General features: G+C 44.1%; 1 protein-coding gene across 4 annotated transcripts; it reads right to left on the reverse strand.

Moving 5' to 3' along the window:
* Positions 1-47,065: 47,065 nt before the first annotated feature.
* Positions 47,066-227,460, reverse strand: GLIS3 (GLIS family zinc finger 3). 4 transcript variants are annotated; one of them, XM_053370469.1, is made up of 12 exons: positions 227,150-227,236; positions 223,246-223,359; positions 210,419-210,902; positions 173,011-173,218; positions 170,204-171,317; positions 112,572-112,733; positions 108,182-108,292; positions 90,608-90,749; positions 82,239-82,407; positions 72,157-72,302; positions 55,867-56,049; positions 47,066-52,184 (listed from the first exon to the last, which is right to left on the reverse strand). In XM_053370469.1, the coding sequence occupies exons 3-12, from the start codon at positions 210,804-210,806 to the stop codon at positions 52,048-52,050; spliced, it is 2,760 nt and encodes a 919-aa protein (XP_053226444.1). In that variant the 5' UTR covers positions 210,807-210,902; positions 223,246-223,359; positions 227,150-227,236; the 3' UTR covers positions 47,066-52,047. The 4 variants fall into 4 exon arrangements, with proteins under 4 accessions (XP_053226444.1, XP_053226442.1, XP_053226443.1 ...); XM_053370467.1 differs by having other exon boundaries at positions 72,157-72,341; XM_053370468.1 differs by lacking the exon at positions 223,246-223,359 and having other exon boundaries at positions 72,157-72,341; positions 227,150-227,247.
* Between the last annotated feature and the right edge of the window lie 22,256 nt (positions 227,461-249,716).

Consider the following 249,716-nt stretch of genomic DNA (forward strand, 5'->3'; position numbering starts at 1 on the left):
CAGAGGAATTCCTGACCTAGCCTATGCAAAAAATGACCTGGCCAAGCAAGGGCCATTAAGAAACAATAGAGGACCATTGGCAAGGCAAGAGAACTGCGCACCTGCCTTGTCCTGAAGTGTGAACAGAAACAGAGGTTTGGAAGGTTGCCTGGGTAACTGGGTGTGAGGTGACAGGAAAAGAGAGTCTTTTAGCAAGGTGTACTGGGAAGAGGAAGGGGGCAGGGAGAAAGACTGGGATCCATCTTGGGCAGGCTGGCTGCAGGCGGATGGGGAGAAGAGATGCCTTGGACTCCAGGGTTGCAGTGGTGTGGGCAACAAGGCCCTCTTGAAATGACCGTGCTGTAAGATCTGGACTCCCTCCTTGCCGACTGAAGGTGCAAATAGGTGAACAAAACCTATTTCTTAAAGCTATGACAGTCTCGGCCGTGTCTCAATTCTCCAAAGGAACACAGACCCTGGGTGAGTGACTGGAACCCCCTGGGATCTTGCTATCACTTGGCAGAGAGCGGGAGAGGCACCCAGCTTTTGTAGCAATATGAAGAGCTGGTCCAATAACCACCTTCAATTGCATTCAAATATAGCATATTTAATATTAAATATTTAAGGGACGCGGGTGGTGCTGTGGGTTAAACCACAGAGCCTAGGATTTGCCGATCAGAAGGTCGGCAGTTCGAATCCCTGCAATGGGGTGAGCTCCTGTTGCTCAGTCCCTTCTCCTGCCAACCTAGCAGTTCGAAAGCATGTCAAAGTGCAAGTAGATAAATAGGCACCACTCCAGCGGGAAGGTAAACAGTGTTTCCATGCGCTGCTCTGGTTTGCCAGAAGCGGCTTAGTCATGCTGGCCACATGACCCGGAAGCTGCACGCCGGCTCCCTCGGCCAATAAAGCGAGATGAGCATCGCAACCCCAGAGTCGGTCACGACTGGACCTAATGGTCAGGGGTCCCTTTACCTTTACCTATAGCATATTTATGGTTACTAGTTGGGGGTGGTTACTTGCTAGTCCACGAACCAGGGACAGCAAACCCCTGATCACCATTTGCTGGGGAACTGCATCCGGGAGGGACTAAAGTCCCACGTCGTCCTTCTGGGCTTCCCATGTGGCATCCGGTTGGTCAGTGTGGGACACAGGACTCTAGGCCAGGCCGACCTTTGGTCTGATCCAGCAAAGCTCTTGTGCTCTTACTCAAAACAGAAAGGACAACCTGCTATAAGAGTCTCTCTTCAACAACACCTGCCTTCCTGGAACCCTTCTCCCCTGCGTGTTTTTTCATCTCTTAAGATCTAAGAATTGTTCCCACAAATATATTGTTCTTTTTTAAAAAATCAGATTGGTATTTTTTTTGTGAACAAGTGGTCTTCCAGGCAAATGGTGTGTGGCTTGTCTCTGAGAGTCTTAATTTTCACTCTCCGTCTCAACCATGCCTCCGATAACAATGAACGTCTTGTTCTTGTGAACAGGGGCTGATGTGCAGTTTGCTGCGCTCCGGGCAGGTTGCCTTGTTAGAGCTTCATTAGCACTGGCTACTCTGAAGCAAGTGGTCAGGAGAACTTTGCTGCTGTCGTGTAGCGGTGCTCTCAGCCGCTAATGGGGTTCATTGCCGCTCGGTGACTTCTCAGGCTCTGCAGCAGCAGCATCCGCAAGCAATCATTGCAGGTGAGAAGGAGAGAGCAAGGAGACAGCTTGCCCAGCGCAATAACAGCCTGTTCCCTTCTGGCCATGAGGACAAGAGCTAATCAAGAGCAAGAGGGGTGGCCTTTCAAATGTTTGTGGGAAATGACAGCGTAGCGCTTGGTGCAAAGAGCGATAACATCCTGGTTTGACTTTCCAAAAGGGCTGATCAACCCTGTGTGTGTAGGGATCTTCCTCTCAAGGCAAATGAAATTTGGGGGATTAAAGCACCCCAGCTCAGGAATGGGTCTCCTTGAGAGAACTCTGCAAAATGCATCGGAACATTTCAGCTATAGATTCCAATCAGCAAAAACAACAGCTTGAAGACCGGGCTTGTGTCACCGCAATTTGTCACAAAATATGCCGAGAGTGTTTATTTTTGACAAATGCCAAAAACCTCCCCTAGAAGGGTGGACCGTATCAGCAGACAAATGTGTCGCGTTTGTTAAATATACTATTATCCTTGGCCTTGCCTGATGTTGAGAGGAACCCAAACAAATCAGCTGCAAAAAGCAGCTTTTCTGACTGCTTGTTCTGCCCTTTTTGCTGCTGCTGCTGAGCAGATTGCTGTTGATTGATGCCAACATCTATATTGCTTAGTAATAATGATTCTCATTAGCATGCTCTACATCGTTGAACCAAATCTACTGTGGAGAAAGGAACTTGCATAAATGCCTAGTAGCTGGGAAAATATACAGTTGATTAGTGTAAGAATCCAAGCATCCAATCGCCCCAAGAGCCAGAACTATGCACTGAGCTGTCAGAGCCTTCCATCAGAATATTTTGTCTTGTTGGAGTGCTTTGATTGTGACAGCAAATGTGGGTCTCCTCCCTCAATATAGGACTGGTATAAAAGTTGGGAGAGAAGAAGCAGGGAGCAACGTCAGAGGCTGAAAACAGAGGCAGTGATATTTGTAAATCTGTGGGAAAGACCCAACTCTTGACTCCCCCCCCCTCCACTGCTGTTGGCAAGCTGGACTGTTGAAAGCTCGGGGGAAGGGGGAGTTAGCCTATATAGTTGTGGGTGAGACTGGAGAAGAAAGTTGGACAACCTACAGTCTTAACAAAGAAGCTCACCCCCAAACATAGCAAAGGTTCAACCAGTACAATACATATACAGTAGTACCTCAGGTTACATACGCTTCAGGTTACAAACTCTGCTAACCCAGAAATAGTGCTTCAGGTTAAGAACTTTGCTTCAGGATGAGAACAGAAATCGTGCTCTGGCGGCGCGGCAGCAGCGGCATAGCTGTCAAGTGTCCCTTATTTGAAGGGACAGTCCCTTATTCCAGCGCTATGCCCCGCTGCTGTCCCTTATTGATGGATGTCCCTTAAATGTCCCTTAAATGATGTCCCTTAAATTTCAAAGGAAGCAGCTCCTCTCCCTCCCTCCCTGCCGGCCAGGGAGGAGGGAGGCTCCAACTGTGTTGCTTGGCTGTGTTGCTCACCCAATAAGAAGTCTAAGAACGACTGGGGGGTGGAGCTTGCATGCCTTGTGTGTGGCTAGTTAATGCAAGCTGAGGGGTTTTTTGAATGCTGGACGCCATTTTGTTGCACGTGCTGCTGCAAACTTTGCAGTGCAAAGCCAGGCCGGGGAGCCATCTTAAGTTGAGGCTGCCTAGGCCTTGTGGTGCATGTGATTCAGATTCTATTCAGTTGAACCTCTGGTTACAAAGTTGGTTGGATAGTGTTCTCGAAGCTACCCAGCATGAGTTTGACCAGACTGCAGGAGGACAGGAAGACTGGAGTGCCTGGAAGAGGTGAGGGCGCAGGTCCCTTATTTTGGCTGCTGGTCCCTTATTTTCAAGGCTGCTGGTCCCTTATTTTCAAATCTGTAAGTTGACAGCTATGAGCAGCGGGAGGCCCCATTAGCTAAAGTGGTGCTTCAGGTTAAGAACAGTTTCAGGTTAAGTACGGACCTCTGGAACGAATTAAGTACTTAACCCGAGGTACCACTGTATAACAAAAGTAGGGTCTAATAAAGAATATCCATATCACTCTTTCTAATCGTGTACTCAGCTGGCGAGTGAAACCATGATTGCAGCCAGAATGTTGCCACTGAGAAAAAAGAGTGAAGTATCAGGATGCTTGGGTAACCCCCAATTTTGCAGGGGCCCTTCCCTGGCCCAACCGCACCCCCCCCCAACCAGTGCAGAGAAGGCTGACCCTGTTCAGTAGCCACAGATTATGGACTGAAAAGAAAAACAACATACATCAAGGGCGGTGGTGGAAGTAGAATGCCCTGCATGGAGAGAATACATACCTCCCAGCGGCCCTGGAAGAAATTAGACAGCCAATTTTTTTGCATGAGATCCTGGCAGCCATTTTGGGAAAAGCACTTGGGGGGGGGAGTGAGGTGCGGGTCACATGAGTCAAGTGCATCCTGGAAGATGTGGGTCCTTGTTTGGAGCTTGAGAAAGTTGGACAGTATGAAGACGATTGACTGTCACCCTGACTAGGAGCTGTCCTGTGAGGATGAAGGACATTTTCCAGCAGGTCCTTAACATTTTCAGATGCTGCTAATAAAGTTCCCACCTGTACCCCACATTGCTAGATAAATAAATTTCAAATGTTAAAAAAACACTGAATCAGATACTGCTCATCTTGGCTGTGAGTCCTGGAAGACCTGCTACCTGCCCTGCTGGCCTTTTCCACCTGGCCTAGGGACTAACTCCAGCTACAAAACCTGAGGCTGCTGAACAGAATCTTGGGCTGGCTGGGGAATTGCTTAGGGGTTTAGTGGGGGTGGGTTGTTGCTGTTAACTTTTTGCATCTTTATTTTGGATATTTTGGAAACTGTTCAATTTGGTTGTGTCCTTTTGATGTTTTGCTTATTGTTGATGGTGTATGGGGTGTTAGGAGAAGAGTAGTACAATGACTACTTTTTTATTTTTGTAGTTGTGTAATTTTTTTATATGTTGTAAGCTGCCTTGAGCATGGTTTTAACTTTGGAAAGGTGGCATACAGATAAAATGACTGATTGATTGATTGATTGCTCAGACAAGAACTCTCCACAGCTCACAATGAGTTGAAAGCAATGCTGAAAGGTGCCATTAAAGGGAGTGGAAAACTTGAAACGTTACAAAATTCCAACAGAGAGGATGACAGCCAAGGCAATCTGTGTTCCTCTATCTCCTTTAGCCTTGAAGAAAGAAAAAAACCTGCAGTGGAAATCTGGTCCACCACTTTGAATCATGATTTAAACAGTAAACCTACGGAAACTTAGGAAACCGTCGAAAGCAGCCAAGCATTCATGTTATATAACTACTAAGCATTAAATGCTGTTCACCCAACGTAGCCCTGTTGTTAACTGCTTGACTCAGACAGCGGCTTGATCGTTAGTGTTCAAAGCATTCTCGAGAAACATTTCTGAGAAACATAAATTGCTTCAAAGAAACATATTTTGGTTGCTATATAAAATGCATTTGAAAAACATTGTGCCAAACTGCACTCTGAATTTAGAAGACACCTTAAAGTATAACCCTTGCTCCCTAAAGCATGATGGCCACCTCAATCCCATTTCTTTAAAGTGAAGACATCCAAGGCAGATTTAGGGGAGTGGGACCTGTGAAAGGGGAAAGAGCATTGAAAGCTGGATCATGCAGGACCACTTTGATAGTACAGTGGTACCTTGGGTTAAGTACTTAATTCGTTCCGGAGGTCTGTTCTTAACCTGAAACTGTTCTTAACCTGAAGCACCACTTTAGCTAATGGGGCCTCCTGCTGCTGCTGCACCGCTGGAGCACGATTTCTGTTCTCATCCTGAAGCAAAGTTCTTAACCTAAAGCACTATTTCTGGGTTAGCGGAGTCTGTAACCTGAAGCGTATGTAACCTGAAGCATATGTAACCCGAGGTACCACTGTATCATGAGCACAATCAATGATAAATGCACAATAAAAATTACAGCTGTAGGGGCCCCTGACGCTTTGCATTTTCCCTTAAAAACAAGAACTTTTCTTCTGCTCCTGAACTCTGCTCCTCCAGGTTTCACCCTGCCCAGGAAGTAGAATGTTTTCCTTCAAGACTTGACAACCTTAGCTATGCCAAAGGATCTCCCAGTGTTGAACAGACTCACAGAAACTCCTGGATCACTTTGAGCACCAGAGAGCCAGAGAAGAGAAGAGAAGGACTTGTTCCCCACCCAGGACTCTGATTATATTCCAGAGACATTTCAGGCTGTTGGAAGTCTCACGGGAGACAGGAGACGGATGTGACGTTACTGGTTTTCCTGTTCCTTTGTGACTCCAAGCAGCTGCACAGTGGCATAAACAGAAACCAACATTTTCCACAGGACCTTCCCTGCTGAATGGGCCACAGTAGCACAGACACTGTGTCTGGCTCCCATTCAGGGTATTCCAAGTGTGGCTGCACCACAGATTTCTATAAGGATGTAATGATACTGGCAGTTTTTGTGTGTGTTTTTTAAATAGATATTTATTAAGATTTTTAAAGTGTTACAAAATGAAAAAAGAAAAAAAAATTCAAAATAAAAATAATTAAAAACAACTCCATCTTTCCTTTGCTTATCTTTCCTTTGCTTATTTCCCGGACCTCCTCACACCTCCCTTTTTTGAATTCCAATTCAATTTATTGATTCAGCAAATCCTTTCCCTCTTTATTTATCCTAATCTTTCATTGCATTACCTTAATCTATTTTCATCTTATCTTGTAGAAAACCTTAAAACTTAAAACTTAAATCTTATTTTTACCAACTTCTCATAGCCATAATATTCTTACCTAATTCTTTAAACATTTTTACTAGAGCCAAGCAATTTCATTTCAACATCTTTCTAACATTCATCAATTTTATAAAACAATCCTAGTAACAAAAAAAGAAATAAAGACAATCTAATCTTCATCCAGCGTCCCTTCCTCCTGGTCCCGGGTTTTGTCAGTCCTTTTTATCCCATTGATGTAGCGCATTAACCTGGTAACCTTATATCCGAGGCCCTTAAGTCTCTTCCATGTCCCTTCCGCGGCTCTTCTTCATATTCTCCTTTCACTCGTGGGAACTCCAGCTTGGTAATGTTTTTGGCCCTTTTCAACAAATCAGCCCCTTTTCTATAGTCCAAACTAAACTCTGTGTGGTATTTAAAAACATGTTTCCAAATCCTTCCAAAATTGAGAGCCCCCGCAGCTCCAAACCTCTCACGGCCCATTGCCAGACTCGGAAAGTCCAAACATCCCTGCACAGGGGGAATCCATCCAACCCCCCATTTCCAAACCAGTCCAAACTTTATCTTTCCAAGTCTGGTTTTTTCCAAGTTCATTTGTCAAATCCAAAAGCTCATGTTCCTGCAGGTCCGCAGCTCCCTCCATCTCTGGCACCCAAGATTCAGCAGGATCCTCTTCTCTCATCTGTTCTGTCAGGGCACACTCCTAATTTAATTCCTGGGTGGGCTCCATATATTTTCCCACTGCCTGTTCAAAATTTCCCACTGCCTGTTTAAAATTTCCCACTACCTGGTTAAAATTTCTAATCGAGTCCGTCATCAAGTTCGTCTTCTCATGTAACTGTTCCAATAGGGCATTTGTTTTATAAAAAACACACAACAGAGCTTCTGAATAAATTGTCCTACAAGGTCACAAGTCTATTCCCACGATTGTAATCTGTGACAGCTGTAAGCTCCCTGGAATTAGTTACAATTTCACAGTCTCCCTCTAGGGGGAAAACTTCTATTTGTTCTTTCTTTTGAGGACAGATCTAACAACAAAGTTTCTTTTTTTTTTGAGATATTTTGTCGATATTTGTTCCTTTAAAATGCGAAAGGAAACAGTGGAATCACTATGTTTCTCTTCTTTTGGCTATCTGTCAAAAAACTTTTGTATCTGGTCAATGAGCTTCAAACATCAGTCCTGACACCCCGCTCCAGGATCAGGACGGTGGAAAGTTACTTTACTTTAAGCTCACTTCTGCAGGTTTAAACAGTCCCAACAATTTCAGATGGTGAAAGCCAATCCTTTAGCAGTGATTTTCTGAGCTCTAGTTTACGTTGTCTTTGCTTTATTCAGTCTACAAAGAAACGGAAGGCTGACTTCCTGTTTAGACCTTCCCGTCTCAGTACCAAATTGAAGTAAATTTTTAAGACCGATTCCTTTCTGCTCGCAAATCCTTATTTAAGGTCCAATTGTTCAAAGTTTAAGTACTCACGGGTGATTATTTTAGAAGCCAAATTGTCCCAAGAAGAAGGCAGCGCTCTCCGGCAACGGCTATGCGGCTTCGCTCCACGGAAAAAGCAATTGACTCACAGCACCGTGCCACTTCCCCCTCTTTGCTTCGGAGCCCGTTAATGGGTTCCTTTGCGGGTTGGGGGGGCGCTAAGGGTGCCCGCCAAGTCCCATGGTCACAGGCTTCATCCGCCTGTGATTTTTGAAGGGTCCCCGCTTCGCCGTAGTGGGAAAGACCCGTTTCACGCGGAGCTGGTCCCTCCAGTTCAGAGGGAGTCCGCCATTGCTGATGGCGCCACCCCGGAAGTCGCCCTGGCAGTTTTATTTCCAGTCACTGGTTCCCATTCAGGGGTGCCATCTAGGGGAGTCGGGGGGCCAAGTCCCCCCCATTTCAATGAGGGGGCTGGGTCTCCTCAATGTTCCACGACGACCATATGCATGCCATTTGTGCACGCCATGTGGCATGCTCACATCACTCAGGCAAGCCATGTGCCATGCAGGCAACATGTCAGCAAGTTGTGTGGCATGCAGGAGTGACATCAGCACGTCATGTTGTGGTATGTGTGTGTCACAGGGCACTGGCCCCTTCAGTCGCTCTATGGGATGGGTGACACATGAAAGTAATGGGGAGGGGGGAGGAAAGCCACTTTCCGTCCTACCCACTCGAACAAACAACTTCAGGGACATTGTATGTGTGCATCCTACCTCTCCTCCAAGTAGCCAAATGGGGTTGTTCCTTTCGCCCTTCAGAGCAACCCTGTGCTGGCTCAGGGTCACCCAGCAACCTTCATAGCTGAATGTAGATTTGGACCAAAGTTGTCCTGCCTCAGGTACAACACTCAAACCCAGCTTCCTGACTCCAGTGCCCCCCAGATGTTCTGGGCCACAATGTGCAGCAGTCCCACCCAGCCCAACTGTGGGAAGCAGGGTGTGATGGCCTGGGATTCGGACTCAGATGCTGAACCTGAGGGATCCCAGCCTGCACAGGAGTCCCCGCCTCCAGAACCAGCTGAGCCAGGACTGAGGCTTGAGCCTGAAGGGTCCTCACCTGTGCTGGATCCTCAGGTGCAGGCATCAGCTGAGTCTGCTCTGGCTCCTGAGATGATGGAGGACCCATTGCCTGCAGGTGCTCCACTCTCAGCCCCGTCAGGGGAAGAGGAGGTTGCCTCTGGGTCCGGTAACCCTCCAGTCTCTCCTGAGCTGCAGAGGCTCAGGGCAGAGAGGCGGAGGGAACTAAGTTCCCGCAGGAGGAGTGCTCGCCTCCAGGCCAGGAGAGGCGAGTCACCTGTGGACCGTGGCCTCCCTATGCATCAGGGCAGATAAAAGCCAGCCAGCCCCAGTCCCAGGTTGCGGGAGCAACGTTGTTGCTAGCCTGCACCCTGTCCTGCCAGAGTTCCTGACCCCACCAGACTCCCTGCCTTGGACCCAGCTACAGCTTTGATGGACAGCCTCCAAACTGCACCCTCGACCTCGGACCAGACTTGGACCTTGCCACACGGATAACCCTCGGGACCAGCACACAGGGCCTAGGCCACAACATCTGGGCAGCCCTAGTGTAGCAAAGGCTTCTTTAAGCACTTCAGCACATCTGCACTGCTCTGCTTCCCCCACCTGATTTGTTTCAGAAATTTGATCAGATCCAGGCTGCTCTTCAGGATATGAGTTCTTCACACGTTCCCAGCCGTCTTTTACGTTGGCCATCCTTCTCACATATAGAGCTTTCACACACCATCTGCTGTCACATGGTTTTATGCGCCAGGTCCGTATAGGAAATTGATTTCACCCCCAGCTCTTAGCTAGTTTTATTTTATCATTTAGAAATGATTAAGTGCATATGGCATTTTGCAGGTTTCAAGTCTAAGGAAATATCCATAATAGGGAATAAAATGCCTGCTTTGGGAACAGAAAGTTTAAAGGAAAGCAACAAACCTATTTTCTCTCACATACTTTTCACACCCCATGACCACAGATGGGACAGCAGGTTCTCTTTGGTCACCCAAATGTTCAGGTTGTCCACTTATGTGTTCTGGTCTTGAATTTCAATCTGCATCTGATTTGCATATGTTTTCAGATTTGATGTGAAGATATATATTTACAGGTATATCTCATATTTCCATCCCTTAAATCTACAGACATGTTTCTAGGATAGACCCATATGGCTTCTGACACCCTCAACCAACTCACAGTTTGTCCATTGCCTGCTGAAGATCTGCTTTATGTATTATTAGACTGTGAGGGCCATTAGACCACACACAGCAAAGGCATGAAACAGTCTCCTGACATTTTATTTTTTAAATTGAAAACCAGCTATTATTGGCTGCCAGTTTGAGAGAAGGAATATTGGGTTGTGGGACTACTTCAAGATCTTCTTTCTGTTCAAAATCCCCTCCCCAGCAGTGGGTTGTCTTCCTTCCAGTCTACATTTCTTCTTTCCCAGAGATGGAGAAGCAGTGGAGAAGGGGATTTTTGAGTGGGAAAATAGCTGGCAAGAAAACGGGTAAATATCCCCACTCAATGCTCCCCTGAGAGCTGCCTTTTACTGGAAAAAAAGGAAAGGAAAGAGAGAATTGGGAAACATGTCTGCTGTGTGATCTTTATTTTCTGCTCCCCTAAGAGACGTGCTATGCAATCTGGAAATGAAGGAATACCACAGAGCCTGCCATCTCACAGACCCTTGCTGCCAGAGCTCCAACAAAAACAGAAAAAAGAGGGAGAGGAATCTACGAGCACATGCTGAATTTGAGCAAGTGTTTGTGTCTTCCAGAGTGAAAAGAGAGTCTCTCTTGCTATAGAACCTCACAGAACGTCTCATCATATCCATCAGTGGAGGGGATGCATGGACATCATGACTAGTCTCCATTGGTAACTAGATTCTCAATGAATTTCTCTAATCCCCTCTCAGAAATGTGCAGGCCAGTAGTCGCCACTGCATTTAGTGCCAATGAATCCCATAGGCTAGCAATGCACTGTGTGAAGAAATACCTCATTTTTTTCAGTCACAAGAGTTTGGATTTGATATCCCGCTTTATCACGACCCGAAGGAGTCTCAAAGCGGCTAACATTCTCCTTTCCTTTCCTCCCCCACAACAAACACTCTCTGAGGTGAGTGGGGCTGAGAGACTTGAGAAGTGTGACTAGCCCAAGGTCACCCAGCAGCTGCATGTGGAGGAGCGGGGAATCGAACCCGGTTCACCAGATTAGAGTCTACCGCTCTTAACCACTACACCACACTGGCAGGCTCCAAATATTCAGCTTCTATGGATAACTCCTAGTTCTAGAACAAGGGAGAAGAGCTCACCATCAGCTCCACACCAGGTGTATTTTATATCCTCTTAACTTTTTTTCTATACAACCAACCCAACATTGCAACTTTTCCTCATAGGGCTGCTGCACACACAACCCTGAGCATTTCAGTTGCTTTTTCCTACACATTTTCCAGCTCTACAATGAAAACTGGACTGCATCACAATTGGTGTTATGCTGTTGTGATATTGACACCTTCATTTCTAATCACTTTTCTAATGACCCCATATGTGGGTTTCACCTTTCCCCTGGCTGCCACACGATGTGCTTTGCACCATGACTCAAATATCTTTTTCCTGGTCAGTCACTGTGAAGGTAGGGAATTTATTTTTATTTTCCCCTTCTTTGCATCACTTTAAACTTGTTTTCATTGAACCACGTTGTTGTTGTTGTTGTTGTTGTTGTTGTTGTTGTTGTTGTTGTAATATGCTGCTTTAATGCCCCTTCTCCCAGTCTGAAGAACTCTTCTGAGTCTCTGAATCATTTTTTAAAAAATAATTTTTATTCATTTTTAAACATATTAATTGTCATACATACCACAAAATTTCACATCTTATACAATCTTTTTGGGCTTCCATCAGCACCTCTGATGATCCCCCATTTTTATCATTTCTTCTGCATTTCTTAAATTCATATTGCCTTCAATTATCTCAACTAACGCCTTCCTTTTTATCCAATTATCCAATAATTCAAATTATTCACCTCAAAAAACTTCTTGCAAACCTACAAATGTAATCTAGTCATCACAATTACTTTTCAAATAGTCTGTAAATTTACACCAATCTTCTGTGAATCCCTGGTCCCGCCAGTTTTGAATTCTTCCTGTTGATTTGTCTAATTCTGCATAGTCCATCCATTTCATCCTCCATTCTTCTTTTGTCGGTAATTCTTCTTGCTTCCATTTTTGTGCCAATAATATTCTTGCTGCCATCATTGCATATAAAACCAGCTCACAGTCCTTTCTGTTTATATCATCTCCTACAATGCCCAGTAAAAATGCTTCTGGTTTCTTAATAAATGTATATTTCAACATTTTTTTCAGCTCGTTATACATCATTTCCCAGAAGTTTTTCACTTTTTTACATTCCCACCACATATGATAAAATGTTCCTTCTTTTTCTTTACATTTCCAACATTTATTGCTTACCTTATACATTTTAGCCAATTTAGCGGGTGTGATATACCATCTATACATCATTTTCATCACATTTTCTTTTAAAGCATTGCATGCAGTAAATTTTAAACCTTCCTTCCATAATTTACCCCAATCATTCAGCTGTATATTATACCCAATATCTTTAGCCCAATGAATCATAACCGACTTTGCCTCCTCATCCTTCAGATGCCATTCAAGCAGCAATTTATACATTTTAGACAAAATTTTATATTTATTACTTAATATCTCAACTTCAAACTTTGATTTATTTTCATCAAATCCTTTTTCTTTAAAATCCTGTTTAAACATTTCATTAACCTGACGATTGTGTGGCCAATCATTTGAGTCTCTGAATCATTTAGTGTCCTCAGCAAACACGGCTCACTCCTAATTTCAGATCATTTAAGTTAACCACCACCAGTTTTAATGCATATCCAATAAAACCCGTGTGTGCTCAGTAGCCTTGGAATGACAACTGAGAATGGGGAGGAAAGAACAAAAAGCCAGTTTGGGTGAGGGGTAGTAAAATGGATTGTTGCAGAAGGCGGCATGGCTGACCGGGACAGGAGCTCTCTGCACTGCAACACTGTGTTGCAGCACCCACTTATTCCTTTCTCATTTGGGCTTGTATCAGACCTTTCATTTGCCCCCCTCCCAGTCATGCATCTTTTTGTGACATGATTAAACCATGACATTCTTCCACGTTCATGTGTTATTCCAATACCATTTGCCAGAATGGGATCTCTAAGTGTGTGTGTGTGTGTGTGTGTGAGAGAGAGAGAGAGAGAGAGAGAGCGCTCCTGTAAATGAAAGTTCTTTCAACCCTGAAAATTATATTAGCCCTGCTGAGGGAATAGCAGCTCCACCTGCTGACTTCTTTATGCCTGCCTCCTCTGAAAGAATAGCATGCACAAAGGAAATGAATGGAAACTCATTCCCAGTATTATTTCCTAGTAGGGGGGAGGGAAATAGTCAGCTTGCCAGAGGTATTGATAAGGCTCAGCTGAGCTGCAAACCTTTACAAAGGGGAAGGAAGTGTTCTGTTTTGTTCCTCAAAGGACCCAAGTGCTAATGACTTCAGCGAATGCATACACAGCTTCAAGACAAGTGTGCAAAAACACAGCCCTCTGGGATGAATTGATCTATTTAAAAAACGCTTTGGATCCATCTGTTTGTATGCCACTGGTGACTTGGAGAGATGCTTTAAAAGAGTGTCTCACATATGTCTAAGGGGAGCATGATAGTGCTGCTGTCCTGAGTGTCAGGGATGCAGCGTTATGAGCAGGGCACTCCATCACTTCAGGTGTTTAAGAAACAAGCTTGCAACTCACTGTCAACAAAGACTTCTTTTACCGTATATTATACTGCCCACCAACAGAAGAGTCGTTTGGTAATAATGATGTGCTTACTTAAGAACTTCGGCCTTCTCTCAAGGACTTCTTACCTTGGATATTTGTCTCAGTGCCTAGCTAAATGAGTACCATTGATACAGAACTCAAAGGTGCACTTCATACAATAGGTAAAGGTAAAAAGGTAAAATAGGGATGCAGGTGGCGCTGTGGTCTAAACCACCGAGCCTCTTGGGCTTGCCGATCAGAAGGTCAGCGGTTCAAATCCCCACAATGGAGTGAGCTCCCGTTGCTCTGTCCCAGCTTCTGCCAACCTGGCAGTTCGAAAGCATGCCAGTGCAAGTATATAAATAGGTATAGCTGCAGCGGGAAGGTAAACGGCGTTTCCATGCGCTCTGGTTTCCGTCACGGTGTTCCGTTGTGCCAGAAGCGGTTTAGCCATGCTGGCCACATGACCTGGAAAGCTGTCTGTGAAGAAACGCTGACTCCCTTGGCCTGAAAGCGAGATGAGCGCCACAACCCCATAGTCACCTTTGACTGGACTTAACCTTCCAGGGGTCCTTTACCTTTACCTTTCATACAATACAGAAGGGGCATCTCCTCCCAAACATGTTTTCAAGAGACCACAGAGGAGCAGCCTGTCCTCCTCTCCAGCTCCTTAAATTCAATCTGCCATCAGATTAGCAGTTTATGCACAAGAAAATTCTGGGGAGGGGAAAGCTCAGATAACTCAAGGAAATTGGCCAACCACCTAGGAGCACGGAGGAGAGGGGGTTTCTTCCTCACCTGACACCCCCCACCCCCACATGATCAAATCCTATTCACCCCAATAACAGCATCTGGATTTCACCAGGAGGGTTCTTGTAAAAAAAAAAAAAGTAACGCGAGAAAGTTTTTCTCTTCTTAGAGAGGAATGCAAAATCTATATGAATTTAGCAGCAACGATACTGCCTGCTCCTTTTGGTGGATCTTCACTGCAAAAATCACTCTCCAGTGATAGCTGTGCTTGTTTTAGATGAGCAGCTCTCACTTCCGCCCCATGGATGGATGGAAAGAAAGTTCTATAGGCAGCTGACGTTTGGCGGTGTGCATGAGCCTATTCATTTAGTCTATGGTTGAGAGCCACTGAAATATGGAATCTCAGCATTGGAGCCAACTGCAAGGGGGCAAGGGGGTCTTCAGGAGCCCCCAAAGTTGATGGACATTGCATTCAAATGGTGTGCATGCACTGCATCATGTGATTGATTATGGGGCTTACCTCCCCCTCCCATAGCTGTCAAGCGTCCCTTATTTGGAGGGACAGTCCCTTATCCCAGCGCCATGTCCGGCTGCTGTCCCTTATTGATGGATGTCCCTTAAATTTCCTGGGTTTCAAAGGAAGCAGCTCCTCTCCCTCCCTCCCTGCCGGCCAGGGAGGAGGGAGGCTCCAACTGTGTTGCTTGGCTGCCCGGCCCGGCCCCCTCCGGCCTCTTCTCACCAGCCTCGGCCCCCGGGAACCCCTCCCCGCTGCGACTTGTGGGAGCCTCGGGCCCTTCCGCCACCATCCTCCTCGCGGCCGTTGAACTGAGCATCTTTGCCTGGGGCCTCCCCTCTGCCCGTCACTGCCGCTCCCGCTAGGCCGTACTGCGGCTGTGCCGCCGAAGGACCCGAATGAGATGGGCAGCCTGGCATGGTCTATGAATTGATGAGGAGCCTTGAGAGGAGAGTGAGGGCAACCATAGAGAAAGCAGTTCAGAGAGAGGAGGAAGAGCAGGAGGCGGAGGCGGTGTTCCAAGGGCTACAAGGGAAGGACTGCAAGCGCTTCTCCCATAGATTTGTAGTTGTAGACTAGCATAGATGGTCTGATCTGTGGGTTTACTTCGGGCGCTATTCCCCCCCCTCCCGCCCCACCTGATGGAATTGAGAGCTGCAGATGGAGCACGAGAGAAAAGATACAGAACTGCAGCAGCATCTTCGTAGCTTGGACTTCGTTTTGTGCGAAAAGTGGTTGCTGCTTGTAGTTATTTAATTGCAGTGTTTCATCAGCTGGTATCTTGAGTAGCAACCTCTGGAAACGAAGGGCTAAAAACTGGCGCTGCTCTCCCAAATTATCTGGTCCCTTTTAACTGGTTGACTAAAATCCCTTATTTTGGCTACTGGTCCCTTATTTTCAAATCTGTAAGTTGACAGCTATGCCCCATCCCCACACAAATATTTTATACAAGTTCATATCCCTGAATCTCAAAGTGTCAGTTGAGGGGAAACCAAAAGGGAAATGGAGAAGGTGCTGCCATTAATAGCTGACGGTTGTTGATGAAGATGATGACATGTTCCTAAAAGGTGAATGGGGGACCTCTGAGCTTTCCGTCGCCCATCCGCTGACTGAGGCTGATGGAGTCCAGAAACATCTGGAGGTCCAGGGGTTCCCTGTCCCCATTCTAAAGAAAAACAATACCTTTTATAAATCTGTACAGGGTTCAAGAAGGGATAGGTCGCCATTACTGGCTGCCTCTTTTTGAAAGTTCTTCCAAAAACTGGATGTGGATTTTCATTCAAAATATACAGATTTCCCCACAGTGAATAAATTGTTTCTCTTATTTCTTTAACTTTGAGCCCTTCCTTCTCCCTCCTCCTTGCATCTCTGGCTTGCAATATCTTTCGAGTTTATGCTGACAGTTTACAGTACTAAGGAAGTTGTAAAAGAAAGAAAGAAATCGGCTCACGTCTCGACCTATCTAGTGGGTCTGTTCTGCAGGGCTTTCAAAGCCATTTCCCCTCTGCCAGACAGATAAGCACACTTGCTGCTTAAAAGTCACTCTGGCGCTCAAAAGCCTTTTGTGCCTATGTGGGGGGGGGGGCATTCGAGGCTGATGCCTGTTTTTGAAAACGGAGAGTGCAAGCAAGTAACAGTTCTGTGGCTTGATCTGCTTGAGACTTAGCTGTCCATATGTTCTCCTTGCGTGTGCCTGGACCTTTTGCAGAAGGAAAAGGCTGCCATTCTGCACCCTCATTCCTTGGCATAAGCTGCTCTGCTGAAGGGAGGGGGCTGCTAGTCAAACAGGCAGAGGCTCTTACATCTCTTTGCATACTAGATACTAACTGGACTGTTCACATTTTCTGCCTATGATACATAGTCAAAGCCTACAATGGCTAAATTGTGTCGCATTTGAAATCCTGTGTCTTGTACAGTGGGACTTCAGGTTACATACGCTTCAGGTTACATACGCTTCAGGTTCTGCTAACCCAGAAATATTGCTTCAGGTTAAGAACTTTGCTTCAGGATGAGAACAGAAATTGTGCTCCGGCAGCGTGGCAGCAGCAGGAGGCCCCATTAGCTAAAGTGGTGCTTCAGGTTAAGAACAGTTTCAGGTTAAGTGCAGACCTCCAGAACAAATTAAGTACTTAACCCGAGGTACCACTGTACATTCTACTTGGCATTAACATAATCCATACATTCACACCAGAAAGGGAAGAGATCCATCAAGGGTGACTTCAGTGCTGAGTGAAACTGTCTTAAGAGCGGAAATCAAGAGACACGCCATAAATTGTGATGCTGCTGGTGGGACTACACTCCTTGATTTTAGCTTTTGTAGGTGGTATAAGTTGCATTTTTTTTAAGAAAAAGAAGGTTTTACAACACAGCCACAGGTAACATTATTTGGATGCTCTTTCTCTAGTGCAAAAAATCGAACAGGTGGAGAAAGGAATACTTAACCCTTCTCTTTCTCACCACTTTTTCCTTAGCCACTTTCCCTCCATCTGAGTTCCAAACCTGTGTTTGCAAGGTATATGTAGTTGGGATCACTTGTAGGGGTTCAAACAGCTGAAGAAGGACATTTTAGGGGGAACAGTCAGGAAGAAAGAGTTAAAGATCCCCTTTCCCTCCTTTTTCGTTTCGCAAGTCACTCCTTACGGATGATATTTTACAACAGAAAGCTGACCATCAGGCTAATACAAAATGCAACATGTCATTTGACCTTTTTATAGGCTGAATGATGTAGGCCTTAGTCAGTAATGTTTTTCTAGAAAAAGTGGAGCCAGAACTCACCAGGAAGGCCTCCCTTGCTCTCTTAGAATAGCAACAGCTTCCACCTGAGAGGTGCTGGAACTGAGTTCCGGTGAGTTCCTGTGGGGAAAAGGCTCTGGCCTGAGTATTAATTTTTGTTTGTGGATTGGCTGTTTGCACAAATGAGATCTGATTCTACATGGCATTGATACTAAATCCTCATTCCAGTCTAGGCTAGCCACTCTGAAGTGTTGTTTTTCCTACTATTGACTGGAGAAGTCCAAGGGCTGGTCTGAGGCTGGGAAGGACTCTTTCCTGAAACCCTGAAGAGCTCTTGCCCCTCAGAAGAAGAAGAAGAAGAAGAGTTTGGATTTGATATCTCGCTTTATCACTACCCTAAGGAGTCTCAAAGTGGCTAACATTCTCCTTTTCCCTTCCTTCCCCACCACAAACACTCTGTGTAGTGAGTGAGGCTGAAAGACTTCAGAGAAGTGTGACTAGCCCAAGGTCACCCAGCAGCTGCATGTGGAGGAGTGGAGATGCGAACCTGGTTCACCAGATTACGAGTCCACCGCTCTTCACCACTACACCACACTGTGCTCTGATTCAGTGCCGAGCAGCTTCCTATAGGCAAATGAAGGGGATGCTAGATGCCTGATGCACAATGGCAAAAATAAGAGATTTCAGCTGCGGTTTCCAGAAAGAGCAGTTTGATTAAATTCTGCATGTGATAAAACAGAAAGGTACCTTCTGATTCCACTCAAAAAGGATTATATATCCAAATCTTCTAATCTCAGCCACTGAAGGGGCAAGGTGCCTTCTGGATATGAAATTAGCGGCAGCTGGTTGGATGGTGTGGACAGCTTCTATTGGGAAAAGACTAATTTCCAAATATTTAAAAAGAGGAACATTCAGAAATTTGACGTCAGTGGACATGATGCCTAAAAGATCACGACATTCTCAGTGTTATGATCCTTCCCACTGAATGGAGAAGTTTTGATTCAGAACATTTAGGGGTCACAGGTATGCAGAATCACTCCTGCTAAGGGCACATATAGAAGGTTTTTCGGTGGTTGCTCCAAAACATCAAAACTTGCTTCCTCTGTAGGCGTACCAAACGACAGCTCAATATTTGAGTGCATGTGACAACACTATACAACTTTTTTCTTTTTGTGGGTTTTCAGTAGATTGACTAATGCCGTGCCAAAATTTTCTCCTCCTCCTTTTTCTTTAAAAACCATTATCAGTTAGTGAGAAAATAAATTGCAATCAAAAATTATCAAAGGAGAGAGAAAATGCCAATAAAACTATCATGGGGTGTGCGCAAGATTTTTGTAATGCTTACCTTATCATTGACCAAGGGCCAGTGGCGTAGCGTGGGTTGTCAGCACTCGGGGCAAGGCAAGTAATTTGCGCCCCCTAACCCGTGGAGTTGCGCCCCCTAACCCGTGGATTTGCGCCCCCTAACCCTAACCCCCAGATGTTGCGCCCGGTGCGGCCGGCCCCCCCTGCACCCCCCACGCTACGCCACTGCCAAGGGCTGATTATGAGTGCCCCTTTTTTCATTCTGGGAGTCATCTCACCTGTGCTCTGAACTCTGCAGCCTCCCTGGGTGCCCATTCTTCAGTCTCAGCCCAGGGGAAGGTATCATGCGGCAACTCCTTCCATGAGCCTTTCCCACATCACAAAGCCTGAGCAGCCAGAGAGGCTGCAGAGGACAGGAGAAGTGTTTTCTGGAAAGAAAAACACCCATCCCACCCAGGGCCACCTTGCAACTCATCTTCATTTATTCAATTTATATCCTGTGTTTCCTCCCAAAGCAGCCCAGGATGGCAATGATAAGGTAATCTGAAAAGCTCGCACCCACCAAAATTCTAAAGAAATCCCAATGTGTTCCACGAATGAGGCAGAAAAATGGAAACCTCTTGTACAGAGGAAGAAAACTTTCAAGAAACCGGAGGATAAATTTTAGCACAGTTCTAGATTCAACTTTTGTAATTTGAGCAGAGCAATCGGAGAGGAGATTTCAGTGATAGATCTACCAGGGGACTGAAAGCACTGCCTGCCTGTGGAATGGGAGTGGTGTTCTCCATTTACCGTATTTTTCGCTCTATAACACGCACCCGACCATAACACGCACGTAGTTTTCAGAGGAGGAAAATCCGTAGGCATGCCACCCGTAGGCATTCCCTCCATAACACGCACAGACATTTCCCCTTACTTTTTAGGAGGAAAAAAGTGAGTGTTATGGTGCAAAAAATACGGTATTTCTATTGGATTGGCACAGGTTTCCCCTCCTGCTACCATGAAAGGCTTTGTCAGTGCCAGGGCTGGCATAGGTGAGGAGGATTTGGCGTGTGTGTCTGGGGAATGAGAGGGCTTTGGATCCTGCATTTTATGACACCCCCGCCCCCCAAGGGTGTAGGTATCTCAGCCTTTAATGGCAGCTCAGCCTCCCTTCTAAAGAGCTTTGACTTTATCCTTGACATGGTTTAGGCTGAAATCTAAGCCCCATTGAGCACAGTGGGGCTTACTTATGAGTAAACCTATGGTTGTGCTGTCCATTTCATGACATACATTTTTGAATAAAAGGTAAAGGTACCCCTGCCCGTACGGGCCAGTCGTGTCCGACTCTAGGGTTGTGCGCCCATCTCACTTAAGAGGCCGGGGGCCAGCGCTGTCCGGAGACACTTCCGGGTGACGTGGCCAGTGTGACGAAGCTGCTCTGGTGAGCCAGCACCAGCGCAGCACACAGAAACGCCGTTTACCTTCCCGCTATAAAGTGGTACCTGTTTATCTATTTGCACTTAAGGGTGCTTTCGAACTGCTAGGTGGGCAGGATCTGGGACCGAAAGACGGGAGCTCGCCCTGCCGCGGGGATTCAAACTGCTGACCATGCGATCGGCAGGCCCTAGGCACTGAGGTTTTACCCACAGCGCCACCTGCGTCCCTGTACATTTTTGAATAGTTTTCATATTTAACTGGAAGATGCTGCAAGGGTTCTGTAAGTTACAAATATGAGGTAGAAATTCTAGAAATATATAATTTTTAACATGGTGATTTACATCCTCAGACCTATCCTGACTCACCTTTGGAAAGGAATGGCCTACAAATCCAATGGCGTAGCTGCAGCAATTTCTAATTAGTTTTCCCTTCTTCCTCCTGCTATCTGGCTTGTGAGCAGCTGTTCATTTTTGGGTTCTCTGAACCTACATAATTAATCTACAGGTTCACACAGTAACTTCCTGATTCTGTTTGTTTGCCTTTTGTTCTTTATGATTTAAATTGCTTCTCTGGGAAAGAAAAGAGGGCAGGGGGAGGTGGGCAGAGAGGCTCAAAGTGATGTGCAAAATGCAAATAAAATAAAACCAATTTAAAATTAACAGCGAACGCCCGCTTCCACTTGTTCCATCCTCTTCCTTCTCCTCTCTAAGTGCTCCTTCACGTCACTCTCTGAAAGTGCTGCAGTGCTCTTTGGTAACCTATAATCTCTGGAGTGCCTGTGTAGGCTGGGCTGCCCCTGCTGTTTCTCTGTTCCTGGCAGAGCACATTCCCATCTCAGACACATTTCCCCACCCGCAAGTCCAAGGTTGCCAGCTTCAGCTTCCAAGAGCTGCCGGAGATCTCTACACTTTGAATAGCTCCATATCTACGCTTTGTTTCCATAAAGGTTCGAAAGAAGAGCTTTTGGAGAGCCATAAAGATGAATACAGTTTGTGTCTGTGGAACACATGAAATGCAGAAATATAGTCCACTCCAGAGAACTAATAGGCTGCTAGCTAAAGGGGTTTGACTGTTTTCAGATCTCTTTCCTGATGTTCTATGAGTTCCCACTTTGTCTTCTAAGCAGCTAACATGGTTTATCCCTTCCTGGCGAAAGGGCCTGAGAGTGTTCAGTAGATCTGTGAAGCCACACAGTGTGATTTCAAAGTCCACAATACGCTGCTCCTCCTAAACACTGCCACAGATAAAAGGGTGTCGTTTGGCACAGGCTGTAAGGGAGTCCCAACATCCAGGATCTACAGTCCAAAATTAAACGCTTCAGAAGCAGACGGCTACTAACCAGGGCCACATGCACACCACACATTGAAAGCACTGTGATACTGCTTTAACAGCCATTGTTTCCCCCAAAGAATTCTGGGAACTGTAGTTCATTAAGGGTGCTGAGAGTTGTTAAAAAGGTAAAGGTACCCCTGCCCGTACAGGCCAGTCTTGACAGACTCTGGGGTTGTGCGCCCATCTCACTCAAGAGGCCGGGGGCCAGCGCTGTCCGAAGACACTTCCGGGTCACGTGGCCAGCGTGACAAAGCTGCATCTGGCGAGCCAGCGCAGCACACGGAAACGCCGTTTACCTTCCCGCCAGTAAGCGGTCCCTATTTATCTACTTGCACCCGGGGGTGCTTTCGAACTGCTAGGTTGGCAGGCGCTGGGACCAAACGACGGGAGCGCACCCCGCCGCTGGGATTCGAACCGACGACCTTTCGATCGGCAAGCCCTAGGCACTGAGGCTTTTACCCACAGCGCCACCCGCGTCCCTTTTATAAGCATACAAGTATCTATAATATCTGGAGTTGTTAGGAGACCCCTATTCCTCTCATAGAGCAACAATTCTCTGAATTATCAGCCATTCTCTCACCAATTCTGCTTGCGTGTCTTTTGCCCAGGACTCCATTTGGGCTACCTCAGGGTTGTAGTGAACTTTAATGTCGGGCCAGCCGTTACAAATGGCGCTTTTCAGCATAAAATAAAGACGCAGAGAGCTAGCTTATTTCCTTGGACTGATGGAGCAGCTCTTTCAGACATCTTCTCCTCTCCAGTCCGTTTTTATTACCCTTTGTTCTCTCCAGCCGCATGGCTGCTTGCCAGTGTCTCATGTTACCTCATCCGGCCAAGCTTAAACCCACCCACACCATATAGGGTCAACACTGCCCAGAGGAAACACAACTCCTTTTAAGGTCAATACAATTCTAATACATGTAAGGCACAGACATGCTGGTCACTGGGTCAGCAAGACACCAGGTGGCACTACAAACCTCGGCCAGGGCTTTCTGGCTCCCACCCTGGCTCCCACATGCCCTCTTTCTTTATATTTTAAGCATAATCATATATATCAGTACCAATGGCTTTGTCGAGCGCGAGAAGCGACTCTTTTGACACCGGAAGCGGGCCGTGGACTGGAGAACCATGCAGTACATACAGAAATTAAAGAATGAATACATTGTATATAGCAACACAAAAAGAATGAATACATTGTATATAGCAACACAAAATAATGCAAATAACTACTATAATAATCACTATAATCAATAAATGTCGAAGCCAACTTCCATAAGAATATAAGAATTCTGATTCCATGCTGCATGGTAGGCTTCCTTTCTAGTTTTTAGCCATGCACTGGTGTCACTTCTATAGCACTGAGATTGGTCACTGTATGTTCCTGTAAGACAACAAGAGCTATTAAACATGAATTTCAATGTATATTGACAGTTTGGATATATGCCCCATGATTCTTTCCCTCTTTAATTTGAAAATAACTGGGGGCAGGCATACATACCCAACATGTAGAAGCATGCAATAAACTAGTAAACTTAATCATAACTTGTACAAAAATATTATTCCTCTATATCTTATGATAATTTCACCCCTAAAAGTCTTATTCAACAACACTGTTCTTATAGTTCGAGAGTGGCTGAGCCGTGAATACTGCCAGCCAGTGTAGGATTCAGGCAACTGCTGCTTGCCAGCCAATAAGGTGAAATATGGTGGTTTCAACTGGACTGTGTCGTCTGCTTCTCTTCCTTGTATAATGGTGCAGCAAAAGATGGCAAGGAAAATGGTTAGGAAGCACTTCTGCAGTTGAAACCCATAAAGGCTTGTCCTCGATGTCCACTGCCGCGTACCCTCGTCCCCACGTGATCAGCGGGACAGGTCCATGCCATGCGGGATCAGGCAAGCGTCTGTACACCACCAAGGGGCAAGGGAGTGCCTCCTCCTTCCTAAAATGCAATTCCGCGGGAGTATGGGTCCTAGTATTTGGATATAAGGATGGTTAAACACAAAAAGAACTTGGTGAACAGCTGAAGGAATGAGTGCTGTTGGATGTTTCGGCCGCCAAGCTGTTTTAGCAATAGTGTTTTGAACATCAGGTGCGCTCTTTCCACTATCGCTTGCCCTATGGAGTTAAAGTGTATACCATGAGTTAATTTCACATTCCACAACATACAAAATTCCGAAAATGTTTTAGAAATATATGCTGGGCCAAAGGAATAGAAAACTGCTTAGCCAATGCTTTTGCAGGGAGATGAAGGTTGTTATAACATAGTATAGGATCAGAAAAGAGAGAAGGCAGAAATGTTCTTCAGAGCTGAATCTGCTCTTGAATTTCCCTCTGCTAAATACCCTGGGTGTGATGTGTGGGAGCGAAGATGTGCAACATAATAAGGAACTCTCTGTGCTGAAGTAAGGCCTACAGGGCAAGAAACAAGGAAAACAAGTCAGAATCCAAGGAAGGAGTTATATAAGATATTGGTAAAATAGCAAAAAGCGATATACATACTGAGTATCCACAATAAGATTGAAAGAATGAGTAGGAAAGGATTGAAAGGCAAGAATCACAGCTGCTAGCTCTGCTCGCTGGGCAGAAGACTGTGAAGAGGTAAATAAACTTTCCCATTTTCCTCCCTCCTCCCACATCACCACCCCCATACTTCTTGTTCCATCTGTGAAGAGGATTAATGCAGAGGGGAGAAGTGTGAGAGACAAGGGGTTTGTCAAAACATAAGTGACTTGTGTCAGAAATGTCAAACGATCATCCTTTAGAGGATTAAAAATGATGACCTATAAAATCAGCCAAAACAATTTGCATGGCAGCATTTGTGATCAATAAATGCTGCTGTTCAGTCTGTGAAAATGGCATATAAATTGATGCAACATCAAAACTGCTCAAAGTTATAGCACGTGAACGTCCTTTGATAACAATTGTCTGATGTGGATTCATTTGCTGAATAAATGTTCTTCAAAGGGGTATGAGGTAAATGTAAGCATTCTATAATGCAGATAGTCTTCTTCTTGTCCATCTGAGCATATAAATTTCCTGTTGGCAACAATGGTGTAGCAAATACTGCCAGATGCAGCTTGTGTTCAGCACCTCTAGGTGGCGCATGCGGAAAGGTTTCAATGCTTCATTCACAAAATTTTGGCAAAGTGTAGGGGAGTTCCGCATGCTGTTGTGGCTGAACAATCCACTGATATCACTGGGTGGATTGCAAATTGTTATATACTGGCAATGTAAAAGCAAACTGTTCCTGTCTGCTGGATCCAGTGGGATAAAGATGTTTCAATGTAGCCAAAAGTTAATTGTTCAGAAATAAGCTGTTCAGAAACGAGATGGTGCCATTGCTGCGGTTTTTTCTTTTGGTGGAGGCCACTGTTCTACCCACACTGAGGTATCAGTGATCTTGGTTTGCCATGCTGGAAATGTTGTATTCATGGCTACAGGCTGGTTTTTATCTTGCGCTGCTGCCAGCAATTGAGCCTTGTGGGTGGCTGTACCAACAGACTGGCAAATGTGTAGCATCGTAGCTGTATCAATGGCAGGAAGGTGTATTATCGGGCGCGACGCAACCTTACAATCCTCAGTGGCATTTTCAAAGGCCAATTGTTTGATAATTATTTGTTTGGCTTCAGGATTTTCAATTTGGCTACTCACTGCTGTAATCAGCCTGTCCATAAAGGAAGGATATGATTCTCTAGGTTCTGGGATTTTTCTCATTGCTTGTTTAGCAGCAAGAGCTGTATCCCTCAATAAGATCTGCAGCAGTGTGGCTTGTACTGAAGCCTGAGCAATGGGGCCATGCTCCATCATAGCATCCATCACATCTGCGAGGGTAGGATTAGGATTTTTTCCTCTGATTTGTTGCAGTAAAGCAGGAGCATAAACACCACAGGCAATTTCCCATTCGTGAGCAAACAATACACCAGCTGATGGGGGTAAAACTGTACGTGCCAAAGGCTTGAATTCATCTGGAGCCAAAAGCTGGGCTTGAATTCCTGCTGGAACACCAGGGAATGCCTTAGAATCCTGAGTTAAGGAACAGGCAAATACTGCACGTTGCAAAGGGGTAGCTGCTTTTGCTGCTGCTGAAAGAGCAGGATCATTTCCAGCCAGACCACGGTATTTTTGCAAATTTGGGTCTTCTGGTGAGGAACTGCAGTCTGGAGGTTTGGGATCTGGGGCTGCAGGCAAAGCAAGGGCTGGAACACATGGCAGGACAGCAGGCTGAATTAAAGAAGCTTGAGCTTGTGTTGGCAATGCAGCTATGGAGATATTTTTTGGTGATAAAGAACCCATAGCATATCGAACCTTGCACCATGCATTTAAATTCCGTACACCAATGCTGGGAAGCCCATGAAAATGTGTTCCAATATCATCCCAATGTTTTAATTCCAAAGTTCCTTCTGCAGGAAACCAGGGGCAATGTTCATCAATGCACAGAATGAGCTGTATCAAATCTCCCTCAGGAACTTCCAATTTGTTGCAGGAGAGGAGAAATTTTAAGTCTTTTAAAAATTTCTGTTGGGGAGTAGTCAAAGAGCTGCCCATTTTTCTAAAATCAATATTTAAGGGATCGACTAACCTTGGATCCGTAGATGAATAGCGCTTGCAGCCTTTTCCAGGCGAGGTAAGTCGATGAATATCCACTGCTTGGATCAAAAATCTTCTCACAGTCTGGCCCAGACTGTTTGCTTCAAATCTTGCTTCTTAGCTCTCTTTTAAAAACCTCAGTCGTATCTTTTATTCTGCCTCACACGGGGCACCACTTGTCGGGCCAGCCGTTACAAATGGCGCTTTTCAGCATAAAATAAAGACGCAGAGAGCTAGCTTATTTCCTTGGACTGATGGAGCAGCTCTTTCAGACATCTTCTCCTCTCCAGTCCGTTTTTATTACCCTTTGTTCTCTCCAGCCGCATGGCTGCTTGCCAGTGTCTCATGTTACCTCATCCGGCCAAGCTTAAACCCACCCACACCATATAGGGTCAACACTGCCCAGAGGAAACACAACTCCTTTTAAGGTCAATACAATTCTAATACATGTAAGGCACAGACATGCTGGTCACTGGGTCAGCAAGACACCAGGTGGCACTACAAACCTCGGCCAGGGCTTTCTGGCTCCCACCCTGGCTCCCACACTTTAATGAATTTTCAGGCTTAATCTTTTGGGGAAGGGTCATTTTTTCTTACTTAGGGACTTCCTGGATGAAAGACACAGCCAGGTTAATAATAATAATAATAATAATAATAATAATAATAATAATAATAATAATTTATTTATTTATTTATACCCCACCCATCTGGCTGGGTTTCCCCAGCCACTCTGGGCGGCTCCCAACTGAATATTAAAAACACAATACAGCATTAAAAGTTAAAAATTCCCCTTAACAGGGCTGCCTTCAGATGTCTTTTAAAAGTAAGATAGTTGTTTATTTCCTTAACATCTGATGGGAGGGCATTCCACAGGGTGGGTGCCACTACTGAGAAGGCCCTCTGCTTGGTTCCCTGTAACCTCACTTCTCACAGTGAGGGAACTGCCAGAAGGCCCTCAGCACTGGACCTCAGTGTCCAGGCTGAACAATGGGGGTGGAGGGTTACCATCTTCTGAGTCAGAACCTGAGTCCTCTGCAGCACTTCTGCCCCCACCCCTAGTCTTGCAGAAGTCAAAGGCTTTGAACCAGCCATCCGGCTCCTCTGGGGAGGCAGAGCCTACAGAGAGTTCAAGCTCCCTGCAGAGATAACATCTCCCTGTAGCTGAATTAGGAAGAGAAGGCCTCAGCCAGCAGGTCTCTCACAGAGCTTTCTACGGTTCTGTTTTCATCTCATCTCCATCCTGACCTGCCTTCACTGGACACTGCCTGCTGATAGCTGTCAACTTTTCCCTTTTCTTGTGAGGAATCCTATTCGGAATAAGGGAATTTCACTAAAAAAAGGGGAAAGTTGACAACTATGTGCCTGCTTCTCCTATGAGTCTCAAGCTCCCATGGAACTGAACAGCCAGAAATATTCCTTTCTGTGTAAGAGAATACTGAAGCTTTTCACAACAAGCCTGTGATAAGCACAGAGTCACGTCTTTCCTGAAAACTTTGGAATGCCACATCATTCAGTTTCTGTTGCTCAGAATAACATTTTGAATAAAATAAAGTGAACTGGAGGCATTGGGTTATATCGCTTGTCAATGCCCCTCTTCTGATGAAAGGTTCTTTGATCCGGTGGAGACTTCCAGCAGCAGAACAGAACTTTTGGGGGTTCCTTCTGCAGTCACCTCCCCTTTCTCTTCCATGCTGGAGGGTTCCTCAACCCTCTGGAGCATTTGGGTGGTGAGTGAAAGGCAATTGCTGAAAATGGCCTTGAACCCTTTTCTGCTGATGGAAGGCTCCACAAGGAAAACAGGTCCACCAACTCAGCTGAATTTGAGTGAGTGTCAAAGATGATAACATTTGTCAGCAGACTGGCTTTTGAACAAGGAGGTGTACTAAAATCAAGATTTCCTGGTGGCTTTATTGCTCCCCCCCTTCCCTCCCCACCTGCTTTTCCCTAGCAAATTTTCCTCCAAATTTTGGAAGGGTCACCCCAGCCTATTATGTTTTCTGTTCTTTGAGCCTCAGAATCAAAATCAAAACGTTGTCCTATTTAATTGGTCATGGGATTCTATTGTTTTCCCTTTGTGATCATGCCAAGCCAGTTTTTACCCTCCTTCCTTATGCATACCCAACCATCATTATTTGTTGTTGTTTAGTCATTCAGTCATTTCCGACTCTTCGTGACCCCATGGACCAGAGCACGCCAGGTACTCCTGTCTTCTACTGTCTCCCACAGTTTGGTCAAACTCATGCTGGTAGCTTCAAGAACACTATCCAACCATCTCATCCTCTGTCGTCCCCTTCTCCTTGTGCCCTCCATCTTTCCCAGCATCAGGGTCTTTTCCAGGGAGTCTTCTGTTCTCATGAGGTGGCCAAAGTATTGGAGCCTCAGCTTCACAATCTGTCCTTCCAGTGAGCACTCAGGGCTGATTTCCTTCAGAATGGATAGGTTTGATCTTCTTGCAGTCCATGGGACTCTCAAGAGTCTCCTCCAGCACCAGAATTCAAAAGCATCCATTCTTCGGCAATCAGTCTTCTTTATGGTCCAGCTCTCACTTCCATACATCACTACTGGGAAAACCATAGCTTTAACTATACGGACCTTTGTTGGCAAGGTGATGTCTCTGCTTTTTAAGATGCTGTCTAGGTTTGTCATTGCTTTTCTCCCAAGAAGCAGGCGTCTTTTAATTTCGTGGCTGCTGTCACCAACTGCAGTGATCATGGAGCCCAAGAAAGTAAAACCTCTCACTGCCTCCATTTCCTCCCCTTCTATTTGCCAGGAGGTGATGGGATCAGTGACCATGATCTTAGTTTTTTTGATGTTGAGCTTCAGACCATATTTTGCGCTCTCCTTAAGAATTTAAAGCAAACAGAATTTCAGCTAGAGATCTATGGCATATTAGTACCACCAGCACTTATTAAATCCAGCCTCAGAGTCCTGGTATATGAATGTTTAACATCCTTTCCCCTCTCATCCATCCTTTCTCATCTCTTTTAAGAGCTGAAACACTAAATATGAAATAATATGGGGTAATTGTTAGAGTTGTATTGCTGTACTCTCCTATGGCTCTTTTTACTTCTGATCTTTAAAGATCTTTTAAGCCTCCAGTACATAATTGAACCTCATCAATAATATTTGTGATTTCTCCCTGCATTTGACATTCCCTATCACATTTCATTGTACCTCGATGGTAGCCTTGAATTCTTTGGCATGAAAATACCCCATCACATTTATCTTACCATTCTAGATTATCTCAATCAGTGTTTGCATGTTGTGCTTTGCTAGTTTCCTTGTTTTATTTTCATTCCTTCTAGCATGTAACATTGTTAGTTGTTGCCATGGTGACTCTAATTGATTTCTTTCTACTGTTTTTACAGGCTTTTCCAAGGTTTATACAATACATCCTTGTTGTAGTTATTTTTGTCTCTGTAAGATGCATAACGCTCTCCTGCAAAACAAGGCTGAATAAGTCAACGGATCCAATGTTGCACCCTCCCCCAAATGTTTAGGCTGGTTCTCGGCAGGATCTGGATTTATGCAAAAAGTGTGATGGGTCAGTATCCAAATGAATGTGTCATGCAGAATAGCTCATTCTGGGAAAGGGAACAAGAGTAAACAGACAGGCTAACAATACAGAATGTTCCAACTTACAAATGTGCTCTTGAGACAGAAGGGAAGGCAAGATGCAGTTGCACGGTTTCAGAACAGGGAGAGTTTCCAAAGCAAGAGGGTCTGGCTATGTCTGCCTCTCTCATCTGTTTCACTACATCGCAACCCAGCAGTCTTGTGAAAGCTTCAGTTGCTGGGTGGCAGCCTCATGGTATAAAGCAGAAGAGAGGAGCCCAAGGCCCTTCAAGTGTTGGACTGCCCATGCTTGCTGGGGCTGATGGGAGCTGGAGTCCAACAAGAGCCAATGAAGCTGGAGTCTTCAGTCAAGCCAATAAACCAGCTGAAACAGCCATCAGTCCCCTGACACACAGAGCAGAAGGGGAAGAAAGGTGGAATCCACTGGAAAGGCTGTGAGAGCTTGTGGGCCTATCACCTTTTTGGGACGCAGGTGGCGCTGTGGGTTAAACCACAGAGCCTTGGACTTGCTGATCAGAAGGTTGGCGGTTCGAATCCCCGTGACGGGGTGAGCTCCGGTTGCTCGGTCCCTGCTCCTGCCAACCTAGCAGTTCGAAAGTACATCAAAGTGCAAGTAGATAAATAGGTACCGCTCCGGTGAGAAGGTAAACGGCGTTTCTGTGTGCTGCTCTGGTTTGCCAGAAGCAGCTTAGTCATGCTGGTCACATGACCCGGAAGCTGTGCACTGGTTCCCTCAGCCAATAAAGCGAGATGAGTGCCACAACCCCAGAGTCGGTCATGACTGGACCTAATGGTCAGGGGTCCCTTTACCTAGTCAGGAATAAGCAGAACTGCTGAAAAGCTGAAGAATGATATGCAGGGCTTTTTTTCAGCCAGAACTCACTGAAACTCAGGTGGGTGCCATTACCATTCTAAGAGAACAAGGGAGGCGTTCATGGTGAGTTCTGGCACCTCTTTGTCTAGAGAAGCAGCACTGATCCTATGCACTATTCTTGATTTGCCCTGTACACACTTTCTTTGTGTACGGCTGTCGGAGGTGATGCCCCTGCCTCAGAATGCCTGGCCTTCCAAGGAGTCCCCTCTATGTACAATGATTTGCTGCATCCAGGAATCCTGGCCCACATCTGACTGAACATCTGTGGAGAGCCCCTGCGTGAGCCTCAGAGGTCTCTCTCTTCTTGATCAAGACCTAGACCTAGTCTGGTTCTCTGACCATTGCTCTTCTCCTGTGACAATGCTGTCCAGGCTCACATCTGCACACCTGTGGACTCTCAACATATGTTCTAATGACATCTGTTCTTAGGCCAGGGGCAGTTTTCCGTCACAGTGACCTTGGAAAAAAATTATTGAAAGCACAAATAGTGTGCATCGAGCCCTCCTCAGCCCAATAGTCTGAAATCCTATGTCCTTCTGCTATATTTGGTGAAATTCAAGTTGTCTTTCAATATTCACACAAACAGCATTAATGTTCATCATCAAGAAGGTTTCTTTTTTTTTAATTCCACAAAAGTTAGCAAGGGCTTTTCTAAAAAGAGCTTAAACGTCTTAAAAATAAATCTGAGGCTTTAATGCTGTGTAATTATCTTGTCTGCTATCTCTGCTGCTTAATCTTCCATTCCTTCCCTTGATCTTTTATGGGGCTGCCATCCCTCCAACCTGATCTCATAAAGGAAACGAGTATTTCCAAAAGGGAAAAAAAGTTCCCTTTGCTGGCACTTCCATCACATTTGCTTAAAGAATATTAATTCTTCAGCCTTTAATGAATAGTTAAGCAACAGAGACTGATCCATGAATTGAGAAGCCCACTGTTCAACTCTCAGATCTGCTCATTCACTTGCCTGCCACATGCCAGTCTCCCAGTTGGGCTAAATCTTTATCCCATCTCTGTCCTGCTTCCAGCAGGGATTGGCTCTGTGATCCAGCCACATCTCTACTTTCCCCACCCCTGATTCACCTGATGGCATCATGTTGGGGGGACGGTGTGGGGTTTTTTTGGGAAACAGTCTTGCAGGCCAAATGTGGAGACATAGTGGGTTTTCTGTGGGCCAGAGGTTCCCCACCCAAGTCTTGGATTGCAACTAGATAATGCTTGTGAGGGTGGCATTAAAAAACCCTATTAGTATTAGTTGAATCTTGAAGAAAACTCAGTTTTTGCTTGGTTAAAAGCAGACTATTCCCCTTTATTAGACCATTTCCTCTTTATTTTAACCAGCTTGTAAGCTTCAGTCTCATTCCAAGTCCCCTTCTGTTGAGGGTTTTCAGATCCAAAGGTTACAGCTTTCTAAAATCCTGAGAAACAGAAGGTGTAATATCAGAATGAAACAAAATGCATAAGCCGTGCCAATAATTAGATTTTAAAAATATTTAAATACATTGAATGTGCTATGTTGGAGATATATATATATACAGTAAAAAGATCCCATTTCCTTTTATATGCAGAACCATAGCAAGATAACTTCTGACTTTATTAACAGGCATTAACCCTGCTCTGTTCCCCTACCTTTTTGTCTTTGAAAAGATTACTTGAAATAGGGCTGCCATACGTCTGGATTTTCCAGGACATTATTGGGATTGGAAAGGCAGAATTGACATCCAGGAGGATTTCTGAAAGGCGGCACTTTGTCCTGGATTTTAGATAAGTCAATCAGAAAATCATGGTTGTTTTGCATTTATGTAAAGAAAAGCTCAGCAACTTTGAAGTTTGCCTTAAAAAAGCTCAGCAACTTCCAGGGTATCCTGGTTTTTACTTTTTGAAATATTGCAACCCTGTCTGAAATAAAGATGCAAGTTTTGCTACCATGAATAGATCTGCCCTGGCAGCCAATACTCTCCAGAAGAAGAAATTCACAAGGATGCATGGTTTGTCTTAGATGGCAAAACTTTGCCTGTTGATGACCATCAGATCTACTGCAAATTATCAAATTATTTGTATAATTACTGCCTTGGTTGCATGAATAAAATGAAGAGATGACGCTTGGAGGGATTCCATGAAATAGCAATGCTTGCCTTCCTCCCAACTGTAGAACTATGGTATCTCATCAGGTCCTCTGGCTTTGTTGTTTTTTCATTTGGTTAATGGCTGTACACAACTCACCCAGATTTGGAGATACTGCAAGCTCATCTCTAATTTATTTTTGCGGAATTTATGAGAGGACCTCAGCAGCTGTGGGGGAGTTGCAGTTAAGAAGATGCTGGCAATGTTCTTTCCAGCACAGTGCAATAGCTTCTTTATCTTTTAGAAGTGTGGCACTGTCTGTTGAGCGTAGGGGGCATATGCCTTGATTTATTGGGCCATAGGTGGTCTTTGTGGCTTTAAAGAAACTCTGTGCATCATGAGTGTCATCTAAGTGCTGGATTTCTTAAGCTTTTTTTATCCACCAGGTGTTCTTTAATACTTTGGTTGTTCTTTGAACCTCAGCCTTAGAGTTGGCATAGGGTTTTTTCTTAGTGGCGATAGAGTCTTATCTGCGGCAGCCTTCATCTGCCTTCACAGCCATTGTAACATGCCCCTTGTTATCTTCCACCTGTTCTTCCGTTGAGGACATCTTGGATCATTCTTTGTCTAGCTCCTTCCCTTTGACCTTACCACCTTTGGTGACCCTGCTGGGAGTATGAGAATCCCAACTGCTTCGCTCACAAGGGGCATAGGAATGTGCAAGCCCACTCACCATCACAAGGCAAGTGAGAGTGAGTTAGGTGGCCTCTCCTGACCAAGGCAAAAGCAAAGATGTCTGCTGCTTATGGCTAGGACAGGGTTAGTCTGACCTGCAATCCATGGTTGGTAAGGAAGTAGCAAGCCTGCCTCTGCTTCCCCCGACTTTCACTTTGCAGATTTAGATTATAAAAGCTGGATGTTCCAGAATAATATGCAAGGTTGTTATAACAGACAAATCACAGCATGGTATCTATAATCTTTATATGTAATACAGAAGCATTCTGGATTTTGTGTTTTTCTCTTTCTAGCTCCCATTTGGTTAATGATGCATAGATTTCCAAAACGGTGCTCTAGTTTCAGTTTATTTCTTGTATCTCATAAACTTCACATTCTGTTTCCAGTGTGCTCTTTTAAAACCAAATGTTTACAATACATTTTGCACACTATACCCCAACCCAGACTGTGTCTACTCTTACAACACTAATATACTCAGCGCTTGTTTTTGTCAAACCCTTGTCTTTGTCAAGTTGCCTTGTATAAACAGCAAGATTCAGGTTTAAGTTAAAATACTATTCCACAGATCATACATATTCTGAAACAAAAACTCCTTTTATGCTTGCTCTACTGCTCTGTGGATTTTGCTTTTCTGATCTGATGGTAATGAGAGTTATAGTATACATTTGTTCTGTCAACTATTTTCTTCTATAACAAGCTTACCAAATCAACATTACAGGGGTTTGGAGAGGTTATTTTATTATCTGAAGATATGTTTAGGTTCTCTAAAACAAGCATTCCTATAAGCAGTGATAACAGTCTGAATACAGAAAAGCTATTTTCTTTGGTATGCAAGACAGATTGAAAACATTTTCTCTTTGTTATTTGATTATGAGAAAATTTCCCAGACTGCATTTTTAGTACCATTTCAAAGCTTGGATTTCAATGCAGTGCTAAATTTATTCACCAGGGGTCATCGAAGGTCTGATTTTCCTTTGTCTACCTGTTGACTCTCAGATGCACTAGGAAATTTCAAAGCCTCCACAAGGATTTAGTATTTGATATTTTTCTGTAGCAATCTGTTGCAGCTGTACAGTTTATGTTTTTTTGTTTGAATTTTGGGTGTTGACAACACAGCCATTCTTTCCCCCCAGATTTGCAGGGGGGAAACTTTTAAGACTTTGCCTGCAAAGCTGTTCTTACTCTGACAGAGAATATCTTCTTTGTTATTAAATAGCAGAACATTAATAAAAGCAGTAGCAATGTGAGCTGTGGAATCTGGTGGGAAAAAGAATGGCCATGCATGGAAAGTTGCTTTGTGATGTAGGTGTCTAGCTTCATACTTGCTCGTGTTCTGTCATGTTTGGCCAGCACTGACCTTCCTAAGTGCCATATCACAATACAAATAAACACCTGCAAGGCACCCGCTGACTGCACCCTCACCAAGTCCCAACACTAACAAGTCTGAGAAGTACATTTGGCTTGTCTCTTGGCACAGTCACTGCCCCCCTTGAGTCCTTCTCATCTAAACAGGGGTGGCCGAGCTGCAGCCCCCCCCAGTTGTTGTCAGACTCCCATCAGCTCCAGCCATCATGGCCAACGATGATGGAAGTTGTAGCCCCCCGACATCTGGTAAGCCACCGGTTCCTCACCCTTCTCCTAGGAATGGCTCACAGGGTGTATCTGTTCCATTTTGAAAGCTTGCTCCATCTTGAAAACATGGTGAATGCAAAATCAATTATTATGTATGAGGTATATAATCAATGGTCATATTCTGCAAATAATTTTTATAGGGGAAAATCACATGGCAAGAGGATTAAGTCTTAATGTGCCCTTTAGAAGAGTGATTCTGTCTCTTTTCCTTTGGACATAGAATTTGAATTCTGTGAACAAAGTATAAATGGTGTTTTAGAAAAGAATGGTTCATGGTAGAACTCTGGCTTCATAAAATAACGTACCCCAGCAAGCTTTTTAACTGCTCTCTCTTTACTGCATTCTGTTCCTTGAAGCAAGCTGCTGATACTTAATGAGGTCGCCTGGAGAGTTTGTGTCCAGCAGTTCATAATCCATGAGCCAGATTCTAAAATGCTTCTTTCAAATCAATTAGTGCTAATAGTGAGGCGATCTCTTGAACTGGCACACACACGCCTTCCGATGCATAGTTGTTTTCTGCTACTTAGGTAAATCGTTGAGTCACATGGCTCTCAAAATAGGACGCCAATCTCACTAACGGCCAATTTGTGTTTGCTGAGCAGCATGGGAGCCACTTCAGGGTAGCTGTGCACCACATCATTGAGGTCTACAGGAAACAATCAGGAAAGTCAGCCAAACAGTTACGTACTTCCCATGTCAACTTCACCAATCAGGGAGGAATTCTGTACCAGCTGAAGTTTCCAAACTAAGGAGGAATGATGTTGTTGTAGGAAACAATCATACCTGTCGCCAGACCAAGGGCAGTGCTTCAGGCAGACTTTATTGCAGCAAGACAGGAAGCAGAACACGGGGAAGCAGCTCACCTGCCGCCTTGGGTAGGTATGCATTGCAACGGCTGTTAAAGGCAACTCTGAAAATTCAGCTGGTACAGAAGGCACCCGAAGGCTTGTGGAATCCAGACGTTCAGAACATGGTGCACCAATTCTATACCCTTTGCATAGACTGCCAATTCATTTCTGGAATCATTTTTAAACTCCTGGTGTTGATCATTAAAGCCCTAAATTGTTCAGGGCCACACAGGACCACCTGTACCCAGAGGAACCTGCCCTTTTCTCTAGCCTGCCGCTAAAAACCATCAGATTGGCAGTTGCAAGGAACAGATCCTTTTCAATGGTGGCCTCACATCTTCGGAATTCCCTCTCCTGGGAGGTGCATATTATCACCTCATTTATTGGTTCTGTTTTTAATGTTTTATTATTATTTGTTACATTGTATTATCCATACGTGTTTATTAGACTGTATTATATTATTAACGTCTTATTTATATATAGGCATACATTAAATATATAACATTTATTCAGAGATTCATATTCTGTCCTTCTAAGGCATTTGCTTTACCAGAGTAAAGCCCTAAAAAGCCCTAAACAGATCTCACCATATAAAACCTTATCTTCCTGGTGAGAGAAAAACTTGCTAGAACAGGAATGGTTTCCCCAACCAATGGAAAGCGGTGAGGGCAGCAGTCAAGTGAATCTTACGGGGCAAAGGCTTCTCTAATCTGGGTGTGGAGAGAGCCCTTTCTCTCATCCAAAGCAAGCCAGTTGAGCCTCCAGTGCAGGCAAAGCCAATGTCAGATTTTGGGGAGGAGGGATTGGGCCCACTGGGCCTTTCTCCTCATCTCCAGGAGAAATGACTCCCTGAGATGCAATTGGTTTTTTAACTGGAGCCCAGCATTCAGGCCTTCTGTCAAATTCATCCTCAAATAACCACATTAGGAGCTGAAATCTGCTCATTCCTGGTAAGAACAATGCCCCAAGAAGGCAACAAAGAGGAATTGTTGGTTGTTTAATCAGCATAATTGTTATCGTTTTTAAAGACACCTCAGAGTTTTTACTTTCCCCTTCCTGTACAATCCAGGCAACACTGATGGATAAGATTTGCACTGAATTATGAAACTCCTTCCACGAGGAGACCTGTGAAGGTGACCACGTTTTCCCACAAGGGCTTTCAGAACCTTCCAGTCTGAGGTGCCAATCAATTGCCAAAGTTCAGCAACAAATGGCAGATTCCATCTTGCAATCTTTCAAACTTCAGATTGTTTGGATTTCAATTGTGACTCTCTCCTTTTCTATCCTCAGATTCTTTTTAAGGGTTTTGATTTGACATATGCTCCACGATGGGGCTAGCAGGGAATTGCATGAACCAATCCAATCTGATTGTAGCCTCTTTTTTTCTCATGACAGAGGAAGAAAAACCTGCCAGCAATATAACAATTCATAAGCAAGGAAAGATTCACTGTCTGCACAGGATTTGCTTGTCATGTTATCTTTCTTAATTCTGCAGCCTTCAGTGGTCCAGATCTTACAGTTAATGAGATCTGGAGTGTTTAGGTCCGCACAGGTTTGATGGAGCTGCTCCAGTTGGTCACAGAAGTGAAAGCCTGGCCAACTGGCTTGTATTGGCTCTTTGGGACATTCTTGGTAAATGCAGGAAAGCACCAGCAACAAGGAATAGCAATCCAATGAGGCAGCAGCTTTGTCTTTTGTTTTCATCCTAGTAAGTTTTTTGAGGCTCTCTGAATTCTCTGCTTGGAGAACAATGTGATGTGCAACATTGAATGTTGGCATCTTAACCACAGACGAAACCCCGAGGCCCACAAAATCATGTCATTAGGAGAAAGCGCCCTGAAAACAAAAACAGCAGTAAATATATTTGACAGGCTCAACTCATTTTGCTTATTTTCTGCTTCCTGTGGGATAAGAGGAAGACTAAAACCTTTTCATGGATTAGAAGTAAGCTCCCGGGTAACCATTGTTGCATTGTAATCTTCTGGCATACCCTGGAAATTCTTTGGAAGTCAGAGCAATTTTTTTTTTTGTATATTTATCTTGATACAGAATAATTTGTGCAACCTAAACCCACAGCATTTATCTTTTCTTTCTTACACTGTTTTCCAAAAAAAAAAAAAAAGGAGGAGCTGGATATTTTTAAATTTTTAATCTCTGTTTTCCTTCCCTACAACAACTTTTGTTCTCCTGTCAAAGATAATCGGAGCAGCCCTGCAGTAGGAAATGAATGTCGGAGCATGCAATGACTTAGAGTAAAATTAGGTTCTAAAGAAGTTAGCAGAACCCTTTCTTTCCAAGGCACCTGCAAACAGAGAGGGAGATCTTAATGGGCTTTACTCATGATCTCTTATGGGACGCGGGTGGCGCTGTGGGTTAAACCAAAGAGCCTAGGGCTTGCCGATCAGAAGGTTGGCGGTTCGAATCCCCGTTGTTCGGTCCCTGCTCCTGCCAACCTAGCAGTTCGAAAGCACCTCAAAGTGCAAGTAGATAAATAGGTACTACTCCGGTGGGAAGGTAAACGGCGTTTTCGTGTGCTGCTCTGGTTCGCCAGAAGCGGCTTAGCCATGCTGGCCACATGACCTGGAAGCTGTACGCTGGTTCCCTCAGCCAATAAAGCGAGATGAGTGCCGCAACTCCAGAGTCGGCCACGACTGGACCTAATGATCTCTTAGGCCTGTCCTTCAGGCTTTCTGAACCTGGGTCCAAAAGGAGGTCTTCTGGAGATCTCAACACTAGGGAGAGAAGCCCAAGCCTGACTGCCTCAGTTTGGCCAGTATGTGGCTGTGTATACGAAATGCAGCCGTTTGGCACATTGTGATTGATTGATTTGTCTGCTGTCAAATCTTTGAGAAACTCTCCTTGTTCAAAAATACCCCCTTTACCCCTCCCTCTTCAGAATTTAGCAGGCATTGAAGATGATAAAGACACTGATCCAGGTGTTTGCTATGGACTTGCGCAACGGATTTTGGCCAAAAGAAGACCTCATGAATAATGCCACATCTGCATGACGCTGCTGCCCACAGATTTAATCATTAGCTACCAGTTGGGAAATGTTGCCAGACGTGTTCCTTGCTGCAGCATTATAAAAGCCTATTCTAGTCATGATGACATTAGGGGACTTCAAACAAGTAAGGTAAGGGAGTATGACTCATAAAAAAGGGCTAATGGGACACAAGCCTTGGTTTTCAGGGGGTGGGGGAAACAGTAGCTAACTGTTGTTATTCTATCCCTCCAGGAAACCTTATAAGCCCACAATATGCTTAAAAGAGTTCTGGAGGCAGAGAGAAGCAAATTGCAAGTGAAAACATCATTTCTCCAAGGCCATCTTCTTGCCTAAACAAAAAAATTTTTTTCCTTCCAGTAGCACCTTAAAGACCAACTAAGTTAGTTCTTGGTATGAGCTTTCGTGTGCATGCACACGAAAGCTCATACCAAGAACTAACTTAGTTGGTCTTTAAGGTGCTACTGGAAGGAAAAAATTTTTTTTGTTGTTTTGACTATGGCAGACCAACACGGCTACCTTTCTGTAACTGAATCTTCTTGCCTGTAAGCCATTTGGGTGATTCCTGTGAAGGCCAGGAACCCAGTCCAGACACAACTAGCACACTCAAACTGGCCTGAATGGTCTCATGGACACATCCTGACAGTTATGTATTCATGCACACTTGCTTTACTGTATCCTGTCCTCATAAGAACAACCCAGCCTCCTGGTCTGACCTGCCTGCTCCCCATCACATCTCCTTCATCATTTGGTTCAGGAAACCTGCAACAGCATTCAGGAGGATGTCCCAGTTTCAGTGGCGTAGGAAGAGGGGTGGGACATGGGTGGTGCTGTGGGTTAAACCACAGAGCCTAGGACTTGCCGATCAGAAGGTCAGGAGTCCCTTTACCTTAGGAAGAGGGGTGCAATGGATGCAGGCCACCCCAGGTGTCATCACTGAGGGGGGTGACAAAATATCAAAAATACGTGTTTTTGAAAAAACAACTCCCGCACCCACCGCACGCCCCTTCCTACGCCACTGCAGGAGCCCCCTCCCCTCAAGTGATTTCCATAGACCAGAAGCATTGTTACCTTCAACTTTGAAGGCAGAGCACAGCCTTTATGGCTGGTAGCCTTTGACAGCCCTCTCCTCCATGAATCTGCCTAATCCAGAGGCGTAGCTGGGTGAGGCAGGGGCACTGGGCGCCACACTGCGGGGCCTGCAGCCTCCCTGAGCCATGCATCTCTCCTGCCTGCAAGTTCTGTGCTGCTTTTTTTGAGGAGTGTGGGGCTTGCGTCTGCCCACTGCCTCAGCCGCCCTACAGCTGAGGGGAGGCTGCGGAGAGGCTCAACGCAGTGCACCCTGCCTTGGCTCACCCAAACCCCATGGGCAGCTTGCCCTGCCCCCATGGGCGGCTCACTCCATCCCTGGCTGCAGGGCTTGTGCACCGCGATGGGCACCCGAGCGGCTAGCTATGCCTCTACCCAGTTGGGGAGCTATGTAAAACCCTGGTAATAATTTCACATAAGGCATTCTGCTGCCTCCTGCATTCCACATCCAGAATCTGACCAGGCTGGCAACTGAATCTTATTTCAGTGCTGCTGATGGGACAACGCCCTTCACAAGAGCAGAAGGCTAGCTTGGGAGGGACTGTCTCACTCTGTCGAGTGGTAGTGCCCATCCTGATTCCAATTTGATTTTGTGAGAAGACAGTCCTTTAAGAGACTCAGCAAACACACTGGCCCCCATCCCCACCTCCTGCTCATGAGACAGAGGAGTCCCATTGTTCTAGGAACCTTGCACTCATACCTCTGTAATGCTCCTGTTGCATGAGGAGGCCTACTGTAGCAGAACAAATGTTTATCTATTCCAGCATCCTGCCTTCCACAGTGGCCAAGATGCTTCCAGGAAGCCTACCACACAAGCATGAAGAGAGCTCTTCCAGGGTTGTTCTGGTCACCTCAGTTTTGCAGCAGGAACATCTAATCCATGTGTAGTGCTTCCATTGAGCAGAAGGTGCTTATCTCTGCCTCTCCTTTGAAGACCAAGACTGGGTTTCATCCTAACATTAAACACCCTTGCTTGATGACTGACAGATGGGTCATGTGCTGTTGTGTGTTGTTCAGCAGCAGTGGTGCATCACACAGGGTTGGGTGCTGGGCTTCTGGAACCATGGATTCTGAATTTCGTCCAGCCTACCTGGGGCAGAAACTATCCATTTGATGCCTGCCACCATCAACATCAAAAGGGACGCGGGTGGCGCTGTGGGTTAAACCACAGAGCCGAGGACTTGCCGATCAGAAGGTCGGCAGTTCGAATCCCCACGACGTGGTGAGCTCCCGTTGCTCAGCCCCTGCTCCTGCCAACCTAGCAGTTCGAAAGCACGTCAAAGTGCAAGTAGATGAATAGGTACTGCTCTGGCGGGAAGGTAAACGGCATTTCCGTGTGCTGCTCTGGTTCACCAGAAGTGGCTTAGTCATGCTGGCCACATGACCCGGAAGCTGTACGCTGGCTCCCTTGGCCAATAAAGCAAGATGAGTGCTGCAACCCCAGAGTCGGTCACGACTGGACCTAATGGTCAGGGGTCCCTTTACCTTTACCTTACCATCAACAGCTAACATTACATACTATCAGAGCTTTCATATCCTCCCTGCACCCAGCAACTCACTGTTGTCCTGGGAGCAGGGGAAGAGAGCTTAGATATTTTGAGGCACAGATGGGTCAGTACTGGAGAGCTCCATCCTGCTTGCCAGGAATATGATGCATCTTTCATTACTGCAGCACAAGCGCTTGCCTCAGCAACATGGTCCTTCTCCTAGTATGACATTTTTGGCATTTTACAACACTTTAAACTATGCAAAGACTTGAACAAAGAATGTGACCTCTGAAGGAGGTGTGTTATGGCATCATTTCTTCTCCATGCTCCTTTACTCCTCTCTGCCCCCACTGGGCTTGGGTCCACAGCTAGTTAACTTGACTCACCATACAATGCAGCATGCCTGGCATTCCTTCTTACAATTGTCATAATGAATTATTGGAAACCAGTGGAGCGATGCACATGCTGGTTTTCTGCAAGGTAAAGGCATATCAGCAGGAAACCGGCTGGTTTATTAGGGGACAGAATGTGATCAGAAAGACAACACCCCTGTTGCCCTTTTCAAATGCCTTTTATAGGGAGTTCTTTGGGTCTGCAAACCCCCTCTAAATAGGAAAGGTCGTTAGGAGAACTCTTGCAGATTCTCAGTGGCTTATTTTACCCAAGACAGCTGGGTGAATGATTAATGCTTTGCTGTGTCAGGTGTTCTTTATCGTTTGTCGTCCCCCCCCCCCCAGATAATTAGTTGGAACTTGGTATTCAATAATGCTGCCTTTGTTAAATGCCTGGTAGATGAGGTAAGCCTGCAGAACTGAGGCCAGTGCATTTAGAGCAAAGCTTGCCCTTGTCAGAATTTTCCCCCAAAGTTTGGGGCAGTAGGTGGAAACTTGGTAGGAAAGAGTGAGAAAGTGGAAAAATCTGAGAGACACTTGTTCCTTCTGTAAAGCACACAATATAGAGACATAGCTGGGCTTCCTATTTCAACTTATTCAGTAACAATCTACTTCCACCCATGGAATCCTAAGAACAAGGCATCCCCACCGAAGAATGGTGGCCTCTCATTGAGCTCCAGATCCTAGGATGGTTTGAAGGAAGCCATGTGTGATGGACAACAGAGCCAGACCAGAGCCTGGGGATGCAGTGCCTCAGAATTCCACCAGAGGGCTGGGGTCTTGCTCTGATTGGTTACCAGGCCAGAAGGGGGTGGAGCCAGCACTTTGGGAGAGAGAATGAAAGGAGCCATTTCTGATTGGGAGATGGTTGCAGAGAGAGCAGGAGGAAGAGGCAAGACGAAGAGTTGGTTTTCTGTGTGGAACATCCACTCTGAGAGAAAGGAGTCTCTGAGCTTAGATTGGAAGACAGTGTTTAGTGTCTTGGGAGAGAATTCAGACAGCATTGGCTGTACATTCTGCATGGAGCAAAAATGTTTTGTCACCATGTATGACAATTGCTTCCATTTTCCCATTACTTGTTTTATTTCCTATATTCCTTTCATCATTTTGATACAATTAGCACACCAGACCATGGATACAAGGAATATATTGAGAAAACAAGTGGTTTGTTTTGGCTTGCGGGTGTGTATTTGCACTGGCACTCTCTCACAAACGCACAGCAGCAACCATGCATGAGGCTGGTATTTGCTAGTTGCTTCAAAGGTATGCTGAGACGTCTAACAAGGTACAGAGAAAGGAGTTCTTTGTTACAATTTACTAAACTAGCCCATCTCCTTTGTGAATCATTAATGATGCTGATGGCCTGGTAAATTTACTTTGGCTGTAGATCTATAAATGGCATGGGAAGATGTGGTAGAATGATTTCCATATCTGACTTCCAAATAGGAACATTTGAGTTGAATGAAAGGTACTAGGAAGAGATAAATTTAAAATCACGGGGGCTGGACTAAAGGTAGCATCATGTCAGGGATAGAAAAATAAACCTAATTCCTGTCTTCAGATGCATCAACAAGAAATTTGACATTAGTTGGGATTAGTTACGATTTCACCCTCACTTCTCCATTAACAAGCCATATCCCTTCCATTCACCCATGTCCCATTTGTCACAAATTGTAACCATTCGGAGCACTGGTTCTGACTCCTGATTGCCTCTAAAGTGTGCCAGGCCCTGCTGTGAGCACAGCTGGAGCAAACATGTGGAAATGATCTTTGCATGAACTGAAGCTGCCATGGAGACTCCATTTGCACAGGAGACCTGATTTCCACATTACCGTTGCAATGCATTGGGTCACCATATTGTAGGAACCAGGATGCTTATATATAACCCCACCCCATTTGAATTCCCTGCACAGGGAAATCTAGCATGTTAGGGATTTTGTTGTTGTTTAGTCATTTAGTCGTGTCCGACTCTTCGTGACCCCATGGACCAGAGCACGCCAGGCACTCCTGTCTTCCACTGCCTCCCGCAGTTTGGTCAAACTCATGCTGGTAGCTTCGAGAATGCTATCCAACCATCTTGTCCTCTGTCGTCCCCTTCTCCTTGTGCCCTCCATCTTTCTCAACATCAGGGTCTTTTCCAGGGAGTCTTCTCTTCTCATGAGGTGGCCAAAGTATTGGAGCCTCAGCTTTACGATCTGTCCTTCCAGTGAGCACTCAGGGCTGATCTCCTTCAGAATGGATAGGTTTGATCTTCTTGCAGTCCATGGGACTCTCAAGAGTCTCCTCCAGAGCATAATTCAAAAGCATCAATTCTTTGGCGATCAGCCTTCTTTATGGTCCAGATTTCACTTCCATACATCACTACTGGGAAAACCATAGCTTTTACTATACGGACCTTTGTTGGCAAGGTGATGTCTCTGCTTTTTAAGATGCTGTCTAGGTTTGGGATAAGATTACATAAACTTTCCCTGACATCAAGCCATCTATGAGGAGGGTGATTTTTGTTGTAGTTTTAATGTCTCCCACATTCAATTCAATCACAAACTGGCCTGCCTGTAGTTAATCACGATTGTCTGTTTGTGGAGACTAGGCTTAGATAATCCTTGGACAATCCCAGCTTCTGAATCTGGGTGGCAGCTTGTTTCAACCAAGGGAGTGGGGGCCATGGCTTGCTGAAGAGTCAAATGGCAGCTTGATTTCCAGTCTTTGGCACCCTGGGGAATACAATCTTCCCAAAGGACTGCAATATTGCTCTTTCTTCTCTTTCTCAGGACACCTCCTGAAAGGTATTGCTGCAGGGCTTGTGTGATCTGAAAAGTAAATGAGCAAGGCTTGACTGGCAGGAAGCTAGAGCTCCTGATTACTTGGCGCTCTTGGAGGATCCTTGTGAGGAAAGAATGGAAACTCATCTGCACAGCCCACGAGACACCCTGCTCCATGGAGAAATATAATGGAAAGGCTTTCTTGAGAACTAAATGGGCTCACCTTTTTCTTCTTATACAGTGGTACCTCGGGTTAAGTACTTAATTCGTTCCGGAGGTCTGTTCTTAACCTGAAACTGTTCTTAACCTGAAGTACCACTTAAGCTGATGGGGCCTCCTCCTGCTGCTGTGCCGCTGGAGCCCGATTTCTGTTCTTATCCTGAAGCAAAGTTCTTAACCTGAAGCACTATTTCTGGGTTAGCGGAGTCTGTAACCTGAAGTGTATGTAACCTGAAGTGTATGTAACCCGAGGTACCACTGTATGAGATAATTGTATGCAGCATTGCACTTTGAGTTGTCTCCTGGTTTCCCCCTCCCCGCTGTATTTTCATTTTATTGTTCTATTTTTCTTTTTATTTGTTAAACTCATTATTCTGACTGCATTTTGCATGTGCTTATGTCAATAACCATTCTATATGAAAAATGATGACGACAACAACGTTTCTTATTAAAAGGAGAAAAACCAACCAAGGTAGTTCCTTGATTAGGCTGCAATCATATATCCACTTAAAGGTAAAGGGACCCCTGACCATTAGGTCCAGTTGTGACCGACTCTGGGGTTGCGGCGCTCATCTTGCTTTATTGGCCGAGGGAGCCGGTGTACAGATTCCAGGTCATGTGGCCAGCATGACTAAGCCGCTTCTGGCAAACCAGAGCAGCGCACGGAAACACCGTTTACCTTCCCACTGGAGCGGTACCTATTTATCTACTTGCACTTTGATGTGCTTTTGAACTGCTAGGTTGGCAGGAGCAGGGACCGAGCAACGGGAGCTCACCCCATTGCTGGGATTCGAACCGCCGACCTTCTGATCGGCAAGTCCTAGGCTCTGTGGTTTAACCCACAGCGCCACCCCTGACAGTAAATCCCACTGAACTAAAACTACCAACACCTACTAGTTATTATGGCTCTATTTTGCCCTCAAGATCAGAGACAGCAGGTGTCCTCTTTGTGACTTTCCATGGGCATCTCCTTGACCACTTTGAGAACAGAATGTGGGACTAGACGGGATTTGGACTGATCCAGCCAGCAGGATTCTTCCTAGAGCCAGTGTGGTGTAGTGGTTCAGAGTGGTGGACTCGTAATCTGGTGAACCAGGTTTGTGTCTCCGCTCCTCCACCTGCAGCTGCTGGGTGACCTTGGGCTAGTCACACTTCTCTGAAGTCTCTCAGCCCCACTCACCTCACAGAGTGTTTGTTTTGGAGGAGGAAGGGAAAGGAGAGTGTTAGCTGCTTTGAGACTCCTTAGGGTAGTGATAAAGCGGGATATCAAATCCAAACTCCTCCTCCTCCTCCTCCTCCTCCTCCTCCTCCTCCTCTTCTTCTTCTTCTTCTTCTTCTTCTTCTTCTTCTTCTTCGGCCTTCCCTCAGTGTACACATGCATTAGATTGTATTGTTTGTGCAAATTTGCTTGATGTGAGCACATTTCTAGCATATAATTTAAACATGAGATTAGATGATTGCCCAAAATGCTATATATTTTTCAAGAGATCCATGAGCATTGATAAAAGTGCAAGTTTGATACCAGAACATCTTCTTTTCACTGTGCTGGAAAAGGCCACAGATTGTAGCATTTATTTATTCTTAAAATATTTCTGTCAATAACGATCTAGCATGCCTTTATCCTGTGGTACAGAACTTAGTGCTGTGGGCCTCTCTCTCTGTGTGCGCGCGTGTGCATTTTAAGAGAACACGCCATATGGAACAAAACAGAAACAGAAAAAGTTTTAGTGGACATTGGTAGTGAGTATTAATTAGAGCAATGAAAGCTATTAAAAACTAAATAATATAATTAAGTACACTATTGTGTTTTATGTAGACATTTTTCCAAAGTGTAAGTCATTTAAAAAGGCTTTCAGTTCAGTTTTCCCCCTTCAGTTCCTGCCCTTCCCTCCTGAGTCCAATATTTATAATTAAATGCAGTCCTAAATATTGGCCCAAAGCAAGGAGGTTTTCCCAAATAAGCCTCCAATTTTCCCCTCCCCTTCTCCCAACATGTTCCTAATTATATGAACAAGCTCAACTATTATGTGACCTTCTGGTGAGATTCAATGGTTAGAGAATGCCCCCTCTGTTTTTTACACCAGAACTTGAAAGAAGATTTCCATTTCCATATTGATGTGTTATAGATTTCCAGGTTCACTTTATTTATTTATTTTATCATGTGCACAAACCCTTCATTTCACTTTTTATACTAAAAAAGGACTTCATGAAACAAAAATAACTTATGATTATATGAAATGTAACTTTAACCAATCACATAACTATACATATTAATAGAAAAAAGATACTCTATTTCTTTTTTTAGGCAATGCAATATGCAACAGATATATGCCAACGATAATAAAAATCAGACAGATATACAATATGGTATAAAGGATTCAACTCTATATAAAGGAGGAACATATATAAATATGTACAAGAAAATGTGAGATAGAAAACACGTTTCCACATACTGTACCATCTTCTCCAATGAAAGTGCTTTGCATGAGCAACACTACACAACAAGATGCTCCACTTTGCCTATAAAATCAACACAACACCCTGTTAACTAACCCATCTCTTTGATTTCTGTTCCTTTAAAAAAAATCTCACATAAAAAGTGCTCAGGTTCTTTTTGCATTCCTTTTTTAAAATGCTGCTATAAAATGGTACAGTCAAAACACAATTAATTACCTTTCTTAAAAAATATATTATAATAATGGAATGAGAACAACAGTACTAACACAAAACGCTTCCGCAAGTGACACAAGTAAACCGGAACAATTGACTTCTGATAGAAAATTCCTTTTTTGAAGGTGCATGTGAACTCCAGTGTACATTTCTTCTGAAGATGGATATAAAGACTTTATCAGAAGTTGACAAAGATGGGCAGCCCCATCTCTTGATTTAGCAGAGCCAGCCTGAGAGAAAATTTGTTTATTATTAAGCCTCCAATGAGCTTTTACTCTCACATAAGAGTCTAGAGGGTGGCAACGAAGGAGTTAAAACAGCACAAACCTGTAGTGCTTTTCTTGTCCTGCAATGATATACCTACTAATGGCTGTGGAGAAACAAGATTCTCTTCTACATGTGTGGGCGTTTTCGCTCTCTTGCACAGAGAAGCCAAGGGGCTATTAAAAGTGCAGTGGGAATTGGTTGCTTATGCAACACAACTTTGCAGTGTTGCCATAGACCTACTCCGAGAAGAGTGGAAGATGCAAGCTAGTGTGCATCTGTATAATGTCTTCTCCTTTCTAAATCTTGACATAAAAATAGTTTATACTGAATCCCTTTAAACAGGCATTATTATCCGGCTAGCAAAAAAACCCGAAGCACCATTTTTGTAACACAACAGTCCCCTAGTGAAATAAAATATCCAAGAGTTCAGTAAAGTGCAGCCCTCTTTTCAACAAACCAGTTGGAGTACGACAAGATGAGTTGTGGAATCTGCTCATTCTGGGATGCAAGTCGGAGTGGGTGCTTCTAACAGAGCAGTCAATGTGAAACCGCAGACTGCAGAATAGCAGACCTGGTTCTCCCCTGGAGCAAGGCAAGCCTGGACTTGAGGATCACTTGGACACCACCATATGGGGACAAAATATAAGCCACTGTGACATCTCCCGAGGAGGAGCAGGGCATGAGACCTGTCCTGTATAGACCGTCAAGTCAATGGGACTTACTTCTGAGTAGATATGTAAAGGACTGTAGTGTAAGAAACAAAATGACCCCATAAGATCTTGGCAGCCCATACAGAAGCACACAAGACACATCTCAAATAAAGATCCATTATGTGAGAGAGCTGGACCATAAAGAAGGCTGATCGCCGAAGAATTGATGGTTTTGAATTATGGTGCTGGAGGAGACTCTTGAGAGTCCCATGGACTGCAAGAAGATCAAACCTATCCATTCTTAAGGAAATCAGCCCTGAGTGCTCACTGGAAGGACAGATCCTGAAGCTGAGGCTCCAATACTTTGGCCACCTCATGAGAAGAGAAGACTCCCTGGAAAAGACCCTGATGTTGGGAAAGATGGAGGGCACAAGGAGAAGGGGACGGCAGAGGACGAGATAGTTGGATAGTGTTCTTGAAGCTACCAACATGAGTTTGACCAAACTGCAGGAGGCAGTGGAAGACAGGAGTGCCTGGCATGCTCTGGTCGATGGGGTCACGAAGAGTCGGACACGACTAAATGACTAAACAACATGTGAGAGAGGATGCATTAAGCTCCTGCTCTTCAAAATGTGGTCAGGAACCTCCTGCTCATTCTGCAGAGAGCAGTCCTGGATCTCTGCCCCAAATCCTGCCCTTAGGACACTATAGCATTTTCAGTTAAAATGAGCCTATGCTTGTAGAGGTAACAGATGTAATTTGGCTCCAGATACCTGGTCTTTCTTGGACCCCCAAACTCCAGGGTACAATGATTGAGTCTTGACTAATATTTAAGCTGTCAAGTGCAATCATTTGAGGATTGTCACAGACTTTTCCAAAGACTAAAACTAAGTCTTCACAGAATGGTTGGAATCTTCCCTTCTTTTTCCAGATGTTAAGCCCAGATTCAAAGGTCCCCACCTGCATCCAGGGACCTGCTTCTGTCTCTAGTCACTGTGTTGATTTGTCTGGCAAAACTGACTATAGAACGGGGGATTCAGGAATCTGTTCTCCATCCATTGAATAGGAAGTGACTGGTCCTGTCAAAGCTGACCATTTTTCATGGGCGGCATGTATAGACCTGATCCAGCATAGATTGGATTTGCCATAAACCACGAGGGTTCATCTCGACTGAAGTTTCTAAGCACCGCCCACTGATTTTTCTCCCACTGTATGTTACATCACTTCTAGACTTTTTCAGCTGCATCCAGGGGCACCAGCTTGGGGGCGGGGCTGAGGGACCTTGGCACCCCCAAAGTTTCAAGGAGGGGGCTGGGGCCCCTCAATATCACACAGCGATGTTTGCACACTGTGTGATGTGCTCAACACATCAACAGGACAAACCCAAGCGCCTGGCCACATCCCTCTGTCTTCTGCTGTGTCAAGTTCACTTAGTTTTTGCAGGGCAGAGAGAATTCCACATCAAAACAAGACTGAAAGGACCCCAGGCTCTGAGTGTAGGATATTTTTATCTCCCATAGCCGGTTAAGGTGCTTTCAGGATCTGATTTGGCAAGGGGGAGTCAAACAGAGATCCCCCTTATGGGAATGGGGAGCCAGGGCTTGGCTTTCATAACCACAGGGAATAGCTTTAGCATGTGGCTTCAGTATACCCATAATTGTACAATTATGACTGGTTTAAAAATGATTAATTTTTCAAAATAATGATTTAGCTTTTGGAAGCCTGTTTCACCATTTCAAAAACTCTTCTCTTTATCCTCGCTAAAAATTAAGTGCATCAATTCCTTTGGCTCTTGGCATAGTCACATTTTGTTCCTCTGCGGTAACACACTATTAACAAGAAAAACACACATTTAGAAATTGCTGAAATGCTTTGGCCCCAATACGAATGGCCCACAATACACATTGCATAAAGAAGTCTGCCATTTTAATTATATAATAATGTAACCATGACAAAGGCCACATCTTGACCATGAAAATTCATTTTCTACTGCCCACACAGGCTCATAACTATACAACAAAGAATTACCAGCTACATGAATTATTTTGGGATGCATTAAAAACATGGCATGTCGTTTTTATTTTTGTAAGGAAAAGTAAGTAGAAAGAAGAGGAAAGGAATGCATAGATTTAAAAATGATTGAAATACTAACATACCATATTTACAGCAGATGGAATTATAATAGCCCTTTCCATGGAATCTTCTAGAATATATGAGGGACAATGCCAGGAAGGTGCTCGCTTGCAGAATACGCTGGGTTGAATGACATGGGACACAATAAACCTGTGACCAAATGGAGGGGCAACTTGGATCAAGGCTACCATGCTGGGAGGGAGAAGTACAAGCCCTCTCCCAATTTTTTGTTTCTTCTATGGAAACCCTTCTTTCCCTGAGGCTGCTGTTAGCTGGAAGGGGGTGAAAAGAAAGGCTTCTTCATTGTACCTGTCTGCCCCCCATAGCAAAAAAGCAAAACACAAGGTTTGGGAGGGGTGGGCTTCCATTGGAGAAAGCTTAGCACTCTTCCCCCAGAATAACAGCACCATCTGAAATTACCCCCAGCCATCAGATTAAAGAAGGGATACTGGGAGATCTACTACAGCATGTGAAGTCTGAACCCAACACTTGTGGGACCCAGCAAGGTAGTGTTGAAACCCTTACTTCTCTGGCAACAGTAGTGAATACACCTTCTTTATGTTGACTTCAAGACCCAATGAATCTTGCTGGAAACACCTTCAAATATTTGCAAACATTCCCAGGGAACTTCTGTTCTTCATGGGGAACATCTAATCTAAATATGTGTGCTTTTTTGAAAAGAACCTTCCATACAGAATTCTACACATGGAATATAAAAATTAAATTATAAAGCATTATTCAATATCAAGTGAGATTAACTCTCTCCAATGAAGGACTGCTAAGACACCACAAACAACTGTCTCTCTTTCAGCTAATACAGTTAATACTGTGTTTTTAAAGAGGACTGATGTTCCCAAATTCCAAAAAGACAGTGGAATGGTGCTGTCTCCACCTCCAATTGGTGCCTCAAAGACCGCTCCTTGTCTTCAGCCCTGCAAGGCTGTGTGCTGGGCCTGCAAAGCACCAAACAAGCTCATTATGCAAGGCACTTTTGCTTTTTCCAAAAAAGTTGTTGCAAGTTTCTACAGAGTCCTTTCAGAGGGTTTCCAAAAACTGTGGTGAAAATTTCAACAATTCATCTAGAAATATAAGAAGCGGTGGTTTTCTTATTCGTTCCCTTTGAAAAGAGGTTTTACCACACACACAAAAAGACTGAATTAAAAAAGCAGTTGCTCACACTTCAGCAGGTAAGTTTCAACCAGAATCTTCCCTCTTATATTTATTAGCTGCATCTGTGATGGTCAATGCTATCTGGTAGTGTTTCCTTCGTTTCTTGGGTAATACACTCAGCACTTGAACTGACCACAAAAAGATGGTCCGTGATAGAGTGGTTCCGATAGGGATTAGATGCAGGAGTGTAGCTTTTTCCCCTCCTCAGCCTTCGGTGTAAACTGAAGAAAGTTGACTCGGGCAACGATCTACAGCATTTATTTGAAGGAAACTGGAGTCCTCAATTCCATTGCGCAATGAATCACCAAATATCTCTGTAGAGCCTGATGGAAGATCATAAACTGAGAAGAGAAGGTGAAAATGAAGAAATTTTGTACATCAAATAGACTGAACTGGAAGAAATTTGGGTACGTTGCACAGTAGAAATCTGGGCATAATTACATGTTGCATGCAAACACAGGATTCCTCTTGTGTATTTTCAGAGAGGAAAACATATATGGAGCACTGCAGAAGATAAAGCTGTTTGGGAGGCAATCTGCAGCAGAGAGTGGTTGGCAGGGCAAGGGTTAAGCGCCCTTTCCCTTTCCTGCCAGCCTCCTCTCCCCCGCAAATCTTCTTTTCTACACACAAAACAGTCTTCAGGCTCTCAGTATTCACTGCACCTGCTGCTTATCTGCTCAATTAGCTTTGAGATTTATTAGTAAATGCCATAATTTCCTGACATTTCCTTATGAACATTGGTGAATCTTACTATTATCAAATATCTAGCTAAAAAGCACAGGCTAGGTTTGTAAATGATTCGGGGTAATATTGTGGACTGTAGCACAAAGAACTTATATACCATATTGGCCCGAATATAAGCTATACCCTTTTTCCAAATTCCGACCGTGAAAAGTTGAAGTATGGCTTAAATTCGTGACCTTACAAAAATGGGCTTTTACAATTAATAATAATAATAATAAATTTTATTTATACCCCACCCTCCTTGGCCAGAGTCAGGCTCAGGGTGGCTAACACCAGTAAAATTACAATAGAAACATAAGGGGGGGGGGAGAAAAAAACCCAATTTAAAATACAGGTTAAAATGCAATTTAAAATGCAGCCTCATTTTAAAAGTAGCCCATAGATCAAAATCATAAGGGGAGGGAAGACATCATAGCTGTCAACTTTTCCCTTTTCTTGCAAGGAATCCTATTCGGAATAAAGGAATTTCCCTTTAAAAAAGGGAAACATTGACAGCTATGGGAAGACATAAGGGTCAGACTGAGTCCAAACCAAAGGCCAGGTAGAACAGCTCTGTCTTGCTGGCCCTGTGGAAAAATGTCAAGTCCCGAAGGGCCCTAGTCTCTTGTGACAGAGCATTCCACCAAGTTGGGGCCAGTACTGAAAAGGCCCTGGCCCTATTTGAGACCAATCTAACCACCTTGCGACTTGGGACCTCCAAGGTGTTGTCATTTGTGGAACTTAAGGTCCTCTGCGGGGCATACCAGGAGAGGCGGTCCCATAGGTACGAGGGTCCTAGGCCTCATAGGGCTTTAAAGGTCAAAACCACCACCTTGAACCTGACCCCGTACTCCAGCAGGAACCAGTGCAGCTGGTAAAGCACTGGATGAATGTGATCGCGCCGCGAGGACCCCGTAAGGAGCCTCACTGTGGCATTCTGCACCTGCTGGAGTTTCTGGGTCAGCTTCAAGGGCAGCCCCGCATAGAATGAGTCACAATAATCAAGCCTGGAGGTGACCGTTGCATGGATCACTGTGGCCAGATCAGGGTGAGAAAGGTAAGGGACCAACTGCTTAATACGGCGGAGATGGGAAAATGCTCCCTTTGCTGTGGCTGCAACCTGCGCCCCCATGGAAAGGGAGGCATCGAAGGTTACACCCAAGCTCTTCACAGAAGGCGCTGGCACTAATTGAGCCCCTGCAAGAGATGAGATTTGGACCCCCAACCCCACGTCGTCCCGACCCAGCCAGAAGACCTCTGTCTTCGAAGGACTGAACTTCAACCGGCTCCCACGCAGCCATTTCATATATGATAAAATGGAACAAAAAAACGTTTCCTTGCTGATTTGTGAGCTCAAGACTGTTCATTTGCCATTGACGGGTGTGAGTGCCTGTGGAATTGTAGCGACTGAATAGCGATTTGTGATTTGAGCGACTGTACAGTCACTTTTGGGGGCTTGCAAGATCAAAGGCTTAAAGGGGCTTGGAGTTACAATTCTACCAACCGCAGCGATGTTCAGCCTGTAACCCAATTTTAAGAGCGCGGCTTATATTTGGGTTTTGTCTTTTTTTCTCCCCCCCTTGAATTTTAAAGGTGCGGCTTATTTGTGGGTGTCAGGGAACTGCCATCGGCTCAGGGGCGAGAGGGGAAAAGCCGGGTGGATTACAGAGAGCCCCCAAAGATCGTGGGAAGCAGCACCTCCTCAGCGGAGGAGAGTAATCACACCTCCAGTGGAGAGGAGCTTCAGGGCTCGGAGGAGGCGAGGCGGTGCCAGGACACCTTGCCTGGGCAAAGCGGGGAGGAGAGAGGTCCTCCGTTACCCACGCCCTCCCTGCGCAGTAGGCTTCCGCGCCGGGAGGGGAGGCGCAGATTGGACGTCAAGAAACTACTCTGCTGGGGAAGGTTTAAGGACCGCCCACTCACAGATTCTGCCAGTGAATGAGCGAGCCACGGAATAGTGGCGCTCTGCATGGTCAGTGGTGTAGCGTGGGTTGTCAGCACCCGGGGCAAGGCAAGTAATTTGCGCCCCCTAACCCGTGGATTTTAGTAGGGGCAGAGAGCTGTGAGTGCGAGCGCCCCCCCAGATGTTGCGCCCCGTGCGGCCGCCCCCCCTGCACCCCCACGCTACGCCACTGTGCATAGTGAAGGGTTTTTGGCACCAATAACGAGGCTTTACAGCCGACCAGGGAGGCATTTGCCTGGTTGCTCTCGAGTAACCCCCTGATAGCCTTACAGCGGGTGTGGCCAATACGTTACGCAATGGAGAGCTGGCCTGGTGTAGTGGCCAATCGGAGAGTCCATGGGGAGGCCTGAACTCCCGGGATTGCCTTCAAGCAAGCCCCACTTCCTCAGCGCGAGACTTCTCATTGCAAGATGGGGAATTATCATGCTGGCTTTCCTCACAACACAACTTTGAGGTTCACTACTGGATGATGAACAGGAAGTGCTTTGAAGACTTTAAAGGGCTACACAGATGTTAAGCATTATTATGCATGAAGGAGTATTTTATTTATTATTACTTATTTATTAATAACATTTATGAACTACATTTCAAACAGCACCTGCCTGTTCACATTTTTGGCAAGTCACCAAAGGCCCAGTAGCCAAGTTTTCTATACAGACCTATGAACCAGTGCTCAGTGTTAAAAGGCTGCAACGGAAGAACTGCGTTCTTTTTTTCTATCCATTTCTGTCTTTGGCCTGTTAGAGGCCCAGTCTAGACTGGATTAAGGGACAGAAACTGCCGATTTTCTTCACAGATGAAAATCTGTTACATGGTGAAAGAGCAGGTGGGAATTCTCAGAGATTTGTTTTAAAAGAAACAAATGTTTACAGCTAGCCGTGCAATCCAGTTTAAAGCTGGCAAGGTTACAAATTTACTGAGAACCACTTCACAGGTTACCAAATTCCTATGCAACAAATTATTTAAGAAGGAAGACTACAAAATTGCCACAACTGGCTGTTCATTTCTCAGTATCTTACGTGCAAGTTGCAATTCATTACTGACATGTGGAACCAGATTGATATCCTACAAGGTGTGATAATGTTTGAATTGACCCCAGGTTTTCTTAATAAAGGTCCAAAATGCCTCCGAGAAGGTCTAGACTAGGGAGGAGTGTTGATGTAGGGGGATTATGGTGTACAGCATTACAAAATGAGATTCAAATGGGTGTTGGGGATCAGTACACACTTTGGAAACATAGAATATCCTTTCCAGAAAAGAACTCATGAAACTAAGAGCTCTAGAAAGATTTACCACAGAGTGCACCTTTAACTAACGCGACCACAGTAGGGGTTTACCTGTAATGCCAGAATGCGCTGAAAATGCTCTGTGGAAGACATCAAAACCTGCCTGACCCATAGATGTGGGTACAAGACAGTCTTCAAAAGGTGGGACCATATTACAAGTTCCGCCATGTTGCAAATTTCTCTGATTGTCAGCATAATGTGGGGAACAGAATGTTTGCAGCTGCCCATAAACACCTAGAAAGAGAAAAGACATTGAAATAGATCAAACTCATTTTCTGTATTTACACCAGTTTCATTAGAAACTTCTCTTTGACTTCGCTTTTCCAGGAAGCTTTGGCAATATATTTCCGACTATTTTAAAGCTGTGCTGTCAAGTCCTTAAAGCAAGTGCCACCATAGTAATTAATTGTCTTGGTATTTTCATGTGAATTTTCTCTTAAAAATCGTATTTGCTAGACCTTCTTTAACCTTTAGAAAGTTGCACTTCTCCTGAGTATCTTTTGTCTAATTACACAAATTCAGCCTTGATGAGAAAAATGGAGAGACACACAAAAACCAAGGCTATGGCAGAAGTTTAAACCACAGCTATGCTTCTCTTAGTCCTAGGCAGTTAAATTGCAGCCCTGAATCCCTAAATTTTCTGAATTCTAGCACTGTTCTGTGAAATGAAGTAATAGTAATCTGTTGTGTACTATATCCTGAGTCCTGAGCAAAAAGAAAGATTAGTTTTTGGTGAACACAAAAAGTCTCTAGAGAAAAGAGAGAAGGGATTATAAATATTCTTTAAAATTGTACTTTATATATGAAGCAATGTCCTCAATCTAGTCCTCAATAGATTTGGGTAAAGCTTGAAAAAATGCATATAATGTTTTACTATTAAACTGTATTGGAAGGTGGGGAAATTAGTGCTTCGAAAATAATAGGCAAAGGGTGATAATTATACATTTATAATTTTACATTCTTGTGTCTTGGGAGAGAGGGACATATTTTGTTCCATGACTCATACTTTTTAACACTGGGCAATCTTGTGTAAATCAGCATTCCTCCCAGAGCATTTGGGATTTAGAATAGGGCATTGTGAGAAGTTCTAAACCAAGAAGGAGTGTGGAACAATGTCAAAGAACATTTTCAGCCCGGCTTTGCCTAAGTCTTGCCAGCTGGCTTCACATACCAGAGATGGAAATAGCTGTTTCTGGTAACTGCTGTGACTCAGCTGTAAACTCTCACAGTGCGGCCACGGCTGGTTGGGACAGCAGTTATTTTTAAGAACGCTTTTCAAGTATGCACAAAGCGCCATTGAGAGTAATGAGCTAAAAACTGTTTTGGAAAGTTGTTGTTTTCTATTATTTTACTATGGCCACTCTTCTTCTTAAATGTCAGCATAGAGCAAGAGAGGGGAGATCTGTTGCAAATAGCCAGTACAGTTGGCAAACCAGTTCATTTAGAGAAAGAAGGTAGCTTATTTTCCTAGAGGAAAAAGAGGTAAGAAAGGTAAAAGCATTAGGACTGACGAGAGTTGTAGTGCCTTGTCTCTGTGTTGACATCTTCATGGGTACACAGATGGATGTTTCCATATGCAAGTTTGTGTGTCTCAATCTACCAATAACTGCTTCAGCTTTAAGCCTTTGAAACTTATTTCCCTCCGCACTTGTGGATGGCCTTGATGGGATCCATTTGTGTTGTGTGTTGTGGTCCCCTCCCTCAATTATTACCTCTCTGTCCACCACAAGTTCAAGAAACCTGAGGTTAGTTGTAGGCATGCGTACAGCATGCACCTTTCCTTGCCTTTATTTGTTTTTGAAACACAGGTTTTGCATGAAAGAGCAGTAGAAAACAAAAAGAAAGGAAGGAAGGAAGGAAGGAAGGAAGGAAGGAAGGAAGGAAGGAAGGAAGGAAGCTTGCTACTCCCAGTCAGGCAAGCCTTTGGAACTGCTTGCCTGAAAAGCTGCTACAGTGGTACCTCGGGTTACATACGCTTCAGGTTACATACTGTCAGAGGCTCAGGAGCAGAAGAGCAGGGGAGAGAGCAAATAGAGAGCGGAGGAGAGGAATCAGAGGGGAGCGTAGGGGAATATGACAGTGGACCGAGAGATTCCATGAGCTTCTCCAGCGAATCAGAAGATTCCCAGGAGGGGACGCCTATGGTAAGGGCGAGGCGAGTCCCAGGGGGGACGATCCACAAACAAGGAACCAGAGGGGAGTCCCAAAGGAGTAGCGGAGGAGTAGGGCCAGTTCCCCCACCAGAGCACAGTGGGGGGGAAGAGTCACGTGAGTCAGGACCAGCTTCTCCTCCATCGGGGAGTGGGGAAACGGAGGGAAGGCCAGGTCCAGCTAGCCTCCCCGAAAGGGGGAGCAGTGACACAAGTGTAACGGTCAGAAGGAAAGTGGGAGGCTGCACGCGCGCGCCAAGTTCAAATGTGGAGGAGCGCGGGACAGCAGAAAACCCGGATTGGGAGCCAGGTCCTAAAGCCCGAAGGAGGGGGGGGAGAAGAGTCGGCAGAATCAGCGTCAGAAGAATCTAGGAGGGCTGAGACTCCGACTAGCAGAAGGACCCAGAGAAAGAAGGAACAGAGGAAGAGGTGGAGTAAGGCTAGAATCTTAAGCTGGTGTCAGGGGGGAGGAGATTCAGATGGGACTTCTACGGTCTGATGCATAGACGTAGCGTTGCGCGCTGCACGTCTGGAAATGAAACTGAACTTCAATAAAGACTTTTTAACTTGAGGAAGAAGCAGCGTTGGTCTTGTGTGAGCTGGGACCTTGGGCAGCGCTGACACATACGCTTCAGGTTACAGACTCCGCTAACCCATAAATAGTGCTTCAGGTTAAGAACTTTGCTTCAGGATGAGAACAGAAATCGTGCTCCGGCGGCATAGCGGCAGCAGGAGGCTCTATTAGCTAAAGTGGTGCTTCAGGTTAAGAACAGTTTCAGGTTAGGTACGGACCTCTGGAACGAATTAAGTACTTAACCCGAGGTACCACTCTACTTCCCTTTTCCTTTCACACCTCCTGTACCTGCAAGGGCAAGTTTTATTTTCTCTTAAAACACAGCTGTCTTGTGCAAGAGCAGTTCTGCTGTTTTAAAAATACAAGTGCCAAAACAGCAAGAACTGATGGAAAGGGGCAGGCTGCATCCTGTCCTTTGGGCTGGTATGTAACACACATATAAAGAAGTCTATCAGCACAATACAGTTCAGTACATCTACAGTCCGCTAATTTGTGGTTTTATTTTTTATTTTCTTCCGCTATCGGATTATCTGCAGGGTGTGTGTGTGTGTGTTTGTAGGCTGCCACTTGGATGAGGATGCCATGTTGACACTATTAAAAGAGATAAATCCACATTAAACTCCAGGGTGGATGAGCCCTTAGTTGCTATGAGAAGTCTGGCGAGTAGTTCTCCCTGGCTGTGCTGAACTTACTCTGCAATGCCCGAGTCCTTCCTCAGTGCACTGAGGGGAGCCCGATTTGGAGGCACAAGATGAAGGCACAAAACCCTTGTCTGTTGTCAAGATTACAAAATGTGACATTCTTTAAGAAAAATTTGCTCTTTTGTGCACATGAGTGGAGGTTTGTGGAAGGAAGGAGGGGAGATACACAAATGTCCAGGAAAATAACGACTTAACTATTATTGAACCAGCACACTGTTCCTGCTGTGTTGTGCTCCAAGTAAGATCACTATATCAGCACAGGATTATGGTATGGTGCCACCAGAAATCAGGTGTTAGCACTGTGAATGAAGCTTTTGTATGACATATAGCTGGTCTGCAAAGGTCACTGTAAAACAGCAGCTATCCTATATTATATCCTAGAAACATTGTTGTAATCCAAATAGTTACATGCAGCTCATGTTTGCTTGCTACATATATTCTGTAATAGAATGGCAACAAGCAGACAGAATTTGACCCATTTGTGAACACAGACTGTTGTTAGAGCAACAAAAGCCAATCTGTGTACAGTGGTACCTCGGGTTAAGTACTTAATTCGTTCTGGAGGTCCGTTCTTAACCTGAAACTGTTCTTCACCTGAAGCACCACTTTAGCTAATGGGGCCTCCTGCTGCTGCCGCACCACCAGAACACGATTTCTGTTCTCATCCTGAAGCAAAGTTCTTAACCCGAGGTACTATTTCTGGGTTAGTGGAGTCTGTAACCTGAAGCATATGTAGCCTGAAGCATATGTAATCCGAGGTACCACTGTATACTTGAAGCTCATGAACAAGGGAAGGATGCCCAAAGGCTAGTTGGACGAAGAACCGTGACTATGGAAGCCAACCAGTCCGGTATTACAGCAGAAACACACTTCAGATGAGGCTCTGGAACTGGGGACTAGCTTAGCTCAGTTATCTTCTACGCCTCCAGTAGGTTGTAAATATGGCAAAACCAAAGGAATAACAAAAAAAGCTGCAATAAATGCAGAACAATTCATCTACCTAAGAACACATATCTTCATATCACCCCAAAGCACTTATGAGCTTGAGATGCTGATAAACGCTGCATCCAAAGTGCTAGCTTTCAAGACGAAGTAAAATCAAAAGTGAATGGCAGCGGGGAATGTAGCTAAGTATGGCAAGAGAAAGATGCAAGGAAGCTTGGCTGTGAAGCAAGGCCCATTATTGTGTTGTCTTGCAACAACCCCCAGACAGCGTGTAAACGCTGCATTTTTTTTGTAGTCAATAACCCTTCAGTCCTTGGGTCCTCTGCAAGAGAAAAAAGGTAAAGGGACCCCTGACCATTAGGTCCAGTCGTGACCGACTCTGGGGTTGCGGCACTCATCTCGCTTTATTGGCCGAGGGAGCCGGCGTACAGCTTCCGGGTCATGTGGCCAGCATGACTAACCCGCTTCTGGCGAACCAGAGCAGCGCACGGAAATGCCGTTTACCTTCCCGCCAGAGTGGTACCTATTATCTACTTGCACTTTGACGTGCTTTCAAACTGCTAGGTGGGCAGGAGCAGGGATCTAACAACGGAAGCTCACCCCGTCGTGGGGATTCGAACCGCTGACCTTCTGATCGGCAAGTGCTAGGCTCTGTGGTTTAACCCACAGCGCCACCCACGTCCCTTCCTCTGCAAGATAAAAAAACCTCTGCAAGATATCCAGTGATTTTTTAAAAAAAAACACCCCAGGACACGTTAAAGGCACTTCTCAGACAATGCTAACATTCCAAAGAGTCTCCACATTCACTCCCTACAAGACTATGAACTGGCTCCCAGATGGCTTGATGCATCTAATCCAAGACAACCAATATTATCTTTTATTGTATTTCTTCTATTTAACATGCCAACCTCATTACTGGTAAGCCAGATGTTCTTGATCTCCCCCAACTTTAAGTAATCACCACCCATCCCTGTTTGGATTTATTTGATACCATTAATTACTCTTCCACTTTCGAAGGCAAATCCCAGCTGCAAACAGAAGAATTGTAAAACACAGGGTGTCAGAAGTACTCTAGGACACAGAGACTCAATAGAAGCATTTATTCTATCTTATGTGTAAAAAAAAAAAGTGCTTATTTTCTTTTCAAGCATGTTTTCAAGTGCCACAGCCAAAGATCAATGGTTTCTAGATAGAAAGCAATAATAAGTATTTTGTTTCACCACATGCTCCTATCTATCTACACACACACTTGTGGGAGAGAGAGATGAGTCGGTGTAAGCTGACTGGTGAATATGCGCAAACAGATGTGCACATTCATATAAATCAAGGGGTGGAGAACATTTATTTGACTGAGGGCCATAGTCACTCAGGCATATGTTAGGGCTGCATGTGGATAATGGGAGGAGCCAGAGCCAAACATGGGCGGAGCCATTCTTTCCCCCGGAGATCTCCTCCCTCTCCAGTGGGACTTTGGTAGAGGGATAAATCACTCCAGTCAGAGGTCTGAACTGATCATTAGAGCTGATCAGAGAGCTGTTTGACTGCTTCATCCTTCCTCTGCTTTCTCCACTTCCCCTCCCTCCAGTCCTCTCCTCCTGCCCACATTCTCTCCTTCCAGGCATTGTGTCATCGGGTGATTGACTGAGAGGCAGTCTTGGCCTCCTGTCAAACTTACCTCGTGGGGATGGGAGTTGGGGAGATCAGGAACTGCCCACCAGCAACATCTAATTCCCCTCCCCTGTGATAGACTCATATACAGTGGTACCTAGGTTTAAGAACAGCACTGTTTACGAACTCCGCAAAACCAGAAGTAGTGTCCTGGTTTGCGAACTTTACCTTGGTCTAAGAACGGAAGCCGAATGGTGGAAGGGCATTGGCAGTGGGAGGCCTCATTAGGGAAAGCGCACCTCAGTTTAAGAACGGTTTTGGTTCAAGAACGGACGTCCGGAACGGATTAAGTACATAAACCGAGGTACCACTGTAGTCTGCTCAACTCCTGGTTCTTCTGATTGGTCTGGAAGATCAGAGGTCTTTGTTTGGCTTTTTGGGGTGGGGGTGGTTAATATTTCCCTTTCCTTTTAATTCACAAACCTTTGCACTTCTGTATACCTAGGAAGTCCGCCATGTATGTGGGAACCACTCCCTTGTTTTCTTGGGGGGCCCTGCTTTGATTCCAAACTAACTTCAGAAGCATAGAGAAAACATCTCCTGTTGTTGTTGTTTAGTCGTTTAGTCGTGTCCGACTCTTTGTGACCCCATGGACCAGAGCATGCCAGGCACTCCTGTCTTCCACTGCCTCCCGCAGTTTGGTCAAACTCATGCTGGTAGCTTCAAGAACACTGTCCAACCATCTCGTCCTCTGTCGTCCCCTTCTCCTTGTGCCCTCCATCTTTCCCAATATCAGGGTCTTTTCCAGGGAGTCTTCTCTTCTCATGAGGTGGCCAAAGTCCTGGAGCCTCAGCTTCAGGATCTGTCCTTCCAGTGAGCACTCAGGGCTGATTTCCTTAAGAATTGATAGGTTTGATCTTCTTGTAGTCCATGGGATTCTCAAGAGTCTCCTCCAGCACCATAATGCAAAAGCATCCATTCTTTGGCGATCTGCCTTCTTTATGGTCCAGCTCTCACTTCCACACATCACTACTGGGAAAACCATAGCTTTAACTATACGGACCTTTGTTGGCAAGGTGATGTCTCTGCTTTTTAAGATGCTATGTAGGTTTGTCATTGCTTTGAAACATCTCCTAGCCCTATTTAAATATCAAGATTTGAGCTAGCTGTTGTGTGTCAGGGTGTTCCTAGGCTCCTACAAGACTCAGGACACAAGCCCATGACATTTGCAAATTTGAGGCTCTGAGTAAATCATGATGGTGGATGGCTGTGGTCTCACCACCACTGTACTTTCAGTATGCCCAGCAGTACTGTAAGCATACGTGTGTGTGTGTCATTTATTTAAATATATATTTAAATAAATGACACAGTGAGGGGGACCGGTGCTTTCAAGGAGCGGCTGCTCTCTGCCCCATTGCTAAGCCCATTAAGACCTGAGCAGATATCAGGTGAAAGGTGAGGGAGTCTATTTTTGCAAGCCATCTTTGTGCTGTGTCAACCTCTTTGACAATGCTGTGTCAAAAAGTGGCACATAAGTACAGTGGTACCTCAGGTTACATACACTTCAGGTTACATACACTTCAGGTTACATATGCTTCAGGTTACGGACTCTGCTAACCCAGAAATAGTGCTTCAGGTTAAGAACTTTGCTTCAGGATGAGAACAGAAATCGGGCTCCGGCGGTGTGGCTGTAGCAGGAGGCCCCATTAGCTAAAGTGGTGCTTCAGGTTAAGAACAGTTTCAGGTTAAGTACGGACCTCTGGAACGAATTAAGTACTTAACCTGAGGTACCACTGTATTATAAATAGTAGATAAACAGAAGCAAGGCATCAGGGTTTCTTTGATTAAGCATAGCTCCGGTGGTCAGCCAAACACAATGGAAACTGATGCACCCATTGATCTGGGTGCATGATCAGGGTATATTAAAATTTATTTTAGAGATATCGACTTTTTGTTTACTTAAATCTTGGGTGGAATGAGTCTATATACATTGCTCTGCAAGTATGTGATTCTCTGTAGAATTTATGCATAGGGCAAAGCTGCTTTCAATCACAAGTGTTTGAATAAAAAGCAGAAGAATGATTGATTTTGCACATCATCTCTTTTCCCTGACATACTCACACTTCTAAAAGGAATTTTGTGGGCAAATACTGCCCATGAAGAAGGAGAGAATCCTAATGCAAATAATCACGCCACACCAGGTGAACAGGGCCAAAGGTGAGAGATGGAGTTTATGGTAGCTGGGAAATATTGGGCCTTTGCTACTGCTGAGCAGAAGGCAAGCAGAACAAATGAGCTTCCTCAACCTTTACAAATATTACTCTCTTCTCCTGCCTTTTGGAATTGTGGAAATTACCTCATTACTAGAGCTGCATCGTCACCTGAACTGCTCCATTGTAGATGCAGAAGGGGCATTTGCATTGCAGTGACTGAGAAGAGTCTGCCTTTATTCTCATTACTGACCACATTGTACAGTGGTACCTCGGGTTACATACGCTTCAGGTTACATACGCTTCAGGTTACAGACTCCGCTAACCCAGAAATAGTACCTCGGGTTAAGAACTTTGCTTCAGGATGAGAACAGAAATTGTGCAGCGGCGGCGCGGCGGCAGCGGGAGGCCCCATTAGCTAAAGTGGTGCTTCAGGTTAAGAACAGTTTCAGGTTAAGAACGGACCTCCGGAACGAATTAAGTACTTACCCGAGGTACCACTGTATTGCTGGTTCTTGGTGTAAAAGAGTTATGATGGCACTTGCATTGCATCCAATACATATGGATGCCCTTATCCTGCATGATGATGAACTGTGCACATCCTTATCTTTGTTCATCTGGAAATTGTCCATCCCAGACTTGTGTATTATTTTGTTTTCTTATGATATAAAAGTCTTTGACACCTGAACTTGGTTCGATTTCAGCAGAGCCACCTTGCTGGGATATAAACTCTGCCTGGCTGCCCTCCAAGAGTCCACCAGATCCCATGAACAGTATAATTCCTCAAAACAAAAATTTTTTTTTCCTTCCAGTAGCACCTTAAAGACCAACTAAGTTAGTTCTTGGTATGAGCTTTCGTGTGCATGCACACTTCTTCAGATACATCTGAAGAAGTGTGCATGCACACGAAAGCTCATACCAAGAACTAACTTAGTTGGTCTTTAAGGTGCTACTGGAAGGAAAAATTTTTTTTGTTTTGACTATGGCAGACCAACACGGCTACCTATCTGTAACTGGAAGTATAATTCCTGGGAGAGGTGATGCTGGGATAAACTTGGTCTGACTGACTCCTGGAGCCATGGATTATGGGTGTCATCCCTGAGCCCCCTCCCCCAGTGAGCCTTGCCCTGTAGAGCCTTATCATGGCTGAGGAAATTTGCTGTTTCTGACTGACTCCTTTTTTAATCTACCCTTGAACCAAGGATCAATAATAATAATAATAATAATAATAATAATAATAATTTTTTATTTATATCCCGCCCTCCCCAGCCGAAGCCGGGATCAGAACGGCTAACAACAGTAAAATGATACAGCATTCTAAAATCATTTTATTATAAAATCAGTTCAAATCAGGTTAATGGCAACCATTGGGCTAGAGTTCTGTGAGGATTGCCAAAGGAATGGTGGAACAGCTCTGTCTTGCAGGTCCTGCGGAAAGATGTCAAGTCCCGCAGGGCCCTAGTCTCTTGTGACAGAGCGTTCCATCAGATTGGAGCCACAGCCGAAAAAAGCCCTGGCTCTGGTTGAGGCCAGCCTAACCTCTCTGTGGCCTGGGACCTTCAAGATGTTTTTGTTTGAAGACCGTAAGGTCCTCTGTAGGACATACCAGGAGAGGCGGTCCCATAGGTACGAGGGTCCTAGGCCATATAGGGCTTTAAAGGTTAAAACCAGCACCTTAAACCTGATCCTGTACTCCACCGGGAGCCAGTGCAGCTGGTATAGCACTGGGTGAATGTGATTCCGCAGCGAGGACCCCATAAGGAGTCTCGCCGCGGCATTCTGCACCCGCTGGAGTTTCTGGGTCAGTCTCAAGGGCAGCACCACGTAGAGCGAGTTACAATAATCCAGTCTGGAGGTGACCATCATGTGGATCACAGTGGCTAGGTCAGGGCGAGAGAGGTAAGGAGCCAACTGCTTAGCTTGGTGGAGATGAAAAAACGCCGCATTTGTTATAGCTGTAATCTGCGCCTCCATGGAAAGGGTGTCGAAGATTACACCCAAACTCTTAACGGATGGTGCTGGCACTAATTGCGCCCCCGCAAGAGATGGGGGTTGCCCCCCCAATCCCATATCGTCCCGACCCAGCCAAAGGACCTCTGTCTTCGAAGGATTTAACTTCAACCGGCTCCCACGTAACCATCCAGCCACAGCTTCCAGACATCTGGTCAGTGTGTCTGGGGCCGAGTCAGGATGGCCATCCATTTACTGCTCCCCTTTGTGTTTTTGGATAGAACATGAGGACAGAAAGTTATACCATCATTCCCATCTCTGACTTTTCAGCTTCTAACTCTCCAGTGCCCATCTTCCCCCCAACACACAGAAGCATTGCTGCACAGCCTCCTTTGTCTGTTTGTCCCCCAACTCTCGCTCCCTGCTGTATTCCTTCCTTCTCTGGGATGGCCTCAAGGCCCTTCCTGGGTACCTAGAATACAGTCCTAAAGCGATACTCTCTGTGCGCTTGCATCTTTTGCTAATTTCTGGGCCAGTGCTACCAGATCGACAGAAGCCTATTTTTCAGAAGAAAAGAGAAAGGTTCATGGAGGGGAACATTCCCTCTTTCATTTGAGCTGAATCTCCCCCAGGCATTTGCACTACGGAAGGGCTCCAAAGAGAAAATTTTATTTTCAGTCATAGACGGAAGCACATGTCCTGAGCAAAAACCTAGAGCTTGTCTTGCTTCAAGTGTCTCGTCCTTTGCAGTAGAACAGTTTTTGCACCCTGCAAAGACATTGCATCTGGCAGTGATGATCATGGCTGCAAAAGCAATGCCCCACGCTAGACTCTGATGTTGTGCCAGCAGAGAAGCCCTGGACCCAAACTCTACACACTTTTGAAAAGAAAAGAAAATCAGAGGGATTGCTTGTAGGGTTGGTCATTCTTTCCTTTCTGTGTAAGCAGCTGTCAAGCATTGAATAAGTACATTATAAAGTGGAGCCCACTGTAACTGGTAAGAAAGGTTATATTAGCCTGTATTTGACTGAAGCATCGCTTCTTTTAAGTTCTAACATCCAGTGATTCCATTAAGCTTTTAAAATCCTCAGGGTTTTTTTATTTCCAGCTTAGGAAACCATTTACAATTTGTTCAAAAGTCTTCTTGGCCGCTAAACCCTTTTTCTTATTGGTACAGCCAATTTAAACTAAGCTGACAAGTTTAAGACTACATATTGAGACAGAAAAATGTCAGTATTGTTTGGTAGCAGATTGAGCTGAGAGTTCAATGGCAATAGCTGCAGCCCTTTAAATCATGTGAAGGCAGGAGAAGAATTGCAAGAGACAAAGGCTAACAAAGCTTTCCCCACTACCTGATATATATACACCAAACAGACCAGGCTGATGAAGTAGCTCCATGGGATTCTTCTACTGAGTTGCAGTAGCATGACCCAGGACAGCAGATTTTTATTCTTTGCAGGTTACTGAGACGCTTAACTAAAAACTCGGGCTCATTGTTTCCTCTTCACTGAAGTGCCAAAAAGAGAGGCTGAGTGGAGGGGAGTGATTTATACAGCAAAAATGTCAGGGCAGGGCAAAGGTTTGCAGCCTGATGCTTGCAACTCTTGCTATAAGTGGTAAGAGAAGCACATGGATGATAGCATCTCATGTAAAAAAAACAAAAACCAATTAAAATAAAGGAACTTACTCCATAATGGAACAGACCAAGGAATGGGAAGAGACTAGTAACCAAAGGTGGGATTCACCTAAGGAGCCCTGACAATGGACACCCTGTGCAAGGACTCCCACGTGTGCAATTCCTGCTTTGCAGGGGGTGGACTAGATGGCCCTTGGGGTCCCTTCCAAATCTATGATTCTATGATTTACAGGCAGTATAGAATGAAGATTTAAAGCAGGTTCAGAGCCATCTTATCAGTTGTATTCTTTCAAAGTCAAGTAATTAATTTTAGCTTTTTGATTTGTTTTCTAGCCTGTTAACCAATTCTTTTTTGGCCCCCAGCAGCCTGGCCACTCTTTGTGCTATTTCCAGTCTTTGTTTCGTCGTTTAGTCATGTCCGACTCTTCGTGACCCCAAGGACCAGAGCACGCCAGGCACTCCTGTCTTCCACTGCCTCCCGCAGTTTGGTCAAACTCATGCTGGTAGCTTTGAGAACACTGTCCAACTATCTCATCTTCTGTCGTCCCCTTCTCCTTGTGCCCTCCATCTTTCCCAACATCAGGGGCTTTTCCAGGGAGTCTTCTCTTCTCATGAGGTGGCCAAAGTCTTGGAGCCTCAGCTTCAGGATCTGTCCTTCCAGTGAGCACTCAGGGCTGATTTCCTTAAGAATGGATAGGTTTGATCTTCTTGCAGTCCATGGGACTCTCAAGAGTCTCCTTCAGCGCCATAATTCAAAAGCATCCATTCTTCGGCAATCAGCCTTCTTTATGGTCCAGCTCTCACTTCCATACATCACTACTGGGAAAACCATAGCTTTAACTATACGGACCTTTGTTGGCAAGGTGATGTCTCTGCTTTTTAAGATGCTGCCTAGGTTTGTCATTGCTTTTCCCCCAAGAAGCAGGCGTCTTTTAATTTCGTGACTGCTGTCACCATCTGCAGTGATCATGGAGCCCAAGAAAGTAAAATCTCTCACTGCCTCCATTTCTTCCCCTTCTGTTTGCCAGGAGGTGATGGGCCCAGTGGCCATGATCTTTGTTTTTTTGATGTTGAACTTCAGACCATGTTTTGCACTCTCTTCTTTCACCGTCATTAAAAGGTTCTTTAATTCCTCCTCACTTTCTGCCGTCAAGGTTGTGTCATCTGCATATCTGAGGTTGTTGATATTTCCAGTCTTAGTAATAGTTAAAAGAAGGAGGTTTGCCCTAATTGAAGGGTTATTTTGAAGTGTGTGGGCCCAGTGACTGTTCCTCACTCAAGATGATCCTCAACCCCTCAAAATCTTTGTCTCTGGTGTGATGAATGTCTTCTGAGCTTGTGAGGCTTTATCACTGAACTCCTTATCTCAAAAGGGAGTTTTGGTAACCAAGATTTATACCTTAGTTTTCCTAATCACCACATATTTATCCCTACCGACAGGAGAATCAGCAGTCAATAACTAAGGTGCCATATTTCCTGCGTTATAGTGCAGATTTAAGAACTGATTTCAGAAATTATTGGGGGAAATTAATTAAAACCTTGTGTGCTTAAGTGAACTGCCCACCCCCATATTTATGTCACACCCCCAGTGTGGATGGAAGATAACAAGATTTGCACACACACAGAAATAGCACTTTGTCACCTGCCTAAGTGTGGAAACCCAGTGGCAGTTCTGAATGGAGCTGAAAGTGGAGAAGCCACGATTGGGCAGTGCTGGGACTTGCCAGCCTGGAAGGACCCCTGCATCTACATTGTGCTGAATTAATATCTCCCAGCCTCCATTTTATTACACCTTTATGGTAAAAGTGCCATGTCTCCTCCGTCCTGCAGGAGCACTTAGCTTAAAAAATGGAGCGCATGCCTTGGAGCTGATGCAGGCTGAGACAAGGCATGCTGTGCAGCTAAAAATATATCTCAAACTTCTGCAGCAAGATAGCACTATTTTGTATTATACAGTGGTACCTCGGGTTAAGTACTTAATTCGTTCCGGAGGTCCGTTCTTAACCTGAAACTGTTCTTAACCTGAAGCACCACTTTAGCTAATGGAGCCTCCTGCTGCCGCCGCCGGAGCACAATTTCTGTTCTCATCCTGAAGCAAAGTTCTTAACCTGAGGTACTATTTCTGGGTTAGCGGAGTCTGTAACCTGAAGCATCTGTAACCTGAAGCATATATAACCCGAAGTAAAGGTAAAGGTAAAGAGACCCCTGACCATTAGGTCCAGTCGTGGCCGACTCTGGGGTTGTGGCGCTCATCTCGCTTTATTGGCCGAGGGAGCCGGCGTACAGCTTCCGGGTCATGTGGCCAGCATGACTAAGCTGCTTCTGGCGAACCAGAGCAGTGCACGGAAACGCCGTTTACCTTCCCACCAGAGTGGTATCTATTTATGTACTTGCACTTTGACGTGCTTTCAAACTGCTAGGTTGGCAGGAGCAGAGACCAAGCAACGGGAACTCACCCCGTTGTGGGGATTCGAACCGCCGACCTTCTGATCAGCAAGTCCTAGGCTCTGTGGTTTAACCCACAGCGCCACCCGTGTCCGAGACAAGGCATGCTGTGCAGCTAAAAATCTATCTCAAACTTCTGCACTAAGATAGCACAATTTTGTATCATACAGTTGTACCTCAGGTTAAGTAATTCGTTCCGGAGGTCCATTCTTAACCTGAAACTGCTCTTAACCTGAAGCACCACTTTAGCTAATGGGGCCTCCAGCTGCCACTGCGCCGCCGGAGCACGATTTCTGTTCTCATCCTGAAGCAAAGTTCTTAACCCAAGGTAATATTTCTGGGTTAGTGGAGTCTGTAACCCGAAGCGTATGTAACTCAAGGTACCACTGTATATAAATTGTGCCAGTTAAGCTTGTTTATCTGAGATACTTTCTTTTGTCTCTGTTAGTCAGGGCAGGAGGAGACAATTGGCTTAGGCAGCAGGATTGGGGAAGATGTGAGTTGGTTCCCCCCTGCGCACTTGCAGCGGCAGACCTTGGCGCCTCAGCTGTCAGCAGCATCTTGTACAACACCAAAATCCAACACCTCCAGCCTTTCGCCTTCTGTTGGGCGCCACAGTGCAGCATCCCATGTGACTGAACTCACCGTCCTCCTCTAGCTCCGTTTGGTCCCTGGCCTGGCTACTGAACCAGCCCTGCAGCTCTTGCTGCTGCCTGCGAGAGGCTCCTGTGGGGCTCCCCTCCTCCAAGGGCCAAGGGAGGGACCTTCCTCAGAGAGAGGCATTTGGGGTAACTAGAAATCCTCCTAAAAAGTTGCCTTCTGTTTCAAGTTACAAGGTACTCTCCCAGCCACCTTGCCCAGAATATAGTGGTACCTTGGTTGTCGAACTTAATCTGTTCTGGGAGTCTGTTCGACTCCTGGAACAGTTCAAAAACCAAGGCACGGCTTCCGATTGGCTGTAGGAGCTTCCTGCACTCAATCGGAAGCCGGGTCAGATGTTTGGCTTCCAAAAAACGGTCACAAACCAGAACATTCACTTCTGGGTTTGCGGTGTTTGGGAGCCAAAACGTCTGAGTACCAAGGTGTTTGACAACCAAGGCACTACTGTACCTCGCTCTGAGGCAGGGAGCAGGGGGAGAGGACCAGCTAGCAAGGTCATTGCTAATGCAATGGCAAAAGGAGAAAAAAGAGCAGGGGAGGGAACTGAGGATGGCCTGAGAAGCAGGGAGGTGAGACAGGTTTATCTTCTTGCCCCACCTCTGAGTCAGGGTGGGGGGAGTAAAGTATCCAATGCAGTGGGATGTGGCCTTGCCCTCTGATCTCCAAAATCCTCACCGAATCCCTTTCTGGCTTAAGATGTTTTGTCAAACATTGACCAGATCCTTTTTCCAATGCCACGAGGACCAGGAACATGCTTTTTAAAAATGAAAGGGGAAGATGATGGAGTTTTCGGAGCTAGCCGACCTAACTGGAAGAGTCCGCAACCAGAAGGAGGAGGAGTATCAGGAAGAATGGACAAAATTTAATGATTATTTAGTTAAATATGTAATATTAAATTAATTGGAAATAGCTTGCAGATATTTAATTGGCTTAGGATTTTATATAAGTGATGAATCAATATGTTTAATTTTAAAATTAAAAGATATAAGGATGTTAATGTTTTGGTTAAATTTCATAAGAACTTTGATTTGGAAAACCGTTAAAAGGAAGTGCATGGAAATTCAACCAAGGGGAAGCGAGTAAGCCATTTAACAACATTAATAAGTGTAATTTTAATAAGGTTATGATCCATATTTGTTTGTTTATTTGTTTGATTTGTTTATAATTTTGTGAAAATCAATTAAAAAATTATAAATAAAAAAAAATGAAAGGGGAGACTCTGAGGATGCTTTATGCTTTGCCCATAGCAATTTTGTTCCTTTCTGGAGAACAGCTTTGCTAAATATTCAAAAACTTGGAGTACATACTCAAAGGGACACGACAGCTCCTTCAAAAGCCCAGCCTACACTCCTCAGCTTCATGGATGAGGATATGGAGGCAAGTACCTTAAGCACTTTGGAACATGGCAGTTTGTCTCCTAAGCATGAATACAGAGGAATATGGAAGCAGTTTGCTGCCTTACCTTGGATTTGGATGCCGTTTGGCTGAAACGACAGGTTTGCTGACGGCTCATACGCCTTCAAATGGGTTCCTCCAAGTTGGTGGATGCTGGAAGGCTGCGGTGTCCTTTTCTGTATCAAAGGAGGAGGAGCAGAAATTCTCCTGGGGCTTATATGATGCGGAGAAAAAGAAGCAGAAGCTGAAAATCTGAAGAATTAAGGGGAAGGGGGACACAGGAATATAGATGGTCAAAAGGGAATGTTAAATTAATTTAGTTCTAGATACATTTTGTTCCGTGCCATAGACAGCAAAACTATTATTTGTATGCACAGTGAAACAAAACCTATAATGTAGACCGTAGAATGTGCCACCCACTAGGAAGTTATATGGCATCAGCTGCTGCAGTGATAAGGTGTAAGAGTATCTCAGTAAAGTCACCTTCTCCTCCAAGGCCCATCTGATGCTCTCAGGATGAGGAACTCTCTGCCATGGCATCTTCGCTGCACAGTTTTCACTGCAGGATTACGCAAACATTTTGGAACTGCAGACTCCATTCATAAACTGCCGAATGCAGAAGTTCGAAGTATTACAGTGTAGGCTTACCGGTCGTTCAGACCAAAATACTCTGGGATTCATTTTTACAATTTTTGCATTTACAGGGAAATATTATTGATTAGCTTCTAGGGAGCTGGAACAATGCACAGATGGATGCCTTTCTTGTGTAAAGAATGATTTGATGTTATCCTCTGGTGTGTGTGCAGGGGAGGGGCTGATACAAAATTCACCTGTGAAATCTAATCAATGAAAAATGGCTTTAACTGTCAGCCAACAGCAGAGAAGAAGGGAGACAAATCCTTTAGAACCCCTTACATGAAAGCACAGTTTTAAAGATTTCAGATTGGATTTAACATCTAAGAAAAGCTTGCAAATGATAATACAATGTTTTGTATAGCCAGACAGGTCTCCCTTTTAGTAGACTTTAGTGGTCTTTATAATGATTTATGAATCGTTTCATGAATTCCTGGCTTACTCAAGTTGGTGACTATAGCACCTACTTATACAGCCTGCCATCTCACAAAAGAAAAACTTGGCCGTGTTTCAATCCAGATTTGTCCCCAAATAAATCACAGCGTGTTACTGGGGGAACGGCAAATTAAATTTTGTGTATGCAACAATCAATACCAGCTTGTAACCACCAGGAAACCACCACCAGAAATTGTGGCCATGCCATGCAGTCCAAGCAGACAATCGCAAGCTGGGTTATGAGACAGACACAGAGAGAATTCTGTCTTCAAAGGCTGAGGAAGATGAGCTCAGACAAAGCGATTGCCCTCTTCTCCCCTGTCCAGAGCCTCACTCTGCAGTTAACAATGCAACCAGCTGTGGGCAGCTGTAATAAGGAACCTCATTAAAGCCCCCCCAAATAATGCCTAAGGTTCCTATCCCTAAACCCACTTAGCTGGGCGTAAGTCCCATTGAATTCAACCTACTTCTGAGTAAGTAGGCTTAGGATTGTGCTGTGAGGCAGAATCATTGAGCATGTCCAACATTTCACATATGAAATGAGGGACACCCTTGTACACTAGGGACCTATAGTGCATATAGGACACTCCTCTGTTTGATGGAGTCCCTATCTGAAGGGCTGTTTGCTCCAAGTCCAGAATGAGGAGAAAAAAACATAATTAGGGAAAGCAGGAGCCTTCAAGTTGCCCATGGAGAACAGACTGAGCAGGTGTGCTGTCCTCCCCACTATGTGAGATGTGGTACCTCGGGTTAAGCACTTAATTCGTTCTGGAGGTCTGTACTTAACCTGAAACTGTTCTTAACCTGAAGCACCACTTTAGTTAATGGGGCCTCCTGCTGCTGCCGTGCCTCCGGAGCACGATTTCCATTCTCATCCTGAAGCAAAGTTCTTAACCTGAAGCTCTATTTCTGGGTTAGCGGAGTCTGTAACCTGAAGTGTATGTAACCTGAAGCGTATGTAACCCGAGGTACCACTGTATTTCTATTTAAACGGAAGTAACTATTTCTAAATGTGCATCTATACATATAAATTAGCATGTGCAAATCTGTTTCCATCTTTGTCCTCTTTTCTGGTGATGCCTAAGTAGCCAGCCTGTTCTGTACCACCCATCTTCTCACTGCAGCACTTTCGCCCTCCCCCTTCCCTCCGCTATGATTGTCCAACTGGGAATGTGAGCTTTGAGTCTCATGTTAAGTTTTGAAGTAGTGTGAGACATCACAAAGCAAATCATTCTCATGTCAGCATCTGCTTGGATAACTTTTGAGGTATGTGAAATAGTCTGGAGGTGAATTTTGAAGGAAAAAATCTCAAGCTTTATTTGGAATAAGTAGCTGCTTCTGTGACAATGAGGTAGTCGAGGGGCTTTTAATCTCAAAAGCAGAAGTGTGTGGTTCATTGGAGCTCCCAGAAGCTTGTGTGTGTGTTTCAGATTTGCATCTAACCCACCACCCAAATTGGGGAAGCCATGGCCCTTGAGATGCAGTTGAACTCCAACTCCCATTAGCCCAGGCCAATAAGGCCAATGGTTGGCGAGAATTGGAACTGGAGTCCAAAAACATCAAAGGTTTCCCAGCCCTGATTTTTCACACAATGGAAGCAGGCTTCTTCAGCCAGATGGGCTCCTTGTCTCTGAGTGGCGAGGAAATGTCAGATTATCTCCCTATTGCAATGATGGCACACTCTGGCACATAAATGTTACTACCAGAGATCCAAAACAATGCACAGAATAGTTGGTTTTCTTTAACTGCCTACGCACTTGAGCTTTATATCATTCTTCCCAGCACTTTACTTGCCTGAAGAAAACCATTTCAAAAGAGTGCTCTGCTGAAGTCCTATAGAAGCAACTCTTTATTTTACAAGCACAAGAAAATGTGACCGTCCCTCATTGTACTTGTAGGCAAGAAGAGGCTGGTTTATAGGCCCCTGGGAAGAGTATCCTTCTGTGCCTCACAGGAAGATTTGCTTACTTATTGCTATGATAGAAAGTCTGCCGAGACTCCTGTCTCTGCCTCAGCTTCTGCTCTTCAGATTGCGCTTCTCTTCCTGGAAGCCTTAACTGCCTGCTCAGACATTTCTGGAGAGTGTACTGGAGCTACAAGAACTATACTTGGTGTTTCGAAGGTTGATCACCACCCACTCGGTTTTCTTTCCTTGTGCTACTGGAGAAGGATTTTGTCTTCTCTGAGCATCCTAGTTGGGCAATCATAGCGATGTTCCCATAGATAAAAAGCATCTCTCCCTTTAGATTCTTGTCTTCATGGAAGGTAATGCCTTTGAGAGCCAGTTAGGAGATCATAATATTTCTGTTCTCTCTCTCTCTCTCTCTCTGAAAAACAGTGACGGGATGGTGGTGAGTTGTGCTTAACCCTTTCCTCTACCCTTTTCAGATAAAAGATGTCCTCTTCTGGCTGCTGCCCTGTGATAATAAAATTAAAACTATTCTTCACCCTGTCAGGGCACTCAACATCCAGAGACAGGCACCTTTTTACCAGGAAAACTGCTTGGTATTGGTGTGGTAGCATCCCCAGGTATCCTGTATGTCGCCTTGAGGTGCCATTAATAGATAAATAATAACAACAATCCCTTTAACTCAGGGCTGACTCGCCTTTTTAGACCTGAGGGCTAATTATACTGCAAGCTGCCATCAGCATCTATTCAGTGAAACTGCAGAACAGAACTGTGTGAAATAAATCAAGTACAAATTACAAATGAATAAAACTACTTCCTCTTCAGTCCTTCCAGCCTGATCAAACTGGCTGTCTCCCATGGCTACTTTTCATTCCAAACAGTAACGTCTCTGAGACTAACAGGAGCGACGTTTAGGAGATCTAGTCATGGAATCTCCTGAGTAACATGTAGTTTGGTCCTCAAGCTCAGTTCAGAGTCAAAGGCAAGGAAAGCAAATTTGATACTAACTTGCTTACAGATGAGCTATATGCGGAAATATTAGGATCAGGGATTTGTGCAGTTTCGCTTTTGTAAACACAAAATCTCCGAGGGAAGAAGCAAGAGCAAAGAGCCTCGTTTTCTTGACAGTTGAACCTATATTAGAACAAGCAGTAATACATACCATAAAATGAATACTGGAACATAAAACTGCTGGTATTTCTCACTCTCTTTAGAGAATTGTGACATTAAAAAATGGGTTTAGGAAAACATTTCGTTATGATAGCTTGGTTTCACCCAGGCCCAAGCTTTGATTTATTGATCCCCGTTTCCTCAGTGTCTGCCATTTTAGCTGAGAGACAATTCCTCAATAAATAGAAAAAAGAGACACCATCCCTTCACTGCCTCCCAGATGTGAGAGGAAATTGCTCTGCTGACCCTAAAACCACATTGCAATAAGATGTTGAGTGTAGATTTTCCTATAACAAGTCATTTAATTTTCCTGTGATTTGTACTCTGAAACACTCTGAAAGGCTTCTGCCATCCAACTACACAACCTGAGAATGGGCACTAATTAGTGCTCCTCTTCTAGGATTGATGTCATCAAAATAAAAAGGAGCTATAAATAATACTCCATACTTATGTTTAGACATATTCCTCCTGTTGTACCTTCACCCGGATAATTTTCTCCTGTTTCCTCAGAGTCTTTTTCTTATATATTTGTCTTGATTTTGCATCAGCTCCATATTCCAATAATCCCTCATCTACTTCTCAGTTCATTGTCTACTATTTTTTCCCTTCATTTTCCTTTGTAAACATTAAATAATTGAAACCATTGCTATGGATGGATGTAGAAGAAGAAGAAGAGAAGAGTTTGCATTTGATATCCCACCTTTCACTCCCCTTCAGGAGTCTCAAAGCGGCCAACAATCTCCTTTCCCTTCCTCCCCCACAACAAACACTCTGTGAGGTGAGTGGGGCTGAGAGACTTCAAAGAAGTGTGACTGGCCCAAGGTCACCCAGCAGCTGCATGTGGAGGAGCGGAGACGCGAACCCTGTTCCCCAGATTACGAGACTACCGCTCTTAACCACTACACCACACTGGCTCTGTAGGAGTGCAGCTAAATATCTTGCCAGATTTCAGCTCAGCTTATTTTCTCTCATCCATCCCACCACTATGTCCAAGGCCTGCATGGCCTTTTCTGATGGAGATGTTACAGAAAAATGGAAATGACTGTCATCAGCATACTGATGATATCTTGTCCCCAAACTCCTAATGACTGATCCCAGCAACTTCATATAGATATCAAATAGTATTGGGAATAAAAATTGCATAACTGCCAGGGGCCAAAAAGGACTCTTCCAATGCACTCTTTGATCTTGGTCGCAGAGGTAGGACTGGAATCATGGCAACACAGTCCTCTCGGATACCATGGTCAAAACTATCTCTAAAGTTGCAGAGAGATCAAGAAGCAAGGTCACTCTTGCCTTATCCATCTCTCTGTCAAGGTCAACCATCAGGGTGATCAAGAGCAACTCAGTCCAATGGCCAGGCCTGAACCTAGATTGGAATAGATCTACATACTTCATAAGATCCAAGAATGCTGACAGCTACCCTGCCCAACCCTGTCCACCATCTCCACCCCGCCTCCCGCAAAGGGCTTATTGGTCAATAGTTGTTCCAGACCAATCCTTCCAGGGCTGATTTCTTTATGAGCTGTCGTCAGATAACTGGAGGGAACTGCATTGGCATCCCCTGCACTAAACCAGAGTCAAGTGTTACAGCTTAAAAAAATGTCTCCCTTTAACTGGATTGTTATGTACTGAGTTGAATAGGATCCAAAAGGCAGCAGTCTGATTGGTCCTAGAACAATAGGATCCAAAAGGCAGCAGTCTGATTGGTCCTAGAACAATAGGATTCAGAATGCAGCAGTCTGATTGGTCCTAGAACAATAGGATTCAGAATGCAGCAGTCTGATTGGTCCTAGAACAATGCAGCAGTATGATTGGTTGGCAGGAACTACCCAATCATGCTCCAGATAGAAGTGAATCCACAACTTGATTGGCTTACAGTAGAATTCCGGAATTAGCCAATCATGTGCAGCCCATTGTGTAAATTATGTATATAATGCAGGTACTTTGAGGGGACATTCATTCATTCCTCCTCACCACTATGAGCTGAATAAAGAGCATGAAATCACTTTGCGACTCTGAGTATATTTCATGGATTTTAGTTGAACCTGCTATCCAGACTTTGCTTTGAGACGAGCCTATTTTAGCTGCTGTGCAAACAACTTCTGCAGGTATCCTAATGCAAACATAGGCATATGAAACTTTTTTTAAGAAAGAGAGCAGCAGCAGAACTGCAACGCCACCAACAAAGCAAAGCCACTACCCTCCGTTGTGTGTGGGTCCACTGAACTGGGACTTGCGCGTTGAGGTCCCCCAGGCCACCCCAATAACTCACACTTCACACATCAATTTTTGTTTAAGGTTTTTGGCATGAATTTGGCCACAACGTTATTTAAATACACACACGTGAGTGGTTGCTTAGGCATTGGTTACAACTATCTGTCCTTGCCCCAGGGACAGAACTGACTTCCGGATTCCAGCAGAAGCCAGTCAGGGGGACAGCACTGACTTCCGGATTCCAGCGGAAGCCAGTGCGGGAAACAATTTTTGGGGAGAAAATGAAGCTGGGCCTCAGTCCCTCACTTCTCACCCTCATGCTCCTGGTGGCTTGCACGGCCCAAGTCCGATGCCAGGGACAAGGATGAAAAGAATGGCAAGCCCCTGGATTCCTTTAACGGAATTCCCTTTCCGCACCACCATTGGAGGGGTAGGCACTTACCCCTCCACCAACCAATTTTAACCAGTGCCTAACCGCCAACCTTACAAGTTGTGACGATTTGCTACGCAGTAGGCAAAAACCAAATGGAAACAGCCAATCAGCCAAATGGACAAAATTCCTACCAGGCCCCTGCCCCAAGGCAGACGACCCCATGACAGGCATAGCAAGGTCAGAGGACAACGAACCCCCCCCCCTTTTCAGGGAGGGTGGGCGGGTGATCCAGTGCACACAGCCCAAGAGAAGGCCCCAGGCTGCGAGCCCTGTATTTAAGACCTCTAACCCCTCCCACACTTTAGCAACATAACATTCTCCCCAGCAACACTCCTTGCCCAATCACAGAATGTGGCCAATTTGCCCAACAACAGTGGGGTGGCCTTTTTGGCCCCCACCGCAACACATGCTCTCTATTATGGAGAACGCGCTTTGCGGGATTATTCCACGAAAGGTAAAATGGGGTAGGGACACATGCTGCCCTGATCATCTGGATAAGCTTTCCAAGATAGGATGGAGCAGGACATAAGGTATTGCACACCTTATCAGGAAATGTTGCTTGAGGTACATCGCATACAGTGGTACCTCGGTTTACGAACTTAATCCATTCTGGAAGTCCGTTCTTCAACCAAAAACATTCTTAAACTGAGGCGCGCTTTCCCTACTGAGGCCTCCCACCACTGGCGCCCTTCCACCATTTGGCTTCCGTTCTTAGACCAAGGTAAAGTTCGCAAACCGGGACACTACTTCAGTTCGTAAACTGAATAGTTCATAAACAGGGCTGTTCTTAAACCGAGGTACCACTCTACTTAAATTTAAGTATTTAAATTTAAGGTGAGATTCTCAGGATACTAAAAAGTAGTTGATTTGCCCACAATAAACTTCTAGTTATGATGGTCTCTCTCAAACGAAGTATAAAAATATTTGGGAGATAACTAACACCATTTAATAAAATGAGAACTATATTAGGAAGGTTCTTTTTGTTATGCAAATTTGGCACCAGAGAATAATTTCTAATATTTCAATTTCTCTGGAATATAAACTTACACTAAACTCTTAAATATAAATAGATTAATAATAATTCTGCTGGTCTGAAAAAAGAAACATTCAGTACGGCAAAATATGTTCCAGTTGTCTATGGTTATAAAGGAAAAGCGGTTGATTTAAGAGGCATATATCAAACATTCCAGTTTAGAAAAAGCAGTTAATTTTTCATTATGTGATACAGGAAATTTCTCATTTAATCTACCTGGAGGAAAGAAATGGTTGCAACGTATTTCTTTCCAAAATTGTTGCCTTTAATTATATGTCTTGCAGATGAAAACTGAATCTAGGAAAATGCAGTTCTACCTTGCTGTGATGTCTAACATTCCAGACATAAGTAAAGATGTGAGATCACAATCTAATCAGCAACAAATAGCTGCTCACAGCCTAGAGTAATCACTTACAGCTGCCTTTTGAATGCATAGCTATGTAACATTTATTAGCAGATTGCATACGTATATGATAAAACCAGCTGTGTATTACAAGTGTGGCTTAATGATGACAAAGCAAAAACTTTTACAATGCCATTCTATGCATGACACACTGTTCAGCCACAAGGCAGATTTAAACCCATCGAAATCCATTCAAGTGTGCTAAACTCAGAACTAGTGTGGGGGAAAAGGACAAGGATTTATTCCATGCTATTTAGGGCCTCAGGGGACGTGGGTGGCGCTGTGGTCTAAACCACAGAGCCTAGGGCTTGCCGATCAGAAGGTCGGCGGTTCGAATCCCTGCGATGGGGTGAGCTCCAGTTGCTCGGTCCCTGCTCCTGCCAACCTAGCAGTTCAAAAGCACATCAAAGTGCAAGTAGATAAATAGGTACCGCTCCGGCGGGAAGGTAAACGGCGTTTCTGTGTGCTGCTCTGGTTCGCCAGAAGCAGCTTAGTCCTGCTGGCCACATGACCCAGAAGCTGTACACCGGCTCCCTCGGCCAATGAAGTGAGATGAGCGCCGCAACCCCAGAGTCAGCCACAACCGGACCTAATGGTCAGGGGTCCCTTTACCTTTACCTATTTAGGGCCTCAGTATATTGTGATTGAAGGTTTGGGGAGTGAATGAGCCAGCAGGCTTTGGAATAGGAATGTCTTCTATTTTAAAATCTGTCTGACATTGTCATTGGTTGATTTTGGCATCAGCTGAAAACCTGCCTTTTTAGGCAGGTGTTGGTGATATGGGTCTATGATGTATTTCTTCTGCAGTAAGGAAAAGTAGTTAAACCATATATACATATATATATATATAGAGAGAGAGAGAGAGAGAGAGAGTTTTATTGTTTTTGATGGGGTTGTTGTATTGCTTGATATTATATCTGATATGCTCCATCCTTGGATCATGTAAAAAATGAAAATAAATCACAGGGCTCCCAGCTCTGTCCTCCATCAGAGGGTGGCAGTCCAGGTGGGTTCAGGAGGAAAGGTGGGAGGCTGCCATTAATGCCACCCCCACCAGCATCTCTTACCTGAAGCAGTAGACGCACTCCTTCTAATGGTAGGGCTGGCCCTGCCCAAGACATTATTAATCTCAGGGGTTTGGTAGGTTCTGAATTTGATGGTGTGGTGGATGGTGGATGGTGATCATCGTTTAAGCAAATTTGAGTATAAATACGCTATGGGACAATTGGAGTCATCACAAATCAGCCATATAGCAGATTGGTAGTAAATGTGACCAAGAATGATTATATGTCAATTAGTTTAAGGAATAGCAGGGACGCGGGTGGCGCTGTGGGTAAAAGCCTCAGCGCCTAGGGCTTGCTGATCGAAAGGTCGGCGGTTCGAATCCCCGCGGCAGGGTGCACTCCCGTTGCTCGGTCCCAGCGCCTGCCAACCTAGCAGTTCGAAAGCACCCCCGGGTGCAAGTAGATAAATAGGGACCGCTTACTGGCGGGAAGGTAAACGGCGTTTCCGAGTGCTGCGCTGGCTCGCCAGATGCAGCTTGTCACGCTGGCCACGTGACCCGGAAGTGTCTTCGGACAATGCTGGCCCCCGGCCTTTTGAGTGAGATGGGCGCACAACCCTAGAGTCTGTCAAGACTGGCCCGTACGGGCAGGGGTACCTTTACCTTTACCGTAGTTTAAGGAATGTCCTTATTTTAAAGAGTGGTCTCTTATTTGTGAATATCAGAGCTGTACAGAACACATTAGATGTCTTTTACTTGCATGCAATGCACTTCTTTAGAAATGTAAGGAATTTCAGTGGTTTCAGACACTATGGCTCAGATTTTTCATTGTTTGGAAATCCTGAGCCAGTATCCCTTTGGTCTGATTAAGTGAGACAGGATAGAAAAAATACCCCCCCATTCCTGGCCTTACCTCTCTGTTTCTGAGTCCCCTGTTGTGAGAGGGGGCACCTGGGTTGGTGGGTTGTGGGGGGTGCCATGCACATTGTGCCCTGAAGAAGCGTGGCTCACCGAGTGTGATGGGGGCAGGGAGCCCGTAGCAGCTCCATTTTGACTGGCGTGGGTGTTGGAGAACAGGGCCGCTGCAAGAAGGGCAAAAACATTCACTATTAGGACACATCTTCAGATTCCTCAAGTAAGCATCTTAATTCAGTCTTCGGCTGCAAATAGGAGGCTTTGCTTTCACTACACCAGGAGTTTTAAACATGAGTAAGATGATGGGACATGGGTGGTGCTGTGGGTTAAACCACAGAGCCTAGGACTTGCCGATCAGAAGGTCGGTGGTTCAAATCCCCGCGACGGGGTGAGCTCCCGTTGCTCGGTCCCAGCTCCTGCCCTCCTAGCAGTTCGAAAGCACATCAAAGTGCAAGTAGATTAATAGGTACCGCTCCGGCGGGAAGGTAAATGGAGTTTCCGTGCACTGCTCTGTTTCACCAGAAGCGGCTTAGTCCTGCTGGTCACATGACCTGGAAGCTGTATGCCGGCCCCCTCGGCCAATAAAGCGAGATGAGCGCCACAACCCCAGAGTCGGTCACGACTGGACCTAATGGTCAGGGGTCCCTATACCTTTAAGATGATGTTTACCCCTTTGTACAGCAAGGCAAACCTCAGCCACACAGTCTTAATTCTACACTGCCTCCCCCCACCCTGGGAAGAGCCAGTGTGGCTTGGGGGTTAGAGCATCAGGCTATGATCTGGGAGACCAGGGTTCAAATCCTCACTCAGCCATGAAGCTTGCTGGCTGACCTTGGGCCACCCAATTACTCTCAGCCCAACAACAGAGTTGTTGTGGGGATAAAATGGGGAGGTAAAAGGTAACAAGGTAAAGGACCTTTGGACGGTTAAGTCCAGTCAAACTTGACTATGGGGTGTGGCTGCTCATCTCTACTTTCAGGCCAAGGGAGCCAGTGTTTGTCCACAGACAGCTTTCAGGGTCATGTGGCCAGCAGGACTAAACCACTTCTGGAGCAACAGAACACCGTGACACAAACCAGAGCACACGGAAACGCCGTTTACCTTCCCGCCGCAACGGGTGTGCTTTTGAACTGCTTGGTTGGCAGGAGATGGGACAGAACAATGGTAGTTCACCCCGTCATGGGGATTCGAACTGCCAACCTTCTGATCGGCAAGCCCAAGAGGCTCGGTGGTTTAGACCCCAGCACCACCCGCATCCCACTAAAACTGGGGAGGAGAACTATGTAAGCCACCTTGAGCTCCTTGAAGAAAAACTGGGATACAGTGGTACCTCGGATTAAGTACTTATTTCGTTCTGGAGGTCCGTACTTAACCTGAAACTGTTCTTAACCTGATGCACCACTTTAGCTAATGGGGCCTCCTGCTGCTGCCGCGCCACCAGAGCACGATTTCTGTTCTCATCCTGAAGCAAAGTTCTTAACCTGAAGCACTATTTCTGGGTTAGCGGAGTCTGTAACCTGAAGCGTATGTAACCTGAAGCGTATGTAACCTGAGGTACCACTGTACAAATGTAAATAATTACGCAGCAATGAGAAGAGCAGCAACAGCAACAACAGCAACAATAATAATATTCTCTCTATCTTGGCAAGTAAGCAGTATTAACACAATTAAAGGACACATCTAGCCAGGGAAAAGCAATGGCCCAGGGAGAATCCAGAGGATCAGACAGAGAGACTGGGAGGGCCCCACCAAGCCTCCGGGTTGAAGGTCCCCCCTCCCCGCTATAAAGTCCTTTTGGAGGAGCAGACTGAAGTCTTGTGGATTAAAGTGAGAGAGGAATTTAAAACCACCTTTGTCAGAAGCGGACTGGACTTATACAGGGGTCCAGGGATTCTCAAGTACTTATTTTCAGTAATCCTTAAAGATAGCTTTTATAAAATCTTACGCAGGTGATATAATACACTAAAAAGGATTAAAAGTAGATATATCAGCATTTGAGATAATTGCTGCTGCTGTCATCTGTGGGACACAGGCTAGATTGTGTTAGGATAATTACTGGGAATTGATATTAGAAAGTATTTGTGGGATAATAAGCTGTACATAGCCTTTATCACTAACACTCTGTTTATTGGCATTGTTAAAAGAGCAAGGCATGTTTATCTGGTGCAAAATCTAATTAACAACTGCTACAATATGTATAGTAAAACTGGATATCTGTAGTCACGCCTTCAGAAAAAGGATCATAGAGAACAATATTTAGGAACAAACCAGCAGCATTAAAATGAGTGAGAGAAACTGGCTGCCCCCTTTGTAAAGATGTGTGGATATTTTATGTTTTGTTGGAATGTGACCCTAAAGGGTGAGCAGCAACGAGGTGCATTCTGTCTTTGATAGTTCCGTAACGGACAGTGTATTTCACTGTGATTTTAATAATAAAATATGAAACCATGACCAGGAAGATCCAAGAAGCATTCTCTGTAGAGATGATATTGCTAAGGTCACTAGGTGGGAGAGCTTTCACCAAGCCTGGGGCACCCTCCAGATGTTCTGAACTCCCCCCAGCCCCAGCCAGCGCTGCCATCCAAAGCCATCTGCAGGGCTTGGCCTGCCAAAGGCGGATGTAGTGGAATTATGCTACGATTCCTACAGCTGATGAACTGAGTATCTGAAGAGCCCTGCCAGATCAGGCTAGGGGTTGCTCTTGCCTGAAATTCTGCTTTCATCAGCAGCCAGATGTTTCTGGAAAGGCCACAACTAGACATGAAAAAACCAGCTCTCCACCAATGCTGAAGTGGGCAAGCATGTTGGCAAGGCAGCCACAGCAATGGCTCACCTCTCCAAAAGAGTATGGGAGAATGTGATGCTACCATCCAATACCAAAAGGAAGAGTGTTATATTGAAAAATCAGAACTCCTATTAGAATAAACAAGTTCTGTTATAAATACTGAAGTACTAAATAAGATGGATAACAACGTGTAACAGAAAAAGAAGCAGAAAATTGGTTTAAAAGTATGTGAAAGAAAGTAATAGAAGTGGAAAGAAATTGCAATTGAGTAGATTGGAAGTTTATCACAGGGGTGGGCTGAGGGTGAGGGGTGTGGGATGGTGGTGGGAAAATGAAGTATTTGTGAGACTGAGTTGGATATGTATGAATATCCTTAAGGATTGTATGAAATGTATGTTTGTATATTCGTAACATGTATGTATTAATGTTGAATTATTTTAATAATAATTTTAATTTTAATTTTTTTAAAAAAGGAAGAGCGTTGAGCATGTTGCTTTATGGAACTGAGTCCTGGGCAACTGACAACCATCAGAAGTGACACCTCAACACCTTCCCACACTTGCCTTAAGTGAGGCAAGCCACACACTCCTAGCCTGCCGATTGGCTGGCTCAGGGGATGACACAGCCTGAGGATTCCCCTCATCGTGCGGGGGCTGGGAGCCAGCCTCCGCGCGTGTGTTGGGGCCGTGAAGCCCGCAACACCACCTCCTCCTGATGTCGGAAGTGGCTTTGTTTGCAAGGCTTATACGCATTTTACATATTAATAATTTATTAATACATTGATGGCCCGTTTTAATCTATTTAATTGTTCCCATCTCTTCATTCTCTTCCCAACGGCTCCTTTCCTGCACCTTCAGAAAACTCGAGGCCTATAGTGTTGTAATCTCTTCAAAAGAGAAATCAGCCATTTGGGAAGATAATAGCTCTCTGCTGTTTTCATCTTATCCTTGTGATGTTTATGCTGCAGCATTTAAATCAACAGAACATTTCTGCATTGAAGCTAAAATTATATATATAATAATTTGTATTTAAATGACAGTAACTGTGGCAGGAAGAATGATGCTCATCATATAGAGGCATCGAAAACAAGGGCTGTCCACCTGAAACATGGCTCCTCACATGCATTGTGTTTATGAAGTTTAACATTTATACTTCTCAAAAGCTTTTAAGAAGAAATCATGTAGAGGTTATGGACGACGTCACCTTGCACACAATTAAGAAATGAGAGTTTGCGTTCTCAAACTGCTTCCAAATCAAAGCTTCTTTTTTTAAAAAAAGTTTCTTCCCATCTTAGCACAGAAAGCACTCTGTAATTTAAAGAACCTTTCTGAAATGGAGAATTGCCACCTTTCCTCCTGCAAACTACCAATAATGTCGTAATTCATTTCCATGGGTATATTATTCTTAAATTATGGTTCTCTGTCAATCTTTGTCACATAAAAAAGACCTCATCTACCTTCTTTTAGAATAATCAAAGTGCAAAAGTGTTGCTGTTTCCCCACTTAAATGTCTAAGCAGCCATAAAATGGGGCTTTCGTAGGCCGAAAAATCCTGCTCAATCTGGGAGCCCTTCAGTTGTGTCTCAGGGCTGCAGGTGGACTTAAACAAATCAGTGTCAAAATAAGGGGTCACTTTGGGGGTTTTCAATGTTTTGTTGTTAAACTGATAGAGAAATCAACTCAGAGCTGTGCTGTGCATGATGACATTATATTGCATTAACTGTGTAGCTTTTTAAGTAGGGATGTGGGTAGTGCCGTGGGTTAAACCACAGAGCCTAGAACTTGCCCATCAGAAGGTCGGTGGTTCGAATCCCCGCGACAGGGTGAGCTCCCGTTGCTCGGTCCCTGCTCCTGCCAACCTAGCAGTTTGAAAGCACGTCAAAGTGCAAGTAGATAAATAGGTACCACTCTGGCGGGAAGGTAAACGGCGTTTTCGTGCGCTGCTCTGATTCACCAGAAGTGGCTTAGTCATGCTGCCCACATGGCCCGGAAGCTGTACGCCGGCTCCCTCAGCCAATAAAGCAAGATGAGCGCCGCAACCCCAGAGTCGGTCACGACTGGACCTAACGGTCAGGGGTCCCTTTACCTTTACCTAGCTTTTTAAGTAATAGATGCATGGGGTCCTCCGATGTGAACTGGCATCTTGACAAAGGTGAAGAAGGTTGACCCTTTCCTTCCATCCTGAAGTACCAGTGAAAATCACCCCACCATATGCCATATGCCCTGGAAGGGAAGATGCTACGGGGGCCATAATGACAATCTATTAAAATGGACTTTCCTTCCAAGACCAAGTGTTTCTATTCAACAACAGCAGCTGTCTCCCAGTGTGGTGACATGGTGCCTGCCAGAGCGGGGTGAGGCTGGGATTGTTTTCTTATTATTATTATGCTATGCAAATTATGTTTTTAATGTTGTACACCACATTGGGATTTGCCAATAAAGGGCGGTAAATGAAGCGATTAAAATAAATAAATAAATAAATAAAAGTATAAAAATCTGAGGATAAATATATTTATGCTGTTGCTTGATTAATCTATTTATTGTGGATGAAGTTGACTAAGCAACTCAAATATTTAATTATGACATGCAAATATAATTTGAATATCCTTTTAGTTAAAAAAAACAAAAACGTAAAAAGAAATCATTGTTGTTTACCTGGCCAAGTAACGCAGCAGTTAGGATTAATAATATATAAAAGTAGTATTTGTTCTTATATAGTTCACTAGCAGGACAAAAATATCCAAAGTTCCATTTCCAGATTCACCCAGGAATACAGCTGTGCAACTAAAACAGCTGTTCTATTCAAATCTGTAGAACTGTTTCGGATCCTGTGGGCTATGAGTTTTAAATTGCGTTGGCATAAATGACTATAAATATTTCCTTTTTACATAAGACGAGAACTCAGAAGGCAAACGACAATCTTCTGAACCAGATAAGAGCCAGCAATCTTTTGAATGGCAGCAACCTAATGTAATGACCTTCAGTTTTAGCAAGACAGATTTTAATCCAGATCCCACAATTTATTGCTTTGGGGATTCTGCTGGCTCTTAATCACAAAAGCAATAAGAGTTTCCAATATGTTCATCTGCCTCAGTTAATCAATTGTTCCAGCTGCCAATCACTAGAAATATCTGAAGGCAAACCTAAAGGATATCAGCCAGCCAAAGAAACAGCTGTGACCTCTTGGGACCAGGACGGAGCTCCATCGCGAACTTCGCCCTTTCCTCCGGCATCTCTGACATGTTCTATATTGTTTCACAGCAGGTCCCCTATTATTGCTATGCATGCTAGCAGCATGTAGGAATTTTATTGGTGCTTTCCCTCCTCTTGTAGTTAGTTTGCAAAATGATTGTGAGGGTCACAGCAGAGGCTATTCATGGGGATTATAAAAAGCTGGCTAACTAAAGCAGAGAGGGGTCCAATGAATCTTCAGTTGTATAATAACATTTTTCACGCGTCAGCTTCCTCACTATCATCAAGTTGTCCTGGGTGCAATGCATAGCCCTCATTTGATTTTAGCCAGTTTAGTCTGGCACTAGCAGGAGGGAAAGAAAACAAATTGTGTATGTATCAGTTAACCCATCATTTGATACTGAATTGCTCTTTAAAGGTAAAGGTAAAGGTACCCCTGCCCGTACGGGCCAGTCGTGTCCGACTCTGGGGTTGCGTGCTCATCTCGCTCTAGAGGCCGTGAGCTGGCGCCGTCCAAAGACACTTCCGGGTCACGTGGCCAGCGTGACGAAGCTGCTCTGGCGAGCCAGCACCAGCGCAGCACACGGAAACGCCGTTTACCTTCCCGCTATAAAGCGGTACCTATTTATCTACTTGCACTTAAGAGTGCTTTCGAACTGCTAGGTGGGCAGGAGCTGGGACCGAACAACGGGAGCTCACCCTGTTGCGGGGATTCGAACCGCCGACCATACGATTGGCAAGTCCTAGGCACTGAGGTTTTACCCACAATGCCACCCGCGTCCCACACGAATTGCTCTTTACCGTCGCTAAATCTGTGACCGGTTGCAATGACGGAGAGGGTGTGCTTACTTTTAATAATTGCATATAAGGGGTAATTTAAACAAGTGCAGTTTTTCTCAACCCTGTATAGTAATCTGCAGTGACCCAATTGACCTCCTCCATAGGCATTAAATACAAAGTAAAGGCAGAGTATTGCCATCCTTCTTTGGAAGAAGGGCCATGGATCAGGGATCAAGCACATGCCCAGCCTATTAGAAGTCCCAGATTCACTCCCTGGTGTTTCCATGTAGTGTGAGGGTGGGAAAACCCTGTCAGAAACTCTACTCGCCAAATTAGTGCAGATCATAATGAGCCAGATAGATTAATGGTCTGGCTCAATATAAGGGAGCTTTCTATGATTATTGTGCTAGTCCCGGCGGTTAATCAAGAGGCAAGGTCCAAGTCCAGTCTGTGGACAATGAAGCAATATGGAGGCAGTCCGTAAAAGCTGAAGCTGGGTGCAGGGAAGGGTTCAGGCAGGGACTGACAACCACCAACATTGCTCCCGCAACTTGGGACTGGGGCTGGCTGGCTTTTATATGCCCTGAGGCATAGGGCGGCCCCGAACCTCAGGTGACTCGCCTCTCCTGGCCTGGAGGCGAGCACTCCTCCTGCGGGAACTTAGTTCCCTCCGCCTCTCTGCCCTGAGCCTCTGCAGCTCAGGAGAGGCTAGAGGGTTCCCGGACCCAGAGGCAACCTCAGCTTCCTCTGACGGGGCTGAGAGTGGAGCACCTGCAGGCAATGGGTCCTCCATCACCTCAGGAGCCAGAGCACACTCAGCTGATGCCTGCACCTGAGGATTCGGCACAGGTGAGGACCCTTCAGGCTCAAGCTCAGCTGGTTCTGGAGGCGGGGACTCCTGTGCAGGCTGGGATTCCTCAGGTTCAGCATCTGAATCCCAGGCCATCACAATTATCCTGAGAAGAACTCAAGTCTCAGTCTAGTTTTTTTCATTTACCTTCTCTCATTTGTTACATCTCCCATCCTTTTGGAAGTCTGTACATTCCTTTCCTAGAGACACTCCTTCAATGCCTGCCATATTCCTAATAAAATTACTGTTCCTAAAACCACAGAAGGGAAGGGAATCCCTTTTATTTCCTCCTCCAAGCAACTTTAAAGGCATGTATGTCATGCATATATCCACTCAGGAGGGGCTTCTATATCTGTAATTCCATCCATGTCTCTCAAAAAGAGAAAAACTTACAGCCTTAAAAATGTTTCCCCATAAGAGTGAAAGGGGTGCCTGAAGCTTCATTTTTGGCTTGGAGGCCCGGATTAAACTGAATTAAGATATTTTCCAAGATGATACCGTAAACTCCCCTTGGTTTCTTGCGGAAATTGCTCTTAATTTTCTCCCTGTAAATTTAATGGGGCTTTACAGTTCTTTCCTTTTTCGAGATCATACTTGTATCCTCCATGAAACTTTCATACTGACTCCAAATTAAAATTGTTTTGCTTTTATTGTCAATTCATTTTTATTATCCGTTCCTTTGCTTTTATGGGCAACAAAATTATTTCCTGGAATCCTACCCTGTACATAACATTTCTTTCCCTTTCCCCCTTATACCATACCTGTGTAAATGTCATGCACAGGTCCTGGAGATTGTCTGACGGTGCTTTCTGAAGTGCCCTGGGGAGATGCAGGAGGTTGGAGAGGCTGGATTGTGAGACAGTCATTGAGAATGTCCTGGTCAAGCTCTATACTTGAACGCAACTGAAATACAAGCACAGAAAAGAGAAAAACCATGTGTTACAGAGAAACAACAAACAGCATAATAATGAAACATAATAATATAATTCTGTTTCAGTGATAACAAAATGAAATCAGAAGATTGCATTACATCCCCCCCCCCATGTTTTAAAGACCAGGAGCGAGCATGTACTGTATTTTTCGCTCTATAGGACACACCTGACCATAGGACGCAGCTTATTTTAGAGGGGGAGAACAAGGGGGAAAAAATCTTCCCCTCTCTGCTAAGCACCCCTTCAGCGAAGCGGCAGGAGAAACGGAGCCCCTTCCATTTCTCCTCCCGCTTAGCTGAAGGGGTGTTGCACCTTAGCTGAAGGGGCACATACCCTTCAGCGAAAGGAACCCGAAGCCTCCGGAGGCTTTGGGTTCCTTTCGCTGAAGCCTGGAGAGCAAGACTCTCCTGGCTTCAGTGAAGGCAACCCGAAGCCTTCGGAGCACGGTGGGAGCGCTTCCACCGCGCTTCGGAGTCTTTGCGTTGCTATCGCTGAAGCCAAGGAGCCTGCATTTGCTCCATAAGACGCACACACATTTCCCCTTAATTTTTGGAGGGGAAAATGTGCATCTTATAGAGCGAAAAATACGGTAATCCCAACATTTGGAGCATAACAAATGCATTTGCTGAGAATGGTGAAAACGCCACATTGACGCTTATGGACAGCATAAGACAGAATGACTTCACAGTCTATCCAACTGGAACAAATTATCAGAGTATCCCAGTAAAGGGGTTTAGGGGGGAAGTTTTGTCTGAAGGCCAAGATGGTGGCTAATGGACTGCAGAACTCCCCAAAAGAGCATCCTAGGGAGTTCTCCCTATTTGATCTGCATCCTAGGGGGTTCTGGTGAAGAAATCAACCAGAAATTGGGTTGGTTGATTCCGCATGCATCCCCAGTGCCTATACCAAAGCCTTCAGACATCTGTAATCAATAAAGTTGTGGCCATTTCCATCCCAAGCTGTTGTCCTGTCTTGATAGCTGCTCTCACACCCCTGTCCCCATTTTGTTAAGAAGCAAAACCAGAAATATGTACAATGAGTTCTTGTATCTTTTCTCGTTTATCCCTCATGCGTCTCCTACCTCCAGGACCCAGATGTTTCTCATGCTGTAACCATGAACTCCACTCTGCATTGCTTAACAGCTATTACTGCTATTATCCATGTATATTTCTAAGGTCAAAGGTATCTACATTTTCCCCATCCAGATTCTTAGAATAAGTAATGAAAGTGGCACTAATTGCCATGAAACATTGTTCAAAAACAATTAACCTTCCCAAGAAAGATTTCAAGGCTACAATATTTATCCTCTGTTTATATTTGCCTTTAAAAAGGTTCCTTTACAACTCAGCTTGCCAGCAATGTATCTATTATTATTATTATTATTATTATTATTATTATTATTATTATTATTATACTGTATGGAGCTGATCTCTTTCCTTTATCAGCATCCCAGTGATGTGTAATTGGATTCAGAATATGGGGGAAAGGAGGGATAATAAAGAATGAAGCAAAGTGTGGTTTGAGTTTTTGCATTTTTTAGGAACCTGAATGAAATGCTTTGAAATGCTGATTGGGAATACACACACAAAATAGATTTGTTTCTCAAGTCACATGCAGGCTGCGAAAAAGGATGTGGTTCCCTATATGCATGTATTTTAAGGACAAATGGAGAAAGGTACATGTGCATATAGGGACGCGGGTGGCGCTGTGAGTTAAACCACAGAGCCTAGGTCTTGCCGATCAGAAGGTTGGCGGTTCGAATCCCTGCAATGGGGTGAGCTCCCGTTGCTCGGTCCCTGCTCCTGCCAACCTAGCAGTTTGAAAGCACATCAAAGTGCAAGTAGGTAAATAGGTACCGCTCCAGCGGGAAGGTAAACAGCGTTTCCGTGCGCTGCTCTGGTTCACCAGAAGCGGCTTAGTCATGCTGGCCACATGACCCAGAAGCTGTACGTGGCTCTCTTGGCCAATAAAGCGAGATGAGCGCTGCAACCCCAGAGTCGGCCACAACTGGACCTAATGGTCAGCGGTCCCTTTACCTTTACCTTACATGTGCATATACTGCCTTTTTTGTGGCTTGTGTGTATTTTGAACCTGAGTGTATACATAGTGCTTGATTACAAAAAGTGAAGTGAGAATTGCCCCAATGGAACAGAAAGGAATCACACACAGTATTGTTCAACTGAAAATGTTACATGGAAATGTGAATAGTGGTATTAAACGTCCAACGATCCACCCTATCACATTGTTTGCAAAATAAACGACATGTTTGTGGTGCTGAGGGTAGAAAAAATTGCTTGGAATCAGAAATGCAGGGAGAAATAACCCCTCTACCCCATAACTTCTCTGCCTCAAATCTCCCCCTCCCTAATACCCTTTTATTACACTTGCAACATTTAGTTAGACCTGGAAACGAAACAGTGCACTGGTTAACTGAATTCTGTCTATGCTCAAGCTTGTTTGTTGTAATTTTACAGTTGTAATACTGTCTTTGATTCATGAATATGAAGTCAAATATTCTGTGTTCTTAGATGAAAAATAATCCGTCCTACAGATAAGGCCTGTGACCAAAATCTTGCCCAATTTGTGCCCATGGAAATATGTTCCATAATACACTAGTAAGTGATATATTAACCCAGCCATCAATCCTGAAATCTGCTGCAATGTTTCCAAAGTACTTGCACTGAATTTAAAGATATAATAATGGTATGAACCCAAATGTTTCGCTCACTGTATTTAATGGAGTTGCTCTCCAGTATTCGGCACACTTGATCTACTTGCTTTGAAATATACAATACATTGTTTTCATGCGAGGTATTCAGATCGTCCTTTTAATATGACAAACTTTGCATTTGGAACCTGAGCAGTTCCCAGGAGCAATGTTATTCTTACTTAGGTACAGCAGAAAACAAGGCACCATTTATAGCGAGATATATACATGCACACACACACGTGCTTTCCCCCCTTTGACAGTTCTAATGCTTATAATCTCTTAGGACAAGAGATGGAAACTCAACTCCCATCATTTCCTCATTTCAGGTATGATTGGATAATCACCCAAGATTTAGCAAATCAAGAGAACGTAATTGAAAGGGAACAAGGCCCCTAAATCCCTCAATTTGCGGCTGCATTACGTTTGAGTGCAAGAACAGGCATTCAGTTGGTCGGAGGCATGAGATTCTTCCAAAGGAAAAGGCTCCCCATCAAAAGATCTTTTCTTTAGGACTTTCCTTATCGTTGTTGTTTATCAGACTCATGTTTTCTTCATGGACACCTTGGTAGTCATCATTGTTCCGCGGAAATCAGATGCCACTAAAATATGCTTCTGAATAAGCTCAGCCAGGAGAAAAATAGCTTGATGCATGTACACCCACGCAGATAAGCTTGCTATCAAAACATTTTTGAGAGAATAATGGTGCCTTCGATAGCTAGACTCATATTTCCTATTATTGTAGCATTTAGGAATCCATCTGAAGCCTGACATTAAAGACACTTGAGAAGCATTTTGGAGTCGGAGAGACGTGCTGTGAGGGTGCAGGTGATGCCCTTTCCTATGGCTGCAGCATTAGATAAAATAACCCTTTGCAGACCTAGTCCCAAAGTTTGGAATGATAGTCAAAGGAAATCCTGAATGAGAGTAAGACCTCCAAGGATGCCACAACACTCCGGCTGCATCTACAGAGATGGGAGAGCCAAACAAGCCCTCATCTACCCACATATATATACTCCTGGGAAAGGACATTGAAATATACTCAGAGTCTAGAGTGGATTTCATGCTCTTTATTCAGCTCATAGTGGTGAGGAGGAAAGGATGTTTCCCTAAAGTATCTGCTTTATATACATTATTTACACAATGGGCTGCACGTGATTGGCTAATTCTGGAATTCTCCTGTAAGCCAATCAGGTTGTGGATTCACTTCCATCTGGAGCTGGATTGGGTGGCTCCTGCAGACCAATCATACTGCTGCATTGTTCTAGGACCAATCAGACTGCTGCATTCTGAATCCTATTGTTCTAGGACCAATCAGACTGCTGCATTTTGGATCCTATTGTTCTAGGACCAATCAGACTGCTGCATTTTGGATCCTATTCAACTCAGTACATAACAGACATCTTCAAAACACTTGCCCTGAAGCTAAGATCCCACATTAGCTGGAAATAGTATCTTACCCCACTAATGCACCAAACAGGAAGATTATCACAAGCATACAGAGACTCTCATCTTCCCATCCAGAACCCGAAAGGTGAGAAACCTGTCCAGCCACTCTCTTTTCCAGTTTTACCAATGATGTTCCCACAGTCCTTTTTGACCCAATTTTAATTTGCTCCTGCAAGAGCATACTAAACTTTGCTATTTTTACAGAATGTTGCAAAGTCAACCCAGCTGCAGCTTGGCAAACATGACAGATAGCAGTGAGGGAGCTGTCCTAGCAAGTTGCAGCAGGTGGCAGCCTGCCATAAGATTCATGGTTTTCATCTTCTTCTGAGCACCTTGGGGCCTTTTATCATCATTACAGCTGTGAGGAGTGGCTTTAAGATTGGAGAAACATGACTACTCTTTGCATAACACAGTGCTGAGACAAATCCTATGGTCTGAAAATACAGTTAAGCAGGGCTTTTGATGGCCATCCTGACAAATCAGGCTGCATGAGAGGGAGAGATGGGAAGCTGCCTTGTTCTATCAACAGAGGAAGATGGATGGTGCCTAGGAAGCTAATGATGAGTGAAAGCAACAGTCTTCAGGCGCCTTGAAGGCACACAAACACACACACACATTATGGGATGAAATATACTCGGAGTCGAGAGTGGATAAACCTAGACAGATCTTAAAAAGCAGAGACATCACCTTGCCAACAGAGGTCCGTATAATTAAAGCTATGGTTTTCCCAGTAGTGATGTATGGAAGTGAGAGCTGGACCATAAAGAAGGCTCATCGCCGAAGAATAGATGCTTTTGAATTCTGCTGCTGGAGGAAACTCTTGAGAGTCCCATGGACTGCAAGAAAATCAAACCTATCCATTCTGAAGGAAATCAGCCCTAAGTGCTCACTGGAAGGACAGATCCTGAAGCTGAGGCTCCAATACTTTGGCCACCTCATGAGAAGAGAAGACTCACTTGGAAAAGACCCTGATGTTCGGAAAGATGGAGGACACAAGGAGAAGGGGACAACAGAGGGCAAGATGGTTGGATAGTGTTCTCGAAGCTACCAACATGAGTTTGACCAAACTGGGGGAGGCAGTGGAAGACAGGAGTGCCTGGCGTGCTCTGGTCCATGGGGTCACGAAGAGTTGGACACGACTGAACGACCAAACAACAACATTCAGCTCATAGTGGTGAGGGGGAATGAAAGTTCCCCCAAAATATCTGCTTTATATACATTATTTACACAATGGGCTGCACTTGATTGGCTAATTCCGGGATTCTCCTGTAGGCCAATCTGGTTGTGGATTCACTTCCAGCTGGAGCAGGATTGGGTGGCTCCTGCGGACCAATCATACTGCTGCATTGTTCTAGGACCAATCAGACTGCTGCATTTTGGATCCTATTGATCTAGGACCAATCAGACTGCTGCCCTTTGGATCCTATTCAACGCAGTACATAACATGGCATAAGCTTTTCTGGGCCACAGTCTGTTTCATAAGATGCAGCCTTGAAGGTGGTGTAAGACTCTTTCTTTTAGCTGCAGGATACTAGCTGCAGGGTGAGTGGTGACAGTTGGAGAGACAGAAGGGTGAGGGGGATCTAGGGCAGCACAAACAGTCCCCCCACAAGGTGTGGGAGCCAAGGGGGTGCCATCCTGCCTCCTTCCCCAAGCCTAGTAAGCGCATACCCAGCTTTGGGAAGGAGGCAGGGGGGCTCTCGGACCCTGTCAGATTCCCCACGCCCCCTTCCCGAAGCAAGCATTTTGGCCTCACACAGGGCGCCATGTTACCAAGGTCTGACTCTATACTTTTCAAGAAGAGTATATAATAGAGAAGAACCAAGACAGGAAGTTCTTGGTGTGGTGAATGTTAGTGAGCTCTGGGGCTAATCTGTGTGTAGGCCAGGAGTGGAGAGGCGTGAGAGGCAGGAGGACTTGAACGTCCAGTATAGTTCAAGCATGAACCAGTAGCAGAACTAACAAGAATAAGGGGATGTGTTGTTTCAACTCCTAGCCCAAAGCACTGTGATTTGAAAGCTCAGAAAATTATTCCCTCTGATAAGAATCTATGGCTGACTGCCACAAAGGACCTTACCCTTTTTTCTTACGTGGTAGTACAGTGGTACCTCGGGTTAAGTACTTAATTCGTTCCGGAGGTCCGTTCTTAACCTGAAAATGTTCTTAACCTGAAGCACCACTTTAGCTAATGGGGCCTCCTGCTGCTGCCTTGCCACCAGAGCATGATTTCTGTTCTCATCCTGAAGCAAAGTTCTTAACCCGAGGTACTATTTCTGGGTTAGCGGAGTCTGCAACCTGAAGCGTCTGTAACCTGAAGCGTCTGTAACCCGAGGTACCACTGTATTTTTCTTATGTGGCATGTGTGAGGGGAGGGGAAATGTTTCAATTTTTGTTGACACATTGACTGCACAGTTTTTAAAATGTCTCAATAGGCTCCTGCTTAGGGTGACTCAGAGGGATCCCAGTTTCAGACCCTCCAATTGTCCCTATTTTCCAGGGACCTCCCTGATTTAGAGAAGCCATCCCAGTTTCTGATTTGATCCTAGAACATCCCATTTTTCCTTAGGATGTCCCTGTTTTCATTGGAGAAATGTTGGAGGGTATGGCGTTATCCGACCCTTAAGCCGTCTGAAGGCAATCCTGTACAGGAAAGTTTTTTTAATGTTTTATTATGTTTTTGGAAGCTGCCTAGAGTGGCTGGGGCAACCCAACAAGATGTGTGGGGTATAAATAGTAAAATTATCATTATGGAATAGGATGTCCCTATTTTCATTTGAGAAATGTTGGAGGGTCTGCAATTTGGTTCAGGCAAACCCGGAACGTTTCTGATGCAGCCCAGGTCAGCTCAGGATGAGCTCAGTTCTAATGGACACCCTTTCCTCCTTGTATTGGGCCCAAAGACTTGATAATCCAAGGCTAATTTATGGTGCAACTTGTCTGGGAAAATTAATGAGCAAACGCCTAGATTCTATTTCATCGAAACTGAGAAAGATGGCGTCTGCCATCCGAGGAGGGCTTTTGGATGGATTCGGCATAAATAACAGCGTGTGAGGATTTATTGCAAGCAAAAGACTTAACAGCTTTTTAAAAAAGGGAGAGCCTTACAAAGTTCACACAGAAGCATAATATTGCTTACTTTAACTCGCCTGTGGAAACAACTCAGAGGCTATTAAGAAGAAAAAGGATAAGAACAAGAAGATTGAAAGATGGGACTGGTGCATACTAAAAGCAGCAGAAATATGAGATGATTGGACCCTACTGAACTCGAAGCATGGGAACCCCCAACAAAAATTTATAATTTGGCAAAATATTTTGACTTTATGATATGTATTGGAATAATTTGGAATAATTAATATGATATGATTGGATTGTTAGATGGAAAACTTAATAAAAATTATTATTAAAAAAAAGACTTGATAATCATCTATAAAAAAAATACTGCAATATAGAAACACTTTTTAAACAACTACAACAGTATCAAACATGAGTATGGTACGTGGAAAGCTATAAATTAATGAATTGCACCTCTTTCCTATAGGTTGGTGGAGACCCTATAATGCTTAAACCCCACATTGAGGAAACAGAGAGTGCAAATGCGACAGCTTTTGTGTCACAACAGTTAGAAGTAATGATGAAACAAGAGGGACAAAAGGGGATGGGGACAAAAGCCAACCCACCATTCATGTGCAAAGTCTGTTTTGTTGTTTTCAGTCACTGTAGTCAAAAGAATTGTTGATCAGAGTCACCAGCATTTCACAACAAATAGCATAATTAAATTCCTCAAACGCTTCTGCCCATCTCTAATCCTTTTGCACCAACATCCCCTTTGAGAAAAACTGCTCTGCTCCACAGTGTCTGATTTATATTTCATTTGAGAACAGGAAGTAAGGGGATTACAGTTAGGATTAAAACACTTACTCTTTGCAGCATTTTTGTGAGGAATGGCTTCTTAGTTGCCATGGGCACTGCTTAGTGACCCTTAGCCCCCAGATGCAATTCCTCCTCTTGCATTAATGAAATATTTCAATTGGATTCCGTAGAAAACAAATGAATGAAGATATATTCAAAATTCAAGTGTGTACAAAGTAATAAAATTAAAATTTTCCTGTCCCCTTTATACTCTCTCTTGCAGCTTTAACAATGAAATGTGAAATATAATTTTGAAGAAAGGCAACTAGAAACTAAAGGTATAAGCTCTGAAGACACTTTGCCTAACCTGCTGCCATATTGCCTCAAACCTATACAATGCAGAAATGTAATTGATTATTTTTATGGTAAATTTCCTTGAGACGTTGGTATAGAAGGCGATTCAAGACAATTATGATGATTGCGTGTTCCGTTCTATTTTATTCCACTTATGAGAAGGAAGAAAGATGAAAGGGAGTTTTGTTGCTAAATTTATAAAAGTTCATGCAAAGAGCAATAGCATTATTTTTAGAAAGAAACACATTTAAATAAATTACCAAGGAATAAAAATAAATACCAAGACAAATGTTACAAACATCTCTGATGCTTGCTTTTTTGCATGTAGAACCAACAGCTGAAAACTGAAAACTGATAACTACCACCAAAGCCTAATAACAACCAAACTGATGCTTTGCAAGCTGCATTGCTGCCAGTCCTTCTACTATTTTGCCTGAGTTCCTGTACTATTTTGCTGTGAAAATGTCTGCTAGAATGTCTAGCAGACAAAACCAAGCATCAGTGCCAGATTGAGGGCGTTGTTCCCCCTCACAGGGCGCCGAGACGAGGGGGCACAAAATGGAGATGATCCATTATTGAGAAGCTCCATCTTGGCCTGGTACAGGGCGCCATGTTATGAAAGATTACCAGAGTCCACCCCTGCAAGCACAGCGTTTGATCTTTGCAGAAACTATTTGTGTACAATTAGCATTGCCTGGGAGAAACATTGTATAATATAATGAGGAGCGTAAGGTCTTGACCCAGGCAGAAAGTGTATTCCAGAAGGTACCACCGAAAAGGCCCATTTTCATGAGGTTTTCAGGTGGCAGTTTGCTGCCCATGGTATGGCCAGCAGGGCCTCCTCTGAGGACTGTCAAGATCCATTTGGCTTTGAAAGACACCTTCGTTTCAAAAGTGGTTTGCCATCATGCAGTGGACGGAGGGCTACTGAGCTGCCAGAGGCAAAGGCAAGATGGCGCCCCACATGCAGAAGCTGACTTGATTGACAGGTGAATCTTACTTTAATGCTAGCAGTAGCATAGCGTCCTCTACCTGGCTCCCTCCTTGTTATCTTTCACCGGCAGGTGAAAACTTCCTTATTCCAACAGGCCTGCCTTTAAGGGGCTGTTGCTTTGCTGTTTTTATTGTAGTTATTTGCCTGTTTTAAACAGATGTTATATATGTATATTGTTTTAATTCTATCAGTGTTTGTTTTTTGATATTGTTTTTCCCCTATGTTTTCAGAGGTTCTTGTTTGTATCTATAAGCAGCCTTGAGTGCTGCCAAGGAAAAAGGCAGGATATAAATATAAATGTTGTCTCCCTGCTTATTTAACTTATATGCAGAATTCATCACGCGAAAGGCTGGGCAGGATGAATCCCAAGCCGGAATTAAGATTGCCAGAAGAAATATCAACAACCTCAGATATGCAGATGACACAACCATGATGGCAGAAAGTGAGGAGGAATTAAAGAACCTTTTAATGAGGGTGAAAGAGGAGAGTGCAAAATATGGTCTGAAGCTCAACATCAAAAAAACAAAGATCATGGCCACTGGGCCCATCACCTCCTGGCAAATAGAAGGGGAAGAAATGGAGGCAGTGAGAGATTTTACTTTCTTGGGCTCCATGATCACTGCAGATGGTGACAGCAGCCACAAAATTAAAAGACGCCTGTTTCTTGGGAGAAAGGCAATGACAAACCTAGACAGCATCTTAAAAAGCAGAGACATCACCTTGCCAACAAAGGTCCGTATAGTTCAAGCTATGGTTTTCCCGGTAGTGATGTATGGAAGTGAGAGCTGGACCATAAAGAAGGCTGATCGCCGAAGAATGGATGCTTTTGAATTCTGGTGCTGGAGGAGACTCTTGAGAGTCCCATGGACTGCAAGAAGATCAAACCTCTCCATTCTGAAGGAAATGAGCCCTGAGTGCTCACTGGAAGGACAGATCGTGAAGCTGAGGCTCCAATACTTTGGCCACCTCATGAGAAGAGAAGACTCCCTGGAAAAGACCCTGATGTTGGGAAAGATGGAGGGCGCAAGGAGAAGGGGACGACAGAGGACAAGATGGTTGGACAGTGTTCTCGAAGCTACAAACATGAGTCTGACCAAACTGCGGGAGGCAGTGGGAGACAGGAGTGCCTGGCGTGCTCAGGTTCATGGGGTCACGAAGAGTCAGACACGACTAAACGACTAAACAACAACAACATAAATAAATATAAAAATAACAACTAAACAACAACAACACTCTGCTAAGGCTGTAGGCTTATCTTGGAGGGTGCAGCACAGGCCCCATGGCACTCCCAGCTCTGTTGTCTACCCCCTTGCTGCTGGACCCATGCCCTAGTACCTGCTGTCGGAGGTGGTTGCTTTCCTCTGCCCAATGATAGGACTGGGCCTAAGTGGAGGCAACTGGAGGAACACAACAGCCCCCGGCAAGTAGATCTGGCTTCAAAGTTCTTCGCCTTGCAATAAGAATTGTTTGAAATAATAAGGAAAATTATCACTGCCGACCCAGCTAATATCCATTTAATAGATACATCCCCCCACCCCACCCCAAAAAACCTGCAGCTGTACATGGCATTCAAAACCACAGCCGTTATGCTTGATACATGCAAACGTTTTGTGTTTTAAAATAGCCTGTTCTTGACTGTTCTTGTCCAATCTTATTTACTTTCTGAAGTGATAGCAATTAACGGTAAAAATCGGAAGCCACCCAAGAACTATAGAGTAGTTCTTTCCCTGCTAATTGGCAGTCATTCCTGTGTCAAAAAGTTAAGATATTCAGACACTGTGGAGAAATCTCTTTAGCCAACTTGGATAAAGCATTTCTGTGTACAGCCGTTCAGCTGGGCCAAACTTGTAGTGAAGGATTCTGTTCTCCCTGGAGTCTTGATTTTCTTTTTTAATTTCTATAAAATCTGCATGTCTGTGAAACCCAGAAAGACAGATGCATCGAGGCATCCCTCAAGGCAGCACACTGACTTTGGCAGTATGTCACCAGATTAAAAATATTCATTGAAATAAATATAGCCAGGGTTGCTATTATATGTTTGCCTCATAGACAGTGGCAAAACTAAAAATAATCGAGTTAGGGAACAAAGATTAATTGCACACAGAGCACAATTACCATGCATCAGGATTATGACACACACTTGCCACTAAAAAAATCAAAAAGCTCGTCTTTATCTATCTTAAGCATGGTTGACATTGACATCAATGATATCCTTGCTCTTTTTAGTTCTCTCTCTAAACAACATCCGAATGCCAGACACGCTGTTCAAGCTGGGACACAGCAAAGATGGCAGCTTCTCTTCCAGCACTGAAAACAATAATCTGAGTCAGTGTGCAGTACAAATAAATCGTCTGGACTCTTTCCATGAAAGCAAATGCTAATGTTTATCTTTGTGTGGTTTTATTAATTTGGCTGTTTAAATGTCTGCAACTTAAAAAAAATCACAAAGAAACAGTTGGTACCTAATCCTTAAAAGACAGACTTTTAAAAAGTATTGTAAATCACTATTTTGGTTCAATATGATGGCTTGGATTCCAGCTTTGCTCTCACTGGTGGGTCAAGTGGGGAACTGACTTTTGCTGAGGAATCTTCCTTCACAGAGTGGGAGAGCAGCCGGGAGTAAAGGTGAATTGGTGAAAAAAACTCCTCCTCCACCATCTTCCCAGCAAAATCTCTCAGCTGGATTAAAAGCTTTCTGTGGAGAGGAGGAGTTTTTCCTTTCATGCACTGCTACGTTTGGATCCAACTTGGTATGACAATTAATTCGAAACTGCAAGTAAATAAGCAACAACGGCAACGCATACAGTTTCACATTTTCTTTGGGAAAATGCAGAATTTTCATTCTAATCATAGCAGTTTATAGATTGGGATATGTGAAATAATCAACAAGTACATAGGGCGATTGTGTAGTTATGCATCTTAATGGGAATTTTTGCATTGGGGAACCACATATTGCAATGTAATTATTTGAGGAATTACATCAGACGATTTTAAAAGCATGATCCATGGATTGGGTTTTTTTTTAATTTTTTATTAGGCATACTAATTTCAATAATGTAAATTGTTATAGGCTGGTCAGGCACAAGTAAGATCTTCACAATTGAGCACATGTGTGGATGCCTAGACTAAGAATTTGAAGATCACCACTCACTCCCACCAAGATCTCTCTGATCAGTCAAGGGGGCTTATTGGTGGCTTATTGATAACGCCTTCTCTTGCACTAGATACAAATAGGGAGGGCAAGGTAACGGTAAAGGTGACCCCTGACCATTAGGTCCAGTCATGGCCGACTCTGGGGTTGCAGAACTCATCTTGCTTTATTGGCCGAGGGAGCCGGCGTACAGCTTCTGGGTCATGTGGCCAGCATGACTAAGCTGCTTCTGGTGAACCAGAGCAGCACACGGAACACCGTTTACCTTCCCGCCAGAGCGGTACCTATTTATCTACTTGCACTTTGACGTGCTTTCGAACTGCTAGGTGGGCAGGAGCAGGGAGTGGTACCTATTTATCTACTTGCACTTTGACATGCTTTTGAACTGCTAGGTTGGCAGGAGCAGGGACCGAGCAACGGGAGCTCACCCCGTCGCGGGGATTCGAACCGCCGACCTTCTGATCGGCAAGTCCTAGGCTCTGTGGTTTAATCCACAGCATCACCCGCATCCCTCATGCAAGTGTAGTCCTTCCCCTTTTGTGCCCTGCTGTCAAGGCCCATCCTCCAACATGGCCAATCCATGCCTCATGATCGACTCCCCTCCTCTCCCAGGCTCACAGCTCCTGCTGGTGGATCCCTTGTCAGAAAATGCAACCTGGCAAAGGGGATGCAGCAAGGAAAACCACCGTCACCTCTCCGCTGGGAAGCGCTGAGCAAAGGCAAGTCCCCAGGCAATGCGGCCGATTTGATCGGCACAAGGCATGCAAGCTCCAGCCCCCAGTCGTTCTTAGACTCCTTACTGGGTGAGCAACGCAGCCAAGCAACACAGTTGGAGCCTCCCTCCTCCCTGGCAAGCAGGGAGGGAGGGAGAGGAGCTGCTTCCTTTGAAACCCGGGAAATTTAAGGGACATCATCAGTAAGGGACAGCAGCGGGACACGGTGTTGGGATAAGGGAGTTTCCTGCCAAATAAGGGACGGTTGACAGCTATGGGCAAAGGGTTGAAATCCCCTGTCCACACATTAATCTGGATCAGTGCTGACAACTTGTCTTTTTAAAAAAACTGATTTAAGGGCACAGATAAAGTATCTGGTGGTTTGGCTCTTCAGTTAGTTAAACTCCGGTGGTTCCGTCTGCCTTAGGCCAAGGGACAGTTAATCACTAGGAAACCCTTTGAATTAGCACAATTTTTTCAGTTATGGTTGGGCTTTATAACCATGCAAATAGACATACGTGATTTTACAGTGCCGGGAAAGGCCCTTACATTTCTCAACAGGGGAGGAGGCCATTAGTCATTGCTTTCAAAAGCAAAAAGTTGCTATTTTTTCCTGCAGTCTCCCTGGATGTGGTTTACATTTATTGTACAAATAGTAAGTACATATAGAATGTGAAGCTCACTTTAAATTACTACCCAAACCTTGAATGAATTCCCAGAAGGCAAAGGAAAATGCCCTAATGATTAATTAGGATACTGGCAATATCGGAGGAACCACATGCAGACGCAATTACACAAATCCCAGCTGTTCTGGAATCAATGGACATCCTATTGTTGTGGTCAGGTTTTCTCAAAGTAAACAAGGACATGGGCTTCATGGCACATAAACAGACCCTCGCTAATACTTACAATGTGTGCGAGGCAGTTTGAAGGGCAAGTTATATCTCAAGACAGCAAAATAATGTCATTTGGTGTGCAGAGGGGAGATTTAAAAAGAGGATTAGAGGCAGTCAAGCAAGATATATTAAACAAATCCATGACTAACAGGGTGGAACAGCGAAGGGTCTCATTCTATTCAAGTCAACGGTTCCCTAGGGCTGGCGCTATTATCTCACTGTGCTTTTATCACCTTGGAATTTTTATGGTTATTTTTGATGAATTCACATTTTTCTAAAGACTTCTTTTTTTTTTACATTAAGCCAATTTTCATTTTTAATTAAAGTTGTAAATAACCTTAATTCTGACTTTAAAGGTTTATTGTTTCTTACATTTTATTATTACGCCAGGAAATATTTCAAATTCCAAAACCTGAAGTGAGTTAGTCATCAGAGGTTCTCAAAGATCCCGTAAGTTTACTGTAGCTTATAAATGTTATACATTACAACCTAAAGGCATATTTAAAAACCCTTTTGATCAATGCCACAAATCCTTTTGTGCCCCCCGCCCCCAGCACCACACTTTGTTCAGCAAATGTATTTCCGATTCGGGTTGATAAGTTAAAAGAATACAAAAGTAAACCAAGAATGAAGGTAAACTCTCATACTAAGCATAAGTGAGGAATAAAAGTGGTCATTTCATTGATTTATTTCCTTGCCGGAAAGAATGAGGAAGACACTCAAAGGAGGACACAGTGAGTTCCTCACTCCACTGATCTCTCTCACGTACTGAGAAGCAACTCGGATCCTCTCCTCTCCATCAGCATTGGGTACGACTGCATTCTAAAGCAGTAATAAATGATTATTTAGAAATTATGACACAGTTCATAATATTCACAGAATGGAACGTCTGCAGAGGAGGGCAACTAGGATGACCAAGGGTCTAGAAGCCAAGCCTTCTGAAGATCAAAAAGCAAGGAGACTGAGGGGAGACATGAGAGTCCTCTTCAAATATCTGAAGGACTGTCGCATGGAGGAGGGAACAAGCTTGTTTTCTCCTGCTCTGGAGGGTAGGACTCGAACCCATGGCTTCAAGTTGCAGGAAATGAGATTCCGACTAGACATAGTCTAGCGGCCACCGAGACGATATAACACCGGTCTTGAAAGACCTACACTGGCTCCCAGTACGTTTCCGAGCACAATTCAAAGGGTTGGTGCTGACCTTTAAAGCCCTAAACGGCCTCGGTCCAGTATACCTGAAGGAGCGTCTCCACTCCATAGTTCTGCCCGGACACTGAGGTCCAGCGCCGAGGGCCTTCTGGTGGTTCCCTCACTGCGAGAAGCCAAGTTACAGGGAACCAGGCAGAGGGCCTTCTCGGTAGTGACACCCGCCCTGTAGAACGCCCTCCCACCAGATATCAAAGAGAAAAATAACTACCAAACTTTTAGAAGACATCTGAAGGCAGCCTTGTTTAGGGAAGCTTTTAATGTTTAATAGGTTATTGTATTTTAGTGTTTTGCTGGAAGCTGCCCAGAGTGGCTGGGGAAACCCAGCCAGATGGGCGGGGTATAAATAAGAAATTATTATTATTATTATTATTATTATTATTATTATTATTAAAACTTTCTGACAGGAAGAGCTGTTCAACAGTGGAACAGGCTCCCTCAGGAGGTGGTGGACTCTCCTTCCTTGGAGGTTTTTAAGCAGAGGTTAGATGGCCATCTGTCAGGGATTATTATTATTATTATTATTATTATTATTATTATTATTACCCCCGCCCATCCGGTTGGGTTTCCCCAGCCACTCTGGGCAGCTTACAGCATATCTAAAAACAAAATAAAAACATCGAGCATTAAAAACCTCCCAATACATGTCTGTCTTCAGGTGCAGTTTCTCTTCATCATTATCATTCATCATGATTTTATTTTATTTTTTGGAAGCTTTACAAAAAGGAAAACACACACCACTAAATAGATTTTAGAAAGGGGCAAGATTAGATGCAGATGCACAAAGCATTTTTTTAAAAAAAACAAAAACAAACCAAGCTCCCTTGAGCTCTGCTTTGTTCCTGCCCCTCAGAGCCAGGGCATCATGCCAGGCAGGGCCTTGGCAGTGGCAGCCCCTCCTCCTCCTTCCCTGCTCTCCAGAAGCTGCTCTGAGCAGCCACAAGGAAGGAGGCTGCGAGTGGTAGCGATGGAGAGGCAATGGGATGCTCCCTCACAGCTGCGCCTTGGGACCAGGGCCAGATCCCCCTCCTCTTCCAGCTCAGTGGCAAAGAGGGACATTCTGGGATCAAATCAGAAGCCAGGACGTCTTTCGTAATTCCGAGACTCCCTGGAAAATCAGGGCACTTGGAGGGTTGTTGTTGTTGTTTAGTCATTTAGTCGTGTCCGACGCTTCGTGACCCCCTGGACCAGAGCACGCCAGGCACTCCTGTCTTCCACTGCCTCCCGCAGTTTGGTCAAACTCATGCTGGTAGCTTCAAGAACACTGTCCAACCATCTCGTCCTCTGTCGTCCCCTTCTCCTTGTGCCCTCCATCTTTCCCAACATCAGGGTCTTTTCCAGGGAGTCTTCTCTTCTCATGAGGTGGCCAAGTATTGGAGTCTCAGCTTCACGATCTGTCCTTCCACTCAGCACTCAGGGCTGATTTCCTCCAGAATGGATCGGTTTGATCTTCTTGCAGTCCATGGGACTCTCAAGAGTCTCCTCCAGCACCAGAATTCAAAAGCATCCATTCTTCGGCGATCAGCCTTCTTTATGGTCCAGCTCTCACTTCCATACATCACTACCAGGAAAACCATAGCTTGAACTATACGGACCTTTGTTGGCAAGGTGATGTCTCTGCTTTTTAAGATGCTGTCTAGGTTTGTCATTGCTTTTCTCCCCAGAAGCAGGTGTCTTTTAATTTCGTGACTGCTGTCACCATCTGCAGTGATCATGGAGCCCAAGAAAGTAAAATCTCTCACTGCCTCCATTTCTTCTCCTTCTATTTGCCAGGAGGTGATGGGCACTGGTCCCATCACTTGGTGGGTAGGTTCTTACAGTTGGATATGGACTCACTGGCGGAGGAAGAGGAGTGCGGGGGGAGTGCACCGCCCCCGGCAGCGCGATCCCCAGGGTGCCATCGCAGCTGCCCCCCCACCTGTGCTGGGTTCCCTGCCCCTGGGACGCGTGCCAGCCCCGCCCCCGCCTGCTCTCTGCCACTGTAGGGACTGCACCCTTTTATTTGCACTAATAATAATAATAATAATAATTGCATCCTGTATGGACTGCACCCTTGCATTTGCAGACCCGGCTTGCCCTGTTACCTTTTTCCGAGCCTGCTGTTCTTTGGAGGAATGGGCCTTCACGTGCTTCCTTAGAGAGCTCGGATCTGTGTATCGTTTGGTGCATCCAGGAATCTGGCAAGCGTAAGGTTTCTGAAGCAAACAGAGGAAAGGTTCTTCAGCCACTTTTTAAGATACATACATCTATTTTTCCTTTACAGCCTGTGGGGTTGAGACTCAAACTGTAATGCTATTATCATAGTGAATAATGCCACAAGCAGAGTGGTCATGACACTGAAAACACAGCTAAGAGATAGAAAGTAAGGAAGACTGGTAAGAAAGAGAAAGGGAACTGTTTGCTTTCTTTCTACAAGTGTCTTTTGTTATTTCATATATTTCATATGAATATCTTTGATAGTTTATTTTTATTTTTAACTGCTTACTTGCTCATCAGCATGCATTGCCCATTGCTTCAGCCGCTGGGGGGTGGGAATCAATAGCCGCATGTTGACTAATAGTGAATTTTTATGTGGGAAGCAAAAGGTCAGTTTGGCTGGGTGAGGGCAAATCTCAGCCAGGGCCCAGGGCATGGCGGATGCCCATTGGTGCAAAAAGTGGAAAAGGCAGGAGTGACTGAATTTCACACACTGATCAAATAAATCATTATCTCCACTTGTACTTACAATTATGTAACCCTCATAGAAACCTTTGGTATAGTCAGAGATTACATTTCTTTAGTGGGCCAGGAAAAGAAGCTGTGGAAAAGTCCCAGACATAGAGATACAGAAGAAACCTGCTTCAGAAGAGAGAAGGAAGGGGAAAGGTTAGTCGGATATGGCAGACAAGAAATCAAAGCAGAAAGCAAACTCTACATTTGAAAGCTTCAAAAAATATTGAAGGCTATACAAAGAATATTCAGGGATTGTTTATTGAAATTTTTGACTTTAAACACTAGTTATAAACATGCACTGCTATCAATACAAGCTTTTAAAAGAACATTAGAGCTTACTGGAAAAAGTTGTGTTTCACCGTTGTTTCATTTGCATTACTAGCCAGAATTGTACCATCGCAATTTTGTTCCATTCATCATAATTTCCTTCATGAGCAACAGTTGCCATGCAGGAAGGTATTTGTATAACACTGTGCCATTAGAGTGAAACACTTTCCCAGGTGTTTTTAGGCCTGATCTATGCATTTCAACCAATAACTCTTATATGTAATTATTTATGATATGGGCTGTTTTTTTGTGTAGGAAATTGTAATGAACGAAGCATCTTCTGCAAGATGCAAGCTTAAATAAAAACAAATTAGCACATATTTTCACCTGCCTTTGGGTGCAGTATTACTCCACAAGCACTGGAAAATCATGACCGTGAACCAGTTCTTGTCATCTTCAAACAGCCATTTTCTTGGGACCCAAATGAGACTCAAAACTCTAATGCAGATGTGCATCCTGATGCACACACACACACACACACAACGACAATGGCCTGGTTCGTATGTAACAATATGGCATAGTGTGGATGAACATGCCGTATTTTTTGCTCTATAGGACGCACCGGACCATAGGAGGGGGAGAACAGGAAAAACAAAATTCTCCCCCTCTCTGCTCAGTGCCCCTTCAGTGAAGTGGCAGGAGAAACGGAGCCCCTTCCATTTCTCCTCCCGCTTTGCTGAAGGGGCGCTGCGCAGAGAGGGAAAACTGTGCAGCGCCTCTCCACCGACCCCTCTTGCTCTTCAGGCCTTCGGAACATGGGGGGAACTCCTGCTGCACTCCGAAGGCTTGCGGATAGCTGCCTGAAGCCCCCGGAGCGCAGCAGGAGTTCGCGGTGTGCTCTGGGGGCTTCAGGCGGCTTCAGCGAAAGCAACGCGAAGCCTCCAGAGTGCGGGGGGAGCTCTCCCTCTGCGCTTCGGAGGCTTCGCGTTGCTATCGCTGAAGCCAAGGAGCCTGCATCCGCTCCATAAGACGCATACACATTTCCCCTTAATTTTTGAAGTGGGAAAAGTGCGTCTTATAGAGCGAAAAATACGGTAGTTGTGTAAAGTGTCCTATTGTGAGCCAAGCCATGCTTTGGCATAGCATTGCATCCAAACATGGACTTGGGATTTGTCTTGCTGTAAACAAACCAGAAGTTGTAGACAAGATTGTTCTTGGTTTACCAGTTATGATTTATTTCATAGAATCATAGAGTTGGAAGAGACCACAAGGGCCATCGAGTCCAACCCCCTATTTTGTGGAGGCAACCCATGAGCCTCGGTTAGCAAGCCAAATCATGGTTGAGGGCCTGGTTGTGTGGCAGGTGAGGAGAGAAGCAGTCATGATGTTCATACTCTGCACCAGTGTACATGCTCATTCCTGCTAAGCCATTGTTTGGCGTAGTGTTACATGTGAACAAGGCCACTGCGTGCAAGTCAAAGCCAACTTACTTACATGGGTGTTCCTTGCTGGATTCAGGAGCAAAAGTTGACTAAAACAGATGCACATTAGTATGTGCATTGAAATTGATTGAAATTATTGAGAAGTCAACATCTGAATGTATATATGAACATTTTATATCATGCTTTGCCTGTGACCTGGTGTTGTAGGGAAGTATTCTAAACTCTTTTTACTTAGTGTACAATCTAATATTAATCCATAACTTTGCTAATTAATGACTTGCATGAACTGTGTCTACAAGCCGACCATGTTCTAGTTTGCACATAATTTAGGTACTACCTCCCCCAACCACTGTTTTGCATAGCATCCTGCGTGATGATGAGTTCTGGAGACATTTTGGTTGGTCTCAATAAAGTTGCTGTCCAACTGTGGTTTTCTCATAGAACAACACAGCTACTGTTGCTTTCTACATTCCATACTCTTTTACTGGAATATATTGTGTATACAGTGGTACCTCAGGTTACATACGCTTCAGGTTACAGACTCCGCTAACCCAGAAATAGTGCTTCAGGTTAAGAAATTTGCTTCAGGATGAGAACAGAAATTGTGCTCCGGCGGCGCGGCAACAGCAGGAGCCCCATTAGCTAAAGTGGTGCTTCAGGTTAAGAACAGTTTCAGGTTAAGAACGGACCTCCGGAATGAATTAAGTACTTAACCCGAGGTACCACTGTATTAGAGAACATTTACTTCATCTGAATGCATTGCACAGTTTTGCAAAATGTGTAGACAGCTTGAGTGTGTAGTGTTTCAACAGGCCCATTGCCTTAAATCATCCTGTTGTCATCCAGAAATTCTTGGACTCAAGCTCTGATCAGTCCTGGCCAGCATAGGCAGTGGTCAAGGTTTTTGTTTATTTAAACAATACAGATGCATACTTCATCTGTAGACTGCAGGGCGGTTAATGGCAGATGTACTTCAGTAACACCTGGAGAGTCTCAGGCTGGGAAAAGGCTTCCCTAAGCTGAACTTCGCCTTAGGGGATCCAGCAGCTCTTTCTGACAAGGGATCCACCAGCAGGAGCTGTGGGCCTGGGAGAGGAGGGGAGTCTATCATGAGGCATGGATTGGCCATGTTGGAGGATGGGCCTTGACAGCAGGGCACAAAAGGGGAAGAACTACACTTGCATGAAAGTGGCCTCTCAATTTTTCTCACAGGCCCATATAAGTTCAGCACAAACAGTTGGGCCTGGTGAGCATTTAAGGTCCCCAACCCTAATCTGTGGGTTGCCATCTTGATTGGATTTTATTCTGATCCTGATCTGATTTTAGGATGTATTTTAATTGATTGCCTGATTTCATGTTAATGTGTTATACATTTGATGTTAGCCGTTCTGAGCCCAGTTTTGCCTGGGGAGGGCAGGGTATAAATAATAATAATAATAATAATAATAATAATAATAATAATAATAATAATTAGACAGCAGCTTCTGCCTCCTTGAAACAGTTATAGAAATAAGGACTTATTTCTTGAAATGATCTCATCTGCTGTTAAAAACAAAAAAGCTAGTTTCAATTAAATAAATTTGCTACTGCCTCTTGCAAAAGTTAGTGTCTCTGGGATACATCCAGACATAGGACTCAGCGACACAGCTGCAAATAAAACATTTTAAATGTGTTGTAAAGTGCAATTTACAAATGTGACACTAGAGGGCAATAGTGAGCCATGCAAAATTCAATGTATTTTTCAAAAGTTTTTTTTTAAAAAAAGCATTTTCACAGTGTTTTTTTTTAATATATGTGTAGATTCCACCCTGGTCATACATAGAGCAGACCCACTGGAATCAATGGGACTTCAGCCAGGACCAATTGAAGGCCCACTGATTTCAATGGGTCGGCGCTTAAGTGTGATTCAATCTTCATCTAACCTTCTGCCTCTGCCCAAATTCTCCATGGCCAACAATCTCCCCTTTCAAAGTTCTAATTGCAGAGAACAAGAGCTACAGCAGAGTCAAAGCAGGAGAGCAATATACAATCTGAAATCCGGTTCTTCCCTTACTGTGTCCAGGTGAGTCCTCTGATGCTTGGCTCGGTCGCTGGAATTACTGAATGCTTTTTGACAGCCTGGATGCTGGCAAAGGTAAGGCTTTTCTCCCGTGTGGCTCCTTAAGTGAATCTTGAGGTTTTCTAGTCTAGAAAAGGCCTTCTTGCAGCCTTCAAACTGTGGAGCAAAAGAACATTGCTAAGATTGAAGAATAGGGTAAGGAGGAAGGAACTCCCCCCCCCCTTTTTGAGCAAATGCTTCTTGCACATTCATGTTAATTTCCTGATTTTGAAACAAGGCTGCAGCCTGTGAACGAGTGTGAGGGAGAGAATTAGTGTCATAGGATTATGGCCGCCGTCTCCACTTTCATTGTTCGCAGGCTCATCTGAACAGAGCCGATAAGTAGATAGCTCTGTGTGTTCAGGAAACCTGGGATTCAGCTATACAGCTGCAAATATAATGTTAAAGGGCATTTTAAGTGCATTATACAAATATGGCACTAGATGGCGCTGATGAGCTAATGGCAAATTCCATATATATTTCAAAACTTTTTTTAAAATAATAATAATAATTCACAGCATTTTTTATATATGCGTCTATTCAGCCATGGAAATGACAGAAGCCCTCCCTGTGTGCAACCAACATCCACACCTTCCGATAAATGTGTGATGGTCTTACCCTAATACATGGGTAGGCATACTAAGGCCCAAGAGCCGGAGCCGGCCCAATCGCCTTCTCAATCCGACCCATGGACGGTCTGGGAATCAGCATGTTTTTACATGAGTAGAAGGTGTCCTTTTATGTAAAATGCATCTCTGGGTTATTTGTGGGGCATAGAAATTCGTTCATCCCCCCCCCCCATATAGTCCAGCCCCCCCCCCAAGGTCTGATGGACAGTGGGCCGACCCCCAGCTGAAAAAGCTTGCTGACCCCTGCTCTAATGCATTCCCTAACACTTCAACGGATGAGTTGAAGACTTCTGCTTGTGCAGTGGGGCTTTCTCCCTCTCCTCCGCCCCACAGCCCCAAAAATTGGGTGGGGGTGGGAGAGGGGAGGTTGCTCTGGCTGGCAAGCCCTGACGGAACAATCAACGGAGCGCAATGTTGAATTACTCCCTATACATTTCAGTCATGTGGCTTCACCCCCAAAGAATCCTGGCCACTGTAGGTTACATCCCACAGAGCTACAATTCCCAGCACCCTTAACAAACTACAGTTCCCAGGAATTTGGAGGGGAGGTCATGTGCTTTAAATGTGTTTTAAAGGTATGGTTTGTAAGCAGCCTGAAAATCTTTATTAGTCATGTATTGCTGAGTACAGTGGTACCTTGGGTTACATACGCTTCAGGTTACATATGCTTCAGGTTACAGACTCCGCTAACCCAGAAATAGTGCTTCAGGTTAAGAACTTTGCTTCAGGATGAGAACAGAAATCGTGCTCCAGCGGCGCAGCAGCAGCAGGAGGCCCCATTAGCTAAAGTGGTGCTTCAGGTTAAGAACAGTTTCAGGTTAAGTACGGACTTCCGGAACGAATTAAGTACTTAACCCGAGGTACCACTGTAGTTAAGATTCCCCATGCCTGCTTTAAAGTCTCGTGCACATTGAATGTGTGATATTATTATTATTATTACTATCATCATCATCATCATCATCAACAACAGCAGCAGCAACAACTGCAAATAGATTCTTATGGAATGACTGCAAATAGTGTTAGATTACCTTCAGAATTAGGCATTAAGTCCACAGTGATAGACTGACATTTCTCAGAATGACATTTTTCTAAACGGGACAAAACAGGCATGGTTTTCTTTCCTAATAGGATTTTAGGCTTAGTTAGCTTATTCCCAAATTAGCTACAATTAGGTGCTGAAACATGAAACCAAGTTGATTTCAGTTATATTTTCAAATGGGAACGTACATAGCTTCTGAGTTATTAAAACATAAGTATGAAAGAGGATGTAGCACCTTAACCGCAATTAATCATTTTAATACTTGTCAAGCTTTTGCCATTTTAAGACCTTTCAACACTCATATAAGTAAGTCTGAATCATCCAGACTTTCTGGAAGCATAAAAAATTCATGGATTTAATGAAATAATATAAAAACAACAGAATTCTGTAATGTTTTCCTGGTTACTGTATTTTATTCTGTACTGTAACATTTAAACTGATGCTGTAAACTAACTTATAAAGATAATTTCCTGGACTATGTTTTTTTAATTTTGTGTTTGTGCTAGTGCTCTTACTAATCAAATGGAGTTTGAATCTATTTACATGTAGATTCCCCCCTCTTTATAGAGGATATATATATACAGCACTAATTGAAATAAGAGGTTTTTAAACACTAAAGTTTATAGTGAAGGTTATGAACAAGGGAAATGTGAATTATTATATTAATTTTGCTATGAATGAATGAATTCATTATAGATGGCTGGCTTTCTCTCACAGAGAGGAAAACTATACATGATTATCCATTGTGAGGGGGTGAGATTCCTTGACTTTTCCCTTCTTTCTAGCATGCACCTAGAGGCTTAAATCTGAAGCGGAAGATGCCCAGGGACGGGACCCTGGAGGCTTCTTAACCAGTCAGCTGTTGTTATGTTGACATGCTGGGGGGGGGGGAGAAGATACCAACACTTTTAGCTCCTGCGCGGGGGGGGGGCAGATGAAGGCTATTTTTAGCAGAGAAACTGCTGGAGGCGAAGTTGTTCCTCAACATAGCTTTCGGATGTTACAAACTTATACCACTAGCCACTTGCACAATCAAGTTCATGCCCGGCTGGCGTCGTGTGTTTTAATGTCCAAAAAGAATGTTTTGTAGGAAAGTTGTGTGAAGAGGTCATGCAAGCAGCTTGTGATGCTTCTTTGCAATCTCTGAGTCCCTCTCTTATAATAATAATAATAATTCTAAAGTACCTCTACAACAGACACAGAGATTTTGTGCACTTGGAGGCCCAAGAGAACCCAATTACTGGAAAAGTCTGAATGCTGAACTGTTTTTCCCCATTTATTTTTGTGTGTGTGAAAAAGACATAAAGTATCCTTCATGAATAACAGAGCCCTTTTCTCCAGGAGAAATGCCAAACCAAGCCATGTATGCAGTGGATTGCAAAGTGCGGCCACTGCCTCTTCCTACCCTTGACTAAGAGATTGACAGATGCACTTAACTTTGCATATCCACAAAGTTTAGACCTGACAAAGTCAGTCACCACAGAGATGCACCTTTTTATGTATTTATAAAAGCTGAAAACTTAGCACTGGAAAAAAGATCACTGGAACTTTAGACTGTACACTCCTTTCACGTGTAACTTGCCTTTTGTTCCTTGGGCTCCAATCTTCTGTACACTTACATGACAGTAAGCCCCAATGAACAATACAGGACTTACTTCTGAGTAAACATGGAATCGATTAAAACACAACACAGATGCCTTGAACATTTGAAGGCCGTGCTGTATGCATGTACCTATAAATGACGCACACAAACATACTGACTTTGTGGGAACTATTTCTAAGTAAAGATTCTTAGGATTGGGCTTCAGGTTTAGTACGCCTCCCCATTTCAGTCCTGGCTGACTTTTCTGTTGTTATTGTGAAGAAAGTAAATATTATGACAAGCTTCTTGGAAGAGAAATTACTTTTGAATGTGTCAGCTGGTAATAATTTGAAAACAATGTGGAATGAAAGCCATCGGAAGAAAAAAACCGAAGAACCTGAGAATTAGTTTGCTGCAACTCTTTGTTGGAAAGCAGTTTGGAACTTTTCTGCTTTTCTCTCTTTTCTGCCTTCCTTTCCCAACTGCTCAAATACTTGTATGGTTTATTTTTCATTTCTGCCAATTTTATTGTACTGTAAGTGCCCTCTTTCTTCTTACAAGCATTCACATCTTAGTCAATGAGTGAATGGTTTGCTCCTGCTAGCTTAGGGAGGAGTGAAGTCTGCGGATTCCTGCTTCTCCTGCATCCCCCAGGGCCACCTCCATCCTGTTCCATGGGGGACTCTCTGGAGCCATGCAGGAGATGGCACTGGGGACAGAACTGGCAAAAGTCATCTTCCCCTCCTAACCTGACTCTAACCTCATATTATCATCCCAGAACTATCCCATTTGCACATGTGTGTGTGTGCGCGCAGTGCTGGATTTACGTACAGTGGTACCTCAGGTTACATACGCTTCAGGTTACAGACTCCGCTAACCCAGAAATAGTGCTTCAGGTTAAGAACTTTGCTTCAGGATAAGAACAGCCCAATACAAATCACCCCCCTCTGAAGCTGCCATTAGTTGTGGAAGGAGAAACTTGCCAACTTTAAAATTTAATCCTCCTCCTTACATTCACTTAAGACTTCCTGCCAAACATAAATTTTATCTTCCTATGAGCAAACATTGTAATTTGCTGGATTTCTGTAGCCTATATGGAGTTTTAAGCAGATTTCCGTATGTAACTCTATCCAAGTGTACTGGAATGTCCCGTCAAATTCAGTGGGACTTATTTCTGAGTTCACAGTGTACATCTTCTTTAAAAACAAAATGAGCATGGTTCACAACAAAGAACATGGAAAAAGCGGTGATTGCACCTTTTGATTTCTCAATAGCATAGAATTTATTTTAAAAATGCTAAAATACACTGAAGAACCTTCATAAACATAGGTCTCATGATCAGGGGTATTATTTGCTTATGGGAAAAGAGAGCCCTTAAAATAAATGGCTGTGTTTTGATGTCTTCAAATTGTTCAGATAAACTAACACTGATTTTAATTACAGCTTGAAGAGTTCTCATTAAAATGGAGCATTGGATAGTGTAATTCTCTGAGTTATTTATGTGCATTAACATCAGATTTTGAATGATTGAGGTAGAACACCATAATGTGCACAGACAGAAGGGTCTGCATTGAAATGAAATATACCCCTGGGATGAGTGCCATTGCTGCTCTCTTCCTAGGCATGTGTTATGTCCGTTATTTAAAAAATACAACAAAAATATGTTGTGCTTCGGTTATCAACATTTATAAATTGCAGCACCTACATGGTAATTCTTCCTGAGCAAGAATTTAGCACTGAGCAGGTGGCTCACTGCAGGATGCTATTATTTGATTAGCGTATATTAACATCTCACATCTACATGCTTTTATGTAATAAACCAGTCTGGAAAACATTCTGCATTTTCTATCAGATACACTCTCACCTTCATTCAATTACCCTTAGTTGAAAACAAATTAAATTAATATAGCCTAATATTTAAAACCCAACCAGCCTCCTCTTCTGGGCACAGCTATTTTTCATTCTCTCTCTTTTTTTGCCCAGGGTGAAATACAAAAACAGAATATTCAATTAGTGGTTCAAGAGAAAGATTGCCAAAAAGAACAGTTGGATTAAAAAGAAAAAGGCAAAGGGACTTGTATTTGAAGCAGTGGGAGTCCATCAGAGTAACAAACAGGCTGAGAATGTTTCTCTTTTTCTCTCCACAAGTAATCCATATGCAAATTTTCTGCAACATTCAGTATGTACTTCCTAGCTCTGTAAACATTTTTCTATTCTTTGCTGCTTAGCTCCCTCTGCTTTTTTCAATTAGGCCCTATTTGTTTAGAAAAGGATTAAGCTCTGTATCTTACGGAGAAATAATTTAAAACTAGAAATATACAAGAAATTCTTTTAGAATCCATGTTTGCATTCTGCTGGGAACTGTAAATAAAAAGTGTGCAAGGGGGCAGGGGATTCATCCTTAATTTTATATGCTCAGCCAAGTGCCACTTCTAACATTCATATCAGGCAACAGCCACACACGTCACACACTGCCTTTCCAGAAACCACCTTTTCTGTCGTCAGTAGCATATTCTGTGGCCATGCAAGGCAGCCCTTGTGGGTCAGGCCCACGGAGGGTACCTGCACAGCTGTCCTCCTGCCTGCTGCTTCCTCTGCAAAAACAGAGGGGCTTGGGAATTCTTGCCTCACCAACATTAAAAGTAAAAAAAAATCTAAACAAACAAACAAACTGAAAAGAATAAACAAAATGTGTGCTGTTTTAGCGGATATTTCATCTTGTAAGTCGTAAGACTGGACTTTCCATTTTTACTACCCTATATTTGTAGCTATCAGTGGCGGAGCGTGGGGGGTGCAGAGGGGGCCAGCCGCACCGGGCGCAACATCTGGGGGTTAGGGTTAGGGGGCGCAAATCCACGGGTTAGGGGGCGCAAATTACTTGCCTTGCCCCGGGTACTGACAACCCACGCTACGCCACTGGTAGCTATAGAGAATTTATAAAGGTAAAGGGACCCCTGACCATTAGGTCCAGTCGTGACCGACTCTGGGGTTGCGGTGCTCATCTCGCTTTATTGGCCGAGGGAGCCAGCGTACAGCTTCCGGGTCATGTGGCCAGCATGACTAAGCCGCTTCTGGCGAACCAGAGCAGCGCACGGAAACGCCGTTTACCTTCCCGCTGGAGCGGTACCTATTCATCTACTTGCACTTTGACGTGCTTTCGAACTGCTAGGTGGGCAGGAGAGAGAATTTATACCCACTGCCAGTTTTCCACATAATTTACTATTCCTATTATACTGTGGCGTCAGTTTTAAAACCCCACTAAATTAGATTTTTAAAATAAAAAATACATGCATATGTTTGCACAAATAGCTGACCATTTCCAAATTGTAATAATTATCATAGTTCTAAATGCCTCTCATACAGCCAAGTTCCTCATCACTGTCTGCTTAACTTTATACCATGAGCAGTGGTTGAAAGCTCTGATTGTTCCTCTTAAAGTCGAATGGCTTGAAACAAAGCTGGTTGATACATTTGTACACATAAAGAAGCTGGTGGCAGCCTCTCTCCCCCCCCCCCCCCCCGCAGAACAGTAAAATTGGCCTGCCAAAGAGAATTTGGGTTTTTTAACACATTCCCCATTTGGCTGAGCTAACCAGTTATTCTGCACATGCTATCAAGACCGCAGACTTTCCTTTCTTGAGGTCATTAAGCTTGTCAGAACTAATTTGTCACCCCAACGGCCGACCCTCATTGCCTCTGACAGCAGCACAAGTATCAAAACTTAACAGTGCCTTGCATCAGAAGGATGCAAATATCCGATCAGAGCCCCATTGCATGTTCTGATTGTCTGGTGCAAAAAGGCCTTCTGATCTCCTAAGACAAGGGACAGGATCAGTTAAGTTACATGGGTCACAACAGTCATGTAGTAATCTTTTTTTGGGGGGCGGGGGGGGAGAACAATAAGCAAGTCTGGAGGATGAACAAGGGGGACTTGGAAGACTGAATTGAGCTGGAGTTTAGTTTCTGAGCATCAGGGTTATCTATTTCGTTTTTACACACAAGTGAAAAAACTTGGAAACAGCATTGATTTCAGAGTTGCATAGTTTGTAGCTCTTGAAAAAGAAATTATTAAAGGGTCACCAGAGCCAGGGGCTATTTTTCTAGAAAAAGGGGTGCTGGAACTCACCCTGAAGGCTGCCCTTGTTGTCTTATAACGGCAATGGCATCCACCTGAGAGGTACCAGAACTCAGTTCCGGCAAGTTCTGGCTGAAAAAAAGCCCTGACTAGAACAAAAGTTTAAAAAGAAGATGTCTGGTGATTTTAAATAAATTTCACTTGGGGATTAACAAAACAGTATGTGAAATGCTGGAATGCCTGTGTTTTTAAATAGCAACTCGGAAAGTCCAGTCAGGATTGGGGCTGTTGCACAGTGAGAAGGATAGTTTTTGTTTTTAATGAAGGTCGTGAAGAAATGCAGTAAACAGAATTAAGTGTTAAGAGGCAATGCTCAGGGTTGGCCTGCCAAAATGCATTCAAGGAAATTTGACGGGTTTATGGTTCATCTCTGATGCAATCCTTTTTAATAACATAATATTTTCTGAAGAAACAGCTGAAGGCAGCAAAACAGAAAAAGAAACCATAGGGAGTAGGGCAGGAAGAGGAAAGTGTGCCCTGTGAGATCCCAAAGACTCTGCTCAATCCTAATGATGTAATTCTGCCTTTAATCTCTGATGGCAAAAGAGCTCTGCTTCCCCCTCCTTCCTTCAGTAATACAAGCTGCCAAAATTTTGGCAAATGCCAGGTTAACAAAGCCCAATTTTTGAAGCCAGGAGCTAGATTGGAATTTTAAATCATTGCTTCCCCAGTGTCACACAAGAGCTAATTTAAAAATAGAATAGCACAAATCAATTTAATTTTCCAGCTTTTTCCAGCTGAAATATTAGTAATAGAGACTATAAAGTTATAAAATATAATTTGCCAACCAACATAGATTCCATAGTTATTATTTTTTTAAATTAAAAGGATATTGTTCAAAACTGAGGTTGTTACACCCTACCTTGTATTTTGTTTAGATATTCTTTAAAAATGAACTGAAAAAGAGTGATGATTATGGCATTTTCCTCAACATGATGCAAAAAGGGAACTACAGTGGTACCTCGGGTTACATACACTTCAGGTTACATACGCTTCAGGTTACATACGCTTCAGGTTACACACTCTGCTAACCCAGAAATAGTGCTTCAGGTTAAGAACTTTGCTTCAGGATAAGAACAGAAATTGGGCTCCGGCGGCGCAGCAGCAGCAAGAGGCCCCATTAGCTAAAGTGGTGCTTCAGGTTAAGAACAGTTTCAGGTTAGGAACGGACCTCCGGAACAAATTAAGTACTTAACCCGAGGTACCACTGTAGAGCTAAGATCCAGAAGTCTGTGAGTGAGAGAGAAGATTTCACTTGTGAAGTTCTGCACATGAATGCTCAAGCTCTTGCGCAAGCTGTGCGCAGAATTAGCTGTGCGAAAGAAGATTCTGCAGGCAGAAGAGACTCTCCAGATCCCAGCCCAAAACCTTTGGAAATCTGGAGTTATTTTATTCCCCACTCCCTTTATACTTGACTACAGCCAGATGGCCTGCTCTTATGTTAATCTCATTTATCATTGATTTCCAAATGGCCTGCATGATTCACTTATGTGAGGTAATGAAACTACAGTACATAATATGCCATTCAATTTACGTACATGTTAACATGTTAAATGTCAGACCGTGTTTACTCAGTAATTAATATATAGACTCAACATATGGTATCCACTTCATATACGGTAATAATAATAATAATAATAATAATAAGAAGAAGAAGAAGAAGAAGAAGAAGAAGCTGGTTGTGTTAGTGACTCTAAAGAGGTTTATTATCCGAAGGCTGCAGAATGGGTTAATGGGAGTCCTTTGACTTCCACCAGCTGCAGTGCCAATGGGGAAAGACTTGGGGCAGATGCTCAGGACCTCAATGCGCTGGAGAGCCCCAAACAAAGCAGAACTGGCTTATGACATTTTGAAATTAATACACCGTGGGTTGGTTCACACACAAGGCAAGCCATGCTTTGTTTAGAAGAACGATGGTTTGTTTACACAATCAAAGCCACCCCAGACAATGAACCGGAGCAAAGCCTTTCTTGCCTTGATCCTGGTTCGTTTCAGCACTCTGACCCAAATACTTGTCCTGCTACATTAAGTGAAACAAGCCAGGGTTACTTTGCTTGTCTACAGGTCTGGTTCAGGCTTAGCCAAACACAGCCACGAACCTAACCATCACTATTTAAAGAAGTGGGGGACCATAAGGCTATGAAGTTCAGAGTCTAAAATTATCTAACCGCACCACTGGATCTCAGTTAGTTTTGCCTGTTTGAGGAAGTTTTTAATATTTGATGTTTTATCGTGTTTTTAATATTCTGTTGGGAGCTGCCCAGAATGTCTGGGGAAAGCCAGCGAATAAATAATAATAATAATAATAATAATAATAATAATAATAATAATTACATAGCACACAGAGAGACATGATCAGATGGTATCTGAAAATGTAACATTTCCAAAAGCTGCAAAATATGGGAAAGGGCAGGAATTTCTTCAGATGTTCCATTATGTTATTTGCCTTTTATTTGAGCTGCACTGGAAACAACAAATCAGAAGTATTTGTATATAAATGCCATGACAAATATTCACTAATGATGCAATTGAGGTATGTCAAAAGTAAATATGTGTTTTATTATGCTGTCACATTAAGCCACATTCAGGCCAAGCTACGTGATATGGGCGGGGTGGGATTGTCCCTCTTTTTTCAAATGGGTTTGGCTTTTTCTTTTTAGTTAGCAACTTTGAAACAGCACCTAGTAATTGCCTATGATCAATGCATGCAAGGGCCCCACTTTTTTCAACACAACTACTCACATAACTTGTAAGCTTACAATGAAAAAATGCACACAAAAACAGGTCTGAAGGGGTGTGTGTGTCAAATTGAATAAAACTCAGAAGGTAAAGGTAAAGGGACCCCTGACCATTAGGTCCATTCGTGACCGACTCTGGGGTTGTGGCGCTCATCTCACTTTATTGGCCAAGGGAGCCAGTGTACAGCTTCCGGGTCATGTGGCCAGCAGGACTAAGCCGCTTCTGGCGAACCAAAGCAGCACATGGAAACGCCGTTTACCTTCCCACCGGAGCGGTACCCATTTATCTACTTGCACTTTGACGTGCTTTCAAACTGCTAGGTGGGCAGGAGCAGGGGCTGAGCAACGGGAGCTCACCCTGTCATGGAGATTCGAACCGCCGACCTTCTGATCGGCAAGTCCTAGGCTCTGTGGTTTAACCCACAGCGCCATCCACGTCCCTAAAACTCAGAAACATTTGCGTAAATCAAGCCTCAATCAACAGAGGATGAAGCAGGTATATTACTTGAAAAGAGCACATTTTCCAAACCAGCTATGTGTTTTTGCCACTATTCTTGTTTAAGAAGGCACGTGGAAAATAATTTACAGTCAAAATCAGCCCCATAATTAAGATGTATCTGCAATGGAAATGATGTGTCTCTCTTGGGATCCTGACTGCCAGACGGCCAAGCCAAAATGTAAACATAATAAGCACTCATCCACGATGCACAGAGTAGCATGACAGGGCTGTGGTTATCAGATTGGCATCTTTGAAATGCTCTATTTGGGCTATTTACACATCAGCCTTTAATAAAAGTACTTTTGAAGACTGTCTCATATTTAACAAATTACTCTGCTACAACAATTAAACCTATCACACCCCAGATTTCTGAAATATCTTGCCGCATTCTTGATTCATGGAAGAGAGGAAGGATTTTAGCCACCTCTGAGTATTTACCTTTCAGCACAGCTGATCCTTGGAGCTGTTGGAAGTTAGAATAATTAACAATAATGCACATTTCAGCTAATTCTGGTTAGATATTATTCCAAAGCTATATTAGAGAGATTTTTTTTATGAATTATGTCTGTGGCATGCTCCAGGTGTAACAGGAAACCATGGTTTCTTGCTTCTTCTTCTTTTTTAATTAAAGATTTTCTTGTTTTACAGAAGTATGTGTAATGTCTCTCGTATTTTTTCCATGTAACATTTTTACAAATCAGTTTCATTTGTTGAGACATTAGGAAGAAAAGGGGTGGAGGGGGGAAGATGGGTGGGGTCGGGTGGCGATGTTTCTATTTTGCTTAATGTATGTGGGGTTTGGTGTCAGTGTTACTTGTGCTGGTTCTCTGCTGTTCACTTGTGTTCCTTTGGTGGTGAGAGAGGTTGGGGTTGGCCTAGGGTGTGGTTGTTTGTTTGTGATTGGCTGTGGTGATCTTTGTTTTTGTGTGTGAGTGGGGTGGCTGGGTGTTTTGGATCAGGTTAGCCGCAGATATTCTGTTGGTGGACTATTGACATTGTCTTGTTGGGCTGTGTACGTGATAAAGGGGAGCCATACGTAAAGGCGTCTTCTTCTGTTTGTCCCCATGTCAGTTTCAGTTTATTGGTTAATTTTTCTAGTAGGGCTGTTTCCCATACTCTTTGGTACCATTGGTTCATGCTTACTCCTGACAGGTCTCTCCAGTGTCTGGTTATGGTGTTTCTGGCTGCTGAAAGTAGGTGGGTTAAGAGTGCTTTGTGGTGTAAATGGGCAATGTTGTTTGGAAGATGTTTAGTAGGGCCAATTCTGGGGTGATGTCTAATACTTGCTTAGTTATTTTACATATTTCTCATATGGCTGTTGTCCAGAATAGTTGGATTTTGGGGCACTCCCACCACATGTGGAGGTATGTGCCTGTGGAGGTGCACCCTCTCCAGCATTTTGGTGAGGTTCCTGGGCGTATTAGCGCTAGTTTTCTTGGTGTTAGGTACCACCTGTAGGTGAGTTTCAGAGTAAATGATTCCTCAGGCTAACCTACTTCCCATCCCTTGTCCCTTGTGCTTGTGACAAAGAGAATGGAAGCTTTCACTTCAGATTTAAAACAAACATAGTTCCTCATGATGTTCAAAGTTGGGAAATTCTGGCTTGTACTATGGTAAGTGTAAAGAAGCCAGGATCAAAATATGGCTTCAGATCCTGGTTTCCTCTGAAACTATAGTTTAAACAAAGCAGAGACACAATGGTTTCATTCAGATGCAGTGCTTTTTCACCCTATGAAAAACAACCATGAAGTTGTTACAATAAGTGCCACACTTTTTAACAAAAAAAGGAGAGGTGACAGTACTGTGTACCCTTGATTACCCCCTGAAAAAAACACCGTTCAGATGTCATGATAAACCATGCTTTTTTGTTTTGTGAATGAACCATAGCACCTTACAATGGACTCACCCCTCTCTTACCCTCTTCTGATGCAAGGAATTTGAAAGCTTAAGGGTTATGTTCAAATCCAGACAAAGTACAGTTATTCTGAACCATGTTTAATTAAAACAAGAAAAATGTCAAACCATAGTTTTTGAAGCTGGTTTATTTCAACTAACTTTAATTAAGATAACCACACATTAGGGTTCATATCCACCACTAAACTGTGGTTAATTGAAATCAGTGGCGTAGCGTGGGTTGTCAGCACCCGGGGCAAGGCAAGTTATTTGCACCCCCTAACCCGTGGATTTGCGCCCCCTAACCCTAATCCCCTGATGTTTAGCCCGGTGCGGCCGGCTCCCCCCTGCACCCCCCACGCTACACCACTGACTGAAATCAAAAGCAAGAGCTTCCAGTCTCTTTGTGGTTGAATTGATAAGGAGATGGGATGAAGAGTGTATTCAAAACTGTATACTGTTACGTCTAAACAAGGCCAATGCCAGCAAACTCATTGTTGAAATGAGACAGTAATTTATTCTCATTTTATATTGAGAATTCTCATTTTATATTAAGTCTTCCCTTGATTAACATAGAGCTATGTGAAATGCTTCAATGTAGGCTGCTGAGTTATCTAATTTTTACTTTTTATCAGCAATAACTGCCTCTACCATACAAGAAAATACTTCTCTGCTTGGAATTTTCTAGTTCTTGTTAATGTTCTTGAGGTATTTGGTGAAAAATTATATTCATGTTACTATAGATAGATTCTGCTACTCTCAGAAAGAAGTCAAGCGGCACTAGATACACCTTTGCGAAAAGCTATTTTCCCATAAATGGAAAGGCTAGAAAGTTCAGGTGGAATTTCAAATCAAATTGCTAAAGTTTAAAAGAATGATCTCAAAACGTTTTTATAAATACCTATGAAGTATGTAAAAGTGTTCATCAACAGAACGGAAGCTTAGACCCCTCATATTTGCAAATATTTCAAGTCTGAGTAAAGCTACCAAAATGTGAAAGGAGAAGAATTGAGTTTTACTGAGGCAATTTCACCTTCTAAAATGGGATTAAATTACTCACTACTATTGATTCAGTTCCATTATGTACTTTGAAGACTTGTGGTTCAAGAACTACAGGTTATGGGTTCTGTGAAATAGGCAAAGTCAGTGTGTTCCCTAAAGAAGTAATAAAATATTTGAAAACACCTTTTAAAAAGGAAAGTTATAAAGTCAATTCAAAGGATGCTAAACTGCCCAACTGTGCATAGGACTGAATTCAGATTATATGGCTGGAATAGAGGATAATTTTATTTCATGAAAGCTCATCCTATAATTTGAAAATCATCTGAGGACAACAATTTACGGTAAACTAGAGGAGTAACATAGCTTCTATATGATATAGTGATACATTGTTGAAGAAGAGGAAATACTGATTCAAGCATTTCAGCTATTTATTTGGCAAAACTTCCTATGGGACAACAGCAGAGCAAAGAATTTTCCAGTGGTTCAAGTGGAAGAAACACTTTCAGTAGTAAATGGACTGGGCCATAGCGCATAGTATTACAAATGCAGAAAGTAATAATAATGATGATGATGATGATGATGATGATAATAATAATAATAATAATATTTCACTATTGTGAGAAGTAACCCAGATGTAATGTAGCTGGAAGGGAATATACAAAAGCAGTCCAATTATTTATTTGTTCAGCTTGTGCCATGGACCTTTCCTAATATAAGCTCAAGGCAACTAACACCAGTAAAACAACAATAAATTCACAATAATCTCGTGAAAACTGGCTGGAAGCTGCTGTCAGCTCTTTGCTATATTTGCTATAGCCATGATTATTTTAAAATTGTATCTATAAAATTTGCTGACTGTTCAATCAGCTACCGTATTTTTCGCTCTATAAGACGCTCCTGGCCATAAGACGCACCTAGTTTTAGAGGAGGAGAACAAGAAAAAAAATATTCTCTTCCTCTCTGCACAGCACCTCTCCAGCAAAGCGGGAGGAGAAACAGAAGGGGCTCCGTTTCTCCTCCCACTTCACAGAGAGGAAAAGCTGTGCAGTGCTTCTCCAGCGAAGCGAAGTCAGAACAGCAAGAGGGATCGCTGCGCAGTGAAAGCAGCGATCCCTCTTGCTCTCCTGGCTTCACCGAAAGCAATGCAAAGCCTGCTGAGCTGTGATAGCTGCGCAGCCTGCATTCGCTCCATAAGACACAAACACATTTCCCCTTACTTTTTAGGAGGGGGAAAGTGCATCTTATAGAGCCAAAAATACAGTATGTCCCCATGGCACATGGGTGCCAACACCTAGGGGCCTAGGAGGCTTCACCCCCCTAAAATATTTGAGGGGGCTGCCCCCCAATTGATGGGCACTGTCATTCAAATGGTGTGCATGCACTGCGTCATGTGATCGATTATGTGTGGCAGGGCTTACCTGCCCCCCCATATTTTATTCAAGTTGGCACCCCTGCCTGGGCAGTTCACATTAAGTTCAAGCGCAAGTTTAATCTGCAATTAGACATTAAAATATGAAAGCATTAAAACTGGCGGAGGGAAGCTGGGGCTCAGGGACTGAATGCGTGCCCTCCATGCTTCTGTCTGGCATTTGGGTCTCCCCCAAGGAAATACCCCACTTTCCCTGCCCTGCCCCTCACTCGTCCGGCTTTGTGACTCCTTGAGGGCTTCTGTCCTGCTAGAGATGCCCTTGAACTCCCAGAATGCCTCTTGCTTTGCTTGGCTGGAGAGAGCTATGGGCTTGCAAACCTGACTTTTGTGAGGCTGGGATGTTGGCCACTGTAGATTCTCTTGGCTAAGCAGCCCCTTGCCTCTTTAGGAAAGCTGCCAGGAAAAAGGAAAAAGAAGGAACTCCGCCATCCCATAAGCTGATCAAAGTCTCAATAGCCAAGATGCCCTCTGTGCTGGAATGTCCCTGCTTCTAACCACAACCAGAGCAAGATGCTGGGAGCTTTGTAAAGAAAGAACAATTATTTCTATTCATAGTTCTGAAGTGCACTTTTTTAATAATGTGTTTACACAGACCAGTTTCTTTGTACACTTTCGCCCAGTGAGCCGACTGCTGATATTGCGGTGGTATTTTGATGAGATTGCATGCAGACGTACAGCTGTAAATAGTTAGGGTCAATACTTGGGGAGATACTGAGGTCACTGTATCTCATGGAGAGGGCAGCACAACCAGTTGCTTCCACAGCATTCAATAAGTTAATTGTGCACTGTTTAAAGACGTGCTTTCTTTTGTCAGTTTTGAACCTATTGTGAACCAATTTCATTAGGCGCTCCCAAACTGTAATATATTGAAAGAGGAATATTCTCTCTGCTAATTTGATGAAGTTCCTAATTTTCACAAAGTTTTCTCTTGTGATGTCTTAGGTAAAGGTAAAGGGACCCCTGACCATTAGGTCCAGTCATGACCGACTCTGGGGTTGCGGTGCTCATCTCGCTTTGTTGGCCGAGGGAGCCAGCATACAGCTTCCGGGTCATGTGGCCAGCATGACTAAGCCGCTTCTGGCGAACCAGAGCAGCGCACGGAAACGCCGTTTACCTTCCCGCTGGAGCGGTACCTATTTATCTACTTGCACTCTGACGTGCTTTCGAACTGCTAGGTTGGCAGGAGCAGGGACTGAGCAATGGGAGCTCACCCCGTCGCGGGGATTCGAACTGCCAACCTTCTGATTGGCAAGTCCTAGGCTCTGTGGTTTAACCCACAGCGCCACCCGCGTCCCTTGTGATGTCTTAATTATCTTTAAAATAGAACACCACAGATGCTTTGGATTTTTCTTCTCAGAAAGATGCTCTAAGTCCTGTATCATATTAGTTGTCCCTTTTCATCCCTTTTTCTGTCCCTGTGTCATTCTTCTTGAGGTGCAGAAATCACAACAGCACAGAGTATTCTAAATACAGTAATACCAGAAACTGATGTAAAAAGCAGTATGAAACTTGCTGCTTACTTTTCCACCCATTTCCTAATGGTTTCTGATATTGAATTTGTGCTCTTGTGCAGCTTCAGTTTCTTTCAATGGAATGTGTGCAGGAAAATGTTACAGGCGCTTGTGCCCATAGTTGGCATGCTTTTAAAAAATGGTCATTTCAATTAGACCTTGTTTCACCAGCAATACATCTGTTTACGCAAGAGAAAACTTTCCTAGATTGGCCTAGATTGTGAGCTCATTATGCCTATGTAGAATGGTACATTTTAATTCCTCTTTTTGTTTTCTTGCCACACTATTATATTTACTTGCTAATGCAGAGAACAGAAAAGAACATGACATTCCCAAATACAATTTTTCCCAGGAGTTGTTCTGCCTCTAACAGCATGTGGTAGCTGTGGTTAAGACTTTGAAACAGCTGCACAAACAGCAAAATAAAGCCATTTTAAGTGTTGAGTGATTGGGCAAAAGGAGTTGTATGTAAAGGAGTTCTTGCACAGAAGAACATTGGCCAAGGTAGCCGGGGTACAAGTGCCTTTGAGTTTAATGCGGCTTTAATCATAGGAAGTGATAAGTATCTAACTGGCTAGTTATGCACTGATATGTTTACAAATCCATTGCTTCCCCCTCTTCCAGAGTACGTGATAAATTGAGGGGGAAATGTTAATGTTGTTCTTCCTTCCTTCCTTCCTTCCTTCCTTTCTTTGCATGAAGTTGTCTAATATTATTATTAGTTTTATTATTATATATTTATTTATATTCCTCCTTTTCCCCTGACAGGACACCTTACAGGCACCTTACAGGTAAAAACAAGAACTGCTAAAAACATAGAAAAATAACTAAAAACATAGAAAAATCACTCATTAAAATACAATTAAACACACACACACACACACACAGTAAAAGGTAAAGGACCCCTGGATAGTTAGTCCAGTCAAAGACAATTATAGGGTGCGCCATCTATCTCTGCTTTCGGGTCAAGGGAGCTACCATTTGTCCACAGACAGCTTTCTGGGTCATGTGGCCAACATGACTAAACAGCTTCTGCCGCAACAGGACACCGTAATGGAAGCCAGAGCGCACAAAAACGCCCTTTATCTTCCCACCACAGCAGTACGTATTCATCTCCTTGCACTAGTATGCTTTTGAACTGCTAGGTTGGCAGAAGCTAGGACAGAGCAATGGGAGCTCACCCCATCGTGGGGATTTGAACTGCTGATCAGCAAGCGCAAGAGCCTCAGTGGTTTAGACCACAGCACCACCCATATATATATGTGTTTAAAACATACCAATAATTACAATAGAACAGCACGGCACCAGCCCTTTCATTAAAAGCAGTCAATTCCCAAATTTTAGAACAAGAAAGAAAGGGCAGCAGGACATAGTGAGTCTCACTTCTCTAGGGACTGAGAAGACCTCCTGCCATGTCCCTACCAAGTGTGCCTGTGAGGTGGTGGGACTCAGTGAAGGGCTCCCCCAGAAGATCTCCAAACCCGGGCAGGTTCAGATGAGGGAATATTTCAGATAGCTGGGACCTAAGCTGTGTAGGGCTTCATCAGTGATAACTAGCACTTTGAACTGGGACTGGAAACAGACCGGTAGGCCGTGGAGCTATTGTAACAAGGGAATCATCTGCCCCCTATTCAGCTCCCGGCAACAATCTGGCTGCAGCTCTTTGAGCCAGTTGAAGTTTCTGAGCATTTGTCAAAGGCTGTACAGTAATCAAAATGGGATGTTGTGGCGATCACACACAGGGCCCCTGGACGTTTGACAGTCTATTGACCCTGTGCCACCACTGCGATTGCTTTTTCCTCTGCCACCACCCCGTATCTCATGGGGACACACGGAGTCTAGTCAGTTGTTAACATTAACAACTAATCAAGTTTATTTTTTAATGCAGGAACAAGCTTATGGTTACAGTTATTTTTTCTTGGCAGTTTCTTAATCTTAGTTCCTAACAACTTCACACTGATTATTCCCAACTATCTATCTGACTCCACCTAACAATTCCTCTCACTCTCTCACAATACAACTCTACCAACCCACACCTAATCCTCCCTCTTCCTTCTTCAACTCCCAAACCTCAACTGACTTTCAAAACCTCCCACTCTAACTTTTACTCCGCCTTGCATTCCCACTGGCCAATCACATTCTCACTCATTTAACCCTTTCCTAATGACCCACCTAGGAGGCAAACACCACAGATGTAACTAAAACATGTGTCACTGTGGTCAAATCAGACATCTCAAGGAACAGGCACAACTGTGCAAATGCATTTCTGGGCACCGGAGAGACTGAGGTACTCATGCTCAGGGCTAAGACCAAACACATGCTGAACCTTGCTTTCAGGGGGAGTGTTGCCCCATCCAGCGCAGGCTAAATCCCTATTCACTGTTATGCCTTCTGAATGACCAAAAGCACTTCTGTCTTGCCTGGATTAAGTTTCAGTTTGTTCACCTTCATCCAGACACTGGTTTAGAACCAAGACAGCTTCCTTGGATTTAAGTAGAAAGGAAAAAGAGAGTAGTAGAACATCAGCATACTGGTGGCACTCAAGGCCGAAACTCTGGACAACCTCTTTCAGTGGTTTCATATAAAAGTTAAATAGCATAGGGGACAGAACATGACCCTGAGGGACCCTGCAGGACAACAGCCAAGGCATCAAGCCAGAGTTCCCCAGTGTCACCTTCTGCATTCCCCCCTCCAGGAAGGAATGGAGCCCCTGTCCAACAGGGCCTCCAAGTCCCACCCCAAATGCAGGTTTGCTCCTAATAGTACAGATTGGATGCCTAACCTAATACCTGCTTAAGTTGGAGGAAATTTGGTTGTGTACTCTATGATATGATAAGAAGAACCTTAATGTACAAAGAACAAAGGAAATGCTACAATGCACAAGGAGGGTCACCTCAGGATCTTCAAGAGCCTTAAACAATGAGGAAGACGCTAACAAATTGCAGTACAATCCTGTCCTCCATTGGGCTTACTCCCAGGAATGAGTATCAAATTGAAGCCTTAGTCACTGGGTTAATTAGAGAAGCTAGTAAGTCCAGAGTTCAGGTAATTAGAAATATAGTTTAAAGAATCTTCAGGTGTGCAATTTATTTTAACTGGAGGTTTCACTTTATTAATAGAGAACATCACAAAAACAAAGTACCCATATGGGAAGGAGGAGGAGTTCAGGCATTTCGTGCTGGGTTTTTGGTTGTAAAACTAGGGTTATAAAATGATGGCTTCTTTTTTTCTTTAAAGGTTTTTTTCATAGGAGGGCAAGAAGTTCACTGTAAGTCAGTCGTGAGAAAGTTAAAAGTATAATAGAATGCTTTGCTCAGGAAGTTGTGCACAGGAGGGTCAAAAGTTCAGCCTAAGAATCTGGCAATTAGGGGGAAATGCAAACTTAACCTGGACTCTGCTGTTTTTTTAACCTAAACCAACTGGTTGAAAGGGAGGGAGGAGAAATGAACATTTTGTTGAGTTGGAAAATAAGACAGCTTGTTGAGACAGAATGTTGTGGAGTCAGAGCATTGAAGAGGGGCAGCAGAAGAGTTGCAAGAGATTAAAATTTTTGAAACACTGTACGAGATTTAGGACACTGGCAACTGTTCAAGAGCATGAAGACCATGTTCAAGAGCACTGTAGCAGGAAGAAGCCTGGAGACCACAGCTAAATCCAGAAGCTGAATAGTGGGAAGCAAATGGATTACAGTGGTACCTCGGGTTACAGACGCTTCAGGTTACAGACGCTTCAGGTTGCAGACTCCGCTAACCCAGAAATAGTACCTCGGGTTAAGAACTTTGCTTCAGGATGAGAACAGAAATCATGCTCTGGTGGCAAGGCAGCAGCAGGAGGCCCCATTAGCTAAAATGGTGCTTCAGGTTAAGAACAGTTTCAGGTTAAGAACGGACCTCTGGAACGAATTATGTACTTAACCCGAGGTACCACTGTATTGGCTTGATTATCTATCATCTATCCATCCATCCATCCATCCATTTATTTAAAAGCATTTCTAAAAAGATGAATATGCTTTTCCTAAATATGACTTGAGCTAAATAATTTTTTTCTACAGGAGTTTTCAAATAATCAGTAAAAGAACTTTATGTTTTGTAAGTACACGTAATTTCCTTTGAGAAACAGCCAAAATTACTAGTTTATGATAAATAAAAATGTTAATTTTCATTACCTGTTTCCAGACACTTGTAAGAACACTGCAAAGACTGGGAAACCCTAACTGGCATACAGAGAGCAATGATGGCATGATTCCATGATAAAAGCCACATGGATCCAGGGGCATATTGTGGGGGTTGCCAGGGAAGCCATGGCCCTAGGCATACAATTTTTGAGGGGGCACAAACCAAGTGCCCCCCACAGGCAACCCCAGTGCAGCTCAGCCCAGTGCTCAACTCTGCCCGCCAAGAGCCATGTCGTTCCAGCATTGTTGGCGGTGAGGGCTTGCCTGGTCCCTCCTCCCCCCACCTGGGAACCAATGCTATGGTGCTGCACAGACATTGGGCTGTGGAAAAGTTCATGACTAATAGGACTATGCCTGCTTCTTGGGAGAAAAGCAATGACAAACCTAGACAGCATCTTAAAAAGCAGAGACATCACCTTGCCAACAAAGGTCCATATAGTTAAAGCTATGGTTTTCCCAGTAGTGATGTATGGAAGTGAGAGCTGTACCATAAAGAAGGCTGATCGCCGAAGAATTGATGCTTTTGAATTATGGTGCTGGAGGAGACTCTTGAGAGTCCCATGGACTGCAAGAAGATTAAACCTATCCATTCCAAAGGAAATCAGCCCTGAGTACTCACTGGAAGGACAGATCGTGAAGCTGAGGCTCCAATACTTTGGCCACCTCATGAGAAGAGAAGACTCCCTGAAAAAGACCCTGATGTTGGGAAAGATGGAGGGCACAAGGAGAAGGAGACGACAGAGGATGAGATGGTTGGACAGTGTTCTCGAAGCTACCAGCATGAGTTTGACCAAACTGTGGGAGGCAGTGGAAGACAGGAGTGCCTGGCGTGCTCTGGTCCATGGGGTCACAAAGAGTCGGACACGACTAAACGGCTAAACAACAACAACAGGGCTATGTACAAAGTACATTCTTCTGGACTCCATATTTGTTAAGGGCTGCTTAGAATCGTAACTCTGTAGGGGTAAACTATAGTGGCCATAATTCTTTGTGCTTTGAATGTGCTTTGAAAGGGTAGGGTGGCATTCAGCACAAAGGGGATCGTTCCATCAGGTAAGCATCTTGGCTTGTCTGGCAGAATGATGCCTCCTTTTTTCATCCCTGCTCTGCTCTGGGGCTTCTCCCAGCCCCCTCAAAGCTGGGGGGGGGGGAGAGGAAAGAAGCCCAATTGCACAAGTAGAAGTGGGACTCATTAGCTGGATCCTTTCATAGTGTGTATACAACCTACCTTAAGTTCATTACTTTCAATAGGACTACTCTGCACAAAATTTAGTTGGCTACAACCCTCTGAAATGAGGGCTGAAAGAAAAGAGTGTGATTTCACTTCAACTCCAGTTCTGAGAGTGGACAGAAGTCTGAATTTTATAGTGTGAGAGACAGATCCCAACATGGAAAACTTCCTCAGGTGTTTGAGTAAGCTTGGTGTATGAAACGGAAACGTATTTTATTTCATGTACTCCCTGCCCAACGAGCAGTTTATCTGGTCCTCACAAGAGCGTAGAGAGGCTCTTTCAAATAGGAACTGGGCTCAGCTCCAAAGTAAGATGGAGATGGCAAGTGAGCCGGCAGCCAGGCATATGGCCAGCTTTCCCAATGGATTAATGATTTTTATAAACTGGTATCATATACAGGAAAATTCTAAAAAATATTTCAATGACAACACAGTGGTAAGAGACAGTGTGAGTGCATGTTGAACCCATCAATCACTGCTCCACAGGTTTCAGTACTCACTAAGCTTAAAAATAAGAAGATAATGTTTTATGTGCTATTAATATTTAATTAAAATAATACCATAAACAATCTTATTATGATTATGTGAATGTTATTTATTACCTTGCTTTCATCACTGACAGTCTGTCTCTTATGGATGTTACTCATTCTACTAGCCTATTCATTTTTTCAGGTCAACAAAAATTAGTCACAGCAAGAGCACTGCCAGATCTCACCTTCATCAGGCAAGTTAAATTTCCATATAACCATAATAGTCCACATTTCCTTTCCTCCCATTGCTAGATTGCATTGTTGTGGATTTTTCAAACTCTATAAGGTTATGGGTCACTTCACAATCTCTTGACACTTTTGCCATAAGATTCCTAAATCTTGTAAATACTGAAAAACATGTTTGTGGGGGATCCTGCATACCATTGCTAATTCATTAAAAGTTATGAAACAACCTCCAAAGGGCAAGTCACATTCACTCTTTCCCAACTATCAAAATCCCTAGCTGTTTGTGCCAGCATAAAGTCTTGCTGATAAAGGATCAAGGGTATTGGAATCTGTGTTGGAACAGCATAAACACTCCAGCAGATCCAGCTTCCCCATTCAGTTTCATGGGGCTCTCCAGGTCCACAGCACAGGTTTTCATAGTGAGCATTCTAGGCCTTTTGGTACCTCTCAATCTTAATCCCAGGACTGCCAGTCTTTTGTCCTCTTCCATACATACAGATACTTTGAAGGCATCCCCTGTCACAGGGAAGGGTAAAGCTGAGCCCTGGTTCCCAAATGCCTCTCTTCTTCTGCAAGAGCCATCAAGGTGATCTCTGGTAGTGCTACTGGCTCCATCAACTCTCTCCTGTCCTGATCAAGCTTCAGTCTTACCATCAAGAACCAGGAGGATAGCTCAGTTAGCTAGAGCCTGGTGCTGATAATGCCAAGGTTGCAGGTTTGATACCTGTGTGGGACAGCTCCATATTCCTACATTCAATATCACAACCCAAGGAATAGTAAGGTAAAGGGACCCCTGACCATTAGGTCCAGTCGTGGCCGACTCTGGGGTTGTGGCGCTCATCTCATTTTACTGGCTGAGGGAGCTGGCGTACAGCTTCCGGGTCATGTGGCCAGCATGACTAAGCCGCTTCTGGCGAACCAGAGCAGTGCACAGAAACGCCATTTACCTTCCCGCCAGAGCGGTACCTATTTATCTACTTGCACTTTGACGTGCTTTCGAACTGCTAGGTTGGCAGGAGCAGGGACCGAGCGACGGGAGCTCACCCCGTTGTGGGGATTCGAACCGCCGACCTTCTGATCGGCAAGTCCTAGGCTCTGTGGTTTAACCCACAGTGCCACCCGCATCCCTCACCCAAGGAATACAGAGAGATAAATCACAAACTAAACGACTCTGTATGTGGTTTGGAAAAAACCATTAACAACAGTGTACAGCATTTCCACACCTTCTATTACATGAAATCTTAAATAATAATATACAATGCCAACTCAATATCTCAAAGCCAAGCAGTCCAAATATTCCTGAAATAACTCCATGAGAGCAACTCTCTATGTGTATACTTTTGCTGCTGCGATCCCAACGGAACTCTGACAACAATATACCCAGATTTCAATCTCTGTTTCATGAATCTTCTTCTGGTTGGCCTGAAAAGGAACTATACAATGGCAATTCAATGCTCCACCAAATAGATCAGCTCCAACCTTAAAATTGCACTTTGCTTTTTTATAACAAGAATTGCCATATGTCTGGCATATTCCTACAGGGGGTTGGACTAGATGTTCCTCAGAGTCCCTTCTAACTCTAAAATCCTATGATTCTATGATGACCCCTCAAATGACATCAATACTACTCCCCCCATTTTTTTTAAACAACAGTCTTGAATAAAGTTTGAAGTGGCAAACACTTTCAGTGCTTTACTGCACTTCAGTTATCCATATATGACTATTCTAAATGGGTCGCTCAAGAATCATGCATTGGATTTGAATACAGGTGGATAGAAGGAATTTCACAGAATGAAGGTTTCCTTATGTTTCCTCCTCCTCCCCTCTCCAGAGGCCACAGAGTCCTCCTGAGCAACATGGGATGTTGGGTTGTGAGAGGGAGGTGAGAATTGCTTTTCCATGACCTTTCTTGCATTCAGTTATCTCAGTATCCATGCCTGTGTGCCACTGGGGCCTTGAGGACATTATCCTACACCCTGGACACCTTTACTAGTGTATAAGTTCCATTCAAGTGAAAGGGACTTGCTTCTGAGTAAATTTGCTTAGCACTGTGTTCATAACATAGCTACAGATATTTTTTTTCAAGTTTTCAGATTTTCAACCCCTTCAGGTTAGAAGACCTGAGGTTGGGGGTTGCGTCCAGTTGTGGAAGGCTCTTTGTTGCTGTGGATGCTTCCATTCATGGAAAGGAAAGGAGAGCGGTTTCCACAGATCCCTCCTATCTGCTGCAATTCCCCACACTCCCGCCCACACTGTTCTGGAGAAAATGAAAGGAATGTGGGAGACTGCAGAGGGAAGAGGGAATGTGGGGGGGGGGGAGTTTCCCTCCCCTTCTGGTCATGGACGCCTTCTCGTGCTCAAAGAGCCTTCTTGGGGCAGGGGTACACCATTGGATAAAACCCACTACTTGTACTATTCTCCAGGTATGGGGTGAAGGGACTTTTGCATACCTCTTGAGTTACTCCATAAGAAATATGCCATATTTTCCTAAAGTTAAATAGTAAATCACACAGAAAAATGGCACTTGATGTTTTTATGAATCAGGATCATCAACTGGAAATGCTCCAAGATTTGCAACTTTAAAAAGGAGACTCAATAAATCACCGAGATAGAAGAATAATCCATTAAGCAATTAATCAAAGACCATCTTTCCAAAGTGATTAACAGCCAGTCATTTTTCAGTTTTGACATTCCAAAAATGTTATCCTTTGAATGATTGTTTCTTTTGAAATTCATCGGAAAGAGTTGCACAACTCGTTACCAAGCAATAAAGATTCTTTTTGTTGACACACATGGAAACCTTTAATTATATGAGTCACTGTCATTTTACAACTGAATAAACAGTTTTAACTAAATTGGAAATAAATTGTCATACAGATTACAACAGGCACCTATGAGACTGACATCTATTATATTGTGCCCCGATTAAGCCAGTTACTTCCTTAGAAGAAAATATATGCCTGAAAGATTAAAGCTGAATGTTACTGCAGCCTTAAACACTTTAAAAAAATCTTGTTAAAAGTAATAAGTAACACATACCCATTCTACAATGCACAGCTCTGCACATTTCATTGCTTTGCGAAAATGAAATCTCTAAGCCTTTGTGAAACTGAGTTGATAAAGAATGGCATTTTTCACATCTGAAAAACAATCTCTATATTACCATGCATAAACTTACAATTATATATTATCTTGTAATGTCGTCTTGCTTTCATGCCCATGATTATGATGCCAAATTAGTTATTTCAAAGCACTGCTCTTTCAAAGAACTGTTATATGGTTTTTCAGCAAATTAATTTTGCAATGGGGTACTCACAAAGATTCCTGAAATCCAGGCGTGCGGTGGGGTGGGGGTGATACCAAGGGACCCTAACATCAGTGGAAGGCAGTTCTTGGGTAATAAGAAAGAGCCTTCCATTCCTGCCAAACGAAGGAGTGAAAATATACAGCTGAGGTATAATGATGGGAATTCAGTATTGCTGATTAATGATGATTGGAATCTCTAGGTCAGAAGGAAGACTTAATGGACAAGACTCTTCCAAGTGAGTCACAGGGAAAGTGGGGAGGGGACGTTGTGGTTGCACTCAAGGTAGAAATCTTTCGATGGGGGAGAGGACAGGGACGGCCAATGAGGAAAGTCTTTGTGTAACAGGACTGGGATTGATTCGTTTTAAAACAGATTAATGCTGCCTAGTTGATTTTCTTTGAAACTCTTTAAACAACTGCCCTGAAACTATATATTATTCTAAAATGGTACTAGGCTACAGCTTTGCAATTTATCAAGCATACACAGACAATAAACTTTTGATAGTAGTCCTAGAAGGTCACTAATCAAAAGGCAAAAATAATGATAAAAATGAAAACAATCCCTGTACAGAAGATAGCGAAGAACTTTTAAAAATACAACAGTATCAGAAATCAGTATCAGAGCAGCAGAGCTGAGACCAGGAGTTCATCATTTGTATCTCACTGTCTTCTCAGAAAAGCCTCTTAGCAGCTTAAAGAGTCATTTGATCTGTAAAACCTCTCGATATTGTAAAACGGTAAAACTTCCCAATACTTCTAGCTATAAAGAAGTTTTTAATATTTGACATTTTGTTATGTTTTTATATGTGCTGGAAGCCGCAAATTGTTGTTGTTGTTGCCCAAATGATTTTAAATAAACCCAGTGTAGGATTCTTGGTGAAACCCACTGGGGGGGGGCACCCACTGGGGGGGGTCAGGTACAGTGTAGATGGATTCAGACAAGTCCGCCCACTCACATGTCTGCTTCCTTCATCATTGATGGACATCATTTGCCTATTTTGAATTTTAAAAATGTGATGTAAGTTTCTAAAGGGAAACTATTGTATGATTCTTATTGTTTACAATAATTGTTCATAATAGTAGTAATAGGTAAAGGTAAAAAGGTAAAGGACCCCTGGACGGTTAAGTCCAGTCAAAGGTGACTATGGGGTTGTGGCACTCATCTGGCTTCAGGCCGAGGGAGCAGGCGTTTGTCCAGACAGCTTTCTGGGTTATGTGGCCAGCAGGACTAAACTGCTTCTGGCACAATAGGATACCGTGCCAGAAGCCAGAGTGCACAGAAACGCCTTTTACCTTCCTGCCGCAGCGGTACCTATTTATCTACTTGCACTGGTGTGCTTTCGAACTGCTAGGTTGGCAGGAGCTGAGACAAAGCAACAGGAACTCAGTAATAAGCTTAAAATATTATTTTGTGTTACTGTGTTGGTTAAAGGAAAAAATAATCATCATCCTATGGGAAAACAACTTATTTCAAGTTACTGAAAACTAACTGCAGCATTCATATGTATTTAACCATTTTTATGTATGCCACTTGGAAAACTGCAGATATGTATGCCAAAGAGAAGTACAGTGGTACCCCAGGTTACATATGCTTCAGGTTACATACGCTTCAGGTTACAGACTCCGCTAACCCAGAAATAGTGCTTCAGGTTAAGAACTTTGCTTCAGGTTGAAAACAAAAATCGTGCTCTGGTGGCACGGCAGCAGCAGGAGGCCCCATTAGCTAATGTGGTGCTTCAGGTTAAGAACAGTTTCAGGTTAAGAACGGACCTCCGGAACGAATTAAGTACTTAACCTGAGGTACCACTGTACCATAAATCAATAAATGAATTAATGAATAAGTAAATACCTCATCAAAGCACAGAATATGAAAATTAGAGGACTTCAACCTTTGCATATACATCAGAGATGATGGGAAAGTTATACAAATAAACTCAGAAGCATCTGACAGTAAGAGCTGCTACATCGGGAGGCTCTGGACTCTCCTTCCTTGGAGGTTTTTAAGCAGCAATTGGATGTCCACCTGACAGTAAACATCTGTTAGGGATGTTTGAACTGGGATTCCTGCATTGCAGAGGGGTGGACTAGATAAGCACTGGGGATCCCTTCCAACTCTACAATTCTATGATTTTATGATTCAGAAGAATTGAGTCTAATCTCCAATGCAGACTAATAGGCTGGAGGAATCCCTAGCCGGAATTAAGATTGCCAGAAGAAATATCAACAACCTCAGATATGCAGATGACACAACCTTGATGGCAGAAAGTGAGGAGGAATTAAAGAACCTTTTAATGAGGGTGAAAGAGGAGAGCACAAAATATGGTCTGAAGCTCAACATCAAAAAAACGAAGATCATGGCCACTGGGCCCATCACCTCCTGGCAAATAGAAGGGGAAGAAATGGAGGCAGTGAGAGATTTGCAGATGGTGACAGCAGTCAGGAAATTAAAAGATGCCTGCTTCTTGGGAGAAAAGCAATGACAAACATAGACAGCATCTTAAAAAGCAGAGACATCACCTTGCCAACAAAGGTCTGTATAGTTAAAGCTATGGTTTTCCCAGTAGTGATGTATGGAAGTGAGAGCTGGACCATCAAGAAGGCTGATCGCCGAAGAATTTATGCTTTTGAATTATGGTGCTGGAGGAGACTCTTGAGAGTCCCATGGACTGCAAGAAGATCAAATGCATCCATTCTTAAGCAAATCAGCCCTGAGTGCTCACTGGAAGGACAGATCATGAAGCTGAGGCTCCAATACTCTGGCCACCTCATGAGAAGAGAAGACTCCCTGGAAAAGACCCTGATATTGGGAAAGATGGAGGGCACAAGGAGAAGGGGACGACAGAAGACGAGATAGTTGGACAGTGTTCTCGAAGCTACCAACATGAGTTTGACCAAACTGCGGGAGGCAGTGGAAGACAGGAGTGCCTGGCGTGCTTTGGTCCATGGGGTCACGAAGAGTCGGACATTACTAAACAACAACAACAAATACATGTTTACACAGAACTAAGTACAGCCCATCAGACTTACTCCAGTGAAAACATATTTAAGATTGCAGCCTGAGACTATTCATGCTTACTAATGATTAAAGAAGCAAAGACTGTACTGTAACTGAAGGCCTTTGCAAGTTCCTTTGTTTCCACCTTCATTCCCAATTTGCAATACTGCAATACAATAGTGATTTCAATGAAGCCTTTAATGAACATTTTAAAGAATGCAATAAAGTTGCCAGTTTGTTTGCCATTTGTTCCTCCAGGAATTTATCACACACAAAAATACTAACTGCACCAAAACATGAGAATGTAGAAATATACTGTACAGTACTGAACGCAGTGCATTCTTTAAACTACAGCTGTTCCACACATTGACACCATCTCCAAGAACAGTTGTGTTTATCAATCTTTCTGAAGATATACTGTATTTCTCTAAGCTACTCAGTTCTTTCCATTGTCTGTGAATCAACCTTATATTGACTGCTCTGGCCATTTTTTCTGTTGTTTCTTGTGCTTTTCACTGTGTGGGTACATTGGACCTCTTTGGTACAATTGGAGCATAATAACTGTTATCAGATTGACCCATAAGAATAATGTATATGCTAGAAGAAAAGAGATTTCCTTTACTGGAACAACATTGGTGTTTTTGCATATTTCTGCACCAACAGAAGCCTGTTCAATGAATTGACAAGCCTTTCTTCTTTTGTCTCTTTTTCTTTTGTTACCGGTGTGAAGATTATTTCACATTACCTCCCATGGCGGCTTAGCCTTCCACCTGACAGGCCCGCTTCTTATGTGCATACATCAAGGACCATTCGCTCACCTGTAACCTGAAATGTTACATACCCAGAGCAATGTACCATGTGCATTGTTTGAACTGTAGATTTGCTTTCTGTCTGCAAAATCAGAGAGGCAGCTCCCTTGTTTACTGCAGCAAGGCTTTGTGAGTGGTGATTTATATATCTGAATGCATGTCCACTGATTTTTCTGAGTAATTATTGCACTGACATAAACAACAAATCAATTTAGTTACCATATTGATTTTCATGTTCAGTCTTTTCCACTTCTATGGAGTAAAAGAGATGTTAGGGGGTTCAAGGTCTGCTGATATAATCTTGTGTTGTCGGATAATATAAACACTCATTGAATTGGGCAGCATCATATTATACTGTTTACTGTACCGCTTTCCATTGAACTGACACATTAAAAAGGATGCTGTTACATTAAAAAGGTTGCTGTTGTCCAAAGGAGACACCCTTGAGCAAACCCATTCCATTTTCCAAAGGACTTGGTGAATCCTACAAAAGTACTCTTCCCAGCAAATAATATTCTGATTTCCTTATTTGCCTTATTTATCTAATATTTACTCCTGCATTGGATGCATGCCATGGGACAGTTGGGAAAGTATCAGTGCTCATTTTCCGACAGTGATGTTTGCTGATGTTACTCTTGCCATCATTGAGCTCCCATTGCTCAGTCCCTGCTCCTGCCAACCTAGCAGTTCGAAAGCACGTCAAAGTGCAAGTAGATAAATAGGTACCGCTACAGGCGGGAAGGTAAACGGCGTTTCTGTGTGCTGCTCTGGTTCGCCAGAAGCGGCTTAGTCATGCTGGCCACATGACCTGGAAGCTGTACGCTGGCTCCCTCAGCCAATAAAGCGAGATGAGCGCCGCAACCCCAGAGTCGGCCACGACTGGACCTAATGGTCAGGGGTCCCTTTACCTTTACCTTTTAAACATTATAGGCAGCATGTGACCAACCCTAAACTCTGTTCATGTTGTGGATTTGGTGAAATAAGTACCTGTTCTGAATCTGTGCAAGGAATACAAAACTAATTTTAGGAGCTATTAGATGGTATTCATATGGCAATACCTCTTTATAGTTATGGACAGCGTCTTCATGTGAACAAGGGCTCTACAAAAGAGAGGTGCAAGAGCTCATTCGTCTTCCTTTGTATCATTCAGTACCGCAGGAAAATCAATTACTTCCATGTTAGAAAAAATGACAAAAAGAAAATGCCGTTTCAACCTATCTGTCTAGTGATGTTTCATTAGCATCCGCAGAAGTGCTTTCCTACTTGGCTTATGGTAGTTCCACTCTTCTGCTAGATATCTTCCCATCTCCCTTTTTTATTTCCCCCTGTCTGGCACTTGCATCTTGCTTCAATCTTAGTTTAACACCAGAGATTGTCTCCATAACCTCCTGCTGTGTAGCAGAAATAACCTAACAGCTTGCCTTTGACTCTGGGATATTTTTCTCCACTGTTTAGTAGGCTTGAAAGAATGCCACCCAAGAGGTTCAGATCCTCTGACAAGCCAAAACAGAAGCAGAAACATCAGTGCATGGAAATCTCAGCTGCTGTGATTCTCCTTCTAGAGTTCAAGGGAACAGCTGACCAAATTCCCCAGGCGACTGCCTGAGCTGCTTATTCTCTGTGCTCGGGTGGGGAATAAGTGTCCCTCCCAATGTTGCAGGAAATGTTGCTGGTCAAGGGGTTGAAGCAACTCCCCCATGGGGAAAGATTACAATGTTTGGGGCTTTGGGTTTAGAAAAATGGCGAGTAAATGACAATGTGATAAAAAGGTAAAGTGACCCCTGACCATTAGGTCCAGTCGTGACCGACTCTGGGGTTGCGGCGCTCATCTCGCTTTATTGGCCGAGGGAGCCAGCGTACAGCTTCCGGGTCATGTGGCCAGCATGACTAAGCTGCCTCTGGCGAACCAGAGCAGCGCCCAGAAACGCTGTTTACCTTCCCGCCGGAGTGGTACCTATTTATCTACTTGCACTTTGATGTGCTTTTGAACTGCTAGGTTGGCAGGAGCAGGGACCGAGCAACGGGAGCTCACCCCGTTGCGGGGATTCAAACCACAGACCTTCTGATCAGCAAATCCGAGGGGCATAAAATTATGCATGGCATAAACAGTAAAAAAAATAATAAAGCAGTCCTGGAACCAGGCATGAGCCAATCAAGCTGAATGGGGGAAGGGTACAGAAAGACAAGAGGAAGCACTCCTTCCAACAGCACATAGATCAACTATTAAATCCTCTCCCACAAGATGTAATGATAGTCACTACAGCGGGACCTTGGTTCTCAAACTTAATCCGTTCTGGGAGTCCATTCGACTCCCCAAACCATTTGAAAACAAGGTGTGGCTTCCGACTGGCTGCAGGAGCTTCCTGCACTCAAGTGGAAGCCACGTCAGATGTTCGGCTTCCGAAAAACATTCGCAGACCGGAACACTTACTTCCGGGTTTGCGGCATTCAGGAGCCAATTTGTTCGGCAAGCCGTTTGGGAACTAATGTATGACTGTACATTGGACCAGTTTAAAAGGGGAGTAGACAAATTAATGGAGGAGGAGAAGGAAGAAGAAGAAGAAGAGTTTGGATTTGATATCCCGCTTTATCACTACCCGAAGGAGTCTCAAAGCGGCTAACATTCTCCTTTCCCTTCCTCCCCCACAACAAACACTCTGTGAGGTGAGTGGGGCTGAGAGACTTCAGAGAAGAGTGACTGGGCCAAGGTCACCCAGCAGCTGAATGTGGAGGAGCGGGGAAGCGAACCCGGTTCACCAGATTACAAGTCTACTGCTCTTAACCCCTGCACCACACTGGCTCTCTTGCTTCAATTGAGAAGGCTCTCAATGGCTACTAATCACAATGAGTATATTTCTCCAGTATCACACGCAATACGCTTCTGAATCCCAGTTGCTGGGGGTCATGAGAAGGGGGTGCCATTGCACTTATGTCATGTTTGTAGGTTTCAAACAGGCATTTTGGCCCCTCTAAGAATAGAATGCTGGGCCAGATGGGCTTTGCCTGTTTTAGCAGGGCTCTTCCATTCTTATGACTACAATTACCATCTTCCCTCACCAATTGCCATGCTGGCTGGGCTAATGGGTGTTGTAGTCTAGCAACCTCTGAGAGGCCACAAGTTTTATCTAGGCAAGAGACAGTAGTTTTTGAAGATTGTTGGTGGTGTGATATAGCCATCCTCATCCTCCATGGAGCACACACACATTCCTTCTGTTACTTTATCATCTCTGGCCGAACAAGTTTAGCAAGGTTTTGAAACATTAGAAAAGTATACAGACTTGTTCAAGGAGAGATGTGGGGGGGGGGAGAGTTTGGATTTGATACCCCGCTTTATCACTACCCGAAGGAGTCTCAAAGTGGCTAACATTCTCCTTTCCCTTCCTCCCCCACAACAAACACTCTGTGAGGTGAGTGAGGCTGAGAGACTTCAGAGAAGTGTGACTGGCCCAAGGTCACCCAGCAGCTGCATGTGGAGGAGCGAGGACGCGAACCCGGTTCCCCAGATTACGTGTCTACCGCTCTTAACCACTACACCATGCTGGCTCTCCAGCACACAGGAGACAGAAAATGAACAACTGTCCAAGACAGGAAAGCTGTGTCTTTGTCCAGGAGATTGTGGATGACGGGCAGGGGTAACTTGCCTAGATGCTCAGTGAGAGAACAGAAAACTGAGACCACAATGATATTGTGGTTGCTTGCACATGTGAGAAGCCTGGTGCATACATGGAGCTCCTACATGTGCAGGCCCTTTCTCTTCATTGACATTTCAGAAGTAGGCATACATTCCCATTGTAGGCCATAAGATGTCCTTGCTGGCCTCCATGTATATCACAGCATTTCTGAAAACAGGGACCATAGTTCTCGCTCTGCATACGGAGCCTATTCTTTGCATATAGAAAGTTCTCAGTTCAAGCCCTGGCATCTCCACTTAAAATGAACAGGAAGCAGTTAGTGGGATACATCTCTGCTTGAGAATCCAGAAATTCACTTGCCAGCCACAGTATATCCTAATGTTTGAGGAAATAGCATAACCTAGTATCAGGTTCATATGTTCAGCCTGGTATAAAGACTACATTCATAGGTGCCACCTAAACTATGCCAGTTTCATTAGTTGCCAGTGTGTTTTGAGCTCAATTTTAATTTTTAAGGCCTTCTACGACTCTTGAGAGTCCCATGGACTGCAAGAAGATCAAACCTATCCATTCTGAATGAAATCAGCCCTGAGCGCTCACTGGAAGGACAGATCCTGAAGCTGAGGCTCCAAGACTTTGGCCACCTCATGAGAAGAGAAGACTCCCTGGAAAAGACCCTGATGTTGGGAAAGATGGAGGGCACAAGGAGAAGGGGACAACAGAGGACGAGATGGTTGGACAGTGTTCTCGAAGCTACCAGCATGAGTTTGACCAAACTGCGGGAGGCAGTGGAAGACAGGAGTGCCTGGCGTGCTCTGGTCCATGGGGTCATGAAGAGTCGGACACGACTAAACGACTAAACAACAACAACTTCTTGGTCCTAAACTGCTTGAAGGACCAAATCTACCCTGTGGACCTGCTCACAGCTTCAGATTACAAGCAGAGGCCCCTCTTCACATGCCTGTCTCAAAAAGCAGGCAACTTGGCAGCACAAGGAAGAAGACCTTTCCTGTGGTGGCCCCCCACCTTTGGAATGCATTGCTGGTGGGGTTTCATTGAGGCTTATCCCTACAGACATGTAGGAAACTCCTAAAAACCCACCAGTTTTCACTGGCCTTTGCTTTTGCTAGTATTTTGCTTTATTGGTCCCTGCTGACTGGAGGTGGGCAAATGTTGTCCCCGTCTTCAAAAAGGTAACTACCAACCAGTGAGCTTGACACTGATACCAGGAAAGGTCCTAGAACAGATAACTCAACAATTATCTGACCCTGGGTGTCCCTTCCAACTCCTCAATTCTACCATTCTATGATTCTAGAGTACTGCTCATGATTTTGAGTCTGTATGTGAAATATATAGTTTTGCACTTTTTTGAACTAGGCCTAGCTTTTATTGATCATTTTGACTGTCTTGTAAGCTTGTAATATTTCTGTCTTGTAAGCTGCCTCAAGACAGGTTTTGTTCTTAAAGGTAGCCTAAAAATCTGTTAAATAAGCAACTGCCCAGTATGGCTCCATTGTCTGATTTGACACACTCCTGCTTTCAGATATAGTCAACAACTTTTTTGCTTAGGGTTGGAACACAATAATGTCATGGCCATAACAATTAATGTGAGTTCCATTATTTAAAATCACTGCCATGCTTTTGTTGTATGTTCAACTCTGCCTGGCCATTCACAATAGCTTCTTCCTGATTGTTAACATAAACTGTTTGTACAGTGAAAATTGCCATGAGGTTTTTAAAAGTAATTAATCACCCTCTAAATAAAGGGCTTGATTTAGGCATTCTCGTAGCCAGAGATCTCTATTTACCTGCAGTTCAATGAAACCAAATGATACAGCAGAAACTTGACAATGTTATTGACTTTGGCACAAAAAGCAGCAACAGAACAGTCTTTTATTCCCTCCTCCTCTATCACCACTCTAGCTGTTCTGGACAAAACTACTCAAGGCAAATAATACTTACAACATGCCATCACTACCATTACAAAAGTTAAATGTGTCATCTGATATTTTCCTGGGCCAGATCCAAAACCCTTTTCAAAGCATATATGTGCAGTGGGGTATCTCATCCCTTTCCCCAGGACAACAGCTCTTCTGGCTACTTCAGAAGTTGTTTGTGAAACTGCCCAAAACTTCACTGATAATTTGTCAGGAAGCACAAGGATTGCACGATCCCACTGTCTACCCAAAGCTGGCAATGTAATATTGCGGTTCTCCCACCGCCCACCACTCAATTTTTCAGATGATTTATACAACAAATGAAATAGTGTAGAGGCTCCTAGCATGCTTTGAAAAACAAGTATTGCATTAATGTTTAACATCGCTGTTTGTTTGAAATATGTTAATTATAAAATTTTACAGCACATATAGACTTACTTTAAAATGGGTTAGACTTAAATTCTGCTCAAGTTGTAATTTCTAAACTACCTTGAAATGCAGTTCAGCATACAACATTAGTACTAATGTAACCTAGAAGTTAGGCAATCTAACAACTGAAGGCTGGCTATCCCCATCTAGACAGTGTTGCAGCTGGATCACCAGCGAAAGCTAGGAGAAGACAATCGAGGCCACTGATGAGAATGATGAGTCCTGGAGTGCCCCAAGCTGCACATATGGTACTTCAGGTGGACTGTGACCCATATAGAACAGGTCACACTTTATCCACCCAGATAGTTTATGTCACAGAATAACTCTGAATGAACAAGTAAAGGTTGTGTTCTCTACATTGACACAGCAGAGAGAGCGAGAGAGAGCGCTGCACATGCCAAAACCCTTCCTTCCAACTATTAAAAGAGCAGGACTCCTACCCTGGATTGAATCTGCTATTCCTGAGATTTCTCTTGTTTACTGTCTTGCTGGTCCTGAGTGCCCAATCCTGGTATTCACTCTCATTCTCCAGCCCTGGTGTTGCTGCCTTTGAGAAAATCTAGATCCCAGCCATCTCATCTGCATATGCCTCCTGTACACCTATCTTTCCATAAGTTCCTGATATCCAGTATCTCCAGGCAGGCTGAGACCCTACCTGCCTGTGGACTGTCTTGCCAGAGTGGTGCATGCTCTAGTTATCTCCCGCTTGGACTACTGCAATGCGCTCTACGTGGGACTACCTTTGAAGGTGACCCGGAAACTGCAATTAATCCAGAATGCGGCAGCTAGACTGGTGACTGGGAGTGGCTGCCGGAACCACATAACACCGGTCCTGAGAGATCTGCACTGGCTCCCAGTACGTTTCCGAGCACAATTCAAAGTGTTGGTGCTGACCTTTAAAGCCCTAAACAGCCTTGGTCCTGTATACCTGAAGGAGCGTCTCCACCCCCATCGTTCAGCCTGGACACTGAGATCCAGCTCTGAGGGCCTTCTGGCAGTTCCCTCATTGCAAGAAGTGAGGTTACAGGGAACCAGACAGAGGGCCTTCTCGGTAGTGGCGCCCACCCTGTGGAACACCCTCCCTTCAGATGTGAAGGAAATAAGCAGCTATCTTCTCTTTAAAAGACATCTGAAGGCAGCCCTGTTTAGGGAAGTTTTTAATATTTAATGCTGTATTGTTTTTAACACTTGATTGGAAACTGCCCAGAGTGGCTGGGGAAACTCAGCCAGATGGGCGGGGTATAAATAATAAATGTTGTTGTTGTTGTTGTTGTTGTTGTTGTTGTTGTTGTTGCTGTTGCTGTTGTTGTTGTTATCTCCCCTTCTGTTGCACTGGCCTTACAAATTATTGCTTCTCTGCTTTCCTATCAGATCCCTCAGCTGGTGTCCCACACAAAGCAATAGCAAAACTCTGCCACTTCCTAAGGTTGATTCTTGCCAACCACTGAACAATGCTCAAGCGATCTTTTTTTCTCTTCCTTTGACCAGTTTCGAACTGGATCTGTTTCCTTCAGTTCCAGGTAGTTATGTGTAACACAGATTCTAGGAGTTTGGATCAAATACCATTATGCATTCATCTTCAGCTATCAATTTATACAAAAGCCTTGAAAGAAGACAAAGGCCATCTCTTCACTTTGCACAACAGGCCAGAATGCTCCATAATAGTATTCTTGTTAAGTGAGGTGCTACACACTTCTTAGTTACTTCTTAGTCGGAAGGTTTGGCAAATTGCACCCAAAGCAAATAACCCTGTCATCCCCGACCTAAACATAAACTTGTTTTTCAAAGAATGGTGGAACTGTATAAATAAACAAGCAGCTCTACCCGAATGCCATCGAGCACACACATAAAACAAGTTTCAACACGTATGGCTGAGTTACTGGAGTGGAGCTTGGAGCTCACAAGATTCAGACTTTGCCATGCCATTTGCCCAAAAGCACTGGGTGATATGGGGAAAGAATGACCCATGTCTTTCAGTAAGCAGGCAAGGCTGGCTTTCACCAGACAAAAGCTACTTTGTCTTTCCATTATGTCATGAATCCTAATTAGAAGCAATGATACTTCATTTCTGGTTCAGATAAGCTTGTTTGCATAGTTGTATGTTCTTAATAGAGCCTTAAATGTAACTAGAAAAATATTAAACCAGGCAGTTGTTACCATGCTGCTTCCACACACTGAGAGGCAGGTTAGCTGTCTGTCTGTTTGAGGTAAAAGGTAAAGGTAAAGGTACCCCTGCCCGTACGGGCCAGTCTTGACAGACTCTAGGGTTGTACGGCCATCTCACTCAAGAGGCCGGGGGCCAGCGCTGTCCGGAGACACTACCGGGTCACGTGGCCAGCGTGACATCGCTGCTCTGGCGAGCCAGAGCCGCACACGGAAATGCCGTTTACCTTCCCGCTAGTAAGCGGTCCCTATTTACCTACTTGTACCCGGGAGTGCTTTCGAACTGCTAGGTTGGCAGGCGCTGGGACCGAACAACGGGAGCGCACCCCGTCGCGGGGATTCGAACCGCGTATCTTTCTTCTATTACTCAACTTTCTGATAAAAGTCTGTTAAAATGTGGTCTGAGAATTTTTTTGGGGGGGGGCATTGATGCAAAGTACCCTCTGCAGAAAAAAGAAAGAAAAAGAAAGAAGATGCATTAAGTGAATGAATTAACATTATTGCTTCAGAGTCCATTGAAGGAAGTGCCAGTAGAGGGGAAATCTGTTTAATGCAAACTGCATTAAACAAGCCAAACTACATATTACATTACTAGCATGCTTAAACTACCATGTTTAAGACTGGCCATGCCACTTATGCAACAAAAAGCAACTGTGGGAACATCAAGAAGAAGAAGAGTTTGGATTTGATATCCCACTTTATCACTACCCAAAGGAGTCTCAAAGCGGCTAACATTCTCCTTTCCCTTCCTCCCCCACAACAAACACTCTGTGAGGTGAGTGAGGCTAAGAGACTTCAGAGAAGTGTGATTGGCCCAAGGTCACCCAGCAGCTGCATGTGGAAGAGCAGGGAATCAAACCCAGTTCACCAGATTACGAATCCACTGCTCTTAACCCCTACACCACACTGGCTCATTAATCCATGAGAGCTTAATCTTTCCCCATGTGCCATTTTCTGGCTGAAAATTTTTCCTGCAAAACTACTAAAAATAGCATAGGTAAAGGTAAAGGGACCCCTGACCATTAGGTCCAGTCGCGGATGACTCTGGGGTTGCAGCGCTCATCTCGCTTTATTGGCCGAGGCAGCTGGCGTACAGCTTCCGGGTCATGTGGCCAGCATGACTAAGCCGCTTCTGGTGAACCAGAGCAGTGCACGGAAACGCCATTTACCTTCCCACCGGAGCGGTACCTATTTATCTACTTGCACTTTGACATGCTTTCGAACTGCTAGGTTGGCAGGAGCAGGGACCGAACAACAGGAGCCCACCCCGTCGTGGGGATTTGAACTGCCGACCTTCTGATCGGCAAGTCCTAGGCTCTGTGGTTTAACCCACAGTGCTACCCATGTCCCAAAAATAGCATATTCAGGGGCAAATAACAGCTTTCAGGGGGTGTTTTCCAGGGAAACCACCCTGGGGGGTGGGGGGAGTTAACACACCTCAGCCTTCACCATAGGTACTGGGCCTTCTGTCCTATGCAGAGAACAATCCTCTATATGAAGGGCATTCTAGTCTTCTGTTTGGATGCTATCCAGTCCAAGTCTTGTTTAAAATATAAGAACCATACAAGGGTGAAAGCGGGATGTTGAAGCTTCACAACAGCAGCCAGGCAGCAGACTGAGCTGGATACACAGTCTGGCCCAGTGTGGTGAGATGGTCTGCATTCCTATTTGCATGCTAGAGATTACTTCCAAATTTCACCTATACATATATATTTGCATGAGCAAATATTGTGCCAATTATGCAATGTCAGGGAACTGCCATCGGAACGAGAGGAGGAGGAGAGGCTCCACGACAATGCTGGAGAGGGGCCAAGTAGGGAGAGAGGCAGGTCTCCTGTTGGGGAAGAAATTCAGCGCGACACCAGGGATGGAGGGGGGCCAATGGGGGAAGCGGAGAGCAGGCTCCGAGACTCTTCACTGGACACCAGCGGAGAGAGCACAGGTCCTCCGCTACCCACGCCCACCCTGCGCAGAAGGCTTCCACGCAGGGAGGCTAGGAGGAGACTGGGCGTCAAACAACTTTTATGTTGGAAAAGGTTGAAGAAACGCCCACTGTCGGATTCTGCCAGCGACTGAGCAGCCACGAAGTGAGGGGCTGTCCAGCCAGGAAAGGTTTAACCAGGCCACCTACCCAGGAGTGGCGGCAACTTACGCACGAGCAACCCCATAACCATTACATGCAAATATTATTGCCTTCCTTTTTATTGATGTATTTCCTCTTTACTGGTGATGCATAAGTAGCTACCTTAGTCATAGTTCCAATCCAGATTGGAGACCCTCCAAGCTAATTTTTGTGAAAGAAAAGGTATTAATATAGAACATAGTTTTGCCCTTAGGCAACAGCATAACTATGTTGGTAGAAAACTGAGCATGATTCTTCTTCTGTAGGGAGGGGAGAACAGAACAGCCACCCCACCTTGAAATAATGGTATATCCAGATGGATAGTTTGTTTGTTTTTTATCTGTGAAACACAGCAGGGTTGAGTGTCACTTCAAAAATTCATTTAAACAGCTATATGTACAGGGAAATGTATCCATGAGATGTGCTGCACCACAGGCCTTGAACTAGGACTGGAGCCTTCTTGGATATTCGGCTGCTTCATGACCAAAAGAATGAATTGACAAATGGAGAGAAATGCATTGAAAACATTTTTTTGCAGCTCTTTGTAACAAGTGTTCTGTAGATGAGCAGATGGACAATGTTATATTTCAGTATCGCAAGCAATAAAACAGCTTTTTTTTGCACGCACACAAATCACAGCACAATGACATCTCTCTAAATGATTAACTTGTGATCTCCAACTTTTGATTGCCTGTTAATCCTTAAACTAGCAGTTGGCAACTGCAACTCCACCTTCTTTAGAGTTGCTGTCTGGATTGCCAGCTACCATTGCCCCCTCCCTCCCTCTCCCCCCCCCTCTCGCACTTCTAACAGCTGCAGGGGGGGGGCAGAGATGATTCTGACAAAATTCAGCTAACAATGGGGAATGCTGGTTGTGTGGTACACAATGGTCTGCTGGCTCTAGGAACCCCACAAAGCCCTAATACCTTCTTAATAGTATGATAAACAACAACAACAACAGCAACAATTTATTATTTATACCCTGCCCATCTGGCTGAGTTTTCCCAGCCATTCTGGGCGGCTTCCAATCAAGTGTTAAAAACAATACAGCATTAAATATTAAAAACTTCCCTAAACAGGGCTGCCTTCAGATGTCTTTTAAAAAGAAGATAGCTGCTTATTTCCTTCACATCTGAAGGGAGGGCATTCCACAGGGCGGGCGCCACTACCAAGAAGGCCCTCTGTCTGGTTCCCTGTAACCTCACTTCTTGCAATGAGGGAACCGCCAGAAGGCCCTTGGTGCTGGGTCTCAAAAACAAAAAAAATTGTCATATGTGACAGTTATTTGATCATTTCTATTTATCTGTTTCTTTTCCTCTGACAAAAGCATGCCACATCTGAAACAGTCCTGCTGCTACCAATCAGAGAGGCCTTTAGTGAACATTTCCTGAAGCCTGAGACATGCATACCATCCGACATTTCTCCGATGAAAATAGGGGTGCCCTATATAAGAATAATATTAATAATAATAATAACAACCTCACCCATCTGACTGGGTTGCCCCAGCCCCTCTGGGTGGCTTCCAACATATATAAAAACCTAATAAAACATTAAACATTTAAAAAGTTCCCTCTACAGGGCTGCCTTCAGATGTCTTCTAAAGGTTGTATAGTAACTTATCTGCTTGGCTTGGAGATGGGTGGGTCACATAACTCCATACCCTCCAACATTTCTCCCATGAAAATAGGAACATCCTACCATACCCTCCACTATTTCTCCGATGAAAAAGGGACGTCCTAAGAAAAAGTGGAACAAAATCAGAAACCAGTATGGCTTCTTTAAATCTGGGACTGTCCTTGGAAAAAAGGGACGATTGGAGGGTCTGCTATTGACATCAGTGCACATGTCTCATGCCATCAGACTTCCAGCTTCCTGCTATTTTTGCCTTGGAAAGCCCTGATTGTAACTTTCTCGCCCTGGTGGCTGCGCTCTCTCCCCCCCACACTACTAGTTACTTAAGTTTAAGAGCGGAATAGCAATGACAGACTGTCCTACTACCAGTGTGCACTTTTTGTGTATCACTATTTTTCAAATTGGAGTGACGCAGGTGGCGCTGTGGGTTAAACCACAGAGTCTAGGACTTGCTGATCAGAAGGTCGGCAGTTCGAATCCCGGTGACGGGGTGAGCTCCTGTTGCTCTGTTCCAGCTCCTGCCAACCTAGCCGTTCGAAAGCACATCAAAGTACAAGTAGCTAAATAGGTACCGCTCCGGTGGGAAGGTAAACTGCGTTTCCATGTGCTGCTTTGGTTCACCAGAAGCAGTTTAGTCATGCTGGCCACATGACCCGGAAGCTGTACGCCGGCTCCCTCGGCCAATAAAGCGAGATGAGCGCCGCAACCCCAGAGTCAGTCACGACTGTACCTAATGGTCAGGGGTCCCTTTACCTTTACCTATTTTTCAAATTGTCATCTAAGTTGCCCCCAATGGACCTTTGTTGAAGTTCCCAGAAACTTGGATTGTTGTATATAAACACTGTTTCTGTCAGAGGAGTGAAATCACCTGACAAATGGCTTGAATTGCTTCTCCTGTACCCAAACTAAATTGGAGCAGGGGGCACAAAATGTAATTTTTTAGATGGGTCCACAAGAAAGTATGTGTGTCACTGATAGGCTGAAGCTGCAGCTGCCTGGGCACAGGGCAAAGTCAGGTATCTGTCAGTATCCTAAACCGTAATCAGTTACACTGAAATGCCAGGACCATAATTTGATTATGTAGGGAACATAGCTGTCAACTTACAAATTTGAAAATAAGGGGCTAGCAGCCTCGAAAATAAGGGATCAGCAGCCAAAATAAGGGATTTTACGGGCACAGGTATGTTCAACTTCTGAGCCCCTCCGAACCAAAGGCAGAAAGCCCAGCCAGCAGCCAAACGAAGCCTCATCAATAAGAATCTGAGATCCACCCAAAAAGTGTAGCGTGCCAGAAAATTAGTGCATCTACATTAGAAATAAAATTAACAAATTGTTCTTAAAATATCACAAAACAGTTAAATGAACATTCATCAAACAATGTGCCAATATTTCAAATACCTTTGTAAATAAAACTTTCAGATGCATTTTGACTGGCAACTTCTTCAGTAATAGCAACATAATTTTATGGCAGTATTCAGACCTGCCCCAATGAAACAGCTAATAAACCCCAGCAATAAAAGTGCAGGGCTCATCAATATATTATATAGCCATATAAAAATCATTTATATATGCTGGCAGCAAGATCACCTACAACGTCTGAAGCCTTCTTGCTTTCTACAGATACTGCCAGAAGATGCCTTTTCAATTTTGTATATTCTACCTTCTTATTTCTGGCAGCTGAAGAGGATGGTTGCTGAAACATATTTGGCTACTTTATTCATAAATTGGCTTTGGAGAGCAAAAGCTCATATGAACTATTTTGTGAGATTATTTGTTCAAGAGTCTTTTAACTGAAGGTGCTAACCTAGAATCTCCAGTCTTTGGGACACACAATCATATAAACAAGTCCTTGTACTGTGACAGATCTAGAACACCTTTGCATCAAGAGGAGTTAGGAGGGAAGCTTAGCAACCCCCTCTTTGTATGTCCTCAGAGATGCACTGATACAGTTAGCACTTGCTTGTAGCTGTGAAATTGCAGCTTTGTAGACTAGAGTTAATAATAATAATAATAATAATAATAATAATAATAATAATAATAATAATTTTTTCTTATTTATACCCCACCCATCTGGCTGGGCTTCCCCAGCCACTCTGGGCGGCTTCCAACCAAATATTAAAATACAGTAATACATCAAACATTAAAAGCTTCCCTAAACAGGGCTGCCTTCAGATGTCTTCTAAAAGTCTGGTAGTTGTATGTTTTCTTGTTTCTCATTTTGGACTGTTTTCTGGGTGCTCACACTATTGTACTTATCCAACAGATATTAGGCATATAAAGCTGGAATCCTTTGAAAATTCCATTTAATGATATTCTAAATTTCAACATACAGTGTTACCTCCAGTTACAGACGCTTCAGGTTACAGACTCCACTAACCCAGAAATAGTACCTCGGGTTAAGAACTTTGCTTCAGGATGAGAACAGAAATCGCACCACCACGACGGCAGCGGGAGGCCCCATTAACTAAAGTGGTACCTCAGGTTAAGAACAGTTTCAGGTTAAGTTTCAGGTTAAGAACGGACCTCCAGAACGAATTAAGTTCTTTACCCGAGGTACCACTGTATAGTCAAAACCTTGGCTGGTTCAGCACTACTGAGTTCTTCTTGATTTAAGTAATGATCACTATTCATTTATTCTACAGTGTTATTCTGATTTATAAAAAACAACAACACGGTGTTGTATGTTTTGCATTTGACTGCTCGTGTCTCATGGGATATCTGATGCTTGCCAGAAGTTCAGTTTATGTTCTCTCTGAGCGGCCAGCAGAGTTTTGTTAAATAAGATATGCTTTTCAATCATATTATGACTATTTTCCTTTGAATAAAGGATAATAAAATATTTTCTGAACTCTCTGAATTTCAAAATTTTACCCGCAGCAAAAATTTGTTTTAAGATCTCTCTCATACAATTCTAAAATTAAAAGAGGGTGTTACAACAAGGTTCAGCTGTCTGTGAAGATGGGAACAGATATCTTGCAATATATATTTAAAGACATATTTTTGCAATTCTATCAATGACATCATTACCTTGTGCTTGCCATTTGCATTCCAGAAATCTTCTTAAATATCACTTATTTGGCAGCTGAACTTTAAGAACAAACACCATACATTTTATAAAAGGATGAACTGCTGGGTAGGGATGGAAAAGAAATTTGATTCAGTTCACATTTAAAGGGAAACTTAGCTAATTTCCGCTTTCTGAATCAGGATGTGAAGCAAAACATAGCCATCCTCTGATACTCATACTTCTCCCAAACTGGCTATGCAGTTATCCAGGCAAATTGTGTGTACAAAAGGTATATACTGGTGTGAAGTGTGCATATACAAGCATACATTACTGAAAACAGCCTATTGTGTTTTGGGAAGATGTTTGCAAAAAATATATATTAGCCAGTAGTATTATTGTTGCAACATTATTGCCTCAATAGTAAAACTTTAGGCTGTTGTATTTTTAGTTTAGTTTAATTTATATGCTGCTTTTCTACAGTGATCTGTGTCCAAAGCAGCTCACAATAATAAACATCAAATATAAAATTGTAGCATTAAAAACAGTGTGTTACAAAAGATCTCAAATTAAATTTAGAAAAAAGTTATAACTTTTCTGAATCATGCAAATAGAATTCAAAGAGCTTCTTAGTTTACATTTGTTTCCCTTCATGCATTCCATCACGCTATGCTAAATATTGCTTCCAAATTTCTGTAAGTTTTCTTGGGGGGGCATCTTATCCAATGGTACAGAGCAGGTAATGTTTAGAAGTGGGACCTCAATAGTCCCACCAGGGATACAGAACTATAATAATAATAATAATAATAATAATAATAATAATAATAATAATAATAATATTTATATCCTGCCCATCTGACTGGGTTTCCCCAGCCACTCTGGGCGGCTTCCAACAAAATATTAAAATACAATAGTGCGTCAAACATTAAAAGCTTCCCTAAACAGGGATGCCTTCAGATGTCTTCTAAAAGTTTGGTAGTTATTTTTCTCTTTGATATCTGGTGGGAGGGCATTCCACAGGGCAGGTGCCACTACCAAGAAGGCCCTCTGCCTGGTTCCCTGTAGCTTGGCTTCTTGCAGTGAGGGAGCCACCAGAAGGCCCTCAGCGCTGGACCTCAGTGTCCAGGCTGAACGATGGGGGTGGAGACGCTCCTTCGGGTCTACTGGACCGTGGCCGTTTAGGGCTATCAATGTCAGCACCAACACTTTGAATTGTGCCCAGAAACATACTGGGAGCCAATGTAGGTCTTTTGAGACCAGTGTTACGTGGTCCCGGCATCCACACCCAGTCACCAGTCTAGTTGCCGCATTCTGAATTAGTTGTAGTTTCCAGGTCACCTTCAAAGGTAGCCCCACATAGAGTGCATTGCAATAGTCTAAGCGGGAAATAACCAGAGCATGCACCACTCTGGTGAGACAGTCTGCGGGCACAGCAGCACCTTCAGGTCATGTGGGTATCCCTTGCTGATTCCAGTATCCGTCCAGTCAAGACCAGAAGCAGGGATAGTCATCTAACAACGACTAAACCTGCCTCCTCAGTAATGACATGGTCTGGTCTTAGTGTAACTCCTCCTCCTACCCGTGATCACTGAGATCGGTTGTCCCAGTGCATCCCCTCTGTGGAACCTGCCCCAGCCATTTTGTGGGCTGGGACCTACTCCTAGGCAGCCCTAACCCCTCCCCTTAAAAACAAAATAAAACCTATTAAACAAAAAACAAACAAACAAAAACCAATAAAATAAAGCAATAAAAACCAAAGCCAGTAAAATTTACAAACATACCAAAATTAAACAAATTCCCAAACACGACTAAACATCCATCCCAACCCCACACCAGAAAGAATTAAAGAGAGTAAAAAAGAAAATTTAAAAACATTTTAAAAAGAACTCTGTGCTGTTCTGAGTTCTCCTGGCCAGCAACAGCAGCAGCTACACAAGACTCATTAAGCAGAGCTTAATTTGGGGCACAACATCCCTTATGAACCAGAATCAAATGAATAAATTATTACTGTTTCAACCAATTAGATAATAGTTGCTGCTTATTTACTTATGAACATATTTTAAGATGGTGTCAGAATCCTTGCTATTACACAGTGTATTGTACCATTATCATTTCACAATACAGTGGTACCTCGGGTTACAGACGCTTCAGGTTACAGACGCTTCAGGTTACAGACTCCGCTAACCCAGAAATAGTACCTCGGGTTAAGAACTTTGCTTCAGGATGAGAACAGAAATCGCACAGCGGTGGCGTGGCAGCAGCAGGAGGCCCCATTAGGTAAAGTGGTGCTTCAGGTTAAAAACAGTTTCAAGTTAAGAATGGACTTCCGGAACGAATTAAGTTATTAACCCAAGGTACCACTGTAGAGGCATGGAAAGGCCATATGGTTCAACCTTGTGAGCAACCAGATATTCACAACAGAAAATATAATCTGGGGACCGCAGCTGAGGATCTGCCAAGCTTTCAACATCTGTGGACAAGTCAAGCCAGGGAGCCAAACCACATGCACCTATGACGGGTGACACTAATAATAATAATATTTCTATGCCACTCATCTCCTCTGGGCCTCGGATCTCCTCCTACCTTCAGAGTTCCTTCTCATGGTCACTGATGGGCACACTTGATCCTACTACTGGATTTCTGATCCTGAAGAGCTGCCCAGCCCACTTCAGGTCCCCCACCAAGTGCCCCCCTTCTAGAACCCATCACTCTCAACCGACTCTAAACAGACTCCCCCCCCCAACATTCACTCTCCCTTTCTAAGCCTCCTCCAACCTTCCATCTCCACCAGAATTCCACTCTCTCTCTTCCCCCCTCCCTCCCTGCTTGACATTCACTTGGGAATTCTAATAGAATCACCTTAATTTGGCTCCAAGGCCAAATAAAGGTCCGTATAGTTAAAGCCATGGTTTTCCCAGTAGTGATGTATGGAAGTGAGAGCTGGACCATAAAGAAGGCTGATCGCCGAAGAATTGATGCTTTTGAATTTTGGTGCTGGAGGAGACTCTTGAGAGTCCCATGGACTGCAAGAAGATCAAACGCATCCATTCTTAAGCAAATCAGCCCTGAGTGCTCACTGGAAGGACAGATCATGAAGCTGAGGCTCCAGGACTTTGGCCACCTCATGAGAAGAGAAGACTCCCTGGAGAAGACACTGATGCTGGGAAAGATGGAGGGCACAAGGAGAAGGGGGCGACAGAGGACGAGATGGTTGGATAGTGTTTTCGAGGTTACCAGCATGAGTCTGACCAAACTGCGGGAGGTAGTGGAGGACAGAGGTGCCTGGCGTGCTCTGGTCCATGGGGTCACGAAGAGTCGGACACGACTAAATGACTAAACAACAACAAAAATTACCCTATTGTGAAAACAGAGGAAGAGGTTACAGATGGGAAATGTCCAGGGATCCCAAAATCTAAACTCACAGACCCTGGCTTCTGTCTCGCAGGAGGACTCAGGATCCACCTCGGACCTCAACCTTTCCCCGTTCCCTCCCTGTGCCAAATTAAACATTGTAAGCCCCTCGGGGTAGGAACCTCTTTCTCAAGGGTCACACGCAGCGACGGTGCAAACAAATAGCACAAAATAAATCTCGCTACTTCCTGCCCCATGCAAGATGAAGTCTGCAAGACGCCTTTCCCTTAAAACCAAAGGATCCATTGGGGGCCCCTGCAGCTAAGTCCTCAGAGCTGCATTTCTGAGAGGCAGGGACCTGGCAGGCTGTCTGCAGCTGTTGACAAGTCAAGCCAGGGAGCCAAGCCACATGCACCAGTGATTGGTGATGCTAATAATGATAATGAGGATGAGGATAATAATAATAATAATAATAATAATAATAATTCTATGCCACTCCTCTCCTCTGGGCCTCGTGCTCCTCCTACCTTCACAGTTCCTATTCATGATCAGTGATGGGCAAGGATCTTGCCAAGTCTCTCACCATCATCTGACAGGCATCCCTCTTGCAGGACCATATAAGGCTTGTTTGCAAAGCCACACTTTGTGACATCAGCTGGCACACAGGGGCCAGGCAGCTGGGTTGTCAGGCAACTGAATTAACAGAAATAAAGTCAGGGGGGTCAAAGTGTGCTGGGATGAGGCCACTGTGAGTCTGGCCAGAGTGTGCTGCTGCGGTGTGGTTGTGCCTCCGCCTGTTCTGCATCTTGCTTTCCTGCCCCTTCCTTATCTGCTGGATAGAATCATAGCATGGCTGAGTTGGAAGGGATCCCAAGGATCATCTAGTCCAACCCCTGGCAATGCCAGGATCCTGCCCACAGCCAGCCCTGACTGGGCTCCAAACTCCGACCTTCTTCTTACCAGCCAGATGCACTGACCCCTTGCAATTCTGCATGGGGTGGAGAAAGGGGAGAGAGAAAGGTTTTGCTCTCTCTCTCAGAAGATGGATATGAGAGCCACACCATGCAGCCCGGTCAATATCTCAAGGACCGTCACAGGGAGGAGGGAAGAAGCTTGTTTTCTCCTGCTCCAGAGGCCCTCAGGACCCGAAGCCATGGCTTCAAGTTACAGGAAAGGAGATCCCAACTCAACTTCAGGAAGAACTTTCTGACAGGAAGATCTGCTTGACAATGAGAAGGAATCCCTCAGAAGGAGCAAAGGTTAAAGCATCTGCCATGGATGCTTTAGCTGAGATTCCTCCATTGCAGGGATGTCCCCACTGTGGAAGGACGTGAATTAAGTTCTTAACCCGAGGTACCACTGTATACCTTCTATGGCTAAATCAGTTATTCCTTTGAAGAAAGATTAAATATCATCCCATAGTTAATTTTATCAGGTATTTTCTTCCCCAAACCAAATTCCAATAAAATTTGGGGCAGCAAAACAAAGCCATATAGGAGAAGAGCATTTTAATTTGTTTCTCTGTATCCAGTTTTCCTTGAAAAACCACAATGGGACATTATTTTACCCCAATATGTTAATTCTTAAACAGGAACTAAGAAACAGATATAGACAATATCAGAGAGTATATTATTAGATCCCAAACCAGATTCAGATGTATGTCAGGATGGTAGTGTCCCAAAATAAAGCCACTTGGTATTTATTTGTTTTGACAATTTATATCCCACTTAATTACAATTGTCTCTTTAAGTGGTAACAGAAGAAAGATACTGATCTTTAGACTGGTTTTTGACTGAAAAACTGCATGGGATATTTGTCCCCCCTACAACAATACATTAACATTGGCAACCCAGTTAGTTTTCCTGGGTTGTTGTTTTCAGAAAGACAACAAAATGGCTGAAATTTGATAACAATATTTACTACCATGCCAGTCATGCTAAAAGGACTACATTGTAGGTGTTCTACAATATGAAGTGCACCAGGAAGGTTTGTAGCCCCATTTTTTGTTAAAAAGGTAGGTCACAATACAGTTAAAGTTGGCCATGACATTTTCAGGCATCCAGAACTGTGAACAGTAAATGTAGAGATACAGGAAGATCACCTTCATCCTCCAGCCTATAAAGGGTTATTAGAAGAATATACAAAGGCAGCCCCAACACCTATATGTGGCCAGTGGCAGAGCTTCAAGCTCCGGCACTGGGGTGCGGAGAGGAGGCGGGGTGGGGCAGGGCTGGTGTGCATCCCGGGGGCGGGGGGGCAGCCGTGATGGCCGGGATTGCTCCGTCGGGGGCGGTGCGCTCCCCCTGCACTCCTCTTCCTCCGCCAGTGTATGTGGCAGTTCTCTACATGGTCAAGAATCCTGCAAAGTCAGGACTTCCAGTCATGTGCAGAGTCCTCTATACAAATAGTTGTGCACACACAGGTTCCCTACAGACATCCAGTGAATGTGTATAGGTTGGGGGCAGGGCAGAGGCTGTTGCCATGATGTTGCGCGCGCGCGCGCACACACACACACACACACACACACATTATTCTTAGGTATGAACACCTGCAAAAGAATCAGTTTCCACTGAAAGTGAAACTGTGGATCAAATTAGTCCTTAATGAGAGTATCTTACCGCTTTCAGTGTAGTTACGAACAATCCCAGGTCTCATGTATTTCCACACTATATACATTAGCATGGCTGTAAATAAACATGCATGCAGTTATACATAAGCATATTTCATTGCTTTATTCCATCTGTCTTGGTCACTGACTCAGAGCTTATGGACCCTGGCTGAGAAGCATTGGTGCTGATTTAAAACTTAATCTCTGCTAATACACAGAAACCTTTAAGTATTTTGAATAGCGTTCCCTCCATTGGATAAATATGCACTGTGTGTGCCCCCTTATGTTTTACTCATTGCTGGAGATTTGCCAACTATTTCCCCTCCTGGCAGAGCTTCTCAGCTTTTAACAGCAGTCAAAGACTTAGCAAATGAAGTATTTCATGGCATGGAGAAGAGATGGGAATAGTTCCGTCTGACAGGCAGCTATCAAGCACACAAGAGGCCTGCCAAAGAAAAACTGGCAGCCTTGTTCTGCAACGATATCAAAACATCATTTGCCTAGAGAGACTCTATGGGGTGAGGAAAAAAGATGCACTACAGAATTTTTTAAAAAACTGCATTCTAATGTAAAATAGATGTGGTTTTAGGGCAAAACAAAACCCTGCAGTGTTGCAAATCCGCCGCTAAGGTTGGCTTTCATTTGCTACATCATCATTTCAGCATTAGGTTTACAAAGGGCTGAGATCTTTCCCCCCAAAGTACAGCCAGATCAATTCTATACTTGAGCCCCACTAGAGGGAGGAATTATGGTGCTGGAGGAAACTCTTGAGAGTCCCATGGACTGCAAGAAGATCAAACCTATCCATTCTGAAGGAAATCAGCCCTGAGTGCTCACTGGAAGGACAGATCCTGAAGCTGAGGCTCCAATACTTTGGCCACCTCATGAGAAGAGAAGACTCCCTGGAAAAGACCCTGATGTTGGGAAAGATGGAGGGCACAAGGAGAAGGGGACGACAGAGGACGAGATGGTTGGACAGTGTTCTCGAAGCTACTAACATGAGTCTGACCAAACTGCGGGAGGAAGTGGAAGACAGGAGTGCCTGGCGTGCTCTGGTCCACGGGGTCACGAAGAGTCAGACATGACTAAACGACTAAACAACAACAGATGGAGGGTTGGAAGGTGTTGTGGACTGGCTGGATGCAGCACCAGCCAGGTAACCCCCAGGGGAAGAAGGCTCAGAGCCAGGGGGTTGAATGGCCAGAAGGAGAAAGAGCAGGCTGGGAGGAGGAAGAGGAAGCAGAAGAGGGGATAGGAAGAGCACAGCTCAGACACTGAGGCAGAAGCCGGAGCTGGGGAGCCTCCCCTTCCTGCTGCAACACTCCTCACCCCAGAACACTGCTATTCAGAAGCATTGCTGCCTCTTGACAGTAGAGGCAGAGCAGAACCATCTTGAGAAGCTTATCCTCCATGAATTTTCGACTTTTACAAGGTGTGCATTTCCCCTTCCCAGGCTCAGCACATATGAGATACAAATCTCTCAGTGCAGTGGCACCAACAGCACTGTCACAAGCATACTTGGAATATAAGGTGATGCTGTCAAAGCCTGAAAAGGATATCATTTTACATTGTTATTTAAAGCTGATTGCCAAGCTATTGTGCACATAAAATATTAGTAACCATTACAAATTAAAGAGGTGCTTTTATGTCACATGGTAAGTTTATCAGCAGAATTGTTAGGAGGAGAATTTTACATTTTACTAATCTTCCAGACAATCTTTTTGAGTGACAGTGAAGTTTAGGTAGAGAAGGGAACTAGTATTTTTTTATAACAAATTGAAAATCCTTTCCTAAAATATTATTTATAATGGGCTTTATGTAATGTGCACATTGAACTCTGCATTCTACTATTATGGTGCTAGAGGAGACTCTTGAGAGTCCCATGGACTGCAAGAAGATCAAACCTCTCCATTCTTAAAGAAATCAGCCCTGAGTAGTCCCTGGAAGGACAGATCCTGAAGCTGAGGCTCCAAGACTTTGGCCACCTCATGAGAAGAGAAGACTCCCTGGAAAAGACCCTGATGTTGGGAAAGATGGAGGGCACAAGGAGAAGGGGACAGCAGAGGATGAGATGGTTGGACAGTGTTCTCGAAGGTGCCAGCATGAGTTTGACCAAACTGCGGGAGGCGGTGGAAGACAGGAGTGCCTGGCGTGCTCTGGTCCAGGGGGTCACGAAGAGTCGGACACGACTAAATGACTAAACAACAACAACAATTCTACTATTCACCCGCTATTTATTGAGAATAAGCAGATTTCTAATGAGACAGTACAATCACTACTGAACATATTTTATGACATATCTCCTGTGTATTTCTCACCTAAAATTAGAGTCTCTAATTTTCTCTTTTGAAACTTGATTTGGTTTCAGATATTTTTTGAACTTTGGTAGGTTTGTTTAGAATTGGTAGGTTGCTTTAGTAGGGCTGTATGTGCAATCCCATTTAACCACCCAAAATATTAGATAATTCAATTTCTGCGTCTGCAGCTTGTTTCACAGTCACTGTTATACTTAAAGGTAAAGGTTAAGTATTATTAACTGGACTATTAGACTGGACTATTAGGTCCAGTCGTGGCCGACTTGGGTTGCGGTGCTCATCTCGCTTTATTGGCCGAGGGAGCCGGTGTACAGCTTCCAGGTCGTGTGCTGGTGCTGGTTTTGACCTTTAAAGCCCTATGCAGCCTAGGACCCACGTACCTACGGGACCGCCTCTTGTGGTATGCCACGCGGAGGACCTTAAGGTCCACAAATGACAACACCTTGGAGGTCCCAAGTCGCAAGGTGGTTAGATTGGTCTCAACTAGGGCCAGGGCTTTTTCAGTACTGGCCCCGACTTGGTGGAACGCTCTGTCACAAGAGACTAGGGCCCTGCAGGACTTGACATCTTTCCACAGGGCCTGCAAGACAGAGCTGTTCTGCCTGGCCTTTGGCTTGGACCCTTATGTTTTCCTCCCCTTATGGTTTTGATTTATGGGCTACTTTTAAAATGAGGCTGCTTTTTAAATTGCATTTTAACCTGTATTTTAAATTGCCCCCCCCCCTTATTATGTTTCTATTGTAATTTTACTGGTGTTAGCCGCCCTGAGCCCGGCTCTGGCCGGGGAGGGCGGGGTATAAATAAAATTTATTATTATTATTATTTCTGTCTTGTCAGGATTCAATCTCAATCTGCTAGGCACCATCCATCTTCTCGAGTTATAACAGTACGAATACCACCAGAGCCAGCTTCCGAAGAACCCCCACTGAAGGGGCCTGAGGCGTGAAGTCCTGAAGTCATGCGCGTGACATTGCTCCACGCCCAGGGCCATATTTGGGCTCAACAATAGGTTGAGGGAGCCCAAAGAGCCTCAGTCTTCTGGGGCTGGTGCCTATCCATACCATTATAAGTGTCATGTGATGCTGCTCTGAGATCAAGGGAGAATTAAGAAGAAGAAGAAGAGTTTGGATTTGATATCCCACTTTATCACTACCCGAAGGAGTCTCAAAGCAGCTAACATTCTCCTTTCCCTTCCTTCCCAACAAACACTCTGTGAGGTGAGTGGGGCTGAGAGACTTCAGAGAAGTGTGACTGGCCCAAAGTCACCCAGCAGCTGCAGGTGGAGGAGCGGAGACGCGAACCCGGTTTCCCAGATTACGAGTCTACCACTCTTAACCACTACACCACACTGTGCTTAATAATGGGCAAACACCTCTCGCCCCAAACCAGATTAAAATGGCATCTGAAAATAATTCCAGGTGGTGTTTTGTGGCATTCTGGATTGGCTCATCTTGAGGCCCCTTCACATGTGCTCCAAAATCAGGAGAACTTAATCCACTCCCTCCCTTTAATTTGTCTAGTTCATATGACATTACCCTTAAACAACGCAAGTCTCAATGTTTTCCCCCTGTAAATTTGAGTTTACCCAATACAGCGATAATCAAATAAGTTGGGGTCAAAACTGCTCCAACTTGGGGTTGCAGACAATTCGTTTCAGTGTTTGGGGGTGGGTGGAACAATTGTTCTTTTCTGCTTTTGCCATTGCTTCCTCTGTTCTTTCGTTTCTTTTCTGACAGTGCTCATAATTATTTCTAGTATGTTCCTGAATGGGAGAGCAGAGTGCATTCGCTCTTTCTCCTATCTCTATTCTATTGACCCCTCAGATTTACATAAAACCAGAAAACTGCATTAGCAAAGCACATTAAAAATTTGCTCGCAATGTATTTCAGCAGTCTGAAAAGTTTGTACTGAGAATTTACAGTTACTTTAATTTCTTTTCCATCTGTGCTCTGTTTACAGCATGCTGCCGAATGGTGTTTATATGTGTATCTGTTTGTGTATGTTTATGTATGCACCAGAATACTGCACAAACAAATTTGTAATTGCCTGGCTTTGTGATTTTGCACACTTCCTAGGTGGGGCAGAGAATAAAAAACAAGGTGCCATGCAGCTGTCTGTGCTCATGCCCTGGGAAAATGCCCACTGGTATGATCAGGAAACACAGAAGTCACTCCTCAAATACAAATTCAAATTTTTTGTGGGTTTGCACTGCTCCAGTGATATTGGAAACCATCTACAGAAATCCTCATTGAAATCTGGTTAAATAATATTTAGAATGTGTCTCTATCGGAATACCTTACTCACCACAGCAGAAAGGAGAGACACTTTTCGTGAGACTTGGCCTCCTTTCTTTTCCTTTATAAATGAGACAGGGGGTCCTTTTATTCCACCCCCAACACTAGAATCTTTGTGGAGAAGAGACTTAAACTGATATTGCATAAATAAAAGTGTTGCTTGCATATTGTGTATTGCATATGAAACTTAGTAAGACTGTACCACTGGACAAGTTACTATACTTATATGTTGTTCTTGTATTGACATGAAAAACAATAAAAATTATTGAGAAAGGAGACTGAAAGATGGGACTGGTGAACACTAAAAGCAGCAGAAATATGAGATGACTGGACCCTTACTGAACTCGAAGCATGGGAACCCCCAAGAAAAACAACAAAAATATATAATTTGGCAAAATATTTGGACTTTATGATATGTATTGGTATAATTTGGAATAATTAATGTGATATGATTGGATTGTTAAATGGAAAACTTAATAAAAATTATTTTAAAAATAAAATAAAAAAATTATTGAAGAAGAAAAAGAAGAAGAGTTTGGATTTGATACCCCACGTTTCACTCCAGTGGCGTAGCGTGGGTTGTCAGCACCCGGGGCAAGGCAAGCAATTTGCGCCCCCTAACCCGTGGATTTGCGCCCCCTAACCCTAACCCCCAGATGTTGCGCCAGGTGCGGCCGACCCCCCCTGCACCCCCCACGCTACGCCACTGCTCCCATCCTCTCATAGCTGGAGGTGCCGGAGACTCAACCTGGGGGCCTTTTGCAAGGAAAGCAGCGCTCTCCTATGCAGCCACGAACTGTAGTAGACCGGCTCTTTTGAGAAGCAAGGCGGCCTCGGCTGAGGGACGTGGCTGGTCTCTGCAGGGGAAGGAAAGGAAGAGACCGCGGGGTCTTTTTCTTCCAGGCATCCGTCCAAGAAGGAGCGCCTGCCTCTGGTTTAAACCTCGCTCACCAGAAGAGTTGCAGATCCAGCCGGGGCTGCGCGCACTTTCCTGAGCGGGAAAGCAAATGCGGGGGGAAGTCTCCTGAGAGGCGCCCTCCCTGCTCTCAGAATGGCGGGATGATGAGAGGCGCCCTCTAAGGGACAAGAGACCCGGGAAATCCACCTCCCACTGAACTGAGCTGGGGGGGGGACTTAATTGGAAAGAGGATTGCAGCTTCCTCGAAGGGAGCCTTTGACCTTGAAGCTTGCTGCTGGCAGGGTGGCTTTTTGCGGTCGCCCCAATTTGGGGCGCAAATACCCGGCGGCTTCGCCCCCCAACCCCCGCGAAGATGCGGCTTGGGGCGCGCACGCGCATTTCCACCTGACTCTCTCCCTCGCCCCCTCCGCGGAGCGTTGCAGTGAGAAAGGGAGAGTCTCTCGCTCGGCTGCCGCTGTTTCTCTCCACGTGTCCGCCACCATAGGCAGCAGCGTCGGCGGCGGGCGGCCGTGCCTGTGCGAGCAAGTCTGGCGGCGGAATGGTGGCAAGGTGCTGCGGCTGCCGCCGGGCCCTGCAGTGGTGCCTCCCAGCGCACTCTGCCTGGGCGCGGCGCTCAGCGGGCTCTTCAGATTCGGCTTCTTGGCCTGGTCCTACAGCCTGCGCCCGAGGCTCTTCGGAGACTCCGGAGGCGGCGAGCGCGCCCCCCCCAGATGTTGCACCCGGTGCGGCTGGCCCCCCTGCACCCCCCACGCTACACCACTGTTTCACTCCCCTTCAGGAGTCTCAAAGCGGCTCACAATCGCCTTTCCCTTCCTCACCCACAACAAACACTCTGTGAGGTGAGTGGGGCTGAGAGACTTCAGAGAAGTGTGACTGGCCCAAGGTCACCCAGCAGCTGCATGTGGAGGAGCGGAGACACAAACCCGGTTCCCCAGATTACGAGACTACCGCTCAAACCACTACACCACACTGGGAAAGGAGATATGAATTAACAGCTAAAAAAGGTTCAGATGTAGAAAAGCACTAAAATAAGCAAACGAGGGATTAGTTCTAACTGCATTGAAGTATCTGAAGCTCGAATAAGTTCAAAAAGAAGAAGAGAGGAGAGAATGCGGGAGAATGCATTCTTTGCTTGCAGAAGACTTACAGGCTGGTCTTCCAGCATCTCCAGGCAGGCCTGGCTGATACCCCATCTGAAGCTGAAGTGCCACTGCTAGTCAGCATAGACAATGCTAAACTAGATGGACCAATGAGCTGACTTGGTATAATGCATCTTCCTCTGTTCCTGTTTGTGCCTCTGCATGCATTTGAAAAGTCTATTCATTCACTTAGTTTTTAATTCATTAATATCAACAAAGCTTGCATTCTGTTTCTATTTTTTCAGAACAAGCTGTACTAGCCAATAAGGGGGGAGGAACCTAGCACAGTGTTAAAAATTGCTATATTTCATATACAGCAAACCAGTGTGTCTATCTAACATGTTTTAGACTTACCGTACATTTGTTTGGCTTTTCTCCTGAATGCACTCTCATGTGAATCAGTAGTTTGTAACGCGCATTAAATGGCTTGTATCTCCGAGGGCACCCAGCCCAAAAACAAGTGAAATCCTCTCCTTTCCTCTGGTCTATGTGATTTTTTTCTATGTGCCGCACAAGATCTTCCTGCTGGTCATAAGTAGCACTGCAGTCTATCCAGCAACAGCAGTGCTTGCCATTAAACTCATCCAGTTCGCCTTCTTCATCTAAGAGAGGGCCTTGCACAGATGCTGCTAAGGAAATCTGGTGGGGATGGTTTATAAGGTCATGCTGATGTGCATGGTATGGGGGAGGTGGACCATGTGATGGAGGAAGAACAAGGGGAGCCACTGGAGAAATAGGTGGCATGTCCACTGTGTTCCCAGAAAAACCATTGGCACGCCTACTTTTAAAAATGCCCACAGATTGGCTATCTAGCAGAGATATTCCTTGTTGAACCACCATGTTGTTAGTGACTGCTGGCTGCAGGCTGTTTTGTTCCAACTGTTGCATGCGCTGGTCTTCAGTGTTCTCACTTTCACCGTAACTTGGAAGGGCAACATTGCCATTAGCAACAAGAAGTCTTTTTTGAGGATTTGGAATAGAGCAAGTCTGAGGAATACAACTTCCCCTTATTCCCAAGAAGTGTCCATAGACCTCAGGCTGAGGGGAGATGTTTGCTGGAGATGCCCTTGAGCCATTGATGTAAGCAACAAGAGAAGTAGGGGATGTGCGGATGATTGTATTGAAGTCAATCCCGATTCCATCAGACAAAGGAGACAGGGAGAGGGCCCTCTTTTTGGCTGAATGAGACCTGGTTGAAGAATAGTGAGGACTAGGATAAGGAGAACAATTATTTTCCACACCAAACAAGTAAGATGGTAATGAGCTAGAGACATTGTTGGACATGGACATTCCAGATGTAACACTTGTGATGTCCCCAAGGTCCGTGCCATTTGGGGAGCCTTGGCTGGAAGGAAGAGAAGGAAAAATCCTGTAGCCATGAAGCCATTCTTGCTTGACACTCTGGATTGATGGACTTTCAGACAGACTCAGGGTTGTGGAGGCCAAAGATTCTCGGGACAGAAGGGATCTGCAGTGGAGAAAAGAGGGAGAGGGAATGCAAACAATTACTTAAATTTTAGCTCTTGGTAGTTCTATGAAGCAGCTGGCATATTCAGAGCTCAGCTGCTTATTTTTGACAATTAAAATCACCTTCTCAAAACTGATCTTTGCTTTTGCATATTCAAAATCTGAACACCAAGTTACTACACATAGTATGTCTATTAGTAAGCAATGGGTGGTGTCCAATACTGCATGAGTGCAAATATTTGCACAAGAAGAATTGCCCCATATCCTTACTGCAGTCCCTCGTGCTCTCTGTGCCCTTCACAAATTTCCTCCAGGGGCCATGGTGTTCTCAGGAAAGGCCTGAGAGAGGTGTCAGGGGCTGCAGCTACATTGGAGAATCAAGGGAAACTCAGGTAGAGACAACCTGAGGCTCAGGCTGCATTGAATACCACCTACTGACTATTGTGGTGACAGTTGCTTTGGCAGCCCCCATCAGGGTCTCGAGAGTGAGTGCAACCCACTAACTGACCAAGAGACTAACCAGGGCTAATTGCAGCTGCGTGTAAAATTCATTTCCTTTTTTTTTTAAAAAAATACTTTTTTATTCAAAATTAAAACAAAACATATTATCCAGAAACATATCATCCTTATTTCCCCCCTTTTTTCCTCCCTCCCCCTCCAGAGCCCACCCACCCCCGACTTCCCTCAGTTCCAGTCTTTGATTTCTCTAAAAATGCTGTTTTCTGCATGTTACACAGTTCTATAGATCCTCAAATTATTAGCCGATTATTATCAATAAAAGGTTTGTGAACGTTTATTCAAAACCAGCCAAGGAGTCCAGTAAAATTCATTTCCAACCTTGTTAAGCAGTGGCCACTGCAAGCCCAAGGGGGGGACTCAGATTGTTTTCCTCCACCCAAGGGAAGGAAGGAAAGGGAACAAGCAGGTTGGTGGACCACATGAGATGGAGTGACCCCTGAGATCTTGCAAGATGCTCTCCCCTCTCCCAGGCCTTGGCAGCTGCCGCACCATCCCACCAGTCGGCTAGACAGCACCTACAAGCTCACCACCAAAAGAGAGCCGCAACTACCTGTGACTGTTCTAGATAGTCGACATTTGTTAGCCAAAGTTTACTTACATAGCACATGTTACAGCATACTTTTCTTAGGGCATTACTGCATAACTTCTACAACCTGTGATTAATCTCAAAGGAATAATATTGAACTACAATACCTAGGTAAAGGAACCCCTGACCATTAGGTCCGGTCGTGGCCGACTCTGGGGTTGTGGCGCTCATCTCGCTTTACTGGCCGAGGGAGCCGGCGTACAGCTTCAGGGTCATGTGGCCAGCAGGACTAAGCTGCTTCTGGCGAACCAGAGCAGCGCACGGAAACGCCGTTTACCTTCCCGCCAGAGCGGTACCTATTTATCTACTTGCACTTTGATGTGCTTTCGAACTTCTAGGTTGGCAGAAGCAGGGACCGAACAACAGGAGCTCACCCCGTCGCAGGGATTCGAACCACCAACCTTCTGATGGGCAAGTCCTAGGCTCTGTGGTTTAACCCACAGCGCCACCCGCGTCCCTTACAATACCTAGACTGCAGCTTTCATTCTAAATTACAACTGTGCACAAAAGGGATAACTCTAAAGTGAGTGGTAAAATATTTTTCTGACTTTATAGAGATGAAAACATTCCTATAGAATAAAATGAAGACCTTGTATCAGATGGAGGTATATTCGAGTTGGTAGCATTCACAGCCCTCTGTAAGCTAGGGCTGATTTGGTTGCATGCTGTTGAGACCTTTTGGGCAGGAGGAGATAGAAGTCCCAGTCGCTGAACCATCATTGGACTGCTGGTGACGATTAATTTGTTGCAGCTACTTTTTCCGATTGACTTGCACCGAGTCCCAAAGGCAGGACCCCCTGAAAATGAAGAAGTTGTACAAATTTTAACTTACATTTTCCACATTAAAAAAGTCTAATGAATCTATAGTATTATACATATAAAGCATGTGCAAAGAACTGAGAAAAAGGCTGATGGTGGAATGTACTGTAAGAGTCTGATTTTAAAGACAGGGGAATAAAGCAAAGTGAATCACGAATCAAGCCATATATTATTTGACAAGTTTATAGAATGACTGTTTGGTCTGATCAATTTCACAAATCCCAAATTTCTATGTTTTTCTAATCATGTTCCTTTAAGGATTTGTTTTAATGAAATGATCTGAGAGTTACAAATCCAAATATTACAATTTATGACTGAAACAAAAAAGAAATTGTTCACAAAATCATATGTGTGTGTGTGTGTGTGTGTGTGTGTGTGTGTGTGTCTTCAAAGCTAAAGAACAAAGTCCGCATCTCTAATAATTGCAACCAGGTCATGTGTGAAGATACAGTTCCTGAATATCACCTGTTGACAAACCAATGATCTCAGAGATTAAAGTTCAATCACACTATTCACACAATAAATTTACATGCACAATGTAAAGGACTTGCTATTATCTTCATAAGGAAAACTCAAACTTGATAGTAAATTACAAAAACAGTCAACCACAATTGCCCCATACTTAAGGATTCACACTAAAATCCTTACCATCATCCAGTCTACTTAGTGTTCTAATTTGTGCAACCTGAATGGATCAATGCCCAAGGTGTATAATGGCAAATAGATTACAAGCGCTGGCACCTTTCAAATTTCCCTTTTAACCCAAATCTAGCAAGCGAATAGCAGTAATTTCCCAGCAAACTGCTTTAATATGATATACTTTCCTGCCAAATGTTTCACAGTAAAAACTAGGGAAATATTTTTAAAGTTCCATTCACAGTGAACAACAGATTGCAATTCTGAGAGACCACAGTGACACCATTGGACCTTTTTCAACAAATCTTTAAAAGAGTTTATCCATAAAAGGTGGCTTGTAACACAACAGTAAATATAAACTTCTACTGCTAAAGTACTTTCCCATCAACACCGTGTGTTTTCTATGCTGAGGAAAATATGCCTCGCCATCACAGGTGGTGTTGTTGTTGTTGACAACTACAAAAAACACATCAGCTTTGTCTAGACTACATTTGGGTGCATTTCTTTCTATCTCAACCCACCACATTGCCGTGTCCTTTGAGGCAAGTTGGGAAGTTGAAGGAGCAGAGCTTTTCTCCTGCAATGCCAACTGACCATCCTGTGAATTTCCTTCCTGCAGAGACTTCAGGGCATCTCCTGTCAATCTTTCGGAAGGGCAATGAAGACCTTTTTATTCTGCAGTACATTTGGAGATTGCGGGACATGGGTGGCACTGTGGGTTAAACCACGGAGCCTAGGACTTGCCGATCAGAAGGTTGCGGTTCGAATCCCCGCAATGGGGTGAGCTCCCGTTGCTCGGTCCCTGCTCCTGCCAACCTAGCAGTTCGAAAGCATGTCAAAGTGCAAGTAGATAAATAGGTACCACTCTGGTGGGAAGGTAAACAGCGTTTCCATGTGCTGCTCTGGTTTGCCAGAAGCGGCTTAGTCATGCTGGCCACATGACCCGGAAGCTGTACGCTGGCTCTCTCGGCCAATAAAGTGAGATGAACGCCACAAACCCAGAGTCGGTTACGACTGGGCCTAATGGTCAGGGGTCCCTTCACCTTTACCTTTACCTTTACATTTGGAGATGGGGTACTGGTAGTTTTTATGTTTATGTTTATTACTTTGTGTGTGGCTAGTAATAATAATAATAATTTATTATTTATATCCCACCCATCTGGCTGGGCTTCCCCAGCCACTCTGGGCGGCTTCCAAAAAAATATTAAAATACAGCAATGCATCAAACATTAAAAGCTTCCCTAAACAGGGCTGCCTTCAGATGTCTTCTAAAAGTCTGGTAGTTGTTGTTCTCTTTGACATCGGGTGGGAGGGCGTTCCACAGGGCAGGCGCCACCACTGAGAAGGCCCTCTGCCTGGTTCCCCGTAACTTCACTTCTCACAATGAGGGAACCACCAGAAGGCCCTTGGCACTGGACCTCAGTGTCCGGGCAGAATGATGGGGGTGGAGATGCTCCTTCAGGTTTACTGGACTGAGGCCATTTAGGGCTTTCAAGGTCAGCACCAACACTTTGAATTGTGCTCGGAAACGTACTGGGAGCCAGTGTAGGTCTTTCAAGAATGGTGTGATGTGGTCTCGGTGGCCGCTCCCAGTCACCAGTCTAGCTGCCACATTCTGGATTAGTTGTAGTTTCCGGGTCACCTTCAAAGGTAGCTAGGCTGCTTTCGTATTTTTAGTCTTAATATTATTTTGCACGTATACTGTGAATTAGCTAGATAACTCTAACAGAGAAGTATATGAAGCTATTAAATTTATAATTAAATACACACAATTGCCACGTCAGGTGTGAAGCCGACCTAAAAGCAGTCCTATAAAGTGAGATTTTTTTAAAAAAAATAATGCTCTATTAAAGCTTTGTCATAAAACAATAAGATAAAATAAACTAATCTAAATAAAAACAAAAACAGAGAGAGAGAGAAGAAAACAGCAAAATAAAGAAAAAGATAAAAGGAAAGGAAAGGAATAAAGTGAGATAATTGTGAAAGATAATGGAGAAAGAGATAGGGAAAGCAGCACAAAAACTTAAGAAAATTTCCAAAATCCATATTAGCACAGTATATTTGTTATGGCATAAGAAACATATTGCCCTAACAAAGATTTTAGAGAGAGGAAAAGTGAGAGACGACAGAAAAGAATTATTCTCTCTGCCTGCTTAATCACTTGTACCTAGAAGTATGTAAAAGAGGTAGTGTTCAGAATACAGGGAAAAGAAAACGATGCTGTGTTTTTCTGAAGCTTGTGAAAACCAGAAAGCATGACTGAATAGCAGGGCTGGAGTTATCCTCCTGGTAGCAACACCTGTTTATTTTTAAAAGGAAATTAAAAAGAAATAAAAAGATATGCTCTAAAATAAGAAATTACTTGAATAGTCAGCGCCATAAAACATGAACAACTTTAACTTTTGCCAACTCTGGCAGAAGTTGTAGGAGATAATTGCCATTTGATATTATTCTGTAGTTTTGAAAATTTAAATATGCTGTGTTCAAAAGGAAAGAAAAATAAAACTTGGAGGGATCTGAAAAGAAAAGACTAGTTTTACCATATAAATTTGTTTAGTTTTTAAAAACAAAACAAAACGGATAAACTTGAAAAGAACAACTTTATCACAGAATCTTGGCAAATACAAATAGAGATTTTCCTGCATGACAGAACAGTGCCACTTACATATTATCTACAAATGTTTAATAAAAGCAACATTCATTTAACCTCAATTCAAAACATTTAGCCAATGACAGAAGGGTTTTAGGTTTCTTTTAGAGGTTCTGACAGCATCACAGTGTCTAACTGTTCGAGCTGAATATTTGAAACCATATAATTAGACCATTTCTACCTGATTAAACATAAGCTCATTGTGAGTTAAATGGCCAAACATCAGAAATGTTAGCCATCAGAGAACTTTTAACATAGGCACGTAACACCCACAATTTGGATGTGTGATCTTGCAATCCCTGCATCCACATGAAGTTTAAAAGCACTACATAGCATACATAAATAATATTGTATTGTATTGTATTGAACTTTATTACGGCCAGTGGCCCATCACACGACAGTTTCCCATACCAACATAATGTACTTAAACCTCCAAATTTAAAACCGCCAAAACTTACAAAAAACAGACAAGAACCAAAGCAAAACAAAAACAAAAGACCAACATCATACATTACAATAAATTTGTAACATAAACATCGTCCTCTACTCATAAATTAGTAGAAGACATCAATGGTGATATCACCTAATTACATCCTAAAACATAGATCATAGTTTAGAGGGATTATCCGAGCCGCACAGGAGTCCATTTCTCTTCTTTAGGGATAGAACGCTGATCAAGAATCTGGCAACCATGAGTGATCTTAGGGGGTCATCATCATTTAATAGATATCTCAGTTTGGCTTCATTTGTATCATCGGCAATTCCCTTTAGATATTGAGCAAGAAACTTGCTCCTGGCCGATGAGTGAAATGCACAATCAAAAATTATGTGATGCAACGATTCCGGTGCCCCACAATTACAATCACATAAGAGCGAAAATAATATTGAGAAGAACAATATTTCTAATAGCGGGTCCACATCAGAATTAATGCACACCTGTGCAAATTTTAAATCTCTCTCTCTCTCTCTCTCTCTCTCTCTCTCTCTCTCTCTCTCTCTCTCTCTCACACACACACACACACACACACACACACACACACACAACCTTATACACATTTTACAGGAGCACAAACACTACTAAAGGTAGGAATACCTTGATGGGATGTGGATTTTTCACATACAAAATAATGGTACATGGACTAAGACCCTTTTAAATGCATGTCAACCACATGGAACTTAACTGCAGATAAGTATTTTCCAGTAGTTTGCGCATGGCCACCACCAATTTGAATTAGCACTCAACAATTCATCTTTTTTGGTGGGGGGAGCCTAGAATCTCCAGCAGAAGCAATGGATGTAATCTAGAAGAGAGAAGTGTTCCGCATCACATTTAAAGCAATGAAATGCACTGTGCAATTCAATAATAAATCATCTGATTCTAAGGACTCACCACATCAGTGGCAGTCATGCAAAGGCTAATGCTGGTGTAATGAATTCATTATCCTATGCACTCACATCAGCAAGGTAGAAAGCACAAGAGATGAGACACAATGTAGGAACATTGACAGATACTCACATACACCTTGGCAACTCTGCCAAAATCCACCAGTCAAGGCAATGTGCACTGACACGCATAAAAGGCATTGTCAGTGCACAGACCAACACACAGCTATAGCACGAATACCATCATGATACAATTTTACCCAGTTCACACAATCTGCCCGGAAACGCTCAAGAGGCCTCCAAAGCTAGCAGAGGTGAGGGCTACAACAAACAGCCTTCTCCATCACGTCCAGCTCCATATCTGATGTGCATTTTCTATTCCCTCCCTTTTCCATTTCATGCAGCCCAATTCCTCAGTTGAGAACCACAGCAGTACCAAGGATATCCAGGAGTTTATTGAACCATTGAGTGGAAGTATGTGTCAATGATGTTGGGAAAGATGGAGGGCACAAGGAGAAGGGGACGACAGAGGATAAGATGGTTGGACAGTGTTCTCAAAGCTACCAGCATGAGTTTGACCAAACTGCGGGAGGCAGTGGAAGAGAGGAGTGCCTGGCGTGCTCTGGTCCATGGGGTCACAAAGAGTTGGACACGACTAAACGACTAAATAACTTATGTTTAGGGAAGCTTTTAATGCTGTATTACAGTATTTTAATATTTTTTTGGAAGCCGCCCAGAGTGGCTGGGGAAGCCCAGCCAGATGGGCGGGGTATAAATAAATAATAATAATAATAATAATAATAATAATAATAATAATAATAATAAATTATTATTATTATTATTATTATTATTATTATTTCACTATTGGTTTCATTCAGTTTCTCATTTTTCCAGTCTGAAGTTCAGTTCGCTGCATATTCACATAAGGGTTTTTTAAAAGTCATTGCAAAAACTCACCAACATTTCAGTGCAAATTTCTCTTAATACACACAATTTTCTATGCAATTTTGCCTAATTATATGTTTTTACAAAGCAATTCCTCCAGATAGTGTATTTTCAAATGTCATCTTCACTAATATATGCACATTTCACCCAAGTTTATGCATTTTTTTGTAGACATTATTTAACTGGAAAACTGCATTGCAAAATTCAGATAAGTGCAAATTTCAAAGCATGGTTGTGTTTCAATTCATGTATTGTTTCAGAAAGTGATACTTAGGCACCTGTAAACTGGATCAAATTTCTCCCCCCATCCCTAGTGCAGACCCATCACTTCTCAGTACTCAAATGGCAGGACTCTCAGTTTTGATGCAGTGTTGTGGCACAAAGTCCCTTCAGTGCCCCATCATGAAGGCAGCTGGGGTAAGTGACAAGCAAGGTGGGAGATTGTCCTGTCTCTCAATGTTTATTGCCGCAGACAGCACTGACAACTTATACTAAACAACATGACGCAACATATTGAATAGCTGTGAAGTGAGTTCTGACAGCATCACAGAACAATCAGTGGGCGTGAGTGGCAGGCAATATTTCTTGTTCTCACAAAAAAAAACTGCACGACAGACACCAGAACAACAGGTGCAGTTTTCATCATCACTGCATCTCCATGCTGTCTATGGCTGCCTTTGTTATAGCCATGTATGCCATGATCTCTGGAAAGGTGCAGGAGCCTTGCAAGGGGTGGCCCCATAGTGGAACAGCTGGCACCATCCAGTGCAATGAAGAAAAGGCAAGGGCAGCCTTGTCCCCAGCACCTGCCTACTTCTGCTATTAAAAAGCTGCACATTGCACAATTAAATGAGAGGTCCCTAGCTTCTCATGAGATACCCAGCTTTCTCACTGTTAGGACATGTCAACACCACCATGTCAACAAGGCTGCTGGTCACTTTACTGCTCAGCTGCAACAAAGCATGATCAGGCAACTCTTAGAAGGCACCTCATGGACCGCCAAGCCCAAAGTCGACTGCTTCACTTCTTCCATTGTCCTCAGCGGTGGGCAGACAGCATGCAGGGGAGTCATGCTGGTTGGCAGTGCTTGAGGGACAGAGGCCTAATCCTGGTCAGGCTGCACAGGCAAAGCACCCTCCATAGGAAAACTAGGGAGGCGGGTCACCAGGGTGAGGTTGATTATGGCTCAGACCAGGACTCTTGAACATTCTCCTGACTTTGGAGATTAGCCAGGCTTATATCATAGCAGCTGGTCTTATAGGCATTCTAGACCTGAAACATTTGCTAGTGCTTTAAAAGTAGTAACCCTAAACAGGACTTTGAATTAGCCAGGATCCAGAGTGAAAGGTTCACTCCCATGCTTCAGATAACTAGCTCCTGTCTAAAGCCTTGCAGGTGAATTCTGTTTCTATGGAGGATTCCTGGAAGAGGGTGCTATAGTAATCCTCGCCATGGGAACTGTCTGTTGCAGCTGCTGTCCCCTTATAAAAATAATAATAATAATTTATTATTTATACCCCGCCCATCTGGCTGGGTTTCCCCAGCCACTCTGGGTGGCTTCCAACCAAATATTAAAATACAGCAATATATCAAACATTAAAAGCTGCCCTAAACAGGGCTGCCTTCAGATGTCTTCTAAAAGTCTGGTAGTTGTTCTTCTCTTTGACATCTGGTGGGAGGGTGTTCCACAGGGCGGGTGCCACTACCGAGAAGGCCCTCTGCCTGGTTTCCTGTAACTTGGCTTCTCACAGCGAGGGAACTGCCAGAAGGCCCTCAGCGCTGGACCTTAGTATCCGGGCAGAATGATGGAGGTGGATACGCTCCTTCAGGTATACTGGGCCGAGGCCGTTTAGGACTTTAAAGGGGAGGTGCATCATGGGGGAGAAACTGAGGCTGGCCTTCAGCACAAAAGTAACTACCATGATTGCAAGAACTACTATGGAAAGCCTTTGCCCCTGTAGTTCTCAACAGATTACAGTTACTCACTGACAGGGTCTATCCTGAGTCACAATGTGGCTTTAGAGCTCAGAGGTCAACGGTCAGCATGATTTTCTCACTGTGTCAGCGAAAAGTGCCCTTCACAGTGCTCAACTAAAAAGGATGCCCATTTATGCTCCAGAAGGTGATCGTGCCCTTCCACAAAACAGAACCCAGAACCACTAAGAACCTCAGCTCACTCCTTTTGAGGATGTGTGGCTCCAAGGACTTGTAGCTCAACTGAAGGCAAAGGAGAACAACAGGGAGAAGAATATCCTGAAGAGAGATGGAGCATGAGCACAGCCCTGTTTCACACGGAAGGCATCCAAGGGACCCATCACACTGGATGGTGCCATGCATGTTTTGACACAGTGAGAAAATCATGCTGACCGTTGACCTCTGAGCTCTAAAGCCACATTGTGACTCAGGATAGACCCTGTCAGTGAGTAACTGTAATCTGTTGGCCTACAGGAGAATCCTAGAATTAGCCAATCACGTGCGACCCATTGTGTAAATAATGTATATAAAGCAGATATTTTGGGGAAACTTTCATTCCTCACTACTATGAGCTGAATAAAGAACATGAAATCCACACTCGACTCCGAGTATATTTCAGCTATCATGCTCTGGACACTGAGACTGCATAAATGACACACACCTCTTTTCACTTGCTCTGCCTTATATATATATATATTCCTGATAGGTGTACCTTGATTGGCTACCGTGTGGAACAGGAATCTGTCTCCACTGTGGGTGTAGGAAGGAAATTGGACAGTAACCTGAGGCTCTCCCTTGACTTCAACGGGACTGTGTCAACTTTTGCACCAATGTTTTTAAAACTATGTCTGTATCAGTGCAGCAGTTGCCAACATGAACTCACATGCACTCAGAGGCCTTCCTTTGCACCCACAAACAGCCTCCTCAAGGAGTCCATGGTGGCAAAAAAAAAAAATGACTTACACTCAGTGGCGCACTGTGAGGGGGCAGGGGGGCCATGACCCTGGGCCCAAATTTCTGAGGAGCTGCAACCAGGTTGAGGCTAGTTTACAAGGAGAGACTCTCTTGATTAGATGCTGGCCAGCAAAGGGATTGACCGCTTGCCCTGCCCTGGGCTGCAGCAATCTATGCTACACCTCTGCCTATACTACCGCCACCAGGGGAAGGGCCATCTCTGGGGTGGCAAATAGATGCAACTGCCCTGGACACCACACTTTAGGGAGCCCTGCACATGGCGCTGGTGGCCACAGTCAGCAACCCTGATGCCTGGTTGGCCCTGCTAGCCTTCACCCCATTCACATGGGTTTCCACCTCCTCCCTTTCTAGAGCCACAGAACGGGCAGGCGGCAAGCTAGCACTGCTGCTGCCAAAGCACTGCAGTGGGGAGGAAAATGTAGGCTGTAGGAGAGAGGCCACTGCCAATAACAGAGGAGTAAAACAACAAGCAGTAGGAAGCTGGAGGGGGGAGGCTGCCCCCTCCATCACTATCATCATCAAGAGAAGAAGTGGCAGAGGAAGGCAATGGCGGGCCCACACAGCCTGATTTCTCCTGGGCCCCACACAGCCCTAGGGACTGGCCTGGCCTTGTGGACAGCATTGACAGCCAGCTACACAAGGGTGGTGCTGTGGGTTAAACCACAAAGCCTAGGACTTGCCGATCAGAAGGTCGGTGGTTTGACTCCCCGTGACGGGGTGAACTCCCGTTGCTCTGTCCCAGCTCCTGCCAACCTAGCAGTTCGAAAGCATGTCAAAGTGCAAGTAGATAAATAGGTACCGCTCCAGCAGGAAGGTATACGGCGTTTCCGTGTGCTGCTCTGGTTCGCCAGAAGCGGCTTAGTCATGCTGGCCACATGACCCGGAAGCTGTACGCCGGCTCCCTCGGCCAATAAAGTGAGATGAGTGCTGCAACCCCAGAGTCGGTCACGACTGGACCTAATGGTCAGGGGTCCCTTTACCTTTGCACAACATTCTGGAGAGTGATACTTCCAGGCCACGAACAGTGTTTTCCCCAGAAGTGGCAGTGCTGGCAGAAGCATCTCATGTCATTCACTCCTTTCTTGCATTTTGCTTCTCATGCGCATGGAGAAAAGGAAACATGGGGAAATTCCTTTGTGGACTTGCCCTAGGAAGGGGCTCCTAGAGATTTGTTCAGCCTGAAACTAATGGGGCTGTCTTCCTGATAAGTATTCCCAGGACTGCAATCTAAGCTGGCAAGGAATATTTTCATCTTTCTAACATTTAAAAAAAATGTGTTGGCTGACATGGTTTTATCTCAGCCACACCAGAGCCATTCAGGTGCCACCTTTATGACGTCAATGAGAATACACTGTGAGAGCCTGCAAAATGGAGTATCGGAAACAAGCAGTGTTTCATTTCAAATTGATGTGCTACATATAAATTAAAACTGTCTTTTGTCAATAATTAGGCATTAATAATTAACAAATGCAAACAGCAAAAATACTTGGAGGAAATGTTTTAATCTGTCCAGTTCCTCATTCCTCAGCCTGCCTATTTTGCTGTTTCTCCTCAGTAGCTAGTTAATATCTAAGCCCCTGTTGTGTTTTACACGCAACCAAATTCCACAATGATCGTCAAAAGAATGTGGCTTTCATACAGATTTTTATTTTCTTCACTGCTGCAACCTAAGTAATTTGATTCTTATTAAATTTTACCCCTCACAAATAAGTTCATATCTCTCACAAATTAGTAAATCCTTTGCCTTCAAAGTTGCTTTCTCATATCCAGTAATGGAACCAATTACACAATATGCCACTTCTCAAAACTGTGGAAGAGGTGTTATTATGGGCCTGTGTGATTATGTGCTGTTTAAAATGGGACCAAGTGGTACAAGAGGATCAGATTGACAAGGCCTTTAAAAATATGACATGTTTTTAACTGTTCCAATCATTCCAATTTGAATACTCAGCAACACACAAACTAATGGCCTTGATCCGGTGAAAGGTACTTGTGGCAATACTTCTGCTGGTTGTAATTAAGGGTACTTTCAGCTTGCTACTATTTTTTGGTGGAATTCAGTCATGTACTGAGAAATTCATACAGTGCAAGTAAAGTTGAGTTGATGATGTTGCACAACAAGCCCATTCCCAACCATTCCAAAAGCAGACTTTTGGTAATAAGGAAAGTGGACATGCAATAGAAATTGCAGGATTAACTTGCTTGATGTAACATATACATCAACATAACGTTGTTGTTGTTTAGTCGTGTCTGACTCTTCGTGACCCCATGGACCAGAGCACGCCAGGCACTCCTGTCTTCCACTGCCTCCCGCAGTTTGGTCAGACTCATGTTGGTAGCTTCGAGAACACTGTCCAACCATCTCGTCCTCTGTCGTCCCCTTCTCCTTGTGCCCTCCATCTTTCCCAACATCAGGGTCTTTTCCAGGGAGTCTTCTCTTCTCACGAGGTGGCCAAAGCATTGGAGTCTCAGCTTCAGGATCTGTCCTTCCAGTGAGCACTCAGGGCTGATTTCCTTCAGAATGGAGAGGTTTGATCTTCTTGCAGTCCATGGGACTCTCAAGAGTCTCATACAAACAAATATGAATGAATGGGCAATAAATATCCAACAACGCCTAATCTCCCTACAATCCCTGCAAACAGCTGAGAGGCAGAGATGTGAGAGGGCATCAGAGGAGCAGCGACGCGGACTTATAAAAAATATTGGGGGGGCCCGGGAAAGCTCATGAATAATAAATAAGCTCATGAATATGCAAATAAAGTGGCGCCGCCTCCTCGTGAGCGAATAGGGGAGAGCGTGCTGCGCCTATTAATCAGCTCCAAAGGAAATTGGGTGGAGCTTTTGCTCGGGAGGGAGGGCAGGAGGCATGCAGCCCGCCCCCCCTGTGCATTTTGGGCTGGGGGAGGGGCGGCGATGGCGCTCTGCTGGAGGGGCGCCGGAGATTATTGGGGGGGCGGAGCCCCCCCAAACGAATTTTTGAGGGGGCTCGGGCCCCCTCAAGCCCCATGGAGTCGGCGCCTATGCAGAGGAGGGAGGGAAGGGAAGAGAGACAGAGGCCAGTGTTGCCAGCGGTGCATCATTCAAGGCACCCCATCATTCAAGGCACCCCAGGGTGCCATGGCACACTGGTTGAAAACCACTGCATCCTTGAGAGTGACAGCAAGCATACAGACAAAGGTCATCCAGTTGACGTTGTGTATATAAGCTTTCAAAAAGCTTCTGTTGAAGTACCTCATCAATGACTTCTGCAGCCATAGAATATGGTAAGCCCTCTTATGTATCAGTAACTGGTTAAAGAACAGGAAGCAGAACTAAATGGACAATTCTCCCAAATGGAGGATGTATAAGTGGAGTCGCCCCAAAGATTGGCACTGGGACATGTATTTTGTAGTTTGATTATATAATAATAAAAAATAATACCCAGCCTTTCCCCCTGACAGGGACTCAAAAGCAGCTTATAATTAAAATAGAAACAGCTAAAAACATAGGGGAAAGCAATCATTAAAAAACAATTGAACACACACACACACAAGTCATTAGGTGTGAGCAGCAAGGAAGCCAAGTTTGCTAATGATACCACATTGTTCAGGGTGGTTAAAACAAAAGGGGGTTGCTGGAAGTTCAAAGCATGAATGGGCAGTAAAACAGCAAGTGCATTTCAATGTAAGCAAGTAGAAAGGTAGACTCGCCAACCCCACGAGGCGGAGGTGTTGTCAGCCCCCTCAATATTCCTTAGCAGGAGGATCAGCCCCCTCTCAATATTGAATGGGGCGGAGGAGGCTGAGCCAAATGCGTCAAAGTATCAAAGGCAGGCTCCTCGTGAGCATGAGAGAGGAGGAGCCATGGCCACTGGAACATAGCTGTCAACTTACAGATTTGAAAATAAGGGACCAGCAGCCTCGAAAATAAGGGACCAGCAGCCAAAATAAAGGATTTTGCTTAGTTTATACAGAAATCTGCCACTGATGGAGCCATGCTGCTTTTGCTGCGACTGACTGTGTTTTGCAGGGGGTTGGACTAGCAGATCCTAAGGGTCTACAACTCCGACCAAAGAAGAGTGGCAGACAAAACGGATGAACGACGTCGAGATGGCAAAGCTTACAGGCAGAATTAGAAACCAGGAAGAGGACCTCTTTAATAAAGAATGGGGAAAGTTTATAATTTAGTTGAAAAGCTATTGTAAAGAGTTACATACATTGGTAGGATTGACAGAAAACTTGTAGTAAAAATTTGAACTATGGATGGACAAATGATTTATAAAAATGGAGTTATGAAAGGGATGCAGAGGGGGAAATCACTACATTAAGATGCTGCACTGGTTGGAGGGTATGTTAAGCAGCACATCAGGGCTGCCATTGTCCTGGCGCGAGGAGTTCCATTGGCCCTTCCCCGCCCGAGAGAGAGGGAGGGAGGGAGGGAGGGAGGGAGAGAGACTCTCACCCACACCGCCCCCGAGCCTGGTATGAGGTGGTTGCGTATTCTTTATGTCTGCATACGTTAAATCATAAAAAATACCCTAAGTGCTGGCAAAAGTACTTTTCTGTACATATTAAATTCATGTGGTAAACTTCCCCATTGTGCTCTGCAAAGGGAATTCCTGAATATGTAGAAGGTTTGCTTGTAGAGCTGAATATTCCAGGACCTTTTCTTCATTGCAATGCAATGTTCCAGGTTCTACAATCACTGTGGAAATTACTATATACAGTAGATGCATTTATACACTTCAAAATAAAACTATGGCAGAAGAAATTGCCTCAAACCCTGAGCTGAGCAGTGAGTATGACCTAGTGTTTGCTTTGGTTTTTTGAATATTGGCAGGACAGTATATCAGTACACTTCTGAGAATCTAAGCTGCCTCCCAGCAGGAGTTTCAAGTCCTGCTCAAGCTTAGGAGGAGCCAGTACCAGCAGCTAGAGCCAGACTAAAATTTGATGGTGACCAATAGATTCCTAAGGGCAATAAGTCTCATATGATTCACTTCCTCTGGTCAGTCATATATGGGTTACAGTGTCTGATGGCTCATTCCTTTGGTCTGGGAGAGGCAGGATTTATATTATTAATTTATTTTTTGGTATGGGAAGTGGTATGCTCATAAAGTAACCAGTGATCCTCAGTGCGTCATCTCTTGCAAAAGGCAGTTTCCTTTGAATTTTGCTTTCCAGGGCATTCATAGCCAGTTAGACAGCATTAATTTCCAAGGCCTATTTGCAGTTCAGTGCCATGAAGTAATCAGGCATACGCTTTCAGCAATGCCTATAAGAGACTGGCGAAGCAGCACAAAGAACAATGTCTCTCTTCACGTGGAACTAGGCTAAGAAATTATCCAGCACTGACCAGCGCAAACAATTCTGTGCAGGTAATTAAGTTGGCTGGTTCAAAGCAGGCAGTAATGAGATCACCTCCTTCTATGGAAATACTGTTTAGTTGCTGAGTTTAGTTAAATGCAAACACCGAAACTAGGTAAGAATGCCTTGGGAGCAGGGAATACCCCATATAACAAAACTAAAGGCAAACTTTACTTCCCCTTATGATATATTTGTTCTATGTTTTACTTGCATTATCAACATGCCATTAATGGAAACTCTTTCCTGAAAAATTGTTTTGGGTTTTTAACAGATATTTTGCATAAGGAAGAAGTTATTGGCTAACTACACTTGCTTGTTAATATTTAACATGAGCAGGGGGAATGTTCTTCTTTTTTTAACTTTCTTTAGCTTTCTCTAGCATTACAGCATCTATGAGTAGATCATAATTAATTAGTTCAGTATAAGGAGATAAAGCAAGTTATATATGTATGTATGTATTCAGATTAATAGAAAATAAGTCTAAGAATATATAAACAAAGTTAATTCCTGACAAGTAAAAATAACAGATTCCTGTTACACTATACAAAGTAACAAGTGTGTTGTCACGTAAGTTTGCACCACGATAAAATTGTTAGAGTGCAATTCTAACCATGTCTACTCAAAAGTAAGTCATATTGAATTCAGTGGGTTACTCCCAGGTAAGTAGAGATAGGACTATAGCCTTAGTCTTTAGGTGCAACAACAACGACAAAATTCATCCACAAAATATATACCCACATTAAGAGCCCTAGATTCCATTTATCGACACAATGTTCTGGGAATGTTACAAACTTTCGTGAGCTTTTAAATACAAAACTAGAAAACATCAAAGTGGGCGAGGGGCCATTGAATCCCCATTGAGTTCAAATGAGGCTTATTCCCAGACAAATGTGCATATTATATTACTTAAGAGTTCAATGTAATGATAAAGTTTAACTGAATATCCAAATGTATTGTTGTTAATTAATTATAAAATAGAGCTGCCTGGCTTCCTCCTTGTTGTGCTTCTGCTAGCAGGTGAAGACGGTTTCATTCCAACAGGCTTTTGGTAACTGACTCTTTTAAGGCAAAGGACTTTTAATAGTGCAGTTTTTAATATCTGTAATAATAATAATAATAATAATAATAATAATAATAATAATAATAATAATTTATTATTTATACCCCGCCCATCTGGCTGGGCCTCCCCAGCCACTCTGGGCGGCTTCCATAGAAACCAAAAATACAGTAAAATATCACACGTTAAAAACTTCCCTGAACAGGGCTGCCTTAAGATGTCTGTATTTTAACATATCTCTTTTCATATTGCTATACAGTGGTACCTCGAGTTACATACGCTTCAGGTTACATACGCTTCAGGTTACAGACTCTGCTAACCCAGAAATATTGCTTCAGGTTAAGAACTTTGCTTCAGGATGAGAACAGAAATTGTGCTCCAGCGGCGCGGCAGCAGCAGGAGGCCCCATTAGCTAAAGTGGTGCTTCAGGTTAAGAACAGTTTCAGGTTAAGTATGGACCTCCGGAATGAATTAAGTACGTACCCGAGGTACCACTGTAATTCTGTTATAGTTTAATTCTGTTTTAAGTATTATCATCTTTTGCATGTTTTTAGCTTTCTGTGGTTCATCTGTGTTGTTTTAATTTTTGCAAGCTGCTTTGAGTCCTGATTCTGGGGAACATTGTTTATTTATATCCCGCTTTTATAAAACCTGCTACTTTAACATTAGGCAAGGTGCCTATAAGCAAATAGATCTAATTGTGCAAATCTGTTCTACAGCTTGCATGGCAGGCAGTAAACTCAAAGCCATATCCAGAAGGCACTGAAACCTGTCATTGTGTTTCTTATTCCTAAACTGATCTGGATACACAAGCATGGCAAATGCATGAAGAGCAGCACAGGAATAAATGAGAGACGAGGGAAAAATCAAAATATAACAAGAAGGGGAGGATATGACAAAGGGAAATTTATTATTATTATTATTGGGCAATTTGGGAGAGGTAATTAAACAGGAAAATACTATCCAAGACTTCGAGGTAAACCAGGGTTTACAAAGTCACGTTTGAATAGATCCTGTGAATATTTTTAGTACATACTTTATCTTATTTTAAAGTGATGGAAAGTTACTTTGTACTTATGAACAGCAAGCTAAATGATGGATTACTGGTAAATATTCTACAAAAAGAACATGTTGGCCTGTTATAATATTTCACCTCCCACAAACCCTCCCTGGCAATATCACCCACCTTACATTGCACATCTCTGCTCGTCTTCAGATAAGCGATGCATTCTTCACATATCACACAAAATTCCTCAGTTTTGCCATTAATCTTATAAGACACACATATGAAGCAATTATTGGTGCCAGCATTCTAATGGGTCACAATAATTTTTCCACATTGCAAAATTCATAGCTGGCACAACCAAGGGCAGTTGACCTAAATGTTTTTCCAAGATCCCAATTTACTAAAGCACTAAAATAAAATCATGCCAGTCCACTTAGTCATTTGTACTGGAGTGCATTTCTGTATGCCATACTATTGCCAGTTTAAGGTCCTGCATGCAGTCAGTGTTTGCAGTTCAAGAATCTCAGCTTTCATGTCATCTTTAAATGAAATGTCTAAGTCTTATGCCTGCTGAAATACACTTGAAAGTGTGTGGAAGGACAGCTGTCAAAGGAACTTCATGTGTAATAATAATAATAATAACAACAACAACAACAATAATTTATTATTTACACCCCGCCCATCTGGCTAGGTTTCCCCAGCCACTCCGGTAGGCTTCCAGAAAAATATTAAAATACTGTAATACATCAAACATTAAAAGCTTCCCTGAACAGGGCTGCCTTCAGATGTCTTCTAAAAGTCTGGTAGTTGTTGTTCTCTTTGACATCTGGTGGGAGGGCGTTCCACAGGGTGGGTGCCACTACCAAGAAGGCCCTCTGCCTGGTTCCCTGTAACTTGGCTTCTCGCAGTGAGGGAACCGCCAGAAGGCCCTCGGAGCTGGACCTCAGTGTCCAGGAAGAACGATGGAGGTGGAGACACTCCTTCAGGTATGCTGGACCGAGGCCGTTTAGGGCTTTAAAGGTCAGCACCAACACTTTGAATTGTGCTCGGAAACGTACTGGGAGCCAATGTAGGTATTCAATCATGCATCTTATAGTTGTGGGAATAAGGCTTTCTCAGCCAGTGCTGTGCAGAGATGCAGCTGTTATCTCAGCAGAGCATGGACTGTGGAACTTCCTTCCACAGGAGGCTAAGCTGGCCCTCTCTCTGCTTTCCTTTTGCTGACAGGCAACTACTTCTTTGTTTAGACAGGCCTTTGGCCACTCCTTGGCTGCTGTGCCAGGGTCTTCTCATGGTGGGTGTTGTATATTTTCTTCCCCTCTTGTGTTTTAAAATGGTTTTAAGTTATTCTGATTCAGTGTTTTTAATATGGTCGTTCAATTGCTTTTTAGCATTTATAACTGATAGTGCTTTAAAAATACACCTATTTGAAATTGTATTTTGAAGCAGCATGTCTTGTTTGGATACGGGTTTGGATAAAATTAGAAAAAGAAGAAGAGTTAGAATTAGAAGGACATGACAATAGATTTGGCTGGAACTCATATTTATGGTATGGGAAAGGGAAAATACATAAAGGTTTTTCAAACCATATAATAAGAAAGTCATTAATAAGAGTGTGGGGAAAATATAAAAATCTATTAGAGTGGAAAACACCATGGTGACTGTCACCCACTGAAGCATTTTCATTTGTTGACCAAAAAAGTAAGCTGGTTGGCATATAGAGAGTTAGTAACAGAAGAAGAAGGTAAAGTCAAATTAAAAGAGTATGATGAGCTGAAAGACCATTTACAAAGTTGATTACACCATAGGCAATTAAATGAAATTTTTAAGGAAGACAATAAAAAGGGGTTTAGTTATACAATCTCCAGATTTAAAAAAGCAATAGTGGAAGAGAATGTTAAATTGTTTAAAAAAGCATATACAGTAGTATCTTATTAGAGTGGGAAACTAAAGATGAAGAGGTTAAATCAGTTATGATTAAATGGGCTTAGGATGTGGGACACAACATCCAACTTGAAAGTTGGGGGAAATTATAGAAAGTTGATATAAAATTCACAGGTTGCATACTATTAAGAGAGAATTACATGAAAATGATGTATAGATAGTATATCACACCAGGGAAAATGGCAAAGATGTTTAGGAAAGAAAGTAACAGATGTTGGAGATGTAAGGAAAAGGAAGGAACATTTTATCATATGTGGTGGGATTGCAAATGCATTAAAAATATTGGGAAATGATATACTCTGAATTGAAAAAAATGTTTAAAATGAATTTTGTCAAACACCCTGAAGCCTTTTTGTTAGGTATCTCAAATCAAGAGCTACCAAAAGAAAAATGGACATTATTTATGTATGCTACAACAGAGGCAAGAATCTTGATTGCACAATATTGGAAGATGGAAGAAATACCATCAAAGGAACAATGGCAAGAAAAGCTGATGAACTATGCAGAATTGGCTAAGCTAACAGACAAACTATGAGAGAAGGACAAAAAGGACTTCAAAAGAGTCTGGGAACCATTTACAGTTTATTTGCAGAAACAACAGAATGGACTGGATTCACTGGCAGAATTTGAAAAAACTTTCACAACTTCATTTGAGTAACAGGTATTTTAGAGAAATAATAAGGGATTTTATTTTTCTGCAGAGAAAGCAGGATACGATAAATAAAACTAAATAACTCAGCAGAGGGGGAGTTGAGGGAAGTCCAGAGGAGGGGAGGGAGAATAATTGTAAATAACACAATGAATGAGATTTGTATCATTAATTGTTATAAAATTTAATAAATATTTTATAAAAAAAATACACCTATCTGTTTGTGATTCATGTTGTAAGCTACCTTGGCTCCTACACTCTGAGAAAGTTGGGATATAAATAAAAAAATAAAATAAAATAAAATAAAATAAAATAAAATAACACATGCTCATAACTGGAGACAGGTAGTAAAACCCAGGATGAAAATCTGTTGTTCAGCCAGTCAAAAAAGGCAGACATGCCATTGTAAAGCTTCCAGCTCAAGCTGTTGAAATATTGCCAGTGTTTCACAAAGGAATGCCACTGATTATCCTAGAAACAGACACAATACATAAATGGTTATTCCAGCATTTGCCAGACCCATCAATGGCCGGGTTCTCATGACATTTTAAGTTATGGTTTATAAACCATGGTTTAGTTCATCATAGTTAAAACTAAACTGATCATCTGAACCTGGCCCCACAGCTCAACTATGGTTTATTAATTGTGATTAATGGGTGCACTTTAACAAAGGTCTGAGAAAGGCCAATGTGTTTACTACATACCTGAGGCTGAGCCCAAGTGGAGCTGGAACATTCATAGCCACTGTATGAGTTGTGATCTCTGTGATCTCCCATTTGAAAATGTGAAAACATGGCCAATGGGCGAGGCCTTCGTAGTTGGGGGAAACTACATTCCCCAATAAGGGACGCGGGTGGCACTGTGGACTTGCCGATCAGAAGGTCGGCGGTTCGAATCCCCACGACGGGGTGAGCTCCCATTGCTCAGTCCCTGCTCCTGCCAACCTAGCAGTTCGAAAGCATGTCAAAGTGCAAGTAGATATAGGGAAGGTAAACAGCGTTTCCGTGCACTGCTCTGGTTCGCCAGAAGCGGCTTAGTCATGCTGGCCACATGACCCGGAAGCTGTATGCCGGCTCCCTCGGCCAATAAAGTGAGATGAGCACCGCAACCCCAGAGTCGGCCACCACTGGACCTAATGGTCAGGGGTCCCTTTACCTTTACCTTTAAGCCATTGCTAAGTGGAAGCTCACAAATGTCAGATACAGGACTTTGATTAGGCTAGTTTCAGCTCTGAATGGTCCTACTCTGAATCGTGCACTCTCAGCTGCCATTCCAGTTTGGTTTGACAGTTCTACCCTCTTCTTCAGGAAAAAATGAGAAAAAGAAGGAGGGAATGACATGCAACATATGGACGACTCAGAAGCCCATGTTGGACACAGCGCTCACCTAAGCAGTGGGTGAAACTAATGTAGGGCTGCCATATGTCTGGGGAAATCTGGAGATGGTGCAGTGCGAACGCACCACTTACCTGCCTTTCTTCTGATCAAGTCACCACTGGAGGTGGCAGTGAGATCCGTGTGGTGCAAAAGGCATGTGTGCAGCAGTTACCGTATTTTTCGCTCTATAGGACGCACCGGACCATAGGACGCACCTTGTTTTAGAGGGTGAGAACAAGGGGGGGGAAATCTTCCCCTCTCTGCGCAGCACCCCTTCAGCGAAGTGGCAGGAGAAATGGAGCCCCTTCCATTTCTCCTCCCGCTTAGCTGAAGGGGCGCTGCGCAGCTCTCCCACTCCCACATTGCCTTCGTCTTCAGTGAAGGCAACCCGAAGCCTTTAGGCGGCTAACCTTGAAGCCAGGAGAGTCTTGCTCTCCTGGCTTCAGCAAAAGGAACCCGAAGCCTCCGGAGCGCGGCGGGAGATTCTGCCGCACTCCGGAGGCTTCAGGCGGCTATCAGTGCGCACCGACCCCTCTCGCTCTCCAGGCTTCAGTGAAAGCAACGCGTGGGAGTGCTCCCACTGTGCTTCGGAGGCTTTGCGTTGCTATCGCTGAAGCCAAGGAGCCTGCATTCGCTCCATAAGACGCACACACATTTCCCCTTAATTTTTGGAGGGGAAAATGTGCGTCTTATAGAGAGAAAAATACAGTACTTGGTTGGAGGGAGCCTCTCCCTAGGCATGCGGTGTACTAGGCCAACAAAGCCCTTTAATCCACTTTAACAGTGCAAACCTAAACTGACAGTATGTTCTTGAATCCCTCCCGCAAAATACTGTCAGCCTGGAGGCACCCAAGTCCAACAGTAGATCACCACTGTTCTTAAGCAGCAAATATCTGCAATCAAATTAAAATAGCCCTTAAACCTTGCTACTAGAAAGGGGAAGGTTGCATGCCACAACATCAAAAGAATTAGAGGAAACTGTGCCTCGTGTAAATAGAAATGCAAATAGCTAGAGGTGACAAGAAGCTCCCTGTCATGCTTTGCTTCCCAAATCAAATGCATTACAAAAGGATCCTAAATTAAAACCTGATGTGCTTGAGTTAAATATGCCATCCAGGCTTGCCAGAATTATAAATGGAGATTTTCTTTTCTATCCCAACATTAAGGGGGGAAAGATTTAACACTGTCTTTCTGAAAAGCTTACATGAGAATTTTATCCTGGGTGTCAATTTAATCAGGCAGAAATAATAAGTATACAGCCCACATAACATATTTATTCTGAAAGCCTTTATGTTCAGTTAATTAGTTTAGCTATTGCTTCCATGGTTCATTTGAGAGCTTCATGCTTAATTAAATATCAATACATTTCCTTGCCTTAAAAAAACTTTACAGAAAAAATAAACTGTTTCTTCAAGTGATAATCTTGTTAACTGTTATATACATTTCAAGCGTGCATATTGGGAACTTTCAAAGATGAGTTTTCTATAGCAGCTCGAGCTTGAAACTGTATGCAAAAAAAAGACTTGGAAAAAGGAATATTTTCTCAATGGAAATAAGGTGCTTTTCACATTTGGTTTTCTTAGATTTAAATAATCTTAAAATACTTCTGTATTAAGAGAGCAGAGTTCTTAGGTCATACTTATGCAGAGACAACTTGGCATCCTAATCTGCAGCGTTTGTTTTGGTAAATTTACCAGCCTGAAATGCAACCCAGTGTTTTGTGCTTCCAGGCTCATGAGGAAATCTATGTACAACTGTAGAACATGGTTCCAGTGCTTTGGCACATCTCAGCACTAGAGAAGTTGGGTTGTTATTTTTCATCTAAAAGGCTGTTCTGAGAGTATTTTACTTGCAGTAGCAGAAATGAGCTATTTGTACTCCTGCAATTATGGAGCTCTGGTCAGTTCTAATGAAGAAGGGCTGACCTGCCATATAATAATAAAAATTCTATCTAATTTCTACTTCCCAAATCCATATGCAAACTGAAACGCAGCTACGCTTAGGAAATTGCATGTCTCCCAAATTTGTGATGCAGTCCTCCAACCAAAAACTGCATATGAAAAAAGCAAATATTAGGAAAATGCGCACCTAAAAATGTTTATTGGTGGAAATAAGAAAAATGTGTTATATTTGTGGAAATTGCTTGGGGGAAATGCATATACTAGGCAACATTGCGTAGGAAAATGTGTATATTAGGAGAAAGGAATTCAAATTTTGGTGTGGATTTTTTGTTTTTAATCACAATGTGAAAATGTGATGAACTAAATTTAAACTTGGGAAAAATTGGGTGGTGAGAGAAACCAAAACTGACAAATGCATCCATCCCAAAGACAATATTACATCTTCACAGGTGTTCTACATGATACCTCTTAGCATTTGTCAAAGGAGGTTATCAGCAGATCCTCCAGCTGGCCTGTGGCTGCTTTGCTATACCAGTGGAGAAGCAGGCAGCAGGCTGTAGCACCAAGTTTTAAAATGTGAGTTATTCGCTGTTACAACAGCAATATCGTTCTGTATGATCTGATGAGCTGCTGTACCGATATTCCATACTAAATGACAGGAATGAGCCAACCTCTGGAGGGTGTCTTATGCAAGACCCATTGACCTTTTCTCTCTCACACAAATCCATGCACACGTGGCTACACACTACATTTTGTAGAGTTTACAGAAACAAAAACACAATGCTTTAAAGGGGTAAAATATATACATTCCTATGGTATCATTTAGGTAGGATAAAGTGGCTGCTAAGTCATTGCTTAAGGGATGCGGGTGGCGCTGTGGGTTAAACCACAGAGCCTAGGACTTGCCGATCTGAAGATTGGCGGTTCAAATCCCCGTGACGGGGTGAGCTCCCGTTGCTCGGTCCCTGCTCCTGCCAACCTAGCAGTTCGAAAGCACATCAAAGTGCAAGTAGACAAATAGGTACCGCTCCGGCAGGAAGGTAAACGGCATTTCTGTGCGCTGCTCTGGTTTGCCAGAAGCGGCTTAGTCATGCTGGCCACATGACCCGGAAGCTGTACGCCGGCTCCCTCGGCCAATAAAGCGAGATGAGCGCCGCAACCCCAGAGTCGGTCACGACTGGACCTAATGGTCAGGGGTCCCTTTACCTTTACCTTTAAGTCATTGCTAAGTGTCTGCTAAGCACATTCCACACTTTATTGTATGTTGTGGTTGCGGACACGGATGGAGTGTTTAGAGTGGGAAGATGCAGAAAAGAGTTTATGAGTAATTCATAATTTTTGGCTAAATTTTCTTTGTACTTGCTCCTATTGGAGCTGAAGTTGCTTAACTGTAACACTCTACAGACGGTGAATTAAAGAAAGAAAGAAAAAAAGAAAGAAAGAAAGGGCCCATTTTCTTTTCTTTTTTAGCTCCTTAAAAGTCTAGATGTTAATGCATCTTGAACTAAACAAAGACTTACACATGTCTTTTCATACTTGATCCTTGACATCTCAGAGAAACAAACTGGAAAAATCATACAAAGAGACCCAAATATTTAAAACCCACATTCTTCCTACGTATGTCTAATCAGCATTTTTCTTTCATTGCTATCAGTTCATTAGCCCAAAGCATGCTAATTAATTGAAATTTCTTTGGACTTTTGTTACTGCGGTGTGTACATCCACACACACACGTATAGTGGCAGCTCATTCCTTTATGTTAAAGTGGGCTGACTTACCATCTACAAAGCCAGTGAGAAAAAGAGGTAGGATTAAGGCCATTTTGAATACCTCAGACCTTGTTAAGACTACTTCTCTTCCTGGCCTCAGCCTTCCTTCTTGCCAGAAATTACCGTATTTATTTGAAATAACATCTTAAACCACAGATTTGCCCACCCCCCGAATGCTATTTACTCAGAATATGCATTGTTTAGAATCTGAAATTGGCCCCTGAACAACTTTTCATATAATGGCTGTGAGGAAACAATATTGGAAATGCCAAAACGACGCACAATTTGCAAAGAATGAATGGTGGGAGAATATGAAGAGTTGCAGAGACGGAAGTGTATAAATAGCTATTATACGTGTGTGCTTTTGTGAGCTGTTAAAATTAGCGCTGTAACATCTTAATACTTTTCAATCAATTAAAATTTCACCCCAGATCAATTGGGCTGCAGCTAATTTTTAAAATATAGATAGTTTTTTATTGTAATACTTAGTATAGCCACTTATTCAATGCCAAAAAAGAGAAAATGCATCACCAAAAAAAGAGGATACAGATTTGCAAAAAAGCATTTGCTGATTTTTATGTTTTGATGCAAATCTACATTTCATCACAGTGGAGAGGACTGCAACCTGGAGACACTGAAGCCAGATCAAGGTCTAACTCAGGGGTCAGCAAACCTTTTCAGCAGGGGGTCAGTCCACTGTCCCTCAGACCTTGGGGCGGGGCGGACTATATTTTGAAAAAAAATATATGAACAAAATTCCTATGCCCCACAAATAACCCAGAGATGCATTTTAAATAGAAGGACACATTTTACTCAGGTTAAAACATGCTGATTCTCGGACCATCCCCGGGCTGGATTTAGAAGGTGATTGGGCCAGATCCGGCCCCTGGGCCTTAGTTTGCCTAAGGTAAAGGTAAAGGGACCCCTGACCATTGGTCCAGTCATGACTGACTCTGGGGTAGCGGTGCTCATCTCTCTTTACTGGCTGAGGGAGCCAGCATACAGCTTCCAGGTCATGTGGCCAGCATGACAAAGCCGCTTCTGGCAAACCAGAGCAGCGCACGGAAATGCTGTTTACCTTCCTGCCGGAGCGGTACCTATTTATCTACTTGCACTTTGACATGCTTTCGAACTGCTAGGTTGGCAGGAGCAGGGACTGAGCAATGGGAGCTCACCCCGTCGTGGGGATTCGAACCGCCGACCTTCTGATCTGCAAGCCCTAGGCTCTGTGGTTTAACCCACAGCGCCACCCTCATCCCTTCTTAGTTTGCCTACTCATGGTCTAACTGTTGATGGGCAGCTTCAAGGCCCCTGCTCTGCCCTCCCTTGTCATGGTTGCTTTATCTGTAAACTAGATTTGGACTAGACTCTCCTTCAAATACATAACCATCCTCCAAACAGAGGCCTGTCATCCCCTCAAACAGAGGACTGTTCTCTGTAAAGTAGAACAGATGACTATCCTAAATATTGATTTAGGGTGTGCTGGTTTCCCATTGGAAATCACATATACCCCAAAGCGGGGTTGTTGTTGTTTCGGCCCAGAAAGTGGGATATGCATATGAGAAAATTAATTAAATTAAATAAGTAAAAGAGAAGACACAGCAGAAGACACAGCAAAAGATACGTCATATTCTGGAAAAGCTTACACAGATAAACAAAAAATCACTAGGAGCATACAGGAAACATACATATTGCATTATTTAAACTCTTGTTGCAAATGACAGAGTGATACAATAAGAATGCCTAGGGGCAGAGATCCCTTTGGCCCCTCCCCAATAAAATATTTAAGGGGGCTCCCCCCCCCAACTGATGGGCATTGCCATTCCAATGATGTGTGTGCTGTCTTGTGATCAGTGGCGTGTGGTGATATTTTTCGTGGGAAACGGTTAGAGCCAGATGTGCCAGCTTGCAAGTGTGATGGGGAGAGGCAACATATTCACCCAGTGCTTTTCCAGCTGCATTGGCTCCCAGTGGAGTACAGGGTCAGATTTAAGGTGCTGGTTTTGACCTTTAAAGCCCTTCACGGCCTAGGACCCTCATACCTACAGGACCGCCTCTCCCGATATGCCCCACAGAGAGCCTCAAGGTCCATAAATAGCAACACCCTCGAGGTCCCGGGCCCTAAGGAAGTTAGATTAGCTTCAACCAGAGCCAGGGCCTTTTCAACACTGGCTCTGGCCTGGTGGAACGCTCTGCCTCGTGAGACCAGCGCCCTGCAGGATCTGATTTCTTTCCGCAGGGCCTGTAAGACAGAGTTGTTCTGCCTGGCCTTTGGCATGGAGCCAATTTGATTCCCTCCCCCTCTTTCTTTTTTCTTTTCCTTTCTCCTCCTGCAATGAGGTTTCAATATTTTAATGTTGTATTTTAATTTTGTTTTCAAGTTCTATTCATTCAATTTGTTTTTATTATTGCTTGTTAGCCGTCCTGAGCCCGGCCTTGGCTGGGGAGGGCGGGGTATATTATTATTATTATTATTATTATTATTATTATTATTATTATTATTATTATTATGTGCACAAGCATCATAGCTCCATCCCTATGACAGGCAGAAACTTCCTGGGCTTTGGGAAGAAGGTACCAGGCCTCTGACAGGATGTGGGTGGGCTTTGGGAAGGTGGTGGGTCATTTAGGGCCGTGGTTTTCAACCAGTGTGCCATGGCCCCCTGGGGTGCCTTGAATGGTGGTCAGGTGCACTGTGGGCAACACTGGCCTTTGTTCCTCTTTCCTTCCTTCCTTCCCTCCCTCCTCTGATGCCCCTTTGCATCTCTGCCTCCCAAAGGCTTGTTCAGCTCTTTGCTGCACCAGTCCTGGCTACAAGCTCTGCAGGCAAATGGCTGGTCAAGGGGTGCTGGTTGCCAAGAGCTGAAGCAGCCTCAGAGTAAGCAAGCAAGGGCAAGGGAGCCCAGCCAAACTGTTCGCCAGCCCTTGCTGTTAGGAATGAACAGACAAGTCCCAGGCCCCTGTGGGGCAGTGTAAGGAGGCACCTCTTTGGGGGCAGCTCAGAGACCAGGCGCGGCAGCAGTGGCTGCCCAGAAGACTCCCAAGGAGAGGGGAGAGGGGCATAGCTGTCAACTTACAGATTTGAAAATAAGGGACCAGCAGCCCAAATAAGGGATTTTAGTCAACCAGCTGAAATGCAAAGTTAAAAGGGACCAGATAATTTGGGAGAGCAGCGCCGGTTTTTAGCCCTTTGTTTCCAGAGGTTGCTGCTCAATACACCAGCTGATGAAACACTGCAATTAAATAACTACAAGCAGCAACCGCTTTTCGCGCAAAACAAAGTCCAAGCTACGAAGATGGAGGCCGGAGGGGGGCGGGCAGGGGAGCACACAGTTGGAGCCTCCCTCCTCCCTGGCCGGCAGGGAAAGAGGGAGACGAGCTGCTTCCTTTGAAACCCGGGAAATTTAAGGGACATCATCAATAAGGGACAACAGCAGGACACGGTGCTGGGATAAGGGAGTTTCCCGCCAAATAAGGGACAGGTGACAGCTATGGAGAGGGGAGGAGGCAGAGGGAACACTCCACAAGGGAAGGTGTTTGAAAAAGGGTGAGAGGCTGCCAGCCCTGCAGGCATAACTGGACTCCTGAGCCCCACAGGAGAGCTGCAAAAAAGAATGTAGTTGGTCAAGGGAGCCATGGACTCAGAAAGGTTGAAAACCTCTGATTTAGGAGACTTGCCTGGTCTCCCTGGACCCCTAATCAACTGTTGATTAATTTGTTAATTATTTCCTTGAATTTTATTGAGGGGGTTATAAGGGGGGGCATATACAGTGTGTGTGTAGTATTATTATTTGTGCAATTTGCACAGCACTCAACAGAGAAATAGGTACATTTACAAGGAGGAGGGGGAGAAAGAGTTTGCTGCAGTTTGGAGTATATGGGATTGGATCTCAGATGCTTGCTGAGGCGATGTTGTCTGGAATGCACCCAGCAAATGCGTAGTCGCCACACATTCTCTGCACAAAAACCACATAGTCTAGAAATGTCCGTAGACTAAATATGCTGATGTCATGCTAAGGTGTATGAGCATGAAAGTAATGCTGCAACACTTTTTTTCTTATTTCACATTCTGTAAATATGATGTATCCATATTTGGCAATCTGGCTGTACCACATGGCATAAAAGAGAGAGATAAATACATAGTTACTATAATTGTAGATAACCTTTTGAAACTGATCCCTTTCAAGCAAATCTATTAGAAGCTTTGCTTTAGTGGTCTGAGGGGACGCCATTCGAATCATTCTGACCTTTTCTGAACTGATAGTTTGCCGCACAATGAAGGAGTTCATGACAAAATTCACATGGAAGAAATCTGCCCATGATTATTCATGTACTGCTTGGGATGCCTTTTACTGTATATGATGTGAACTGGTTATATTTGCTTTAAAACTGGATTGCTATTTCTCAGCTAGCCTTATTCAAACTGGGGGGAAATATTACACTCCCACAAATCAATAAATTAAACATTTTAATACCAAACACTTTAAGACCACAGTCTATTGTTACAGCCTTTTTCAATGCAAATTTTGTACAAATACCTTATATTTTTATCCCTCTCCATTTATATTACTAATTGGATATCATAGTTATGGTGAAGGTAGAATAAAACACTGCAGATGTTGCAATATCTAATTATTTTCACACTCATGGTTAGTTCAAGGTAGACTCTGACAGCACAATCCTATCCATGTTTACTCTGAAATAAGTTCTGCTGTGTTCAGGGGGTGAAGGAGTATATCATACATACCCACCCAGCCAGCATCTTCAAGTGAAATAATAATCACAGATCAAACAATATCCGCAGAGCTTTTCTGACACAATGCTTTTCAATGGGAGGGTTTCACACATCTAAGAGTAGCTCACATATTACATTCACTACAATGGGCTGCCGTTAATGTCCACTGTGGCCGTAGAGAGCTTCAAAACAGATGAAGAATCATGATGCCACTACTGGCTGACCAGATAATGGCTGGTGGAGATGAAGAATCTCCATGGGATTGTGGATGATTATCTATAGCAGCAGATAGGGGATTTCCCAAGGAAATACAGTTTTCAGGAGGTTCTCCATGGTTGGCTTAGCAACTAGTCAGAAAAATAACTGGCCTGGCCTGTTTCCTTTAACTGTCCTAGCCTGCTTATTGATTTGCAAAAAATCAGCTAGTAAAGATTTTCATCGTATGGAGATGAGCATTATTAACATCTGCTAATTGCTGGAGATCAAAATGGTGATGAAGTACCAGCTACAGAGACTGGTTCAAAAACTGGGAACCTCGTTTTGTGGTGCGTTCAATGTATGAATTGGCACTCAGCCACGTGTAACTGTGTGTAGACTCATATCAAGAAACGACTGAGCTCAAAAGTAATCTAACATTGCTTCCTTTTTCTAAAACAAGAATTGCCACCACTAATTCACTTTTACATAATACTTAAAGTCCCCCACAGCACTAAAACAACTTATTCTTGTTGTAGTGTGTGTGAAAAAGAAAATAATTTCCTAGAGGAAATTACAAATGAGCACATATTTTTGGAAGACCTACATGGCATGTTTGTGCCATTATTATACATGGCATGCTTCACTGACAGCATATGCTATACACTTAAGAAGCATGCAGAATTGTGGCAATTCTTAACGCCATTTCCAATTTCAATAGGAGAACAGTCATCCACATTTACACATTCCTGAATGAAGACATTTTTGCAAGTCTTCTTGATATATTCCCTTCACTCTGTTATGTTCATCACTATAAACTCTTTGCTTAGTTACTGTTTGTTAGTCTACTTTTGTTATGATTGATTTATTCTAGAATACTATAAAGGGGTTGCTCCTTTAATTACACTATGGGTAGTTGAAGGGTATGTGACCCCTAAGCCAAGGAGATAAGTAACAACTTATCTTGACTGCTGTAATTCGCTCTATGCGGGGCTGTCCCAGAAACTCCAGTGGGTGCAGAATGCTGCAGCGAGGCTCCTCACGGGGTCTCTGCCATGGGAGCATATTCACCCAGTGCTTTTCCAGCTGCACTGGCTCCTGGTGGAGTACAGGGTCAGATTTAAGGTGCTGGTTTTGACCTTTAAAGCCCTTCACGGCCTAGGACCCTCGTACCTACCGGACTGCCTCTCCCGGTATGCCCCACGGAGAGCCTCAAGGTCCATAAGTAGCAACACCCTAGTGGTCCCGGGCCCTAAGGAAGTTAGATTAGCTTCAACCAGAGCCAGGGCCTTTTCAACACTGGCTCCAGCCTGGTGGAACGCTCTGCCTCATGAGACCAGGGCCCTGCAGGATCTGATTTCTTTCCGCAGGGCCTGTAAGACAGAGTTGTTCCACCTGGCCTTTGGCTTGGAGCCAATTTGATTCCCTCCCCTCTTTCTTTTTTCTTTTTCCTTTTCTCCTCCTGTGATGAGGCTGCATTTTAATATTTTAATGTTTCAATATTTTAATGTTGTGTTTTAATCTTGTTTTTAAGTTGTATTCATTCAACTTGTTTTTATTATTGCTTGTTAGCCGTCCTGAGCCCGGCCTTGGCTGGGGAGGGCGGGGTATAAATAAAAATTATTATTATTATTAAGCCAAGGAGATAAGTAACAACCTTTAAAAGATATCTGAAGGCAGCACAGTATAGGGAAGTTTTTTAAATGTTTAATTTTTTTATTATGTTTTTATTTATGTTGGAAGCTGCACAGAGTGGCAGAGGCAATTCAGTCAGATGGGCAGGCCAAAAATAGTAAAATCATCATCATCATCATCATCATCGAAAAGAAGGTCCTAATTTTCATCAGAAAAATGTTGGGAGGCTATGCCTTTGCCTGCTGGGGAAGTGGTTAACTGAGTTAAAAGTCAAGAAACAGCAAAGAAGAATGAACAGTTGAAGCAACTCAACCAGACAACAGCTATGCCTGAATAAAGGTAAAGGGACCCCTGACCATTAGGTCCAGTCGTGGCCGACTCTGGGGTTGCGGCGCTCATCTCGCTTTATTGGCCGAGGGAGCCGGCGTACAGCGTCCGGGTCATGTGGCCAGCATGACTAAGCCGCTTCTGGCGAACCAGAGCAGTGCACGGAAACACCGTTTACCTTCCTGCCGGAGCGGTACCTATTTATCTACTTGTACTTTTGATGTGCTTTTGAACTGCTAGGTTGGCAGGAGCAGGGACCGAGGAACGGGAGCTCACCCCGTCACGGGGATTTGAACCACCGACCTTCTGATCGCCAAGTCCTAGGCTCTGTGGTTTAACCCACAGCGCCACCCGCGTCCCACATGCATAAAGCAATAAAATCTCCCAAACAAAAAGCAAACAAACAAACATGAAATGTAGGATGGTTTAAGACAATGGCCATTTCTTCCTCTCCATCCAGTCACAAGCCAGATAGTTTAACATAATTTATAAACATTTTCAAATGTTTCTTTGGAAGGAAGCCAACTATTCTTCATACTTTCTACTTAAAATAAATAATTTCACAGAATGTGTGGAAGTTGCCAAGAGCAGCAAAGGTTCACAAAAATTACAGAACATCCCAGACTGTACCATCCCCTAATTAATATGTTCACCTTTTGCAAGGATGGAAGATACACCCCTACTGAATGACCAGTGGCTGCAATCGTGTTCAGTCCAGGAGGGAAGGAGGGAAATGCAGCCAGAAAAACAATGCAAAAATGGTAGGCATTCCCATAATGCCCCTGGAAATGATGCCAATGTCAACTAAGCAAGAGCTGTGTTGACAACAATGTTCACATGCTTTCCATGTACAGAGGCAGTCAATGAACTCGTGATGTTGGGGCACAACGTACACACAATATGCACACAGATGTCACAGAGCACACACACACAAACACATTATTATTGTTAATTATTAAATTTCTATATTGCCCATCATCTGACGATCACAGTGTGGTTTACGATACCAAAACACATAGCATAGTAACAAACAAAAACAATAACCACCACCACCACCCCAATTTCAAAGGCCACGGATTGTTTAATTAGCTGAAAGCCTGGGAAAAGAGGAATGTACCTGCCTGGTGCCTCAAGATATGTAATAAAGACACCAGGTGAGTCTCCCTGGGGAGAGGATTCTGCAAACAAGGAGCCACCGCAGAAAAGGCCCCAGGGCACAACCAGCAACACCAGGGGTGCAGCGTCCCATTTTGCTGCTTGAGGCGAAGCAGGAAGTGCCGCCTCACTCTGCCATGCCACCTGCACCATTGCCTCTGCCACTGCGCCACCCACTGGCACTGACACTACCAGCACCGCATTGCCTGCTGCACCACCTCAGCACCAATATAGGCTCCACTTGGGGGTACCACCTCAGGGGCTTCACTCTTCCTCATGGGTGGACTGGCCTGAGCTACAACCCCCCAAGCACAAGTCTCTACAAGCAGGAGTTTGAATCCATTAAGGCTGCTCAAGACCACCATTTCAGAGCACAACACACCAAGGGCGGAAAGGAGAAATAGCAACAGCAACAAAGCCCACCCACACCATTCCCCTGGGACAAGGCCCTGCAGAGAGCACATAAATAATTTGCATTTGACCATTTTCTTGGTATATCTAGGCTTCCATCCTATTACACCAGGTCCCAAGTGCCTCTCCCCACTTCTTATAGGGCAACAGTAAGATTCCCCACCCCCACCCCAGCTCTTGGTCCAGACAACGTGGGTCTGGGTAGCCTGTAACTTTTGTTTGATAGAGCCATTTTGCTCTTCTGCAATTACTGCATTTCAGTGATTCAAGCCGCACAGTAATTTTAATCTGATGCTTGTAACAGTAAACATCCTTTTGCTTGAAAACAAATTGGGATTTGTTGATTTACGCTAACTCCCCCAAGTAACTAAAGTAATTAAGAGTGCAGGGTCACCTTTGTGATCTCCAATTCCACACACACACCCTCTTTTTTAAATTATTTCAATTTTGGTTCACTTTTGAATCCAAACCACAGATAGACAAGACAGCACCAGCACTGTTAGATGAAGCCAGCTCGCTTCCACTAGGCCACACAAGGGAGAACTAGTAACGTATTTTCCGCTCTATAAGACGCACCAGACCACAAGACACACCTAGTTTTTGGAGGAGGAAAACAAGAAAAAAAATATTCTGAATCTCAGAAGCCAGAACAGCAAGAGGGATCGCTGCCCAGTGAAAGCAGCAATCCCTCTTGCTGTTCTGGCTTCTGGGATACCTGTGCAGCCTGCATTCACTCCATAAGACGCACACACATTTCCCCTTACTTTTTAGGAGGGAAAAAGTGAGTCTTATAGAGCAAAAAATATGGTAGTTTGTAAAGCATATAGCGGTTTCATTTGCTTATTTATCTCATTTTGTAGTACATATAAAATATGAAATGATTCATTTAAACATTGAATGCTGCAACTTACAATAGTTTAGAAACAGAAGATAAAAGTTATCTCCAGTTGTTTTTGGTGTTTCTCAGTATTTTACCTTTTTGGTTGTCCCAATTCATGATGGTTATAACAAGATCAATTTGTCACAATTTTCGGCACTGTGAAAACACTGTTTAAAGCATTTTACTGTGTTTAGTATAAAATGGATCCATTTTGGAACAGTCTACTACTCTTCAGAGACGTTTGCAAGTGCCCTGGGGCCTTTTGGATATGTTTTCTAATTTTTCTAGGTGTCTGGATTTACATTAAGAGTGAAGAAGACAAGAGCTCATTGCTGAAATCAATGAACTTTTCAAGGTTACTCCTCGGGATTTGCAAGGATGGTCTGTGAAACGACGACTAGCCTCCTCTGAAGGATTCAGACTGGCAAGGGCTCAGTAGTATGAAACACACAGAATGAACTTAATGAAAAGTTCTCTGAAGTAACCTATGCCAAAGGAACATTTTATAACAATAACATAAACACTTCAGTTTAAATGGAAATCAAGGGAAATAAACCCCAAGCACATTCTGACTGTGCTTTCTAAAAGTTTACACACACACACTCACACACACACACCAGGAATTTAGCCCAGAGACTATTATGTGCTAAATTCTGTTCTTTTGGCAAGAGGCACAAATACTGGAGGAATTCATCCAGACCTATTTCTATTGGCTTCAAGTGAATCCCTCAGCCAATTGCTCTAAGTCACCATTTGTGATCCCCTTGTGATTTCAATCTTGTTTTGTTTCTGAGTTTGGTTTAACCATTTCAATGCTTCTGGAATGCATGACGCTGAAAAGAAGGACCCTTGTGTGTTGAGCACAAACTTACGCATTTATCATTTAATCACTTGAGTGTAAAACATCGCCAATGGTTGAGCTTACTGAGCCATTGGAAACTGATTAAAGGCAGCAAGTGGGGAGTAAAACAAATGAAGATGGAATCCAGCTTTTTGTACAAGGAGTCCCATAGCATACTGATGAACTTCTTTTTCAGACCATGCCAAGTGACAGATGAAAAAACAATGGCCCTAAGGAATAAAATAATAACTATGTGAAAGAGATTTCAAGTGTGGCTCAAGCTGCTTACTGATTAACATTTTTGCACACATAACACTGTTCACAGACCTATGCCACTATTCTTCACATTCAAAGGCTTTCTTGACAATTGCACAAAAATCATCATAGCTGACTCACTGTTCTCACACAGCTTAGCAGTCTGAGAGCTATGAGTGATATGCAGTGTTAGTCATACTCAGAGTAGCCCCACTGGTTTCAGTTGGTTTACTCCACATGTGACTAATTTGGATTAGTCACCCCTTATACATGTTGTTTCATAGTGAGGGGGGAAAGTTGTGTTATGAAGAGATTCTGAAACACGAGCACACATTTTAATAGATGTCATCGATAAAGGAATGTAAATTGTATGCACATTTTCCTTCTATTATGTAGCCTTCTTTCCAGTCTTTCCCCTTGAAGTTGCTGAAATTGTAACAATTCGTTGTGAATTTTGTTGTGAATGCATTAGCTCAATATATGCAAACCAAAAGTATGTTGACTGAAATTATAGTTTCAGCAATATTCAGAAACATTTTAATGCAATCTTAGGCCTGCTGCAACAAAATTTCAGGAAAGCTATGCTGAAAGTACAAAAAGAGCATTGTTTGAGGTCATGCCAAAACAATCACTGGCTAATATTTAGATATCATGCATTCCAGATACTGAACTTGGTCTAGTTCTTCCAATATTCAAAACATACCCTCTGAGGATCAGATCATTATATTATTCCTTGACATGCAAATCTTTGAAGAGAATATACATATGCATTGATGGAGTAATGCATACCCTCCAACATTTCTCCGAAGAAAATAGGAACGTCCCATTCCATAATGATAACTTTAATATTTATAACCCACACATCTTGTTGGGTTGCCCCAGCCACTCTAGGCAGCTTCCAATATGTATAAAAACATAATAAAACATCAAACATTAAAAAAACCTTCCCTATACAGAATTGCTTTCAGATGGCTCAGGGGTCAGATAACTCCATCCTTTCCAACATTCCTCCTATGAAAATAGGGAATTCCTAAGTAAAAGTGGGACATTTCAGGGTCAAATCAGAAACTGGGTCGACTTCTCTAAATCAAGGATGTCCCTGGAAAACAGGGGCACTTGGAGGGTCTGGTAATGGCACTTAAGGGACTAGCTAAATCTATGTAGTGCTGTATCCAGTGTTAGTCATACACAAAGTAGATCCATTTAAATTAATGGGCACAGCTAACTTAGGCATATTTATTTAAATAGAGTTACTCTGACTAGACTCCAGCTGGATACATCCCATAGTACTTCCAAGAAGACTCAAATAAGGCACTACTTTGGCTGATTGCTTCTGCTTCTTTCCTCAATTTCTCCCAGGTGAATAAAAAAGGGACAGTCTGACCCAGTGACCTGATCCAGGCTTCCCTGTATCTGAACAGGAAGGAGGGGGTCAGATATAGGATAGAAATCTGCCCCAACACCCACCTAAGAGTTCGCTAAACTCATTCGGATGCAGGGTAGCCTGGGTGCTTCCAAGATCTGCTCACACCACCACATCTTTTTCTCAACCCCTTTTTTCCCACCAGCCTAATTTAACAGTGTACCCTTTCACATGGTGTTGGATGGGTAAAATGGGATTAACCTTAACAATCTCTTTGAGCAGTCACAATGCATGGAGTCACTGTACTGTGCTTGTGCAAATAAGTAGAAACTGCTCTGTCATGCAAAGCATTTGCACAGGGAACCTATGCCAGCTCAGCTGCACAATATAGAGCCAACATTGGGCAGAGAGAGGGATGTGGTGGAGTAGGGCAGGACACATGGCTAGGTTGGCTGGCATCCTATTTATTGCCACTTATTATTATTTATTAGTGTAATGGTTCTAGGGGTTGCTCATGCGTAAGTTGTCGCCACTCCTGGCTAGGTTACCTGGGTGAACCCTTTCTGTCTGGACAGCCTCTCACCGTGGCTGTCTCAATCGCTGGCAGAATCCGTCAGTGGGCGTTTCTTGAACTTCTTCCAGCAAAGAAGCTCTTTGACGCCTAGTCTCCTCCTACTCTCCCTGCGCGGAAGTCTTCTGCGCAGGGAGGGTGTGGGCAGCGGAGGACCCGTGCTCTCCCCGCTGGTCTCCGGCAAGGAGTCCTGGAGCCCCCTCGCCGATTCCCCCTTCTGCCCCCCTTCTCCACTGGTGCCACGCTGATTTCCTTCCCCAGCAGATGGGCTGCCTCTCTCCCTACTGGGACCCTCTCCGGCATCCCTCTGGAGCCTTCCCTCCGCCTCTGGCTCCGATGGCAGTTCCCTGACAATTAGGGACACGGGTGGCGCTGTGGGTTAAACCACAGAGCCTAGGACTTGCCGATCAAAAGGTCGGCGGTTTGAATCCCCACGACGGGGTGAGCTCCCGTTGCTCGGTCCCTGCTCCTGCCAACCAAGCAGTTCGAAAGCATGTCAAAGTGCAAGTAGATAAATAGGTACCACTCCGGCGGGAAGGTAAACGGCGTTTCCGTGCGCTGCTCTGGTTCGCCAGAAGCGGCTTAGTCATGCTGGCCACATGACCCGGAAGCTGTACTCCTGCTCCCTCGGCCAATAAAGCAAGATGAGCGCTGCAACCCCAGAGTCGGTCACGACTGGACCTAATGATCAGGGGTCCCTTTACCTTTAATATTATTTATTAGATTTATACTCTGCACCTCCCTCCAAATGAGCCAAGGGCAGCAAACATATCAATACTAATACAATTACAACTTCTTTTTTAAAAAAAAACAGTTTAAAACTCCTATAAAGCAATCACTGATTGGTATCACCACTTCTGCCAGAGCAGTACTGCACATGGAAAATCAAGTGCCCAAAGGAAAGTTGGAGAATAAGAAATGGGTAATGGTGGTAAAAAGGAACAAAGAATCAAACACAAGTGGGCCTATTTGCACAAACAAGCCAGCAGAAAAGTAAGATATCAGAACTCAGATTTAAACATGAACCCATTGGAATCTGTTGCCTCTTATATTAAATAAAAAGCCTCTGTATTCTTGGAAGTCTCCTCACACTATAAAAGAACATGTCTGAAATATCATTTCCTGGCAGTAATATTACTGAGAGTGTAACATAAAAATAAAAAGGCACTACTATTACAAAAACACACACCCAAATCCTACCTTTAACTGTGCTTGTCATTAAACTGTTTGCATGCTTTTGCTGCTTTGGCTTCAAAAACTGTGTCGCGGGCGGCCCTGGAGGTTGTGGCGTATGGTAGAGGGCCTTCCCATTTGTAACCATTTGTCTCCTGGGACTTAATGCAGTGAGGTGAATATTGCTCTGGGTCACATTGCTCTGAGGAGCAACGCCTCCTCCAAGAGATGTCTTTAACTGGGAGTTTGTAGATAGGTTCCCCATAGCTGGGCTTGGGGTGCTGCCACTGGATGAAGAGCAAGGAGTTCCTGCATGAACTCTGAGAGATGGGATCTGCTGTCCATTGACCACACCAGGCCTGCTGTGAGGAGTACTTGTTGTCCAATGGCTCATAGTGCATGATCTCACATTCATTGTCCAATGGTTGTACTCTTAAAGATATGCGGCACAGATCCCCAGGTGGCGAAGGCATCAGTCCAGAGTCAGTGAGGTATCCATAGTGCATTAAGCCTGTTACAAGGGAGGGTGAGAGGACATAATAAAATAACATACACTGTAAGAAAATGCAAGCGACACAGAGAGCAACTCTGCTTAACTATGTGGGGAAGAGATATTGATTGCACAAGCATCAAAGTAGAAGCAATCAGAGAAAAAGGCTTCTGGGGATAAGGATAAATGATTGCTGGGAACTATAATAAAGGGAAATGGTGCCCTTTCAAAAGCAGAAGTTAACAGTGAGGTCAGTTACCTTTGTACTAGTTAACCAGCCATGAAATGGAATGAACACTGAGCAAGAAAGAAGAGTCGGCTGAGAATGGAGAGCCAAATGCTCCATTGAGAAGAGTTTCCCTAGCCTATTCCTCTATTTTTACTTTCTGCTCATTTAAGAGAGGAGCCAAAAAGCATGCATAGCAGCTAAAAGCATTGGGATGTGAAATATCAGTGTCTGGTTATGTTTTTAAGGCGCAGGAGCACAAGAAAACAGCTAAGTGCAGAATATGTCACTCCACCAGCAAGGGGGAATGTAAAGAACAAATGCAAAGAAAGTAAAAATAAAATACCGTATTTTTGGCTCTATAAGACACACTTTTCCCCTCCTAAAAAGTAAGGGGAAATGTGTGTGCGTCTTATGGAGCGAATGTAGGCTGCGCAGCTATCCCAGAAGCCAGAACAGCAAGAGGGATTGCTGCTTTCATTGCGCAGCGATCCCTCTTGCTGTTCTGGCTTCTGAGATTCAGAAATTTTTTTTTCTTGTTTTCCTCCTCCAAAAACTAGGTGCGTCTTATGGTCTGGTGTGTCTTATAGAAAGAAAAAAAATACAGTATGTGGCATTCATTTCCAAAGTGCACCCATTAGCTAACACAAACTTGACTATGTTAATTTTACAATTGACAGAAAAACACAGTATCTCAACAGATTATTGTGCTTAGTAGATTAGGGAAGAGTGATTCCCGCATCTATCCAATGTGTGCTATATGGAGAGAGCAACTTGTGAGCAGAGGGTGCATTTGTAGAGGATAAATTAAGTAGACAGCAATAAATGGGAATTTTGTTCTATAAGTATTTTCACATTTGTCAGCAGAAGTACATTTAACCCGCCTCTCCTGTCCTCACATTCTGGCTATGTTGCAGAACAACATGGAGTGTGTATGATTTAGTTGAAAAGGGAGAAGGTAAAATGAGGCATGTGGTTTTGATTAAAAAGGCTGCATCCCTCCTTCTTCTGCTACTTATTCTCATTTGTGAGTGTATCTAGTGCAGTGTGGAATGCACAGTTTTTAAGTCAACTGACAGCTTCATTTCAGTTTTCTGTCCTTTTGCTGTCAACAGATGTCATTGGTCTCTGACTCCCATCACTCCAATACAGCAATTGAGGGGTTGTACATGAGCAACAAAGGGACGCGGGTGGCGCTGTGGGTTAAACCACAGAGCCTAGGGCTTGCCAATCAGAAGGTCGGCGGTTCAAATCCCCGCGACGGGATGAGCTCCCGTTGCTCGGTCCCTGCTCCTGCCAACCTAGCAGTTCGAAAGCACATCAAAGTGCAAGTAGATAAATAGGTACCGCTCTGGCGGGAAGGTAAACGGTGTTTCCGTGCGCTGCTCTGGTTCGCCAGAAGCAGCTTAGTCCTGCTGGCCACATGACCCGGAAGCTGTACGCCGGCTCCCTCGGCCAATAAAGCAAGATAAGCACTGCAACCCCAGAGTCGGTCATAACTGGACCTAATGGTCAGGGGTCCCTTTACCTTTACCTTTACATGAGCAACATCTGGAAGGCCACAACTTTTCCAACCCTCTTTTACCCTGTCTGGACAAATCTCTCTATGTCGGTTTCTCATGTTTCCAAGTTTATGTTTCCTTCCTCACAATTCTGCACCAGCTTCCAGGGGAGGAATTAAGTCCTCATGAAAATTCATCTGAATTTTAGTGCAAATTTCTCTGAGCATAACATTTCTGTATGCAACTTTCCCTGATATACACATTTTGGCACGCACCTTCCCCTAATATGATGCATTTTATGTTTTAATGAATATATGCATTTTTACTTTTACCTAACATGCACATTTTTTGTACACATTATTTGGCTGGAGAACAGCATCACAAAATCTAGAGAAGTGTGAGTTTCTAAGGATAGCTGTGTTTCACTTTGGTATATTGGTTCAGAAAGCATGAGTTAGGTAGATTTGCTTTAAAATCTGAACCAATCAGAGGTTTCTCCCCCATGTCAAATATGTAGTAAGTAACTGAGGGAATATCATCTCCATAATTAGCTGAGAGGTGTGGAGAAGACTTCTGAAGGAGAAGCTTTCATTTGGATAAAGGAAATGTGAATAAGTTAAAGTGTTGTGGATGTTCCAGGTGATAATTAGAATGATTTTCAAGGAATATGTGAAAATGTGTTCACCAATAAAATTGTGAGGAAGCAGCTTTCCTTTCCTCACTGTAACTACCCAGGGATGGCCCACCCATGTGGCAAGGTGAGGCAACTGCCTCAGGTGGCAGGAGCTACGGAGGCAGCAGATCAGTCTCAAAGGAATGCATATTCTCTGATGAAAATAGGGATGTCCTAAGGAAAAGTGGGGGATGCGGGTGGCGCTGTGGGTTAAACCACAGAGTCTAGGACTTGCCGATCAGAAGGTTGGTGATTCGAATCCCCCTGACGGGGGGAGCTCCCGTTGCTTGGTCCCTGCTCCTGCCAACTTAGCAGTTCGAAAGCACGTCAAAGTGCAAGTAGATAAATAGTAGATAAATACCTTCCAGTGGGAAGGTAAACGGCATTTCCGTGCACTCCTCTGGTTTGCCAGAAGCGGCTTAGCCATGCTGGCCACATGACCCGGAAGCTGTACGCCGGCTCCCTCGGCCAATAAAGCGAGATGAGCGCCGCAACCCCAGAGTCAGCCACGACTGGACCTAATGGTCAGGGGTCCCTTTACCTTTAAGGAAAAGTGGGACATTCCAGGATCAAATCAGAAATCGACATTTGGAGGGTCTGCACCTGCCCAGCGTGATTCAGAACAGGTCCCCTCCCACCCCCTACAACAGCCTTTGAGTCCCAATTCAATCATTGGATGATTTGCCCCCTCCCCCATCTGCAATGCTCTCCTGCAGCTGCTATGAACTGCGCAAGTGAAGAGGCCAGTAGCGGCAGCCATGGAGAGGCAACGGGGTGATCGCTTGCTGCTGCCGCTGCTTGAGACAAGCACTGGCTAATCCTCCTTCCCGAACTTGGCAGCAGCAGCACTTGTGAGGGAAATAGGGATATTCCGGGATCAAATCAGAAACCAGGTTAGCTTTCATAATTCTGGGACTGTCCCTGGAAAATCAGTACACTTGGAGGGTATGTATATGTGAACATACAGTATATGGACATAACCCTTCCTCCCTCTCCCTTTCTCTCTCTCTCTCTCTCACACACAAAAGCACACATATGCAACACTCACATACTTTACTAATCTATATAATCTATATTAAATAGCCTAATCCTATCTATGTTAAAAGCAACAGCAAGATTCCTATTAACAACTTTGAGAAGTTGCAGATCCCAGCTCAATTTATATAACTCAAAAAGATAAATGCTAAATTGTTAGCTTCCATTGTTTAAGCTGCAGATTGCAGGAACATTTATTGATTACAAGCAATATCATTTGTTTTCATGCCTGGCTGCAACATAAATCACATTTTGCCATTCAACCAGGGACAGATGGGGCTGAATGTTCTTAGATTCCCAGGGTCTGTTTTATTAAAGCAGAATGTACCTTGCCCTAACACAGGTGACTGGGTCTTGAGAAAAAGAACATGAAAACAAAGAGGAGTCATTCTCTTGGTGGAACCGTGTGCACTACAGCATTATAAATCTACAGCGAATCAAAACCATTCCTGTCTGCAGCTTTAAAATACATTATAAAAGTGCAAACATAATAAGCAGGAGATTACACACTGCACATTCATTAAGTTTCCTTCAGAAACAATGTACTTTGATTACCTAACAGAGGTATATTTATATGCAATGCAGTACGCAGAGGGTCTTATCTAGTCTACGTCAATGCATTCCTCATGGTTCTAAAAGGTCTTTTTTTTCCTTTCTCTTAGTTGTTTCCTTTAAAATGTATGTTACACTATGCCACCATGCAGCAATAGGTTTTTGACAGGGAGAATGAAAGAAAGAAAGAAAGAAAGAAAGAAAGAAAGAAAGAAAGAAAGAAAGAAAGAAATGCTGCTTTCTGACATCATGCTAAAACATAGTTTAATGTGGTGTGAACAGGCCTATTGTGTGGGTGGCGCTGTGGGTTAAACCACAGAGCCTAGGGCTTGCCGATCAGAAGGTCGGCGGTTCAAATCCCCGCAACGGGGTGAGCTCCCGTTGCTCGGTCCCTGCTCCTGCCAACCTAGCAGTTTGAAAGCACGTCAAAGTGCAAGTAGATAAATAGGTACCACTCCGGCGGGAAGGTAAACGGCGTTTCCATGTGCTGCTCTGGTTCGCCAGAAGCAGCTTAGTCAGGCGGGCCACATGACCTGGAAGCTGTACGCCGGCTCCCTCAGCCAATAAAGCGAGATGAGCGCCGCAACCCCAGAGTCGTCTGCGACTGGACCTAATGGTCAGGGGTCCCTTTACCTTTTCCACCACTCCACAACCACCCCACTTCTACTCGGCTGAAAGTGCAAGGAGCATTTCAGAAGCTTCCTCCTTTGCTTAGTCACAGCTTGTCATCACTGGCGGAGGAAGGGGGTGTGGTGGGTGCGGCTCGCCCGGGTGTCATCCCTGAGGGGAGGTGACATCGCCGCACCCCCCCCCCGGGATGCTCACCACAGGCGGCGCCCCCCTGGGACACTCACCCCGCCGCCGGCTGCAAAGGTGCCGGAGCAGCTAGCTCCGCCTCTGCTTGTTATGTCATCTGAACTGACCAACTGTGGCTAATGTTAACTATGGTTTGTGTGAAACAAACAAAGCTGACACCATGGAAGAGAGAACAAGCTTGTTTTTGCCTGCTCTGGAGAGCAGAACTCAAACCAGTGGATTCAAGTTACAAGAACAGACCCTCCAAGTGTCTTTATTTTCTGGGGATGTCCCTGATTTAGAGAAGCCATCCCAGTTTCTGATTTGATCTTGGAATCTCTTTTCCTTAGGATGTCCCTATTTTCACTGGAGAGTATGGAGTTATCTGACCCTGGGCCATCTGAAGGCAATTCTGTATAGGGAAGTTTTTTAAATGTTTTGTTATGTTTTTATATGTGTGTAAGCTGCCCAGAATGGCTGGGGCATGCCAGTAAGATGTGTGCGGGTGGCGCTGTGGGTTAAACCACAGAGCCTAGGACTTGCCAATCTGCAGGTTGGCGGTTCGAATCCCCGCGGTGGGGTGAGCTCCCGTTGCTCAGTCCCTGCTCCTGCCAACCTAGCAGTTTGAAAGCATGTCAAAGTGCAAGTAGATAAATAGGTACCGCTCCGGCGGAAGGTAAACGGCATTTCCGTGTGCTGCTGTAGTTTGCCAGAAGTGGCTTAGTCATGCTGGCCACATGACCCAGAAGCTGTCTGCAGACAAATGCCAGCTCCCTCGGCCTATAGAGCGAGATGAGTGCGCAACCCCAGAGTCAGTCACAATTGGACCTAATGGTCAGGGGTCCCTTTACCCTTTACGTTTAAGCTGCCCAGAATGGCTGGGGCATCCCAATAAGATGCGTGGGGTATAAATAGTAGAATTATCATTATGGAATGGGACGTCCCTATTTTCATCGGAGAAATGTTGGAGGGTATGCAAGAAAGGAGAGTCCAACTAAACACCAGAAAAAACTTTCTGACAGTAAGAGCTGTTTGACAATAGAACAGTTTCCCTCTGGAGGTTGTGAACTCTCCATCCTTGGAGGTTTTTAAGCAGAGTGGGCATGTTTAGCCTGGAGAAGAGGAGGTTAAGGGGTGATATGATAGCCATGTTCAAATATATAAAAGGATGTCACATAGAGGAGGGAGAAAGGTTGTTTTCTGCTGCTCCAGAGAAGCAGACACGGAGCAATGGATCCAAACTACAAGAAAGAAGATTCCACCTAAACATTAGGAAGAACTTCCTGACAGTAAGAGCTGTTCAACAGTGGAATTTGCTGCCAAGGAGTGTGGTGGAGTCTCCTTCTTTGGAGGTCTTTAAGCAGAGGCTTGACAACCATATGTCAGGAGTGCTCTGATGGTGTTTCCTGCTTGGCAGGGGGTTGGACTCGATGGCCCTTGTGGTCTCTTCCAACTCTATGATTCTTTGATTCTATGATTCTATGATTGATTCTATGTAGGTGGCCATCTGTCCGGGATGCTTTAGCTAAGATTCCTTCATTGCAGGTGGTTGGACTAGATGAGCCTTGGAGTCCCTTCCAATGCTACAATTCTACGATTCTATGTTTGTGCATGCAGGGATAGCACCACATATAACAAAAAGCTCTGATGCATAAAATTTACCAGTATGGTACATAAAATTAATCCATTCTCAATCATCCTCCACAGACCTAATATTAGCAGTGAAGGCTTCCAGGTGCAGTTGAGCCCCTTTCCACAGAAGCAAGGAAATCCCCAGTCCAACTGTTGCTTCTCCTCCTCTCCATTTGGATAGCCATTGTGTCACTGCACACCAAGGCAACACATCCTGACCATATGTCTGCCTTAGTTTGTATGCAAAGATTCCACCAGCCTTGCTATCTTTACTCACAGATAAGCCCTTCTGACTCAATATAATGGCTTAGGTAAAGACTCAGGACACATGGGTGACTCATATTGCTCAGAGATCCTAATTTAGATTTTAGAAGGTATTATGTGTTAGCAGGGATGCGGGTGGCGCTGTGGGGTAAACCACAGAGCCTAGGACTTGCCAATCAGAAGGTCAGTGGTTCGAATCCCCGCGACGGGGTGAGCTCCCGTTGCTCGGTCCCTGCTCCTGCCAACCTAGCAGTTCGAAAGCACGTCAAAGTGCAAGTAGATAAATAGGTACTGCTCCGGCAGGAAGGTAAATGACGTTTCCGTGCGCTGCTCTGGTTCGCCAGAAGCGGCTTAGTCATGCTGGCCACATGACCCGGAAGCTGTACGCCGGCTCCCTCAGCCAATAAAGCGAGATGAGTATCGCAACCCCAGAGTCGGTCACGACTGGACCTAATGGTCAGGGGTCCCTTTACCTTTATGTGTTAGCAAGTCTAGTACAAATTCCAGAGGAATAGCCATGCAAACTCAAAAAAATAAAATTACTGCATTTTTATATTGCCCTTCATTCTGTAGTTTTTCAGACCACTTTACAAAATAATAAAATTGCATCTACATTAAAAACAATTATCCTAGCTCTAAAAACATTAGCATATCAACAGAAATACCCTAACTTTACATCACTTTGCACCAGTTACATAGCACTAACCATTGGGCCTCAAATGTCAGCTGTCTTCCAAACACTTGAATGAAAAGCTGGGTCTCTGGGCTGATACCAAAATGCAATCAGTTGAGGGAGATGGGCCGACCTTCAAGAGAAGGGGCTTCCATAACTGGGGTGCTTTCACATTGAAGGCCCTGTTTCACGCTGTTGTGCCACAAGAAATGCCTTCAGGGAAAATGAGCAGGGCCTCTGTGAGATCTCAAGACTCGGGCTGACATCTATTGCGAAAGGGTCTCTCCTTCAATCATTTTGGTCCCAGGTCATTTAGGACCTTATATCCCATTAATGGCTTGATTTATGTCTGGTAGCATATAGACAAGCAGTACAGCTCTTTAAGAATCAGTGTGGTGTGATTTCATTTTGCTACACTGCTCAGAACCTTGATACAGTGGTACCTCAGGTTAAGTACTTAATTTGTTCCGGAGGTCTGTTCTTAACTTGAAACTGTTCTTAACCTGAAGCACCACTTTAGCTAATGGGGCCTCCCGCTGTTGCCCTGCCGCTGGAGCACGATTTCTGTTCTTATCCTGAAGCAAAGTTCTTAACCTGAAGCACTATTTCTGGGTTAGCAGAGTATGTAACCTGAAGCGTATGTAACCTGAAGCGTATGTAACCCGAGGTACCACTGTAGTCACATTCTATGCAAGTTGCAGCTTCCAGCTTCCTATGTAAAAAGCACATTGTAATGGTCTACTTGGAATGGATTGTTGTGACCAGGATATCCTGGTCCAGAAAGAATCTGGAGCTGGTGAATCAGCCAAAGCTTGAAATTGAAACCAATTCTGCCTCAAGTAACAGTAGTGAATCCAGGGGTACCCCTTCAGGAAGAGTGCAATCCATTCAAAACAGGTTACTTTCTCAAATCCCCAAGTCAGGGACCACCCACCATACCACCTCTGCCTTGCTCATATTCAGTCTTAGGCCGGATTGAGACACATCAAAGGAGCGTTTCAATTAAACGTGTTGTAAACTGTGTATGAGAAATCGGGTTGGCAAAAACAGAACTCTACAGCGCCATCTGGTGTCACAGTGTTATAAAGCATATACAGTGGTACAGTGGTACCTCAGGTTAAGTACTTAATTCGTTCTGGAGGTCCGTTCTTAACCTGAAACTGTTCTTAACCTGAAGTACCACTTTAGCTAATGGGGCCTCCTGCTGCTGCCGCACCGCCGGAGCACGATTTCTGTTCTTATCCTGAAGCAAAGTTCTTAACCTGAAGCACTGTTTCTGGGTTATCAGAGTTTGTAACCTGAAGCATATGTACCCTGAAGCGTATGTAACCCGAGGTACCACTGTACCTTGGTTCTCAAACTTAATCAGTTCTGGAAGTCTGTTCCAAAACCAAAGCATTCCAAAACCAAGGCACGCTTTCCCATAGAAAGCAATGCAAAATGGATTAATCCGTTCCAGACTTTTAAAAACAACCCCTAAAACAGCAATTTAATATGAATTTTACTATCTAACGAGACCCTTGATCCATAAAATGAAAGCAATAAACAATGTACTGCAGTCACATAATGAATCAGTCAGTAACTGAACTGGGTTCCACATAGTCACACATAAAAAAAAGAGCCACAAAAACAAAAACACGAAATAAATAGCAAAAGCAGACAAACCTCAGCATAACACTCAAAACGGAAGTGCAGCACTCAAATTGTCAGCTTAACACTCAAAACAGAGCACGTTTGGCTTCCAAAAAAAGTTTGCAAACTGGAACACTTACTTCCGGGTTTGCAGTGTTTGGGTTCCAAGTTGTTTGAGTACCAAGGCATTTGAGAACCAAGGTACCACTGTACAACACATATAAAGCGCTTTTTCTTTGCCAGTGTAGCTGAGTCCTCAGTTTAAGTTTCTATGGACTAAAGCCCAGTTCATTGGATGCATAGAATGTTGGAAGATACAAATGTACATATATACATAGGAGTATAGAGATAATACAAATTGTAAACAGTAGAGTGCAAGAGCCATGAAATGCAGGAGTTATAATCTGTGAATTTTATGCCAAATCTTTGTGTGTGTGTGAGAGAGAGAGAAACACAGTGACAATTAGCAACAGCAATAATTAGTGATAACACATTCTTCCAAGCTTTGCTAGATTAATTTACCAATCCTGATATGGGAGAGAAAACCTTCATCTTAATTGAGATTGTTTCTGGACAGGGGCTTAATATCACAAATGTGTCATTTAAGCATTGCAAAAAGTTTGTTGGCAACCAGTTTATCTTTTCAGATTTTCTACAGAAAGGATAAGTGCAGTTTAAATGTGGAGGAGGAATATTAGCTGCCATGCTGTGTTGATAATGTTATGTGAAGAATAGACAGTATGAGAGCACTGATTCCACAATAAAAGCCCATCGGAGTCCTAATTGTATATCAAAAGGACCAAATCAAATTTACTGAGCTATAATTTATCACTAGATTTGAGTTATTTCTATTACAGACTTGAGCTCTGGCCATTAACTTCTATGTACAGGAGTGGCAGCAGAGGGAGGAATGGTTTCAATAACCAAAATAAGCTTTGCAACCATTGAAAATCAAGGCTACAAGAACATTTGGTTGCATTTCAGTATTAAGAGAAATATGTTTCTTCTTCAGGTTTGCAGAATCACCTTCTGTTTGCCCATATGTGTAATATTCTGCCGTGGGAGAATCGTGTAATAATAAGAGAGGGAAGGGTAGCTCTGTTAGGCTGCTTCAGCAAAACTAACAAAGAGCCTTGTGATAACTTTAAAGAGTAATAAATTTATTGTTATTATTTCATCCACAGCAGTTTATAGATAATTTAGATCAGTGGTGACATCATAAAGAATGGATCTGCAGTAGACATGGGAGCCAGCTTCTAGGTAAGGTAAAGGGTAAAGGGACCCCTGACCATTAGGTCCAGTCATGGCCAACTCTGCGGTTGTGGCGCTCATCTCGCTTTATTGGCCGAGGGAGCCGGCGTACAGCTTCCGGGTCATGTGGCCAGCATGACTAAGCCGCTTCTGGTGAACCCGAGCAGCGCACAGAAACGCTGTTTACCTTCCCGCCAGAGCGGTACCTATTTATCTACTTGCACTTTGATGTGCTTTCGAACTGCTAGGTTGGCAGGAGCAGGGACCGAGCAATGGGAGCTCACCCTGTCGCGGGGATTCGAACCACTGACCTTCTGATTAGCAAGTCCTAGGCTCCGTGGTTTAACCCACAGCGCCACCCACGTCCCCAGCTTCTAGGTGCCACCCCAAAAAACCTCCACTAAACAACACTCCAGCCCCAGGGCTTGGTTTCTATAAAGAGAAGTTCTAATGCTTAGGTCTGTAGAGAAACCATATTGATTTGAAAGCCCAGCCTCCTCATGCCAGATATGCGTAGAGCTGGCTATCCTGCTCTGTGATAGGGAAAGAAACTTTGCACACGCCTAATAGCATTCTCCTCCTTAATGTAACTTCACATGTTCCAGGAGATGTTTGGGGGATGAAGAAGAGTTTGGATTTGATATCCCGCTTTATCACTACCCTAAGGAGTCTCAAAGCGGCTAACATTCTCCTTTCCCTTCCTCCCCCACAACAAACACTCTGTGAGGTGAGTGGGGCTGAGAGACTTCAGAGAAGTGTGACTGGCCCAAGGTCACCCAGCAGCTGCATGTGGAGGAGCAGAGACACGAACCCGGTTCCCCAGATTACGAGACTACCGATCTTAACCACTACACCACACCGGCTCCCATGATGCTCTGAGGGCTGAAAGACAGACAGTCTTCCAACAAAAGATTGAGACCAGGACACAAGACTGATCAGGATCTGCCCTATTCTTGGGACCAGGGCTTTTTTTCAGTCAGAACCTCAGTTATGGCACCTCTCAGGTGGGTGCCATTGTATTATAAGAGAACAAGGGAGGTATTCATGGTGAGTTCCAGTCCCTCTTTTTCTAGAAAAAGAGCACTGCCTGTGACTGTCATTTGTTCTGTTTGAATACTGAATTTTGGATTCTTTTGACCCACCCGAGGACCTGCTGGTAATAAATTTAATCATCACTATCCATGTGGGCCACTAGACACCTTCAATACAGTCAAGTCAGTGATGCCATCATTCCCAAGAGATTTGCAGATCATTTCCAAGTCAAATTAATGACCAGTGACAATATGTAAAGGCTACAACATGAAACTACTTCTCTAGTAAGCACCTATCAGTCCTTTCTGGCATTTATTTTATTAGAATAGCAATATGCATATTTAAGAGCCAAACTAGAAATGACTTGGGAAATCTGTGATGAGGATCTTTTAAAGAAGAAGAAGAAGAAGAAGAAGAAGAAGAAGAAGAAGAAGAAGAAGAAGCAGCAACCACTCTGGAAGAAGGTTTTCATCTTTTTCTCTTATTTACTTTCTACAGTATTAACCCATCCTAGCTGCTATTCGCTGCAAAGGAGAGTAAATACGAGGACAGCATCTGAACCTGGATTTTCTGTTTCCTAATAACAGCTTTAATCGGCTGAGGATTTTCATCCCAGAAAGGACCTGGAAAGAAAAGGCTAAGCACTCTTTCAGAGTGCTACTTCCTTCATTGTCAAAGCAGTTTTGCAGGGATGCTAATTCACAAACAATATAGTAGATCCTAATTAGATTCTCTCTCTCTCCCCCCCCCGCACCTAATTTGACCCTGACTGTGCCCAGATAGCAAAAATTGTGTGGTTTAAAAAGTCAGATTTTTACAGCCCCCCACCCCACCCCCCCACCCCCACAACTACCACTAAGACATGGCCATAATCATTTGCTATTTCAAAGGGGCGAAAGAGGGAAAAGGAGAGATATGGATGCATATTTTAAAAAATAGTTCCTAGACAGAATTGAAATGAACACATTCAAAATGCAACCCACTTAAAAACGCCACCCTGTTCTATGGAAAGATCCGGTTTAAATAAAAGCCATTCTCCCATGGTCAGTTCTGCACACGCTGCAGTAATCATGCCAAATGTCACTCAATCCACTTACTAATATCACAGAGCTTGAATGAGGGATACAAAGAAGGAAGGCTCTTAAGGAAACCCACAAGTTGCACCTCCTGACTCCTTTCACTGCTTGTCAAATCCTGCCCTTTGTAGATTTCTGTAAAGGACACATAGTAAGTAAAACAAGAAGCTGCCTTCTTTGGAGCCAGACCTAGCTCAGTATGATCTACACACTGACTTGAATAAAATATATATGGGGGGGGGCAAGTAAGCCCTACCTCGCATAATCAATTGCATGATGTGGTACATGGACACCATTTGAATGGCAATGCCCATCAATTGGGGGGGCTCAAATATTTTATTGGGGATGGTGAAGACCCCTTAGTCCTTAGGAGCTGGCTCCTAAGCCGACAGCGGCTCTCCAAGGTTTCAGACAGGGAACTTTTACAGCCCTGTCTGGAGATTCTGGGGATGGGACATGAGGCCTGCTTCATAGAATCAAAGTTGTAAGAGACCCTGAGAATCATCTAGTCCAACCTCCTGCAATGCAAGAATATGCAGGTGTCCAGGGATCAAACTTACAACCTTGGCATTCTCAGAACCATGCTCTAACCAACTGAACTATTGAGACCTTTGAATACAGAGCAGATGATCTACCATGGGACTATGACCTTTCCCCCAAATATAGTACTGTATTTTTTGCTCTATAAGACTCACTTTTTCCCTCCTAAAAAGTAAGGGGAAATGTGTGTGCGTCTTATGGAGCGAATGCAGGCTGCGCAGCTATCCCAGAAGCCAGAACAACAAGAGGGATTGCTGCTTTCATTGTGCAGCGATCCCTCTTGCTGTTCTGGCTTCTGAGATTCAGAATACTTTTTTTCTTGTTTTCCTCCTCCAAAAACTAGGTGTGTCCTGTGGTCTGGTGCATCTTATAAAGCAAAAAATACGGTAGTTAAGAGGATTGCCACAAAAAGTAAAAGGGAAACTAGCCTAATTCTGGTTGTCTATATTTTGAATGCTCAGGCATCCCACATTTGGGGGGCAGGGGATCAGCATATGATAGAAATCTTCAGATGTTTCTTGTGCGTCATGGAAACCAGTTACAAATTACTGACAAGCACACTGCAAAGTTTACATCTGAAGCTGGCCCAATCTATTGCCTCTGGATACATAATGGGACAAACACTAACTTGCCCTCTCTACTGTCCATGGTTTCTGAGCTATCATAGGAGTGTGGTAATGACTGCTTCTCTGTGTGGCCAATAAGGCACAGTGATGACATTCTCACTATGCAGATAGAGAGGTTATGCAGAACAATAGGCACTTCAATTGTAGCTATTTTCAGGTGGGATTCAGTCGCATATCAGCAAATTCGGGTTGCACAATTAAAACTGATTTGGTGCTCCTGCACAACAAACGTGCTTTCCCCCCCAAACCAGACTTTTTATGATATATAAAGTGATGGGGAAATGCATTAAAGTGTGGGATAATGATGGCTTGATGCAACATGGTATGAAGAATGAATGGTCAATAAATAGCCAGTGCCATCTAACCTCCATGCAAACTTTGCACAAACAAATTAAGATGCATGTTCACTAAATAGGTTTTCTGGGAGTGACCAATGTTAAGACTTCAGTCTTAAGCATATACAGTCACACCTTGGTTCTCAAACGAAATCCATTATGGAAGTCCGTTCGACTTCAGAAAACGTTCGAAAACCAAGGCACAGCTTCCAGTTGGCTGCAGGACCTTCCTGCACTCAGAAGCCGTGGAAGCCGCGTCAGACGTTCTGCTTCCAAAAAACGTTCGCAAACCGGAACACTCACTTCTGGGTTTGCGGCATTCGGGAGCCAAAACGTTTGAGAACTAAGCTGTTCGAAAACCAATTTACTATGGGTAAAGTCTCACTGCCCTCATTAACACTTAAAGGTAAAGGTAAAGGAACCCCAGACTATTAGGTTCAGTAGTGGCCGACTCTGGGGTTGCGGCACTCATCTCGCTTTATTGGCCGAGGGAGCCAGCGTACAGCTTCCGGGTCATGTGGCCAGCATGACTAAGCCGCTTCTGACAAACCAGAGCAGCGCATGGAAACGCCATTTACCTTCCCACCAGAGTGGTACCTATTTATCTAATTGCACTTTGATGTACTTTCGAAATGCTAGGTTGGCAGGAGCAGGGACCCAGCAATGGAAGCTCACCCCGTCGCAGGGATTCAAACTGCCATACTTCTGATTGGCAAGTCCTAGGCTCTGTGGTTTAACCCATAGCACCACCCACGTCTCTCATTAGCACTTACTTTTTGCATTGGCTTGTGCTTTGGCCTGTGACCTCCATTGTTATAAACAGTCCTAGGATCCTTTCCTCCATCCAGCTCCCATTTCTTTCTTAATGAAAATTACCTGCCTCTGTGGAGAGTGCCATAATCAGAGTATCCTTTCTGGGGACGGACTGGGTGTGAACCTGCTCAAGTTTCTAAAATATATTCACATAATTCCAAGCAAGCCTGGTATGAGAGGATGGCACTCTAGACATGCTCTAAGACATTAGCTATTAGTATTACTTCAAATGTTCTAAGATTTTTTGTAGCTTTGGAGGTACAAAATGATTGCTTGGAGAAGTTGGATTAAAGCAGCCATGCACCTTAGATTCAAAGTTAAATGTGCCAAGAGTTGCTGTGAGGATCAAAAAGTAATAGCAACAGTCTTCCACAACTTGCAAAACCATCATACGACATACAGTGGTACCTCGGATTATAGATGCTTCGGGTTACAAACGCTGCAGGTTACAGACTCCGCTAACCCAGAAATAGTACCTCGGGTTAAGAACTTTGCTTCAGGATGAGAACAGAAATCGCACGACGGTGGCACGGCGGCAGCGGGAGGCCCCATTAGCTAGAGTGGTACCTCAGGTTAAGAACAGTTTCAGGTTAAGAACGGACCTCTAGAATGAATTAAGTTCTTAACCTGAGGTACCACTGTACTTGCGGGGGGGGGGCAGAAACCCATCTCACCGGAGACGTTTACACTACTTAGAATTTAGTTGCTAGCCCTGTGTTTCCTCTCCTCCCCCCTATTTTTTGTTACCGGATTTCACTAGAGTAAGCCTGCTGAGAGTCATCTACTACTCTGCCCAGACTTTTCTGAGAACTCCATGTTCAACATAGTAGAGACTAGCAAGAATAAACACACCTGAAACACAGAGAGATTACCAAGGCTACCACTAGTCACTATCTTAAATTTCAAGTTCTTATAGGCATCAGTAGAAGCAAAGCAAACCCAGAAGGGGAGAAAATCCAAGGGGTTTTTATATCTAACCCCGTTTAATCATCAACAAGATGACAAATCTCCCGAAGGGAATATTTGTCTCAACTTTTTCAGACATTGTTCTCTTCCTTCCCATTTCAGCAGCAGGCTTTGAAAAACTTGAGAGAGCGAAAACGAGGAGAGAGAGAAAGAGAGCGAGCCCTGAGGATAAATCCGAAAGGAATTCGGGAAACTTTGGAGCGGGGTGGCGGGGGGCGAATCAAACATGGCAAATTAAAATATACACCCGAGGAAAGAAGGACGGGAACTTTACATCGTCCAGAATAGGGAGAAGTTGTTGAAGCGAGGGCTTGAGAGGGGGGCATCCCTGTTTTCCCTGAAGACGTGGCCGCGCTCTCGGGCATATTGGGTGTCACTCCGAACATGCCCATCATCGCGCTGGCACATCGATGCGCGTTCAAGCCGCCGTCGAGGAAGCGCCTCTTCCATTGGGGAAAAGGCGGCTTCCTTCCATCTGCCAGCTTCCCTTTCTCCTTCCCCTAAACTCTCCGCGCCCCAGACCGCTTTGTTTTGCTCGCCGGGACTTTCACGCGCGTCGCCCATTCAGCGCCCCCTGCGCGCCGCCTTCCCACGCGCAAGGAATGCCGCGTCCCCTCCGCGCCTCCCTCCGCGCAAGATACGCACTCTCTCCGCTGCCCTCGCTCGCCCGATCTTCGGCCCCTTCTTCGGACTCGCCAGCTGCCCGGGGACTACGAAGGCGCCCGCGCTCCGGCCGCCGCTCCGCCCGAGAAGCCGCTGCGTCGTGCGCCCTCCCCGGCGGTTCTGAAGGGCGTCCCTTCGCCGCGCTGCGCCCAGGGGGAGCCCGCTTTCCGCGCCCGCCCCCTTCGCCCGGGGCGCAGCTGAGCAAAGTTCCTATGGCAGCGTCCGCTTCGCCAGGTAACCCTGTTGCCCACAACAAAGCGCCCAGGTGCTGCTCGGGGGCCGAGCGCGGCGCCCCCCACCTGACGCTGCGCCTGCCTGCCTCCTTCTCAGACAAGAATGGCAAGCACCACTTAGTGGGGGTGGCTGGGGCTGGCCAAGTTCAAGCACACGCGCGACGCGGGTCTCCCACCTGTCCGGCCCCCTTGGGAGAGGCTCTCGGTTGGAGCAGGGAGCCGGAAGGTGGAGATTGCGAAGGGATATTCCCTCCCTCCCTCCTTTCTTTCTTTCTTTCTTTCTTTCTTTGTTTCTTTCTTTCTGGACCCTGATCTCCTCCTCCTTCTGGGAGCGTCCTCTTCGCCTTGCTTCCTCGCTTTAGACTTTCCCCTCTCAAGTTGGGGTAGAGGTAGGGTTGCCATACAGTGCTACCTCGGGTTACGTACTTAATTCGTTCCGGAGGTCTGTTCTTAACCTGAAACTGTCCTTAACCTGAAGCACCGCTTTAGCTAATGGGGCCTGCCTCTGCCGCTGCGATTTCTGTTCTCATCCTGAAGCAAAGTTCTTAACCCGAGGTACTATTTCTGGGTTAGCGGAGTCTGTAACCTGAAGCGTCTGTAACCCGAGGTACCACTGTATGAAGGCAGCCGTGTTTAGGGAAGCTTTTAATGTTTAATAGGTTATTGTATTTTAGTGTTTTGTTGGAAGCCGCCCAGAGTGGCTGGGGAAACCCAGCCAGATGGGTGGGGTATAAATAAATTATTATTATTATTATTATTATTATTATTATTATTATTATTATTATGAGCAAGAAAGAGGACACATTTGCCGACTGCTACTTTTAGCTATGGATCGCTAAGACGACTCTGATTTTACCTACCCATGAAAAAGAGGACGTGTCCTGGAAAAAGAAGGTGTGTGACAGTAACAGCTCGTATGTCTGGCGCGACTCCCGAGCCATGCTGCCTGCGGGGTTTGGGGACAGGCGGCGATGGTCGCCTCGTCCGGGGCGCGCGGAGGTGCATCTCCCGTTCTGTACAGGAGGAGCGCGCCCAAGTTGCGCCGCCCGCGTTCTTCCCCGCGCTCTTTCCGCGCTGGAGGGAACAGAGAGAGAGCGCGCAGCCGAGACTCCCGCCGGAGAAAACTAGCGGGAGCCCTGACCGCCCGCAGCTTGTCGTGTGGCAGCTTGTCCTCGGGGCGGACGAGGGGGTTAATGGCGAGACCCAGGGGGTCTCTGTCGCCACGGGCAAAAAATGAGTCATCCACGCAGGCAGCCGGGGAAGCGCGCGTGGTTGCCCTTCGCTCCCTTCCCGATCGTGTCTGTGTGTGTTGCTTGATGGTTGTGTGTCATTTCACGGTGTGACGGCCACGAGCCAGTCATTCACACAGAACTTTCTCCCCTTCTTTTTCCTCAACGTCCATTTCCCTTTACAGTGGTACCTCGGGTTACAGACGCTTCAGGTTACAGACTCCGCTAACCCAGAAATAGTGCTTCAGGTTAAGAACTTTGCTTCAGGATGAGAACAGAAATTGTGCTCCGGCGGCGCAGCGGCAGCAGGAGGCTCCATTAGCTAAAGTGGTGCTTCAGGTTAAGAACAGTTTCAGGTTAAGTATGGACCTCCGGAACGAATTAAGTACTTAACCCGAGGTACCACTGTATTGTATTTCTGTAAGGCGTTCAGAGAGACCTCTCGCAACCGTCCCAATGAAACTCCATCCAAAGAGACACGTCGTGAAATGCAGCGACTCCTAGCTGACCCCACACGACAGAAAGGGGAACAATAAAATAAAATTTTAAAAATGCATTGCAATGTCTAGATTCTCTCAAAGGCCAGGAAAGGGTCTAGGAGCATTTGGCTCTTGGACTATGGCACAACCACTGACAATTACATAGAATTGAAAAGAGTTCCGAGGAAAAAATAAAATAAAAAGTATTTTCTATGTGAAAAGAATAATGGATCCAACAGAGATATTCACAGGGATAAAGTTTTCCATTTAAAATCCTAGTCTTCAACTGAGCTTAAAGGTAAAGGGACCCCTGACCATTAGGACCAGTCGTGACCGACTCTGGGGTTGCGGCGCTCATCTCGCTTTATTGGCCGAGGGAGCCGGCGTACAGCTTCCGGGTCATGTGGCCAGCATGACTAAGCCGCCTCTGGTGAACTAGAGCAGCGCATGGAAACGCCGTTTACCTTCCCGCCAGAGCGGTACCTATTTATCTACTTGCACTTTGAGGTGCTTTCGAACTGCTAGGTTGGCAGGAGCAGGGACCAAGCAACAGGAGCTCACCCTGTCACGGGGATTCGAACCGCCAATCTTCTGATCGGCAAGTCCTAGGCTCTGTGGTTTAACCCACAGCGCCAAATGTGCAGCGGATTGTAGCTTTACAGCACAATCCTGTACATGCACATTACTCAGAAGTAAGCCCTGTTGAATACAATAGGTCTTATGCTCAGGTAAGCGAGTAGAGAATTGCAGCTTTAAAAGTACTGAAGTCTTTTATAAAGATGGGAGAAGCTTGCAAGCTGAATTTCCTCCAGCAACATAGCTGTTAAAGCAGAGGAGCCTGTCCTGAGAAAAAGGTTGGCAATTCTGTCAGGAATATGCACACAAATGCATTGTATATTCACACCTGAACTCAGTCCCGGTTTTCCAGAAAAACAGTATCCATCAAGATGTCTCAAATATAGTGCTTTACTGATTACTATTCATTACATTTCATAAATAATAAAAGTCAGATGCAAGGCATATTGCAAATTATGAAACATAAAAGAAATGCCAAAAATAAGTAGTGACTTTTAACAACAAAAAACTACAGTGGTACCTCTGGTTACATACGCTTCAGGTTACATACGCTTCAGGTTACAGACTCCGCTAACCCAGAAAAAAGTGCTTCAGGTTAAGAACTTTGCTTCAGGATGAGAACAGAAATTGTGCTCCGGCGGCGCGGAAGCAGCAGGAGGCCCCATTAGCTAAAGTGGTGCTTCAGGTTAAGAACAGTTTCAGGTTAAGAATGGACCTCCGGAACGAATTAAGTACTTAACCCGAGGTACCACTGTACCAGAAATCATTACCAATAACAGCACAGTGTAAGATCATATCAAATACCTTCTGAAAAAGGAAAATATTCACAATATTTAGGAGGAAATGAAAGGGTTTTTAAATATCAAATATGTATTTCATTTTTGTTACATAAGTACAGAAAATGGCTACAAACTTCAAAAAGAACAGATATAACTAGAAAAATAAAAAAGATTGATGTATTTATTAAGTGATAAAGGTCCATTGTGGCCCCTCAGGACATCTGTTAATCATTTCCCTTTGGTGCATGTTCAAACAGGAAGGATGCAGAAAAAGTTGTTCTTCATTATAGCAGGGATTTGTCTGTAGCAGATCAAGACATAGAATTATAGAATTGTAGAATTGGAAGGGACCCCGGGGTCCTCTAGTCCAACCCCCAGAAATGCAGGAATCTCAACTAAAGCATCCAGATGGCCATCCAACCTCTGCTTAAAAACCTTCAAGGAAGGAGAGTCTTCCATGGGAGTCCGTTTCACCCTTACTGTCAGTTTTCCCTGATTTTTAGTCAGAATGTCCTTTCTTGTAACTTGAAGCCACCGGTTCAGGTTTTACCTTCCAGAGCAGGAGAAAACAAGCTTGTTCCCTCTTCCATGTGACAGCCCTTGAGATATTTGAAGATGGCTATCAGTCTCCTCTTTTGTAAGCTAAACATACCCAGCTCCTTCAACTGATCCTCATAAGGCTTGGTTTATAGACCCTTGATCATCTTGGTTGCCCTCCTCTGCACATGTTCCAGCTTGTCAATATCCTTAAATGGTGCTGCCCTGAACTGGACCTAGTATTCTTTATGTTGTCTGACCAAGGCAGAATAGAGCGGCACAATTACTTCCCTTGATCTGGCCATTATATTTCTGTTGATGCAGCCTAGAAGAGCATTAGCCTTTTTTGCTGCAGCATGAGACTGTGGACTCACGTTAAGCTTGTGGTCCACCAAGATCCCTAGATCCTTTTCATATGTACTGCTAGTAAGCCAGGTGTCTCCCATCTTATACTTGTGCGTCTGGTTCTTCTGGCCTAAGTGCAGAATCTTACATTTGTCCCTACTGAAATTCATTTTCTTAGCTTGGGCCCAATGCTTCTATCTGTTAAGGTCATTTTGAATCCCGATTCTGTCTTCTGCAGCATTAGCCACCTCCCCCAGTTTGGTGTCATCTGAAAATTTGATGAGCATCCTCTCAATTCCTTCATCCAAGTCTTTTTGAAAGACGTTGAACAACAATGGGCCCAGGACAGAGCCCTGCGACACCCCACTTGTCACTTTTTGCCAGGATGACGAGGAACCATAAATGAGTACTCTTTGGGTTTGGTCAGTTAACCAGATATAAATCCACCTAGGTGATACAGAGCTGGAAAAAATGGGCAGCCAGGTGGCAAGGTGTGGGGGGGAGAAAGATGCAGTCAGAGGTTGCCATCTGTATCTTCTCCTCCCCTCACCCCACTGCAGACTACATGTTTAACTGTTGTTGTTTACTCGTTTAGTCGTGTCCGACTCTTTGTGACCCCATGGACCAGAGCACGCCAGGCACTTCTGTCTTCCACTGCCTCCCACAGTTTGGTCAAACTCATGCTGGTAGCTTCGAGAACACTGTCCAACCATCTCGTCCTCTGTCGTCCCCTTTTCCTTGTGTCCTCCATCTTTCCCAACATCAGGGTCTTTTCCAGGGAGTCTTCTCTTCTCATGAGGTGGCCAAAGTCTTGGAGCCTCAGCTTCACGATCTGTCCTTCCAGTGAGCACTCAGGGCTGATTTCCTTAAGAATGGAGAGGTTTGATCTTCTTGCAGTCCATGGGACTCTCAAGAGTCTCCTCCAACACCATAATTCAAAAGCATCAATTCTTCAGCGATCAGCCTTCTTTATGGTCCAGCTCTCATAGTGGAGAGTTTGACCAAATGTGATCCACCTGGAGCAGGAACCAGCAAGCCACTCCAGTATCCCTGCCAAGAAAACTCCATGGACAAAGACAACAGGCGTGTTTAACTAGGGCTGTGCAAAACCTCCTATTCAGTCTGGGGTCCAGCTTGGGTCAGACTTGGATTGGTCTGGATTGGTCCCCTGGTTCTAGCCAACAAGTTTGCACCCTCCTGGTCAGGCTCCTGTTCAACTGCTGCCTCCTCCTGTTCCACCTCCGTCAACTGCTGAGGGAAGAGTCCATATCACTGCTCCTTCTTTTGAAGTGGCTTCGGTCAGAGTGGAAATGGGAGATCCTCACTCCTCCATCCTAGGTCCCTGTCATTCTGCCTCCTCTCTGTTCCTTCATTCTGTTTCTGCTGTGTTGGAGCCTGCCAATCCATACTTGATCCCGACAGCACTGTTGAGCTCATTACAGCATCACCACTTTCCAGACTTCCAGTCTGTCACGTTGCTGCTGCTGCTGCTTATCCGGAGGACGAGGGGTGAGGTGTAGTGCAAATTGCAGGTCATCTCTGCTGATGTGTTTGCACCGTGCTGACCATGCCTAACTCCTCCCTCTTTATCTCATGCTAGCAAGCAGTAGCACGACTGATGCTGTGGTTTCAAAATGTCTGGCAATGGAAGAAGAAGAGGAGGAGGAGGAGGAGTTTGGATTTGATATCCCGCTTTATCACTACCCGAAGGAGTCTCAAAGCGGCTAACATTCTCCTTTCCCTTCCTCCCCCACAACAAACACTCTGTGAGGTGAGTGGGGCTGAGAGACTTCAGAGAAGTGTGACTGGCCCAAGGTCACCCAGCAGCTGCATGTGGAGGAGTGGAGATGCAAACCCGGTTCCCCAGATTACAAGACTACCACTCTTAACCACTACACCACACTGGCTCTCATGGATGGAAAATGACTTATTTATTCATAGTAGTTTGTGTTTCTTGAGATCAGTAGCAGTGCAGAGGGGTGCTGTTGCTCACCTGACCTCCAGCCATAGAACCATAGATTCATAGAATTGTAAAGTTGGATGGGACATCTAGTCCAGCCCCTTGCCATGTAATGTCCAAAACTGTGAGAAAATAAATTATTTTCAGGTATTTTGTGCATACTTACTCTTTTTAAATATGCTATATTTTAAAATTAAAATAATTATAGGATCCAATAAGGAAACATTGAACAGTAATTTGAACTATTAAGTTATTCCTTTCCTAACTGGTCGATGTCAACATCTTCCAACCTTCTGGTGCTTACCGGGACTAGGGGGCTCACACTACCAAAAGAGAAAAAAATAATCAGGGGAAAGTATCTACTCAGACTGGTAAATGCTAACAACTTTCAGTTGACAGATAAATTAACACCTTATAGCTCTGTGTCAACTGAAAGAGACCAGGAAATAAAATTCAGTCCTATCAGCAGACTTTTAATAGCTCTTGAAAAGTAGGAATAGTGGTATGTGGGGGGCATTAATTGTTCTCACTAACTCAGCTACTCATTTCCCAAAAGGAAACAGGCAGTTGTTTTAATACATTGGCACCAGGCAAACACTTTTTGACAACTAAATTAGGGTCCCAGGAAATAAACTCAGCTTATTATATGTTATGATATGAATGGACTCTAAACAGACTTCTGTGGAACTGGCATTTAAAATGTCTTCAGTTGGTAAGGGTGGACAAAGCATATTTTGGTCCTGTTTTTATCTTTAGATTGGTCTGATAGCTCTCACCTTCAGGATTCAATGCCTTTATCATGCCATCCCATCAACAAAAGAACCATGCATACTGAGTGAGAGCTATACTGGAATTATAATTGTTCATTTGACAACCACATACAAAAGAACAAGTGTAGCTTGTAAACTTCAGGGACTTCTGTTACCACTCCTGTTTTTGCATATGTATTGCACTTCAGCACAATTTGCATAATGCTTAACAGTCTGTGCTTGGCCTCACAACAAAGCTATGATGCACCTTATTATTTTCCCAGTTTATGCAGAAGGGATGCTGAGGCCTTGTTTTCCCAAAAGCCATACGTGAAGTACGACTTGAAGTCCTCTCTCTCAGATCCAGCTTGCCATCTATATTCCCTGGCCAACCCTGGCCTTTGTTTTTCCTTTTCTAAATGCCCCACCAAGCCACGATTACATGATTGCAACTAGCAAGCTATTGAGCAAGTCTCTGCATTGCCTGAGTAGGAAACGACTTGGGAATCACCACTTTAAGCTCTTTGGAAGAAAAGCAAAGTAATTCATTCATTCATTAACTGGCTAGGGGTGGGAGACACTGGCACATATACACATAAATGCATTCACTTTGGAATTTTTCATCTTCTTTAACACAGTGGAACAGCAGTAACTTTTTTGTAGTCCTCTTCACTGATGCATCTTTAGCTATATTGCTATTGTCTGCCTTGGAATATAACACTGTGAGGGCAGAAATTCCTTCTTTAGCTACCATCCAGCTTTGCCAAAGGCAAAAATGCCTTAACTTCGCCACTTTTCAAATGGTGGTTCTTATGGCCTTTCATAGTAAAGGAAGAAAGAGGAAGTCTGTGACAGTACTTACTTAAGAAGGAGCAGGAGGAAACAACTTTGACTTAGATGGATTGAACTGAAGTACCGTATTTTTCGCTCCAGAAGACGCACTTTTTCCCTCCTAAAAAGTAAGGGGAAATGTGTGTGCTTCTTATGGAACGAATGCAGGGGGGAGACAGGCAGGAAAAGCCCGCAAGAGCCGCACACAAGCTCCGCGCGGCTCTTGCGGGCTTTTCCCCAGGAGGGAGAAGGGACTGACACAGCCAGTCAGTCCCTTCTCCCTCCTCGTAGAAAAGCCCGCAGGAGCCGTGCGCTCCTTAAAGTGTGTGCAGCTCCTGTGGGCTTTTGTGGGAGGTGGGGGAATTGCCATAGGTTGGCAGGAGCAGGGACCGAGCAACGGGAGCTCACCCTGTCGCGGGGATTCGAACCGCTGACCTTCTGATTGGCAAGTCCTAGGCTCTGTGGTTTAGACCACAGCACCACCCGCGTCCCAGATAGCCATGGTTACACATAGCTTAATTACATCAAAGCTGGATTACTGCAATGTGTTCTGTCTGGGGCTGCCATTGAAGAGCATTCAGAAACCCACACATTAGGAATGTGGCTGAGTTTTTGACCAGTTTGAGGTATCACATTTCACCACTTCTGTATCATATTCACTAGCTTATTATTTATTTTCAGGAGCTATTTGAAGTTTCTGTTATCACCCCAAAAGCCTAAAATCAATGGTGGGGGACCTCTGGTCACAGGTCTAGTTAGTATCAGACACTACTAAAGATGGATAAAACCATGAATTTAAATTTCTCTCTGTTTCCCATTTTCCCAATCCTGAATTGAGTTTGCCCTGTTTCCACATCAGTTCATTAAAAATAAATTAATCAATAAAAAGTCCACACAAAAATTCATACAATTTTATGTGCATTTCTCCTAATATACAGCATTCACACATTTCCCAACATTATTTTCACTATTTTGTGGGTCACTGTTGCTGACTGGGAGGGAGATGGGGAAGCCCAAGATGTATAGCAAGCCTACCTAAGGCATCACCTTGCCAACAAAGGTCCATATAGTAAAAGCTATGCTTTTCCCAGTAGTGATGTATGCAAGTGAGAGCTGGACCATAAAGAAGGCTGATCGCCGAAGAATTGATGCTTTGGAATTATGGTGTTGGAGGAGACTCTTGAGAGTCCCATGGACTGCAAGAAGATCAAACCTATACATTCTGAAGGATATCAGCCCTGAGTGCTCACTGGAAGGACAGATCTTGAAGTTGAGGCTCCAATACTTTGGCCACCTCATGAGAAGAGAAGACTCCCTGGAAAAGACCCTGATGTTGGGAAAGATTGAGGGCACAAGGAGAAGAGGACGACAGAGGACGAGATGGTTGGACAGTGTTCTCCAAGCTACAAACATGAGTCTGACCAAACTGCGGGAGGCAGTGGAAGACAGGAGTGCCTGGCGTGCTCTGGTCCAGGGGGTCACAAAGAGTCGGACACGACTAAACAACTAAACAACTGGTTAATCTTTGCCCAGAGTCTTCAGTCTTCAGTTCTCCCTTGCAAGGTTCCAATGGCTGAATACTCTCAATTCTCTTGTTCTGCATCATCTGGGGCTACTGAGCAGGAACCTACTAGGTTGCTGAGACTATTGACCTTCAAACATCCCTGGAAGTTAGGCTACACCAAATGGGACAGTAGAAATCAATTCATATCTTAGTACTGTATTAGAATTACAAATATACAACAGATTGGTTCATATGACCCCAGGAGGTCTCTCAAGAACTCCTAGGACAAGAATTTGTAATTTGTAGGAGTTTAACAGTGACATCATAGGCATGTGTACTCAGAAGTAACCCTTGCTGAGTTTACTGGGATTTAGTCCCAGGTAAATGAGCATAAGATTGCAGCCTAAGCCTCAATGGGCTTGATAAGGCATACATGGAATCAGGCTGTAAAAATATTGCAGAAGTATATTCTAAATCCATTTAACTGGATTTTCATTCCACTTGGAATGAATAATAATTTGTACTCAGAATATGTATTACAGTGTGTGTGTGAATGTTGAAATCTGACTTTGTATGTTGTTTGGTATATTACAGTTCTTAAGTTCATTGAAAATTTTATTACAACTATCCAAACTCTCTAAGGAAACAAAGAAAGCAATTTCATATAAATCCACAGATACAAGAAGTAAAATCAACTGAAACCATTGTTTCTTTACTCTAAACCAATATTTTTAGATATCAGTATCAATTTATTGTGTAAGTCTAAGACCCTGTAGCTTGAGATTGAACAGCAGAGAAGTACAGGAGTAAAACTCACTTTTCTTGTTTCCTAGCACCAACTTTATTGAAATCAGTCTAGAGGCATGTAGACTATGTCAGGCTTTTTTCCTCTTATTCTTGCCCTTTGCTATACTCACCATTTTGGGGCAGGAAGTGGATGGACATACTCATTTTCCAATGTTAATGGACTTCTTCTACTTCTTATATTAAAATCTGCTTAACCTCTGATGCTACATTGGCTACAATTATAATTTGTTATACTTACATTCATAACATATATGTTCCTGTGACCGAAGGACTCTAGAACCACCTTTTGGTAACCACCTCCACCATTAAAGAGAACATTATTGGGGGGGGGGGAATAGATGCCACTTGGCATGCAAATATGCTGGAAGACCTTGTGGGGGACATAGGTATCTCTGGATAGATCCAGGAATTAGTGGTGGAGCTTCATGCTCCGGGGGCGGAGAGCAGGAGGGGGCGTGTCCCAGGGGCGTGGTGCCCAGCGCGGGCGGGGGGCCAGTCACGATGACACCCCACTGGGATTGCGCTGCCAGGGGCAGTCCGCTCCCCCCACTCTCCTCTTCCTCCACCAGTGCCAGTAATCCAGAGAGGGGGAACCTTTGACACTCCAGATGTTGCAGAGCTGTAACTCCCATCCTGACCACACTGTGATCAACTCCCGCTGGGAAACCAATGTCCCCACTGTGGAAGGACATGTGGATCCAGAATTGGCCTCCACAGTCACTTACGGACTCATGGTTAAAACCGTGTTTATGAAAGACAATCTTACTCGGCTACTAGGGATTGCCAAAGAAGATGCTGATGAGGTGTGATGGAGGCAGAATCCAACAAATCTGGAGTAGGTAAAGGTAAAGGGTAAAGGGACCCCTGACCATTAGGTCCAGTCGTGACCGATTCTGGAGTTGCGACCCTCATCTCGCTTTATTGGCCGAGGGAGCCGGCGTACAGCTTCCGGGTCATGTGGCCAGCATGACTAAGCCGCTTCTGGTGGGAGCTCACCCCATCGCAGGGATTCATAGAATCATAGAATCATAGAATCATAGAATCATAGAGTTGGAAGAGACCCCAAGGGCCATCGAGTCCAACCCCCTGCCAAGCAGGAAACACCATCAGAGCACTCCTGACATATGGTTGTCAAGCCTCTGCTTAAAGACCTCCAAAGAAGGAGACTCCACCACACTCCTTGGCAGCAAATTCCACTGTCGAACAGCTCTTACTGTCAGGAAGTTCTTCCTAATGTTTAGGTGGAATCTTCTTTCTTGTAGTTTGGATCCATTGCTCCGTGTCCGCTTCTCTGGAGCAGCAGAAAACAACCTTTCTCCCTCCTCTATGTGACATCCTTTTATATATTTGAACATGGCTATCATATCACCCCTTAACCTCCTCTTCTCCAGGCTAAACATGCCCAGCTCCCTTAGCCGTTCCTCATAAGGCATCGTTTCCAGGCCTTTGACCATTTTGGTTGCCCTCCTCTGGACACGTTCCAGTTTGTCAATGTCCTTCTTGAACTGTGGTGCCCAGAACTGGACACAGTACTCCAGGTGAGGTCTGACCAGAGCAGAATACAGTGGCACTATTACTTCCCTTGATCTAGATGCTATACTCCTATTGATGCAGCCCAGAATTGCATTGGCTTTTTTAGCTGCCGCGTCACACTGTTGGCTCATGTCAAGTTTGTGGTCAACCAAGACTCCTAGATCCTTTTCACATGTAGTGCTCTCAAGCCAGGTGTCACCCATCTTGTATTTGTGCCTCTCATTTTTTTTGCCCAAGTGCAATACTTTACATTTCTCCCTGTTAAAATTCATCTTGTTTGTTTTGGCCCAGTTCTCTAATCTGTCAAGGTCGTTTTGAAGTGTGATCCTGTCCTCTGGGGTGTTAGCCACCCCTCCCAGTTTGGTGTCATCTGCAAATTTGATCAGGATGCCCTTGAGTCCATCATCCAAGTCGTTGATAAAGATGTTGAATAAGACCGGGCCCAAGACAGAACCCTGTGGCACCCCACTAGTCACTCTTCTCCAGGATGAAGAGGAACCATTGATGAGCACCCTTTGGGTTCGGTCAGTCAGCCAGTTACAAATCCACTGAGTGGTAGCATAGTCAAGACCGCATTTTACCAGCTTCTTTACAAGAATATCATGGGGCACCTTGTCAAATGCCTTGCTGAAATCAAGGTAGGCTACATCCACTGCGTTCCCTTCATCTACCAGGTTTGTAATTCTGTCAAAAAACGAGATCAGGTTAGTCTGACATGACTTATTTTTCAGAAATCCATGCTGACTATTGGTGATCACAGCATTCCTTTCTAGGTGCTCACAGACTGTTTGCTTAATGATCTGCTCCAGAATCTTCCCTGGTATTGATGTCAGACTGACTGGGCGGTAATTATTTGGGTCCTCTCTTTTCCCCTTTTTGAAAATAGGGACAACATTTGCCCTCCTCCAGTCTGCCGGGACTTCGCCTGTTCTCCAGGAATTCTCAAAGATGACTGCCAGTGGTTCTGAAATCACATCTGCCAGTTCTTTTAATACTCTTGGATGCAGTTCATCTGGCCCTGGAGACTTGAATACATCTAGACTAGCCAAGTATTCTTGTACTATCTCCTTAGTTATTCTGGGCTGTGTTTCCTCTGCTGAATCATTTGCTCCAAATTCTTCAGGTCGGGCATTGTTTTCTTTATCGGAGAAGACTGAGGCAAAGAAGGCATTGAGGAGTTCAGCCCTTTCTGTGTCCCCTGTTTGCATTTCACCATCTTCTCCTCTGAGTGACCCCACTGTTTCTTTGTTCTTCCTTTTGCTACGAACATACCCATAAAAGCCTTTTTTGTTGCTTTTAACCTCTCTAGCAAGCCTGAGTTCATTCTGTGCTTTAGCTTTTCTGACTTTGTGTCTACACGTGTTGGCTATTTGTTTGAATTCCTCTTTGGTGGTTTCCCCCCTTTTCCATTTTTTGTACACATCCTTTTTTAATCTTAACTCAGTTAAAAGTTCTTTAGATAGCCACCCTGGCTTCTTTAGGCACCTTCCATGTTTCCGTCTCATTGGTATTGCCTGAAGTTGTGCTTTTACTATCTCCCTCTTAACAAACTCCCAGCCATCATGAACTCCCTTTCCTTTTAGTATTACTGTCCATGGGATCTCACCAAGCACTTCCCTAAGTTTTATGAAGTTTTATTCAAACCGCCGACCTTCAGATTGGCAAGCCCTAGGCTCTGTGGTTTAGACCACAGCGCCACCCGCGTCCCAGTGTGATAGCTTACTTTATTAGAGATTTGTTTGTTTCTGGGGTCTGAATAATTATTAGTTTACCGCTGCCAGAAAATAAAGAGAAAATCTTTTATTACAACAACTTCTGTTGGTGTAAGAATATGCAAGCTTTTGAGTTACATACCCCACTGAGCCTCTTGGGTGCTTGCCATTCGGAAGGTTGGTAGTTCGAATCCCTGTGATGGGGTGAGCTTCTGTTGCTCTGTCCCAGCTCCTGACAAACTAGCAGTTCAAAAGCATGCCAGTGCAAGTAGATAAATAGATACCGCTGTGGTGGGAAGGTAAACTGCAATTCCATGTACTCTGGCTTCCATCACAGTGTCCCGTTGCACCAGAATCAGTGTCCTATGATAAGATCTGCTCCATGTTTTATACATTATAATTCATAAACAGTATTGTACACATTTGGAATTAAAAAGAAATGACTAGCACAAAAATAAAATAAACCAGTGTGGCTGGTACTGAAACATGATATACATTGTTGATTTTCCCAATAAATTGGCTCTTTGGAAAATATCATTTTGATGCTATTTAAGTTAATTGTTTATGATTATATAGACCAATGATGTATGATCATATTTTTAAGTGGAGATGTTGAGAGGTTTTCAGAGTGTTTAAATAGTCACAAATTCTACCACAGGGTGGTACCTTTTGTTTATGATAGGAAGTTGTTGTAGTGTAGACTCCAAGGTTCTAATCCTATGCAAACTTACTTGGAGGTGACAATGCAATGAACAGACCTAGTTTCAGCACCCAGTATCTTGGGGCAGCTGCCAGCACCCCTAGGCCCAAGTGATGATACTTCCTCTCCATCCACTGTCCCTGCTCTCCAAGGCCCTTAGTGTAACACTAGTGCTACAACAGCATAGCAAAACTATTGTGACAGGCAAGAATCACAGCTTACATGCAACTTGATTTTTCAACCAAGTGTCTCTCAAATTTTGAAGGCCTGTTATCCTAGCACTGTCCTTCTGCCTATCAGATCATGAAAAAATAAATGAACATATTAGTATATTATTCTCATTTGTATAATGAAAGATTTCGTCAACAGATGAGCTTGCTGTATATGCAGATTTTTCCAACGGTATTTCTGTGCGTCTGGTTTTAATTATTTCTACATCCTGCCTCAAAATATATACATATAGTGCAACATAATTTGTCTTCTACAGCACATGCTCTTCTTTTGTATTTCACAATACAAAATCAGAAGGTTCTGAACTGCAGATCCACCTTTTCAGAGAGAGAAGGGAACTGCCTAATGCCAAGTCCAGGGTTAAAGAGCAAAATGCAGAATAACCTGCAGGACCCTAGAATCTGGTTTTCAGTTAACAATTTGTGTTAATGACTTGTTGCCACATCTGCACCAGGGCTTTCTACCTAGCAAATGACATTTTTATTGTCACTGTACAAACAAAAGTGAGTTACAGAAGGAATAAAAACTGCATAATGAGAGATAAGAAGGTCTCACTGGACTAGCATTGCTGTTGCTGACTCTGTTGCAGAAGTGCTGCTCCCACAGATATAGGTCTGTTGAAAAAGTGGGGTAGGTATTAAAATAGTTATCTCTGGTCTTAATATTATAATCCTAATATTATTTTTATAACCCTAATATTATAACCCTAACTTGATCCAATAGAAATGATGCCTGTTTCTGTAACATGTATGATTTAATGCAAAGTCAGCAGTTGGTTTAATTTTAAGATGTCATATCAAGATGAAATGTTTACGACACAATTTATATGTGTGTCTACTCAAAAACTTCATTGAATTCAATGGGAGTTATTCTCAGGTAGGCGTGCATTGGACTGCAGCCTTAAAGTGCATTCCTGTGCACACATACCTAGAAGATGGATGGATCCTGCTCGCTGTCTTGGCTTCTTTGCTCTTTGGGGCTGGGGGGGAAACCCGGGCGTCCCCCACAGCCCAAGAAGCTCTGGGAGAAGCAGAGAGGCTGCACGCAGCCTGTCCGCTGCTCTTTGGGGCTGGGGGGGGAAATAATATTTTTTTCTTGATTTCCCCCTCTAAAAACTAGGTGCGTCCTGTGGTCCGGTGTGTTCTATAGAGCGAAAAATACGGTAAGTCTTGTGGTTCAGAACTCTGTGTCTCACTCTGCCACTCCTAATGGCACTTGGGCATCTGCTACCTGGGCAGCCACTTCACTTTGCCTCATGAATAGCCACCTCTGAATAGAGATGGGCAGTCTCTTATCCCTTTACTGGAGGGGTGGCAATGAATTAAGTTGAATACATAGCTGCTGGCCCTTGTCTTCCCATACTGCACTTGGCACCAGTGCCTGGCCGGATCCTGAGGTTTTGGCAACCAGAGAGACTGCTTCCACGCATGTGCGCTCGGCAAAAACCCGGAAATATACTTCTGGGTTTGCCGATAAGGATACGTAAGCGGAGGTACGACTGTATAGCTATCTTGGGTAACACAGGGAGGCTTACGGAGTGAGAAAGCTAATTGCAGTTCTGACACTCTTGCTGCTGGCAGTGTCTTGCGTGACACTCATCAAGGAAAGTGCTGGATTGATATTTCCTCTCCCCTGTTGCATTTGGAGACTTGATCAAGAACTGATTCTTTAAGCTGACCTCATTTCCTAGCATTTCCCTTTATTGCTAGGCTTCACTTCTTCTTTGAAGTACTGTGCGTATTTATTGATTTATAAAAAGTATTTGTAGACTGCCCCACCATATAGAATTCCAAGGTCACCACTAGGCATAACACTGGACCAGGTGAAATGTCTGACTTCCTTGTAGTGCTGTGTCAGAATTGTGTCTGAGCAATAGGTAACTTTTGTAGCTACAGTGGTACCTCGGGTTACATACGGTTCAGGTTGCATACGCTTCAGGTTACAGACTCCGCTAACCCAGAAATAGTGCTTCAGGTTAAGAACTTTGCTTCAGGATGAGACAGAAATTGTGCTCCAGCGGCGCGGCAGCAACGGGAGGCCCCATTAACTAAAGTGGTGCTTCAGGTTGAGAACAGTTTCAGGTTAAGTACGGACCTCCGGAACAAATTAAGTACTTAACCCGAGGTACCACTGTATTTCCAAGCCAATCTTGCATTATATGGTTGCATTACTATGGGTTTGATTTGAATGTGCCCTTGCATGTGAACATGTAGCAACACTTACGTTTCCTCCTCTGATTCTCTAATTTTTACTGTAGGCCAAGCGGTTAGACTAACTTTACTAAATCTTACTAGTCAATCGCATTTTCATTAACAGATTTTATATTCGTATGAATTAAAATATTGCTCTGAAGACAAAAGCATTCCTTCATCTTAGATGATACATGGATGTATTGTTCCCAGGGAGTATGTAAGCAGCACTTACTCTGTTTCCAGTCAGTAATAGTGGATGGCCATGTTTGCTTCATGGCTGAACTTGAAGCAGAAGGAGAGGTGTGGATCCCTGAACTATACCTAAAGAGCCTTCAAAGTGCCATTTAAGAGTGCAACATTTGCTGCACAACCAAGGTTGCGGAGTTGTTCCTCGTAAGGGGACTCCTGCATGGTCCTGCATTGCAGCGAGTTGGACTAGATGACCCTTGGGGTCCCTCTTCCAGAGGTTTATATGCAGTGGTACCTCAGGTTAAGTACTCAATTCGTTCTGGAGGTCTGTTCTTAACCTGAAAGTGTTCTTAACCTGAAGCACCACTTTAGCTAATGGGGCCTCCTGCTGCCGCCACCCCGCCACCGGAGCACGATTTCTGTTCTCATCCTGAAGCAAAGTTCTTAACCTGAAGCACTATTTCTGGGTTAGCGGAGTCTGTAACCTGAAGCGTATGTAACCCGAGGTACCACTGTACCATCATAATTCTTTGGAAAGGGCTTCAGAAAGAAGAAACAGAAATGGCATTCCTTAAAGTTAGTTGTATGATAGGAAAGTAGCCTCACTTCCTGTGAGCTACCCTATTATTCCTTGCATGTTATTTCAGCTTGGCAGATCCTGTGCCTGTTTTTGCACGGACCCCCTCTTTCAGTTCTTCTGGAAAAAATCCGCCCACTGATATTTCTCAGATCTCTATGGGCTCTGCTGAATTTTTTGGGTCAAAAAAGGGGAAGGGAAAGCTTCGCTTGATGGAGGGAGGGAGAAAGGGGATCTTTTGAGACAAGATGCCAGGGCCCCAAAGATGCCAGTGCCAGGGTCCTCCTGCTGCTGCCTTGTGGGGCGAGAGGGGGAAAGGGGATCTTTCGAGACAATATCCAAACAGCTCCTTTAACCAAACACCTGATTCACCCAGCAGCCTGGCAGCCTAAGAAAAGAAAAGTGGCAGAGGTAGCTCCCAGACATCTCCATGCAGTAAACAGTGACCCCGTGTGGCCAGTACTGGAATAGACATCGACAGGAAAATAAAAAGTGACCCCATGTGGCCAGTGCTGGAATAGACATCAAAAGGAAAATAAACAGTGACCCCGTGTGGCCAGTACTGGTATAGAATTCATGGTAATTTCTAGGTGTAAGTTATTTCCAAGTAGGAATTTGAATTTGGCTTTAAAATTATTTCCCCTTTCAAACTTTTAATTTATCTCATTTGGATTCTGAAGCATACAAATGAGCTTTATCTCCTTTTATCATCACAACAATAGTATGATGTACGTTGGACCAAGAATTAGTACCTGGCCTATGGATGTAGCCAAGGGGCAGCACAAGTAAAGCAATAGAAATACTTAACTAACTGACCAATCACATTACCTCTGCCCCCCAACAAAGATCCTGGCTACGCCGATGACCTGGCCCCAAGCTTCATGGCTGAGTAGAATTTCTCAACATTTCACATTATGTGTAGTTTCAGGATTCTTCACATTAACACCAATTATGGTTCTGAGCAGACAAATAGCTAACAAAACTTTAAGCAACCTTCTCTCCCACCTGCTACCCACCACAAATTAGTTCTCCCTTCAAGGTCGCAGCCTCCTGTGGGAGCATTTCTTTTAAAAATGGAATCAGGAAAATGAATTTCACAACAGCCCCAAATCTACCTCTAACCACTCAGTTGCAACAGCTGAGGAATGGAATTTTATCAGGAATATTTTATCTGCTTTAAACTGTGTATTTCCACATCAACAGCCTAGAGTCTTAGGAAGTGAGAGCTGTCTCTTTCAGATGTATACGAATGGTATGGTACTTTGCTTCTGAAGCAATCTAGCAAATGCTTCACGCACTGTTTCGTTTCACAGTGAGAGTATTTCCATTCATGTAGGTGACCCGTTCAACACAGCTTTGTCCCCAGATAAACCAACCTTAGGTCGCTTTCCTCATAAGTACAGTGCACAAGACTGAATAAAAAAAAGATTCAGAATGTTGTACCTTGATCATCGGGATGTGGGTGGCGCTGTGGGTTAAACCACAGAGCCTAGGACTTGCTGATCAGTAGGTCAGCGGTTCGAATTCCCATGACGGGGTGAGCTCCTGTTGCTCGGTCCCTGCTCCTGCCAACCTAGCAGTTCGAAAGCACCTCAAAGTGCAAGTAGATAAATAGGTACAGCGGGAAGGTAAATGGCGTTTCCGTGCGCTGCTCTGGTTCGCCAGAAGCGGCTTAGTCATGCTGGCCACATGACCCGGAAGCTGTACGCCGGCTCCCTCGGCCAATAAAGCGAGATGAGCGCCGCAACCCCAGAGTCGGCCACGACTGGACCTAATGGTCAGGGGTCCCTTTACCTTGATCATCTTTGGATTTATCAGCAGCAATAAAGCCAATTTACCACAAGTTCCACTTCCACTGAAGTCCTTAGCACACTGAGCCAGATACAGGTCTATCAGGTGTGAGAACACCTTTATTATTTATGGTATAAGTGGCAAACCCTTTTCAGCCTGAGGGCCACACTGAGCATCAGCCACCTGTCCAAGCAGCATTGGGCATGGCCAAAGGATATGTGTGCGTACAGGCTCACTACAGATACAGCCAGTAGTAGCCAGCATGGCTGAGGCTGCATTGCTCTTCCACTTCTCCAACACCGTGTGTCACTGATGGTACCAAAAGGGAGAGAGGAAAAGACAAGGCAGCATGGAACTCAACATGGTTTTTGGCTCAGCAACACAGCTAATCCAATGCACTATGCAGAGCTTCCTGTGACTGCATCCAGCACAACACAACACAGACAGCACACAAGCACATTCACCACACACAGTTTTTTCACCAGACATGTAACCACAAAGTACACTTGTCCTTTTCTCATTCTCCACACTCATGTGCACATGCAGCATTGCCAACCACTCCAGTGCTGGGATGAGAGTGTCTGGAAATGTTGTGTTTTATACTCTTAAAGATCAGGCTCCAATCTTAGTTCCATGGTGCTCAGTGCAAAGATCAGAAAGAAAAACCCGCTATGTGTACTTTTGTTTTATTTCCTGATCAGAAATAAAGGGGCCGGTGAGCCACTTATCATGGTATGAGGGGCCAGATCTGGGCCACAAGTTGGCCACCCTTGATTGATGTGAGAGAACTGAGATAGATTGCACTGAGCCTCATTAGACAAAGTGTTCCACCAAAAAGGCTCTGGCTCTGGTTGAGGACAGCTGGATATGTTTTGGGCCAGGGACCACCAGTAGGTTGAAGTTAGATGAGCGTCACACTCTTTTGGGGGTGCATTGGAAGATAATTCCCACAGATAAGAAAGGTCACAGACTGTTTAGGGCTTTAAAGGTTAGCACCAAAACCTTGAACCTGATTCGATACTCCACCTGGAGCCAATCCAGCTGATGAACAACCAACTGAATGTGGGCTCTCCACAAAGTCCAAGTAAGAACTCATGCACCTGCATTTTAGACCATTTGGAGTTTCTGGAGCAGTCTCAAGGGTAGCCCTGCGTATCTTTCTCTCTCTATCTCTATCACATTTATACCCTGCCCTCCCCGGCTCAGGCGTAGAGCAAGTTAAAGTACAGTGGTGCCTCGCAAGACGAAATTAATCCGTTCCATGAGGCTCTTCGTATAGCGGTTTTTTCGTCTTGCGAAGCAAGCCCATTGACAGCTTAGCGGATTAGCGCTATTAGCGGTTTAGCGGCTTTTAGCGGCTTATCAGCTTAGTGGATCAGCTGATAAGCGGCTTAGCTGCTTAGAAAAAGGGGGGAAAAGGGGGGGAAAACCCACAGGAACTCGCAAGACATTTTCATCTTGCGAAGCAAGCCCATAGGGAAATTCGTTTTGCGAAGCGCCTCCAAAACGGAAAACCCTTTCGTCTAGCGGGTTTTCCGTCTTGCGAGGCGTTCGTCTTGCGGGGCACCACTGTAGTCTAGTCTGCAGGTGACTGCTGCATGGATCACCATGGCTAGGTTGGAAAGGGACAGGTACTGTACCAATCGCCTAACCTGACATAGATTAAAAAATGCCAGTTTGGCTACATTTGTGACCAGTGCCTCCAGCATCCAGGATCACACCGGGACTCCTGATGGCAGCTACAGGTGACTACTGTGCCCCATGAAGAGCTGAGAGCTGGAAACCGAACCAAAATCATTCCGGCCGAGCCATTGGACCCCCCCATCTTTAATGGATTGAGATTCAGCTGACTCCGTTTCCTCCGTCCCAGCACACCCACCTAAAAATTGGCTTATATATCCAGGGTAGCATCTGGCCAGGGCCACGAAGCAGTAGATCCATGATGTTTGTGGCCAGATCTGTGGTTATGTACAAGATAATTGAATAAAGGGTGAATTTGGGGTTCCCCAATGCAAAAAGCATGATGATCCATGAGGATCTGTGCTTCAGAACCACGTTTTTGGGCCATGGAGTGGCCAAGAAGCTGTGGATCTGAGTTTTTTGTGGTGCAGGCTGCACCCCTGGCTATGATGTGTGATTTGACAGTGAGTTTGGGGTGGTCCAATGCAAAAAGTGTGAGGATCCCTGAAGACCTGTGCTTCGAAACCACGTTTTTGGGCCATGGAGTGGCCAGGAAGCTGTGGGTCTGTGATTTTTGTGGTGCAAGCTGTGCCCCTGGCTATGACGTGTAATTTGACAGTGAGTTTGGGTTGGCCCAATGCAAAACGCGTGAGGATCCATGAGGATCCGTGCTTCGAAACCACGTTTTTGGGCCACGGTGTCGCCAGGAATCCTTGGATCCGTGATTTTTGTGGTGCATGCTGTGCTCATGGCCATGATATTTGATCTGATGGTGACTTTGGGCTGATCTAGTGCAAAAATCATGAGGATCCATGTTTTTTAACCATGTTTATGTGCCATTGCGGCACCACGAAACAGTGGATGCATGATTTTTTTGGTTCTACCTATAGACTAAGATGTGGTCTACAGTATCATGTTGTTTTTATTTTCTTTCAATATAAAAATCATATGAATTCATGAGGATCCATGCCTCGGATCCATGTTTTTGTGGTGCTGCAGCGCGGCAAAGTGTTCGATCCACGTTTTTTATAGTCCAGTCTGTAGGCGTGCCTTCCAGGTGTGATTTGACACTGGATTTGTTGGAGTTATTTTTTAAAAAGTGGAGGATCCATGAGGATCCGTGTAGATCCGCCTTTAACCCAGGCCCTTCTGATTACAAGCTCACCACGTTTATAATTGCAGCTGCAAGATATAAGGGAATCCTTGGTGGGGAGTGCAATTTTTTAAAATCTCATCGTAGAGGAAGAGGCAAAGAGCTGATATAGGACTTTAATGAAAGGTTCTGCCAGGCTGTTGATAAAGGTAATTGGAGCTCCACGTGCCAATTGCTCTCCTTACGAAGCGGGGTGTAACTCTTTCCCTTTGAAGGAAAAACAAAAATTTTTTTTTTCTTCCAGTAGCACCTTAAAGACCAACTAAGTTAGTTCTTGGTATGAGCTTTCGTGTGCATGCACACTTCTTCAGATACACTGAAACAGAAGTTGCCAGATCCCTCTATATAGTGAGAAGGTGGGGAGGGGTATTACTCAGAAGGGTGGTGGGAATGGGTGATTGGCAGATAGCTGTGATGAGCTTGTTGACGACTCTTAACGACTGCAATAGGTCTTACAGGAAAAAGCAAGGGGTGAGAAGGTGAAAAATGGCTTTGTCATGTATAATGAGATAAGAATCCAATGTCTTTGTTCAGACCAGGTCTCTCCATGGTTTTAAGTTTGGTAATGAGTTGCAATTCAGCAGCTTCTCTTTCCAGTCTATTTCTGAAATTCCTTTGTAGTAAAACAGCTACTTTGAGATCTTGTATAGAATGTCCTGGGAGATTGAAGTGTTCTCCTACTGGTTTCTCTGTCTTGTGATTCTTGATGTCCGATTTATGTCCGTTTATTCTTTGGCGTAAGGTTTGGCCTGTTTGTCCAAT

This window comes from Podarcis raffonei, chromosome 17 (assembly GCF_027172205.1).
Source record: "Podarcis raffonei isolate rPodRaf1 chromosome 17, rPodRaf1.pri, whole genome shotgun sequence".
In the NCBI taxonomy this organism is placed as follows: domain Eukaryota; kingdom Metazoa; phylum Chordata; class Lepidosauria; order Squamata; family Lacertidae; genus Podarcis; species Podarcis raffonei.

What these genes read in the sequence shown, in the direction of transcription:
- GLIS3 (XM_053370468.1), bottom strand. Translation starts at nt 210,806, where the DNA reads ATGAATGTGAGATCATGCACTATGAGCCATTGGACAACAAGTACTCCT. An exon ending in AATGACAAGCACAGTTAAAG is followed by an intron (nt 173,219 to 210,418) that starts GTAGGATTTGGG and finishes CTTCATTTTCAG; the next exon opens with GGGGTCCTGCCTTTGGGACT. An exon ending in AGAGGACTCACCTGGACACA is followed by an intron (nt 108,293 to 112,571) that starts GTAAGGGAAGAA and finishes TGTTTGCTTCAG; the next exon opens with AAACCTTACGCTTGCCAGAT.